Raw genomic sequence first — 288,358 nt, forward strand, 5'->3', positions numbered from 1 at the left:
ATAATCATCATTTGCATTTCAAATCATCAAACTTGAAATCAAAAACATTCCATGTTGATCATTTGCATTTCAAAATCATTATATGCATACACATCAAAAATATACAAAAATCATCATTCATAAGCATTCCCATATAGATCATTGCATTTGCATCATTTAAGTTGGTGATAATTTTCATTTACATCAATGATCATCAAAATCAAAAATCAAAATCATTTTTTATTTCATCATCATTGCATCATATAGAACATCATCGTCATGAAAAGAAAAGAAAAGATCATCATACATTATCCATGTAATCAATGCATATAGATCATCATCATATAGAGTAACATGCATAATAAAAGATCATCATATAGAGTCCATGTTTGCATATAGATCATCATAAACAATAAAAAGTCCAACTATACAATGATATCAGATCAAAAATACAAGTATCTCATCAATATAAATCAAGTCAAGGTTGTCATGTGCCACTACCACCTGACTATGTCCGCCTTTGTGGCTGTGGGTGAGAAGATCCTCTAGATGCCTGTCTCACACGATCACCACTCCTCTGAGGAGGTCCCATGACTCCACGACTTCTAGTATCCATCCTCACAGTGGTATGATAGCTATCTGCCCTCTGGCTCTCTGCAACTACATCCTCATATAATCATCGCCAGTGTGTTGTCTCCTTCCCAAGCCGAACTAGTTCTCTAATGGTATCAGCTAAGAGAGTTTTTGATCCAACCTGCTCAATATGATCAAGAAGACCCTGAGTATCATGTTTTCTCCTAACAGCCCTGTCTCTCTCTATCATAAGTGTCTGTACCTATTCTCTAAGATGATCTATCTATGCTCTGAGACTCTCCAATGTATCTTGCTCTGGCACATCCTGCTGAGGAACATGACCCTGAATCCCCTCATCTCTACCTCCCTATACACCTACTGGAATCTCAACCCGAGTAGCGCTCAGAACCTATCATCTAATGAGAGGAATGTGATCCTCTGAATCCTCCTCCTCTCCACCATGAGCTGCAATAACCTTAGGGTCTACCTGAATCTGACCAAAATCAATGCCTCTCTTGCAACCCCCATCTAGTCCAGTAATCCTGCCTCTTCCTGTAGAGGGTAATCCTCTCATTGATCTCATACATGTCCTACCAGTGTCCCTCCCAATCCATCACGCATCTCTCCCACCCATGGGAAGTGGTCTCTCAATCTTGCCAACCAGTTCAAAAGGTCCTCCACGGACTCTCAATCGACCTCCTCTCTGTCTGGGTCTCCTACCACCTCCTCCTCCATCTCCTCTCTCATCTCCATCACCTCCGACCTCCTGAGAAGGTCTAAGCTATCATCTTTGTCTCCATCTCCTAATGATGGGATCATCTGAATCATCCTCCTCATCTCCTGAGCTGGGAGGAGGGTCTACTAGATCGGTAATACGAGGAAAAGGGTGTGCAAGCATGTACTGAGCATAATCCACAGTCACCCCAGGATCTAGAATGTGTAATCTCAAATCATAAGCCACCCTAGGAGTAGCCAGAAACTTTGTGCGTGCTATCTCAAAAGACAATGAAGGTCCCTAATCTCACCTATCCTTGTACCACCCTGCATATATGGTGACACCAGTAGGCATGTGCTGAATGATACCAAACTGTCTCAAAATGTGACTAATCAACTGTCACTCAATAATGTATGGAGTACGACCAATGAGATATCTACTCTGCATAATATATGGTAATGTTCATGCATCATCCATCCATGGCTCACAATCGATATAAGGTCTCCAAATAACACTATCCAATGAATCTAGATTCCAACACCAATACTCCATCTTACCCAGCTTATGTTGAGTAAGGATACTTGCATATAAATAGATATATGGTTGCCTCTCACCATGAACTCTATGATGGATAGGCCAAGTAATAGCAATGTGCTCCCAACACAAGATTTGTAAAAGTGTGCATCCTTTAGATAGACTAGTGCTCTCATCAAAAACAACCTAATGAAGATCATGATACAAATGAGCGAGCATGCAAACACCCCATGCATATCGAGTCTGAAGTTGCATCATGCTCTAAAGAATCTCACCCCAACAAAACATTGAGATCTCCTGTCTGGATAGATAAATCCCCTAATCAAACCTGCAAGAATCATGGAGAGTCTCGTAATACATGATCATATCCTCCCATCAGATCTCTCCTCTGGAAATTCTCTCATCACCAAATATGGCTCTGCAAGCTTCTATCCCTCCATGATCCTAAAAATCATACTGGACTAACTCACTAGTCACGGGGATGTGGAGAATCCTGTAGACATCCTCGAGTGTCACACTAATCTCACCAGTGGGCAGGTGGAAGGTGTTATGCTCACTATGCCATCTCTCTACTAAGGCAATGAACAATCTCCTATTATGGGTAATATCAAGCACATATAACAAATGGCGTAATCCATAGGCATCTATATGTCTAACCTCATCCTGTGTAATTAGCACTAAGTGGCGCATGGATGGTAATTTCTCCCGACACTAAAGAACATCGAGTTTCTCCTATTTAACAAGAGAATTTGATCTCTATCAATATTAATCATCTATCTATTAAATCCAAAGAGATCACTAATCTATCACATCAACAATTGGTACATCTTTTCAAATGAAGCAAATCAGGCTATCAAATCAATCTAAACCTTTCAATCATGGTTTTCTATCAATCAATGAGTTCAATCAAACTCTGTTATGCTCTTCATCAAAAACTAAATCGGTTTCTTATAGCTAATCTATCAATCTACCAATCAAATCAATCAATCGTTTATCCTATCAATCAACATTATCAAAATTTCTATCAATCAAGACATCAATCAAATACCTATTAATCACATTTGAGCAACAGAATGCCTAAATCAAATCATCAAAATGAATTTTAACATGAACAAAATCAAACAAATTCATTTAAAATAAAAGCACTAACCTGTTTAACAAAATCGATATTCTATTAAACACAGGTGTTGAACCAAGTAAAAGCGCTAACCTTTTAAACAAATGCACTACCCAATATGTCAAAAGCGCTAAATCAATCAAAAGTGTTAACCTTTTTCACATTTGCGTGAACACATGAAATGAAAGCATGAATTCTACAAAAGCGCTAACATAACATGCAAAGGTGTAAACAAAACATTCATATGTGCTAATTTAATGGAAGCGCTAACATATGAAGAAAAAGCGCAAACCAAAAAAGTGAAAGCGCTAACATGTAATGTCAAAAATCAAAAAATTCAAAAACAACCTAAAACGTGTCGAAAAGAAAGGAAATTCGTATGACAAGTTGACAACAAGCTTGGAATAAGGTACATATCGGATAACCATAGTTAGGAGGTCGTTGATATCGTCAAACATGCTCAAATCGATGGTTCTCGAATAGAATCACCATTTTGTCACCTCACCAAGACAATTCTTTTCACTCCACAAGCTGACAAGGATGCAAATGAGATTAAAATTAACTTTGGTTAATTTTATATTTACCATTTGGAAGGGTAATTAATGCTTTTAAATGAGGCAATTTTATTTATTTTTCACAAATGAATTTAATTGAAGGACCTTTTCAATTATCGTGAGATTAATCGCTTATCCAAATTTTTCAACAATTTCACAATTAATCTTCCAAGGGGGCACATAATCGGGATTTTTTATCTCCATCAGGCGCATTATCAAGACTTGATTTAATCTTTGAAACAATGTTGTCTTAACATCATTTCAAAGAGGGGCAAAATGTATACAAATAAAAATGGCTATGAGCAATTAAATAAATATTTTATATGTATTTAATAATTATTTTTCTATTAAAGAGTTAATTTGAAAAGATTAATTTATTTAATTCATTTCATGTCTTTCTATTAATTAATTTAATTGAAATATTTTATTAATTAATTCATTTATCCTTTTCTTCTAATCAATTTTTTAAATATCTAATATTTAATTATTATGTCAATCAATTAAATATCTAATATTTAATGGTTATTCTTCTATCTTATAGTCTCAAATATTAAATGATTTCTAAATTATTTAATTTCATTTCCAACTCATCCTTCCATCTCCACTTCATATTTCCTTTGCCAACTCATCCATCATGTGGTTAAATTAATTCAACAAAATTAAAATAAATAAAACATTTATTAGCCACTTATCTTCAACTTTCAAAATAAATAAAATATTGTGTACGTACACATATTTCTTAACCTTCTTCTATATTCTCTCCAACATCCCTATATCTTAGGAAGGACTTGATTCCACTTGTCCTCTCATGCCTAAATATTCTCCAACCATCCCTAGATTCCCTCAGTCAACAACTCAGTCAAGGTGAGATGAGTGACACTTGTCTTCTCTTTCCCCCTTTCTCTCAACCTTCACCTTTGCTCACAATCATCCAAATTTGCAAATCTGATCATGACCGTTGATCCAGGACACATAATCTTATCCTCTCAAAGTCTATAAATATGGGAGTTTGAGTTGATAAAGAGTTAGTCTTCAAGTGAGTCATCGAGTTAAAAAATTGAATAAACGTATGTATCTGTGAGTTTTAATCTTGAAGCAATTAGCATTTTAGCATTTTAGCATTTTCTCATTTAGCATAATCATTTAGCTTTAAATAATTTGCACTGCATATCATAGTATTAGTTAACTATCACTTATCAGTCCATTCTTCATATGCCATCTTGGAAGCTACCAGTGCTTGTCTGAGAGCACATCATCTGCAGCCAGGAACAGTGGAGTTGGGACACAATGAGACTTAAATCATGAAGGTAAAAATAATGTTTTTATTTTAATATTCATTTCATGTAGTTTTGGTTGAGTTTGGATTTCCTGTAGCATTTCCTTTATATTTTGTGAAACTAACATGTTGTAGGTAGTATTTTGATGATGAAATTCAAGTCGACACAGTACCATTGTGACTTCAAGTAGGAAATTGGAGACATCATTACTCTTCTCAACAAGATATTGGGTCTAGAGAATACTAATGTTTTTGAAACCTGGATGTATTAGTTTATCATATTTATAAGGCAATCCCATCACATCTCATGGGCTGAAATCATGAGTGATGCTTTGTGTGAACAACTTGTGGCAGTCCCTTTCACCATGGCATTCTATATCAACTCATATCTTGTGTATCTTGAAACATCACTTAGACACTTCCCTGGTCTTTCTACCAAGGGTGATCGCTCGCTTATACATGTATAGGAGTACTATGATCAGTTTCCTTTGACACCCAGTAGATTACATTTCAGGAGGGTTCAGGATGCATTTTTTGGTTATTTTATGTGTCAATTTGACAAGACACTAAAGAATAGAAGAGTGTCAAACGAAGCATCGAAGAAGGTGAATGATTATGGTTGTTTGTTCCTTCAGTTCTCAACTTTCACATGCATGAGAGTTGGATGTTACAACAAGCAGTCGTACATGCTTCCTAGATTCCCAACTGATAAGATTATTCTTATGAAATTGGGAAGACAGATCATGGTTGTTCATGCACATCAATTTGCCAGGCATAAGTTTGGGATGGGGATTTCTACAACTAGCCCATTGAAGATTGGTCGGTACTCCCTCATTACATCCACCAAAGCCAAAGCTATGGAAACTAAAATGCAGGAGATAACGCTCAAAAGGTTTAAGTCAAGAGCATATTTTGACTACCGAGGTATGAAGGAGAGAATCCAAAAGTTCTTCATACATGTGCATCGCATAGAGGATATTTGGGTGGTTCTTCATACAGAAAAGGAGGTTCATAAGATGGATTATTGCAGGCTCACCCTTGAACAGATTATTGATTTGAACTTGATGGATATTCAACAAGGAATGTCTGATGATGGGAATCTTCTTGATCCAGAATATATTTCACGAAGAGTTGATGAAGCTCCACTTCCATTAATTTAGTGGTCACACAAAGAATGCACTTCCATTCTTGAGACATTTTCAGCCTATCCTAGCTAACACCAACACTTGGCTCAAAGGTGATGGTGTTAGACTCATCAAGATCAAGGTTGGAAGAGAAGATGATTCTACAGGATCCCTCAAATGCAAGTCTAAAATCCAAATAGATAACAAGAAAGTTGCATCATCTTTAGGCACAAAAATCAAGTTGCGGGTTAGTCGAGCGATGGTACTTTCTCCTGTGGAGGCGACAGTTCATGGGAAGGAGAAATCCCAACTTCACATTCATGTGATTGATCCTGAAGATCTAGAGGAAGAACAACAGTCAGTTGATGCTCCTAAGTCACTAACTTTGGAGTCACCTCATGAGGTACCTTCCTCAATCCCCATGAAGCTACCTTTATCTCCTCCTGACACAGTAGTGGATGAGTCTCCTCAGAATGTCATTCCCATTTCAGCAGTTGAGCCACCTCTTGATCATCAACAAGAGAGTTTTCTAGAAATCTTCAAGGATACTCCGGTATGTATTCATTTGTCAGAGATTGATGCCTCTACTTCCAGCTTTGAGGAGTTTATGAAACAATCTTCATGCCCTTTGGTTACTGAGAAAGCCATGGTTTCTATCCAAATAAATACTTCCCCCAGAATGACCACGGTTGTTCAAACAGAAACTACTTCTCCTCTACTTTCAGCTGCTACTAAAGGAGAACTAATGGCTTTACCTCCATGGCTTAGTTCTTTCACTCCCAAGAGAAAGAAGTAGGAAATTTCTCCTGATGTCTTTTATTATCAAGACCACATGAGGAAATGCAAGTTGTTGATTATAGGGTCACAAGGGTAGAATTGGGTAAGAAAACACATGAAGTGGTAAATCTTGATGTCCAACAGTCTGTAGCTTTACTAGTACAATGATATGATGAGCTTCTAGCAAAGAAAGACAAGCTAGAGGAAGAGAATAGGCAGCTTGTTGCATTTGTTCAAAGGATTACAAAATTTGCTAATGAAGGGAGCAATCCTTTGAGTTCTTCTAGTCCACAAGAATCAATTCAAGGAGCTGAGAGAGCCGCTCAAAAGGTACAAGAATTGGAATCTTGGGTGGATCAACTTCATTATTTATGTGCACAAGTCTTGAAGGAGGTTTTTCAAATGATGGTCAAATTGAAGACCATTGAGGAACAATTCAACCAATTTTCTGATGCTTTCAAATAGAGCTTTGAAAAGGTGGAAGATAGCTTGACATCATGGCTCAAGATTCCACAACAAAAGTTGAGTTTTCTTCTAGAACATCAAGTTATTCTTTTGAGGGTTGTGTATCTAGAATACTAGGAGCTCTTGGAGAACAAAGCCCTTTTTCTCAAGTCACTTGTTGAAGACATTGATGATTCTATGAGACTATGATGGGAAGTATTTCAGGATATTGTTTCTCATTGTGAGAAAGCTTCTTGCAATATCATAGATCACAATAGGGAATTATTATCAAAGGAAAGGCTTCTCTCAAATCTATAGTTGAAGATTCATCATGAGTGGAAGAGTAAACCATTTTCAACTGCATCTATTCAAGATTTGGTTGCCTATAAGGTCTTGAAGCAGTCATCGGTGAGGAGGGACCTCAAGGAGATCAGTCCAAACCGGTCAGCAAGAGTAAACACAACAAAAACACACAGACATGATGGAGGTACTGCAAAACATATAGTTTTATTTCATGAAATTTGATTGCATCCAACCGGTAACAACCAGGTTACAACATACCAACACATAGGCTTGGTAGAATAGGTCACAACCGAGATCTTGAATCGAAAGACCTATCTTCTAGGCATAATCTATCTTTGATAATTTCTAATTGATCTTTAATTGATTACATTCTAAAGCATGATTACCATATATATATATATATATATATATATATATATATATATCCAAAGGATTCAGTCGGCCGAAAAGGGATCAAAACCCAAAGAACATGACCTAACGTGCAAAATGAACAATGTCGGCCTTCGTCAAGAGATTCCTCTAGAAAATTCAAAGGATGAAATGTAGAAGTTCGGCCACATGCCAAGAAACCTTGAGACCAACGTCCAAGGCTCCACAAGCTTCAAAATGGGTTTCGATAGATAACCGGTAACAAGAAAATGTCAAGGAAACTAGTAGTGATATCTTGTCGGAAAGTGATCCAAATGAGATGCGGTTTGAAAGAAAGAAATATGATTAGGTCTTAAACTAGAATCCAACTCCACAGGATACGTTGAGCCAAAAATAGGACACACAGAAAAGAAAACTAAAATTGTAAACAAAATAGAAAGGAAATGTTTTTAGTTGATGCAAGATTGTTGTGAACCGGGGATGCTCCTGCATCAGACATTTGGGGTTAATGAAAATAGTGAGAATCTCATTTTTTTGGGGTTAGAGGGAAACCAAGGCGATCTACCTCTACCTAAGAAATCCAAGATTTATCTTCAATTGGTTTTCTCTTCCAGTTCACAAGATATTCTTTGTACTGACTGTTCTGGGTACTACGCCCAATCCTATTGTCCAAAATCTCTTCAATCTGATCTGGTTCCTTCCGGGGCAATTATTTTTCTAGGTCTGCAACATTGTCCTCATTGAATTCTGGCTCATGGTACTCATGAAGATCTGCAATGTTGAATATAGGTGAAATTCTTAGACTATCTGGTAGCTCCACTTCATATGCATTTCTAGAAGTGAACTTCCTCAAAATCTTACATTGTCCAAACTTCTTCATCTGCAACTTATTATAAGTTCCAACCGAGAATCTCTCTTTTCTCAAGTGCTCCATCACCTCATCACCAACTTCAAATTCCTTATGTTTCCTCCTCTCATCTTCCTTCTCCTTATATTTTCTATTCATGTCTTCCAAATTTTGTTTAACTTGAATATCGAATGCTGCCATGTGATCTGCAAAATCTTCTACTTCTGAACTCTTCTGTTCTTCACTGCTAATGTCTCTCAATTATGTTATTCCTCTAGGATGCACTCCGGTAACAATCTCAAAAGGTGTTTTTCTGGTACTTCTGTTCACTGAATTGTTATAGGCAAATTCTGTTTGTGCAAGGATCAAATCCCAACTTTCGGTTTTATCTCCCACTAAAGATCTCAACAAGTTTCCCAAACTTCAGTTAACTACTTATGTCTTTCCATCAGTCTGTGGATGAAAAGTAGAACTGTACTTCAAATCTGTCTTCATTTACTTCCAAAGTATTCTCCAAAAATAGCCAACAAACTTAGTGTCTCTGTCTGAAACTATGTTCTGAGGTAATCCATGCAATCTCACCACTTCCTCGAAAAATAGGTCTACTATATGCAATGCATCTAATGTCTTCTTACAAGGTATGAAATGAGCCATCTTTGAAAATCTATCCACTACCACAAATATAGAATCATTCCCTCTTTGTGTCTTAGGCAACCCAAGAACAAAATCCATGCTTATATTCTCCCAAGGTCTTACCGGTACTATCAAAGGTTTATACAATCCCACATTCTTACTATTACCTTTTGCAGCTTGACAAACTCTATAACTCTTCACATATCTCTTAAAATCCTTATTAATCTAGGGCCAAAAGAACTACTCACTCACCAATGCAATTGTTTTGTCAATGCCAAAATCTCCAGCTAAACCTCCACTATGCTTCTCTTTTATCAAGTTCTCTCTCATGGAACTCTTAGGTATGCATAACTGAACTCTCTTGAATAAAATCCCATCCTGAATGAAATAATCCAACCATTTTCTCCTATCAACCATAACCGGTTCTCTACATGCTTTCCAAGGTTCTGCAAAATCTAGGTCTTCATCATACAAGGTCTTCAAATCTTCAAAACCTAATATTATCACTCTCGTCTCTGTTAGCAAATTCCTTCTCCTACTCAATGCGTCAGCAACTTTGTTAGATTTCCCACTTCTATGCTTCAACACAAAGGTGTAACTCTGCAAGAATTATACCCATCTCATATGTTTCTGATTTAATTTACTCTGACTGTTCAAATACTGCAAAGCTTGATGATCTGTATACAACACAAACTCCTTAGGCAACAAGTAATGTCTCCATTTCTTCAAGGCTTTAATTATGGCATAAAATTTCTGATCATACACTGAATATCTCTTCCGAGCATCATTCAATCTCTCACTGAAATATGCTACTGCTCTCCCTTCTTGACTCAAAACTACTCCTATTGTTGTTCAACTTGCATCACAATCCACTTGAAATACCTTATTGAAATCCAGTAAAGCCAACACAGGCTGCTCAGTCACTTTTTGTTTCAACAATTCAAAACTTTTATTTTCTTTGATGGTCCACTTGAATTCCTTCTAACATCCCCTCATGGTCTCAGTCATAGGGTTACAAACTGAACTGAAATTTCTGATAAACTTCTGGTAAAAACTAGCCAATCCATTAAATGATCTTACCTCTCCAATGTTTTTTGGTGTAGGCCTCTCAACAATGGCTTTTACTTTCTCAAGGTCCATCTTCAAACCATCCTTAGATATCACAAAGCTCAAATAGACTAACTCATCCTTCATGAAAGTACACTTCTTGATATTGATCACCAACTTCTCTTCTCTCAACCTCTGCAAAACTTGTCTTAACTACAACAAATGATCCCCAAGAATTTATTTAATACCTCATTCATCAGCCTCATGAAAGTGCTCAGTGCATTAGTCAATCCAAAAGGCACCACCAACCATTCATATAGTCCTTCATTCATCTTAAATGTTGTCTTCCACTCATCACCTTCTCTGATCCTGATTTGAAGATATCCAGTCTTCAAATCTATCTTTGTAAACTATTTTGCTCCACTCAAACAGTCCATTATGTCATCCATCCTAGGCAAAAGAAACTGTTATTTCATTGTGTTCTTATTTATTGCTCTTGAATTGGTACACATCCTCCATTCTCCATTCCTCTTAGGTGCTAATACTGATAGTACTCCACAAGGGCACAAACTTTCCCTAATCAAACCTTTCTTCAACAACTCTTGTACTTGTCTATTCAGTTCTTCATTCTCTGTCAGTGTCAACCGATGTGCAGTTTTGTTAGGCAAACTAGCTCTGGGAACCTAGTCCATGTAATGACTAATACTTCTAATAGGTGGCAATCCATCAAGTACATTATCTGAAATGATGTCCTCATATTTTGTCATCGATTCTCTTATCTCTGTCGAGTGTTCTCCTTTCGGTTCTGGTCTTTTAGTCTTCTTAGGAATTCAGGCAAAACACATATTCTCGTGTCTTAGTCCATCCATGAATTTCCTTCCATATACTAAACAAATCTTGGTATTTGTACAAACTTCACTTTTCAAAGGTTCCTCCAAAGGTAACAAGGTTTGCTTCATCCCATTGGCCATAATAGTGTATGTATTCTTCCTCCCATCATGTACTGCCCGTCTATCAAACTGCCAAGGTCTTCCCAATAAAAGATGACAAATATCCATAGGCATAATATCACACAAAACTTCATCATGATAATTCCCAATTTTTAATTTTACTAAACACTGTTCACTTACTAACAACTTATGTTCATCCTGAATCCATGCTATCTGATAAGGCTTAGGGTGTTTCAATCTCTCCAATTTCAACTTATTCACCATCTCTTCTAAAATGAGATTATCTAAACTACCACTATCAATAACAACTTTACAACACTTACCGAATACCTTATATTTGGTCTTGAACAGGTTCTTCATCTCCTCCGCTATGACAAAAATCTCTCCTCATCATAAATAATTCTTCATCTTCCAGTTTATTGTCTGATCCGGTGGGGTTTTCTTCCACCACTGTTTTTCTTCTGGTAGCCTCTGTCTTCTTACATTCAAATGCATGGTGTCCTTCTCCTCCACAGTTAAAGCAGGCTCCTCTAAATGTCCTCTTGTCTTGTCTTCCAAAGTTCTCATTCCTATAACCATCTGGTTCTCTCCTCCGGTAGAAATTTCTATCATCCTTCTGGTATGAATTACCTTCTTTTCTCACTTCTTTGTCCTTGTTATGATTCGTACTAGTTCCTCTTCCTCTGGTATATCCTCTTCCTCCGGTAAACCTTCCACCTCTACCTCTCTGTCTATGCTCATATCTTTTGTTCAATTTCTCTTCATCCTTTATTGCATATTGGTAAGCCTCTTCAACACTCTCCAATTTGATCATATTGAATTCATCTTGTATAGACATCCGCAATCTTTTCAAATATCTTACAATTTGTTCAACTTCATCATCAACATGTCCCAATATAATGTTCAATTTGTAAAATGCTTTAGTGTACTTCACACTAGATTCCTTCTATCTCAGATTCTACAACTTCCGGAACAAATCCACTTGATAATTCATCGGGACAAACTTTGATTTTAACTTAGCAATCATCCTATCCCATGTTTTAATCTTTTCTTTACCTCTTCTTTGTCTATCAACTTGCAAATGCTCCCACCAAAGAGATTCATGACCTTTCAACTGGGTATAGGAATATTTCACCTTCCTCTTTTCTGCAGTGTTTTCAAAATCAAAATACTTCTCCATCTCCAAGATCCAATCCATAAATTGATCCGAATCTAACTTCCCATCATATTCCAGTGGGGTAAAATGAGGTTTAGTGTTCTGATGGGGAGGTAAACTCAAAGAGAGTTAATTCCTTGTCTAAGGGCAGTCAAGTGTTGTCCTAGTGGGCTCCCTTCATTTTTCATCTAGTCTACTAATCAATTTAGACATCTCAACTCTCTAGGAGTGCTCCCAATCAAGATGTGCTCACTGGTTGCTCAGGCTAGGTTGAGATTCACAAGGGTAAATCCAACCTCACACTCTCAAAATCCTAACAAATGCTTGCAAAGGTTACAATAGGTGTTTATGATGTTTTCCAAGGGTAATCAACTATTTTTTAGTATGGTTTTGATTCATTTCCCCATCGCTCCTTTCTTTCCCTATTTTCTAGGCCTAGTAGCCCTAGAGCCCCAATTAGCCCTACCTAACCAGTTTTTGTGGATTTTCTCACAATTTCCCCAAAGACCCACATAAAATCTTTGATGATCAGGATACCCTTTTGGAATTACTTTCCAATCTATGAAGTGAAGAATCTCAATCTAACCGTATAGATACAGAACCCAAGAAATGCTTGTTTTAGAGGGTTTTAGGCTTTTTTTGGTCTTTTTCCAAGGGTTAGGTGTCTTCCTTGATCTTCCACACCTCAAAACTCAAACATATTCTCTACCACACCCCACTTGTTCATTCCAAACACTCTAAAACTCCAACCCTACTCATCCCTACAAACACTTGCATAATCTCATTCATTTCCTAATCGGGCTATGACTGAGCTCGCCTAGGAAATAATGCTCATTGGCCTTTCAATGACCTCCAAAGGAAAATAAAAGCTATGTATATTTTAAAAAGGTTCCATGTCTTGATTCCCAAGGTTTATTGAGAAAAACTCAATGGACTTCAAGCTGGAACCATGTTTGGGCCTCTCAAACCCTTGCTCAAACCGAGAGCTTGCAAAATTGAAAACTCAATTCAAACCTAAAATAAAACTAACCAAAATGATTCTTGAGCACTATAATAACATGTACAAAATAACAAGCAAAGAACAACAATGCAATAAATCCATTAAGTACGGATTGTTGCTCTAATTCTTGAAAAATGCAAGGTAAAACTCAAAAATGGTCTCCAATTTGTATTCCAATCTACTCTAGGCATTCAACAACCTCATTACATTAATTCTTAGGGAATTTATATTATATTTTTGGCCTATCTAACTCTCCATCAGTTTCCTAACCAATCCTTTGCTCAAAAATGCAAAAAGTTGCTCAACGTTGCAAAAACATGTCAAGCAATTTTGACAACTTTTGCCAAAAAGTGCATTTTTGCCTTACATGCTTTTTTTTCTCCTCCAAACCATCTAGGATGACTGAATACCATTACATTAACATTTCCCAATACCAAACAAGGCTATTCAATGCATTTTACATCAAAATGCAAGATTATGCCATTTTAGGCTTACAAAGGGCTTACAAGCCAAAATTGAGCAAATACATTGTCCTAAGGACATTCAACCTACCAAAACATTTCAAAAAAATATGAGGACCTAAGAGAAGACTCTTATTCACCATCTCAAACCAAACTATGAACAAACACACCAAAATGAACAAGTTGGACTCAAAACTAGGTGCTCCTGCACCATGTTCGCCCTACTCAAAACCCTTATAAACCTTGCTTCATCCAGATCTACTACCGGTAGGTTCACTTATTCTATCAGAGCTTCTCCTCCTTCATCTTTTCTCACAACCTCAATATTTTGACCTCTTCTTTGGGTTTTCTCCACAACTTCTAACTGGGCTGCTATTCCTCGCAACATCTCCATCACGGCATGGTTTGCATTCCCACGCGCTCCACCATTCCTAGTTCCTCTTTGAGCCATTGATTCATGCTAGTCCTTTGCAATTACAAGTCGGATCTGCAATTTGCAACCCTACAACAAAATTCAGGACATGCAACCTCCAGAATGAAACTTCACTCTAATACCACTTGAAGAAGTCACCAGTGAGGAGGGACCTCAAGGAGATCAGTCCAAACCGGTCAACAAGAGTAAACACAACGAGAACACACAAACATGATGGAGGAAATGCAGAAAAGATAGTTTTATTGCATGAAAATTGATTACATCCAACTGGTAACAACTAGGTTACAACATACCGACACACAGGCCTAGTAGAATAGGTCACAACCAAGACCTTGAATCGAAAGATCTATCTTCTAGGCACAGTATATCTCTGATCATTTCTAATTGATCTTCAACTGATTACATTCTAAAGCGTGATTACAAATATATATATATATATATATATATATATATATCGATCCAAATGATCCATTGGACCAAAAAGGGATCAAAACCTAAAGAACACGACCTAACGTGCAAAATGAACAAGGTCGGACTCTGCCAAGAGATTCCTCCAGAAAATCCAAAGGATGAAATGTAGAAGGTTAGTCACATGCCAAGAAACATTGAGATCAACGTCCAAGGCTCCGCAAGCTTCGGAATGGGTTTTGGTAGATCACCAGAATAGGTCTCAAGCAATCGGTAACAAAGGAACAACTGGTAACAAGAAACTGTCAAGGAAATCGGTAGTGATATCTTACCAGAAAGTGATCCAAATGAGATGCAGTTTGAAAGAAAGAAAGATGATCAAGTCTTCAAGTAGAATGCAACTCCATAGGATCTGGTGAGCCAAAACCGGGACACACAGAAAGGAAAATTGAAACTACAAACAAAATAGAAAGGAAATGTTTTTGGTGTTGGAAACCAATAACACTGAGAGGGGGGGTGAATTATTGTTATACCGAAATAGTAAATTTTAGCCTTATTAAAACATGCATATATCAACCGGTATAAATAAAATTGAAAGAAGTAAAGCAACTAATAAGCCAATCACATAAACGAGAATCATAACACATAGATTTATACGTAGAAAATATCAAAGAGGAAAAACCACGGTGAGATTTGTGACCCACAATATCAATCCACTAGCCATGTGAAGAGATATTACAAAATATGAGGGGCCCACACTTGCAGAAAGGCTTACAGCCTAGAGCGCATTGCTTAATCACAATAGGAGCCTCACTGACTACATAAAATTCTAGACTACAATCCGGAGAATTGTGAACTGCTAAGATAGCATCTTCTATGACAGAATACAATTTCGGTTTAAGCTCTATTTGTTCTGGTCTAAAACCCTAAACCCTTTACCAGAATAACCATTACAATAATTTCCTCACATACATGATCTCTTTGATATATTTCACATCATATTACATTCACATATCCATCACCATCTCCATTTCTCTATCTATATCAAAATGATCTATCAAACTGTCCTATATACCCTATACAAATTTTTATGCCTTATGTCGGCTTACAAAGATATATACAATATTAAATTACATGTCGGCCAGATAACATAAATTCATAAACATGAAAATTGATTTGTCGATGAAGGATCCAAGATATGTCGGCCTTCCATACCAATAACCTTTACTAAACCATATCGGCCTGCATTTTCGATGACCAAAGGAATCCTCAGACCTGTTGGTGCCAGTGTAGAATCTATGAAGTGTTTGTTGATACACCATAGAATCAAAACATGAATCTGGAACACAAAATCATGTTGCCATCAATGACAACATAATGAAACCAACCAATAGAGTGTAAATTGCTAACAATCTCCCCCTTTGGCATTGATGGCAACACTCATGTGAAAAATGGTCAAGGTTTCATCTGTCGGTTTCATCATGCCCTGCTCCCCCTGAGCTAAATATGCAAAATACTCCTATATATCCAAAACTCCATAACTTCCCCTAATGTATACAACTCTTTTTATTCTTTTTCACATCTATACTACTCCCCCTTTGACATCAATGCCATTAAAATTTTTAAAAAGAATGTCAAAGAATAATAATTGTACAATGAATATCCCCAAAAATATCTTACCGGAGCTTGACCAACTTCAAAATTTTGGGATAAGCCTTCTCCAATAACTCCACATAAGTATCCCAACCAGTTTTGAATGTGCTAAAAATAGATACAAGTCCACTCAATAAATGTGCAAAAGATTATTTCTCATTTACCTCTGTCAGTGTGGTCTTTCCCACCATATCCATGCATTATTTCTTATATACACAGAGTGAATCCAATCGTGGACTCACCAAGCCTCTTAGACTTCTGGCTCTTCTAATTATTTTATCTCTTTCCTTCTCAAGAGAAGAAATTTGGTTCTCCAAAATTAAAATTTGACCATCAATTGATGTAGTCAATGAAATCAATCCATCAAAAGAGTTAGCAATACTTGAAATTTTCTCTTGAATCTCCTTTATCTTTCTATCCACATTAGTTGTAAGAATCTCAATGTTACAGCATACCCTATATATATTTGTACATTGTTTCAAAGAATTTTCTATTAGGATTAGCTTCTCCTGAATCTTTTTCTTCTCTATTTCAATTACCTGATCAAAAGCAACTCTCTTAGCCTGAGTAAATCTTTCTAGTGCTTGCCAGTTTGATATTTGTTGTAAGGATTGAAAGTCCTTTGAGATATTTTCAATGATTACCTTAAGCTTGCCAGATGGGCTTGCTTCATTTTCAATTTTACACTCTGGGACCAGTCTATGTAAAATAGTGACTGATTGATCTATAATCCCTTTGTCTATGGATCCCTCCTTCATTAGTTTTTGAGCAGCCATCATCATTAGTTCAGTGGGACTCATCTTTGTGATGTTTTTCTTTTCTACCTGAGAAGTGTCAACTGACAATAATGATGGATCAACAACCATTTCCTTGCCAAATTCCCCTATTTTCTCCTCTAAAGTTTTATCCTTTATCACCTCCTCACTTGCATCGGTGGCTTCGCCGCTTGGTGCAGTTTGTGTAACTGTCGGTTCCTCTATAGGAACATTAACCTCAACATGTACATTGTATCTGGAGGACAATTATCCTCAATATTAGTATCATGTACAATGTTAGTTTGTTTGCTCTCTGTATTAGCCGGTAGCTCAGTATTTGTCTGTACATTTGTATTGACCGGGGGCTCAATTTCCACTATCTTAATATTTTTGAAAACTGAGGGTGAAGTACCCATAATCCCCTTTACTTTTCCTTCAACCAAAGTATCTACAGTATCTGTCTTGGTTTCCAGTGAAGTAAAGAGTCCTCTATTTTCTCCCAAAAATTCAACCCATGCTTTTTGAGTCTCCTTTATTATTTCATTTACTCTTCCTAGCATCAAACTAGTTATCCTATGTTTGCTATTGAAAAAAAAATTATCTGCCACCTCAAGTGTCTTTTTCATTTCATCTAGAGCTATAGTAACATAGATAGATAATAGCTCTTGAATTTTAATGTGTTTATCCTCTTGCATAGTTGATAATCTTCTAGCATCTCACATGTTATATAACTTAGCCGGTATTTGATTTTCTATCTCTATTAAGGATTTCTTATAAATATCCAAGTATAATAGAACTACTTTCTCTACCTCTCTTTGTTCATCATCCTCTAATTTTTCATAATAAAATTGAACATTCTTCAACATGCCATCTTTAATGATTTCATCTACCAATTTTGCACAAGTTTTAGGTGAAACTTTACCAAAATTAGTGTCATTCTTCTTCTTCCTCTTTGCAATATCGAATGCAGCAGCAGGTGTAGCTTTAGGTGCTTGCTTCTGTGTCGGTATTTTTATTGTGACCTTCCTAACTGGTTGCTTCGTAGCTTTTGCCTTTGTTTCCTCTGGTTTCTTCCTAACAACCCTCTTAAATGCTAACGGTGTGTCATCCTCTGATTTTGATTCTATAGTAACAGGCTCAATATGAACTTCTGGATCCTTCCTCTTTCTATCTTTCTTTGGGACAACATCAATTAGTTCTTTTATATCCTTTGAGACCTTCTCCACAAATTTTCTTGCTTTCCTTTCCTACTTCTTTCTTTATTTCAGTTGAACTTTGTTTCAAACTCTTGAGTTTTCTGTTGTGCAGTACCACAAGGCTTCTCTGCCTCATCAATTGGTACATCAATCAACATTTTTGCATAAGCATCAAGAATCTATGCATCCACCTCATAGCCCATTTCTTCAATCCAAATATTTTAGGGCTTAACTGCTTCCATGAGAGTCTCATCCTTCTTTACCATGAAGCATATGTCATAGAATATTTTTCTATAATATTATCAAGTACCCTTACCCTAGACCTCGCAGATTTTTGAAATGTCTTAAAATACCCCCATACCTTATCATCTCTATGACATCAAGCATCCAACCGCATATATCTAATTTTACATTATCTCTCATCATTTTGTATGCAGCCAAAATGCATGAACTAGAAATAGATTTCAGTCGGTATGACTGAGTTACCTTATACCCGATAATCATGCTACCAAATTTGATGTTAGTGTCGGTGATAGTGTTCACTTTCATGGATCTTTTGTCAGATGTAGTGTCAGTGATCTTCCTCATGAAATCATTTGAAACTTTCTTGTCTAGATGTTTCCCTATCGATGGCAAACCAGTGATTGTCCAGATAGCTTCCTTGGTGATTTTGTAAGGTTTGTTCAGCCATATAAATTCCCCATGTAATCTACTCAATACATATCTGATTATCTCATCCTTGAACTCTGGAATATCTAGAATGTCTGTAAACCCTAGTTCTTCAATATGATTATATGCCAGTTTGATCTTTCCAGATTCTCCCATTAGCTCACTCATAAACATGCCCTTAATCTCTGAAGTTCCCAAGTCCTCGATATGACAGTGAATATATGCACTAACATCCTCTACATACACAACTCCCTCTGGAACGTGAGAAAATGTTCCAACCAAATCTTCCAGGGTAGCAAGATGTGGATACCGCTTGAAAATTGGTCTGGGGTGGTCCTTGACCTCTACGACAGTTGGGTTTGCAACAAAAATAGGAATAGAAGATGATCTCGCTTTCATGTTTAAAGATAAATACCTTTTGATCGCTCTCGGTGAAAACCTTCTACAAATTCTTCCAGACGCTGGTGAGATCACTCAAGAAGAAATCTGATTTCCTTTGAATTGCCTTTGATCGCACTTAGTCACTTTGAATCAATCTAACATCGCTCTGAATGCAGGGTGATTAACAATGAAGTGTATTAGACCTTTTAACCTTCAAGAAAAACCCTAATATTCCATTGACATAAATGAATGTCGGTGAAAGATTTTGGATCTCGCTCAGAACATATCCATGCCGGATAATCCTCTCCAATATCTAGAACATCTTCCAGAACCTCTTCCCGGGCATATGCAACATCTTCATGAATTTTTCTTACCCCTAAGGCATCCGCCTCATATACCGGATGAGATTCTTGCTAGTGCAGGAGCAACCTCTTTTGCCAGATAAGTAACTGGGACAATCCCATCTGATATTTGTTCTTCAGTCTTCCTAACCCATCTCTAAGTATGATCTTGTCAAATTTCACTAACCTTCTCTTTTCCTTTCTCATTTGATCCTCCATTACTAACCAATGTATTTCTACTTCTACAAAACTTAGCAATATGTTTGACCTCATTACATGCATAACATGTAACATTGTTCTTTTGAATTGCTTTGCTAAAACCAATGAAATTGCTTGATCTGCACTGATTAGCCATATGTCCAAATTTTGCACATGCATAGCATTTTACATTCATTTTGCAATCTTCTATCTAATGACCAAACTTATTGCATTTAGAACATTTACCAAGAGCAGAATCAGGGTTCTGATTTGCTCTGTTTCTACATTGCCTAGCCATGTGACCAAATCTATTGCAAACAAAACATCTACCATTGAATTTATAAGCATTAAATTATCTTACCGGTGCTTTATGGTTTTGATCTTCATTAGCAATACCGGAACTCTATCCTTGCTCAAATCCAAGTCCACTGGAATCTCCAATCTGCCTCTATCTCTTTAATAACTCATCAAGTTGTGTCGAGCTGATCTTGAATTTTTCTTTGTACTCACTTGCAGTAGTTAAATTTTCTCTTAGTATTATCATTTGTCTCTCAATCTCTTTCTCATTACTCTATGATTGTACCAAATCAGTTCTCAACATATCATTTTCATGAATCAACCTACCACATTCTTCAAATTTGTTTTTTAGGGATACAACAAGATTTTCTTCCTTTTTCTTTTTGTCCTCAATCTCCTTAGACATCCTCATAGTTATAACTTGCATTTCATTTTTCATAACCATGTTCTCCTGACTCAATTTCTGACATTGTTCCTTAAGTGTATTTTTCTCTTCATTATCCTGATTTTGCAAAAGTTTCTTCCTCCTAGCTTGAACAGATGATAGCCTCTCTTGTAGGACAAGAATGAATTCCTTAGCAGAATTCAATTCGTCTTGTAGCTTTAAGTTCTTCAACCTTCCAGCATCATAATCTTCAAGTGTCATCTCAAGTTGCTTCTCCAAAGCCATATTCATTGATTCTGATTTCAGGATCTTCCTCAATCTATTAAACTTCCTCTGAGGCATAAGGCTTTGATACTAATTGTTGGAAACCAATAACACTGAGAGGGGGGTGAATCAGTGTTATACCAGAATAGTAAATTTTAGCCTTATTAAAACATGCATACACCAACTGGTATACTGGTATAAATAGAATTGAAAGAATTAAAGCAACTAATAAGCCAATCACATAAATGAGAATCATAACACGTAGATTCATACATGGAAAACCTCAAAGAGGAAAAACCACAGTGGGATTTGTGACCCACAATATCAATCCACTGGCCATATGAAGAAATATTACAAAATATGAGGGGCTTGCACTTGCAAGAAGGCTTACAGCCTAGAGCGCATTGCTCAATCATAATAGGAGCCTCACTAACTACATAAAATTCCAAACTACAATCTGGAGAAGTGTGAATTGCTAAGATAGCATCTTCTATGCCAGAATATAGTTTTGATTTAAGCTCTGTTTGTTCTGGTCTGAAACCCTAAACCCTTTACCAGAATAACCCTTACAATAATTTCCTCACATACATGATCTCTCTAATATATTTCACAACATATTACATTCACATATCCATCACCATGTCCATTGCTCTATCTATATCAAATTGTCTTATGTCAGCTTACAAAGATATATACAATAGAAAATTACATGTCAGCCAGATAACATGAATACATAAACATTAAAATCAATTTGTTGATGATGGATCCAAGATATGTCAGCCTTTAATACCGATAACCTTTACTAAACCATGTCGGCTTGCATTGTCGATGACCAAACAAATCCTTTGACCTATCGGTGTCAGTGTAGAATCTATGAAGTGTTTGTCGGTACACCATAGAATCAAAACATGAAGCCTGGACACAGAATCATGTTACCATCAATGACAACATAGTGAAACCAACCAATAGAGTGTCAATTACCAACATTTGGTTGATGCAAGATTGTTGTGAACCGGGGATGCTCTTGCATCAAGTCTTCTTGCAGGAAATTCAGTCTTCATTTGAGAAGAATAATGCCATAATCTTTCATTGTAGCTACGTTATTGTGAAAACCATGATCATGGCAAAGAATGCTCATGAACCGAATCTTGATGTGGTGCAAATGATCATCCAGAAGTTCAAAGGATTCATGTCTTCACATGCTGCAACCTAAGTGTTTTTCAACACTTAGTTGCATTTTTCAGAATTGTAATCTCTTAGTTGTAGTTTCTCTTTTCACATGTTTACTTGTAAATACATTTTATAAATTGCAAGTTAAGTCATTACTTGCGCTTTTGTAATTACAAGTAGATGAGTTACAAGTCAATTTAGAATATGACTTGTGACTTTGAATACGTCATATTTAGTTATTGAATAAGTCTTGGTGGTTAAGAGAATTTCTCAAGTTAGTTAGGATCCTCCGACCTTTTTCTCAAGACTCCTCCCCTATAAATACTTGAGGGGATCTATTGTAATTTTTATCTTTTGGAAAGCAAGCAAAAACTCCACCAAATTTACAGAAAAAAAAAGTCTTTGATATTTTATGTGTAAATTAAAGAATTGAAAGAAATAGAAGAAGATTACTCAAGTGTTAAGTCTTTGTGCTACATTCTTGAGTTTGTGTTCCATATTATCTTTCTTGCAAGTGTTTCTTAGAGAGCTCAATCAAATTTGATTTGCAGTCTTTGTGTTGCAAGTATTGGAGGTTAATATAAATTAGAGTAAGCATTATCTTGGGAAGAGTTGTAAGTCTTTGTGCTCACACTTACTCTTAAGAGAGATTAAAAATAGATTTTATGATAAGAAATAGTTGTGTCTTTGAGCTCATACTAGTTCTTATTGTTTTGTGTAGAAGGGAATAAGATATTTTAGACTTTGTGCTACTATAATTTATTCTTGATATCATTAGCATAGAAAAGGGTAGATAAGACTTCACATATTCAAGATTTTGAGCTTGATATTGATGTCTCATCCCGAAGGAAGTGACGAAAGTCTTTGAGCTTTCAGGAAATTTCATTTCCTCTCTCATTTCATTTTAAAAGTTGTTGTTGTTGTTTTACGTTAAATTGCTATCACTTTTCAGTGGAGAGAAAAGGATATTGGCTTTCTTGAAAAAAGAAGAAAGACTGTTGTTCCATCCTATTTTAGTTTTAGTATTAGATAGATAAGGGGAGCCTTCCCTTAATTAGGAGAGTATCATACTCACACACTATGGTTGAAACCACAATTTTGTATATTTCCCCAAGTGTACAAAATTTTCAACCAACAATTATAATAATCTAAAGAATAGCATATGCATATGCCAAATAGCAATTCCTGTTAGGCTCAGTTTGACTTCTGCAATTGTTATGTCTATTTGCTCTATTTTCCTACTTTGTCATATACTGGAGCACCAAAAATTTCAATTACATTCACCAAAATTTGCACATTCGCTCATACAGATTTCTCACACTCATACCATCATACAAAATGCTCAAAGAAAATCGGTCTTATATATCCGCACTGCCAAAATAGATCAATTCCCATGTCAGCTTCCAAAAACTGCATAACACACAACATGAAACATGTAACCAACAAGTCATCTCAATTCATCCACAAAACAATATGCGGACCTAAACAAGATGATAATAGGCTTCCCACAAGTTAGTCCAATCTCCTCTAACATGAAACCAATCACCAAAATCAACCCAAAGATTTTGCATCAAACGTTACATCAAAATAGCTCTATTCTTCTTGAATTACTAGATACCGAACCTTCAATCTCACTCATGAATCAACATCGAATATCAGGATTACAGAATAAGCTGCCTCAAACCTTGAATCATCTACCTTTATCATCAAAACCAAAATTATGCAACCAAAATCAAGATCTACACATTGTACTCATATTCTGTCGGATACTGTATTCCACCTTTCAAACTTATGCCTCATGATAATATGACTTCCAGTAAATCAAATTTATACATACCGAATACAATTTCTAAACTAATTTTCCATCAATGACAACTCCTAAGCATTAATCTTCATTGGAACAGTGTCTCTTGCCAATAGTTCTAACACCTATAATATGAAGCTAGTAGAGGATTGTGAAGGATGTTAATGGAGACTGTGCAAGGACTTATGCAAAGATTATGACTATTGTGCAAGGACTTATGCAAGGACTATGCAAGGATTATGATGAATTATGCAAGGACTATGCAAGGATTATGACAACTTATGCAAGGCCTATGCAAGGACTGTGCAAGGATTATGACGATTGTGCAAGGACTACGTAGGGATTATGTAAGGACTAAGGACTCTAGGAAAACTTATGATCGCAAAAGATGAGATGTTTTGTCTTGTTTTGAAAGTGAGGACATTGTTTGCACTATTATTGCTTGATCAAATTGTCGAAGTGATTTTGTTTGAGTAACATATTTTCTAATTTTGAGAACATAGTTTTCAGCTAAGTATGGCCAAATGAATGCCATTCTGACACACTTTGTAAATCAGATCTATGCAAGGTGAAGGGCCTAGATTATCCCAAGATCAAAACTGACTCTATACTAGTTCAAAACATGAGAAATACATAGAAAATCTTAGCAAACATATACCTAGGCTGGAAAGTGGACACCATTCAATGAGGCCTCTACGAAATACCCAAACAAAATGGACAGATATAGAATCTGGTAGCACTGGCTCCACTCCACGGAACATACTTCTTGAGCATGCTAGTTTCTCTTATTTAAGGGTCTTATCACTGGGGAATTTTTGTCTCATTAGGAAGGGTACATGAGAGGTATCTGCGGGGTATGATCCACACACCTTGAATCATCAAACGTAAGGATTTTTGGATACTAAATTTGATTCATAGTGGGAGAAATTTCAAGGTAAATCAAGTGGTTATACATGCAGTGGCTAGCTCATTTAAGAGATCCCAGCATAAAGAACATGAATTTTTATGCATCTGGCACACAAGCACCAAAAAATTTTGACTTTCGTCAAGACCACAGAGGTATTTGCATGTTGATATTGAGGGAAACCATCGGTATAACACAACGACAATAGTTGATTTATGGTTTTCACCAAAATCATGAATATTTATATAGCGGACTGAAAGAGAGTACCGCTTGGGTCATTCCCTTCCAGAACCAGCAGGGTTCCTGTTATGCCCTGCATAATGCACCCCAACTTTTCACTTCCTGAGTTGGGGCCCCCTTCTTTTTTGCTTTGTTTTCGTTATGTTTTCTTTTTATTCGCACCTCGAAACCCCGGGTTCCTGTGATCCCAAAGTGCATTTTGTTCCTTTTGTTTCTTTTTCTTTGTTTGAATACGGAGTTTCGGGATTCTGAAACTCGGAAGTCTTTGTTGTTTTCCACTTTGACACTTCGAAACTCTAGAATCTCGAAATATCGAAGTATCCCTTCTTTGGTTTCTCTTTGATTTCAGAACCCTGGAGTCCCGAAGTCCTATGTTTTCTTCTTGGAGCCCTAGGATCCTAAAATTCTGGATTCTCGGGTTCTCTCTTCGTTTTGTTTGTTCCTTTTTCAGAAAATTGGAACTCTGTAGTTTCGAGGTCGTTCTCCTTTTGACTTCCAGAACCTCAGGATCCTGAAACCCCGAAATCATTTTTGTGTCATTGCGTGTTGTCGTGTGTGCATCCTCGTGTTGGTCATTTTGTCTTCGTCATGCATTCGTCTTCTACTTCGTTGTCGTTGGTGTCGTTGTTGTCATTGATTGTTTTGTCTTCTATAGGTTTAGGTTAGTATAGGGCATAAGAATCTCCCCAAAAATAAAAATAAATTGGAAAATCTCAAAAATAAAATAAAAAATTGCAAAATCCAAAATTCAAAAAAAAAATGAAAAACCTTTGAAAATACAAAAAAATTAAAAAATTAAATAATCGAAAAAAAACAAATTTTTGTTAAAAAACACAAATATAAAAAATCTTGAAAATGGCTTCTAAAATTTTATTCAAAATTTAAAATATTAAAATTAAATGAAATTTACATCAATATTTCAATTATGTTCAAATTCAAATTAATTCAAATTTTAATTATGTTCCAAAAAAAAAGAATCAATTTAAGCTTGTTGAAATTATTAATATAAATTTTAATTTTAATTTTAATATTTAAAGTTAGTTTTAATGAATTTTAATAGTTTACAATAAAATCAAAATTTAAATTAAAAATTTAAAATTTAAAATTATCTTTAAAATGAATAAAATTTAATAAATAAACCTTAAAGCTTGTTCAACATCCGGACCCTCCGGATCTCCGGACTTCCGGAGTATGAGAAAATTAATCATTCAAAACTCAGAACTCTAGAAGTCCGAAACCCCAGAGTTTGAAGGAGTATTGTAGTCACATAAATCTGTCCATTTTAATTATATGAATATTTACTATTTATTTGATTAATAAATCCACTAGCCAACAATTAATTAAATTAACATTTAATTAATTCATCCTCAATTATTCTCCTATTAATTAAATAAATTATTCAATTTATTTTAATTAATTCATTACACCAAATTCACAATCAATTAAATGAATAAATCCTATTTATTTAATTTAATCCCCTTTCCTCTTTAAAATAAATAAATAAAACATTTATTTAAATCATTAAATCCCCCCCACTTGCATTCTCCTACAAATACAAGTTGCAACCACAAGTTGAAATAAATTAATTTTATTTTAATTTAAATCTTATTTTCCCTCAGCCACCAAATCCACTTGTAATCCTAAATCTTCTTCTAGACCCTTCTAATCACTTTCTAATCATTCCTAATTAGCCTAATACATCTCATAAATATTGTCACATTCCTAAGCAACTTGAAGTCACTTCTCAAAGACTCCAAAGTCTTTGAAAAGCATTTAATGATTTATGTGTTCAACAAGCTAACCTCTTAAGTCTTCCAAACCACTAATGGCTCTTACATGACCATTTATGGTTAAATCCACTTGCTCCCATGGTTAGAGACTTTACCTCTAACTCAACCTTCATTTAACCCATGGGTCTCTTCAAGCATTTATTGTTTTGACCATGGTTATCCTCACTAACTCTTGCACAAGAGTTTATCCATTGGATAAAGACATTATTTATTGGATAATGGCTTTATTCTTTCAAACTCAACATTAACCTTACCTCCCAAGTTAACCCTCAAGTCATGTTAAGCATTTAATGCTTATTCTCTCTCCTCTCAACCCATCTCTTGTTGACATTTGTCATCCTGGGATTGAGTTGAGTCCTCACATGGATCTTAAGCCCTTCAATCTTGACATTGCTCAATCTCAACCCTCCATTGCTCCATTTTACCTATAAATAGAGCTCATTTCTTCATAATCCAGATCCTGAAAAACTTGTATGAATCTAACTTATAGTGAATTTTAGAAAGCATTTAGCATAATCATTTACATTTACTCTTTTGGACTAAAATCAACACTAGATTAGATAATATCTCAATTTTAGTTTGTTCATGTTTGCATTTTCATGAGCTTTTATTCACAATCTTGAACCTCCATAAGACATCCAAAATAGTGCAAAAAGCTACTGAGAGCTACACTTATTTGGGAACTTGGAGAGGAGAGGAACAAGGGAGGAGCCACTATGAATCTTTTGGTCAGCATTTGGAGGAGTTTAGTTTACCTCTTTTGTCTTTGCATGCTTTCCATTTCTTATTTAGTATCTCTCTTGATATGCTTGTTTAGGATAGTATTTGATTTGTGATTTCTAACACTAACATTTGAACTTGTTTCTTGTGTTGTTGTGTTTGCATAACTCTCCTAACCATCCTTTTTGCAGAGCATCATTTGGTGAACCCGACGTGAATCGAAGACGCAACCTCCCGATATAATTTTTTCAAAAACTATTAACTTTTTGCATGTTTTAATTGACACATAGGTCGCGCTTTTGTTCACGCTCTAGCGCCTTCAAAAGTTGCTACTTTAGTGCTATTGTTCCTAATAGTAGCGCTATTGTCTCTCAACTGGCGCTATCTTCTTTCTTTTAGCGCTATTGACCATTAAATAGCGCTATCATTTCTTCTTTTAGCACTTTTGGCTCTCTGTTTGACAAAATTAATTCTGTCTGACAGAGTTCTTTTAGTGCATTTGTGTTTCTTTTGGCGCTTTTGATTGTTATTTAGCACTTTCGTGTTAAATAGCGTTTTTGTTTTCACACAGAGTAGCACTATTGTAACAGAGAGTTGTAAAAAAATTCCTTGTAACCAAAAAACCAAAAAAATTAGGCTTGTGGAAGCCCACCAAACATTCGGATTTTACTAACCAGTTGATTTTTGTGTAGGTTTAGACTAACCCCATCTTGTAGGATTTTTCAAAATTTAAAGCTTAGGAAGTAGATTTATTTATGTTGCTAACTTTGTCTTTCAAGTTAGGATAAAATGAATTCACTTTCTTTTCTTGGTTAAAATCAAACTTCATTTCAATTTGGGCTCTTAAAAAGAATCACATATTTTGTTTGGGCTCCTACAAAGAATCTCATTGGTCAAAGGTAAAAAGAACCACAATTTCAAAATCGAACGAATTTGTTTTTTGCAAGATAGGAGCAAAATCTTTATTTTGGTGCTTAAAATCAACAACACAAATTTCATTTCTTGCATCAGTTTAAAGAAATCACAATCCACACTTCGTTTTGGGCAAAGCTTAAAAAGAAAAAGCCATTTTTCCTTCAAGTTCAAAGCGATTTTACTTCAAGCAAAAACGTGTTCTCAATTCAGTTGACCAGGATTTCAAATTCTTACACTACAAAACATTTTGCCTTTGAAGTTAAAAAGAACACCATGATTGTTGGAGCAACATCTCCAATTAGTTAGATCATATTGCATTGAAAATCAATTAAAAAGAACAAGTGTTTTTGGTGATTGGCACACTTGTGCAAAGTTTGTCGAGTGGTCCTACTTCTAACACACACTATCCTCTCCCTTGGCTTTCGTGGTCCTAGGTGCAAGAGAAAAGTGTTAGTAACACTCAAAATTTTATCTTTTTAAAAGAGGTCTGCCAAGAGACACATCACTCTTGGGAATGACCTTGCGCGGTAAATCCTTCGAGCCGCTATAGAATCAGGTGTGAGCGAAAGCTGTAACCTTGGGTATACTTGTTCCTACAGTGTAACTTGCCGAAAGGACATATGGGCCCCACCACAAGTTACAAGGATCTTAAGTGAGTCACTGCAGAATGAACTTATGTCCAAAAACATCGAATATTACTAGACACCTTTTTATATAGAAACCCACCCGTTCTATTGATTGAGAATATTTGTGATAAATTAAGTGCAAGAGCATAGATGGTTTTTCTCCCAAGATACTCACCATACATATTTCCTTGAGTAGAAACAGGGCTTTTTGAAAGGCTACTTGTAGCTTGATAAAAGTGGTGACTCCCCCATCATAGGGATCATCTATCTGTTATGCTTGTGCAAGACTTAGTATATCACATCCTTACCTGCCACGATGGGATTCATAAGGTATGTAGTACCAAAGTTGAAGAAATATCAAGATGTGGGCTGAAATTATCACAACTGGCCATTTGACCTTAGGGATAAAATGTGTTTGATGTTTCTTCATTTTGTGTCAGACCAATGATAAATTGAGCCGACTTCAAGATTTTGGAAAAACATACACAAAAACATTTGAAAAGGGGTCAAAAAGTTCAAAGATTGGGTTGATTTAGACCCACACCTTATTTGAGGCAACATTATCGTGTTTGTGTGCTTGCTCTGTTTTCTTGTCAAAGAAAATCAAAACCAAATAAAAAACAAGTATTCATCCAACACCAATTTTCAAAAACTAAACATTTTGGCAAAAATCAAAACAAAGTGCAAACAAGATATCAAACTATATGACCATCCTTCACATTTTGAGAAGGAAGAATCTTCATCAACATATCAATTTGAAGAAAAGACCATTAAGCCCAAAGGCTTTCATCAAAAGAAGGAGATTTTTCTATCTCAATAGACAAATTTTTGTCTCACATAGAGCCTTCTTGCGTCACATGTGTCTATATCCTCAAGGAAAATCCAATGAGTTTGATCAAGAGTCTTTGAACCACGGAGCTTTTACTCAATATAGAGCTTTGAGTTATCATAAAAACAAAGGAGGCAAAATCAATCCTGCCTTCTTTCCAAACATTTGCATCACATATAACATAGCTCGAGAAGAACCACCAACCCCCGAAAGAGAAGAGGAAGAATTTGTCCCCTTTATAAAACAAAGTTTTTATTGAAGTTAACATTCCATCCATTCTCACATTCATACATCATCAATCTATTCCAACTCTCGAAACATAAAGAGGTTTTGCCCTAAGTTCTTTTTAGATATTGCTTGAATCAAAACAACACATCACTCTTTAGAGTGTCTCTACATCTAGGATAAACTCATCCTCAGAGGCATTTCTACGCAGGTTTAAACTAGTCTATGAGTGCATCCTCTCATTAATAGGTAGCTTGGTCTATAACACATCTCAGATCTTGCTATGCCTTATCATCTCAAAAAAATTGTCAACAAACACAACAAGCAATTCATAGAAGGACTTTGGTAACATCAAACCTTTAGTGTTAGAGATCCATATGCTAAACACTTCACCAAACATTTATCTCTCATTCCATCACCAACTCATAATCATTTTCACCAAACTTCAACAACAACTTTCAAACAAAATGGCTCAAACCAGATCAAGGACTAGACAACTAGAGATAGAAGAGGAAGAGGAGGAAAATATCAATGAATTTCAAGAAGCCCTTGGAGGAAACGCAAATGATGTAAATCCTAGTACTCCCACTCCTGAAGCAATAGAAAGGACACAACACAACCCCCTCTTCAATCAACTTTTTGATGAAATCCTCAAAAACAATGTTGATGCTCACTTTTTTAGACTTCCTCAAGAGGGAGCCAAACTACTCTCCGATTTTGATACCGCACAATTACAGCAAGCATCGAAACATCATACTTGTAATGAGGGGTGAAGAGATCGATATAACTTCATATATGACCTTAATCAAGAAAATCCCCCACCTCCTCCTCCTAATGACATTGACATGTTGAGGCAACAAGTCGAGAATCTAGCCCAACAACTCCACAGTGGGGTGAAAACTACCCAGTTTTCACTTAATGATATTTGTCCCTATCCCTTTGATAGGAATCTACATATGCCACCTTTTTCATGAGGGTTTGAAACACCTAAGTTCAAAAAGTATCAGGGAAAAGGAGACCCTAGAGATCATGTCAGGTAATTTCACTCAGCTTGCCTAGAAGTGGCATATGAAGACACATATTTAATGTGCATCTTTCCTCAGAGTTTGGGAGGGACAACCACACAATGGTTTTCCCGACTAACAGGCGGCATTAGTACATTCAAAGAACTAGTGCAAAAGTTCCTCACACATTATTCACACAACATAGAACGCGATGTCACCATGGAAGATCTGTGTAACACCAAGCAAAAACCAGGGGAACTATTTTCAGCTTTCCTGCAATGGTGGAGACAACTACCTAGTAGGCATTCCCTTCATCTACCCGAATGAGAGCTAGTGGAAATATTTATTTCCAACTTGAATGATGAAATGGAATTCCACCTAGATATGAAGGGCACAGAATCCTTCGCTGACATGATCACCCAAGGGTTAAAATGTGAATGGGCCCTCATTAAAAAGGGGCTTTTCAAGATATACAATGAACCAAAAGATGGCCCTCGCCCTCACTTTAACAGTGAAAAACACAACTTCTGGAATAAAAACAAAAACATCGTCAATGACGAGGTTGTAGATGCAAGGACTATAAAGAGTGCACAACCTGTGGTCCGATTTGCGGAGAAAAATCCCTCTCCTAAGAACAACACAGTTGCACCTCCGCAAAATCAAGGATGCAATGCACTGCAAGAGGAACCAAGACAACGACAGCAAAATTATAAACCAAAACGTACATACACTCCCTTAGGGGAACCTATTGAAATAGTGTTACATCAATTGGTCTCTTCAAATCTAGTGACCTTACCAAAGACATCTAATTATGAACCTCAGGTCAAACCTCCATGGTGGAGGGATAATGAACATTGGGAATTCCATCAAGGGAAAAGGCATAAAACAAGTAATTGTCATAGATTGAAAGATCTTGTTCAGGATCTTATTGACCAAGGAGAGATTGAAATTGAAGGACACGACCCAAAAACCTCAAATAATGATTATCTCATATTTAGGAATCCGCTTCCATCACAAGATCAAAGGGGTCCTTCCACTTTAGGATGAAATACAGATACCAATGATTATACGTGATCCGCCTATAATTACACTGTGAAACACTTATATGATGCCAATGAACAAATTGCAACTATTACCATCAAAGATCCAAGCCCTACCTGCAATGTTGTTACGCGTCATAACAAGATCACCATTAAAACAGCTTCACAAGGCACAACCTCCATCCCAAAGCAGTATAACCTTGTGGAACAATTAAATAAGATGCCTGCACTTATATCCATCTTAGAGCTTTTGCACCTATCCCCATCTCATAAAACAATCTTGGATCAAGCTCTCCACGAGGCATCAGTCCCTAGCAATCTAAATACATATCAATTTCAAGCTATGGTTGGTAATCTAAGGTCATCACCATGTCTCACTTTCTCTAAAAGCAGCAATACATCCTTCCAATAACCTCATAACACTTCACTCCATATTGAAGGATTTATCAACCAACACAGGATCAAGCGAGTCTTGATTGATAATGGAGCAGCCCTAAATATATATACATTACAATTGGTCATAGCACTAGGATATGCAGTTGAATCAGTGGACCCCCGCAAAAAGATAAACATAAAAGCCTATGATGATGCAGAGCGTTCTTCAAAAGGAGAAGTTGTGTTACCAATCCGAGTGTGCCCAGTGGTGAAGTACATCATATGTCAAGTTATGGACCTTCCTCTACCGTATAATTTATTGTTAGGAAGACCTTGGATACACACCATGCAAGTCATTCCATCCACCTATCACCAATGTATCAAGTTCCCTCATAATAGTGTAGAAATTACAATCTTGGGTGATGAAAATCCATTTGCATATTGTAACAATATCAACCATCAACCAGAGATTACCATTCCCAACAATAGAGAAGCTATCCTCTCCACATCATATGTAAGTCCAGCCTCTATTTCTAGTTCAAACACCACTATACCAAAGCAAGAGAAGCTAAAAATGAAAATAGCAGAGGAAGGTCCTAAGGAGTACAATCTAAGCCAGCTCTTTTGTGTTGGGCAACTACCCACTTCCCCTAGAACTCATGGTAAGCCTCAAAAGTTACTTCAAGCACCACTGGTTAAGATAGCATGCACTTTGGCACCTTTTATCCTTGGAAAGAGTCAGGAAGAGGAGACCAGAGATGAGGACTTAGTAAAATGGATGTATAAAGACCCTATCACCATAGAAATCCCACAAGCTAAGCTTCCCATAGATCAATATGGTAAAGGCCTTACCATTATGCAAAGAATGGGTTATGATGGTCAGAGTGCTTTGGGACCTCACAAGCACACAAACTGTTGCAGCTTGAATTAAAGCCTAAAAATAACACTGGATTAGGCTTTCAAAAGGAGACTCTTCCTAAGCTTAGATTCAAAGGGAAACCCAGCAAACCTCTATATCAGCCTAATACTCTAAAGAGGCCACCCTTGATTATATCAGCAGCACCAACAACCACACCAACTGCCCCAATGAGGCTGAGAATCCCAGCAATACCGTCCATAGCACCAATCATCCCACCAATCAAACCAACAACCCCATCAATAGCAGCAACTGCATCAACAACACCATTAGCAGTATCGAAACCCCCAGCAGTGTCGACAACACTAATAATTCCATCAGAAGCAACAAATTCAATAATGTTGATACTCCCAGTATCAGATTCACTGATCCCAATAATCCTCCCCGCAGCACCAACCATTCCATCTCCAAAGGTACATCAGTCGATCACACCTACAGTGTTTAACTCAAAGGATATCCTAGTTTGGTGTAAAGCGGAAAAATCGAACCCTAGTCGTTCTCCCCTCCCCAACTCCGAGGAGGGAGAAGGGAGAGTCAGTAGGCTTGATGGTTTTCACTTAGGAGAGACTTTACATTCAAAAGAGGGGTTGAAACCCACAAGATCCAATCCCATGCAATGCAAGATTGGATTCTATATGAGTTTCAAGGGTTGTGATAGCAAGGATACCCTCTTTTGTAAAGATGTAGATAGAATGATTAAGCTAGGAATGCATAGAAAGTGAGAAAGATTCGCTTATAAACTGAGTTAGGGATATAGGATGAAGCTGCGGACCTGGAATTAGCAGTAAAATGTCGAGACGGCGCTATCCTGCAAATTTGAGCAAAAGTTGACAGGACGATGGCGCCCGGCGTGCACACGGTCCTCCGAAAAATCCGCGAAATGAAGGGGGATCTGTTTGTCTCTGCACAAGGATTCCAGATCTTCAATTTCAGCCGCGTACCTGCAACCTACACACAGAAAAGCGAAGACGATTGGGGGGTTAGGGATTAGGGGTTTGCCCTTAGGTCAAACCCCGGTTTTGGAATTAACCAAGAAATGAGAAATGTTGTAAATGTAATGTAAAACAAGTACTAATACCTTGTTGTAAGGATGTTTGTATCCTTATATGCGAAGGTATAGATGTTGTTGTTTGTTGTATGTTGTATGTTGTAGCATGTAATGTGTTGTAAGTGATCTCCTCTTCAATGGTTGAATCCTTGTCTTGAATGCAACACTTAGCCTTGAATGGAGACTTAGAATGATCAATTGCTTGAAGGAATGTTTGAATGCTTGAATGCTTGAATGTTTGAATATCGTTTTCACGCCTTTTCCATCTATTTTCCATCCATCCAAATGAGAGAGGAAAATGTAGTTTATATACTTGCCAATTAGGGTTAAAAGACTGATTTTCCCGACCTTAGGCCGACCAGGAAATATAATTTCCAATTTGCAAACAAAAAGACCCGAAGTCCCATAGGAGACCGGGCCCAAAATAGGGCCAGGGACCAGGGCGCTGGGCGCCATGGTCCTAGGGGACCAGGGCGCTGGGCGCTCTGGTCCCACCTCCCGGGACAGCAGGGTGCAAGGAGGATCAGGCCAGGGTGCTGGAAAAATGCAGTTTTTGGTGTCGTGAGCAAGTTTCGGGGTCTCCATTCAGGTTTAGTGTTGCATCGCCATTGTGAAGACCCAAATGCGGTCGAAATTGCAAGTGTCACAATTTTAGGATGCTACATTTAGCCCCCACTTTAGCGGGAGTATAAGCGTACGCTCATACTTCCGGTAAAGTACAAGGAAACAACATTGAAAAACTTTCACCACGTCAAGGAGGCAAGATACACCAAGCCCCCAGTGGACTAAGGATCTTACGACTTCGATTGACAAAGTAAAAGGGAAGATCACGAGGGAGAACCATGACTATCAGTAGTAAGGTTCCCTCACTATGAGTCATGCAAGAAAGATATCAAAAAATTTCAAGACAAAGCTAAATTCGTCAAGAAATTTTCAAGTATCTTGAAAAGATATGAACGGGATGTATGCCCCCCTACGTTAAAGCGATCACACACGCCTCACCGAGGGTGATTGCTTTAAGGTAGTGATACATATAAGAAAATGAAAAAGGGAAAGGAGCACGTTATCACAAGGATTTAGCCCCTAAGTGTGAGATAAGCCCAAGGATAATAGACACAAAACACAAAGCACAAGGTGACTTCGCTTTCCTCGGGGTCAGTATGCTGTATGATAATTCATGTATATCATATGTATGTATGCATAATTGTTCTTCATTCTCCAATCAAGGAAGGTCACCTAGAAGAAGGGAACACATGTATGTATGACAAATGCTCACAAGAAGATTTGATATGTGTAGGAGAAAAAGTGACACTAAGCAAACATGCCCTAATCTCACTTTCAACCACACACTTGTGGAATACGAAAGAGCCTAGAGGTATCACACAATTGGCTACTTCTTTTTGTGAAAGAGAGAGCCACGGGCTACCTATTAGGATTTCTATTCCTTTGTTGCAATTGAAAGATAAAATGATGCAAGTTCAATCCCTAACCCCAAAGTGCAAGTACGAACTAATAACAAGATTGCAAAATTGAACTTAAACAATGGAAAGCTGTAAACACAAGGATAAGACAAGAATGAAAATGCGTACCCGGAGTTAAAATCTGACTGAAAATGTTCGGGACGGGGGCGCGGGCGCCACTGTCCTGATTCTGCCCCTGAAACTGCTCCGAAAACTGTTGTTTTGCACTCTGGAAAAGCTGTCAAAAATGCTAAAAATGCTATCTGTCAGGAGGACCAGGGCACCCAGCGCCCCTGTCCTGGCAGGACCAGGGCGCCCCACGCCCCTGTCCTGGTCTTTTTCTCTGAAACTTGGTGTGTTGTTTGGTCTCCGTCTGCTTCTTCTGAATCTGTAACTTGCGGCGTCGTCTGAGTCTCGAAACCTGCACTTATATCTGAAAAGGTGTTTTGGGCGGCTATATAGGGTTTTGCCTTAGTCAAACCCCCGCTTCGGTGATTTCCACCTCCACGAATAGCCAAGTTGTATTGTAAAAGTAATGTGTGTGCAGACCTTGTGTGTGTGCAAGATCCTAAAATGCAAGTAAGCAAACTAGAGCAACCTAGAAAGTAAACCCTAATTGCTTGTAAATGATAATGTAAATGCTCTAAATCAAGATGCAAAGTGATCTAAAGCATGAATAAAGGATATATTGAAGCTTATGCAAAGACATGAAAACAACATGAAATCATACCCAACCCTCAAGGGAGGAGTACAAGCCAATCTTCAGTCGGTAATCTCCTATTGTTCTTCAATGTCTTCCAAGCCCTAAATAGATGAATGAAATTGATGGATGCTTGATGGATGGATGTTGAGTGTTGTTGAAGTCTTCAAAGATCTGCTCTTTCACTGCATATGAGGTCCTGAAAACCAAAATTCCGATCCATTCAAATGAAGAAAGAGAGCTCTTATATATGAAACCCTAGGTCGTAATTTCAACTTTTGGCCGACCTAGAGATTGAATATCCCACCAATTTATTGGGGTTAAGCTTTATTTTATGATTGGATCGCGCTCCTAAAATTTCGGGAAAAATGTCCGGGACCATGTGCACTCCGGGCGCCATGGTCCCGACAACTTTTCACCAAATTTTCAGGGCCATCGGATATGATGATTTTAGAGAGAATCCCGAAGTTACAGGTGATTTCGAGATGTTTTGACCCCCGAAACCAAGCCCCCAAGTTCAAAATAGGGCTTAATTAGGGTTTTTGATTAAATGATGTATTGGAAGAATAAAATGAAAGGGGCACACTTTAATGAAAAGGGCCCAATTTTATGATATAGGAGATGATAAAATAGAACCTTAGACCTAATTAATTTGATTAATTAAGTGCTAAAGGGGAAATGCAATGCAAAATACAAAATGCGCCAAGGCGGGTGCTAAACTAGGTGTGAAATTGTACCACCCTAGCAAGTGCGTACAATTTACGACGCTACATTTGGTATAGTAATCGGATGCTGGAAAGCGACTCAGAGACCAACTCACATGAGTGGGAATTTGATTCTGTACAGCTCAATACTTCAGATGAGGAGATGCATCACCACCTCCACCTCACAAAGAAATCCCTGTTTATGGAGAAGCACAGATTAAAACCTCTTGGGTCCCTGAACTGGAAACACCTTCCACAGACCCTACGTCACATCCTACGCCTGATTCTGATAGGGAGAGTACCATCAATGACCTTCACCACAATGTCTTAACCCTCACTGACACATCTTATGAACTTAACCTGATCAATAAGGTAATTCCCATTATCCATCCTGAATTCATCGAATGGAACCAATCTAATCCCCCATGCCTTGACCAATTCCAAAATGATGAGGCGATCATTGATTTTTTGGAACTACAAGATAACATACCAAGTGGGGATCACAAAGCTAGATTTTCCATTAGACTTAATAGCGCAGGCTACTTCGGGGCGGATGCCAAACCTTTCAGTTGCAAAAATATTACTATAAAACATGGATCTTCCAATGAAAACCACACTGCGGCACTGTTTGATCCCAAAAAAGTAAAAAGGAAGAGCGTATCCAATGGTGAAAACCTCTCTGAGGAACTTACGGATGAAAGGTTTGACATTCTCCCTTCTAGTGTAAATCAAGAATGATCAACGATCCTTATTGAGGAAACAAAACAATTTAACGTGGGGACCCCTGAAACTCCTCACCAAATATATCTAGCATCTCTTTTAACTCCAAAGGAACAACCTAAGTTTGTAGAATTCTTCCATAAGCGTCAGATCAACTTTGCATGGTCATATGGAGACATGCCTAGTCTCGATCCTAATTTAGTCATGCATCACCTCACCATACCAAAAGGAGATAAGCCTGTCAAACAAAAGCCTTCGCAAGGTGCACCCCTAGATTGCAATAGTAGTCAAAGCAAAACTTAAGAAACTCCTGGATGTTGGTTTTATTAGACCAATTAATTATGCAGATTGGATATCCAACATTGTACCTGTCGGAAAACCAAATGGGGGCATCTGTATCTATACTGACTTCAGAGATCTAAACAAGGCATGTCCTAAAGATGACTTCCCCTACCAAACATTGACATGTTCATGGACTTAACAATAGGACATGCCATGTTTTCTCTTATGGATGGCTTTTCAGGGTACAACTAGATAAAGATTGCACCAGGGGATCAACATAAGACAGCCTTCACATGTCCATGGGGAACATACTATTGGAACGTAATTCCTTTTGGTCTAAAGAATGCAGGAGTGACTTATCAAAGAGAAATGACCACCATCTTTCATGATATGATGCATACCATAATGGAGGATTATGTTGATGACTTACTAGTAAAATCATTAACAAGAGAAGGTCATCTAGAAATATTAGAGAAAATATTTGATAGACTAGAACAATATCATGTTCGACTCAACCCAAATAAATGTGTCTTTGGAGTAACCTCGGGAAAGCTTCTAGGATACATTGTCTCAAGCAAAGGCATTGAGGTCAAAGCAATCATGGACATGCCACCTCCAAAGAACATCAGTCAAGTAAGGACATTACAAGGGCGACTTCAATCCATCTGAAGATTCATTGCACAACTAGAAGATAAGTGCCACCCTTTTACACATCTGTTACACAAAAATATCCTCTTTCAATGGGATGCCAGATACCAGCAAGCATTCTAGATGCTTAAGGACTATCTTGTGAATACACTGTTGTTGATCCCACCAGATCCAAGTGGACCTCTATTGCTCTATATTTCAGCAATAAATACGACATTACAAGTACTACTAGCACAACACAATGCAGAAGGGAAAGAGTGTGTTGTTTACTACATCTCTCGCACACTGGTCGACTATGAACTCAATTACACACCTATTGAGCGAGCTTGCCTAGCAGTAATCTTGGCAGCCACTAAACTGAGGCACTACCTGTTAAGACATAAATTACAACTCATTGCAAAGATCGATCCACTAAAGTACTTACTCAATAAAGCAGCATTGACAGGCCGCTTGGCCAAATTGGTGATGATTTTAAGTGAATTTGACATCGAGTATGTGGACCGTAAGGCTATCAAGGGGAAAGTTATTGCCAATCAGTTGGCTGATGCACCCCTCATAGGAGATCATCCTCTTATTTCCAATTTTCCAGATGAAGAGATATTCATGATCATAGCAATGCAACCGTGGAAGCTCTACTTTGATGGTTCATATACTAGGCATGGCTCGGGGGCAGGCATTCTGTTTATCACACCTCAAGGTGACAACATCCTGAAGTCTTACAGGCTAAGTTTTCCATTTACAAACAACATAGTAGAATATGAGGCCTTGATCATAGGACTTAGACTAGCCATACAATAGAAATTGAAAGAGTTACAGATATATGGTGACTCCCAACTATTCATCCGACAAGTCACAGACGAATATCAAACTAAGGATGATAAACTCGTGTCGTACAAGCAAATAGTGAACAGTTTAAAGGCATCGTTTACAACTATCACCTTTGAGAAGATACCCAAAGATAATAATCGAGTTGTTGACGCTATGGCTACCATTGCATCTCTCCTAGATCTTCCACATAATTCCACACGCTATGAGTTCTTGGTAGAACAGCTTTGGATTCCTTCTTATGATATCCCTGAATCCGAGATGATATGTCACCTTGTCAGTTCCAAATCCCCATGGTATGGTGAGTTCTAAACCTATCTTCGTGATCACACCCTTCCTCCTAACCAATCAAATAACCAACACAAAACCTTCATTCGCCAAACCGATCGATATACCATCATTGTTAAAACCCTATACCGATGCAATCTTGATGGTACTCTCCTTCGATGTCTAGAATAGGATGAGACAACAAAGGCCTTGGAAGAGGTACTTGAAGGAATTTGTGGGACTCACTCAAGTGGTCCTTCCTTATCAAAGAAGATCATGTGCGTTGGATACTATTGGTCGTCCATGGAAAAAGACTCCTAGTATTTTGTCAGAAAATGCAAGAAATGCCAAGTTCATGGAGACTTGATAGATGCACCAGCACAGGAATTGTAACCAATCACAACACCATGGCCCTTTTGCCAATGGGGACTTGACCTTGTGGGTAAAATTCATCCATCTTCATCCAACGGCCACAAATTCATTATTACCGCCACTGAATATTTCACAAAGTGGATCGAAGTTGTTCCACTTACCCAAGTCACCAGCAAGAAGATCACCTCATTCATCCTTAATTAAATCATCTTCTAGTATGGTGTACCCATGTCCATCATCACAGATAACGGGCTTCCTTTCAAAAATCAGGATGTCTACGAACTCTGTGAGAAGTTTCACATCCAACACCGCTTTTCCACTCCCTATTACCCACAAAGAAATGGTCAAGTTGAAGCATCAAACACGAACATATTAAGAATCCTCAAGAAGACAATCAATGATGTTGGCCGTGATTGGCATGTTCAATTAAATCCAACACTATGGGCGTATCGAACTAGCATTCGAACCTCTACAGGTGCAACTCCCTGCTCACTGGTCTATGGTGCAAAAACCATCCTTCTTATTGAGGTTAAGATATCATCTCTACGGGTTTCCTTGCATAATTTGATAGATGATGAAGCATACCGAGTCTCCCATCTTCAAGACTTGGAACTACTTGATGAAAGGCGACAAGTTGCATACAACCATCTCAAGGCCTATCAGCAGCGCATGAGCAGAATCTATAATCATCGGGTTAGACCTCATGCATTTGAGGTAGGTGATCTTGTTCTCAGAGAGAATCCTTGTAACCAACCAAATAGAGAACATCAGGGAAATTTTGAATCAAATTGGCTAGGTCCATATGTTATCACTATTGTATTTGGGTCCGGGGCATACTAGTTGGCTACTTCAGAAGGAGAACCGCTAGCAGGTTTGATCAACAACGTGCACCTCAAACGGTTTCATACATAAGTTGTACAGAGCATCAAGCTCCAATACATATCAAAAATAACACCAAAAAAATTCAGATAAAAGTCTTGAAGAAAATACAAAAAAACAAAAACAGTAAAGAAAAATCATGCATCCAAACAGTGAACAACCACTATGGTGGCACCTTGGGTAAGTATGATGGTGAAAACCTGGAAACAGACGCCACTCATAAAGGCTATGGCTCCATTGTCTTTTAGACTTGTTGCGATCACATTCATTGCATCCACTCATCCATCAGTCAAACCATGGCGTGTTATTTGATCTGCAATCAAGGATAGTACTTCATGCGTCTTGCATCCTGCTTTTTTTTTATATAGTCATGTCTAAACTGGGGGCAATTCCCTTAACCTATTGATGGGAGTGGATTCTACATTACTTGTGATTCATTGAGTTCTTCATTCAAAATTGTCTCACAAAATCCAAAAACATTCAAAAACAACTCACAAAAACCAAAAACATCATAAAACATCAAAAAATCAACCAAAAACAGGGTCATGCATGAAAATCCTTTGTACATATGCATCAAAGCAGATATCAAACAAACATTTTGAGATACTCAAACAACGATCACTTTTCAAATCAACCAAACAATCAACATCGACACACAACTGTCTTAACAAGGATGCATCCTTCCTTACCACAACAAAGACATGATAACATTTTCTTTGACAAGAAAATTTTGTTTAAGCTATGAAGTACTTGGTCAATTTGATAAAGTTATTTATTCATTTATATCAGGTTCCTACACTACTTTGGGATATCCACAAGTGATTAGAGTAGACAGGATGGTTCCTAAGTATTGTTTTTTTTATCTTCTGCGAATTATTCCAATGAAGTTCTAGGGCATGTACTAATGGTGTCTACGTGGCAAGTTCACTAAGCTACGTGATCTTATGAAAAATACAATCATGGATCACTATGGCTTGCTGACTACAACGTATACCTCAACCATATGAGCATGAACCATTATGGAGGGTCCATATTTATGCTACTTTCTTATAGGTACAATGCTCCAAACTTGGTTCCTACTGTCTCATCCAAGATTGATACTACCATTGCTCAATGATGAAAAATAAAAGCACTATGGATCATCATTTCATCTCATTTGTTTGTATTGCATTCCGTTGCATATCACCCATCCATTCGATCATTCATTATTTATATTTATGGTTTTTTATGCAAGTGTGAACAAGTTAAATACAAGAAGTTATTTAATATGAATTGGTCTTGGATACAATATGACAAAGCTCTATGATACATCATCAGTGCATCATACAATTTCTCACCAACTTGTATTCATCTATCATAACCGCATGATATCATCATTCCATTACATTTAGTTGCATTTAAATGCATCTAGTTCATTGTCATTTACTTGCATGTAGGTTCATTTCATCTATTTTAGATATTCATTTAAGTGCATTTAATATCATTTAGTTGCATTCATTATCACTTGCTTAGATTAGCATCCTTACATCATTCAAAAGAATTCATCATCATTTAAGTTTGTTTACAATACATTCATCTAGATTCATTTAGCTGCATTCATTTGCATTTATCAATCTATTAGTTGAGTACATTCATCTATCAATCCAGTATATTCTTATACTCATTCATTTCATTCTCATCTTTACAAGTTTCCTCTGGATTCATTAAAAGATGAATTCATTATCCTTTAAATTGCATTAAGGTGCAGTTATTCATTATCTCTTAGTTGCATTTATTCGCATTATCATTTCACTTAGTCATGTTTTAAGTCATTTAGAATCGTAACATAAACATTTATCTCAACATTTGTTTATTCATTTTACAAGTGCGTTCATTTAGAAATCATCACATAAACATTTGTACTTTACATTTGTTTATCCATTTTGCATTCATTTTTTAAACCATCTATACACATTTGCATAAACCTTCAATTCATTGCATTTTAGCATATCAAACACAACTGCATATCATCATTTCATCAACATAAACACGAGTACTATCTATCTCATAGTCAACATCATTCATTCATCATTTTGCATACATCATCCTCATGGCATTACATACATAAAGTATTACAAAAATGCATCATACATTAACCTACATCCACATGTTAACATCACATTCATAAACATGCATATAGACATCATAAAATCATCATCACATGCATATAGAAATCATCTCATCATCATATACATCTAACAAGTAAAAACATCCATCTAAGCATAAATCATAAAACATCATCCTGCATAAATCCATACATATCATCAACATGCATATCATAACAAAATATGGGATCTCCTCATATATCACATCATATATCATCTTGCAAAAACATACATGAATCAGAGTACAGTGATGTCAAAAATATCGGCTACCAAGAGCCATCCAAGTCTCAATCCAAAATGACAATGTAATAAAATACATAAATCTCTCTCAAATGGCACTTTGGCTAAATGTTGCACCCCCATCACCACCTGCTCCACCACTACCCCCTGCACCACCTGCACTATCTCGTCGTGGAGGACCCATCACACCACCATTGCTCTGCATCCTTTGAGACCGCTCCAATCTCTCCTGACGCATCTGTGAATAGCTCAGTGCCCCGCTGATTGGATGGCACTGCCTGCTCATATAAACCCCACCAATACTCTATCTCCACTTGAGCTCACCATATCTCCCTCATCACCTCCCCAGTAGGACCCTATCCTCCTGCCCCAACTCGTACTCTCTCCTATAGCTCCATCAATCTCTCCACCACATCATCTCTCTCTCGCAGCACTATAGTCAACTCTGACTCTCGTGCAAACAGTTGAACATCTCTAGCTGCAACCTCTGCCTCCATCTCCTCCACCCATGCCTTGGCTGTTGTAAGTCAAGTCTGCATATATACTAGCATATTCTCTCATGCATCTCCCATCCCCATTGGATACTCTCCTCCACCAGTAGCTCCCTCTCCCATATCCATAGGTGCCTCTCCCTCCCCCATATCCCTGCCACCTAATCTGACTCCTCCCTGCATCAAAGGCCCTTGTGATAGTCTCAATGGCTTCCTGCCTCTCCCTCTCCACTGCGACCATCCTCCTCCACCACCTCCACCTCCAAATCCACCCCCACCTCCAAATCCACCACCACCACCCCCTCCACCTCCTCCTACTCCTCCTCCTCCACCACCACCTCCTCCTCCTTCGTCACCTCTATCTCGTCCATCTACTACAAGTCCTTGACCTCCTCTCCTCCTCCGTCTATGTCTCTTATCATCCTCAAAAGCTAGAATCGACTTCGTCGGTTCTGATATACGTGAAATGGGATGTGTAGTAATATATTGTGTGTACTCATCTGTAACCCCTGCATCTACAACCCCCGGCCTTATATGCCATGGTCTCACCTGTAAAGTCTGAAACTCTGCTAAGGCCTGATCATACAGTAACATTGGCCCCCACTAGAATCTCTCTCGTACTGCCCGTGCATACTCCCCTGATCCATTCGGAAATCCCTGCCTTCGACCGAACTGCCTCATCACTCTGCCAGGTACCTGTCTCTCCACATTATAGGATGTCCTACCAATCAAATACCATGTCGTAAATACATAAGGCAAGGCCTCTGCATCATCATCTCAGGGCTCACACTCAATATAGGGCCTCCATATCACTATATCTAAATTATCTAATGCTCGCCGCCACCACTCTAACTTCCCCAGGTGGGGCTGACTCATCATACCTCTGTACATATACACATAGGGCTGATCTACTGTCCTAAATTTCAGACTAACAAATCGTGTCATGGGTAGGTGCTCCCATGCCCAGATATGCAGCAGAGTGATCCCAACTCCTAGAGAACTCGTCTCTCGGTACACCACCTCATGTAGATCCCGATATAAATGTACCAGAATGCACGGTACCCATGCAAAGCAAGTCCCCTTAGTCACCATCTGCTCTATAACCTAGTCCCAACCCATGGCCATTCCATGTGATCGTCGATCAGGGCATAGCAGGCCCCCAACAATCCCTGATAACACAGCTGGAAGTGGCTCATATAACGTAGCTATCTCCTCCCACACTACCAAGCCATCATGAATAAAACCATCCTCATCCGCTACACAATTGTTGTCCCCCATGCTCAGTCATATGTCACTAGATCCCCTCAGATAGGGATGTACAAGATTCGCCACACATCCTCCAGTGTCACGGTCATCTCACCCATAGCCAGATGGAACATGCAAGTCTCATTGTGCCATCGCTTCGCTAATGTCGTCATCAGGTCGTGATTTATCTGAATCACGGGCATGTACATCACATCATAAAGGCTTGTTGCTGCAATGCAATCAATCTCGGCCTCCGTCAACCAATCTTTCAACTGTTGTGTGGCTGGATGCCTCTCTCGCATCTGTAAGATGGGAAAATCCTCCTACACATCACACACATCTGCATCATCATCAATTATTTTGTTTCAAACTTTCTTAAGTTTAAACCTAGAATATCAACAGATAATCTGATCAAGTATCTTTGGGTCTCAACAGGTAAGCAATCATGGAAAACCTAGACTACAACAGGCATTTATCATAATGACCTAGTCTCAACGGGGCTGCTATGGTTCAAAACAAGTAACTTATCCATCCATCCACCATCAACATCAGGAGATTATTTTTCTAACATTGGGGCATCTATTTTTTAGACAATAGCGCTATTCTGCTAACAATCGCGCTAAAACAACTACACACTAGGACTAAAAAACAATAGCGCTAAAACCACTGCACAACAACGCCATTCTAGAATAACTGCACTACAAGATTGACTCGATCGCGCTAAAACAACTGCATGAATGCACTAAACCTTGCGATAGCGCTAAAACAACTATGCAATAGCGCTATAGCGGCACAAAAGCGCTAGTTTAGGTGACAATAACGTTAAAACACTATTTAGTGTTATTGTCTTGACTCAACTTGGACACTTGCAAAAGGACATCAAAAATGCATAAAAAGCAAAAATTCAAATTGGCGTACCACTGGTTTGTAGTCATCTGGCCACTGGAATTGACGGACCCGCTCTAGTCGATGATCTGCTATCGATACTAGCATCCTGACTGTTGCTCACTCTTTCAACAAAGTCATTATCAGAGCTCTGAATCGCTGTGGAGATGAATGGAAATGACCTTATTTTTACCCCTTCAACCCCATATATACCCTTCGCCCTCAAACCTAATTTTACCCCGCTCACTGTCGTGGTCCCTGTGAACTTCCAGCGCCTCCCATTTCTCTATGTTATCTCTGATTTGTTCTATTCTTTCACTGTTATTGCTAAATTCTTCTCTTCTACCTCCCCGCCAATTCTCGTTCTTTTTCGAGAGGTCGCCTGATTTTTCAAAAAATTTCAACCCATCTCTCGAGGGGGCATACCACCCATTAAATTAACATTCATGAGGCATATTTCTTCACACCTATTTTTCTTTCTTTGAAACGACACAATAAACCGCATCGTCTCAAAGATGAGCAAATGTAGTCACATAAATCTGTCCATTTTAATTAAATGAATATTTACTATTTATTTGATTAATAAATCCACTAGCCAACAGTTAATTAAATTAACATTTAAATAATGCATCCTCAATTATTCTCCTATTAATTAAATAAATTATTCAATTTATTTTAATTAATTCATTACACCAAATTCACAATCAATTAAATGAATAAATCTTATTTATTTAATTTAATCCCCTTTCCTCTTTTAAATAAATAAATAAAACATTTATTTAAATCATTAAATCCCCCCCACTTGCATTCTCTTATAAATACAAGTTGCAATCACAAGTTGAAATAAATTAATTTTATTTTAATTTAAATCCTATTTTCCCTCACCCACCAAATCCACTTGCAATTCTAAATACCCTTCTAACCACTTTCTAATCATTCCTAATTAACCTAATCCATCTCCTAAATATTGTCACATTCTTAAGCAACTTGAAGTCACTTCCCAAAGACTTCAAAGCCTTTGAAAAGCATTTAATGTTTTATGTGTTCAACAAGCTAACCGCTAAAATCTTCCAAACCACTAATGGCTCTTACATAACCATTTATGGTTAAATCCACTTGCTCTCATGGTTAGAGATTTTTCCTCTAACCCATGGCCCTCATTTAACCCATGGGTTTTTTCAAGCATTTATTGCTTTGACCATGGTTATCCTCACTAACTCTTGCACAAGAGTTTATCCATTGGATAAAGACATTATTTATTGGATAATGGCTTTATTCTTTCAAACTTGACATTAACTTTACCTCCCAAGTTAACCTCAAGTCATATCAAGCATTTAATGTTTATTCCCTCTCCTCTCAACCCATCTCTTGTTGACATTTGTCATCCTAGGATTGGGTTGAAAGTCCTCACATGGATCTTAAGCCCTTCAATCCCGACCCTTATTGAGATTGCTCAATCTCAACCCTCCATTTCTCCATTTTACCTATAAATAGATCTCATTTTTTCATAATCCAGATCTTGAAAACTTGTATGCATCTAACTTATAGTGAATTTTAGAGAGCATTTAGCATAATCATTTACATTTACTCTTTTGGACTAAAATCAACACTAGATTAGATAATATCTCATTTTTAGTTTGTTCATGTTTGCATTTTCATGAGCTTTTATTTACAATTTTGAACCTCCATAAGACATCCAAAATAGTGCAAAAAGCTACTAAGAGCTACACTCGTTTGGGAACTTGGAGAGGAGAGGAACAAGGGAGGAGCCACTATGAATGTTTTGGTCAGCATTTGGAGGAGTTTAGTTTACCTTTTTTGTCTTTGCATGCTTTCCATTTCTTATTTAGTATCTCTCTTGATATGCTTGTTTAGAATAGTATTTGATTTGTGATTGCTAACACTAACATTTGAACTTGTTTCTTGTGTCGTCGTGTTTTCACAACTCTCCTAACCATCATTTTCCCTCAGGTTATGAAAGAATTAGTCTTCCAAAGCTTTGGACTTTGGAAGTATGAAACCCCGGAGCCCAGATAGCTCATTGTGTAGACCTAAAGGAGCAACAATGGTAAGTTCTTGATGCACGAAGCCATGGCTGAAAACCTTGAGCAGTGAGTAAGGAGAAAGGAGATTGAGATGCATATGGGAATCGATATTGGCATGTGAAAGGTGAAAATGGAAATCAAAGCGAGTTTGAATTTATTGATCCCATGGCATGACAGAAAAACAGTAATGTACTTGCAGCAGTAAAAATCAACTAGATAAAGACTCGATTAGGGTAAAGGAATAAACAAGATGAGTAGTTGTTGGAGAGAGAGCCCAATAAATCCAATGAGAGAGATAAGCAATACATGTTGAAGGCAACCACTATGAGTATATTGTGCAAATTGAAATTGTACCTCGTGCCCATACACAGTGATGAGACAAAGGGGGGCACAAACAAAATCATTAAAATAACAGCGTAAAATCAATGCAACAAGGGAAGTGAAAAGTGACTGCAATTGTTTGAGTATACCCAAAGATACTCATTAATGTTGGAAAATGGTTCTCTCTGAAGATCATGGATTGAAAAGATCACATCTTCTTCAGTCTTGTGCCAAGGATTTTGTATTAAATAGCAGCGAGGCAATGAAAATCTGATTTAGGGAAAATCCTAACAAAAGAAATGGAGAGAAACAGATTCAAAAGGGATATGGTGATGCTAATGATAATTGGAAACCAATGGAAGATTACAAAACTGTGTAACAATGATCAAAGATGTGCAGTGATGCAAAGTATAGATATATCAAGTGGGAGTTGCAGCATACCAAGAGAATGATCAAAGGAGAGCTCATAGTCTGAAGTCTGAGAAAGACATGAGCAATACCATTACCGTTTTCAAAAAATGAGATTTTGAAAAGCTAAGTCACGGTGAAAAGAGACATTGCCAAAACTCGTTGTGAGAAAAGATTAATTTTAAAGTTTAGGGCAATGTAAGGAAATGTAAAACCAAGTAATTCACCATTAGCAAATACCAAAAAGAGCTGATTAAAACGTTTCATAAGTTGTTCATCTCTTTTCATTTATTCATTTTGAAATGCTTCAAATACTCTTACTTTCATATGGAATGTGATCATGCTTAAAATTTCATTTACTTTACTTTTGCAAAATATTTAAAATGGTCATTGGGCATGATGAATTATTTTATAAATTAATCTGGTCTTATTTTGTCTTTGCAGAGAGTGGAAAATGGGGTCCACCATGAAAGGGGTTATTTCTTTTATTGAATTTTCATTTATTTTAAAATTTGATAAAGTTTTTTTTATAATAGTTTAAATATTTTTGGTAATATTGCTTTTATTCAATTTAAAAGATTTAAATTATTTTATTTTAAAATTCACAATGAAATTAACTTTTATTTTAAATTGTCGATTTATAAATTGGCACATTTTAGGAAACAAATTGATTATTTTATTGTTTTAATGTGCAAGTTTTAAATGAATTAGATTTGCAAATCATGAAGATAAAGTTGGAATGAAGTGGAGGCAAAGTTGGAACAAAATTCAAACTGAAGTCAAACCAAAAGAAAACTTAACATTAAAATCAGAAAGTTTCTATTATAAGGACAAGTCTACATCATCAACTAGAGCCAATCTTGAGTTGCAAAAGAGGATATTCCTTTTTCTAGTGCTTGCATGCACAAATTGGGGGGTTGATCTGATGTTTCCAAATTGGAGAAATTGTTATAAAATGGAGTTGAAAGCTCACTGTAAGGGGGTTAGAAACACAAGAATTAGACTTTTCAGAATTGGGAATTTAGATCTAGAAATAGTTTACGAGCTGGAAATTTTTTGGAACTTGACTGAAGGTCATTCTGGATCTTTTTCATTGCATTTTCATGTTAGTATAGCTAGAAACAATTTGATAGAAGGTGGAAATTAGAAGTTCGGTGTGTCAAATCTGTTGGCCTCATTCGAAGGCGAATTTATGAAATTTAATGCAATTTCTTGTATCTTCCAGATGTTTTGATGAATACTAAGAGGGGGGGGTGAATTAGTATGCCAAAAATCCCTGCACCTAAACACTTTGCAAGACTAATAGTAAACTGATAAAACAGTTTAGCAGACAAACCGATTAACACACATGCAAACCAAATAGCTAATAATGCATTCACCCACAGAAGCAAAAACACCATAACACAAGAGATTTTGACATGGAAACCCAAATGGGAAAAACCACGGTGAGATGGAACTCACAAGTAACTATCTGTAGAATAGGAACCAGACCGGTTAAGGTCAAACCGGTTAAGGTCTTACAATGTTCTTTACCAGAACAGATCATGTTAGGAATCTCAATCTCTGTTAGGAGATAAGTCCGATTAAAGACTACCTTGCTAGAGGATTTTAGATCCACAGATGTGAACCACCTTGTTAGAGGATTTACAAAAGGCTTTTGGGCCTACCCAGTTAAGGGCTACAGACTTATCAAAGATGTGAGTAATCAACAAGTGTTTGATCTAGCTAATAGCACAGACTGCTTGGTTAAATCCTTGATAGCTCATTCCTAATGCACTCTAGCATTACTTCAGTCTTCTACACATTCATATTCTCTCCAACTCCTCAACCACCTTAAACCCTAGCAACAACATAAACTTTTGCTACAACCACATCAACAACCTAAATCCCTAGACATGATGTCCTTATAAAGGAATCTGATTTCATGTCGGTCCAATAAGATTACATAACAATTTCCTAGGTTCAATGAACCTGGACATACTTGGTAACACGACACAAAAAGCACCGTTTAGGTGTCGGCACCGTCAAACAATCCGTGGATGGTAACTCATCACAGAGTATTACCGGTTCATATAAAATGTCGGTTGTCGGTTTGACAAAAATGAAGATTGATAAAAATGTGTTATGTCGCTTTAATCCTTTGTACTGCTTGGGATCCACGAACCGCTTGGGGTCAACATGCCACTTCAAACCGGGAAACACATTCTGCAAAACACCAATAGTCTAAAGACTATAATACAACATACCGGTTGGAACAAATGTCGATTGTGTTTTAACTCATACATATAAAGGAGATCTCAATGCAAGTGTGTGTCCATCAATGACAATCACAACATAAACATCAAAAATGCCAACAATCTCCCCCTTTGGCATTGATGGCAACACTTAGAAAAATAAAATTTTGACATCTAAATGTTTTACAACAAAATCATGCCATTAGCAAAATTTCTCACCCTAAGCATATACACTATCCCTTTGTCAATACAATGTATAACAATTTTGCATAAAGAGCATAAAAATTGAGATATTCAGAGCATAATCAAAATTTTGATTACCAGATACTTCTCCCAAATAAAAAAATTTTCCCCCTTTGCCAACAATGACAAAGTACAACTAAACAACCCTGTTTTCATTTGATATTAAAATAATAAAAGTTTATAACAATAAGGAATAATAATTGTCAAAAACAAATTTAAAGTTCTGCAAGAATTGTTTCATCGACAAAGACCAGGACTCAAGTAGGAAGGTGGCTACTTCTTTTTCTGTCTGCATCTGGGAGACCTGTTCTTCCATGGCATCGATTGTGCTCATCTCTTGTGTCACGGTTAAGGCATCTAGGTTTAGATAGCATTTCTGAAGAATTTGCAATCGTGAAAGTAGAACCAGTTGTAGCTCCTGCAAATCTCTAGACGGGGTGTTGATCTCTTGCTCCATTTTTGTTGACTGGATGTGAAACCGGTGGATGGTTTGCCCATAAGTTGTAAAGGAATCATAAGGTGGCTTGAATGTGCTCATGTAGGACCGCAAGTCTGTTTGAAGCTTTTGCTTCTGAGCTAGCACATCATCATAGAACAGATGGGGTTGGCAGATCTTGCTGAGTAGTAGATTCCCCTCATCCAAAGTGTCCCTTATATCCTTTTGTTCTTTCTTCAGTTCAGATCGGAGCTCATTCAACTTCTTCACCAGAGCTATATTAAGAGCTTTTTGATGCTCCTTCTTGACATTTTCCTCTGTTGCCTCTTCTAGGCTCTGCACCTGATCATCCACTACTGTGCATAGGAGCTTAAGTTTAGCTAGTGATGAATCGGTGTTGGGAATATTTGTACAGGGTATCAAACCGGTAAGAGTGTCCACGGCTGCTTGAATTACATCCTGCTCCTTCTACCTTTGAATAATTTCAAGGTGCTCTTGAGAAACCTTGATGCTCTGAATTAGATCTGATTCACTTGCAGACTGGAGATCAATAGGACTGGTGAGATCAGTTGGTTTGGCTTGACTCTCGGTTGCCTTTGGAGTCTCCATCTGGGTGCTCTTCTCCACTTCTCCTACCTTGTCCTCTTTTGCTTTCTTCTTCTCTGCTTCTCTCCTCTTCTCCACTTCCTTATCCTCCTCTGCTTTTTTCTTCTCTGCTTATTTCCTTTTCTCCTCTTCTTTGTCCTCCTCTTCCTTCTTCCTTTTATCTGCTTCCCTCCTCTTCCTTCTTCTTCTTCTCTGCTTCCTTCCTCTTCTCTGCTTCCTTGTCTTTCTCTTTGGTGTAGGGGCAAAAGCCTCAATTTCATAATTTATTGATTGAAAACTTAATTTTTATGATAGCAAGGTGTTGGAAAGGATCAAAGAATCCTTTGTTTATGTTTTGTTTTGTAATAAGGTCCTAGTTGTCCATTTTGTAAGGCCTAGTGGCCTAGGGTGCATTATAAACCCTATGGTCAACTATGGTCAAAGGGACTTAGGATGAGTAGAATTAGGGATTCAAGGTTTTTTTGGTATATTTAGATCCATTTCAATGTGTTTAGGTCCCTAGGTTGATGATAAAATTAGTTTGAATGGCAAAATGCAAAAATTGTCAAAAATTGACAAAGTTGTCAATTTGTAAAGCAACTTTTCAAAAAGTTGTTGTAATTAGTTTCCCAATGTTCATAACCATCTAAAATAAGTTTTAACATGATGGGAAAACTTTAAAATGCCTCAAAAAACTCGTTTGGGGGTTGTTGTGGTCGAAATTTGCAAAACTTGATATTTGAAATCAATAAAAAAATTGTATTTTCCAGAAAATTTGTTGTTCTTTTGGTTGGTATGGAATTTCACGACCTCCAAACTAAAAAATTATTTCATGGGGAGTTAGAGGGGTGAAATACCTTTCTTTTGAATCCAACTAGAGGACTGCAGGTGGAGTATTGAGGGAGAAAAGTTGTAACAGATCCAAACAGCCCCGGAAAAGTGCCATATCCTAGGGCTTCAACTTCAATTTCCCATTTCTTCCAAATCCACCATGGGAAAATTCTAAAACTTGGTGAAATGGAGGATTTGGGAGTGTATTTTAATTTCAAAAAGGTTTCAGATCAAAAGGATGCAGTTTGGGTGGGATTTTATTAATTTTGGCCAGGCATCTCTATGTGACTAGTTGTGGGAATTGAATAAAATTCATGAACAGTCCCCATAACTTTAGTTTTAATGCAAACTAGAAGCTATAACTTAGTATTTGGTGATTATTTGGGTACTCCAAGGTGTTCCAATTTCTTCCTTTGATAAATTTCAGGTTTTGAGGGTAGTTCCTTTGTTAAGTGCTTAAATTAGCCCTTCTAGCCATAGATGAGGGTTCATTAGTAATGGTACTTGCAAGAGGTTCCAGAACTTTTCCTTTGGTAGAAAGTGCTGCCCTAGGTTTGTGTTCAATAAAATAAAACAATATTGGCCTGTCCTTTGGATTTTTTGGGTGGGAAGCCAAAAAGTGAATTTTGAAGGCTAACAGGTCTAAGGAGCCAATTTGCACTTTGTGACTTTTGGGACTTGAACAACCAAATCAGAGGGTTGTTGGGAATCATTTGAGTTTTTAGGAACCTATTGAACCTGGGTTGAGCCTTGGTAGGCCTATCAAACCATTTGGAGGGGTTGTGAGCATTTTGAGCATTTTTGTTTGTGGGGTTTGAAACCAAATATTGATAACTTTGCACAATGTCCCATTGTGGGGTTATGGGGATGGAAATAGGTGAGATGGGATGTTGAGTTTATGTTCTTAAATGTGTGAGGCTTGGTTGGAGTGAATCCTTAAAAAGGAGGGTTTGTTGCTTGGTGGAGCAATTAAGTAACTTGAAACATTTTCAAGTTGTTTGAACCATACCTTTACATCAATTGGTATCAGAGCAAGTGTGATCCTTAGGAGAAGGATTGTTTCATTTTAGCCATGTCATGGGAAGAAGAAGAGGGTGAGTTGTCCTCAAGGATGACTAATGCACAGATAGTGAATTTTTTGAAGGATCAAAACTTGGTTCACAAGATTGATTCCTTGCAGAAGGAGGTTGATAGACTTAATTGGGAACTTCATAAGAAAAGTGGTGGAAACTTTGATGTTGTTGAAGAGGGGAGTGATGAGGAACCCCTTGATCAGGATGAAGAAGAAGAAGTGCCTGTTGATCAGAGACTACTTGTGAAGACCTTGAAGGCCATGGAGAGAAGGACCATGGATGTTAGGTTGGACCTACCTTCCTATGATGGAAACTTGAATCCAAATCCTATTATGGATTGGATTGATGCCCTCACAAGCTTCTTTGAATGTGAAGAAATACCTGAAAGTTAGAGAGTTAAGATTGCTAAGTCTAAGTTGAAGGGACCAACCCTTACATGGTGGAATTTCACTCAAGATGATAGGGTGAAGGAGAAGAAGAATCCAGTGACCACTTGGAAGAAGATGGTTGCATTGATCAGGGATGCATATGTTCCTGATGATTATGAAGTCCAACTTCATAAGAGGAGAATTAGTTTGAGGCAAAAGGAGATGAGTGTCTCAGATTATACTCAAGAGTTCCATAAATTGGTGATGAAGTTCAATGTGGTGGAGCCTGAATGTGTGAAGCTTGCAAGATACTTGCAAGGGTTGAGAGTTACCATTCAAGATGAACTCAGTCTAAGCAACCCTCCCACAGTCCAAAAATGCTTTCAACTTGTTTTGAAGGTTGAGGAGAAACTCAAGAGGAAGAGTGATCAGAGTGGTAGAGGGAGAGGGAAAAAAGACTTTGGAAATAGGGATAGAAATATGTCTCAAGGAAGAGGACAAGGTTCCAAAGACCTTGGTGAATCAAGTCAAGGAAGTGAACAAGGGGAAGGCGGTTCTAGAGGATCTTTTAGAGGAAAGAGAGGAAACTTTAGAGGAAGAGGTGGTGGAAGAGTCCTAGAAGGCATAAAGTGCTATAGATGTCATCAAATGGGGCATGTTGCATCCAAATGTCCACAGAAGGCAAACAAACAAGGTGAAAGGAGAGCAAATTTGGTGAGAGATGAGGACACACATAGTGTTCACTCTCATGGATCCTTTGTGCAGCCTAAGAAAGGAGAGATCATGATGATGAGAAGGACATTGATCAAAGCACCTAGTCCACCAGAGCCACCCCAAAGGAAAGCACTTTTCAAAACTACTTGTAGAAGTGGTGACAAAGTATGTAGTGTAGTGATTGATTCAGGTTCTACTGATAATTTTTTGTCCATTGAGGCAGTAGAGAAACTGAAATTGAAGAGGATTAAACATCCAAGACCCTACAAGGTATCATGGCTCACAAAGGGGCAGCAAACCATCATTGAAGAACAAGCATGGGTGGACTTTTCTATTGGCAAGTACAAGGACAAGGTACTTTGTGACATTGTACCCATGGATGCATGCCATTTGCTGCTTGGAAGGCCATGGCAATATGACATGAAGTCAAGGCATGATGGTGAGAAGAACACATACACCATCTGGTATAAAGGTGAGAAGGTAATTTTACTACCCCTACCTGATAATGGTGAAGAAGCAAAAGAATCTAAAATCATGTTTGTAGGTGAGAAAGAGTTTTTAGAATGCTTGAAAGAGGAGGATACTCCTTGTTATGCTTTGGTTGTGTTGCCAAAATAGGAAGAAAAGAAGGTGCACAAAAAGAAGGAAGAATCTAGGAGGGTAGGACCAAAGGAGGTGGCTGATTTGCTTAAGACCTATAAAGACATTGTAACCAAGGAGTTACATGATTCCTTACCTCCTATTAGAGAGATTAGCCATAACATTGATCTAATTCCAGGGGCTACACTTCCCAATAAGGCTGCCTATAAGTTAACACCCTACCAGAATGAGGAAATGGCAAGACAAATCCAGGAACTCTTAGATAAGGGTTTGATTTCTAAAAGTATGAGTCCATGTGTTGCTTCAGTCGTGCTAGCACCTAAGAAAGAAGGTACATGGAGGTTATGTACACACTCAAGGGTCATTAACAGGATCACTATCAGGTATAGGTTCCCTATGCCTAGGATTGAGGACTTGTTGGATCATCTAGGGGGTGCAAGGTGATATTCAAAGGTGGATTTGAAGAGTGGGTACCATCAAATTAGAATAAGGGCTAGAGATGAATGGAAGACAACCTTTAAGACTAATGAAGGCCTTTATGAGTGGAGAGTGATGCCATTTAGCTTGTCCAATGCACCTAGTACATTCATGAGACTCGTGAATGAAGTTCTAAAACCTTTCCTTGGTAAATTTGTTATTGTTTACTTGGATGATATTCTTATTTTCAGTAAGAATAGAGATGAACATATGCAACATTTGAATTTGGTCCTTAAGAGATTGTGGGAAGAAAAGCTCCTAATCAATGTGGACAAGTGTCTTTTTATGCAGGAAGAATTGGTGTATCTTGGTTTCATAGTTTCAGGTGGGAGCATCAAGATGGATCCTGAGAAGGTGGAGAGCATCTTGAATTGGCCTTCTCCAAGGTCAATGACTAAAGTTAGAAGCTTCCATGGCTTGGCTTCCTTTTACAGAAATTTTATAAGAGGTTTTAGCCAAGTTTGTGCACCTATCCTAGAAACAATCAAAGGGGGGTAGAAGTGCAATTTTGTATGGAGCAAGGAGGTTGAGGAGGCTTTTCAAGGTCTCAAACAAAAGGTAGCAAAGAAACCTGTACTTGCTTTTCTAGATTTCCAAAAGGTTTTTACAATTGAGTGTGATGCATCTAATGCTGCTATAGGGGTTGTTTTGAGCCAAGAGGGTAGGCCCGTTGCATTTTTTAGTGAGAAACTCAATGAGGAAAAGAGGAAGTATTCCTCATATGATTTGGAAATTTATGCCTTAGTTCAAGCCTTGAAAAAGTGGAGGCATTATCTCCTTCCAAAATAATTTGTTGTTTTTACTGACAATCAGGCACTTAGCTTCTTGAATAGCCAAGAGAAGTTGAGTCACAAGCATATGAAATGGGTAGAATCTATCCAAGCATATACCTTTACAATCAAACACAAAAAGGGAGTTGCAAACAAGGTGGCAGATGCCTTGAGTAGAAGATCCTTGACAGTGCAAGAGGTGAAGTTGCAAAGTGTGGGGATTAACTCCTTGAAAGGTATGTATGAAGGTGATGAAGACTTTCATGAAATTTATAAAGTTTGTTCTGATTTTTTTGAAGCATACCATGTTGAATATGTTGATTACTTGATCCAAGATGGTTTATTGTTCAAAGGACATCAACTATGCATTCCTAGGTGTTCAATGAGGGAGAATATTGTGAAAGAAAAGCATCGTGGAAGCATGAGTGGACATTTTGGGTTGGATAAAACCCTTGAGCAGGTAAGAAGACATTATTTTTGGCCCAAGATGCAAAGTGATGTGAGAAAATTTGTTGAAACATGCACCATTTGTCAAAAGGCCAAAGGTACTTCCACCGATGCAGGTTTGTATCAACCATTACCCATACCTACAAGGCCTTGGGAAAGTTGTAGTATGGATTTTGTAATGGGATTGCCTAGGACTCAAAAAGGCTTTGATAGCATCTTTGTTGTTGTAGATAGGTTTAGCAAGATGGCACATTTCTTTCCATGTAAGAGTACAAGTGATGCAACCTATGTAGCTAATTTGTTTTTCAAAGAGATTGTAACGATACATGGACTTCCTCTAACAATTGTGTCTGATAGGGATGTGAAATTCATTGACCATTTTTGGAGAACCTTATTGAAGAGGTTGGGAACAAACTTGAACTTTAGTTCAGCCTACCATCCACAAACAGATGGGCAAACTGAAGTTGTGAATAGGTCCTTGGGAAACCTATTGAGATGCTTGACAAAGCAATATGGCAAGAAGTGGGATGTTGTACTTCCACAAGCTGAATTTGCATTCAATGATTCTGTGAATAGGAGTACAGGAAGGAGTCCATTTCAGATTGTGTATGGGCAAAATCCAAGAAGCATCTTGGAGCTGAGAGACCTTCCACATGATGGGCAAACAAGTGCTCATGGTGAACAATTTGTTGATAGCATGAAGGAAGTGCATGATCAAGTAAGGTTAGCCCTCCAAAAGAGTTCACAAAAGTACAAGGAACTTGCTGATAAGAAGAGGAGGGATGTACAATTTCAGATTGGTGATATGGTGTGGGTGTACCTGAGGAAAGAAAGATTACCAAAGGGGAAGCATACAAAGTTACTCATGAAGAAAGTGGGTCCTTGCAAGGTTTTGAAGAAACATGGGTTGAATGCCTATGAGATATCTCTTCCCTCTAACCTTGGTATTTCTCCTATCTTTAATGTATGTGATCTAACACCCTATAAAGGGCATGTTGCTACAGGTACAGACTTTCATGTTGAGGAGATTCAAGAGGACATTGTTGATATACCTCCTCATGCACCAAAGAAACCTGAAAAGATCATTGATGAAAGGGTCATTAAGAAGACCAGAAATAAAGAATACAAATAATAACTTGTGAAATGGGTAGGAAAACCTATAGAAGAGGTAGTATGGATGGATGAGGCAGAAATTCGGAAGCATGACACTTCATTGGACCAACTTATCTCATGTGGAAATGAGATCAACCCACCCCGGGAGTATGGTGTAGGAGCACAACCCTCAACTTCATAATTTATTGATTGAAAACTTAATGTTTCTGATATAAAGGTGTTGGAAATGATCAAAGAATCCTTTGTTTATGTTTTGTTTTGTAATAAGGTCCTAGTTGTCCATTTTGTAAGGCCTAGTGGCCTAGGGTGCATTATAAACCCTATGGTCAACTATCCTCAAAGGGACTTAGGATGAGTAGAATTAGGGATTAAAAGTTTTTTTGGTATATTTAGATCCATTTCAATGTGTTTAGGTCCCTAGGTTGATGATAAAATTAGTTTGAATGGCAAAATGAAAAAATTGTCAAAAATTGACAAAGTTGTCAATTTGTAAAGCAACTTTTCAAAAAGTTGTTGTAATTAGTTGCCCAATGTTCATAACCATATAAAATAAGTTTTAAAATGTTGGTAAAACTATAAAAATCCTCAACAAACTTTTTTGGGGGTTTTTGTGGTCGAAATTTGCAAAACTTGATATTTGAAATCAATAAAAAAAACTGTATTTTCCAGAAAATTTGATGTTCTTTTGGTTGGTACGGAATTTCACGACCTCCAAAATAAAAAATTATTTCATGGGGATTTATAGAGGTGAAATACCTTTCTTTTTAATCCAACTATAGGTCTATAGGTGGAGTATTGAGGGAGAAAAGTTGTAACGGATCCAAACAGCCCCGGAAAAGTGCCCTTTCCTAGGGCTTCAACTTCAATTTCCCATTTCTTCCAAATCCACCATGGGAAAATTCTAAAACTTGGTGAAATGGAGGATTTTGGAGTTTATTTTAATATCAAAAATGTTTCATATCTAAAGGATGCAGTTTGGGTGAGATTTTATTAATTTTGGCCAGGCATCTCTATGTGACTAGTTGTGGGAATTGAATAAAATTCATGAACAGTCCCCATAACTTTAGTTTTAATGCAAACTAGAAGCTATAACTTGATATTTGGTGATTATTTGGGTACTCCAAGGTGTTCCAATTTCTTCCCTTGATAAATTGTAGGTTTTGAGGGTAGTTCCTTTGTTAAGTGCTTAAATTAGCCCTTCTAGCCATAGATGAGGGTTCATTAGTAATGGTACTTGAAAGAGGTTCCAAAACTTGTCCTTTGGTAGAAAGTGCTTCCCTAGGTTGGTGTTCAATAAAATAAAACAATATTGGCCTATCCTTTGGAGTTTTTGGGTGGGAAGCCAAAAAGTGAGTTTTGAAGGCTAATAGGTCTAAGGAGCCAATTTGCACTTTGTGACTTTTGGGACTTGAACAACCAAATCAAAGGTTTTTTGGGAATTATTTGAGTTTGTAGGAACCTATTGAACCTGGGTTGAGCCTTGGTAGGCCTATCAAACCATTTGGAGGGGTTGTGAGCATTTTGAGCATTTTTGCCTGTGGGGTTTGAAACCAAATATTGATAACTTTGCACAATGTCCCATTGTGGGGTTATGGGGATGGAAATAGGTGAGATGGGATGTTTAATTTATTCTCTTAAATGTGTGAGGCTTGGTTGGAGTGAATCCTTAAAAAGGAGGGTTTGTTGCTTGGTGGAGCAAGTAAGTAGCTTGGAACATTTTCAAGTTGTTTGAACCATACCTCTACATCACTCTTCTTTCTTTTACTTTTCATCTTCTTGCTTCTTTTTCTCTTCTTCATCCTTCTTCTTCTTCTCCTCTTCATCTTTCTTCTTCTTCTCTTCTTCATCATTTTTCTTCTTCTCTTCTTCATCCTTTTTCTTCTTCTCTTCTTCATCCTTCTTCTTCTGCTCGGCCTGTTCCTTTGCCACTTCCTGTCTGTCCTCGGCTTTCTTATCAACCTATTCAGCCTGTTGCTCCTGTCTTGTCACCTCATATGGTGTTTCCTAAGTAACATCCTCTACATCCATAGCATCGACATCAATGGTGTCGATCAGTTCAACAACCAGATTTCCTTCATCATCAAATACTTCGTCCAGTTTGGATATAGCTAGTTCATTTTCAACTTGTCAGTTGGCTAGACGTGCTTTGTGAGTCTGAACAGCGGTTGCCATATACTAATGAGTGTCTTTTTTGACATCATCGACTCTACCTTCTAATAGCTAGAGTCTTCTTCTTCTAATGAAAAAGAGTCCTTTATTTTGGTCAATAACATCAAATAATTCAGAATTTGACAGGCCGGGAAAGTACTGTGCAAAAAATTTCTCCCTAATTTCATGTTCCTTCTCTATGGCAATGCGCCATCTATTATCTAATGACTTATATAAAGAATCAGGTATCTGAGATCTAATTTCTGAAGGCGACTGGTCATTAACACATAAATACTGAATTATTTCCTTTTCGACCGCTTCCTTTTCATCATCATTAAATTCATCAAAATACTCAATTAAATCATGTAGCAATTTTCTCCTAATATTATTTATTGTTCTTTAACAATGTGTCAAAGGTTTATAGGAGGAGATATCAATATTTACCGGTGCAGATGATGTCAGTTCATTCTTTGTCTTCTTTCTTGTCTGTCTCACCTTCTTGGGCTGCTCCTCAGACACAGTTTCTTCCGATTCCAGTGTATTGCTTTTAGTCTTCCTTTTTCTCTCGAAGACTTTAGCCGGTGCTGCTTCTGGTTTCTTCTTGGCCGGTGAACGTTTGGTCACTTTTGGACTTGTTGTTGTAATCGGTGTTGATGCTACAGGCACTGCCTTTGCCTTCTTCACTGCAGGTTCTTTTCCTTTCTTTGTAGAGGGTTCCTCGACCGGTGTAACCCTTTCTAGATAGGTTCCAATCCTCTTTGCCTTAGGATCAAGAGGTGAGGCAATAAGGGTAGAGGCATACCCTTCCAGCATGTCGTGCATCACCTCATAGCCCATTGGCTCCACTTCTTTCTATCTGGACAATGTCACCTGATATCCTCATTCTTTGGCTCATTTTCTATCTAAACTCATCAAAATACTTGTTCAGAACATCAGGGTAACCGATTCCAATTGCTTGAATGCTTTCCTTGATTTGCTTGGTCACCGGTTGGTCAGCAGACCACTGGACATCTCCTACTCCTGGAAAATAGCCTTGGAAATAGAAGAAGAACCCAACCAGTAGTTGTCCAAACTTGAACCTTAGTGCATTATCTTGCTTGATCGACTTCAGATTCAACAGGAGTTGTCTTTGCATACCAGTGCACAGGTCAAATGATGCATCCTCCTTTATCATCCGGTAAGCAACATTTACTATTGCAGCAGATACAGAGTTAATTCTACTGGCAGAGAATGTTTGGTAGCCTATCACCATGTAGGCATACTTAACCAGATCATCCTTGATAGAATTGACTGTCATGCCTCATGAGTCACTCACTGAATCGGTGATCTTGGACATTTCAGTTTTGCTTACCGTCCTTAGGGCTGGCACTTCCCCTGTGTTGTAGAAATTGGTGACTACATGAATTGCCTACGGCGTGATATCATGTGTTCTCTCTAGGTACATCTTATCACCATGGACTCTGCTCAGAATGATCCTTATATGATCCTCTGTGAAATCTTCTAGGAAGTAAACAGCATTGTGGAGCTTCTTCTTCTCCAAAATATTATACTTTGGTTTGATCTTCTTATCCTTTCCACAAAATAAACCTAACTGGGAGTGGATAGCTAGAGACCCTAGGTCTTCAATCTTACAATCTATGTAGTCAGAAATTCCCTCTTCTACTATCACACCAGCCAGAACTTGTGATAGGGCATTATACTTAGACTTTCATTGAATAAAACTTGCAGACTCGATAGATGCACTAGAACTGGTATGAGATGCGGAAGCCATGATAGAAATTTTAAGAACTTGAGAAATACCTTTTGAAACACGTGAATTTAGGGCTTGCAGATTCTCCTTCACTTCACACTTCGTCGGTTGTTGAATCACCGCTTTGTGTTCTCCACTTGACCATTTGTTGTTTGAATTTGAATCTCCTTCGTGGTTTCTCAATTTCTCAAAATCTCAGCTCAAATCACCTTTTCGTCGCTCTGCTCTTTGGAAAACTTTTCTTCGCTCGAAAACTGATAGTGAGAAATGATTTGAAAAATGCTTTTAAGCATATTCCTCACCTACCATCATTAATGCTCCTCCATTAGGGCATAAACCCTAATTTGCCTTTTTACCATTTCCGGTCTTCTGCCACACGACAGGTATCACATACTGGTTAAGGTCTTTTACCGGTGTAAACCAAGGGTTCGAAACATTTCACCGTTTGCTCCCCCTAAGCTTTTCTGAAGCTTAGTTTGTCGGTTGCGTGATTTCCACACTAGGTGTAGAAATCAATTCCTCTTGTAACACCATTGGTTTCTTCTTCCAGGTTTTGTTCATGTCCGCTTGAACAATGTCAACATCAATGTTTCCTTCTGGAGTGACCGGTATATCATCAGATATGTTCTTTCTTGATCTAAAGAATCTGGCAATGTGACCCGGCTTGTTGCAGTAATAGCAGACCAATCTAGGTGCTCTCCAAGGTCCATTGGTCATGTTTCCATTATTCCTTCTTCATGTTGCAGCAGTGTGACCATGACCATGATAGACCATACATTTTTCTCTCCATCTGGTTGTTGCTTGATAGCCACCGCTTCTTGGCTGGCGATTGAAGGCATTAAACCGGTTGTGACTCTGGTTCACAAAAGCTTTAGGACCAGCTCCTTGGGTTCTCTGAGGATATCTACCAATGTTGTTCATAACTGACCTGCACTTGGATGCTTTATGCCCATACTTGTTGCATGCATAACAGTTACCATTGAATCTAAAGGATCTAGTCTTATCATTTAGGAAATAAGGAAAATTGTTGTAAGTTTTACTCCTACACACATTTGCAGTATTTCCTTCTTTAAGATGGTTGAAGCAAACAAGTTTAAACTTTTGCTTACCTTTATCCTTTGATGTTCCAACATTTGTACCAGAGGTCTCACCTTCCTCATGACCAGAATAACCAAGTCCATTGGTATTCTTGACCGGTTTGGCAGATTCAAGCTTTTGCTCTAGCTTGACAGTACTCTTGTTGAACTTAGCAAGTGTTTCCTTTGACTCAGAGAGTTCTTTGGAAATAGCAACATTTGTTTCCAATAGGTTTTCATTCTCAGAGATGGCAATGTTCGGATCTCCTTGCATGTCTTCCTTTTCCACTTTGCTTGCATGGAGTTGAGCAGTTAGGGCACTGATCTCTTGTTTCAGCTTGGAGATCTCATGATCTCTTTCTTTCAAAAAATCTTCAGCTTTCCTCTGGTTCTCAAGCTCTTGACACATCCAGATAGTCAGTCCTTCCAACTCCTTTCTTAGGTTGGATTTTGATTCATTCAACTTATTTACTTCTACAATTAGGGCTTCCATGTCTGCTTCATCTGAAGAACTATTTTCAGATAGCTCCATCAGCTTTTCAGCATGTTCTCTCCTTTTTGCTTGAGATGCCTTGTATTTGACCATAAGATCATCATAGGCTTGCTCAGACTGAGTGAGCCAATGTGTAAGATCCCTTATAGAGTATTCTCCCATATCTCTTTCCAAGTGGTTAAACTTATAGAAAGGTAGGCTCTGATACGAATTGATGAATACTAAGAGGGGGGGGTGAATTAGTATGCCAAAAATCCCTGCACTTAAACACTTTGCAAGACTAATAGTAAACTGGTAAAACAGTTTAGCAGACAAACTAGTTAACACACATGCAAACCAAATAGCTAATAATGCATTCACCCATAGAAGCAAAAACACCATAACACAAGAGATTTTGACGTGGAAACCCAAATGGGAAAAACCACGGTGAGATGGAACTCACAAGTAACTATGTGCAGAATAGGAACCAAAATGGTTAAGGTCTTACAATGTTCTTTACCAGAACAGATCCTATTAGGAATCTCAATCTCTGTTAGGAGATAAGTTTGATTAAAGACTACCTTGCTAGAGGATTTTAGATCCACGGATGTGAACCACCTTGTTAGAGGATTTACAAAAGGCTTTTGGGCCTACCCGGTTAAGGGCTACAGACTTGTCAAAGATGTGATTAATCAAAAAGTGTTTGATCTAGCTAATAGCACATACTACTTGGTTAGATCCTTGATAGCTCGTTCCTAATGCACTCCAGCATTACTTCAGTCTTCTACACATTCATATTCTCTCTAACTCCTCAACCACCTTAAACCCTAGCAACAACATAAACTTTTGCTACAACCACATCAACAACCTAAAACCCTAGACATGATGTCCTTATAAAGGAATTTGATTTCATGTCGGTCCAATAGGATTACATAACAATCTCCTAGGTTCAATGAACCTGGACATAATTGGTAACACGACACAAAAAGCATTGTTCGGGTGTCGGCACCGTCAAACAATCGGTGGATCGTAACTCATCACAAAATGTCAGTTGGTAGCTCATCACAGAGTATTACCGGTTCATATAAAATGTCGGTTGCCGGTTTGACAAAAATGAAGACTGGTAAAAATGTGTTATTCTACTTTAATCCTTCGTACCGCTTGGGATCCACGAACTGCTTGGGGTCAACATGCCGCTTCAGACCGGGAAACACATTCTGCAAAACACCAATAGTCTAAAGACTATAATACAACATACCGGTTGGAACAAACACCGGTTGTGCTCTAATTCATACATATAAAGGAGATCTCAATGCAAGCGTGTGTCCATCAATGACAATCACAACATAAACATCAAAAATGCCAACATGTTTTCCCTTCATATGGTGAATGTTTGATATCTTTTGTCTAATTCAACTTCCTAAATTTGGAGAGAATCATGTGTGTTTATCATTGATCTGTGGTGGTTAATGTTGATGCAAATGTGGTTTAGTAATTTTAACTTTTGAATCTGGCTTCGTTAGTGTGTTAAATTGATGATTTGCATGTTGATGTGTGAACACTCAAATTTCCTCCATGTTTACTTGATATTGTTAGATGAAATGAATATTGAAAGTTGATTATCTTCATGCATTCCCTTCCTCTTTTGATATTTCTTTCTTTCCGTTCAGTTTAGTTTTAGTTTAGTTTTCTAACTTATGCAAATAAATCAAAAAATTCTGAATCAACGAGCCTTTTAACAAGTACAGCTATGAAAACCGGCCCGAATTTCTTAAAAGTAAAATTTTGAGCATCGTTAACACTTTTCTCTTGCATCTAGGTCCAAGAAAGTCATGGGAGAGGATAGTGTGTTAACAGTAGGACCACTTCAAACAGAGAGTGACTGCTCAAAATTTATTTCCCTTAAGATATTGCAATGTGTGAGATGATCTACTCATAAGTTAGGTGCATGTCCTTTTTAAACCCAAAATTGAGGTGTGAGATTTGCATGTTTATGTCAATTTTAAGCACCAAATCCAAAAAGTGAATCCATGCATGTCTATTTTAATTGCATCGCATGTCAATTTTAAGCACCAAATCCAAAAGTGAATTGCATGTTCATTTTAAGTACCAAATCCAAAATTGAATCCATACATGTCCATTTTAAATGCATCCCATGCCAATTTTAAGCACCAAATCCAAAAGTTAAATACATGTTCATTTTAAGCACCAAATCCAAAAGTGAATTAAAAATCTAAGAAATCTTGCAATCACACATATCAGTAGTTTCACAAAAATCTTGGACCGATAGAGCCTTCTCTGTTTTTCTTTCCAAGTGTTGCAGACAAAGAATCAGTAACACCAGAAAACCAGAACAAAATAGAAAACCTAGAAACAAAAAACCTCTATTTTATCCAAGGAATGTGAAACACAACTTAAATGAATGCGAGATGATATCTAAATGAATTCGAATGTATGACAACACTAATGTGAATTTTTGACAGAACGATTGTGCAATACTGTCAAGATGAATGCAAAATGAAAGACAAAAGATTTTAAAAGGCAAAGAAACCTGCAAAAACCAAGAATTAAAAGAAAACAGAGAGCTAGAATCTCAAAATTGTCCCTTGTATTATCTGGTATCTTCGAATGTAGCCAAGGAAAATCTTGCAATGGAAATAAAAGGCAATCTGATTGTTTTGGTCTCTTTCTGTCAACTCTGCCTTCAAACCTCTCTAGAGTTTCTTTTGTCGTCTTCTTTGTTATGCCTTCTTCCTAGACCCTGAAATTTTGAATATCACTTTAGAAGCCATAAAATTTAATGCATGTTAAGTAGCATATGAAAGTGATATTAAAAATTCCAAAATTAAAAAACTAAATGCAGGATTAGACGGAAAACTGAATTACGAACACAAACAAAAAAACTAAAAGACCTAATATCTAATCTAGGCCAATGCAAAATGTAATATAGACGAATGTGAAATGATGATTGGACTAATGTGAATTTCTGCAAAGATGAATGCGAGACAAGAAATGGATGAATGTGAAAATATGTATGAACGAATGCAAGATAGTGTATGAAAGAATGCGAGATGATTTGTACACATACAAAAATTGGTACAGAACTTGCAAACCTGCAAAAATCCGTACAAACCTACAAAAACATTAAAAACCAAAAACAGAAGATAATTAGTAGTAGATTCACATTGGGTTCACCAAATATTTACCAATAAAATTCACTATAGCTAACTAGAATTAAATAGTAAATCACAAATCATATTCTAGCTACAGAATTCTAAATAAATATCAATGAAAGTATGCAACATGGAAACAAGGATATAATATAAATCAAGTAAAAACCCCTATCCTGTAATTTCATGTTGCTTCCATTGTCCTTCTCTTCCTTTAGTAATGTTGGCTCTCAGATATTATGCTGCTAGCCTATAAATGGCACAAAGATTCAAAGTTCGTGACTGCTGGAAATGGAGAATTGATGCTGAATTTATAGATTTTTGGAGAAGATTGATTGAGGTGGAACTCAAATGAACTCACATGTTGATTGATAGTTGAACTGAATGGTTGAGAGGTGGAACTCAATAGATTGAATTGATAAATGAATAGATTCAATAGATGAGTAGATAGATGACTGATTGAATGCTTTTCAAAAAAAAATTAATTGGAAGATAGAAATAGAGATTGAAGAGTTCGCTGATTTAATTAATCAATTAATTGAACTCGTCAATTAATTATAAATTTAGCATGTGATGTAGGATATTTTATTGAAATTCAATAACATTTGCATGTAAATCAAACTTGATTTAGGAATTCAATTTGAATTTTGCATGTTATTGAATTTTGATTTTTGAAAAGTGAAATTGAAATACACATGTATCTAAAATTAGTTGAAATTTGAATTTGGGGAAATTGGAATTTGAATTTGAATTTGTATTAGAAGAATATTTGAAATTAGACAAAATTAGAATTTGGGGAATTGGAATTGAATAATAAATTAGTTAATTAAATAATTTAAAGAAACTATTTAATTATTCAGAAATTGAATTTTAATTAAATAATAAATATTATTCAATTAAAGGTATTAAATCACAATTAATTAAACAATAAATATTTAATTAATATTAGGAAAGGGTAAAATGATTAAATGGCGATAGAATTGGAAATGAATAATTAGTAAGATTGAAATGATGATAAGAATTAATTTGGAAGAATATGAATTAGCTTAATTAAATAATTGTTTAACTAATAAAGATGAATAATTATTGTATAATCGATGAGACATTTTTAGGTGTCTATAGCAGTCAATGACATGTGAAATCATGTGAACCGTGTCCATGCATAGCACCATCAAAAGCCAAACGCCTACGAGGACTTCTTTGGGCAAAGGTTGATGATGAATTCAAGACTAAGACAACAATTTTCAAACCATTTTCATCAACTGCAATATGTTGCAAATGTGACGTTGATGATATGTCGATATGGTTGTCATTGATGTCAATGTACTGATTTTCTGATTCAGTGAGTAGTTCGTGTTGCATATTTTTGATATATTGTAGATGTGTTCGGTATGTGTTCGGTATGTGTTGGTATGTCATTGGATATTGCCTTGAGACATTATTCTTCTATTTTAGTGGTCTAGAAGTTGTACTCCAAAAGTCTATGCAGTGATGATGATGTTTTCTGGAATAAATTTATAGAGCTTTGTGTTTCTCCGCATTTTCAGTTCTGTTGATGAGATTTTGAAATTACATAATCGATGTTTATCTTTGATATTCTAATTTGGAATGTAATGATAAGCTCTAGAGTCGTTGTTACTAATATGTTCATTCTAGGTCTGGTTGACCTTGAATAATTATGTTTTTGCTCTAGCATTTGTGGCGTATGGATAATGTTTTGATTTGATCAATAATGTGTTTTGGTGTGGTCCAATTCTCATTCCCTTCCACCCCAGAAATTTTTAGTGTAGACCTATTTCAAATTGTGTTTTGGTGATTTTTTTTTGGCCGACTTGGAGAGATTCTTAATTCAGGATATCAGTTTTAATAGAGGATGATTATAATGAAAAATGTGTAAGTGGGTTGAAATAGAATATCTATTTTTTGTGAAAGTATGCGAGGTTGTGAAAAGTTGTGGTTGAGTAGTGAGATTGTGTGATGTTGTTGTTTGGTACCGGAGGCAGTGAGCCAAAGGTTTCTTCTGTCATTGCAGTATTGTGGTGGTTTTTCTCTAGTGGTGGGTTCTTTACGTTTCCTTCTTCTTCTGGGCAATGAGCCCACCTATAGTGAGCATTTTGGCAGTGAGACGCCCTTTTGTAAAAATCACCTTAACTAGTGTCACCCTAGTAGGTGTTTCATAATTGAGAATTTTTATGTATATTTTACGTGTGTGCACTTTCATGCTTATGTTTATGGTTTTTGTGTATTTTTATCTTTAGTGCCCTATCTAAAACTGAATTGGCAAATGTTGTTGCATTGGATACCGCTTATGAAGTTTGGGAAAGATTGAAAAACATATATCAAGGGAATGATAGAGTTAAGTATCTAAGATGCAAACTACTAAAGGCAGATATGAGAACTTGAGGATGCAAGAAGGTGAAGACATTACAATTTATTTTCAAAAGGTTGACAGTGCAGTGAATGAGATCAGAGATCTTGGTGGTACCTTAGATGATAAGGATGTGATAGAGAAGATCATGAGGACTTCACTGGAATGTTACAGTGACAAGATTTCACCCATTGAGAAAGCTTATTATTCATCCAAATTCACCAAAGAACAATTGTATGCCACCTTAAATGCATTTGAGATGAGGAACTTTAGTAAAGGCAAAGAAAGAACTGAGACAACATTAAAATAATCAAAAGCTTCAGATGAAGATTTAGAAGATGAGAGCTTGGATGAGATGAAAGAGAACTTTCTAAGAAAGATGAAGAGAAGAACTAGCAAGTATAAAAGTATGTTACCCCTTAAATGTGGAAAGATTGGTCATTATGCATCTAGATGTCTAGAGAGAGGAACAAAACAAAAGTTTAAGGAAAACAAAGGAAAGTTCAATCAGAAAGCCTAATATGTTAAAGATGGTGCTAGTATTTCAAATGATGAGTCAGATTATGAAGATGGTGATTGTTTGTTCCTCGTTGAAAAAGATGAATCTAAACCTAACAATAATAAAGAGATGCCTAATGTAGTTGATAATGTTGCATCATCATTTCATGTTAGAAGAGATACAAATGAATGGTTGATTGACAGTGGATGTTCAAATCATATGACTAGTGACAAAAGTAAGTTTGTAAAACTTGAAAAGTCTGACGGTGGTTCTATTAGATTTGGAGATGATCAAATTGCTTAGATTGTTGGAATTTCTTCTATTACTTTTCATGGAAAACATAACATTGACAATGTATACTATGTGAAAGGATTACATCATAACCTCAAGTGTTGGATAGATGTGTGAAAATGGTTATAATTTTATTTTTCAAGATGGTGTCTGTGAGATCCGGAAGAGATCCCAAACTGTTATTGTTGAAGGAAAGAGGACAAATGGAAATATGTATCAATTGTAAGTTTCTACAAGATATTGCTTGTTATGTCAGATCAATGAAAGTTAGCTATGGCACCGAAGGAAGTGTCATGTCAATTTTGACGATTTAGTGAAGATTAGTTTGACAAGAGCTATGAGATTTATCAAGATTGACTAAACAGGATAACAATGTTTGCAAAGCATGTCAAGTGCAAAAATAGACAAAGGAAACATTCAAAGGAAAGGAACAATCTTCTATGGACTGTTGGATTTAGTACACACAGACTTCTGCAGCCTGACAAAAACAAGGAGTTTGCAAGGAGAGAGGTATTTCATGCTCTTAATTGATGATCATTCTAGAATGACTTGGGTCGCATTTCTAAGAGAAAGTCAGAGGTATTAGAAAAGTTTAAGATATTCAAAGCTAGAGTTGAAAATGAAATTGATAGAAGAATCAAATGTTTAACATCAGATAGAGGAGAAGAGTTTGTTTTTGATGAATTTGATTCTTTTTGTGAGAAATATGGGATTATGGGACATTTGTCTGCCCCTAGGACACCTCATTAGAATGGTGTGTTTGAAATAATGAACTTTACTATTAAAGAAGTAGCAAGAACTATGATCAAAGAAGCAAACCTACGGGAAGTGTATTGGAGAGAAGCATTCCATACTACTATATATACCCTTAACAAAGTTCTATTTAGAAAGAAGTATGGGAAGATATCATGAGTTATGGCATGAAAGGATTCCCTCGGTAAGGTATTTCAATTTTTTTAGAAGTAAGTGCTATATCTAGAGAGATAAAGGAAATCTTGGAAAGTTTGATAGTAGAGAAGATGAAAGTATATTCCTAAGATATTCTACAAAGGGCAGAGCTTACAGATGTTACAAAAATAGACTAAATAAAATTGTTGAAAGTGAAAATGTGAAGGTAGATGAAAATATTTTTAAAGACTCGAGAATAAAAGTAGGATATGAATATGATGAGTCTACAGACAAAGAGGAGGAGAATAGTAGAGAGGAAGATAAGCAAAAAGAAACTCGGGTTGCCTCTGCAATTGTATCTCCCCAAGGTATGTTCAAAGGAATCACTTTGAAAATCTAATCATAGGAGATAAGAACAGAGGTGCAGTTACAAGAAGTAAAGGTGTTGAAGAACAAGTTCTACTATGTTTACTTTATGAAGTTGAACCTAATACGGTTGAATAATCATGCAATGATGAGAATTGGATGAAGGCTATGAAGGAAGAGTTAGATCAGATTGAGAAAATTAGACTTGGGAACTAGTCCCTAGACCGGTAGATAAGAATATTATTGGAATAAAGTGGGTATTTTGGAATAAGCTGGATGAAGATGGTCACTTAGTAATTGTAGGGTCGTAAATTGTACACCCTTGCTAGGGTGGTACAATTTCACACTTAGGTTAGCACCCGCCTTAGTGTGTTTTCATCTTGCATTGTAATTTCCCTTTAAGCATTTTATTAATTAATTTAATTAAATCTAAAGTCATATTTCATCACTTCTCACATCATAAAATTGGGCCCTTTACCCTAAGTGTGCCCGTTTTTATTTTATTCCTCCAATAAATCATTTAATCATAAACCCTAATTATGTCCTATTTTGACCTTTAAGGCCCGATTTTGCATATCAAAACACCTCAAAATAAGTTTTAACTTTGGGATTCGCTCTAATATTATCATATCTAACGGCCCTGAAAATTTGGTGATACGTTGGTCGGACAATGTGCGTTCCCGCCACGGTCCTTGGTTTTTTTCCCAAAATTTTGAGAGCACATTTCTATGATAATGCTTAACCCCAAAATATTGGAGGGAAATTCAATTCCTAGGTCGGCCTAAAGGCAAAATTAAGTCAAAATTAAGATCTGGGGTTTCATACATAAGAGCTCTCTTTCTTCATTTGAAGGCATCTCATAAAAATATAGGAAAAGGTTGTTGGAGCGAGCATAAGGAGCCTTATATGTAGTGAAAGAGAAGCCTATGTGGAGTCTTCAATAACATTCAACAACATTCATCAAGAATTTTTTAAGAATTCATCATCAAGTAGGAGCCTTGAAGACATTGAAGAGTAATAGGAGATCTAGTGGCAATATCTCTCCCTTGGGGATTGGTATGATTTCATGTTATTTTCATGTCTTTGTATGAGCTTCTTGACATCAATTTGCATATTTACATTCATTCTTTAGATCATTTAGCATATTTGGTTTGAAGCATTGTTATATACATTCACATTTACATTTAGGGTTTACTCTCATGCGTAGGGTAGCTCTAGTTTCTTATCATTTAGGATCTTGCATACACACAAGGTTCTAGCACAAACATTTTCAGTATATTATCGGCTATTTGTGAAGGTGGAAATCACCAACACATGGGTTTGACTAAGGAAAAACCATATATAGCCACCCAAACCTTCCCTTTTCAGTTGCAGGTGCAGAAACAGGTGCCTGGAGACACTTTCAGGTCAACAAAAGGCACAGAAACCACCCAGAATCATCAAATTTGCATAAATTTGTTAAGGACAGGGGTGTGGCACCCTAGTCCTACCTAGGACAGTGGCGTGATGCCATGGTCCCTCCACTTTCAGGTGAATTTTGACAGGTTACAACCTCAGGACCTTCAGATTTCAGCCTTTCAGTTGCAGCCTCCTGTTTGCAGAAATAGGACAGTGGTGTGGCACCCTGGTCCAGGTTCAGTTTTGTTCAATTTGCACCATTAGGTACACATCCAGAATCCTCCCCCTTTCATGTTCTTAGTATCTCAGTTTCAATTCTACAAGTTTGTTCAATTTCAAGTTTATTTGTGCTTCATTTGTTATCTCCTAGTCTAGTTGATGGTTCAAACCCTAGTTTTTCTCATCATTTGCAACAAGAGGAATAGAAACCCTAAGAGTTAATCATTGTCTCTCTCTTTCTCACAAGAAGTATCCAAATTGAGATATCTCCCTAGGCTCTTTCGTATTCCCAATGTGTTGGAAAAAGTGGGATTAGGTCCTAGTCACCCGGTCTTGCTTTCTTGCCTCCACAGTAATAAATAAAGCTAGATCAATATGCAAAGGTTGCACTCAGGTTGAAGGCATTGATTTTGAAGAGAATTGCGCTCTTTTTTCCCAAATGGAAGCTATTAGGATGTTTTTGGATTTTGTAGCATGCAAAGATTTCAAAGTTTATCAGATGGATGTGAAGTCGGCATTTTTTAATGGGGAACTAAAAGAAGCCTACATTGAACAACTAGAAGGATTCAAGTTGTCAGATGATTTGGATATTGCTTGCAGATTGAAGAAGGTGGTGTATGGGTTGAAGCAAGTACCTAGAGCTTGGTATGGAAGGCTAGGCAAGTATTTATTGAATCAAGGATTTCAAAAGGGGTCTGTCGATAGTAATATTTATTTTAAAGTTGAATCAGAAAATATCCTAATTGTTATTATATATGTGGATGACATAAGTTTTGGAGGAAATGATGGCATGTGCAAGAAGTTTGTTGGTGAGATGCAAAAGGAATTTGAAATGTCTATGATTGGTGGGTTGAACTTCTTTCTTGGATTGCAAGTAAATTATAACAATAAAGGTATTTTGCTTTCTTAGTCAAAGTATGTTAGAGAGTTGTTAAATAAGTTTGGATTGGAGAATTCTAAATCAGTGTGTACTCCTATGACAATTGGATGCAAGTTGACTAATGATGATAAATCTCCTAAAACAGATGCAAGCAAGTATAGATCAATGATTGGAGGATCGTTATACCTAACTACTACCAAACCGGTTATCATGTATGTTGTTTGTCTTGCAGCTAGATTTCAATAAGATACGAAAGAGTCACATGTTGTAGTAAAGAGAATTTTCAAATATTTGAAATGTAAAAAATATTTTGGATTGCGCTATTCAAGAGGATCAAACTTTACTCTAAAATCTTACAATGATGCAAATTGGGCATGAAGTGTTGATGATGGAAAGAATGTCGGTGGTGGAGCAATTTTCCTTGGCTCCCGGTTAGTTGCATGGTTAAATAAAAAGTGGGATGCTATGTCTTTATCAACTACAAAAACTGAGTACATTGTAGTTGCATCATATTGTACTCAGATACTTTGGATGAAACAAACATTGAAGGATTTTGGTGTGATGTTTGATGAACCGATCTCAATCATGTGTGATAATACAAGTGTGATAAATATCTCTAAGAATCCAGTATTGAATTCCAAACCAAAGAATATCTCTATTCTGTATCATTTCTAAGGAAGAAGGTGTTGGACAATGAAGTAAAGATGGAATATGTTCCTACAAAAGAGCAAGTTGCAGATATCTTTACAAAGGATTTGTGCAAAGATACTTTTGAGTATCTCTGACAGAAGTTGGGGGTGTTACCCATTCCTAGTTTGAACGAGTGCATTTTGGAGTGCATTAGTCCAAGGAACTTAAAGCATATTTTACTCTGGACTAATGATTGGGGCTTCCTCTTAGGGGAATTTGTGTGGAATCAGAATATGGTTACATGTGTTGAGTTGTTTCTCAACTTTGTCTTTGATGTCAAAGGGGGAGAAGTTTGGAGAAGTTTGGAGTTGATTGAAGCGTTTGATTGGAGAGATGAGATTTGTGTTTGTTGTTGATGAATGTTATCATCAATCAAAAAGGGGGATATTGTTGCAAATGTGAAGTTGATGACATGTCAATATGGTTTTTATTGATGTGAATGTACTGATTCATGTGATTCAATGAGTAGTTTATGCTTCGCATTTTTTATATATTGCATATGTGTTCAAGATGTGTTGGTATGTCGTTGGATATTTCCTTGAGATGTTATTCTTATGTTTTGGTGGTCCAAAATTTGTGCTCCAAAATTCTATGCAGTTTTGATGATGTTTTCTGGCAAAATTTGCAAAGCTTCGCGTTTCTCCGCATTTTCACTTATATTGATGAGATTTTCAATTTATGTTATTCATGTATTTGTAGTGTCCTAAATTGCACTTCCTTACAATTGTTTATCACATTTTGGTCCTCACCTTAGCGTTTGCGCCCCTAGGCCTAATGAGGACCTGATTTTGCTCATATCATGCAAATTTGGCTTCATATTGACCTTGTGCATCATCCAAACCCTTTTCCTTGGCCCATAAATTGGGTAGCACTAGGGTATGGTGTCTTGGTCCCTAAGAGGACTAGGGTGCTAGGCCTCGGTCCTCCCAATTAGGGTCTTGCTTTGGGCCCCTTAGTCATTTCAAATTTTGAGTTGGAAACCCAGCCCCGTGATGGCCAATGTCGTAAAATTAATATGTTTTTCGACTAGCAAGTATAAAAGGAGGTTTCCCCTCCAATTTGATCAAAGATCACACATATTCGACAATCATTTTGGTCAATCAATTCAAGAAATCAAGTATTCAAGTCAAGTGAGCAAGCAATCAGTCTTCCTTCAAGCAAAGGAGCAACAAAAAGATCAAGATTCAAGTATTAGAGTTGACATCTATGTTCCATGTTAATGAAGACTTCATAAAACCCTAATCCTATGTGGAGACAAACAAAACTTCACAAGGTATATCATTTGTGTTTTCAATCATTATTCAATATCTCCCTCAAAAGGAGAACATTTACATTACTACAATTCAATTATCTTTCATTTATATTTCATGGTTAATTCCAAAACCAAGGTTTGACTTAGACTAACCCCTATTCTCAACCTATTTCCCCTTCTTTTTGTGTGCAGGAAACGGGTATGGAGTTGTGATCATCAAAATAAGCATTGTTTACAGTGACGAATCGATCACCCATTAGAGTGTGAAAAGTTCAGAAGACCAGAGCGTGGGCGAAATGGTCTCGACATTTTAGGAGCTCTTTCTGGGAACAAGTTGGAATCTGCTAATATTGCTTAGATCCAAGTTTTTGGCTCAATCCAATGACTGTAGCTTACTATTTATGCATTTTTACCTTTATTTTTAACACTTTTTCCCTAATTTCAACAATTCAACTTACAAAAGAGGTTATCCATCAAAACCCCCTATCCAATCAGAATTCTCAGTCTTAATCCTCGCTGGTTTGTGACTAGATCTATTGGATTGGAACCCTCTTTTGAATGTAATGGTCTTAAACTAACAAATTAGCGGTTTTTATACATCTAATGGTGGAAACCCTAATTTGTTCACCATTAAAGTACTTATCATTGATATTCTAATTTGGAACGTGATGATGAGCTCTAAAGTCGTGGTTGTTGATATGTTCATTCTGGGTCTAGTTGAAATTGAATGATTCTATTTTTGCTCCAACGTTTGAGGCCTATGGATAACATGTTGATTTGATCAATAATATGTTGTGGTGTGGTCCACTTCTCATTCCTTTCCATCGTGGGAATGTTTAAAATACACCTATTTCAAATTGTCTTTTGGTGAATTGTTTTTGGCTGACTTGGAGAGATTCTTAATTCAGGAGATCAGTATAAATAAAGGATGAAAGTATGTGAGGTTGTGAAAAGTGGATTGAAAAGGAAGATCTATTTTCTGCAAATGTATGTGAGGTTGTGAAAAGTTGTGGTTGAGCAGTGAGATTGTGTGTTGTTGTTGTTTGGTACTAGAGGTAGTGAGCTAAAGGTTTCTTCCGACATTGCAACATTGTGGCAGTTGTGCTTTAGTGGTGGATTATTTATTTTTCTTTCTTCTTCCGAGCAATGAGTCCTTTTTTTGGCAAATGTAGCCAAGCAGTGAGCCCACCTGCAATGAGCATTCTAGCAATGAGCAACCCTTTGTAAAAATCACCTTAACTAATGTCACCCTAACATGTGTTTCATGATTGAGAATTAGAATTCTTTGTGGTTTTTCCCTTCGCTTTTCAACTTATATCTGGTGTTTTTGTGTATGTTCTATTGGTGTGTAGATTTATGCTTATATCTATTTATGGTTAAGTTTTCAAAAATTTGTTCACCGGATCTATTTCTATGGATTAAGTAAAAGATTTTGATTGGTACAACTCATTCACCCCCCCGCCCCTCTCAGTTGTCAAGGATATTCAACACAATACATAAAACATCAAAAAAGAAATGCATCATCAAATGTTTGGATACCACTTCATTATAACAAGTTAGTACTAATCTGTGTAGGATGCAATAGACCCAATCGCATCGACATTTGATTCCTCTACTTGGTCCATTGTCTTTTTATCCTTCCTCCTCATATAACTATCTGAGAGGAACACAAAGAGGTAAAAAATAGGAACTACATTAGACATCTCATGACTACTAATTTGTCTACATTATTGTTGAACTCACGCATAATCAATACTTTCACTGAACCAAATTTGTATGTAAACAATGTTGTGTCATAAATTGCGATCCTAGCAATTTTCGACCGTATTAGGGTCCTCGCGCACACAAAATCGAATCCTCTAGCCTGATCAAAAATCGGAGACTGCTCAACCCCCAGAACTTGCTTCTCCCTTGGCCTCTGCACCACCTTGTCTACACTTTGCCCTGGAGAAAGGGGTAGGACAGGGGCATGGTGCCCTTGTCCCCCCTAGGACAGGGGCATGGTGCCCTTGTCCCTGCCCTATTTTGGGACAGGATGCTTTCCTCAGCTTGCATTGTAAGTTGTGTAGTGAGCGGGAAAACTTCCCTGATGTCGGCCTGTGACGAAAATCAGTTTCATTAACCCTAATTGACAAGTATTTAAGTTGAATTTGTCCTCTCATTTGCATAAGGTGGGATGAGTGGGAAGTTTACATGAGATCAAGCATTCAAGAGCATTCAAGCATTCAAGCATTCAAGCATTCTTTTCCAGCATTGAGCATTCTCAAGTCTCCCTTCAAGGCTAGGTGTTTCATTCAAGTCAAGGATTCAACCATCGAAGAGGAGATTGATTCCAACATTCAATTCCACACAAGCATTGTTATCACAACCTCCCTTGAGGTGATTTACATTGCAGTCTTTCATTTACAATTACTTGCAAGTACATTCTTTTATTACTTGGTTAATTCCAAAACTGGGATTTGACCTGAAGGCAAACCCCCAATCCCAACCCCTTTTTCTCTCTTTTTTTGTGTGTAGGTTGTAGGTGTGTAGCTGTACTTTCGGATCAGGCTCAATTTGCAGAGGTGGAAAAGCCCTTTTCATTTTGCAGATTTTTCGGAGGACCATGTACATTCCCACCACGGTCCAGGCAACTTTTCCTCAAATTCGTAGGGCAACTTTGTCTCGACATATTACTGCCAGATCTAGGTACACGGCTTCATCCCATACTCTGATCTCAAGTTATAATTAGTTCTTTGTCACTTTTGCACTACATAATTCAATCAATTCCTTTTCATTTCAAATAGGAAGAGGGGATCAACTTATCATTCCCATTTCATGCAGAATTCTATCTTCTTCTTTGGAGATTGAATCTAGTGAATTTTCCTCTCCTCTTCCAATGTAATAGGTCAAAAGTGTTTGAAGGGAAATCTGTAGTGAAACTCTCATCTCTCCTTGGAGGGAAAGGGTAGTTTTCCTCTTGATATCTCATTCACACATTTTTCACCCACCAATTCATTTTGGTGTCATTACATTTTGGTGAATCTAACGTCTTGCATGCTTTCCTTTGAACAAAATTGCATATTTGTCATTTGCAAGTTTAAATTTTCTGCGAACTTAGTGGTTAAATCATTAAAAACCCTAGTTTTTAAAATTAAAATTGAACTTGTGATTTGTAAAAATTGCTTTTGGTTATCTTAGATCTGAAAAATTGTTTTGTTTGTCAAATTCAGTTTCCTCATTGTATTGTTCAATTTGCAATTCAAATTTACAAAATTAAGCGGTTACTTGTTAAAACCCTAATTTTTAAAAATCATCTTGAACTTGTGCAAAAATTGGATTTCCATTTAATTTTCAGATTTTTTATTGTTCTCAAACTTGTTTTCATTCCTACAATTCAAATTTTCAATTTCCCTCATTTTTCCCAAAAATCAAATTTCGAAATTAAGTGGTTAGGTCATAAAACCCTAATTTTCAAATTTAATTGGATTTTGTGCAAATTTCAATCAATTTCATTCATATTTAGATTTCTAAAACATTTTCCAAGCTGTCCTTATCCATTAGGTTTGACATTTTTCAAATTTGTAATTCAATTCCTCTTTTTCTTCAAAACCCTAATAGGTTCCTATTTTTACATTTGAACCTTAATTTCGCCCATCTAGAAATCGTAAAATTCGTCAATTTTTTGGGGTTAGGTTTGAAATCATCATAATATTCATCCCTGAAAATTTTGAAAAAAGTTTGTCAGACCATGTGCATTCCCGCCACGGTCCTCGGCTTTTTTCCCGAAATTTTGGGAGACTGTTATGACTGTGTTTAATAGCCTAAATCCAGAAGATTGGCTGATTTTGTCAATTTTTTATCCCTCTATAATCGAAAATACCTCCAAAAATCAACATTTCAAATCTCAAGAAAAAAATTTAAATTAAGAGGTTAATTATAGCTTGCCCTGATTGTAAAAATTCTGATTTTTAAAATTAAGTGGTATGCCCTTGGCCCTAATTTTTTTTAAAATTCCAATTTCCTTTCATTTTCGGAAATTGTGTCATTCTCTTCCTCCAACAAAGTTTAAATTGTTTAATCAATATTTTCTTACATTTTACATTAATCAATTTTGTAAGCTTTGTTCCAAAATTCAAAATTCAATTTTTCCCTCTAGTGCATGAGTTTCACCACTATTAATCCTACCTACACTATCCCCGTTAGATGAAGAATTAGAATTAAGGCCTCCCAAGGTTTAATTATCGAGAAGATGGAGCCTAATTTGGGTGACTTCTTTAATGAGGATCATGCTAATTTTGGTGCCTATTCACCCCATTGATGAATCCCATGATGAAGAAGAAGCTTTAACTTGAGTCTCTATAGATCAAATTCCACATTGGGCAATCAATTTGATAACTTTCAACAATGGGTGTCCCAAGAATACCCTAATAGTGAAGCTCTTCCATTAATTGAAGGCCTTAAGCTCATGATTCAAAGTGATAAGAATGGAATTGATATATTTGTGTGGCATTGCACATATTGTTATTCTAATATCATGCCTAACAAGAGTTGTGTCAAAACCCTAGGTTATTCACAACCTTCAACACAAGTCAATCCTTCAATTCCTTTGACTACTCTTATGACTAGTATTCCTACTTTTACCTCCAATCATGGCTACTTCAACTCAAAATGTCATTCCTACAACCATTGGTCATGGGGGCAACCCCTCTTCTTCATTTAATCCTCCATCTTTACCTATGTCTTGCATAAGTATTCCTATTATTCCTCAACCAATCAATGTGACACAAGGAGGCAATTCCTTCAAAAACTTTGTTCCTCCTTTAAGTGTCCCTTTTCCTACCCAATCATCACCTATGCCTACTTATCATAATGTCCCACCACCTTATTCTCAATCCATGCCTTCCTTCAATAACATCACACCACCTTCTCAATCAACTATGTCTAACATCAATTCTTCTACCGTAGCGACAATTAATAATCTTACTCAAATTGTCTTCCTTACAACAACAAATTGCTTCTATGAGTCAATCCAAGTTTAGTGTGCCCACCTTTTATGTTGTGATCCCACTTTCTCTTGATATTGTTAACATCGTGTCACCTAAACATGTTGAGTTCCCTCAATTAGAACTCTATAATGGAAAAGGTGATCATCTTACGCATGTCAAAACATTTCAAACCTTGTGTACCAATTTTGCTTATGATCAAAGATTGCTTGCAAGATTATTTACAAGAAAACTAAGAGATAAGGCTTTACAATGGTATTTCTCTTTGCCTTCTTATTCTATCACTTCCTTTCAACAACTGGCAAATGCTTTCATCCAACAATTTCAAAACAACATTGGTCGTAAAATCACTTTGACCGATTTAATGCATTGTAAACAAGGTGTTAAAGAAAAAGTGATTGATTTCATTGGTAGATATAAGCATTTGTGTTCTCAAATTTCTTTTCATGTACCCAATAATTATATTCAAAGAATTTTCATTTCTAATTTATAAAAATATATCACGGAAATGCTTATGTTGTCTGAGTTTACTTCCTTTCCGCAGTTGTGCGCAACACTCCACAATTATCAATTGGTTGTGAGTCAAATAGAGAAATCAACTCTTATGGGTCCGGGTGATAAGGGGGAGAGTGTTCAACAACCGTTTGCAAAGTTCAAACCAATAAGAAAGCTTCATCAAGTTCAATTATACAATCAACAACAACAATGTGAATGCTACAACAAATGTGCCTTCTATTTCTAATTTTTTCCAAAGCGAAAGATAGTTTACTTCTTTCAATGAATCTTTACATAGTATTATGTCTCAGTTGTTGCAAATAAATGTTATCAAACTTCCTCCTATAAAACAAGTTGATCCTTCTAAACTTGCATCCCCTTATTTTGATAAAATTCATTTTGTCAATTTCATCGTCAGCCTGGTCATGATACTAAGAAATGTTTCGCATTGAGATCGTTATTGAGATTGTGCCTAATTCTTTCTCTTCTGAGAAATTCACCTCTATGGCTCCGAACTTGGTAAATGTGGTAGAAAAATAATATACACCTAAGGATCCTTGTAGTACATTTGACCCTAGCGAGACCATTAGAACACCCGATGGCCCTTTATACATAGTTGCAAAGGTTAAGGATATCCCTTGTTGTGGTGCCCTTATTGATCCGTCTTGCATGGTTAATGTCATCACTGAGGAGTATCTTTTCACTTTAAGATTGCATAAACAAATATATGATGCTTCTAATGTGGTTGTAAAGGTATTTGATGGATTCTCTTATCCTACCATTGGCTCTATCACCCTTCCTGTTGAAGTTCATACTAAACCAATGGATGTTGACTTTGTTATCATACCCTCTTCTGAGAAATTCCGTGTGAAGTTGGGCTATCCTTGGCTATCTTCCATGAAGGCTATTGCTTCTCCAATCCACAAGTGTCTTAAATTTCTTCACAATGGAGAAATCATAACCATGAACCATATCTTATTTCGTCCATCCAAAAGAAGCCCCGGTGTTCCTATTGATTTCTTTTGGCCTAAGCAATTTCAATCTCTTCCATCAAGGAGTGATGCTCTTTTTCAATTATATCAAAAATGGAAGAAAGATATGATCTTATCCTTAAGTCAACCTAGATCCCCAACACTTGACATTCCTATTATCCTTCAAGATGAGGTTCTTCTCCTCACAAATAGAACTAATCTCCCTTCTAAGGAAGATCGTCAACCTATTCCTATGGATGTGACTATACCTTCTCCTAAGAAGAACAACAATATTCTTCCTAAGGTTAGACATGTACCTCCTCCCCATGATGGACCTGGTCTTCTTCCTATGCCTAGCATTCCTCCTTTATATGGTGCAGTTCCACCTCCTTCCTCTTATTAAGAGAAGAGGTATGCTTCTCCTCTTGTTCAACCTAAAAGACCTCAACCTAAACCTTCAACTATCAAGGAGAGAAACATTCCTACTTTTTCAAGTGTTCCTCCTCCTTCTCAGCCTTCCACTAAGACTCGACGGAATCGTTGTGCGAGAGAACGTCGACAAAGACATTTTTAGGATTCCCAAAGATACTAAGAGGGGGGGGTGAATCAGTATCTAACCGGTTGAATAATTTTCTTGACTTAAAACATGTAAAGCATATCAATACTGTATACCGGTAAATAAAAAGTAATGCAATAAACAGAGATAACAACAACCACATGAAAAGCACACCATAACACAGTAGTTTAACGAAGAAACCGGTGTGGGAAAAACCTCGGTGGGATTTGTGACCCACAATGTTCACTTACTGGCCAATAAGAGAATATTACTGCTACAATAGGGGCCTGCACATGCAGGAAGGCCAAGTACCTAGAGCTCACTACTCAATTACAAAATGGGAAGTCTCACTGACTTACAAAATGGATTATGCAAATCCAATGTCTTGTACTACTTCAAAATAGCATCTACTATGCTAGATTCAGTATCAGTTTTAGCTCTGCTTCATACATAAACCCTTAACCTATAATTCGCATAATAGGTCTGCCTTATTTCGCCTATCTACTTTCTTACAAAATGTTCTATAATGATCTCATATATATATATGAGTCATTTTACAACTTGCCAAGTCGTCTTACAATGATTTTACAAATAATTATAAAATATATAATAAACAAAATTCTTGTCGGCCTGGGTGTCGGTTTACTTCCTTTCACTGTCAGTGTAGAGTCTGTCATTGTTGGTGTCGGTAAATTGTCTTGCCGATGTCATAGGATTGTAAAGTTGCCATCAATGACAAAACCTTCAATCACCTACAATATCTCATTGGAGTGTGCATTTGCCAACAAACACCGTGTTCGAGCTCATGAAGTTATCCCTCAAAATACTCAATCTCTTTAGACTCTGACAGTTGACATGATTCCCTTTTCTCCTAAGCAAGTTGTTCAACCTGCATCTCCAAATCATAAGTTGCACAAAACATGTGATGGTTTTACTCTTATTCCTGTTCTTGCTCCTCTTTCTCTAAACTTTGATGAACAAATGGGTGAAATTGTTATTCATGATGGCAATACAACTCCTAATGCTTCTGATAGTGAGTATGAATATGTTGATGTGGACAAGCATTTATCAACTAAATTTCCACAAACCCTAATCCTAGCTCCTAGAATCGAACAAAGTGACTTACACCATGAGCATAGTCCTTGTTTGGATCTTGTGATAGCTCCATCTGCTATGCTCAATGTCGCTCCTCTAGTGTGTTGCTCACCTTCCCGAAATAGTGATCAGCAAGATCAGGAGGCGGATGTCGTACTAGATTAGCAATATTAGCAATGTAGATCTTCTCTATCTCTTTTCTTGCTCTTTTGTGGCCATTCTTCTATGTGTATCCCTGTTCTTCTATTGTTCCCTTAATGTCTACTTGGGGAGGATGCAAAGCATTGAGATCTTTTCTTGGTCTCTTTCATGTTGACTCAAAGACATCCTCTCTTCCCTTTCTTCTAAGGTAGTGTCCTTTGGGGAATGACGATTATTATATGCACATATACATACATGATATACATGAGTTATCATACAACATACTGACCCCGAGGAAAGCGAAACTACCTCGTACCTCGTGTTTTGTGTTCATTATCCTTGGGTTTATTCCTTGATTGGGGGCTAAATTCTTTTGATAATGTGCTCCCTCTCTTCTCTCTCTCTTGGATGTATCCTATCTTAAAGCAATCACTCCCGATAACGCGTGCACGATCGCTTTAACGTGGGGGCATACACACCATTCATATTTTCCTTCTTGATACTTAGAATTACTTAGTGAACTTTGTTGCTTTGTAATCTTTGGTATCCTTGTTTTCATGACTCGTAGTGAGGGGAACTTTGCTACGTGCAGTCATGGTTCTCCCCTTCTCCATCTTCCCTTTTACTTTGTCAATCAAAGTTGTAAGATCCTAAGTCCACTAGGGGCTTCGCGCATCTTGCCTCCTTGACATGGTAAAATTCTTTCAATCTTGTTTCCATGTACTTTACCGGCAGTATCGGTGTACGCTCATACTCCCACTAAAGTAGGGGCTAAATGTAGTGTTATTAAATTGCAACCCTAGCAATTTTTTACCGCATTAGGGTCCTCACGCACGTGAAATCGAATCCCCTAGCCTGATCAGAGACCAGAGATTGCTCAACCCTCAGAAATTGCTTCTCCCTTGGCCTCTTCACCACCTTGTCTACACTCTGCCTTGGAGAAAGGGGCAGGACCCATAGGACAAGGGTGTGGCACCCTTGTCCTTCCAGGACGGACGCATGGTGCCTTTGTCCCTACCCTATTTTGGGGTAGGACCCTTTCCTGAGCTTGCATTGTAGGTTGTGCATTGAGCGGGAAAACTTCACCGATGTCGGCCTGTGATGAAAATCAGTTTCATTTACCCTAATTGACAAGTATTTAATTTGCATTTGTCCTCTCATTTGCATAAGGTGGGATGAGTGGTAAGTTTACATGAGATCAAGCATTCAAGAGCATTCAAGCATTCTTTTCCAGCATTGAGCATTCTCAAGTCTCCCTTCAAGGCTAGGTGTTGCATTCAAGTCAAGGATTCAACCATTGAAGAGAAGATTGATTCCAACATTCAATTCCACACAAGCATTTCTATCAACATTGCTATCACAACCTCCCTTGAGGTGATTTACATTACAATCTTTCATTTACATTTACTTACAAGTACTTTCTTTCAGTACTTAGTTAATTCCAAAACTGGGGTTTGACTTGAAGACAAACCCCCAATCCCAACCCTTTTTCCTCTCTTTTTTGTGTGTAGATTGCATGCGCACAACTGTACTTTCAAATTTGGGCTCCATTTGCAGAGGCGAAAAAACCCTTTTTTCGTTTCGCGGATTTTTTAGAGGATCGTGTACATTCCTGCCACGGTCCAGGTAACTTTTCCTCAAATTCGCAGGGCGACTTCGTCTCAACATATTACTGCCAGATCCAGGTGCACAGCTTCATCCCATACTCCGATCTCAAGTTCTAATCAATTCTTTGTCACTTTTGCACTACATAATTCAATCAATTCATTTCCATTTCAAATAGAAAGAGGGGATCAACTTATCGTTCCCATTTCATTCAAAATTCTATCTTCTTTGGAGGTTGAATCTACTGAAACTCTCATCTCTCCTTGGAGGGAAAGGGTAGTTTTCCTCTTGATCTCTCATTTACACATTTTTCACCCACCAATTTATTTTGGTGCCATTACAAGTGCTAGTAACAATTGGATCAATATGCAGATTGAAATTGAATGTCAATGCATCAGAATGCACAAGATCAAGCAAGAACATCTTCACACAAGATGCATAGGACTAGCATTGTTCACGTGTTTGTGCCATTTTATTCGTCATCTTCAACAGTGAACTTGCTTGCTTCCACATCTCCATTGCCTCCATATCTGCAACACCAACACTTACATTGTTCTTGTAGAGGAGTACCTACATTGGAAGTGTTCTCATGGACCAATTTAGGTGTTGGTGTATCATTTAGACTTATAACAGATGCAGTGGGCATTGAAAAATCAGCTACAGGATAATATTGTGTAAGACTTAACTGAAGGTCTTTGAATACAGCAAACATTAAATTCATGCATTTGTGTTCTGGTTAGCATGCGGTAATTTTCTAAAAAAAATCGCCCACATAGTTGTCAAACAAGATGTAAGACAACTAAAAGTCCAATGCAGAATATGTCACATTAAATGAGTTAACAAATGAAAATAGGAAGAACTATTCAAATGTAAGCTCACCAATACGGCCCTCTCCTTCACACCATGTCTTCGAGAAGTACTCTAGAAATCGTGGCTAATCACTAAAGTCATCTAAGAAAGCATGCAATTGGTTAATAGTGTTATGTTCACTTTCGTCCATTGCCATCATGATCGTCCCTAGTCAACGAAATATATCCATAGCTCTTTCCTTTGTTACATACTTGTACATGTTCTTCAACCATGCCCGACGCACGTGCCAAATACAAAGGACACAACATTTCAAAGCAACTCTGGAAAAATGTCAACAATCATTTGTAATTATCTCATCAAAATGAATAAAACGAAAAACCAACACATCATAGTATTTGATTTAAATGATCGAAACGAATGAAACATGCACGTACTCTATGGCTTATATCTTTACACTGGCATCATCAGTCAGATCTCAACTCCTTCCCTTGTCTATGCACCTCATATAATCGCACTTGGATGTCCTTGATCTTGTTCGGAGACAACACAACCTATACAATGGGCACCCCAGCCTACTGCTCGTTAAAAACCAACAACGAATACAATTGGTAATGTTTGAATTAATAACAATAATCATTAGCATCTATGAAGGCATAGATCTAGTTATAAATATAATCAAGACTAATTGGAAGGACTTTCATGTGTCTTACTCCATATTTATTTGTTGCAAATGTCGAATACAATGAGATGATTGAGTCATGTGAGTGTCGAACCATCATCTCAAACATGCAAGGAGTTTGGATGCCCATAATGAAACGTTTGTTGGCTCCTTGTGGCTACTAGGAAAGAAAAATAAATTATCCTTATATTGTATTTTACATAGTATTATACTAGTGGCATCATACATATACTTTTACGCTCGAACAAACCGCGCCCTTTTCCAAGCATTCATAACATCCTTACATGTTAAAAATCTCTCTCTGCCTCAACATTCAAGAGACAACTGGATCAAAAAGATGTATTTCCATGATAGCATCAATAGTTACATCCATCGCCAACAAGCTCTCTATATAACCTTTGCATTCGCTTCAAAGCTTTGGTGCAAACTAAGACTGTGGCTCCTTTTTTATGTCATGCACACCATGACAAAATTCATCCTTGCCATATACATCAAACATTTCCTTGTATATCAAAATTGTCACTTCTAGACTACCATAAAATACCTTAAGTGGCACTAAGAACTCTGTTTTTTTTACAATGCCTAACACACTTCTTGCATGGAGGGTTGTTCTATGGCCCTCTAGAACATATGCACACTAATAACTACAATACAACCTCTCATATTATCAAGTAGAAATGTTATAAAAGTTTAACGTTGATAAAGTGTTGCAATGAATGGATATACTAACCAAGAATACATTTTTGTGGTGTGTTCATTGTACAATGTAGTTTGGTATTCTTAATGCTTCTTACGGACAAATACCGCTTCAACACCATCAAACAAGGATTTCCAAATGAGAAATGCATCCAATCTCGCAAGTGGAATTGTTGCACAAAGGTCTATTATAGAATCATCTTCCACACAAATTGTAGTCCGCACAATATCGTTAGATGAGAAATGTCAGATACCTTTGCCACCATCTTGAGCATCCAAATCCATCAAGAACTACCATTTTCACCGCTTCCCCACCCTAACGAAGTACACAACAAACTTATAGTACATGGAAATTACTACTAGTACACAAGGGATATAACGATATTTAATAAAGAAAGTTAATTTTGAGTATCTATGTTCTGAAACAATTAACTAAACCTCTATAGTTTGGAAAACTCGATATGTTCATTATAATCAATGTTTTTATAGTATCTTCAATATGCATATGCAACAACAAATTTGATACACATGTTGTCAAATTGTATCATTCCTTTCAAGAAATGTGAAATGAAGACACATTATACATCAAATCATTGAATCTCTTTCAAGTCCTCAAAAACACGATGTGTTATTCACTATGCAAACTTATCTAGCCAATTAATTAGAAACATCTTGTCAATATGAGTGATGGTGCATACATCATTTGGAGTAGTTTTTAACACTCTCCCTAACAAAGCACATGAAGGTAATGATAATGGGCATGTAGTCATTGTATAAGGAAGACAACATTGAGAGTTAACTGGATAGAGTCATGAATAACAATGTAGTTCATATAATTTCTAAGGAGCAGCAAAGACATGAAGTGTCAAAACAAAGGAAATGATAGTCACCAAAATGGCAAAGACACTATTCTATTATAAGGACAGTCATGACTTATCAAATTTTTATGTGCCAAAGGCAGTCCTCAAGAGCACGACAACTAGTAGACACTATTTGCAGGCTTAAATCAAATGCATTGCAATCCACCTAAGACATAGCTAGAGAAATATACACGACGTCATTGAGAAGGCATCCTTAGCCTTCAAGTAAAGTCTTAGCAGTATGAGTGATGGCACATAGATCATTTGAAGTAATTTTAGCACTCTCCCTAGCAAACCACATAAATTTGATGATAATAGGCATGAAGTCATTATATAATGAAGACAACAATGAGACTGTCATTACATAAAGGTAGTATATGACTAAATGATAATCTACAGTGGATACAAGGGAATGACAATACACAATCTATAATGGATACAAGCAAATGGCAGTACACAAAGACACTAATAGTTGACATTGGGACAAGATGGTGAGGAAGATAGCTAGATAGAGCTAAGAATAATAGTTTGATTCATATAATTTTCTAAAAAGTAACACAATCATGGAGTGTGAAAACACCAAAATGTCAAAGATAGTCAACGACAGTCGCGGCATATCAAAGCTGTGTCAAAACAAGTCATCAAGAGCACAACAGCTAGGAGAGATAGTTTGTAGGCCTATATCAAATGCATTACAATCCACCTAAGACAGAGCTACAAATTATACATAGTTATATTCAGAAGGCATCCTTGGTCTTCAACTAAAGCCTTCGGCAATATGAGTGATGGCAATATTGAGAAGGCATCCTTTGTCTTCAATTTGTAGTAGTTGTAGCACTCTCCCTAACAAACCACTGAAAGTTGATCATACTAGATTTAGTACACAAATGCATTCATAGTTGACATGGGGACATGATGATGAAGAAGATAGTTGGATAGTCATGAATAACAATCTAGTTCATATGATTTTCTAAGGAGCAACAAAGACATCAATTATCAAAACAAAAGAAATCACAATCATCAAAATGTACACTAAATATGGAGTGACTTTTACAACGAATATGGTGTTCCCTCTATTGTACAAAATGAATCCAAATATCCCCTTTGTTCAATGCTATCAATATTTTGAGTTGTTGTTCAATGCTAGATTAAAAGAGCATTTCAAATCTACATCATACTTTCTTCAAGGCTATATTGTCGATATCATACATGTCTTGAGAACATCGATGGAAGGAATTTATGATTAATATGTCGTATACCATCTTATGGACATGTTGAAATATGGAGTTATTGTTTATTACATTGACCATACTCATTCAATCTAATATATGATTATATCATGATCTTTATGTATATAAGGTTGGCAATCAACAAGGTTAACTTGTTTGATACCATTTTGTCTGAAGAGTCATGAAATCAAATATCATTGATACTTGGAATAAACTTTTTGTTTTAAATCTACTACTTTGTGACTTGATATATTTAGAGTCTACTCCATCTTATTGTCTAGGTGTTTACTTGAAGATGGTGGATGAGAAAATTGGCAAGTGTTATAGATAAAACTATTTTCCTTGATAGGATATTTATGTCAAACCTAATGCAAATGTCTTTATTGACTCAAAACTAACTATTTGAACTTCTAATTATTATCTACAAAAATATTATGCTCTATTATCTTTTTTCCCTGCACGTCGTGTTTCCTTCACTATTGTTTTCTTACGTCATGTTTTTACACCTCGCAAACAAAATTGCACCCCCAACTCAAATAATGTTAACCCCTTATATAATTTTTTTAAAAAGCCCAATGTACCCTCTCTTTTGCACCTTTGAATCCTTTTAAACCCTTAAAATCTATTAAAGTTGGCAATGCTCTTTGTTTCATATACATGCTTCTTATTTTGCCGCCTTTCGTATTCCCCTTAAATCCACTGTGTCACCTTTCGTATTCCCCTTGAACCCACTTAACGCAAACGTGACACGTTCTTCACTCGACCAGTTTGCTCTACTGTCACATCTACAGTCACGCACACGCTATCACTTTTCCTCCAAGCAGCTCCAACTTTAGTCAACCTCAAGCGGTCTCCCCCTTTTCCGATCGTTGTATGCCAACTTGCATGGCTTTTATGTATGCATTTTTTCTGAGTACAATTTTTTCGGCTAGATAACCAGCTCCCGTAATGATGGGCCATGGACTACGAGTCATCCTAAAAGTTAAAAAAGATTATATATAGTGCTTTCCAAAACCATGTCTTGTATCTCACAAAAAGGTTAAAACTTGGCATCATTAATGATTTAAACAAAATGTGCACCATAGAAAATACATCAAAGAAAAAAGTTTGGTCGATTGTGGTGCAATCTTGCACCCGAGGGTATACACAACCTATCAAAATCTATTAATCAAATTGCACTCATGGGTTTAATTTTAATTTATCACCAAATGGTTCTGAAAAACAAAATGTTATTAATATGGAAAAAGACAAAGCACGGTTGCCCATGTATTTGGGACCAACCTTAGCTATTAAAAACAACTAAAAAATGGCTAGATTTTATTTGATACACTTGAATAATTTACATATATGAACTTTACTATTTGTGTTTAATAGTAGTAGGTATTCCATAACAGACAGGGGACGCTCCAATTAAGTAAGGAAGCTTACATGTACTACGGCATTTACCAATACATGACCCTGTTCTTACTTCATCTCTTATTCTTTGTATTCTTATGGATTTATCAATAGCATGTTCTGAAAGTAAATGCTGGAATTGCGGACATTTAGTTTTATCATCCTTTAATTTCTGCCTAGGTCGTAACACCCTTTTACCACTATTTTGGCCACTAACTGTAAGGTTTTGAAACTCTTCAACCACATCAAGATCATTACAATGGCCAGACTCTGCTTCAAGCCAACTATGGAGCAGAACCCTGCTAAATCTGTCAATATCACCATCTGTCACATCCCAAAGGTTGGCTATAATACAAGGGCAACCTGCAATCAAATATGACAATGGTACACCAGCTGGTTCATAATCCCCTCTATAAGAAAGACGGCCACTGCTACATCCCATAAGAACTACAGCTGCACAATAATCCAGCCTCCTGATATTTCTTTCAGGAATATATTGTTCTCCTGGCCAAATGCATAAAGATATAACTGGTCAGTATTGTGACACCAACAGACTTGCATGTGCATTATTAGTTCAATTTCAAAAATAATTTTGAATAAAAATGCAAAGAGCATCTTACTAGACTAAATCTATATGTGCTTTTATTACTTACGGAAATGCCAATTGATTAACAAGTCTATCAATACAAAGTTGAGAAAGAGAGGAATAAAGAATCAAATGATTAAATCATTAATTTGAAACGTCATAGAAAGTAAACATATTAAGAATTACAAGAAAATTGTGATTTGGCCGGAGGCATTAAACACATACTGATACACAGCAATAAGAATTTGCAAAAGGCAATTGACCAGCACCAGCCATGTATAGAGAATTCTCTACACTTTGTTTTGCAAGCAAATACCATTATTTGGCTCATGGGAACAGTGTTTGACAAAATACAGCAACCCATTCAAGCCAACCTGCCTTTATTGATGTTGTCATAATAAATGATTTCCCTATTAATGTCCTAAGTACAAACGCCCCTAAGATCATTGCATTTAACATTTACCGATTATCAGTGCATGGTCTCAATATTAAATAGAATGCTTCCATTGTTTTTTCAGAGTGAATTTTCCATTTGAATCCTGACAAATGTAGGTAGAAAAAAATGAACAATCCTAGCAGGGCACACATTGAAACAACTATTGCATGACAAAACAGTTCAAAAATCATCCCAAGGAAACTGCCAATCATGCAAACACAAAAGTCTCATAGAGCATGAAATGCGGATTATTTTATAAAAGTTGAGAAGATCAATCTTAACAGAGATAACAGTACAGTTCAACATGAGAGGTAAAACTAAACTTCAATTCAACCACTTGTGATTTGAGCAAAACCCCCGGGTGGTTGAGATTATATGATTTGCCTTTAGAATATCAAGAAGCCTAACCAAAATCAGTAATTCCCTTGGGCATTTTATGAGCATAGATGATATGTACAAAACAGATGGCTTGGAGTTTGACATTTCTAAATCACTGACAGATTTTCTGGTCCTTCAACTGAAGGCTAGGGCTTGGAAGCAGAAAATAGAATTTCTAGTCCAGCCTAGAATCTCTTGGATATTCTCATTAACAATTCCAAATGAATCTACCTAAAAATATTGTCCTAAACGAAGTCCAAAGGCGTTTTGCACTCAAATCCAATTCCAAAAATGAATTGTACCCAAATATGCTAAATGTTTTTGTCAATTCAGTAACCTAGGAAAATTGAAATTAGCAGGCAATGATCCTATAGAAGAAGAGATGAAATCGGTAATGCATGTCTGTCTGATAGGCAATAGATAAGAAGGGTAGAGAATGGTAGCTATTGCTACACTACTAGGGTCATGGCATCATGTTAGAATTTCGCCCAGGTCAAATTGATACTTGAAGACGATACCAAATTGATGTTAAAAAACTATCACATAACGCTTTAGCTGGCATTAGCTTGATTGGGTCCAATAGTGTTGGCACCATAGAACAAAATTTGTTAGTACTCATGAGCTATAATGTGAGGCAAATTACTCACCAACAAACATGAAAAAATGTTTAGGAGAGTCCATAGTGAAACTCACAACAAATATTCACAAGCATTCAAAGAGTCTTGACACACAAATTTACCATAGGCATCAGACCTCTTGGTAAACATGAAAGCATAATGAAATTGCAAAAAAATTGCCCTTTAAAGAAAATGCAACTCACACAATTTCCTCATACAGCTACTTACAAATTTGTTTCTTTGATAGAATAAGTTTGAAGTTTATATTTTGTGTGAAGATTGATCAACTTAAAACTTTTCAGTTTGCATTAGGAAAATGCAATGCACCATGAAGGGTCACACTGCCCAATGACCCTGCTAGAGAATCTGCCCCCAAAACCCACAAAGGATCCTGCCCTGAAACCCCACTGGGTGCTGCCACCACTAAATCCACAATTTGGTTTTTTAAAAAGAAAACAATAAAAATTGTTTTGGGCCAATGTTTTCCACAGATGAAATTAGTAAAATATTAATAGAAATATGTAATACATAATCATGACAGTATGATCTAAAGAAAACTCATTTTTTGAACTATAAATGAAGAACTACTTCTTACCTCTGCGAAATCAATGTTGTCCATGTTTGTTCAGATTATTTTGAATATTTATCTGTTTTTTTTGTTTGAAAACTTCCCCAAGTTTTTGCCAAGTCCCAAGTCCAAGTCAAATTTTAAATTTTCTGAGTTTTTGCCGAGACTGAGTTTTGAACTATAGTTGGCAGAGTGTAAAATTGGCACAATTAGTACAAGACTTGTGCCTTGGCAAAAATATGATTGCACAAGGTGCATAAGGCTGCAAGGAAAGTGTCAACACAAACTGGTGTGAATTCTATCAGCATTGTTGATTCAATTGCTAACACAACCAAATGGATTGGCCCAAGAACTGTGACCAATACAACTTTGACACCAACATTGAATCTAAGATTTTGGTAGATTCTATTGCCACAAGCAAAGGTGAGCAAATTAGCATCATTAATGACTTACCCAATTTTCCCCCTGTGATTTGATCAGACACCTTTCTCGAACTTTCATGTTATAGTTTAGAGATACTAATTTGTTTTACATTAAACCATAAACATAGCCCAGCCCAGTACACTAGAGAAAGGAATCCATCGTACTCCACATTTAGGCCACAAGAATTTTGCCTAAGTACCTTTAACTAAAATTATCACAAAAATTTCCAAAAACAAATAGTGGACATTACATGACCAAGGGGTCAAATGTTGTCACTTACAGTTGAAAAGCATAAGAGTTCAATCATCTGTAAATCCTTGCTATGACAGTTTTGTAACCAGTATCTTAGTCCTCAGTGCAGAAAAAAACATTGCAATGGTCCAGAAAATCTCAAATATTGGAAAGAACAGAGCTCCAGAGGCAGAAAATCTGTAAATTTTAGTTGGTTACAAAACTGCCAGTTTTCATTAGACGAAGATTTAGACTCCCTCAACAGTTTCACAACTACCAATTTCAATCAAGTAGCAATTCCATAACCGACCTGACAGTTTTTTAATGTCCCAAATTGTTTCTTAACAACTAGGCTTCTGTAAACCGTGGTTTCATACTGTAAGGAAGTTGAAGAACTTTTAACATTTCTCTTTCCATTAGAAGCATTTGAAACTCAATTTGGCACCCAATGAGGATTCCAAAGACATAAAAGGACAAGCAACATTTGGGGCAAGATTTGACTCTCATTCTAAGATTCCATATGTTCATTATTTACTGTTGCAAGTGAAGAACATGGGATACCCATAGAGTTGTCTCTAAAACAACAAACAAACTTGTAAAAGAATGGAAATTAGTGGCATGAAGAATTTTGGTCCCTCTTCTGGATTTTTTTTCAGATTTATGGGTTTCGTCAGGTGTGTCTCTGTGTTCCTTTGCATTTGATGATATTTTCTATTGCTGTTAGGATGCATTTTGCTTTATTTTCTCATATTCTTGCATAATGGCATAAACTACTAAAATTATTAAGCAATTTGAGCTAGAATTTAGTGTATTGGGAATATTTGTGGAGTTGAAATATTCAAGTATCCACAATTGAGGATTGTTAGGAGATTACCTCCAACATTTTACAGATCAATTACATGAATAGAAAAAAATTACATAATTCATCATAAACAGTCAATGTACCAATACCGAGATGATCATTAACCCATTAAAATAAATTGGATCAAATTATTCTAAAGCGGTATTCCAGTCACACAACAATACAGAGATTTTATTGTTAAAAACTAGTCCAAACATATAAATTGCAAGCCAAATTGTTATCTTATTTGTAAGACTCTTCTAAATAAGGTTCAAATGTTGACCCATACCTCTTCCATGTCCAAAATAGATGAAAAGGTCATGATTTTGCAGAGCAAAAATGCACTCCTCAGGAGTCGGAACTTCTCCAGACTTTCCCTGTAAAAATTTAAAACCACATAAATGTTTTAGAAAGTTAGAATCAACTTGTGGTGCAAGACAAATACATGTTAAGCAAAAGTTAAATAATGGAAAATTCTTAAACCAAGAAAAGTTTGACATATCTTACCTTCCAGCCTCGTTGATTCTTGAACCAATCCTCAAATGCAGCCTGTGTGGTACTGAGGTCTCCACTTGGATTCAACAAGTAGAATGCATTGTAAGGGTCCATGGCTGGTAGCTTAGGTAGCTGTTCTAATGCTACAGACCATGGATTATTTCTGGCCAATATCTCCTGTTTTGTATTAGTTTTCCGGTTTGACATTTTTTTCTCTTTTTCAACAAAACTATCCACCATTTGTAGATGGCCTCTCGAAATCATTACTGCTGAAATGCTTCCCACAGATGGCATACGATAAACTTCTTGATTTCGAAGTACTGGTAAGCTTTCCCAAGGAAGTACCTGCACTCAAAAAACATACAGTATCATTACCATAAACCAGTGCTGGTAATATTTGCAAAACTATTACACTGCCACAATTAATACATTTACCTGTGAATTAGCATCAAGAACAAGCACAACTGGTTCTCTTTGAATGCACATCGTACTTAAATTTTCCAAATCATTTGACAAGTTGCATGGGAGAAAACTTTCAGAAGACATGCATTCTGTACCATCTTCTGCTCTTAACTGTTTTTTCTGTTTCCTGGAAGATTTCTTTGGTTCATTATCATGAATATTATAATAATTCTTCCTTGGTTCTGCACGTTGAAATATGCTTTCTTTTGCAGTTTGTAAAGCATCACAGTAAGCTGCTTCTGATGGTTTTCCCAATAAGAGACATTTCCATGGACCAAGCCAAGAATCTTCAATTCCCCTGCAATTACCAAGGAACACTATTAAAACTTCCTTCATTTAGGAAAAAAAAAACATAATACAAGTCTTTACCAAAAAATGTTAGATTTCAGATATTATTATGCACCTTAGAAGATTCCCAAGGCGATCATCAAGTTGCTTTCTCCACTGCCACCATCTCTTTTTTTCCTCGTTACTTTCAACTGCCAGTTTATCAGAAGTGGAAAGGCGACTTTCCTCAAGCAACAAACAAAACTCTTCAGCAACTACACCCATAACCTCAGAGGCACTACCAATATCATTAGCTTTCAAATCATCAGCTTCCAGATTCCAGATGGAGTATGGACTGCATAGGTTGCTGCCTTCCACAGCATCTGTTCTTGTGCCTAACATTACAAATAAAACTCCTTTTCACTCTCCTTAATTTGAACTTAACTACGTAATGCATAGAACTATTATAAAATTATTTAGCAATGATATAATATATTTGCTCTATAACGAAGTAAGAAGTGCAGACCATTAAAAGCAGAATGGATGGGCAACAATAGGACTACTGGTGGCCCATCAGAATCAAATCGTGTGAGGAAAATCCAAGCTGGTGAGGAATTACTGAATGATGACACCTCCAAAATAGACGCATATCTACAATCCAGCAAACTTATGCAGACAATTGTTGGAAGTGGTACACTCCTAAAGAAATTGGTAACAAAGGGTTCAAGGCAATCTAGCTTGTCTGGGGTCAGTCTGGAAAAAGCACAAGGTGGTCAGAAAACTGCTCAAATATAAATCCAGAAATGATACTGTTACAAAATTTCAGATCCAACAATTAATAATCACCTGAGGACTTTCTGTACTCTTTCAATCACATCACTTGAATTACTCTGCTGCGATACCTGCCAGAACCAGGAATTTTGTGCAAACTAACTTCAAAAAATTAAAAATTATTCTCATGTGTATCTCTAGCATTCAATGTGTTAGAAGAGTACCATGAGAAATATTTAAGTGATATAAGACATGGAGAAATAAAATTTAAAAGCAATTCACATGCATTGCAAAAAGCAAGAAGTTTTCTTCTGTAGTAGTTGATTTCAAATATACTTAAGAAAGAATAAATAATCTGATACTTTTTTCTGTCAGATCACATGCACCAGTTGGTATATATTCTGATACTTGCAAATTATTAACATAAAGGTTCAAAGATAAGTATAGATGATTTGTTCTATCATCCCTTATAAAATTGTTAGCTCAGTTTGCCATCGTCTTTTATCGGATTGAAGCTAATAAATTATACTCATCACTACTACCATCCATCATGTTATTGAGCAATTAATTTAGATGAGTTATAATTATTTATAGACCGTTTTTATAATAGTTTGTAGCAGTATCAAAGTGTCTACAAGTCTTGCACCACCACAGACACTTAGGGGCTGCAGATGGCAACATCCAAGGCACTTACAGGTGGCATCGTTTTAAATAATAATAAGATATTGTTCCATCAGCATTTATTTCCAGACTAGAAGGTCAGATTTTGTTGCTGTTTCAGTTCTATATTTACGTTCATATGTCAATCGAATATCTCGCACAGGGTTTAATATGTTTGTGTTTGAAAAGAACATCTGCTCAAGGGAGATCCCCTTAATAACTAGCTGCCAAATTAAGCTTTATGTTTGGTGAATTGATAGCCAGCTTAACCAAATTTCAATTTTGGACATTATGTCAAACAATTTGCAAAACAAAGATAACCATTTAAATATTGCAGCTCTTGAACCTAATCATTTTATCAAATACTTGACAAAACACTAGAAAGATTAACTTGGCACTTTACAAATTAGGAGGGCAGAACAAGGCAAATAAGTGGGAATAATAAGATAGAGGGACCTTGTCCCTGCTTCTTCTTTCCCTCAAGCCCCCTTCCTATTTTCGGTACATATTTACACTTATTTCTTACTGATTTTTAGAACTGACTCTTTGCTATCTGGGTCTCTTTTCTTGTTTAGTCTTTCCTTTTTCTCCTATTGCTGGAATAATTTTTGTGTGCATTACCCCACTTTTGATTTATAATTTGACTTCATCTTTTGCTCTCTCCAAAAACTTTCATATTTTTATATAATATAAAACAATCATTTTATTATATTATATTATATTATATTGTAGCATATCATACGATATAGCATCAGATCATATCATATTATACCATAGTAGCAAAAATCATATTCAAGAATCTAAGTTGTCAATTTGGGTACAAGGTCAAGGTTTGAGGTTTGTCAATATGGCAATAAAACTTCCCCAAATTTAGTACAGGCAGTTACACCCATATTATAATAAATAATAATTTATAATTTCACAAATGATAAATAAATATAAATTTTCAAATATTGTTATTGACTAAATTAACCCCTTTATTTGAGAATGCAAAACTTTTGATGTTCATCTTGTGCAAGTAGAAGGCATCTCAACTGTGTTGATCAATATTCTACAAAAGGTTTGGCCCATCTTGGACTCTATGCAACAATTCACTATTTAACATGTTCACAAAGCGGCTAACAAAGTAAATTTACTAACAAATTTTGTCATTATCAAAGATACACCAGGTTGTTTCTTTCCCTTCTGCTGTCAATTTCAAATATTTTCAATTTGATTTTGACTGTTTTGGAAAAACAGCATGTATATGGACTGATCATGGACCCAACAAACTGCCCCAATTGTTAATATTGCCGCATTTGTAAGTCCCCTCGTGTTTACCAGCAAAACACATCATCGCTGAGTTATCCTAAGCAGTCAAAACCTGACAGTTGGAACCTTGACGTTGTCCCCTTTGATCAGTCCGAACAGCATTAGGGGTTTCCTTATTCATGAGAGGATAGGATACTTAACATTCTATTTTGTGTTGACCTAAACATTAGTGTGCACTTTTCCCACGTCAACGGAATTGGCGCTAGGAGGGCCTGGTTAAACCTGAGAGTGGCCCCACTGAAAATTCCTTTTCAGAATACAAAGACAAATCAGCTAGACTTAGGACTATCCCTGCTGCCCAGTTATTGTGGCACTCAGTAAGAAATCGTTCTGGGTCCAGGATCCATGCCAACAATCCACATTTTGTACAATCAGTCTCTCCTTGTATATAGTTAGTTTAGTTTTCTTTTCTGTTTTAGGGTAGTTTGTTTTTTTGTTTTTAGCTTAGAATTTTTGTTTTCTACTTTAGGGTAGTTTTGCTTAGTTTGCTTTAGTGTAGATTTGCTTTCCTTGGGGTTGTTTCCCTATCGTTTTTGTAGGGGTACGTTTGCTTTGCTCAGCTTTGGTGTATGAAGTCAAGATGTTTTCCACTTTGTTTCCCGAATGTCAACTTTGGTATAGCACCTAATTGATGGTTGCCCCTGTAGTCAGTTCATTTAGTCTAAAGCTTAATCATTTTAAAAATTTAGTTGTTTACTGTGTTTTGTCACCAACATTGCAATTGTCACGCATCTAACGCTTAATAATCGCTTAAGCCTGTTGTTTTGTCAAAAGGAAGTCATCGCAAATGAAAAACCTGAAGCTCTGCTTCAGCGACCACTGTAATGCTCAATCCCACACAGGCTTTGTGCCTACAAGCCAATAGAGTGAAAATGAAAAGAAAAAGAAAAGAGAAAATCAAAAGAAAGAAAATGAAAAGCAAAGAAATATCAAAAAATGTTTGGCTTTTGGGAGTGCAAACACCTCTACCGATATTCAAAAAGAAAATTTACCAAAAATAGAGCAATCTATGTGAGCTTACAGGCGATAGCCTTGTCGGGGCTATAGACGCTCGCTGGCAGTGAGGCAATCTCCAAGTTGCTTTTGGAGTTAGAGTCGCCCTAGGTAGCTTGCCATGACTAAACAATGATGTCACAACTTTCTTTAAGCTGGAATGAACTTCACTGCACACACTAGATTCACAAGATCGATGACTTGAGTTAGTTAGTTTGTAACCTTGAAATGTTTAGGAACATTTCCCAACCAAGTTGCCATTTGTTGTACATAGCACATCACACTCTGTCTCAGACAGGGACCTCGTTCTTTCTACCTATGTGAGAGAGAGAGGTATGTGGACAAAATTCAAACCTTGCATTGCCTTCCCATTATCTATTGAGACCAATAATAATCCCGAAGAGGAGTGCCCACGCAACGTTCAAGATCAAAGCAAATATATGTTCATACAAGGTTCGGCATCACTACGAAGCAAGAGGATATTATTTTCGACTCCCCTTCATTTCCCCGATAAAACACCGAAACCGTGTTATCATGGAACATTTTAATTTCAATTTTTTTCTCGTTTCCAAGCAAGATGAAGGATGGCGTAGTGGTACCATGTCGATCATATCACCGATCAAATGCCAAAAAAGAAAGATAGCATTTAGAAAGTCAAGGCAAATAGGCTCTAGCTTGGTGTTTAATATACCACTTTTTCCCTGCCATCGCGCCAGTGAAGAATGCCGACAAAGACCCTGAAAGGTCAGGGGAAAGTTTAAAACGAGATTCGGATACGTCCTTTTATTCAAAAGAAACCATTTGCCATAGACCTTTCCAATCTATTCACAATACCAAAAAATAGGTTGAAGTTGAGTTGAGCCTAAGTTAGAGCGAACCAAAACGAAAATAAGCTTCATGTCTTTTACAACCAAAACACTTTTTTTCAAGCCTATATTCACCAAGAAATATCCCGAAATAGGCAAAGCATTTAAGTGTTAACCAAGCGATAAATGGTGGGGTCGATAAGAAGAGAGGGTTGAATATTTCAATGCCAAGACTTTCTTAGAAAAAAAACATCGCCCTTCGTAATGTCAAGCAATATACTCAAATAATAACAAAGGGAGTCGATTCAAAATAAAGATCGCATAACATCCCAAAATGGCACTGTAAATAAATGACTAAATGGATAGATGATTGACACTCGAATTGCTTGTCTGTGCAGGATGAATAGCATCGTGTAAAGATTGGAAAGGTGAAACCACCAGTTGTGAGATAGGAGGAGATCCAACACATAGACGAAGATGTGATTGTGATGAGGGCAAGAGATTGAAGACTGCTGATTACACAGAATGTTGTAGAATTATCTAGAATTAGAAATACACAGCAAGAAATATCAGAAAATCAATTTATTTGTAAAAACAAGTGCTGAGTTATCCTAAGCAGTCAAGACTTGACAGTTGGAACCTTGAGGCTATCCCCTATGATCAGTCCAAACAGCATTAGGGGTTTCCTTATTCAAGAGATGATATGATACCTAGCATTCTATTATGTGTTGACTGAAAGATTAGCGTGCACTTTTCCTGCATAAATAAGTACCTCTATGGATAACGTAATCATTTTTTGTGTAATTGTATTTGTTATTAATTGCCTCAATACATTCCATCAAATTCATTCGCTTCTTCTATGCCTAATTCTCATTAATAAGCTATCCTACTTGTCTGATGGACTCTAGCATTATGCTAAAGGCAAGGAAGCGATAGATTGCATTCTTGGGATGTATCTCTAATTGAAGAAAAATTCAAAACAATGGGAGCAATCATGATCCATGTTCCCAAACTACTATTCAATGAGGAGTTCTTGTTTCTTGATCACAAATACCATATTGATATAGATCCATCTAACTGTTGCTCAACAAAATCCAATGACACAATCAAAACAATTACCATTTGTCTAATCCACAATTGATGGTGCCTAAGATTAGAATAAATCTTAAATGGATGCAATTCTTGGTTTGGAGTTTCCGCCAAAGGTTGTGGCCATGCAAGTTAACAATGGAGTAGTAATGGGTCCATGGACTCCCTTTACTCTCTTGATAGTTCTACTTCATAAATCAAGCCGCAAAAGTACTGCAAGTTTCGATATCAACTTCGTACAATGTGCTAAAAGGATTTATTCTACAACAACAATTGACACATCATCTTTATTTCTATTAGGAGAGCAAGGGTGGTGTCCAACCCACAAGAAGTGATGGTTCTTGAAGGTTCTTTCCAAATGTGGATCTCTTCGATCAATATATGGACTAGCACACGTATGACTTTCACATAAGTTTTTGTTCAATCATGCCCACCTAATATGGACTAGCACACGTATAACTTTTTGCATATGTTTTAATATAAAGGGAGTGGTCCCATAGACCATACTTCATCAACCAAACAATATATGTACATCATTATTCATTTATTGGTATATTACACAACAAGAATATGCTAGAGCCATATAACTTTATAAATATCTACAAATTCATATTTTACAAATTTTGCTCCTATTTGTCTAAAGTCATGATCAAGCCACATTAATTGTTGTATTATGCCTAGGATCCATATTTTGTTTGCAATTGATGACAAGATAGTTGTGTGAGTAAATGCTGTTAAAAAACCTTTTGTTGTGTGGTTTGGAACAATGAATCTTGGAAAGCTTTTAAGAATATTATGTTGACTCTTTCATACATTTCGAACTGATTCAAATTGTTTTATTTTATTGACTATAAGGGCGTCACCTTGTTATCCCAAGTACCTTGTTGATTCAAAAACGACCCAAAGTTGTTCCCACTCCCATTCTCAAACTTCTCCCATCCAATACAATGACAAGCAAAGGCCTCGATAACATGTTTGAAAAAAAATAACAAAATGAGAAGATTAAGATTTTTTCCAATTAATCAGAAAATAAATTGAACAAAATTAAAACAATAGAGAAAAAATTGCTGCCTATATTATTTCATGCCAAATAAAGGAAAATATACTGCCTTTTCATCTTGTGCAACCCAAAAAAAAAAAAAATTGCTTTGTGAAAATATACTGATTCGGAAAAATTGTAAACTTTCACTGCAGAAAAGAGCAAAATTGCCCCAAGAACAAATTTTATGGTTAGAAAATAACAATTGTTTCATCAAAATTTTCATTGACCAATTAAATGTAAAATACAACTTTTCAGGCAAAAAGTTGGCAACAAAGGCAAATCCTTATTATCGTGATTGTCACAACCCTAATTGTGACCCAACCCTAAATTTTGTGCCCTAAACTTTGTAATGACATGCTTGTATTTATGCTTACTTCAATATGAAACGTAATCATCATAACATTCGGCCCTAAATTTTTGTTATAATATCTATGTATGATTGCTTGCTAATTTAAATCTTTATCGAGTTGTTCAATTTAACCGTTTAACTATATAAAGAATGTGGTTAGTTGCGATAGTTACTAATGTGTTTTCATATTTGCACTCTTGTCAAAGAGAGAGAGTATCATCAAGAAGGGGAGTCTAGCCTTCTGAGGGCAACTCTGTGATTGCATTTTTAATTTTATTTTTAGTTAAATAAAAAAATGTATAAATGTATATACATATTATCAAATAAATTGTCAAAACAAGGAATGAAATTCATATTATTAGGTAATTTTGTTTCAATAGTGGTTAATCAATTCAAATAATAGTACCAAATCATATTTCAATAAAGAATATCCAAAAAAAGGGGAAGAATGTAAATTTATTTGTCTTTAAAAAGAAATAAAACTATAAGGTGGGGCCAAGGGAATAAGCTGGTTAAATAATTTGTATACATTATTTTCTGCTGGTGGGTCCCAAGGCTGAAAGGAATTTTAAATATCTCACTAGCACCTATAAAGGCTACGTGAGACTCATGTCCTTCAAAAAGATTAGTAAACTTCCTTAGAGGAAATGGCCAAATAACCAAGGTGATACTTCTCATATGTTACCACCTACCCAAAAGAAAAGAAATAAGTAAAACATAAAAAAGGGGGGAAAACAACTATTCATTTGGATAAAATCTCCATCTTCCCATGTAGCCTAGAGAGGACATGTCTAATGCATAGAAATGGGAATCGGACTCAACGCTGATTCGATAAGGGTGGCTCATCTCGAGACTCGACAAAATGAAAAACCCAAGAAATTTAGAGATTTTTAAGGATTTAAAACTTGTTTCATGCACCCTTTATTTAATAAACCTTAAAGGCACAATAACACCATCAAATAGAAGCTAATTTGATAACATACACGAGTATACATCAATTACATAAGTATAAGCGCAAATTGTAGCTGAAGGAAATAGAAAATTTAAATATATAAATATTGTCAAATGTATACAAACTCATGGAATATAAAATCCATGACAACAAATGTTCCACATAAACATCAAAACAATAACTACAAGTCTATGGCTCAAAGGAGCCTACAACCCTCCTACGAAGGCGTCTAAGGTAGGTCCTGGATGATTCAATAGCCATAGTCTCTGTCTGTGACTCCATGCCACCCTCACCAACATCAGTTGTGCTTGTGCCTCCTCGTACTCTAACCTCCTTCTCTACCATTGCTACAACCTCAGCCTCTCTATTTGCTTGGTCGACCCAATCAAGGTCCTCGTCACTAAAGACAGGATCCATTGCCTCAATGATCCACACAAGGTGTTAGATGTGAGAAAAACCCAACAATAGAAAAAATTTAACAAAAAAAAAATTTGAGTAAGGCTAAGTCCAAGCATAAGGACTTGTCAGGTCTAAGCCGAGTCTGCAAGTCCTTGCACTTGCCCAAGACTCGAACGAGTCCAAGTCCGAGCCCCTGGGACTCGCCCAATGTCACCCGGCTGGAGACTCACTGAGTCCTGCCAAGTCGTAGCAAGTCCACGATTTCTGGTCTGATGATAAAAAGAAGAGTATAGGATTATTTTAGAAGAATATGAAATAAGAAAAAAGGAAACAAGCCTACGAGAGATTGGGAGCAACTAATTCTAATACTCCCAAGTAAGAGACTCTGTTTTATATCATCAATGATTTTTGGATAATTAACCACTGTATGAATAAGCCAAGAAATGGTTGTTTGATATAAGTTTGTTAAAAAGGTGATAACAGATTACTTGCTTCCAATTTTACAAGGCTATTGTTCTCAATCTGCTTAATACAACAATTTTGTTAGCTGATTAACACCTTAGTATAAACCTATCAGCAGGTTCATGACTACTATTTCAATATTATAAACTTATTATGGAACAGAATTTTTCTCATTAAATTGCACAGAAGATTCCCTAGATGCACAAGAAAGAGTGCAGAATAAAGAAAAGATGTGATATATTGTATAAAAATAAACTAATGAGCTGCCCTACACCAGCTAAGGAAGGCCTCTGAAGCTGTTGGTTAATGTAGCAAGATAATATCTCAGATGAACCATGTTTAGGTACAGAATTTTAGGAATCACAATTCTTCTAAAATTGTAATGTCCCCACTTTGAAATGAATTTAATAATAAATAATAATAATATTAAAATACAGAAAAATAAAATTAAAATTAAAATTTAATAAGTTAATGAATGGTTAAAAGACATGGAAGGAAAGTTATGACTCCCTCAAACATGGAATATAAAAGGGAGAAGAGAACCTCATTTGAGAAGGGGATAATTGTGAAATCATAAGTGCAGATCTGATCATGAAAGGTTGTGTCCCTTCCAAAGGGCAGATATAATAAAGAGTTGCAGTCTTTCAAAGGGTGCTAATGGTGGAAAGGGCATGTCTCTTGCCAAAGGGCATACATGTTGAAGAGGTGTGACCTCTCCCTCACATTGAAATATATAAAGGAAAGGAATCAAAAGCATCCAGTGACATCACCATGGATCAGATAAGATAGAAGAGCAGTTAATAAGAACTGGCTCTCAAGCATCAAGTTTAAATTGCAATCTGCCATCATCAGATTCTATCTATCATTTTCTTATTCATATACATTATTGGACTGACCTGATTAAGCATCAGACTTTTGGGCACCAAACCAGGTTGCATATAAAAAAGGAGATCAAAGGAAAGACGTTAAGCCTGCACCAAGAGGAAATCAGAACTGAATGCAAATATTATCAGAAAAGCATCTTGCCTCCTAGTTGGGGCCATTCCATCAAACGAAGGAAGATCGAACTGCTGGTAATATCTATGATCATAACCCTATCACAGCATTATTATCATTACAATCTAATCTCCTTATCTACTTCTGTTATCATTATGCTTGGTAGCCTTATAATGGTCTCAGCCTTAAATCTACCATTTCAACATTAGGGCTAGCATATATAAATATAATAGTAGCTCATATGGAAATAGTAATTGGCATTATTATTAGATCAAACATCTTGGGAATACTATTATTATTGGAGCATCATTACTATAATTGCAGCATTACTTGATAACATCATAGTAATACTTATTAGCATTGTCAGCACATTATATACTCTAAGAGATATGATAGAAAATGTGTTTAATAGTAGTTCATCTTGTAGGGGAAGGTATGAGATGTAATGAAGGGGTAACGAGGGGCTTGGAAGTAGGCCACTCTAGGATGACCAAAGCAGCATCTAGAACTTGGAGGGCCCTTACATGGAGGAGTCAAGGAACTTGGTTACATTCTCTGCCTAACCCCACAAGACATGGTTAATTTGGGAGAAATAGACAAAAAGGGACATGGAAGGGACACCAACATGGGCCGCCAAGTCTAGCAAGGAGGTTAGAAGCAACCATTCCTTGGACCTGATACACAACGGAGCTAAGTGACCCTTTCATGTCTCGGTGTATAGGTTATGGGCTTGGAAGGGACAACAACATGGGCCGCCAAATCTAGCAAGGAAGTTAGAACCAACCATTCCTTGGACTTGGTAGAAAACAGAACCAAGCAACCTTTTCATGTCTCGTATACCCACTCTCTCTGTTGTTACTTTATGATAGATTATGATGGATTAAAAATGGATATGCTTGTCAGTATTTGCCTTTCCTTGTGGGTGTAGGTTATCTTTATAAGTCTCCACTCCTCTAATACAAGGTAAGTCTCAAGCCCTATTTCTGATTTATAAATTTATGAATTCTTGATTGCAGTAGGATATTAGATTCAAGGATAATTACATTGAGTACAATGATAAGTATCTGTTTCAGATATGTTGTTAGCGAGTTTAAAATGGAAATTGTCTCCTAATCAAGCAAATTAGTAAAGCCATAAGTGTATTGAAATTAGGTAATTGTTGTTAAAAAGGCCTATATCTAGTACAGGTGCGTATATATATAGGAGATTATATTCAAGGTTGAGTGTGATTGTTATATATTTTGCAACAGCGATGGGTGTTGGTTCCCAAATCAATAGATCCTAAATCCTAGAGAAATAGCCACTAACTCATAAACAAATCTGGGATTGGTTTTGGCCAACGAACAAGATTCAGCACAAAGGCTGCAATCTTCTACTCATTAGGCTCTGCAGGACCTAGGTGGGTATCCCTATAGCAATGTTATACAACATTTTGGCTTTATATAGACAAACATTGCGTTGTATAGCAGATGCTTTCAATGAAAATATACCAAGTATAATGCACTACAAAGTCTGGCTTGAACCTTAGCTTGCAATCACTTTGCTTGCATTGAAATTTGGCTCTAATCTATTCTACTCCTAATGCAGATATAAAAGGTGAAATAAGAATGTGAAAATGATCCTAAAACTTGGTAAAGTATGACCACTGCCTGTTCAAGGGGAATAGTGTCAAATAACAGGCTTAAAAACAAACAATATCATAGTATCAGCATTAAAATTCAATACTAAACATTCAAGACTTGCTTAAAATGCTCAAATTGAGAATGCATCCACAACTTCCTCACAATACCTCTGACACAAATGTTGTAGTATTCAAGACAGAATTTAATTCATTAAAATCCAATACTAAACATTCAAGACTTGCTTAAAATGCTCAGATTGAGAATGCATCCACAACTTCCTCACAATACCTCTCACACAAATGCTGCAGTATTCAAGACAGAATTTAATTCATTTTACTTAAAATGAAACCTATCAAGACATACACATTCTCCATTAGAGAGACAAGTTGGACATGTCATTAACATAACAACTCATACAACACAATACAAGAGATATGAGCAAGAAAAATGAATGTTCTCTTTATTGATTTTCAGAATAAAATTGATACATTCATGATAGATTGCTATGCTCAATAAACCTACAAAAGACTAACTGTCATTATATTGCTTCAAAGCTATCCTAGTACATACTAAGCAAAGTTTCGAAATCCTTCTTCTTGGCCATGAATTCCCTTTTATAACACAAGGGAGGAAAACAAGCTTCACCAAGAAGACACTTGTCAAAATTACATTGCATTACAACTTGCCCTAAGGCCTTTTGTCCTTGTCATCTTGCGTGCACACTTCTTTGTTGCATTAAATGCGGGGAGGCTAGAAGGGCGTCATCATGGAAGCTTTAGATTGCAGGTCTGCAAAAATGCCTTCTCATTGATACTTTAACATTTGCTCTTGTCAGGATATGCAATATTCGCGTCTGGCAGCAAGTATCTTGGAAAAGGGGTCTTTGTGGTTGAGTAAATCTATCAATCTTCCCCAAAGTAAACACACTACACAAAACTTAAAGTAACAAAAATAGAAGGACAAGGACTAGTCTTCTCCCTCACGTTGGCCGCTCTTCCAATGGCCAAGAGAAACCCCTCAAACCCTGTAACTTATTTATTGCTTCCTTTGTTTTGTGGGCTAGTAAAGTTGTGGCCTCCAAAGTAAATCTATGGTACATGAAATCCACCTCCATGATTTTATCAATGATATTATTATATGAATTACTTTGGGCGGGATCAATAGCCAAGGAAGTCAAAACAGTATTTATAGCGTCCTGGAAGCCTTGCTTCCACTCTTCTAGGCCTTTGATTTGTCCTTCGCCTGTCAAAATTGTGGGGATATCCCACTTTTTCAATCCTTGGAAAGAATCAATCATTTTAACCAATGTTTTCTTTTCATCCTCAATGTTAGGCAATTCTTTTATTAATAAATTATAATTCTTCCAAGTCACCCCTACAACTTGGGGTGGAGAGGCCACATTTTTAACTGCCAGCATGAGCTCTATTAAGTCCTGACCTTTTGGCATCCAGGTGGTCCTAATAGACTGAAAGAATGAAAGAATTTCATCCAGCTGGCTATGGAGTTGTGAACTCAAAGAATATGAGGTGTGCACCTCGCTCAATTTCTCAATAACTTTATTTGCCACCTGCAAAATTGAAGCTTTCCTGATTTCGGAATAATTATTCTCAGCTTCATCCTTGACCCTCTGCAATTCCTTATTCATCCTTTCTAATTCTTCAGGTCTAACTCCTCCTGAAGAATCTGTTGTTACTTTCTTTATTTGCTCTTTCAATGAATAATTTGTTGTAATTTGCATTAAGAGCTACATGCATATCCTTCAATCTTAAATGCTTTTGCTCAAGATCTTCAACTACTAATTGAGCAAATTGAATTGCATGTAATGTAATAGCTACGACCTCAAATACAGTAGTGTCTTCAAGTGTCCTTACTACTACATCCCATGTTTTCTGCTGTCCACCCTGCAAAACTATAGGTTTATCCTTCAATCTTAAATGCTTTTGCTCAAAATCTTCAGCTACTAATTGAGCAAATTGGATTGCATGTTATGTAATAGCTACGACCTCAGATACAGTAGTGTCTTCAAGTGTCCTTACTACTGCATCCCCTATTTTTTGTTGTCCACCCTGCAAAACTATAGGTTTCTGAACGTTTGGGGCCTTCGACCATAGAGCAAAATCCTTTGCTCGCCCCAAACCCATGCTCTTCGAACTCCTTGGCAAAATTGGGGTCTTTCTGCCCCATAATTTGATCTAACAAAAAGATTTTCTCAAAGTCCTGGCCGAGAACAAGAAGCATGCCACTATTTTGAATCATTTCCATGCCTTCCTCAAGGGTGCATCTGAAAACTATTCCTATCAAAATTACTAATCTCTTCATCTGATAAATTCTTTAACTTTTCCCTAAGCCAAAAAGATTTGAACTCGGGAGAGTTCACAAAATTATCATCTGCTATGAAATTCATTGAAGAAATGATTCTTTCATCATCCGCCTCCTCAACAGAGATTGTGCTCAGGATAATAGCCATGTCTAATAAGTCATTTAGGACTTCAGCAGCCTCATCTTCATGGAATGTTTCCCGAGGGGGAGAAAGTGGTGGCACATTTGTATCAAAATCTTCCTGGATATCTACAAAGTCGGGCATTTTTGCTTTTCCCTTCTCAATATTACTGACTTGTTCAGTTGCCTGCCTAGAGGTTCCCGGGAACATTTCTTCAACTATTACTGTACTCCCCTTCATCTTGTACATTATAGGGGTGGGATCAATAGGCCTTTCTTCAAATTTAGCCCCTTTATCCACGGCATCCCTTCTTTCCATTTCAATTTTTATAATATCATTTGCCTTTCTCATCATGAAAGACATCCTAGCAAAATCATTTTGAAAATATCTGTAAAAACCCTCAAAATTGGGATCCTTGTGCTTCCTCTTGCTCTCAAGCTTCTTCATGAGCTCCCATTTTTTCCTTTTCCGATTGACTTCAGCGGGGTAAGCATTCCTAATTAAATCCTCACTTTCATCGAATGAATGGAAATAGCCCTTCTCCTTTAGCTTGTATACTCTGAGATCATTTATACATACCTCAGGGTCAAAGTGCCTAGCTTGGGCAACCTTCAATCTGTAGGTTTTTACCAAAAAATCTTGTACCTTCTCCAAAGTATCACAACCTACAGTGAATTCTTTAAAAACGGTCACCCTAGGGAGGAGCTTTCCCATTTTATCTGATTTAATCTGCTCTCTCTCCATCCACATTAATTGCCAGATTACTTCAAGGAATGCTAGCCTAGGAGAGACAAAAAGTGGCAAAACATGGGGTGCTTGCTCACACCCGTAGACCTTGATAATAGTGCAATTGCCATACAAATAGAAATCCCCAAAATTGTGGATGAAAGCCCCCTCTGGATATATCATTCCTTCAACCCTAAAACTCCTTATCCTCAAAATCTTAATAATATTCTTAGGTAGCCTGGGCAACCTAATCACAAGCCTTGACAAAAATTTCATGACAAAATGATCAAAGAAAACAAAATAATTGCCAAAACCTGGATCCTTTCTCCCACACCCAAGTCCATCTTTGTACTGGCCATGGAAGACCTTTGTGTGGGTTATTTGTCCTTATTGTTAATTTTGGACCCCAATAAGCCCTATTCTAATAAAGAATCAGATGCCATAGTAAAGAATAATGTTTGAATTCCAGCTTCTCTTTTTGATTCCTTGCTCCCATTAACCCCTCATGAAGCTTATCATGAATAATAGCCGCAAAGTCATATAGCTCATTTATTGAGGGGTGTTGGATGTTGATGGCAATCATCATGAAATCTATGGGCATTTGAGTAAGCCTGCAATCCACCCCAAGAACCTGCCCTAATGCATAGTAGGTCTTAACAAAATAGGGCTCACAACACTCCAATCTGAAAGGCTCCTTTTCATATGGTAGAACATAATTCTGTGAATTTTTGTAAAAAAATTTCATGAAATGAGGAACGAAGTCCTTTCTATACCTCTCCCTTTTATATTGGTAATCCCTTTGCAGATCGTTTATGTTGATTCCCTTGATGGCATACCCATCCAAACCAAAACATTCAACAATGGCCCTATGTGAGACGTCCAATAAGACATAGCCCTATGCAGTTCTCACAGTCTGGCTTATCATAAGCATCAGCTAGCTCCCTTATCAACATTGGCTCCACAAAAATGTTTGGCACTATCAGTTTTCCCAAATTCAATGTCCAAGGATTGGACACTAGGACAGGTTTGTCTTTGTTGCCATAAAAGGAATAAAATATATCCCACCCCCTTTCCTTTGTTAATGCATCTCTGCATCCTGCCTCCTTATCATTGAAGGCAATTTTGAGGCTATCATTTATGGAGGACCCCTCAAACAATTCTAACAAGTCCTGATGAAGGCTTCTTGTTTGTCTGGTTGGCCTCTTCGTAGCTTCTTCTAACTTCTGCGCAACTTCATCCTACAATTCTTCTGCAGTCATTGCAAGAGCAAGAGGCGTAGTAGGCACTGTTTCTGGTTGCTCTGCTTGAGCTGAGGATTCTCCTTTAGAGGGTTTTCTAGGTCACTTTGCCGCTTTGGGAGCTGGCCTTTTCGCAGGTGCACTTTCCTTAAATCGCTCAAGAGAGTTTTCTTTTTGTGGAATTTGTTCTTGAGGAATTGGGGCTTCCTCAATGGGAGGGTTTTCTACAACAAGGGTATTTTTTGCAAGAGGAGGGGTTTCAGTGGCAGGTACTTTAGTGGAGGCTTTATGGGCAACCCTTCTCCTCATCTGAATTGGCTTCCTAGCTTTAGGGGGGGGGGTGCTCCTCATCCAAAGACTCACTAGTAGAAACAATAGTGACAATCTTCCGAATTGTCTTTCTTTTCTTCTTTGCGGCCTTTTCCTTGGGAGGGGAGCTTGCTTCGGCCTCCTCAAACATTTGCAGGGCAATTTGAGGGTTTGGTTCAACAACGGGAGCACTCTCAATCACTGGCATGGGCGGAATTACGTCAAAAGGGACAGCATGGGTAATCTTTGGCACCACAGAGCTAGTGTCAGTTTCAGGGATACTCTCAACAGTGGGAGTAGCAGAGTTTTTAACAAGGGAAGCCATTTTAATTCCTAAAGCAAAGGAGAGCTTGGAAAATAAAATGCAGACACAAACCCTACAGACTCTAAGGCACACACAAAGAGCTCTGCGTATTCGCAACTATAGCAAACTAACAAAAGCACAAGGATGGTGAAATGATGAACTTACTGGTTTCCTTTGCTTGGCTGAATTTGTTGGAGGGTGTTGATTTGCTGAATTTTCTTTCGGACGCAAGGTATGGGAGAAAACTAATGAATTTCTCTTTTATGGCAACGCCATTAATTCATCTGTGTCAGATAGAGTTAGTCGTTGGCGCCAAATTTAAATTTCATTCGTTGATCAGGAGATGAACGGTTAAGATTGTCCTCTAACAACCATCGAATGATGACATGGCATTCAAAAGACTCTCTTGGCCATCTTAGACTTTTCAAAATTTATATCATTTGAATTGCTTTTATCATTTTGTGATTTTTACCATCTCTACGAGATAAGCCTTCCTTAGATCCCTCCTTGTTTCCTTATCTCGCACCATCTTTTGCTACCTTGACAATCCTCGCGGGATAAGGTTCATATGCACTTTAATCTACTTTTTATCCCGTGGCACAACTGTCATCATTGTTTTTCCTCGCAAGAAAAGGTTCGAAGTATATCTTTTGAAAATCTCCTTATCCCGCATTGCTCATAACTCCTTGTTGTCTTTCACTTTAAGGCGCTTTTCCTTGTGTGTTTTCTCCACGCAGGAACGCACGCGATAAGAGATTCTCTTGATCTCGACTTGTAACCCTTATCCCACGTCCACCTTTGAGTAGACGAAATTCCCTGCGGGATAAGGTTTTTGTGAGAGTCCTTTCTTACCCCTTATCCTGCGCGACCAATCTTACCAAACCTTCACTTGTTATTTCTTCTGCTACCTCTTATCTGCACTACCCTTTTGTCGGCCTAGGAACCTTGCGAGATAACTTTTACCTTGTAACTTTTATTTAATTTAGGAAAAGGGATTATTTAAATAAATAAAAGTATTTATTTAAATGAGAAATAAGGCTAGAAGAGAATAAATGAATTAATTAAATAAATAAAGATTTATTCAATTAATAGAAGAATTAGGCTTAAAATAATTAAATAAATAAAAATATTTATTTAATTAGACAGGACAATTTTAGGTGTCTACACCCTTTATCCCGTGCAATCCTTTTATTGTCATGAAGTGACTGCAGGATAAGGATCCCTTTGTTACTCATGTCTCCTTCTTATCCTACGGTGCTCAATCACATCTTCAAATGTGCAGCGCAATAAGTTTTGTTCTTTGAGCTTTGCTACTTCCTCATCCGGCAGGGTCGAGACCTCTTGCCTAAAAGCCTACGAAATAATATTTTTGTGTTTCCTTTGACACGCTTATCCCGCACAACAGCGACACTAAGGCGGGCACTTAAGTGGATCCTTTGAGCACATGGAAATTAGCCAAGGGCAACATGACCATGTGAGGGGGCCTTCTCTAGGGGATTCTAAGACCTTTTATCATGGGGATTTTGCAACACTTAGGAATATAATAAAAATTTAATGCAATGATTTCAAGCGGTGATTCCTAATACATGGGGCTGATGAACGAACGATAAAAAGGCCTCCCAACCCTGACTTAAAACCAGGTCACCAGGGAATACAAGTCAATTGCAAAATATAACATTGCCCGGGAGAACAAAGGGAAAAACTTTGATAGGTATATAACCTCGTTCAAAAACCCTAAACCGTAAGTTCCAACACACAGGCAGGGCACAAATAAAACCATTTTTTAAACACTTCCAACAATGGGGAAGCTAAGATATGAAGGCCTTTCATGACTGTTGTAAAATATTCTACAATCACATTCAACTCAAAATCAGTGATAAAATGTGTTTTTTTGTTCATTATTAACTCTAAACTCTAGATTATGAGTGTACACATACCAGCACAATGACTTGTATAAGCAAAGAATTCTACATTAGAAACATGACATTCACCATTGAGTTATACAGTTGTGGCTATGTAGTTCATGTTCAACACCCTCCTAAACTATGGCTATGTAGTTCATTTTCAACACCCTCCTGAACTATGCAATCCCCATAGCCTTTAAACTGGGAACTATTATGACCAGCATCCTTGCAAGTTTGGTAGCTCAGTTGTTGTGCGATATTTCAAATATGACATATTCGTATAGCTACTTTTGATTTTCAGTATTATGATCAAGGGAAAGGAAACACTTAAGCATAACTTTCTTCCAAAGTTCATGGGAATATCATTCATATCTAGTAAAATAGTAACTAATGAGATGACTCATCTTAACCCGAGAAAAACCTAAGTAAGATGTTTTAGAATAGGGTTAAATCCTAAGTTACCGGTTCGGGTTCGAAGAACCAGTACGCCGATGCAGTAAAATTTTGAAAAGGGGTTTGGGTTTGTTTGGGTTCGCTAGTACAAAAACATGTACATTATATATATATATATATATATATATATATATATATATATATATATGCAGCCTATAAGCATGAATGAAGATTAGCATGTCACATAGCATCATATAAACAACAAAACCAACATAAAATTGTAACCATATATATATATATATATATATATATATGCAGCCTATAAGCATGAATGAAGATTAGCATGTCACATAGCATCATATAAACAACAAAACCAACATAAAATTGTAACCATAGCATCATGTTCATATCATAATAGCATCATATACATGAAGTTTAATATAAAAATGACAAAATATTCAAGTATCATTGTTTCAACTTTCAACAATTTAAAGTTTAATCATCAAATGGATTCTCTAATTCATCATCCTCGTTGTCCTCCTCCTCATCCTCATCATTGACATTGACATTGACATTAGATAAACCAATGCCAATGCCACTTGCACTTGCACTCGCACTATAAGTTTGCTTGCTATCCGAGTCATCAAATACAACAAGCTGAGAAACGGAAGAATCCAAATCAGTATGCTTTGGCTCTATATCTCACATCTTTGTTTCCCTTTGGTTGTAGTCACATTGCTTGTGTGAAAGAAGACGTAGGTTGGAATGCACATATACTAAATTCTCCGCTCTTTTTTATAGCAACCAATTGCGCTTCATTGTGTAGATGAAAGAGTATGTGCTCAAATTTCTTTCTGAAGCAGATGAACTAGCAACCTATGAAGACAAAGTAAACAATTAATGTTATACATTTATTAGAATAAAAATTAAAAATTGCTAGCAACCTATGAAGACAAAGTAAACTATAAATAAACTTGTGATAAATTTTAATTAATTAAACTTACTTGTGATAAAACTTTGACAACGAGGGGTTGTAGGTTTTGGAAGCATTTGCCATGGAAATATCACCAACTGCGAGCATTCATCTTGGATCTATGACGAAGAGCGTCAACACTTAGACCATTTCCATTTGCAAATTCTATGAACTCATTTGTAACATTATCTTGCAAATCATCATCAGGATAGAGTCTAAAGAATGCTACCTTGTACCCATCAGATACTTCTAGATCTCTCCATGTTGGAATCATTCCTAGTTTATCAAGAAATTGATTGCTATAATACTTTGGTGTCAAGGCATAGGCAAGAAGATGCAAAGGAGTGGTCATCTTAGTCCACCTTTCTACAACAATTGCTTCCACTTCTTTGAAGAATTTCTCCTTGCGGTCATTCCCTCTTGCATTTATAATGCACTTCATTTTTCCAGGCATTGAGTCAATGCCATCATAAATCTCACCAATGCAAGGCCTATCCATGTCGGTATAGTGAATCATGCTCATAACGTGCTCAATGAAACTAAGAAGATGTGTCACCAGATCCTACCATGACTCATTCAATATTCGTTCCCTAATTTTTGCTGCCCTCTCACTATTACTCTGCTTGCATATAGTCCAATTTGTGTTGATCACCATATTGCAAGTTGTCGCTTTAACTTTCAAAAGTTGTCTCAAGACGATTGTGTTTGATGCTAAAAAGGTCTCAGCAACCTAGAACACAAATTAATGGGAAAAAGATTAAAAAATAAAGCCAAACTTTAAAGAAGAATGCACAATATAGCTTACACAATGATATTATGAACATTGAAAATTTAAAAATCCATTGAGACATGTGGTGATTTGTGATGAAAATTTGGATGTCCTCAGCTTCTGCATACACATCTTTGATCCATTTAATTTTATTCTCAATCTTTTGTAGCATAAGATTGAGTGGATGGACTGCACAAGGTGTCCAAAAGATGTGATCATAGCATTCCTCAACCAACAAACCAGCAGCTCTACAATTTTTTGCGTTGTCCATTATGACTTGGACAACATTGCGCGGTCTCACTAACTCAATAGCGAAGATGAGAATATCTGCAATAAATTGGCCATCTTTTACTTGGCCCTCACAGTCTGCAGCTTTCAAAAACATTGCCCCTCTAGGGGACACCGCTATGACATTGATCAAGGGACGATTTTTAGAATCTTTCCACCCATCTGAAACAATTGATACACGTCTCAGCCCATGAATCCCTTATGGGCTTTAATGCATCTTCAACCCCCTTTACCTCTTTATCCAATAAGGTTTCACGTACCTTCTCATAACATGGGCCCTTATACCCTCTTGGAGCTTCATTAACACTTCTCAACATTTTCTTCCACTATGGGGAGCGAACAACACTCAAAGCCAACCCATTTGCATATATGCACCTTACTACATCTTGGTCGGCAATGTCTCAACTCTCATTTTATAATACCGTTTCTAAAGGCCCCTTTGTTCTTTTGTGTGTCAAGGGTGCTTCACTTTGAGGTTCAACTGTGGAAAAGAAGGGGTGGTTTTTTACTACAACATTAGGATTAGATGGGGGTTGCATTCCCTTCGGTTTTTTTTGTACGGTTTCATTCAATCTGCAGACTTCCCTCTCTTTTGTTGCCTCATGCTCTCTAATATATTTCATCACCGTCTCATCTAGTATAGGTTTACCCTCTTTTCTAGGGCATTTTTCCATGCCTCATCCCGGTATTCCACACAAATGGCCTGCCACCCTAAAATATGAACTATTACGTTCTTTACCACATCCTTGGCATCTCCAACAGAATCCCCCACCTCCTAGAAGCGGTCATATAATGTCAACATACTTACATAGGGGAGAATTTGGATCATTTCTTTGTTTTGATTTTTCATTTGTGCCAAAGGAGGAAGAGGTAGATGCCATTCTAGTTCCTATGCCAAGAAATAATATGAACAAATTCAAAACAAAAACAAAATAATTTAAAACAATTAATGTTTGACAATTTGTGAAACAAAAATAGTTGAAAAAAATGTTCAAAAGCCTACCTCTTTCAGCCAATGGGAGCTTGCAAATGTGTGGAAATGATGCTGCAACACTTGTTGAAGCTTCAAAATTCAGTCATCAACTCCTCCTATTTGATTTTGTAAGCCAAACTTTGTCCACCCTTTCTTCAACCTGCTAGCAAAAAACTTTTGTTTGCAACACAAATGAGGGGAAATGGACCAAGTTTATGTTATAAAACTCACTTTTAAGCTTTTATTTTCATTTTTTGAGTGACGGATTTGAAGAAAAAATTAAATTTTGCAAAAAATATGGCATTTTTTGGCTGTCGGCCAATTGGGTTCGACCTAGGTCTGCCTTGCTCCGCCTGGGCTTGACCTAGGTCTACCCGAGTCCATCCTAGCACGAACCACGCCTGTGGTACACAGACCTGTTGTGACATTTTCACACATCGCCGCATTGCAAATGGGGACCCCCCACTTTTTTCATTTTTCTAGGATAGTGGTAGAGTGTTTTGCTATTAGCCTTTGCGTTGAGGAGGTGTAGTTTCTCAAGTGTCCATGAGGGAATTAAATCAAGTCTCTCTCTCTATTGCTTAAGTGATGTTAGTCAGTTGTCAAAGCCTAGGAAATGAATGATTATATGATGATCATTCCATTTGATCATCATCATTGGCTTGTGAGATGTGAGATAAGGTGTCTTGGGCGAAATTTGACTAAGTATAGAAAAATTTCCTTTGCTCTTCAATGGCACTAACAATCAATTCCTTTGCTCTTCCAAGGCATTGACAGTCACTTCCTTTGACATCATAGAAGGCATGATCAACATACAAAACCTTTTGATCAAGGATGAGCATTTGATATCTTGTAGCATTCCTTCTCTTGCATTTGAGTGAATAAGGTTGCCTATTGTGGCGAAAGACTAAATGGAAGGTGTCAAGTAAGGTCAATTTGAACAAGATAGGCGAGGAGGATTGAAAGGTGAATCTGTTGCCCCCTGTTGTGTTTTTCCTTGATGACAAAAAGGACTCATTGTATTGCCATTGTGATGTTTATGACTTGTCGTGATTCATAGTGAATTGATTTTGGTTCATCCTCAGATGTGTTTTTCATATGGTTACTAATGATTTGAGTCATGTGCAGAGTTAGCTTGATAAACTGGTCACAGGTACAAGTTCTTGTTCACAGGTATAGGTTTACTAGTTCACATCATCACAGAATTATATGGCAAATGGTTCAGGTATATGACACTTTATTATGCTGCTTCAATTGGTTTTTGCGACAGTTGTTTATAATCTATTGATAGCACTTACAATGGCTTTGGTGCTCATTTTGATATTGAGTTTATTATACAGTGATCCATATATGTCAATTCATTTAGACATTGCGTACAATACTTTTTGTTATCACAACGGTGATTTGGTATTGATTCATACATTGGCATTAACACAGGGTAATTCACAACTTATATGGCATACTTTGGTTTATATTTACTTAGCAAACCATGGTGCATGGGCAATAACATTATCGCTTTTAAAAAGAAAACACTATAAACAAGTGCTTGTCAGCTTCTAAGTTTGAAGTTTAAAGAGCTAACAACAACACTAGCCGACACACTTAAGTGAATACTCACTTAACATCTTGGGCATGACATATTAATCATGTGTCAACATGACACGCTTGGCCCAACCAATATGATTACGCTTTGATGGGTCACTTTGTTGACTTGGCATACTATGATGACATGGCAATGATTTTGCTTGGAATTATGTGTTTGACTCATGGATTTAAAAATTCATTTCACTTGCATTTGGGGCTCAAGTTATTATGACTAGGGCAAAAACACATTATGTTTGCTTACTTTGAAACCCTACATACTGTCTGCCACCATGCTTGAGCTAGAGTTGGTTACAGGGCCCTTTGTGTTCAGTTTCTTCTTGTGGGTTTCGAATATGATGATTTGCGGACAGTGTAAATTTCATTGGTGGGTTTCATGGCCGATTTTGTTGGGGTCTTTGGCAAATTTCAAGGAATTTTAACCTACAAGTTTTACCTTCGAATTTTCACAAGTATTATTGTTTCGTTTTCATGACAGCGCATTTGAAGTTGGTTAGTATAAGAGTGAAAGGATTTATTGAGTTCACTCTCTTTTTGAAAAACAAGAAAAGGGGGTTTTGCTTATTTTTAATTATCTGGTTCAAAATCAAAGTTTAAAAAGGGAGACATAGAAAATGAAAATTGAAGTTTTTCATTGCTAGTTTTTACTTTCACTTTTGGGGGAAAAAAAAGAAGTTTTGTGTTGTTCGAATACAGGGAAGATTATCTTACATTTTGATTTGATTTTTCAGTAAAATGACATATGCTAAAAGTTATTTTTTTTGTTAGTTTGGAGACACGGTTTGGAGACACAGAGACATTTCATTTGATATAAAAAGACACTTGGATATTTTCAGAGAATTCTTCAGAGCATTATTTTGTTGATACTTGAGATTCATTGGTTACTCTGGTTTTCATAACAGAGTTTTTATGAGATTTTGTTTGTGATTCTCTGATATTGTTACAGAGATTTATGAGAGATATTCATGTACTGTATTAACAGTACCTTGTAATTGGAATCATTGAACATCATTATGCAAAACTTATACAATCAGTGATAATGTAATTGCACATACATAGTACAGTTATAAGGTTATGAGTGTTTGTAATCAAAGACATATACTTTGCATGAGGAATAGGGGTTGGTGCTTCAAAATTATTATGTACAGAGTTGGTGCTCTTTGAGATAATAGAAAGAAACTTTTACCGAGTGGTTTTTCTACCCCAACGGGGTTTTCCACTCATGAAATTCATGGTGTTGTGTCTATTTTTGTCTCTTAATGTGTTCCATTAGTTGATGCTCTGATATTTCAGTTCATTTGTTATTTCATGTATGTTGTTTACAAGTTGTTATCTTTGTAGTACACAATTTAAACTTGTTGAAAAGACAAAGTCATTCCTATTTGAAAGCATCAAAAAGATTATTCATCTTGATAATTGAATGATCATATTTACATGCTTTAATACTAGTTTGGTTGTTAAATGGTTAAGTTACATTGGTTCAAATTCTTGGCTTGCAAATTCACTGTCACTCACCAGTCTCAAATTGTTAAACAAGGTTGTGAAAGATTAAAAAAATGTTTTGAAGTGTTTGTTGAGTCAAAATTCATTCACGCCGATTAACCCACCCCCCCCCCCCCCCCCCCCCACTCTCAGAGTGATTTCACTTCCATCAAGTGCTATCAGAGCATAGGGTCCCTCCATATAGGTATGTTTTAGGGATTGATTCTAGTTTATTGGAAGTCTTAATGGCTCAAGCACAAGAAGGTGCCTCACTTTAAAGAACTCCATTTTTTTAAGGCTCGGATTATGTGTTCTGGAAGATTAGGATGGAAACATAACTGATCTATGTTCCTGATACTATTCCCATAGATCTTGATGCTAAGTCAAAATATGAGTTAAATTCAAGAGCTAAGCATGCTCTCTTGTGTGGACTCACAAAGGATGTCTTTGTTAAGGTCATGCATTGTAAGTCTGACCATGAGATATAGGATAGCTTGAAACTATCTATCAAGGAGATGCAAAAGTCAAAGAATCTAAAATTCTCACGCTCAAGAATCAATTTGAGTCTTTGAGAATGAAAGATGATGAAACTATTGCAAATTATTTTCTCAGAATTGAAGTTGTTAATTCTCAAAGGGGTCTTGGTGAAACAGTTAATGAACGAGATGTAGTAAGAAAGGTATTAGAAGCTTGTTGCCTAAACTTGAGACTAAGGTTTCAACCTTAGAAGAAAAGAAGAGTGTTTCTACTATGTCTCTTGATAACTTGCAAGGCATACTCGCAGCTTATTCAATGAGGATCGGTCGCAATCCTTCCACTTCTAAAGAGTCTCCTATCAAAGCTGAGAGGAAAGAAGAACCTGACAATGATTCTGAACTTTCAGATACTATAGAAGCATTACTAGTTAGAAAATTGAAAAAGAAGCATAAGGGCAAATTACCCTTATAGTGCTTCAATTGTGGCAAAGCTGGACATTTTGTTGCTCAATGTCCTTTTGTCGATCAAAATAGTGATGAAGATAAACCTGAAAAATTTTACAGAAAGAAAAATTGGAATCCTAAAAAGAAGTTTAACACTTTGAAAAAAAAGAAGAGTCTCTTTACTAAAGAAGACTCTGAAGCTGAATCGGATGACTCACCTTGTGAAGGTCATGAGACACTTTTTATGACTGAAATTGAACTCCCTAAAAAGACTAAATCTAGCAATGGAGAAAAATTATCTAATCTTGAAAATTGTGAAATAGATCTAGGAGGAGAACTTCTTTGTGCTCTTCAAGAAATCAAAAGGCTTAAAAAATTAGTGGCTACACATGAAAGTACTAATCAGATTTTACAAACTTTGCTTGCTGATAGTGACAAGAAAATTCACACTTTAGAACAGCAAGTTAGTTCCTTGCAAAAACAAGTTGAACAGTATGAAGGTACAACACATCTAAATGAGATACTTAGCAAACAAAAACAACACAAAGATTTAACTGGTGTAGTTTTTGAAAAAACAAAAACATCAAAGCAGAATTTTAAGCCAGCAGACAGACAGCCCTATGTTCATAACAGAACACCATTTAGGTTTGGCTTCTTTAGTGGCTATTGTTTTTATTGCAAGAATTTTGACCACACGGTTGGCACTTGCAGAATCTTGATGCATAGAACACCTATGTTTGGACACAAACAAGCCTATGGTTTTCCAAACACACTGAAGTGTTTCAAGTGTAATACTTTTGGACATACTTCTAATCAGTGCAAGTCAAAGCCAAATGTAGAAAAATTGTGGAAACCTAAGTTTGTACCCAGCACAAAACAATCAATGCTAGTGCAAACTGCACTTCTTTCTAAAAAGAGAGCAATGTGGGTGTTGGACAATGGATGTTCACACCATATGACAGGAGATAAAGATAGGTTCCTTCATTTGGAAGATTATGATGGAGGCTTCGTGAAGTTTGGTGACAATTCAGGTATTCACATTAGAGGTAAAGGTACATTACTTTTGAACAATGACACTCCAATTCATGATGTATATTATGTTGAAGGTTTAAAACACAACCTTCTGAGTGTCAATCAAATCTGTGATAGTGGATACAATGTGTCCTTCAATTCTCAAGGTTGTGCTATTAAAAGTAGCTCTGGAAAGACAGTAGCTATTGGATTAAGAACTGTTTGTAATATTTATAACTTGCTTGACTCTACTGAATCTAAAAATATTGAAGGCATGTGTCTCATGGGTCAAGTTGACGAAAATTGGTTGTGGCACAAATGCTTGGGACATGTAAATTATGACAACCTGGTTCGCATCAGCAAAAACCAAAATGTTACAGGTCTGCCTATCCTAAGTAAACCAACAAATACAGTATGTAAAGAGTGTCTAAAGGGCAAACAAACAAAGGTGTTTTTCAAACCTAAAGAACACTCTTCCACAAGACCATTGCAACTTGTGCATACAGATTTATGTGATCCTACAAGGACACAATCAATCAATGGTGAAAAATATTTCATGCTTTTTGTTGATGACTATACTAAAATGGTAGTATGGGTCACTTTTCTTAAGCACAAATCTGAAGCCTTTGACAGATTTAAAGCATTTCAAAAAGATGGTAGAACGTGAATCTGATTTGAAACTGAAATGCTTAAGATCCGATAAGGGTGGTGAGCTCACATCACAAGAATTTGTAGAGTATTGTGAAAAACATGGAATTAAAAGGCAATATGCTACTGCCCGAACACCTCAACAAAATGGGGTGGTTGAACGAATGAATAGAACTGTGAAGGAGATGGCTCGTACAATGCTTAATGAGGCAAATTTGCCTGATAGGTATTGGAAAGAGGTTGTTCACACAACTGTTTATATTCTGAACCGTGTGCAAATCAGGGTAAAATCTACCTTCACTCCTTATAAACTCTAGCATAGTAAGGCTGCTTCTATTAAATATTTCAAGATTTTTGGATGCAAATGCTACATTAAGAGAGATGAAGAAAATCTAGGAAGCTTTGATACTAAAACGGATGAGGGTATCTTTCTCGGATATTCCACTCATAGCAAAGCTTATAGATGTTTCAATAATAGGTTGAATAAAATTGTTGAAACAGTTAATGTAAGTTTTGATGAACAATTGCTTCTAGGTGATAATTTGCAGGATGTTGAGGACACTCCGGTGGGACTTGACAAAACTCCCAAATCTGTTGAAGCAGATGCATCAAATGAGGCGGTTGGTTCAAGTTCCAAAGCAGTTACATCTCCAAAGACACCCTCCAAAGCTGTCATCAAGAACCATCTGCAACATCAGATCATTAGTGATAAGGATGCAGGGGTTCTTGCCAGAAGTAGAGCAAGAGCTAATGAGCAAGCTCAAATGGCTGAACACTATTGCCTGGTAACTGATTTTGAACCTAAATCTGTTTCTGAAGCATTAATTGATGATTGTTGGCTGAATGCAATGAAAGATGAAATTAGTGAAATAGAGAAAAACAAAACTTGGGAACTAGTGCCTAGACCAGATGATAAAAATGTTATAGGAGGAAAATGGGTGTTTAGAAATAAACTTGATGAATCTAGAAATGTTGTTAGAAACAAGGCACGTTTAGTTTGTAAGGGGTACGCACAACAAGAAGGTGTTGATTATGGTCAAACATATGCACCTATGGCTAGATTAGAGTCAATCAGAATCTTCCTGGCTTATTCTTGCTACAAAAAATTTTAAGTTTACCAAATGGATGTTAAAACTGCTTTTCTTAATGGCTATCTTGATGAAGAAGTGTATACGGAACAACCAGATAAACCAGAAGGCTTTGTATCTACAGATAAACCAGATCATATTTACAAGTTGAGAAAGGCTCTTTATGGCCTTAAACAAGCTTCAAGAGCTTGGTACTCCAGATTGGATGCCCACCTTACAGCTAATGGATTCACTAGAGGTAGAGTGGACAGCAACTTGAATGTCAAAGTTGAAGGTGATGACATTCTAGTTGTTGAGGTATATGTGGATGATATTACTTTTGGCTGTAACAATGAATCCATGTCTAAAGAATTCTTTAAAATCATGGAATCTGAGTTTGAAATGTCTATGTTGGTTGAGTTAACTTTCTTTCTTGGTCTTCAAGTTATGTAACTTGAACAAGTAATTTTTCTTTCATGGACCAAGTATACAAAAGAAATGTTTAAAAAGTTTCAAATGGCTTATTGCACACCAGTAAGTACTCCAATGATGACTAGTTGCAAGCTAACCAAATCTGATGATTCACCTGAGGTAAATCAATCTGAATATAGATCCATGATAGGTAATTTACTTTATTTGACAGAATCTAGGCCTGATTTGATGCAAGCAGTTTGTTTAGTCTCACAGTTTCAATCTACTCCTAAACAGTCACATTTAAATGCAATAAGGACTTTCAAGTACATTCAAGGTACAATAGACTATGGTTTGTGGTATCCTAGAAGTAATGATTTCACTCTTGTTAGTTTCACTGATGTTGATTGGGTTGGGTGTATGGATGATAGAAAAAGCACTAGTGGTGTTGCTTTCTTCCTAGGAGATTGTCTTGTTGCTTGGCACAGCAAAAAGCAAGATTGTGTCACTCTGTCTACTGCTGAATCTGAGTATATAGTTGATATAGCATGTTGTACTCAATTGATTTGGATGTCTTATCAACTTGCAGATATGGGTTTTTTTGTTGCTAAGCCAATTACAATTTTCTATGACAATATAAGTGCAATAAATCTTTCTATGAATCCTGTTATGCATTCTCGCACTAAACATGTAGCAATCAAATTACATTTTCTGCGAGAAAAAGTGTTAGCTAATTAATTTCAAGTTCTGTATGTGCCTACCCAGACACAAGTAGCTAACATTTTTACTAAGGCTTTGCCTAAGGAAGTGTTTAAAAGGCCGAGTGGGAGTTATCTCTCAATCTGTTGTTGCTTAACTTTCATGCTCAGATTTAGGGGGAGGTTCGCTCTCCAAAAGCAGTATTTTGCTGTTTCACTTCGATAATTTCTACTACTTGTCACATTGGCAGCATTATCTTTTTCATGGCTTTAGCATGTTTTGTTGCCCTTTGTCCTTGAGACAAAAAGGGGGAGATGAGCATTATTGATTCATTCAGTTTCTGGCTCAGTTACCGGTTCTTGCCTAAACTGGCTGGGTCCTGGTCCTGGTCCCTGCCCGGTCCTGGTCCCAGCCTGGTTCGCCCTGGGTCCCACCCGGGTCCTGCCCAGGCGGCTGGGTTCCCTGTGGGTCCTACGTGACAGGACCCACAGGGAACCCAGCCGCCTGGGCAGGACCCGAGTGGGACCCAAGGCAAACCCAAGAGGACCCGGGTGAACCCAAGCCCGTGGGTTCCCAAAAACGGGGCCCACAGGTTAGAAAGCAATTAAAAACAATTAAAAAACAATTATTTTATTTTTATTTTACATCTAAACCCTAATCTGCCCCTCTATGATGCATTTCATGCATCAAAACATGCATTCAACCTATTCTACTTGCATTTTTGATGATTTATGATATATCAATATCAGAATATTTATTGGCATTGGCAATTATGGATTTATGATTTATGATTTATCTGTTATCATTTATGTATCATTGTATGGGAAAGTTACATTGTATGTTTCATATTTGTATGTTTGAACTGTGAACATATATAATTTTGATGTTTGAAGTTTGAACATATATATATATATTAAAAAAAATTAAAAAATATATATATATGTACGGACGAACCCGTACCCGTACCCAAATTTTTATTTTTTTCGCCGAATCCGCGAATCCGTACCCGAATCCGAACCTGAATCTGAACCGGAACCGGTAACTTAGGTTTCTGGCATTTTGGAACATATGATGGCTTGTTTTTTGCTAGCTTTTGGCATTTTGGAACATATGATGGCTTGTTTTTTTGCCATCCAGGACAAAGGGGGAGTTTGTTGACCCTCTATTGTGTTTGTCCTTGATGACAAAAATGACTCATTGTAAAGGGCTCATTGTTTTGGCATTGTGATGTTTATGACTTGTCATAATTCAAAGTGAAATGATTTTGGTTCATCCTCATATGTGTTTTTCATATGGTTACTGATGATTTGAGTCATGTGCAGAGTTAGCTTGATAAACTGGTCACAGGTACAAATTCTTTGAGTCATGTGCAAAATTAGCTTGATAATCTGGTCACAGGTTTCAGGTTTACTAGTTCACATCATCACAAAATTATATGGCTAATGGTTCAGGTATATGACATTTTATTATGCTGCTTCAGTTGGTTTTTGCAACAATTGTTTATAATCTATTGATAGCACTCACAGTGGCTTTGGTGCTCATTTTGATATTGAGTTTATTATACAGTGATCTATATATGTCAATTCATTTAAACATTGCGTACAATACTTTTTGGTATCGCAATGGTAATTTGGTATTGATTCATACATTGGCATTGACACATGGTAATTCACAGCTTATATGGCATACTTTGGTTTATATTTACTTAGCACACCATGGTGCATGGCCAATAACATTATCACTTTTTTTTTTAAAAGCACCATAAACAAGTGCTTGTCGGCTTCTAAAGTTTGATGTTTAATGTGCTAACAACAGCACTAGCCGGCACACTTAAGTGAATACTCACTTACATCTTGGGCATAACATATTAATCAAGTGTCGAAATGACAGGCTTGACCTTACCAATATGATTATTCTTTGATGGGTCACTTTGTTGACTTGGCATACTATGATGATATGTCAATGATTTTGCTTGGAGTTATGTGTTTGACTCCTGGATTTAAAAATTCATTTCACTTGCATTTGGGGCTCGAGTTATTATGACTAGGGCAAAAACACATTATGTTTGCTCACTTTGAAACCCTACATACAGTTCACCGCCATGCTCAAGATAGAGTTGGTTACAGGGCACTTTGTGTTCAATTTCTTCTTGTGGGTTTCGAATATGATGATTTTCGGACAGTGCAGATTTCATTGGTGGGTTTCATGGCCGATTTTGTTGGGATCTTTGGCAGATTTCAAGGCATTTTAACCTACAAGTTTTACCTTCGAATTTTCACAGGTATTATTGTTTCATTTTCATGACAGCACATTTGAAGTTGGTTAGTATAAGAGTGAAAGGATTTATTTGGTTCAGTTTCTCTCTTTGAAAAAAACAAAAGGGGATTTTGCTTCTTTTAATTTTCTGGTTCAAAATCAAAGTTTAAAAAGGGAGAGATAGAAAATGAAAATTGAAGTTTTCCATTGCTAGTTTTTACTTTCGCTTTTGGGGAAAAGGAAAGAAGTTTTGTGCTGTTCGAATACAAGGAAGATTATCTTACATTTTGATTTCATTTTTCGGTAAAATGACAGGCTGAAAGTTATTTTTTTGTAAAAATAAAATTTGTTTTACTTTTCTGCAACAATGTTCTTTTACAAACCCTAACTAGGATTAAGATACCCTAGCTCGAGGGTATACTTTGGAGACACAGAGACATTTCATTTGATATAAAAAGACACATCATTGAGAAGGTTGGAGGTTAAATATTTTCAGAGAATTCTTCAGCGCATTATTTTGGTGATACTTGAGATTCATTAGTTACTCTAGTTTTTATGAAATTTAGTTTGTGATTCTCTGATATTGTTACAAAGATTTATGAGAGATATTCATGTATTGTATTAACAGTACCTTGTAATTGGAATCATTGAACATCATTATGCAAAACTTATACAGTCACTGATAATTTTGTAATTGCACATACATAGTGCAGTTATAAGGTTATGAGTGTTTGTAATCAGAGACATATACTTTGTATGAGGAATAGAGGTTGGTGTTCCTTGAAGTCAGTGCTTCAAAATTATCATGTACAGAGTTGGTGCTCTTTGAGATAATAGAAAGAAACTTTTACCGAGTAGTTTTTCTACCCCAAGAGGGTTTTCCACTCATGAAATTCATGGTGTTGTGTGTCTATTTTTGTCTCTTAATGTGTTCCATTAGTTGATGCTCTGATATTTCAGTTCATTTGTTATTTCATGTTATACACCGTTGTCCTTGAGTTCTTATTTTGTTTACAAGTTGTTATGTCTACAATACACAATTTATACATGTTGAAAAGACAAAGTCATTCCTATTTGAAAGTATAAAAAAGATTATTCATCTTGATAATTGAATGATCATATTTACATGCTTTAATAACAATTTGGTTGTTAGGTCACATTGGTTCAAATTCTTGGCTTGCAAATTCACTGTCACTCATCAATCTCAAATTGTTATACAAGGTTGTCAAAGATTAAAAATGTTTTAAAGTGTTTGTTGAGTCAAAATTCATCACTCTTATTCACTTCGTCAATCAAGAGGTTCCACATTAGCATGCCTAGATACAATGCACCTTACTCATCATATGGAGGCACAAACTTTGAGCCACCTACCCCTCAAATTCTATTGATTCGCATTTAGTATTGAACCTAAATGTAAAATTCTCATTGGCCAGAGGGAGTTGTTGTAACAAACCCTAATTAGGGTTTTCATTTTGTAATCTCGGCCATTGATTGTGAATCGATCCGAACCGTTCATTGTAAAGAGCTATCTATAAAAGGCTCACTCTTCTCATTTGTATAAGTTAATAGTCAATAGTCAATAGCGGGTTAATAGTCTAGAAATAGTTAATAGTTCAACAATAGTGAATAGTTGATATATGCTACATAGCAAGCAATTAGAATAGATTAGGAGAAGAAGAAATTATTGCAAAGGCTTGTAAATGGATATACTCTTTTCATTGAAGATATGGTGAAATGTGTTATTTCAACAAGCTACATGTTTTCTACTTCTCATTTGCTTTCATGTTAATTAGTTGAATGATAGAGCATTGTACATGATTCATGGTGAAACTCTTAATCCATACCACTAGCAGTTTGTTGATTGCAAATTTGCCTTGTGTGGTCAACTGGAATACTCGAATGAGCTTAAGTTCACTTGTTATTCAATCATTGATATGCATTCAATTAATGGTGTCTATGTTTGATAATGATTTGAAAATCATCTAATTTCCTTAGAAGATCGCACTAAGTTTTGTGGAGTTGTTGCCTTGCATGTCAAAGAAAGGCTTAGTGGAGTTTCACCAAAGGTTGTCCATGGCTCTTGCATTTTTAGGATTAGATTAGACTCCTTCAACCTTATTTCTTTTGCTCTTTTATTTTCCAAGCAAGTAATTAGAATCTAAGTTCCAGCAACATCCAAATGTTCAGCATTCAAGTATTCAATGTAAGTCCCCTTGTATTACCAGCAATCACATCAACCATTGAGCTTATCCACGAGTCAAGACCTGACAGTAGAAACCTTAGAGTTGTCTCATTTGATCGCGAAGTAGAGCATTTGAGAAACTTTATTCAAGAGCAGATAAGATACCTTGGTATTTTATTTTGTATTTGATTGTGCATAAAAAACAAATCAGCAAGACCCTATCCCTATCCGGACCGCAGGTGGATTGGACTAGGACCAGGGGGCCATGAGGGTGAACCCAGAAACTTAGGTTAAATCCCTAATAAAGCATTGGCTAAATGGTAACCTTGACAAATAAATATACTTTAACAACTTGTGTAAAGGTGCAAGGTGGCTATTGGGTCAATCCCGAGGATCAATTAAATGAAATAAATGCTTTGGCCAAGGCCACTAATTCAAATAATTAGACAAAATTATTTGAGTTAAAATTAAGTCACTGCATGTGGGTAAATGGGCATATGCATTGATATTATGTTAGGCATTAATAGGTGGCATGTGTTAGGTACTCATTTTGCACGGATTTCACACATGTTGACCATGGCATGCTAGATTCTTTGTGATGCGTCGGGCTCCCTTCATCGGGTAGCACGGGGAAGCCTATGCCTTCATGGTAGGGTGGAGATTGTTCCGGTTATGCTCTCTCTCTCTCTCCTCTCTTCTGCTCAAGTTATGGGGAAAGGACGGAAGAGGTTGGCTTTCATTGTTAAATTTTATTTGGAAAATTTTACAAATTAAGTAGCTGACTATTATTTCAGTTCAATTTTCCTTCTTATGTTATGTTATGCATGATCAGGTGGCTGTCATAGTATGATCTTATGCTAAAATCTTGTTGCTCGGAATTACTTTATGCTTCATAATACAATCGTAAACTTGTGCTTTATTCCAAATATGAAATTCAATCAATGATTAGTTTCTTTATCATTGTGATGATAAACGGTTTAATGAAATTCAATCAATGATTAGTTGTATATGGATCTTTTAGAATATAAAAAAATTTATTACAAGATGACGAGAACAAAGGAAACAATTGTGTAACAATCTTTAAGTTCAATCTAACTTACGAAGAGGAACTGTTTTGACCAGATTCTTAAATAACAAAAAAAATATATCTACCAATTATTGTAATCAAATAAACTAAATAAATTAAAGAGTACCTCACTCCTATCAGAATTTTGCGATGCAAGCTTTGCATCCAAAACAGCAAGGTGCTCCTCACGTAACGTTGTTCCAAGAGAAGCCTGATGAAAATATGCAGACCAATGACTTCCAGAAAGGTTGCTGATATAATCCTCAGGTGCAGAAAATAGCCCACCCAAAGCGAATGGCATGTGAACAATTGCCAGCAATATTGACACCTGTAACATGAAAAATTCAGGAATGAAGGATATGCACATTTCCAGAAATTATGAATACAGAAAGCAGACCAATTAAAGAAAAGACATTGTATTCCATACATTTACAAAACAGCAAGCAAACATATTGCAAATTTTTAGTTCAGATAGAAAATTTAAAAAAAAATCACCATATTTTTTACACAAGAAATAAAATAAAATTAAGAAACTTTATTAATATCCAGAAAAGACCAAAGTAGATAAATGGGACTCTAACGTACAGCATGTCCAATATTTAATCAAGAGTTCTAAAAATAACACCAAAAACTATAACTAGAATAGTACAACTATATCTACGAAAGAAGAGAACATATTAGGATGGAAGAGTCAAGGGGTCCTAGACAAGCCAAACTCTATAGAAGTGAAATATCATCAATTCTGTCAAAGGGAAATTCAAATATGAAAGTTATTTAACATGTAAGGCTCTATCTGCTTTTGAAATTTTCGAGATCAAATTTGCAACACTTAGGCTGGGGTCCCATGGAGGGGGGCTTCCAAAACAATAGAGCTGGAACTGCTGAGATTTTTTAGGGATATTTTAAAATTGATGGTCCCACGAATTTTGTATTGCACTTCAGCTTAAAAATTTAAGCTCCTAAATTTAGGGATGTTGGCAGTCTCATCTTAAGTTTAAACTCTTAAATTTAAGCAAGCTGGTTGTAAATAAATTTAGTTTTCCTTCTAAAATTCAGATGATTGAGAAGTGGCATTAAATAAAATTATACGCTCTAAAAAGTAGGGGCTCCTATTTTGGGGGAAAAGATTCCAAATAATCCCGTAGCAGAAAAATATTTTCTTCATGGAACCACCTCTTCCTTAAAAAATAGACCTTAAGCCCCCTCTATGGGACCCTTGCCTTAGCCTAGCCGCTTCTTGGTTAGTGGTCCATTATCAAATGCTTGCGATTTCTTTAATGATCTTTTTACCAAGTAATTACTCTTCCAACAAAAATGAGGATGGAGAAAAATTTTGATATAGGAATATATGTGTGACAATTAATTGGATTCTCCCCTGCTTAGTACTTCTATGTACCTTTTTTGTAGTGTCCCTATTTTTATACCATATTGTTTCAAGTGTTGGCCAGTTTCTAGGGTTTTCGTATGTTTCTAGGTGAGTTGGGAGAACTCCAATGTTCTTGGAGAGTTAAATTTCAAGTTTTCTTAGCATCAGGTGATGGTTTGAAGTTTAGTTGGCAGTCAAGATTGCACCGACATTCTTTGTAGCATTTTTGGCCATCTGGGTTGTTCTCCACATTTCTTGGAGATAATGGTTATTTTTAGTAAGTGCATTGTTTGTCACCCAGCATCATTCTTCAACATTAGTTCCGTATTGACATGATCAATTTCAATTTTCGATGCCTTTGTGGTGCTTTGCATAAAGTTAACATTACAATATTTACATTAGTGTTTCAATTTAGTAAAGGTATGTATGTACCCTCAAGTGGATGCCTAAGGGAAAGGGGATTTAGACATAAGTTATTTCTAAATTACAAAAGGCTTTAACAGAAAAATGAATTAATTTGAATTTTCAAATTTCTTTTTCCCTCCAACTCTATAAAAGGAGCATTTTGACTCTCATTTTCCTTATGGAGGTTTGCACACATAACAAGATGTTGTTAGAGTGAACAAAGAAGTCCTTCCAAAGTTGATTGAGGAAGAAAACCCTAGTCGAATCACTAGTTTCATTGGTGAAAGATCCTCCCTAGCTGGTAGCATGATTTCACACAAGAATCACATTGGTTTCAAAGAGTATTATATTTCAAGATTTCAAAATTAAGGTCTTTTTGGCATGTTGATATTCAAAATTTGGGGTAAATGTTTTGTTCAGATTTCCTGAGATTTAAGTGGGTTTTCTTGGAGAATTAATAAACTTGTTGTGACCTTTTCACACATCACCCCATTGCAAATGGAGACCCCCTCTTTTGCTTAGGTTTCTAGTTGTTTTCTAGGTTTTTTTTTTAGTTTGGCAATTGTTCTTGATCTCCAGAAGCAATTATTTTTTGGAGTTTGGTTAGAGTTTGCACTTTGAGCTAGCCTAGATGAAGGGTCCTTAAGATTCGACAGTAGAAGAGAATACACAATATTGACAATTTTGTAAATGTTGTCAATATTTCCTATATGTTGTAAGAAGTTGTCAAACCTTGTCAGGAAAGAGGTCAAGGTGAACAAAAATTGGAAATTTCCTTGTAGAGGTTGTTTTTCCACCCTTTGAAGTGGGATCTTCCTTGAGGAAGTCGATTTTCCACTCTCCAAGCAAATTATTGAAAAATGAAAGTAAAATGGAACAAAGAACGATGAAAAGCAAGGAAATCAAAACCTTCCTTCTATGTGGCGAATTTCCACTCTTTCTTGTAGGGTTCGATTTTCCAATCTTCCTTGTGAAGCTTGATTTTCCATCCTTCCTTCACTAGTGTGTTTTTTCACCCTTGGTCTGATTTGAATGATGAAAAAGGAAAGTGAAATTTTGAAGCAATAAAAGTGGTAATCTTCCTTGTCATGTGCAAATTTTCACACCTTGTCATGTGCGAATTTCCACTCTTAATTATGCCTAGTAAATTTGCACCCTTCCTTGTGAGGTTCAAATTTCCAATCCAATTGTGATGAACTTCCAAGAGCTAAAACAAAATTTCCTTGTATTGTGTGTTTTTCCATTCCTAGTCTTGGCGATTAAGGGATAATTAAAAGGTTAATTTTAAAATGACAATCTTCCTCCTAAGCATTGAATTTCCACCCTTTGAGGAGATGATAAATGAAGGAAAAAATTGAAAGTTTCTTGGCATAGCGAAATTTCAAATCATTTAATTCAAAGTTTTCCAAAAAGAAAATCGCGAGGAGGAAACAAATCGGCTATGAAACATTTTATTTGCCCCTAGCTAAGCTAACTTAACAAGCAATGCAAATTTGAATTTTAATTGCAAATAAAAAATGTCTTGAATGCTTGAGTCGGTCATGTTAGGAAGGGATGTGACTTTTGTTCGGAATGCCTATAAAGCAAGGGAAAGGTGCACCATCAAATGTTGTTGTGCTTGGCACACCATCCCCGTCTCTAATAGGGACCCCCGTTGCCTCTAGATTGTTGTCCGCGTAATAGAGTGAAATAGAGAGCATAGGAATTAGAGAAAACGACCTGCCTTGAAGATCAAAACTGTGGTGATTCTAAATTTTTCCTATTCCCAAATTTTAGCTTAGGACATGAGATGATTAAAGGGTGCTAAAGTGAAACTCTCGATATCTCTATCAAAACTCTACCATATTCCATTTCTAAGCCACATCTTCAACGCAAACTCTAAGAATAGAACTTGACATCAAAATAGGGAAGAACATTGAAATACCTCCAAGCTCGATCATCCAACATTTTAAAAGATCAAAACAAGACAAGGTTCGAGCGTTCTTGCTTAAAAAGGGCAAACTCGTATTTCGACCCTCTTGTTATGCCTAATAATAATACAGAAAAATCATGGCACTAACATTTTTTAAAAGAAGCTAAATAAAGTTCGGTGTTATTTGATAAGGAGATACGTTTTTATCATCCTCCCCCTTGTTTATGTCATTAAGAACACCGAAATATTGTGATAAAACATCAAAAAAAGACAAAGTTCGTTCTTTTCTTTTTAAAGGAGGTGAAATCATTAGTCACCTTTTCTTGTTTTCACCTTAACATCACCAAAAATTATACCAAAGATTGATCAAATAAGCCAAACTTGACATATTTAGAGCATTAAACTTGATGATCCCCTTGCTAATACCGAAGATTATGCCCAAGTTTCTCCCAGGACTTTAAATTTTGATGTTTTCGCCTGCTAGTGCCATTGTTAATGTTGGACTTTGGGGAGTGTTTTGTGCGAGTCCTTTAGGTTTAGGTGTTTGTTTAGGGGTGAAAGTAATCATGGTTCCATGTGGTCCTCATGCTCATTCTTAAGTGAAGGTTTGGGCCAATCAACCCTTCTAATGCCAAGGTGGGGTGTGAACTTCCTCATCCCATACTAACATTCAATGATGTTGCAATTCCCTCTTCTTATGCCGAAAGCCTTACCCCCGAAGTTGCTTCCTAGGGTGTCTCAAGGTGGGTTTGCAATCACAAGGGCGAGATTGAAGGCATCAAAGGCCTTTCTAATGCATACTAACTCAAAATTAGGAGAGATCTTCGCCCTCCAAGGTGTTCATCTCGAGCCAACGTAACTCATCACTTCCTCAAAGCCCTAAGACCTTATCGAGCACAATAGTATTCAAATCCGTCAAGGAATAAGTGAAATATGAGATGATGATTAATCCTTGACCTATGTGATCATGCAGGACGGAGGATGCGTCGAAAGAGACTATTTGGGGAGATGCTAGGGATTGAGCGCTACTATCCAAAACACTGACTAAGCCAAAATATCCCCAAGACAAATCCAAAGAAAGAATCCCACAGCCAGCATCCTGAGGATGGTGGCAAATGGAGCCCATGAACAAAATGACAGGATTGGACAGGCAATGACCCTCACCACCATAATCACCAACAAGTTGAAGACCAGGGCACGAAATTGAAGGCAAGTGCATGCACAAAATGCTACAGGACTATGCAAAATCAAAAATGAACAGCTAGAAATAACAGAAAGAGAGTTTGCTTGTAAAAGCAATGGTTTTATTGTAAGGTGACTACTTGTGGGCCCAGTTTAATATAAAGTCAAAAGGGGTACCACAAGTCAATTATTTCCTAGCTACCAAGATTCACCTTTTTGTGCCTCAAACCCAGTGAAACCTTGTCTTCTAGCAAGATTAAGGGAAAGTAATTGCAAGAAGTTGAAGAGGTAGTTTGAGGTGGTTGAAATCATTAACCAAAAAGTTGTCAAAGTTTCCCGAATGAAAATCAGAGCCAATGGATGAATTCAATCTTAGCCATTGATCCAGAATGTAAAATCTATAAGAGGCCAATGCCTCTCTCGTTGTAAGGAGTTAATTTTTAGAAGGTTAGAATAGTTAGTTAGGATTTTTATGGATTAGGAATGGAGTAGAATAGAGTAGAAGTTGTTGAACAGAAGTTGTTGTAATGGCAGTTAGACAAAATGAATGAAGCATGGTGTTTTGTCATTTGCCCTAATTTGTTTGCATGGCTTCTCTTTATCTAGTTAGTTAATGTTCAATGCTTTTAATGATGAAGTGTGAGGGTATTTGATGTGATTTTGGGTTCATACCATTGGACTAAGCTGATTAGCAACAATCTAGATGTATGGTTGAGGAACTTATAAATGACAAAAACATTTCACATGAGTTCCTATGTATTATACATGTTGGCCAGAAACATAAGGTATAAGGGATTGATATGCAAAGGTGAGGTACAAAATAAGAGAGGTCAACTCAAGGTATATGATTGTTATCCCCAATTGCAACTACATGAGAAGGAGCATTATAGAAGAGTAAACAATGCATTTTCAATGTATCTCACTCATCTACTACAAGGAGGAACACACAAAAGGTTATCAAAGGAAGCTATGGTAGTAGTAGAAAAGTATGTTCATGGTTCATCCAATTTCTGACTTTTACATAAGAATCCAGGGGTGCACGTACCATCCATACAAGCTTCCAAGAATCCAATTGAGAAGATGGTGTTACTTGAGATGGTAAGGCAGTTATCCGAATTTGATTTCATTCAAAAGGAGAAGCATAGACTCAGGGTATCCTTTCCTACCTCAGATGGCAAGGTGTTTGAAACATGTCATATAGCCCAAGCAGCCAAGACAGCTAATACAAAATTGCAATCGAATCAATTTGGCAAATACAAGCCTAGATCGCATTTTGATCCTCATCATAAGATTCATATAGTGGAAGGGAAAAGATACAAGCATAAAATCAACCTAGAAGATTATTGGGCAAATCCCACAAATGAATTTGCAATAAGAAGAAAGATGTGGTCCAAGATGTTAGTTGATTTCATCAAAATATGCAATGCTTTTCAAGTTCCTGATCTAGTGAAAGATAACGGGGAGTATATATTGCCCCAGTACAAGCAAGAAACAGATAAACCTCTCCTAGCACCAAGTTGATCACAACCTAAGCTTACAAATAAAAACTCATTGATGAAAGAGGTAATAGACAATTCAAGATGCTGGATTGACCAACAAATTGACAAGTTGAGAAATTAGGGTGTATCCCTTATATATGATAAGGTAGATGATGATGATTCTTCTTCCGACAAAGATGAAGCAACAAAAAGTAACAAAGAATAAAACAGCGAGGCAGAAGTTCAAGTTTCCAAGAAAAGGACATTGTTGAGATTCCTCAAGCAAGAAGAATTATGGGAAAGGAGGTTGCTAGTGCGGAATCTCGATGTAAGAAATCAAAAACAAGTGCTACTCAATCAATTAAGAGCACTTCATCAATTAGAGAATTGGAAATGAATCAAGCATCCATTGTAGAGAACTACTCAAGATTGGAACGTGGATAGAATTCCGAGATTAAGAACAAAGAACACCCTCTAAAGGTCGGTCATCTCCGATTATTGATCATCTTGAGGTAGAGGAGACAATTGTAGGGGAAGATTTGTGAAATTCTAACCCAAACATAAAAAAGAGCTAGATGAGGTCGTCATTTCGGCCGTGAGAGGAATCAATGATGATAGTCAACTAGAAGATGGAATGGAGCTATCTACATCACCTGATTAGTTGAAGGAAAGAAAGAATAAGAACTAGTAGATGAAGTTCAACCCATTGACAACATAGATGATTTCTTTGCAAGAATTGGTAATGCTAAGGAGCAAAAGAAGGCAAATAAGTTCTCCCATATCACAAGAGACAATTCAACATCATGTATTCTGCAAGTGGCAATTCCTATGGTTGATAAGCCAAGAGAGGTAATCACTCCAATGGACTATGAGGTTGCAACACTTGATCTCAAACCAACAACAAAAGAGCAAGAATTTCAAGATTTAAATGATTCCACCTTGGCAATCCAAGAAAGACTCAACAAAACTAAAGAGAAGAAACATAAGTTGGAATTAGAAAATATGGGATTGAAGGGGTTCATAAAACAGTTGATGCAACAAATAAGGCAAGAAGATGATACGTTTGTCCAACCAATTTCCATTCCACGGGAATCATTTGAAAGTTTTCAAGCCAAGAAAAGTAAAAATCAAGAAATGAGGAAGAATATTGAGAATATTTCAAGACAAGCTGAAGAGTTTTTACAAGGATTTGCTCAAATATATGATGAGATAGTATTGTTTAAGAGAAGAATCCAAAGTGTGGAATACTAGTGGGAAGATTTTCCGATGGCACAAGATTTTCCAAGTTAATTCAAGAAAATGTAATTGAAGAAGGGAACATTTATGATTTCAACCGTTGGTATAGCTCCTTGATGATGACTAAAGCAACACTTGATAGAATGAAAAGGGACTGTGAGAAATAGAAGGATCCATCAAGGAAATACAATCAAAGATCCTTACATCTTTGGAGGAACTATTAGGCCAAGAAATGAGCGAGGTTGATGGTTTGAATTTAGAAGAATTAAAGGAGAAGGTGAAGACCACTTATTTTTAAGGGTTAGAATTTGTCAAGGAAAACTAATTGAATGAAATCCTTTCTATCATGATTTTCATGAATCATCTCCAAAGACAACAAGCAAAGTGGTACAAGATCTTCAAAGAATACACCAAGGAATTGGATATGACAGAGCTATAGCTTGATGCCCTGCCAAGTGTCGCCATCGATGAGCTCAAATTGATTATGACCAGATTCATTGAATATGGTATCAAGGAAAGAGATAAGGGGAATCAAATTCTAGAAGATAGTTTGTTAGTTGATTAGGTGTCATCTAATTTTCTCATTGGCTCTTGCTCCTTGTTATTTGTGATGATGAGAATATTCCATTTTTATTGCATAGCATTTAATGATTTTCAGTTAACCCTAATTTTTGGGATGATCTCGTCCATTGATTCTAGATCAATATGGGCCCTTCATTTGTAATAAGAGTTCTATATAACCTAGCTCATTTAATTTGTGTCATATGAGATTTGTGTGAAATTGTTGCAAAAATACTGCCAAAGTTAATACAAACTCATTGAAGCTTGGTGAGCCTATGTGTGATTTTGGGATGTTAGCATGGTTTCGTATCTCTCAAATTTAGATTAAGAGTTATCGTTGCATTAAGTTACTTAATTGAATGGAAGGCATTGTCAGTGATTTATGGTAAAACCTATATGTTCATACCATTTGTAGCTTGTTAATTGAAAGTCGTTGTGTGTGGTTAGACTAAACTTTATTCATGCTTAAGTTCAATTGCTTTGCAATCATTGATTCACATTTCCTTTGGTGTTAGTGTGTGTGAGCAATTTGAAAATCTTTCATATCTCCTTAGAAGATTGCATCACCTTTGTGCAGTTGTTCCTAATGGCAAAAAAAAGTTGATTGGGTTTCATTAAGTCGTTGACAATCTCTTGCATTGGTAGAACTAGATTAGATTCCTAAACCTTACTCCTTTTGCATTTTCTTCACAAAGAGCATTCTTAGAAGTAGTCAACAAAACTTAGTTGCAAATCTTAAGTCGTCCTAAGGAAAAGCCTTGATTGATATCACATTCATAAATTGACTCTATCCAAGCAATCAAGTAACTTAGTTTGCTTTGTCAACCTTGGGGTCTTCTTGATTGATCTTAATCCTTAGCATTCAAGATTTCCTTGTTCAAGAGAGGGTAGGATACTCCATATTCTATTATGTTTATGAGGTGCATAAAAATACATCAACAAGATCATACCTCTCCCCACCTGAAGAAAATCTTGTTTGAGGTTGATTTCATTGAAAACAATCTGACTTATACTTTTCATGTTTGGGCAATCTAATTTGAGTTGGATTAGAAGTTATTTGTTGCTGGTATGAACTATGGTGGGTGGGCCATAGATCTGCAAGTTTCCCTTGTGCATGGCATGAGCCCTCTAGGCTGGAACGCCTAGGGTTTGTGGTTCTTTTTCACTTCATTGAAGGCACCAAAAACATAGACCCTGTTGATTTCCTTTTCATCCTGGACAAGTGTATTGGTAATGATTTTGTGATCTTCTCCAAGGTTTCCGGAACTTAATGGAATCATTTGATGGTAGTTCTCAAACCTAAGTTTAGCTACTCCTTGCTAAATTAAGACTGCTATGCATTTATGGATGTGTTTTTTTGAGTGAGGCATTGAAGTGAAAGTCAAATGTTACACAGCATCAACCATGTATCTACTCCAGCTGCAGCCTGCCCATCCAAATTGAATACAAAAAAAAGGGAAGATAAGGTAGCAATGGGCAAATTCAGCCATTTAGGCAGCGCTTTTGGTATGTGATTCCTTAACCTATTCCACTAAAGAATCTACATCAAAACCATCCTTTGTTTCGTCCCACATACTGTGAAAATACAAAAAGACACAGCTAAGTCCTTAATTCACCAGAAGCAGCACCAGAAGCAGCAAAATGAATGAGATTCATGTGCCAATGTATGTCATGGTTAAACCTTGCTGCTTTCATTGTAGTATTATCTGTGCCAACGGCCAAGCACGTCTTACATGCTCAACAAATGCTTTTGGTTTGCAGACTCATTCTACATCCCTTACATATTCAATAATAAATATTTATACAAATTTGTAGTTTCAAGATTTCTTGGTTAGTGAACTCATCTGTAGCGTATATTAAAATTTCGATTCTTGCAAAATCAGACAAGAATATAATATTTTATGTTTCCATTGACTTTGAAAATCTAGGACTTCTGTGCTCTTATGGATACAACAAAAGAAATATATTAAAGAGAGGAGGAAAAAGTATAACTGAAAGAGAGGAGAAAAAAGTATGAGTGAAAGAACATAAGAACCTTTCTAAGAAGCGCAGGCATCTGATTACAGATAAAAAAGGCATGATGCAACCATCCTATCACAAATGATCTCAGGTTTTCAGAAGAACCGCAGCACTGGGTCCTGTAAAAACTTAAAGGTGAGAAACAACTAACTTAAAACATCTACAAAAATTTGTATATGCTGATATTTAAACTAGAGCGTACACAAAAAAGGGTTTTTCTCTATAGGAATCAGGATGCACACCACAAATTCAGAGCTCTTACCATGATAATGCAGGGAGATTTTTCTGTAGAGACAACCAACTGATGTGGTATAGCAATGCTGCACGTTCAAAGAGTAATATGTCTACAGGAATTTTCCAACCAGAACATTTTTGCTGGCAATGATAACCGTTAACAAATGAGCAGAGACAGGGTAATCCGTCGATATGGAAAAACAGCAGAGAACTATTCTGTAACATGATTTCATATGCCTTGAGAAATTCTCTAGATGTCTCATGGCATTTGCCTGCTCAGAATGAACCAAAATATTTGGTCTTAGAAACAACTTACATAATAAACGAAAGCAACTCAATAATATTTATTAAATTAATAGGTTTTGTAAGTCAAGACTACCTATTTGAAGCAGAAGTCTAGACATCAGACTTCTCCTATGCAATTCGAAAATAAAAGCGATAAGGTCTTGCACTGAGTCTATTTTATTGTTTTTCCTAACAGAATACAAAGTTGCATCATATTCCAGCTTGGGACTGGATGCTGCATTCCCCTCCTTGTTGGCCGGAGAGTTACTGCCACAACACTCTGTATGCATCTTTCTATCAAGAGGCATATCATCATAGTATTTTCTTCCAATATAATGCAGCTTTTCTTTTGCTAACATGTAAATATCAAAAGAAGTCAATTCCTCGTAAAAATTTGCAGTTTTGCGCTCCCTGGGGCATCTGCGTACAAAGTCCCCTATGCGCATTTCAAGCATAGCCTCTATAGTTACTTTGCATAGCTTACACACATGTTCCACATCAGATTGACCTAATACATTCACTGCCTCCTGAAATCTCTTTTCAGCTATCTCCCATTTGTGACACTTCCGATATATCTCACCTGGAAAAACCCTTGAAATATCTTAACGGAAACAAGGGTATCTGCAGAACCTGATAGAAATTTATAGCAAACATCCAATAGTAATTCCAAGATCTAAGTAGATAAATAGATACCTAAAGATGATCCAAAAGCTGCCTGACAGAGTGGTAGATATTGTGCATTTGAAATATTCAAACCTTCCTGAAAGACATATTCAGCTTCATTTGCAGCCCCCACCATTTCATATAAAACTCCCACCTAGCATTCAGTTGGATTCAAATACATCATAATCAAAAGTTTTCAATCTTGCAAACAAACTACACTAGTATGCAAACCTGAGAAAATTATTTCAACGCCTTATATTAAGAACATAGAACATAACAACAACTCGTTGATTAACAGCTTTAAATCTAATGCTCAAACCTGCATTAGACTTTCCAAATAATTTCCAAGAACAACCCATTGACTCATCCCACACTCCCGCTGTTTTCTATTATCAGAAAAAATTGACCAGACATTAGTTGCAACTGATCCTTGGGCCTCCAAAGAAAAGGATTCCATTTCATTGTTAAATGCCAACTGAACCGCCTTCTTTTCCAGAAAATTGAAACTTCTCTGCAATTGTTTTCTTCTTATGAGAAGGGCTTCTTTGGAATATTTGAGAGCCTGCATTAATCCTTGAGTTACAAAAACTATAAAATATCTTTTAAAGACTTACAAATAAAATTAACTTACAAGTAACTTACAAATAAAAATATCCTAAGAAACCATTTATACTTCTGTTATAGCTTTTCAGCTTTGGTGCCAAGTGAGGTATAAAACCTACCTTAACATTTTGAAGTATGGTTGCCTGAAATCATTCTGATAAAAGTATAATATGTTTGGGCTTGAGAAGATCTAGAAGGGGAAGCATGCATCCATGCTGATATGATATTTAACTGGAAGTATTAAAATATAGCAAAAAATATAGGGCATTTGAAATTAAAGAGGGACAAAAATTGTTTGATTATTCTTAGTCAATGATATAAGCTGCAGGCATCAGACACACGGTGGTCTTACAACAGAAGTACAGAATCTGCCTTATGTCAAACATCACCACAATTTCCAAAGAGATTGCTCGTCTTGGTAATAGTCTAAGGCGGGCATGCTTAAAACTGGAGGATTTACCTTATATTCAACCAACACTGGAAGGAACCTCTACTCCCCGAATTCACTTCACCTCTCTGTTTAAATAGTAGATTCTGATACAACATACAATATTCAATTCTAAATCCTTGAGCTTGCATCAATCTCTTTTAAAAGTAATATCGTATCAGCATGAATATTAGATACAGATACAATATACAATAACAAATAATGATACAAAAGGAATTAATTTCCTTTAATCATAGGGCCAAAGCTCCGTAAAAACATTTTTTTATCTTAAATGTTTCAAATTTGAATGGAGTATGACAACAATAGTCACATGGCACATGTTATTCGCATAGTGCACATTACCCACACATCCTAGCAGATAAACCATCCAAGGGATACTTTACAGTCAATTGAAACAGTTCTTATTTTCCACACATCAGTCCTACTCCATGCCTAGTAAACCTAAACCTAACACTAAATCCGAAGTTGCTTCTTTTAAAGTGTCATGACGTTTTGTGATTCATCAACAACTTTATTCTCATAGTAATCATAAAAAATTGAAAATTTATATTAAAGCACCTAACATTGCAAACTGCAAACTTCTATGCAGTGGAGAAAAAAAATGAACAAATCTTACCAACACCAAAATCAAGTAAATACAGCAATTGAGCAACCCAGATTTTGTGTGATCATCACAACTTGAAATTAAAATGTCATTTTACAAATTAACTGATTCCAATGTATTAACTTACTAGGCAATTTGTCTCATTATAATAGATTGCATGACTTAGTTTGAGAAATTCCTAAGTAAAAAATATGTTAATTATAGTGTATTTGTTTGAGAGGTTACACCTACAAACTAACTCTGCCTTCTGCAAATGTATCAAAAGCTTGTGATCTAAAAACTCTGTTTTAGAAGTGTGGATCCCATCCATGTCCTCATACCCACATCTACTTTACAGTGTCTTGTGCTGCTGCACAATTTGAGGTGGGTTGGGCAACTAAAGATTGTTCTGCACAACATTCAACATCAATGTGAGAATTGGCATATTGGTGATGGCACCATTTATCTCCTTGTTGCCTCATCTTGCCATTGTCCTTGCCTAGCATAGATAATGTGGATGCTTTGGCATTTGCCATAGTTTTGACTTCTGCCATTGCTTCCCAACAGCTTGACAAGGCACTGCAGCAATACAAGGAATGCGAAGATCCTCCCACACACTGTAAAGTAGAACACAGGTTCGATTTGGTTCCCACATCTCTTCCAAATAGCCCTCTATATGACAAATTTCATTGGGAGATGATGAAGTCTGGCACCAAATTCGAAAGTCCATTGCACACAAAGATCAAACCCAGGTCTTCTACATGTGGTAGCTCAATAGACGTTGAACCAAAGAATGATGGCACATAATGCCTTTGGATTGTGTAAGATCCCCAACTCTATTTCTGTCCTGAATTCTGAGTTTAGGTTTGAATGATAGTTTTTGACCAGCGTATGCAAACAGGTGATTGAATTTAATTATTTTTTATTTTTGGTTTTCTGATTTTTTTTTGTTGCTTACCAATACAATATGGAATTTGAATGAAAAACATAAACTAACAATGGACTGATGATAAATTGCAGACTTCTGATTTTTATTGCAGCAAACACTAAAACCGAAATTTCAACAATTTATAACATCCAGAATCAGAAGTGGCATAACAGGAGTCCTGCGCTGATCTGTGAAGGGCTTATTTATTGCCAAAACTGATGAATTGAGCAATACAGGAGCTTCCAAGTGAAGACAATGACTCCAATGCTATTTATTTGCTATAACTATAATTATCAAAAACCTTTTATTGCAATAACAGGTAGATCTGAAGCTAATTCCTTCAAGTTGCCAAGCAAGGTAACCAAATTGAGGAAATTTCCTCAATGTTTTGCTGATTCCATTCATGTATGCCTTGCAGAGACTGAAAAAATCTTTATTTAATTATTTGCTGCTGCTAACAATGAGATTCCAACGATTTTCCAACACTAAATACTGAAGATTGCTGCTGCAGGTGCTACATGGGCCTCTAGGGAGGTACGGCTGGCATTAAGGGTCTAAGAAACCCAGTTCAATTGCAACAAATCTAATCTGTATCTTTTGAATAAGATTTCTGCCTCCTCACTTACCAGTATGAATTATCAAAACAAATTCAACCACCAATCTGCTCAAAAAGCTTATAAATCAATGTAACTTCTTCCACAGGCAGGCTGGGGTATCGTCCAACCTAAAAAAAATTCAAGAGTTTTTGTTCTTGAAGAGAAATACGGCTGCAATTTATGTGACCAGAGCTCTGCCTCAAGTTTGCAATGAAGAAAAATAACCAAGAATGATCCAAAATGACCTCAAAATGCCTTTTTTAAAAGGCTCCGAACCCTAGGAGTCACTTTTAGGGTTTCCATATTTTCAACTTATTATTTTTAATAAAATACATGTCTTCCTTTAAAAATCGACCCCTTAGGCATTATATTTTATTATTATAATGTTTTCCTCTTTTTATTATAACATTTTATGCTCATACACCTAGGAAAAAGGCCACAAATTATTACTTATTTTATTATAAAGTGACTTATGATCACTTTATTATTAATTTATTTAATTCCAAACTTAGGAAATATTAAAATATTTCACGAATTATTCATAAAATCCAGATCTAGGCTCAAAACCGAATTCCTTCTGAAACACTGTGATCTCTAATGTTGCCCGAGTCCAGCAGGCTAACTGGCAGTTCCTCCTAAAATATAGGAACTCACCCTTAAATAGGAACCTCGCTCCAAACTCTAGAAACTGCTCAAGAGGCTCCTACTTTGCTTTGTGGTCCCCTGAGTGGTCATCCAATCAACTGCTATTTCTCCCTACAAGATTGGAGACCTTCCTAAAATGTAGGAATTGTCGTCAGAAAGCTCAAAATAGCTCACAGAGCCCCTCCAAATCTCTATGACCCTCAAAACGAGTCCCCTAACCATACCGTTGACCTACGAGAACTCAAATGATAGGTCAACCCTCTGGTCATCCCCTATCGCCTAGAAAGGGAACACTACATATTGACTATTGCACCCTCAACAAGATCATGGTAAAATATAAATATCCTTTGTCATGCCTCAATGATCGAACCAAAGAATGTTAGCACATAATGCCTCTACATTAACTATTCCACCCTCAAGAAGATCATGGTTAAATATAAATTTCCTTTGTCATGCATCAATGACCTTTTGGACCAGCTCAACAATGTCCAATACTCCTCAATTCAAGATATTTGATTTGTAAAAAAAGGAGGTACCCGTCATCATACTAACAACCACCTTTAATGGTTATCAAAACATGACAATGGTACATATCAAGGGATAATGCATATGATCTCAAAAAACCAATACAAACATACACAACAAACAGAAAAACAATTTGCTCTAGAGAAAACCCTAATTGAGTGAAAACTCTAGCTTGAAAGAGCAAATACTCCTCATTTGACAATCAAAAGAATTGATTACAACTATTTGCAAGGTCTCTACAACATCCATGAGCTTACACCACAAGTTTGAAGCTTCTAACATGCATACAACTACACTCCCAACTTTGACAATCACACACACATGCAGCAATCAAAGAGAAAGACTAAAACCACCACAAAATGAGAACCAACTCCAGAAAGCTCACAAGAAATCAGCATATAACCTCCCTTGTATCTCCCATCCTAAAAATGAGACACCAATTGACAAATTGGAAGATCAAATGACAAAATCTCTTTGTACTCCTCTTTCTGTATACACAAAGGCAAATTTGTTAGTGTCATCAAAGGAAAGCACGCAATCACCATGCATTTGGCAATTTTACCACCTTTGTAAAGCAACAATTTCGCTAAAACATTTTTTAAGCAGTCATAAGAGCCTCTTTTCTCCATTTTTTATAACAAAATCATCTCCTACACTCATGACAACTTCATCGCAAATGTAGACATTGAGCCCAGTAGTTCATTTTGTTTAGAGTCAGTTTTTTGCACCATACCTCCCAAAATAGGAGGCATTTGGTCTACAAAATTTTATAAAGACTTAAAAACAAAATGCAAAAACACTTAATTCCTCATATCAACACAAGGATTCTTTAAAAAGCTTGGTAATCATGACATCGAAAATCATGCTTCTACTCTTTCCGGTCAACACATAATAGAATGTTGAGTATCCTATACTCTCTTGAATAAGGAGATTCCTTATGCTGTTATGAATGATCAGAGGGGACAACCTTAAGGTTCCAAATGTTAGGTCTTGATTGTGGGATTACTCAATGGTTTGATGTGATTTGTTGGTAACACAAGGGGGCTTACGTTTACAACAAGTTGGCGTGCATTAGACAATGTTGCAATTATCAGACTACGGAAAATAAATAACAAAAGACAAAGTTTTAGGGATCCAAAGTACAATGGTAGTAACGGCTGGTGCTGGGGGTAGACAGGGATAGTGCGAGCTCCAAAGGAATCAAGGATTTTCAGACTGGAGGTACTTATTTAGGCACCGGCCTTTTATAGGTTTTACAATTTTGAATGAAAGGCCAAGATCAAAACCATCCAAGGGCTGCAATCTGCCTTCTAGAAGCCTCGCAACTTTAACCCATGCCTAGTAAGTTTCCGTTGTCCTCCCAACTGCCAGTTTCAACTACCTTCTCAGCTACCAAGAACTGTTTGACATCAATTTGGCAGATCAAGTAGATGAGGAATAACTGACTTGTGTCCTCTTTGTTTTAAATGCATTAATAGGGACCTACAGGTAGTTATTTTACAATAAAGGCAATTTGTTTTACAAACAAAATGACTTTCTAGAATTCTCTGTTGTGCATTTCTGAATCTGCATGCATGTAGCAGTCTGAATGTTCTTTTGTCTTCAATCTTGCTGGTGGACTTCAACTTGTTTTTCGATGGTGGTGCCTATCTTCGTGCTTTGTCTCTAGCTTTGCAGTGCACTCTTCATTCTAAGCTTTAAATTCCCCCTCGGCTCTTTCTAGCGGCTTTGATCTACAAAAGCAAGTTCAACATTAATCAATCACCTTGAAAAATTAAGTAATTTTAACATATATTAAGTGTTGTTAAGGCAACGTTGGGCTTCATTTCGCCGAATAAGAGAGGAAAATGAAAGATGTTTACTTTTAAAACAATTTGAACCTCCTTTACTTCATTTCACTTTTGACTTAAGATTGCACCACTCTAAAGGTAAAAGTTAGGCGATTTGGAACAAAAGTGCCAAAAAGTTCCCTTTATGATTTCACTTAATGTTTTCCTTTTCAGGGAAAACTTCAACGATTTGGAGCAAAAGTGCCAAAAAGTTTGCTAGCACCCTGATGCATATAATTCCACTAAATCCCCCTTCTTTTCTTTATTTCTTAATCATTTATCAACTTAAGGGGAAAATTTTGGCAATATTAAGCCAATTTGTAGAAAGACTTTTTCCTCTTGGGCACTAGCTTAGGCATCTATTTCGGGTTTAGGAGGCCGGATATTGAAAAGGTCTTTCCTTCTTTTTTCAACGCCCTTGACTTCATTTTATGCACTCTGATTCAAATTGCAACCCATTTCGACATAAAGTTTGGGGTTATAAGGCAAACACAATTTTCGGTTTTTTCCATGGGGAAAGAAGGCATTATAGAAGCGATTGCATTTTTAATCTCTAAAGAAATGCACGAACTTTATTAGTTTAGGCCTTTATTAATACTAGAAAAACCTCTTGGCTTTAGCGACTAAGATAGAGGTGACTTTAAGGAAAAATTGAAATGCCTAAGTCTTTCATTTTATTACTCCCTCGGCCTTTGCTTGCACTTTGGCACTTTAGGAACTCTCGGGATACTTTCGAGGATGGAAACCATAATAGCAATGACTTCATTCTGTGATATTCTTCATGGAAATTTTTCGGTGATCTCAAAAACGATAACAGCACAATATGAAAACAACCATTCATTTTTCAAATTTCACTGCTATGACTCAACTCCTTCACCACTCACTTGGTCGGTTCAGGGCTTCAATTGTCATTTGTAGGGGTTTATTTCGGTGACTACAAAGGAAATCGCGATTTCATTTTGTTTCATTTCACGCTTTAATCATTGCATGGGCAATTTCGAGTATTCTTCGGCATTAGCAGAGACGATGGTGGAATGATTTTGTTTCATTTTGTTTTCCCATGGGGCCGAACTAGAAGGGGTTAGCCTCGAGATTTTGAAGGAGGCATGAAAGAAATTGAACTTCCTTTGATTCGATCCCTCTACAACAATCCCCAACATTTTCTTCTTCGACTTTCCTTAGCACTTTGACGAGGCTTTCTATCAGGTGAGTGAAGGGCCTCAAAAAACTAGATTTCACTTGCAAAGCCTCCTCTTTCACACGCAAACAGCAGGAGGGGCTCCCCATCTAGGAGGGGGTGTGATGTGAATACAACAAGTAACACCCGAGTTAACTCATTCTTCATGCATATCTCAATTGGTCATGAACATCGACATGCTCCTTGACTGATCCATGTATCACACCAGCAAAACAAAAAGGAAAAAGACCACTCACCCTTGAAGAGGCCCACTTAAACTTGTGTTATTCATCTTTCTTAAAATGAACATGCTTAATTTGATGTAAAGGTTCTACACAATGTTATTGCTGCCCAACAACTTCATGTTCCACAATGTTTTAAACCTACACAATTGCCATCAGATCTTCCATATGCCTTAATTAGTCTCTTAGTTTTTTTGAATTACTATCCATTGCTGTTTTTATCTACCAATATAAGAATTCAATGAAAAATATTTGCTTTTTATCTAAAGCTTGTACTGATTCTTGTACCTAAAGTAAATAGCATTCCTCATTTAGAAATAAAGACAACCAAAGATCACATCACATACATCCTCAATGCCACAAAAGTTACTAGGACCTCATCCTTGTACTCTAAACATAAACCAATGACCAACTTCAATTCCATTTCAATTTCTACATATAGCAATCCGGGCCACTTCAATTTCTACATAGAGCAATCTGGTTCATAAACAACGAGAGTATCCCTCATGCACTATTTTATAACAATGGCTACTAATTAAACTTATCAAAAAGTCTCATACATATAGATAACCACATTAATTGGTTATTGAAACAATATGATAATGGTGCATATCAAGGAATAATGCATATGAGCTCAGCACAACTAAGAAACATGCACAACAAAAATTTTCCCTAGAGAAAGCCCTAATTTGTTGAAAAACTACAGTTCTAGAGAGCAAATACCCTTTGTTCCACTATCAAAATGATTGGTTACAAATGTCTACAAGGCCTGCATAACATCCATGAGCTTACACAACAAATTTGAAGTTTCTAACATAGCTGCAATTACACTCCCATCTTCAACAATCTCACATGCTTGCGACAATTAAGGAGATGGACTGAAAACCACTATAGAATTAGAACTTACACCATTGAAGTTTGAGAAAACAACACATAACCTCCTTAAGTGTCTAATACTTTAAAAACGAGAAGCCCATAGGCAAATTCGAGGATCAAACATCGAAAACAATTTGTATTTCTCTTTTGGTCCTCATAGTGGTGAATTTGAAAATTCTAAAAGGGTGTGATTGCACATACACCATGGTGTTTCTACACTCACCATGGCATTTGGCATTTTTTTTCAAAAGAGATTACATTCTTACTACCTAAGGCAAGCAATTATTTCACCATAACATGTTTTTTGGGTCAATTTGAAGATTACAACTTCAATTGAAGACTCCTAGAGTTATCCCATTCCACCCCTAACCATCCTTTAGCCATCATCCTAGCTATCAACCAAATTATGGTGTTGGTTCTAATCTCCAAGTTAACAATTCTTAATAAAAAACATAGAAAAAGCAATCCCTAGGAAAAGGTAGGCATGAAGCATGCAATTGTATATGAAAGAGTTCCAAAAGGGAGTAGTCTAAATGATAAAGGTTGTAATGGATCAATATGTTCTCGCGAAGTACGTTAGAAGACTGCTTGGACACTTGAAGAGGCAAGACCTATTGGATAAGCCCCAAGATATCAATCATGTGTCTACACACACTATATTGAGCTTGATAAGAAGGGTACTCTTTCCACAATAACAAGTGGGATGATGAGCAGCAATTTGGTGATGCAAAAAAGAGTGCCATCGTGAAGGCAAAGGCAACAAAAATGCTATTTGGATTGTTCATACAAAGGGCCTAGGTAATGGAAAGTACCATTGCTTGTATTATGATAAAGATGACAATCCATTGAAGATGTGCTAGAACCATCACCCCAGGTTGGCAACTTCTAGTGAAAAGAAAAGAGTAAGGATAAGAAAATTGATTATGTAAATAAGGGCATTTGCAACATTCATCAACAAAATGGAGTATCATCTTGACCTATGCATTGGCAACATCCATGCACCTAATGAACAACAGCATGTGCCCCTTCACCAATTCCTTTGTGGTCATCTACTTGGATGACGTCCTCTTCTTCGATAAGACATAGCAAGAACATGTGAAACACCTATTGCATGTCTTGGACGCTCAACACAACTTGCAGGCCAACTTTGGTAAGTTTTTCTTTGACACAACAGAAATCCAATTGTTGGGATACATTACTGATTGTGTAGGAATCCATGTAGATCCTACCCAAATTGCATACTTCTTTAATCCATAAATTTTTCAACCGGCTTGTGCTTAGTTTCCCACACATCTCTTCGCCTCTAAATGAAATCAAATGCCATATCAGCAACATTGGTGTGAAGATATGCAAAACATGACTCTTAGGAGTTTAAGCAATTCCCCTATGCACCATATGTTTTGGCAATGCCTAGCATTGCACACACCTTTGAGATTCATGCTAATGCATCGAAGTATGCACATGACACAATATTGACACGTGGTGATCTAATTTCAATTGTTCAAGTTGTCAACCAATGGTGCCAATACATTCTAAATAATGAAATGGCCATCCATCGTAATCATAGGCCACTTCAATTTCTACATAAAGCAATCTCGTGCATGCCAAAAAGAGTGGATGAATTATTTGATATAGTTCACCTAGTAACCAAGCACAAGAATAAGAAAGACAATAAGGCAACAAATTGCCCATGCTGGCCAATGATTCACAAGGTCATCACAGTATTTGATTCTTATGACCACAATTTTTTTGACCAGGAGAGCGTCTACACAGCAAAGTCAACACATTGTACTAATCTACACAACACTTGCACGAGATAAACAAGTCAGCGAGTTCCATCTAACAAATAAGCTTCTCTTCAAGCTTGGAGATTTGTATGTTCTAGAGGACCCCTTAGCATTAGCAACACATTGACAATGCACCTCACATGAGGACACACATTCAATGCCATAGCAAGTCTTCCATCAATATGCTCTCTAACAAGAAACTCCAGCATTACATACCATGGGCAATACCACAAAGGCACTAAGAATCTATCAACATGGATTTCATGAACCAACTAGCTATGACAAAGCATCAAAATTAATCTTGTTTCTTGTAGTAGAAAGGCTTTAAAAAATGGCAATCATGATAGCTTGATAAAAAAACATCACATTACAAGGCATAACACGACTCTTATTAAATTATATGATTGGGTTCATGCTGAGCTACTAACATCAATTATGTATGATTGCAACCCAAGGTTTGATAGTGCATTGTTGCATTTTTTGTGCATACCATGTAAACATATTCAATTGGAATTACAACATGCCTACACCTAAGCTCTACATTATTTAACAAGGAACTCCTTTCCAAATATCTCTTCGGTTCCAACCCACAACTCTCATGGACATATCATGCAACATACCACCTCATGTAATATCACACGCACACAAACAAGAAGCAAGTAAAGTGCAAAAGTTTCTAAAGCACATTCAAAGTGTACAATAGATTCTCACACTAACAATATAAATAAAAAAGAACAAGTGACTAAGTTTGCCTACACCTTCAAAAGGAGCACTTCAAAAGTCCTCATCAAAAGAAGCACTTGTGTTATGGTCCTGTTGTGACGTAATTCACACATCGCCCCATCGCAGATGGGAGCCCCCCCTTTTTTTTGTTAGGTTTTTTGTCTTAGCTCTGCATTTTCATTTTGAGAGAGTTTAAGAGTTAGAGTTTTGAGGTCATCCTGAGTCAAAATGAGAAATCTTGCTTAGAATTGCATTTGAGTGTTGCCAAAGTGCTCAGAAGGTCTAAAGGATGACGATCGCAATTGCTTTGGGTCATTTCTAACAACTTGCTATTTTTAGACATTTCTGCTTTTTTACTTTTTTCTGATTTTTTGAAAGTGGCATATGGGTTTTGTTCCTCGAGTTATTTTGTTACTACCCATTTTGTCGGAATTTGAAAATCTTGTCTCTAGGTATAAAAAGTTGGGCTTCAAAAATTTTGCTTTTTTCTGAGATTAGGGTTTTGTTCTTTAGGTCATAATGATCTTGCCCATGTTCTTAGAATTGAAAAATCGTGTCTTCAAGTGCAAAAAGCAAAAACTTAGGGTATTGTTCCAAAAGATCAAATATGAACATGGTGTTCAAATTATGTAGCAACGGTCGGATGATTCTAACCATTCAAATGTCTAATTGGCATAAACAGCCTTAGACATTTGTATGAGTATTCCTCTATCCTTGATCATACTTAACTACAGATGATAATATTATATGATGACCGATTTAATCATCGATATGACAATCAGTTTATACATACCATCAATCCTATGTATAATCAGTAATAGTTTTATAATACTGATTATACATAATATCGATTGTAGTTGTATATCGATTTGTATGTGCAATGATTAAATACTGTTATCATAATCTAATTATCCGATTGCATATTGTTTGGTTTTTACGTTGATTATTATTATCAATAGTTATCAATAAACACGGCTCCACATAGGAGTCATGACTCTATGCGGAACCATGTCGTGCATATATATAATATCGACTATAACATTCGGTCGATATGATGAAAACAGCTAACAATATACATAGTGTGCAATCGGCATACAAAGGTTGATATTAATATATGTGCAAAGACAATATCATCGAGCGATCTACATTACAAAGGTGGATATTAAGGAGAATGTGTGATCTACAGTTACTTAATCAACATAATTCGAATTGTGGATAGTTCGATTTATAGTGTAAACAGCTTTACAAGAACTCTAATATATATACTACTGAGTATAATTCAACGTTACTTGCAATCTGAAAATTATCAAGACATCAGTGGTCTATATATTCTGCAAATTGAATTATATAGGAAGTTGTAGTATTAGAATAAACTAAGTGACAATAATTTTTTTTTTTTTAAATACCATATATATAAATCTGATCCAACTTTAACACATGGCTGATCAAATTGGAAGCAAATTGGCATCCAAGAAAAATTTCACCCAAGGCATGGTTAATGGCAAGACATCCTCAAGCCAAGGATGGAAGCGTGGAAGATGGCACATAAACAAGGATGTCCAAGCTGCTCTCAAGTTCACCCAAGGCAAGAAGCAAAGTTGTCTGGCACTTGCTAAACTCCTACCTCCAATTACCTAACTCATCACGAGGGTCAAGCAAACTCCTACCTTTGGTTAACGTCCACCAATAGGTCCATGCACAATTTTATATATAGTTGGTGAAAACATCTTTATCTTAATCTCCTGTTATGACTAGACCTTCATCCAATATTCAATGTGCCACTCTGCAAGCCATACTTTCCTTTTAAGTCAATGTCCACACAACACACTTCAAATTTGGATCCTAAGAAATTGAGACTATTAGAATAAATATTAGATTATCTTATAATGGTCATTTTATGTCTTTTAGGCATCTTTAGTTTATTAGCTAGTTTCTAATTTCTACGTCAGTTAAGTAATTTAGAATGTTTCCGTTTTTTCTTTTCTTATTTCTCTATATAAGGAGACTACGTCTCCATTTATATTTATTCAATCAATAATGAAATATTGTTTCATGGTATCAGAGCAAAACGATCATTTGGCGAAATTTTGAAATTCATGCTCTTTACTCGGATTTTTTTCCAGATGTTTTTTGGATCGTTTTTTTTTGGAAGTCTTTTGATTTTTTTTATTTTTTTTTAAATAGTGACTACACGACTTTTCTCTGTTGCAGACATTTTTGGGCTACCCGCAACAACAATTTTTTGGGCAATTTTTTGAAGCACGCGAGGGATTCATCTCTCATCGCGATTTGGTCGGATTTCACGTCTTTTGTAGGGCGACACGTGCATCTAGGTGTTGATTAGGTCGCAATTTTTTTTTTTGAGGCTACGTGAGGAGGCAGAAGCATTTCTTGTGGCGGTAGTGCAATTTTTTGTTTTCGCGTGTTTGTCCTGCGCGACGGCGGTTGTTGGCTGCTTTTTGCCCGCAATATTTCTCCTTCCACAACATTCTCTTTGTTTCGGGATTGTGTTTGAGCCGCAATTTTTTGTAAATCGCAGAGTATTTTTTTCGGCAACTGTTTTCTCGATGCCACAGGCAGTTTTTCATCTTTTGCAACCAGGGTTTTCAACGCACGAGTTTTTCTACAATTTGGGAGCCATTTTATAGAGATATTTTTGTGGGTTTTCTGAGTTTGCTGCCACCTTGGATGTTTTGTAGGGTTTTTTGATTTTCCAAAAAATCGAGGGTTTTCAAAAATTTTGGGGTTTTATTAAAAAAAAAAAAAATTTATGGGGGGTTTTTGCCATTTTTTGTCTTAATAATTGTTTTGTACAAGGGTTTTACCGTTTTTCCTTAAAAACGGCATTTCGTATTTTGTGCAAATTTTGGGATTTGTGCTAGCCACTTTCTGAGGGGTTTTCCCTGATTTTTGACAAAAAAATCAGATTTTTTACAAATTGTGTTTTGCCTCATTTTTCGTGCATAACAAAAGGGGAGGGATGGCATCATTGACCAACATCATGTAGGAGGCTAATCAGCGATTCAATGGCAAGAACTACAATACCTGGAAGCAGAGGATGCTCTCGATTTTTTAGTAACGGTGTCTTGATCACAGATTGTTCTGGGTAAATCTACTCGTCCCACAATGGCGGGCAAAGAACAAGACAAGTTTGATGAACGTAATAGAGAAGCGGTTATGTTGCTGAAACTATTAATCGCCGATGAAACAATCCAGAGGTGCCATCTGGCAAGACAGTTGTGGAGATATGGATACATTTGAAAGATCTCCACAAAACTTCAAACAAGAGTCGTCTGTTCTTTCTGAAGAACATGTTGTTTTCAATGACGGTGGATGAGAAGATGTCTCTGCAAGAGCATCTTATGAAAATCAAGGATATACGTGATCAACTAGTGGCCATTGGTCGCAAGATGGAAGAGAAGCACATGGTAGTAATTACGTTGAGGAGTCTACCACACTCCTACGAACATTTTATTGAGACGCTCAACATTACCTCCACTAATGTTGATCTGAAATTTAAAGAGCTGTGCACTAAGCTATTGCAACAAGCTTGGTGGAGACAACAGTTTGGTAGCAACAATGACATGGTCAGTACGGAACATGCAAAACATGTGTTTACTACCAGGGATAAAGGCAAAGGCGAGTCCGCTCAGCAGAAAGGACAGCGCACATCTGAGAATGGTTCCAAGAAGAATTTCACTTGTCACTATTGTGGGAAGCTTGGTCATATCTAGAGGTTCTGCAGAAAGCGGTTGGCTGATCAGAAGACCAACCACGGAGAGTCTCAACAGCAGGCTCATGCTGCAAAGCATTCGAAGGAGTCAGCCTTCTTTGAGTTTTAATGTTTTTGCCTTGTGTAGGGTGGCTAGTTAATAAATTGACCATTATGGGAGGTTATTAGAATAAATATTAGACTATCTTATAATGGTCATTTTATGTCTTTTAGGCATCTTTAGTTTATTAGCTAGTTTCTAATTTCTACGTCAGTTAAGTAATTTAGAATGTTTCCGTTTTGTCTTTTCTTATTTGTCTATATAAGGAGACTACGTCTCCATTTGTATTTATTCAATCAATAATGAAATATTGTTTCAGAGAATGCTTGCCCAGGATGAGATCATACAAACAACTACAACATGTACCTACAAGGTCCACATCATTTGCTGAAAGTTGCTTGGGCCAGGCAGTATGTAATGCCCCACCATGAAGGAATACAAAAGCCTTACAAAAATCATGGTCATGAAATGAGACAATTTTTCCAGAAAAAAAAGAAAAGAAAAGTGATCTGAAAACATACTAACAGAACACATGGATTGATGGGAAAACAACGATTGGATTAAAGATGGATAACAGTTGGAAAATAACAATAAAATAATCCTAACTATTCAGCGATGGAAAACACCAAATATTTGGTCAACAACATACCATTTCCCAAGAGATGTGATTACAAATTATAATGAAGATTAATGATTAATGATGGAGGAACCAATGAGAGAACCCGACCCCACATAAAGACACCACTCCAAAAGTCGCATACCTTGAGGGAAAAGGGTAGGTATAAAATCACGTTTGGAAGAAGACAGCAGGGGCATCAAATAAGAATCAGATTTGGCTTTACATAAGATATTGAAATACACAGCAGTTTGATCCAATACTGTAGTGTGGTATGTGTTCTCTATATATGGCATAGTGAATATTGTATATATATGCACACTATCATTAATGACACATTGCTGTTTAGACTGCTTAACATAACATAGTAAATATTAATTGTATCTGCTCATTACTGTTTCATGATATGCTGTGGTTTATGTCTGTTTATTATATGTAGAATGCATGCATAATACTTGAAGTCTTTATATGTTCTGAATGATTATTAAAGTCAGCCATGGTAGAGGAAATGAGGGACTACAAGAGGGGTATGACCATGGGGTGCTCTTCTAGCTATGCCACCTCATGGTGGTGACCAAATGGTCCCATGAGGGCAATGGGGTACAAAGGGTACTGCCTTTAGGCTTATAATAGATGGGTTTCGAGGGCACCCTATTGTGAATAAACCTCATCCCTCTATCATGGTGAATTAACACACTAAGGAGTTCAATCATAGGAAGTGGGAAATGGATTGCAAGATGAGGGGGAACAGTTGTGGGACACCTCACTGGGTACAGCACCTCATATGGATGGCAGAGCAACATGAGGCCAAAAGGGATGGTATATCCGCTCTTGGGCCTAGGAAAGAGGATCCAAGACACCCTATTGATATTTTTGCTATATGCTTAATTATTCCTAACTAAGAAGAACTGTTTTATAAATTATTGTTGTGAATGGTTCCTGACCTGTTTTGCAGGGTTTCAATCAGGTAAAAAATATCCCTAACCCTGCTCTTGCTCATTTAGGAATTGTGATTTAGCGCTAAATTAGGGCATTCACAAATAGGGACATTACATAGTATGTAAATCAAGCAAAGCGGTACAATCTCTAGCAACTCTATGTTCAATTTACACAACACAATGAAGACATAATTGGGGCCATCAACACTTAAGAAAGGGCTAATGATTAGTGTAAAGTTGTGTAATCTTCAAGAAACCTTGTGTGTGCCTTAGCAACATTTTGCATTAATCTGCAAGACTCAACAACACCCTATGATAGCACACAAGTTTCAATAGCATCATGTGCACCCTAAGTTCAAGTCACCATGTCATCACACACCGCCACACATTACTTGGAGCACCCTCACATGACGTGGAGCACCTTTGTGTGCCATCTAGCAAATCTTGCAAATTCTACATTCCTTTATACACGACATTAGTGTGATGAATGGAACACCAGCCTTCAAGGTATATAACCACCAAGTAGTCGAAAGGTTAAGCGATTTGGGACACACACTATTTCATCTTCTCAACATGTTTTACAAGTATATTGTACATATAGGCATTCAATAATCCATGATGGATAACTAGATAGTCTAGGCAAACCAATTTGATGTGTTTACACCTTTATATTCAAGCGAGTTTTCATTCATTGCCTTCCTATCTATAAATTCCAATTGCACCACATTCATTCCTACCTAGATATAAGTAGCACACAAATGATAAAAGTCTTCTACCCTCTTTTAGATTATGTGTTGGATTACAGTATTACGGTTACCTATGTTTCTTGTATTTTGGAGTGATTCATAAACCTATCAAACCCACATTTCAATACGATTGGTTTCTCCCCCAAAACACTTGAGATCCACATCAAATAATTTTGCTTGTATCAAGTTAAAGTAAGTTAGGGCTTTTGTTTCACGTTTGGTTGCAAAAACATGTATGAAGTGAACACCATTAAAAGCAAACACCCTATTTCCATTTGCTGATAGGATTATTATTAGACATGGTTAAGACATGACCTTGCTATTGTCGATTGTTTTTCTATCCCTAAACATACAGAAATGAGCAATGATCATGCAATATCAATTAATGTCTATCATTATTCTTCAAATAAACAATAGTGGTATATAAGACTTAAGAGTATAGAGCAAATTGGTGATTCGATCAACTTACAATCACACAAAATTTTGTCATAGCAATACTGATTGTATTGATTATTCTCACTTTTATATTTATGGCATGTAGTGGTGATACTTGAAACCAATCAGCATCTGACGAAGCATTTCTTTATCCAATATTCAATTCTTTGTCATTTATTGATTCTTCCTTTTTTGTATTTATCTTTCCTTTGTGCAATCATGTCTATTACCTAATTTCCAAGAAGCTAATACTGGCATATAATTAAATAATTTGCCATGTGTGTCGTGTTGGATGCAATAAGAGAGCAAAGAAACATTGTCTGATATCAACAAGCATCTATCTTATTCTTGCATTAAACATTAATGAACAAACCATTCAATTCTCCCATATGTGTGTTATCTTCCTTCTATATGCATTTCTTTCTTCTTTTTTTGCAATAAATACCATAATCTGATCTCGACACATGCAATAGTATGTACCCGGTTAAACTTAAAGTTAAAATTGAAATAAAGGAAGACAAAATTCAAAAAACAAATAACTGATTGAAACTGTCTAACAAAGTACATTAACTCAAAAAGTAGATATAATCACAACATTTCCAGCACACAATTTGTTTACAGTAAAATAGACAGAGCAAATATTTACAGTTACACCCACATAGATTATTATAATTTATAAACAATATATAAAACAATAACATTGAAACTAAAAGAAAAAAATTTACTAAATATAACATATTCAAAAACATAAATATCAAAACAACAACCCTAGGACATAATATTATTAAGTTGCTTATTTTGTACACTAAGCTTCACAGAACAACCTTTAATGCCATCAGTGGAGTTTGAGCTTAATAGGTCAAAAAATGATAGCTGACAGTCTTGTGAAGGTCCTTTCAGGACAGTATTTTTTGCTAGAGCGGTCTAAAGCTTGCTAAACAAGTTAAATTACAAGGATTTCAGAGTTGGATCTGAAACAAACAAACAAACAAACAAACAGAGGGAAACTCAAACACCGAATGGGACCTACTTACCAGGCGAAGCCGTTTTCAACAACTTGTCATTTCTACAAAATTAAATATACTTACATATGAGCTTTACATTCAGACATTTTAAAATTTCTAAAAACTGTTTTGCTGGATTCTGTAACATAGTATGCAACAAGAACTCAGATGAGGTCCAAATAAGATGCTTTCTTTAAAGGTTTCATATTACCATAGTTAGATGCAAAATTATGTATCTCGATACAACTGTGTAGTGTCTTTCAATTGTTCTGCTGAATTGGTGCCCAACAATGTTACAGCACACTGATAGTTCCTTTCACTTTTGATTAAATTTACAAGTCTACAACCTATATGATTTATGAAATGTGAAAGCTTTTCTTCAGGGATTTCTTTTTAATTCTTTTTTATAAACCAGTCATGGAGCATTATTCTGCTTACTATCAACCCTAGGGCACAATGGAACATTTTGACCACATAGCAAATGCAAACAAGTTGTTGAAAAATGGTACCTCTGAAAGCTTTCCATTTGTACGGCACTTTTCAGACAGTATATAGAACAGATTCGATGTAGTAAATGAAGATTGAATTGATTTCTGACCCTGTAAAAGGCCAAATATGAACAAAATCAGACACAAAATATGCTCCTAAGAAGAAAAGCATTCCTAATAGCACTACAAGCATCTCTTAACTAAATGATAAATAACTCACGTTTGAAGCAAGGGTTAGCACCCTATCCTTCAAAAGTTCAATTGTATTGAAAGATCCAAGGAATGAATGTGTTGAAAAATCTTTATCGGCTTCAACTTCAATAAAAATGTCGCACATCAGCTTTTGCTGAAACTGTAGTTGAGAACCATGATGATCATTGAGAGAATTTTCCCAGAATTTGAGAGAGTTGATAGCATTTCCAAATTTGTCAATTAATGTTGAGAAAATGTTTGCAGAAAATGGAATGCAGCATAGAGTATGGTTAAGCCTGCTTTCTCTCCACAAAAGAGCACAACATTCCTCAGGGCTGATATTCTTCAAAGCAATAAGAATCTGCAGAATCATCTCTTGCACCTCAGACTGAAGAGAGATAAATCCCTAAAGCCATCAAAATAAATTATCAGTATGGACATCAATAATGTAGACTATCATAACCTACCACACTTGTCACTCCCATTGACCCCAGAACTTAAATACGGTGATTGAAATGCATAAGCTCATAGACATATAAAATAGAGAGAAACACATGAAACAGGGCACTGGTAGAACTCGCCTTCAAAGCTAGTAGCTGAGATATATTAAGCAATAAAGGAACTGATGTATCAAACAACCAATCCTTTTGTTCCTTGTTTAAGTCCGGCAATTTAGAACTATATATACAAGACCACAATTTCAATGCAGAGCTAATATCATCAAGGATCACCTGCATTCCAAGATTCAAACATAAGAAATGTTAAAATAAGAGAGTAAAGAAATTACTGACCAATAATTTCAGAACATACTGTTAGCCATAGCAGGCTCAGATGAACATATTCCATAATTTAATGCAAGTATGATGGAAGAATGTATTTTAACTATTATAACCAATCCAACAGTTAACTTTGGGATAGGAGTAACCTCTGGGTCCGATTTCAGTTCTTGAATACAAAATGCATGAACACAGTAAGTAATAGCAAGCTGATGGCGCACACAATCCATGTGATAACTTTTGCCAGAAGGGCAAAAGTTTTCATCTAGATCTTTTCTCTGTTCAAGAATTTACAATATCATTAGTCAAAACAAAATTCAGTACTTCACTTACTTGAGCAATGAACTTTATGATAATTATCAATGTTGTATATGATCTGCAGAGAAAGCTTTTACCAAGAGAAACATGGCATCTGATAAACAATCTATGGATTTATCTAAACCATCAGAACCGATCAGTCTTGCAGCTTTACATTTCTCTAGAAGAACTCTTGATCGTTCTAAAGAAAATTCCTTGGTAACATAGACATCCTCCAATAGCAATTTAATTATTCTTTTTTTAATTAAGCTTGAAAGCTCCGTTTCTATGTTGGCATAAGCAAGGAGCTCCTGTCAAGACAACAACCTTGCACTAGTTTAGACATCAACACATGAATACAATGATTTGATATAAGAAAAGAACTGAGAAGAATCATTAAAAGCATGTTGAGTGGGTCACCTCCTCTAACAATACGCCTAATGTTTCCAGAGGCCACACTGAAGACTTAGCAACCAAAACCTCATACAATGTAAGGCATTCAACTGAAGCTTCATTCAGTTCCATGTCTTTTGAATCATGAGACACTATCTGTATAGATATGCCATTAAATTTAAGAGAATGTGTTAAGAAATAAAAGCCTCTAAATTCATTCCATATATTTTCTCCAATATCATACCTTGACCCAATGCTTAACAAGAGCACGCCGATTGTCCAAGCTTGACAACCTGGAATCAGCACTGGACCACTGTGTTAAAAAATCTGTTATTATTTCTCTTATCAGAGGACTCCCAATCCTGTGCAGAACATCAACTAAGACAACACTTCTGGCACAAGCATCAGAGACCAGCTCAGATATGCTCTCACTCGAGCTAGTGCCACATTCAGGTTCAACATAGTCATCCAATGATCCATTCATAACAAAAGAAATCCTTCTCCAAGCAGCTGTATAAGCCAGCTTTAAAGGATTGGATGCCTACAAATGAGTAGATAATCAGGCAAAAACCCAAAAAAGAATGAATCACTGATTCTAATTTAAAGATGATAGTAAAACTAATATTAAAATGTGATCATCTGAATAACATACATTATATCAACTTTTCCAAAGTTATATGTGACCATATTAGTTGATTCAGAACTAACTGATAGATGAATAATTAATTTTTCACATTGTAATAGTACAAATATAAAACAAAAAAGGCAATTAGGAGAAACAAACAACTTTGGATGGGACCCATCTGCTTTACCAAATCATATTGCTTATTGTTGTACATCCGTACACCAATCATATATGTACAATTACTCAACCACTTTAAGTCCTGGACCTGAACAAAACCTCCAGAAATAAAAGCCTCTATGATCTCAAAACTTTCCTGCACAGTAATATCAAGCAACAATATTCTATTAGTCACTGACCATCATTAACCCCACACACTTTTAAAATCTTTAGCATTATAAAGACTTGTATTTGACATGGAGTTAAGTGGAAAGACCCTAACCTGAGAATGTTTTTGATCCATCAGTGACAACTTCAAAGCTGCTGTTGCAGCAAGTACTACTGTCTGGCGGCCCCAATGAAGTTCTTTCTTTTCCTCCAATGGAATAAAGTCGCAACTGCAATAAACAGTATAGCTTCACTTAACAAATAAGATGCCAACCAATTTGAATTTCATTCAGCAATAACTTATATGAAAAGGATAGTGGCACAGAGGTCATAAGATCATGTTAACAGATTACCCAAGTACAGCAAAAAATACACGGGGAAAAATAACAAAAGCTTGTTCCAACGAAGAAAACCAAGCAGGTCTACAATTCGTCGCATTTGCTACAAAAAAGTCCCATTCTTGCTGTACACATTGAGCAGATGCCTTGTAAAGGAATTCCAGAGCCCTGAAAATAGTAATCAATGATTTGCCTGTCCAAATATGATCATGGTTTCTTAATGCAGCATTAGATTTGATACAGCAAGATGTAACCCTATATCCATGTTTCCCACATTCAGAATCTCCAGATGATTTCTGAAATTCCTCAACCATACTCTGAAACATTTGAACTAAATTAGACAGGAGTTCTTTATCATCATTTTTGCAACAGAATCGTACTTCTGACATTTCACAGTCAATATAGTCAACCCCATCATTGCATAAACCTGAGACTTCAAAGTCTTTAAATCCCATTCCAACACCATAAATATGTAAAACTGCAGGAAGATGGAACGGTAATCCCTGCTAGACAATGGAAAAATACATACATCATTCACAACTTGAGACAACAACTAATATAATAGTATAACAAAAACCATAATTTTGCTTTGGAATTTCTTATATGTGCCTTGGAACAGATTAGTAATAGATGGAACGGAAGCATTAGCATACTTGTCCGCAAGTATTAGCAGTTGCATGTAGAAACTGCTTAGCATCCTTACTCAGCTTGGCACTTGTTTCACAGTGATGACAATAAAAATCAACAACATCATTAATTTCATTCTCACCATAAATCTGCCACTGGTTTACGTAAGTTCCAATAATGTGTTAGTTAATAACAAGAGAAAAACTTCATATAGCAAGTAACAAATGTAAATAAATTCTCATTTTCTATTTTGTAAGACAACAAATTAATACATCACTTCTGCTTTCTTCAATAAACCAAAGATATTACTCAAAAAAATTAATATGAAACAAGTGTTCAACAAAAACATTTAAATGTGAAGACAAAATGAGCATATATTTATATTGTGAAAGAAGTAATGAGAACAAACATCAACAGAATCCATTTCTTGAGAATTAATCAAGAGACTGTTGATGTGTTTTTTATGCACATGCGAACACAGAATAAAATACCCAGAGGTATCTTATCCTCTCTTGAGTAAAGTTTCCCGACTGCTGAAGATCTCACCGAAGGATCAGTCAGAGTAACTCCAAGGTTTTGTTATGTAGGATCTCTACGTGTGGATATGTTCTTCGTGGTATGATGTGATTTTGCTGGAATCACAAGGGGACTTACACTTGATGACTGAACGTCCGATTTGCTTTGAATACTACTGGAACACAGGATTTCACTAGCCTAGATTTCAAAAAAAAAGAAAAAAGGAAGAGGGCGAGGAAAGGATCTAATTCTGACAGTAAGAATGTAAGAGCAATGAATGACCTTTGATGATATTCTAACTAAGTCTTGTTTTGACATCCCAAGACCATCTCCACAAGGTTAGTGCGATCTTCGGAGGAAAGCTTTATGATGTTCAGATCATCACTACAGGCATAGACACCATCAGGCTGATGCATGTCAATGAAGAAGCGACAATTGAAGTTAAGCTTAAACTAAATGATTCTAGTTGACTACACAAGGCAAGTCTGCAATCAACAAACTGTTAGTAGTATGGATATACGAATTTCACCATCAATCAAACACATTTCTTCCACTCATCTAATAACATGAAATCAAATCTGAGAAGTATAGAGACCATGAAAATTGTTGAATCGACCCATAGATTTCACCATTTCTTCAATGAAGTTTACAAGTCTTTTACAACAACATCTTGGCAACAATCTTTGCCTTCTCTTCCTATTCTACTCTAACTGCTATTCTATTTGCTATTAATCATTAGCTATTCTAACCTCTATGAACTAACTATTAACCTTCTAGCTACTGACTAACTATTATTAGCCTTTACAAAAATGAGGAGCCAGGGCTTATATAGCACCCTTAATACAATTCAATGGCTCAGATCAACTTGAGATCAATGGCCGAGATTTTACGATGAAAACCCTAATTAGGATTTGTTACAACAAACTCAATTCTCGCCAATGAAATAATTGCATTATTTGGACACATGTCTTCTCTAGAATATTCGACCAATGGATAACCGGGGTAGGTACATCGAAGCTTGTGTCATCTTTGATGAGTCACGTACATTGAATCTGGACACGCTGAGGTGGACCAACCCAACTGGAGGAATGATGACTGGGACGCCACCTTGTCTGACACTTGCAACTTGGTTGATGTTCAATTTGATGATGCTGAGAAGCTAACTTTAATTAACTCTTCTGAAACTATCTGCTTCTCTAATGGACCCTTGCTTTAACCTCCTTTGTCTTTGATGTGCAGGATGGATGGTGTACCTTTCCTTCAAATGCTGGACTGGAAGAGGTCGTCCTTGATGATGCTGGACTGGAGAAGGTCGTCCTTGATGATGCTGGACTGGAGGAGGTCGTCCTTGATCTGGCCTGGTCTTCTTTCATCTGCAGGACAAACCATAAGATGATTAAGGACACATAATATATTTATTCTAAGATAGCATTTTATACCTTAAATCATCAACAAGAAGACATCAAAATGAAAATTGCTCAAGATTCTTCCCAAGGACAGGGTCCATAAGAATTTCGCCCTGGACCCTCTGGAAGGGTCAAGAGCGAATTTTGCATTCCTGGCCAATTTAGACCTCTTTTCAACATTACCTCACAATTAGCTCCTCGCCTGGCCCCAAACAAGGTGAAAAATAGTAGTTTCAAAGGATTTCGCCCTAGACCCTTTGGAAGGGTCAGGAGCGAATTTTGCATCTTTGGACAAATTCCATCATGTCTCTACTCCAAAATGCCTTCCAAGGCAAGCATACGCTATCCTTCTTCTCACCAAACGCTGGGAATCCACAACTTGACCTTCCTCATGGGCAAACTAGGTGATTTTGGGAATTTCGCTCTGGACCCTTTGGAAGGGTCAGGAGCGAAATTCCTTCTTTAGGCTTCATTTTACACTTCCTTCACCTCAATTCATCTTGCAAGGCTTAAATAACCTCCCTCCAGTCTTTTCATGCCTTAGGAATCAAAATCTTGCCTTGACACAAAGGGGAAATAGTGATTTTGATGAATTTCGCTTTGGACCCTCTGAAAGGGTCAAGAGCGAAATTCACTCTTTGCTTGCCTATTCACACCCAATTTCACTTTCTTCACTTCACTTCATCTGGACTCCCTCACATTGAACCCATTTCCCAACTTGCCAATATTGGTTTGATCTTCACAAGGCCTAAAAGATCAAATTCGCTCAAAAACCTAGCCAGGGACAAGACCTATCCAAAATTTCGCTCTAGACCCTTTGGAAGGGTTAGGAGCGAAATTCTCATTTTAGCTCAAAATTCACACTTTTGATGGTCAAACATCTTTCCAAGGTATTCCAAATAGTTTTTCTCACCCTAGTCCAGGCCTGACTTAGCACAAAATTTGGAGAAAAGGATGGTTTTAGTGTTTTTTCGCTCTAGACCCTTTGGAAGGGTCAGGAGCAAATTTCTTCCTTTAGCCCAAAATCATCATTTTTGGAGACCAAAATCCATTCAAGGGCAATCTCAAGGGCTTCTATCATCTTTGTCCAGGCCTGCCTTGGCACAAATGTGAAAGGAATAGGTGGATTTAGGATTTTCGCTTTGGACCCTTTGGAAGGGTCAGGAGCGAAAATCTCATTCTTGACTTGATCCTTCATTTTTTCACCTCCAATCTTCTCTAGAAGGTAACTAAACATCATTCTCATTCAAGGAACAAAGTCTTAAGCCCAAGCAAGGTCAAAAAGCTAGGCTTGTAAGGAATTTCGCTCTGGACCCTTTGGAAGGGTCAGGAGCGAAATTCACCTTCTTGGCTAGAATCCTTCATTTTTTCAAAGCTTTCAAACATTTCCAAAGTCCAAACATGTCCACTCTTCCCTTCAAGATGCCTTGCAAATCAAAATTTGGTCAAACTAGGGAGGAAATGAGCCTTAGGAGGATTTTCGCTCTAGACCCTTTGGAAGGGTCGGGAGCGAAAATCACAATTTGGGCTCGATTGTTCATTTTTCAAACTTCAATTTTCTCCTGGAGGCAAATATAGATCGTTTTCCATCTAAGGAGCAAGGTTTCAAGCTAAAACAAGGGAGCAAATGAAGTATATAATGAATTTTGCTCTGGACCCTTTGGAAGGGTCAAGAGCGAAATTCTCTTTTAGGCTAAAATCTTGATCTTCAAAATCATCCAGCTCCATCTTAAGGCAAAAACATACTAATTTATCTTCCAACGTGCCTTAGAGACAAACACTTAGTCAAAATTAGAAAGGAAATGAGAGCTACAAAGATTTTCACTCTGGACCCTTTGGAAGGGTCAGGAGCGAAAATTATGTTTTGGGTTTGATCCTTGACTTTTCCAACTCTCATCCTCTTTGGGAGGCAAACATAGATCCTTCCTCATGCATCTCCACCTTGGTCCTGACTTTGGCTAGAGGGGAAATGCGTGCTTTCAAGAATTTTGCTCTGGACCCTTTGGAAGGGTCAGGAGCGAAATTTACATTCTTGGCTAAAATCTTCACCTCATCCACCTTTACTCACCTCCTAAGGTTAGAACATGTCAAGACACCCCCAAACATGCCTAAGGAACTATGAAATTGGTCTTGACAAGTGAGAAATTTAGGTGTACAAGGATTTTCGCGCTGGACCCTCTGGAAGGGTCAGGAGCGAAATTCCTAATCTTGGCCAAAATCCTTCACATTTTCACATCCCATCACCTCAAAACTAGAACGTTGGTCCAAACAAGGGAGAAAATGAGGTTTTCAAGAATTTCGCTCTGGACCCTCTAGAAGGGTCAGGAGCGAAATTCGCTTTGGACCCTTTGGAAGGGTCAGGAGCGAAATTTGACATTTTGGTCTCTCTGTCAGGATCATTTTATGGAATATAACATTTAAGTATAACTTATAATTTAAGTTATATTCCATATATACTGTCAGGATGTTTGAGAGTGGTTTCGGACCTCCAGGAGTTATATTGCAAAATCTAGTTTTTGGAGGATTCTTCAATTTTCCAGACTTGGTCAAATTTCAGGATCAAGACATTCCAGACTTAGCCAAATTTCAGGATCAGGACATTCCAGATAGCCAAATTTCAAGGCATTTGAAGATCGGGATGACATTCCAGACTTCATCACTCACCAACTTGACCTAGCTCGGTCCTTCAAGAATGATACTCGCTCACCAAGCAAGACACAATTAGCAACAAGAGCAAAACCAGGCCCTAAGGAAGACTTTCAAAGAAACCCTAATTCTGGGGCCCCAAAAACTCAACCTAGCTCAAGCAGAGCCTGCTATCCAGGTGATCCCCCTGGCGACACTCGAAAAGCAAAGGCTAACCGACAAAACTCTAAAAGACCCATAAAACAAACCCTAGAAAGCAAAAAGCAAGGTCCCCATTTGCAATGGGGCGATGTGTGAATGCATCACAATAGAGACCAAGTGCCTATTGCAACTTATTATACACGTATCAGAAGATATTGAACATTAATGATACACCAACAAACTTGCTCTGCAACTTAAAACTTAATCAATTACAAGCAAAGTTGCATGGACACGGATACGGTATTGGATACAGATACGGCCATTTTTTAAGACCCCCAATATGGATACGACTAGATATGTCATTCATAAAAAACAAATACATATATATTAAACACATTTTTCTAAGTTATTTGAGGAGATTTTCATTACTTCAAAAGCAATATAGACACATAATTGCTACATAAATAATGATAAGTTGATTTAACATTTTACAATATGCAAAAATAGTAGAGTTGCATTGGAAGATAACCCCAAAAATGGGTCAATGAAATTAAAAAACATTTCATTTGTCTTTCTCATTTGGTGTAGGTTTTGTTAATACCAAATTTTTTTTTTAAAATGCATGAATGAAGTTTTTTAAAATTAAATTTATGAAGATTTACGTCAATTTTTTTAAAAAATCAAATCACATAGTATCTAGCATGGTTGAAAATCAAGCATTTTTGGGCATGCGTGGGTACAATATTCGACACGTATCTGGGTTGTATCGGATACGTATCCGTTTCGGAAACAGGAACGGATACGAGGATATGCGTGCCCAAGGAGGGACAAAGGAGTTTTCGTCTACTCTGATTACAAGCATAGAATCGAGACTCGGATTCGATGCGGACTCGGCGAGGGTGACTCGACTCGGGACTCAAGACTCAGCAAGAAAACTTTGTGCAAACTCAACAAGTGAAAAACCCAAGAAATTTAGAGACTTCTACGGATTTAAAACTTGTTTCGTGAACCCCAAACCTCAACCAGCAGCTTATTATTTGGTCATTGCCTAGAGTTCTCATATTTTCCAACTACTTACAGCTAAAATCAACTTTAGATCAACTACTTACAACTAAAATCAATCTTAGATCAAACTTATGCAGGAAATGTTAAGCAGATTTAAACAGGTCTTGACGTGACATCAAAACACACATAGTTGCATTGTACAACTTCTATTCAAGTTGGACACCAAGATATCCATTTCCTATTTCAATGATACAATAGTGTTGAATGCTCGAATTTTCAGGTTGGTTAAGATGTAGCTGAACATTATTGAGTCATAATAGATAGCAATAGTCAAGAGTAGTATCAACAATCATGCCCTCACTGAGTGACAATCTCATGTCAAACTTTTGCCCATGATAAAGAAGCTAACTATACAAAGTTGGAAAACTTCCAAAGAAGCTATCCCACAACAATTTTACCGATCTAGTTAACAAAAGACTTTGTCATGGTAGCTCTATCTTCATCTAGGATTCAAATTGAAATACTCAATCAAGCAATATATTGGCAAATTCAATTGCATGTCGATCATGTAAGAGGCACAAAGAAAAAAGACAGATTTCGTATCAAATTTCTTTGAAGGTTGTTTGCTTACCTCCACAAGGTATTAGAGCTTTTCAGCATCACTTCTTGTTGTGACGTTTTCACACATCGCTGCACTGCAAATGGGGACCCCCACTTTTTCGCTTTTTAGGGTAGATATTTTGCTTAGATTACCTTGGTTTGGTAATTTACTAGTGTTTGCCTTTGCTAATAAGAGGGTGTAGGATCAAATGTGTTTAAAATGTCAAATTGTTAAATGTGATCCTAAATTTTGTCCAAGTTTGAGGTTGCAACAAGTTTTTAAATTTGAGCGTAAATATGTCTAAATGTGTCCGAGTCGGTGATAAATTTGTGCCTAAGCGTCAAAAGGTCCTTTAGGGGTTATTTTCTTACTCCTAGAAAGTAATTCAAGTCAAATTTGCACTTTATCCTGATGAAATCCTTAATTTCTCGCTCAAGTTTGGATGAATTGGGCTATGTCCCGATGCATTTTGATGAAATTTGAAGTGTCTAGTTGATTTTGAGTGGAAGAATCATTGAATTCCTAATGAAAATCCATGTTCTAGTGGTCAAAAGGTCAAAATCTTGATGGGAGGTTCTTTTCCCCCCACATTTCCAATGACCCGTGATTTTCCCCCACTCAAAATCTTGATGGGAGGTGAATTTCCACCAGATTTCCAATGGACCCAATTTTTCCCCCATTCAGATTCCTGATGGAAGGCGATTTTCCACCAGAAGGATAAATTTTGACTAAATGTTGGGAAATCCTCCTGATGGCCTACGTTTTTCCCCTAGAATGCAGATGAATTTGATACGGATGAAATTTCCTATCCAGATGAAGGTCGATTTTCCCCTGAGTCAATTTATGAACAAGTTTGATGGATTTTTATGCAGATGATTGTCCTAATGTGTGGCAATTTTCCCCAAATGGCAAGTATGATGATTTGTGATGGTTTTCCATCTAGATTTTTATCCAGATATGGAGCGATTTTCCCCAAGTGGCCAACTTTTTATGAAAGTGAATTCAATTTAATGCAAGTGGGGTCAAATTTAATTGGTTTTGTATTGACAAACGATTATTTAATAATCAAAAACAATTATTTATTGATTTGCAATGATTTAAATAATTAATTATTTTCCAAATGCAAATCGACCTTCCCCAAGCAAGTTTAAAAGGGCAAAGTTTTATCCCACATTGCTCGTGTGGTGAAATATCAAGGCAAAAACATGTATAAGTATGCCCAGCCAGCATTAAAATAACATTATAAGTGCGTTGATGTTACAATTTGAAGTGCGATTGAAGGCAGGTTGAAGTTTCCAATTGGGTGATTTCTGCCCAAGTGTCCATTGGACACCACTTTTGGAAGCTAAGTTGCAGATTTGAAGAGTTTGTTTGCCCAATCAGACCCGAGCGTTGCCATTGAGGAAAGCTACAACAAGTATGGGTGTCTGATTAAGCCACATTTTCTGCGAACTTAAGCTGGCGCCATGACTGGGGAGGCTGCAATTTTATTTTTGAGGCAGATTGTGCCACATTTTGGGCAAATTTGGAGGTATTGTTGAGCTCCATCAATGTTTGCGGGCTGCCATTACACTCAGATCAGAGTTTGACACCATTGCTGGAAGTGACTTGGACACCATTGTTGGCTGGAACCTTCATTTCCATATTCAACTTTTCACTCCTAGTCATCACACACTTAGGCGATTTCATTGGGAAGCCATTTTGGAGTGGTTTGGAGCACAGTTGGACTACTCGCAACTTGGCTCGACTCACCAAGCCCCTGGGAAAAAAACTCAGCAAAAACACGAGAAAAACTCGGAAAAACTCGACAACTTAAAGACACGCTTAAATTTAATCAAAAAATACATTTTTTTTGCAAAATTTAATGAGAAGATGCATTCAATGAGTCAATAAATGATAAAACAAAAGAAACAAGCTGATTCTAGATATATTTAAATGCAAAGTGTCTACAAAATCGCATCCTCGTGAGGAATGCTGATGGCTGGAAGCCTGAAAGCAATATAGTTAATAGTTTTTGTAAAACCAAGAGTAAATACATCATTACAAATTACAATTACAACTTCCTCTTCCTAGCTCTAGCAAAAACTCAGTGAGAGGTAGAACTAGAGGGTTTAGTCCTAGAAGTCTGCAGTGGGCGTGACAGTACCTCCTTGCTCGGTATGGCTGGCTCATCCTCCATCTTGGATGAAGCTATGTCTCCACCTGCTTCTGGCACTAGTAATGAATCCTCATCCTCTTCCACTTCCTCATCAATGTCATCCAGCCCAAATCCACCCCCCCTCCTCCTCGATAGCCTGCCTCTCCAAATCAATGATGTCAATGTCAGAAAACAATGAAGGTTGCTCTTGTGATGTCCAATCACCTCAAATCCCCTTCAAGTCCACTTGAAATGAGCAAGAATAGGAGCAAGAATAGCTTGAAATCTCCTTGCTGGTCACTCTTCCCCCTTCTCACCAAAAAACCCAGCTCAAAAAATGAAATGGCATGAACTTTTGATGTTTTTTTCTTTTGGGTTGACACTACCGAGTTTTTGGCTCGGACTCGCCGAGTTTTTGGGGTGAGTAGAAGTGGTAAATACTCGCTTGGCCCAGAAACCCGGCAAGTTTTTACTAGTCCATCGATGGTTTGTAGACACTTTTTCAAAGTTCACCATTGTTGTTGCAGATCTAAAACTCGATTTTCAGACTTGTCTTTAGACTGATCTTCATTTCCAGCCATCTCCATACTTGGGCAATTTCACTCGTGGGCCAATTTTAGTGAGTTTTGGAGGCATTTTTCTGAGTACACCATTGCTGGTGTAGATCTGAAGCTTCATTTTCAGGTCGTCTTCAGACTTGGATCTTCATTTCCAGCCCTCCATACTTGGGCGATCTTGTTAGGTGGTCATTTTTAGAGTGATTTGCGGCCATTTTCTGAGTGTGCCATCACTGGTATAAGTCTGAAACTTCATTCTCAGACTTGTCTTCAGACATTTATTTTTACCAGCCATTTATTCTTGCCCAGATTTGGCCATTTTAACATTGGGAAGGTAAAACTCATCAAGTATTAACATGCTACATGGCTGCAACCTCGTCAAGTGACTGATTTATGAATGTTGCAGGTTGTCTTCAGACAGTGGACAGCCATTGTTGACCTTGGAAAGGTGTATTCAGACTGAAAATTTTGAAAATGGGACTTATCTACACTTCTTTCCATGTAATTCCAGGCTTGTGGTATACTTTTGTACCCCATTTTTGACATTTTTCTAAGTATACCAGGTGTGGCCATTTTTGAGCTTAGAAAGGTGAAACAACTTAAGTGCAAGCATGTGACAAGGCTGTGATCACTTCCAACCATTAATATTCATCATTTTCAGAGTGTCTTCAAACTTTTTGGAGCCATTTTCAGACTTTCCAAGGGTGTATTCAGACTTAAGAATCAGAAAATCAGACTTCAATACACCATTTTCTGAGTATTTTCAAACATTGGAGGGTGTATTCAAACTCGGTCCTCAAAAAAATCAGACTTTTATTACAACTTTGATATCAAAAATCAGTCACTTTCTGAGTGTTTTCAGACCTCCAACTGATATTACCAGACCTGGGTATACTTTTGGGGTTTCAAATCAATCATTTTTTGAGTATACCAAGGTGTCTTCAGACTTATTTATTGCAATCAAACTTATCTTAAGTCTGAAAATTAGGAGAATTTTCCAGATTTCAATCCAGACCTTAACATTTTCCAAAATTGGTTTCACAATTTTCTAATCAAAAACCTAAGATTACCTATCACATGTTGGGACAAATGTAAGTAACAAAGTCCTCATGGTGTCCAGATTTCCATGCCAATGTTAATCAAATCAACACAAGATTTTCAAGGACAATGGGTCCGGATGGGTCGGATTTCCACTTGAGGACAGAATTACAAAGGAAGGAATAAATCAATTCGAAGTTATCCAAATAGGCATCAAATTTCCACCAAGTGAAAGAATGGACAAGGATAATGCGGATGTTTTTAGGATTGAACCATCCCTATGCAAATGGATTTCCCACCAAGGTTGAAATCAAGTTTATCCCATAGGTGTTTGATTCAATGCTTATTTGTTTTGCAGGTCTGCTACAAGGAAGGGAAGCATGATGATCAAGGCTTGAAGAGGATGCATGCTACAAGGACAACACAACAAATGTGGATGAGGAAGATTAGCACTTCAAAGATTGGAAGAGGATTTTAGGATAAGGATTTCCAAAAGTGAAGATGACGACTAGATCAATCATGAAGAGGACTTTACCTTGATGGTGAACAAATGAAGGAAAGCAAATTCAAGACATGAGCACAAAGGGATCAAGAACTACGTCAAGGGATTTTGGTACCAAAGAGTGCCAAGGAAGGAAATATTTCAAGATTCCAAGATTGGGAAAAAAATTCAAACATAAGGAGGAAACAATTCATGGAATTCCCTAGCATAAGAAGGAAATGCAAAGTATCACAAGGAATTCCAAGCATCATGAAAAATTTTCAAGGCAAATTGATTAAGTCTATGAGGCAAGTTGAGGTGGCATCCTAGTCACCATTCGTTTAATCAAAGTGTACCAAGTCAACATTCATTCAAGAAGGGAACAGGTGACACATGGCACTATATCAAATATTATTTATCTTACTTACCTTCATCCCTCATTGGGTCACATGTTGGTGGCTCTATTTTTTATGTAAGCCCTAATTAGGGCAACTTTAGGCTTGTGTTGGCATGATCTTGGCCCTCGATTCTAAATGAATCTTGGCCATTCATTTTTTTTGAGGCTCTCTATAAACCACATTGCCTCTCATTTGTTAGAGCGATTTTTGAAAATTGTCAATATATGCTGCAGATTTGAATACAAATCATTGTTCAACTTGATGGTGATATTTGTTTAAGTGTTGTGTGCATTTGAGGTTCTCAATTCCTCCAAATTAGATTAGAAATTTAGATTAGAATTTGCTTTCAATTATTGTTAGATTGAATGAAGGAATTTGTTGAATGCATTTGTGTGGAATCCATTTAGTCCATACCACTAGCCTCTTGCTGATTGTAAGTGCGCCTTGCATGGTCAATTGAAATTTTTTGCGAACTTAACTTCAATTGTTATATATCCATTGTTATGCATTACTTGAATGGTATCAATGTTTGATGGTAATGATTCGAACATCCATGAAATATATCTTAGATGGTTGCACTAAGCTTGTGTCAAATTGTTCGACTTGATGGTGAGACCTTGCCTAGTAGGACTCCATTGAATCATTCAACCCTTGCTTGCATTCCTAGGAGTAGATTAGACTCTCTAAACTCTTTCCTTTTGATCTTTCTTTGTTAGATGAGTTAGTCCCACATTCCAGCAATGTCCAAGTATTCAAGCATTCATGTACAGCGTAAGTCCCCTTGTGATTACAGCATTATCACATCAACCATTGAGCTAATCCACAAGTCAAGACTTGACATTTCGTAACCTTGGAGTTGTCTCATTTGATCGCGAAGCATAGCATTTGAGAGACTTTGTTCAAGAGAGGATAAGATACCTTGGTATTTTATTATGTATTCACATGTGCATAAAAAACACATCAACACTTCCTTAAAACAAGCATTCCAACTTGTTTCTAATATGGAAAGCAAACACCAAAAGGGATCTACATGACCGACCAGTCCTTTGCATCATAAAAGAAGAGCACAATTCTTCCCATACCAACTCCTCTAAAATGCATCAAAGAATAAAAATTCTTCAAAAAAAAGCACATAGATTTTGGTGCCTCCATCTAGCAATGGGAGAAAGTATTGAGCTTATCATAAGCACACTTTGGGCTTCAATGTAAGAAGACAAAAGCCCTTCTAGTTAAAGGGAAGTCTCACTAAGAGATTCAAGATTCATGTAATATCCAACTTATCATGGTCAATACAACTCTTGCAAAAATCAAGATCTTGATGGACTTGATCCTTCACAATGGCAACAAAAACATGTTGATTATGCAATAACTGTGGACAGGCTCCAATAGAAGTCTTAAAATAGGGATAAAAAACACTTGAACCTTGCAACTATTTTATGGAGTTCACCATTTATCCATTCAAATTCAAATAAATAGTGGTGTCACTATAGCTTTTATCTAAGTTGCAGAATCAGAATCAGAATCAAGTACATGGGTATGTTATGCTGATTGAGCAAAAAAAATTGGAGGCTGGGTACATTTGCAAAAAGTATATATAAAGACCATAAATATATACATATTTGCAACCTAGAAACAAGAATTAAGCTCATAATTTCTATTTTTGTTATTTTAGATAATTTAATAGCTGCATGGGGCAGCTCCCTTTATAATATATCTAGCTGTCATTGGTGTATACTATGCATTCGACCAAACAGCATCTAAACCCACCCCTACTGACATTCATTCAACGATATGAGGAACCCCCAGTTCAAAATGGTGCCCTCAAAATATTGGGAAAATCCCTACACCATATATCCTATCCACTATCTTCTATATGTATACAAAAACAGGGGTAGCATAACAATAACAATTACGCATTTTGTTGCTTCTTCCTCCTTGCATATTCTACATGGACCAAACATTCATCTCCACATTGTTCATGCCCTACCATATCTACCTTTGTTGCAAGGACTGCTAGCGGTTCTTCTTTGATGGTCACTCCAAATTCTGCTTCATCATCCTCCTCCTCAAGGCTTTCATCCATCAAAAAATTCTTGATCCATTCACCACCTTCATTCGACATAATGCCCATCAATTTTTGAGGATACTCAAGTTTCTGGCAATGACTAGCCTTTGACTCTCGAAAGCCTCCAGATCAAATGTAGTGATTATTGGCAATCTAGGAACCTCCACCCCACGACATCGGGTCACAAAGTAATCCTTAGGTAGAGGAATCCTCAAATCTCTGTGAACATTCTCCAATAGCACCTCCATCTACCCAAGAAATGAATTTTGGAAAACTTTCTTACATAAAAGCTTTGCCCCCTCCATCTCGCCCATTTTCAACACTGCAGCCAAAAACATGACAGGATGTTATAATTGACCCAATGCCTATGGTTGGCATTGAGAAACTCATCTCCCAATATGGCCTTCACTGAATGTATGACCAGCCAATATGATGAAAAGAGCACAACCTTGAGTCTTTTCTTTGTTATTTCCCCCAAAAATGACATATGCTACTTTTCAAAGATCAACCTAATGGGGGTATCTATTTCCCTCCTTACTATCTCTATATTTCCGAGCAAGTCACTAATGGCCGCCAGATAGAATAAATAGAAATATGCTATTTGTCCACACCAAACCAAGCATACATCAGCAAATCTAAACAATCATGCCATATACATCATCTAGTCATTTCAAATCTACGCTAGTTCAAGGAAATCAAGCTCCCAAAAATAAAGTACCACCAACCATTAATTCTTCAAATTGTATCATCCATCCCTTCCTATGATGACAGATGGCCACCTCATCCACAATTACATGGTTGACGGCCAGTTGTGAGTCGAGCATGTACAATACACAAGCCCAAGAACACTAATGAACCTAAAATCCTCATATGCCATCCTTTCAATGATACTTGCAATTAATGCCTCATTCTGCATGGCTCGATCCTATTCACAGCCATCTTGCCACATGCCATGGCCACCTCATCTATTCTGATTTCTCAGCTACTAGTTTGGCAAGTTCATCCGGCAGTCTATTTCCCTCTCGAAATATCCCACCCTGTTCTTTTCTTTGAAGTTCAAGTTGTGGAATATTTTTTGTCTTTTTGCTTTTTTTCATTTTATTCCTTTTTGCCTTTTTCTTTTTTTAGTTTTTTTGAGTTTTCTAACTTTTTTGTGTTTTTTGAGATACAATTAGATAAATTGCAGAAATTTAATAAGGAATGCTAGAAAAACTTCCTACACATTAAAAATTAAAATCACTTACCAAGAACTCATGAACTTAATTGCTGATTAAATAAAGGACAGCACATACTCTAATCAAACACCAACCAGATATCATTTAAGCAGATTACAAAGTACGGCTAGGCTAGAACGAAGGTTAGCAGCTAGTGGTATGGTACGACCACGCATGAGACTACAACTAAGAGATTAATCTGCCCTTCAACAAGTGACAAACCCTTCCAATCAGATCTGAAAAAAAGCTCACAAAACCCTCTAAAAAAGCTTACACAACCCTATGTTGGGACCATTATTCCTTGAGAAAGGTACACCAAGGAAAGAAATGTACAGCATGCAATGTCTCCAATCTGCAACTAAACCCTTTCAATCTTCCAAAACCCCACCGGATCAAACAATAAACCGGAAGATGGAGAACTGTTGATGATGAGGAGAGCTTTGTGTCATACCGAAGGAGATGAAAAGCCCTTGCAAAGGAAGAATTTGTTCAAGACCAGATGTAAGGTATCCGGTAATTGTTGTAAAGTTGTTATTGATAGCGATAGTTCAGATAACCTTGATTCAGAAGAGATGGTGAATAAGTTGAATTTGGAGAGATTGAAACACCCTAAACCTTATCAGATAGCATGGATTCAAGATGAACATAAGTAGTTAGTAAGTGAGCAATATTTGGTGAAATTGAAAATTAGGAATTATCATGATGAAGTCTTGTGTGATATTATGCCTATGGATATTTGTCATCCTTTGTTGGGTAGACCTTGACAGTTTGATAGACAAGCAGTACATGATGGGAGGAAGAATACATACACTATTGTGGCCAATGGGATGAATCAAACCTTGTTGCCTTTGGAGGAACCTTTGCAAAATGAAGTCTGTACGAATGCTAGAATCTGTTTGGTAGATGGAAGGAAATTTATGGATGTATTGAGACATGAGAATGTGTGTTTTGCCTTAATTCCTAAGAAGACTGAGAATCCAAAACATGAAGAAGAACAACCGGAAGAGATAAAAGATTTGCTGACAGAATATGAAGACATCATTTCAGATTATGTACCCCATAGATTGCCACCTATGAGAAGTATTAGTCATTGCATGGACTTGGTTCCCGGAGCTAGTTTGCCTAACAAAGTTGCACACCGATTGACACCAACTGAGAAAGGTTTGATCAGGAAAAGTTTGAGCCCTTGTGCGGTACCAGCAGTATTAGCACCTAAGAAGAATGGAGAGTGGAGGATGTGTACTGATTTCAGAGCAATAAACAAGATCACAATGAAATACCGGTTACCTTTGCCTAGGATGGATGAAATTAAGGACAATTTGAGTGGAGCAAAACACTTTACAAAGATAGATTAGAAGAGTGGATATCATCAGATCAGGATTAGAGAAGGAGATGAGTGGAAGACAGCATTTAAGACAAATGAAGGACTGTATGAATGGTTGGTGATATCTTTTGGGTTAACTAATGCACTGAGTACTTTCACGAGGCTGATGAATGAGGTATTGAAGAAATTCTTGGGTAAGTTTGTTATTGTGTATTTGGATGAAATTCCGATTTTCAATAAGACAAAAGAGGAACATTTGTTGCAATTGAGACAAGTTTTACAGAGGTTGAGAGAAAAGAAGTTGCTGATAAATATTGAGAAGTGTACTTTTATGAAGGATGACTTAGTCTATTTGGGATTTGTGATATCTGAGGATGGTTTGAAGATGGACCCTAAGAAAGTGAAAGCAATTGTTGAGTGGCCTACACCGGAAAGCATTGGAGAGGTAATATCATTTCATGGATTGGCTAGTTTTTACCGAAAGTTCATCAGAAATTTCACCTGTGTTTAACATTGCAGATCTGCATGAGTACTATGAACCAGAATTCAGTGAGGACAGTGTTGCAAATTTGGAAAAACAAGTGCCCCGAAAGGAACCGGATCAGATTGAAGAAATTTTGGACAATAGGATTGGGCATAGCACCCAGAGCAATTTGTATAAGGAGTATCTTGTGAAGGGGAAGGACAGACCAGTTGAAGATTCATCTTGGATTTCTCAGGCAGAGGTAGACCGCCTTGGTTTCCCTCTGACCCTAGCAAAGTGAGAGGCTCACTTTTTCAATAACCACGGATGTCTGATGCAGAAGCATCCCCGATTCATAGCAATCTTGCATCAACCAAAAACATTTTCTTTTCGTCTTGCTTTTTGTTTACAGTTTCAACATTTCTTTCTGTGTGTCCCGGTTTTGTCTCACCGGATCCTGTGGAGTTGGATTCTTCTTGAAGACTTGATCATCTCTCTTATTTCCAAACCGCATCGCATTTGGATTATTTTTCGGCAAGTTATCGCTATCGGTTTTCTTGACAGTTTCCTGTTACTGGTTGATAATTCTTATTACCGGTTGCCTGGACCTATTTTGGTGATCTACCGGAACCCCTTTCGAAGCTTGCGGAGCCTTGGGCATTGATTCTGATGTTTCTTGGCGTGTGGCTGCCTTTTCCCACAATCTACACTTCATTCTTTGGATTTTCCGGAGGAATCTCTTGGCAGAAGCCGACCTTGTTGATTTTAAACGTTAGGTCTTGTTCTTCGGGTTTTGATCCCTTTTTGGGCCAACCAGATCCTTTGGATCGTATATATAATTGTAATTGTGCATTAGAATGAATCAATCAAAGAACGAAGTAGCTAGAATGTGCGTAGAAGATAGATCTTAAGATTAAAGGTCCCGGTTGTGACCTATTCTATATGTTCTACCAGGCCTGTGAGTCGGTTATGCTGTAACCCGATTGTTACCAGTTGGTTGTAATCAATTTTCATGAAATAAAACAATTTGTTCTGCATTGCCTCCATCATAACTTTGTGTTTCCGTTGTGTTTACTCTTACTGACCAGTGCGGATCGATCTCTTTGAGGTCCCTCCTCACTGGTGACTGCTTCAGCAAGTCTCTCATCACTTCCTTCTTGTTGATTTGAACAAGACTATCAAAGCTTATATGACCAAGTCTCATGTGCCATAACCAAGATTCATCAAGTATGCTTAAACAACAGGATTCACTAATAGCATCATCAAGAATGTATAAGTTATTCAGAGCCCTATTAGCATCAGCAATATGAACACCATCTTTGTTGATTTTACAGCAGTCAGAACTGAAGGTTAGACTATGTCCTTGATCACACAATTGATTGACACTAAGTAGACTGTATTTCAATCCATCAACAAATAACACATTCTCAACTTTAGTCTTACCATCACTCAGCATGAGTGTACCTTTGCCAGCTACCCTAGCAGAAGAGTTTCCACCAAATCTAACCTTACCACCAGTATATTTCTTGAGAGTTAAAAACTTACTCTCATCTCTTGTCATGTCTCTGGAGCAGCCACTATCCACATACCATATATCCTTCTCATTATGTGCAAGAAGAGTTGTTTGTACAATCAGAGACTTAGTTTCAGCCTCCTTCTCCTTCTCCCTCCATACTTTGGTTTCTTTCACATTGTTTTTATCATCCTTCTTTTGAAAAACTGCTCTGTCATTCTTACAAAACTTTGCACTATGCCCAATGTTATTGCATTTATAGCAAACATAGGTATAATTTCTCAGAGGAGCAAAAGAATTCTTGTTTGCAAAACTGAAATTATTTCTAAAAGACATCCTACATCTTGCAGCCTTGTGTCCATAATAGTTACATGCAAAACATTAACCATGAAAGAATGAATAATTAAACCTGGTTAAGTACACTTGCCTAGCACTGAAGGGCTGTCTGAAAGCACTATTTATGGTTTTTGTTGATGAAAGCTTTGAGTTTTCTCCATTAGAAGTCTGCTGTCCCACCTTCGAACTTTCTCCTTCTTCAAGACCAACACCACTCTTGTCTAAGAACTGTTTTTGAGAAGCTAACAGGTTGTCCAAAGATGGTGAGCCTTTCTGATTTATCTCTTCATGATTCAACAATGTGGTTGATCTTTCTATCTTCCTTAGCGAAGCTATCTTAACTTCAAGTTTTCACAACTTTCAGCCTTTACTTTAATCTGATTTCTAAAATCCTCTTCAAATTTCTTAGCCTCATCAATCTGAAATTTCAGATCTTTAACTTGTTTTATTGCATCTTCAAGAGCTTGTGATTTAGCAGATTTTTCTTCACGTTCTTCTTTGAGATGCACTTTTAAAGCCAGATTTTTCTTCTTAGAAATTTTGATATCATGAAGAGCACTTATTAATTCTTGCTCTAAATCAACTTCTCCATCTTCTTCTCCAAGATCATTTTTATCATCCTGCTTTTCTGTATTCTCCAAAGTGTGCCATAGTTATGAGGGCCAAGATCACAAAAATCCTCCTAAGATGAAAGCGACCTCTCCAAGTGTTTCCATTAGCAATGTGATCCTAACTATTTCCATGTTTCTGAACAAATTAACTTGCACCAATAGCATTCTGTGTTAGGCATACATGTTTCTGGACTTCGCATTTGTATCTTATGAGGTGATTTGTAATTAACACTGTTATATTTTGAGCTGAATCTAAGAAAATTTATACATACTAGGTTTATAGTCCCTACTATAGATGAAAAACTTGAAAATTTAGTCAATAATTTGTGAGCAGTATGTGTCCAGCAAGTTGCAGGCAAGTTTCCAGAAATTCACTTGCCAAAAAACTCACCAAATTTGGCAAATCCAACAAGTAAACTCACCAACTTGAACATTATGACAATCACCAGCAGAAAGCACCTAAAGACACCTCATTTTTACATTTTCTCCTTATGTTCTTTTGAACTAACAATATTTTAATCCAATTGTGTTCATTTTCAGGTGATTTTGACCAATCCGAATGATGGACTGATTTGGCTAACTTGTTCTAGGTCTGATCATTTCGATTTTTTTGTCATCAGTTCCTTCCATGAAAGCCAGCCACTAGTGTTTACAACTTTACATTGTACAATGTTTAAATTTTTCAGCTTTTTCCTTTTTGCTAGGGTTTAAATTTCACTTTTCTGATAGAGAAATGATACTGATAAGCAACAGAAGTGGTCGCAAGGCTAGTGACCCACTTGGAAGCATTGCACCCCAAGTAGACAGATAAGAATACTGGTGTCCAATTGTTTTGGGTTATGCATGAAAGAAGGCATCAGTCACCTCAAAATTCAACATACATGGATCACTGGCCAAAATGTGCAGCTCTGGGATGCAGTGGAACTTAAGGTTACACAAGTGATTGATTTAAGAATATCATATCACATATGACAGTGATGTGTATTGAACTAGTGTATACATATATTATATATAATTAGTTCTCTAAATTCAATTTTATGTATATTTTTATGACTCTTTGACAAATTATGTGTTTTTACCTTTTTAATGTTTTTGCTGAGTTTTCACAAAGACCCAGGTCAGAGCCAAATTTAAAGCCTTCCAATCTTTTGCGAAGTCCAAGTTTTTGAACTATGGTTCCTACATCCTTCATGTCCCCGATATCAACCCTTTTAACGCATGCAAACACATGCATTCGTTAACAGTGCATATGGTTCTCATTTGTTTAAGTGAAGAATACCTTTAAGAGTTTTGCAATAATACACACAAATCTAGCCTTCAATGAATGTTATTTTGCTGAATTGCTAGAGCACTGTTTGATGTAATTTAACACAATTAACTTAAGCAAAGAGCAGTTATGTTTAAGCCAATATTGGCATAGTGTGCTGGTTGATTGTGGTGTTGCGGTTCTTGCCACCAAAGTTTCAAATGCCCACACTTAAAAAGAAAGAGCACTTAAGTTTATTCCCTGGTATAAGACAACTCAAAAATCTACTAAAACTGTTGTTTGTTTACTACAAAGCAGTAACTTTTAAAATTAAGGTTTCCCTGTTCAAAGACATAAAACAGGAAAAAACAATAGTATTTATTCAAAGCAAATATTACTTATGAATACTCTTGCACAAGCAACCCTAGAAATAGAATACAATAATAAGAAATCTTAGCTTCATATGTACATCCAAACATAAAATATCTACAAAAAAGATAGGGAAGAAACAAGATCTAAGTTCAGAAACAAGTTACATAGAAAATCTAATGACCTTGCACGCAAATTGAATGTACATAATACTCATGTATAACTTATAGATTGCTAACCTGTAGACCCTTGAAAATAGTATTCACAGCCAATTTGCATATGTCAACAACTATGGAAGAGTGATCAGGCCCTCCAGAGGCAAGTTGGCGACAAATTCCACAAGCTACCTGCATTCTCCCATTGTCAAAACCATAATAAATAGCATCCACAAAACCTCGTCAAATAAACCATTAACGTTAAAAAACAAGCCAAATTTCCTATCGACGTAATTACACCCACCTTTACAAACCGATCCTTCATTAAAGAACGAGCACAATTGTCAAGTGCTAAGAAAACAAATGTCCTCGTCAACTCAAGATCAAAGTAACAAGGTTCAGATGCCATAAATAGAACACATTTATGTAATCCTTTGAATAGCATGCTCCGATGTTTTTCAATGGCGCTCTTGTCTGAAACCCTGCGAGCACAAATATTAAGTCAAAAGAAAACACAAAAAAAATTTGAGATCTCATTGTACAAGGCAAAGCAATCTCCATGAATTTCTAATAAAGCATCACCAATGAAATAGCTGGTTGAAAAAAGTCAAAGGTTACACAGAATGGGAAAATCCTATACAGGGCTCATTCAAACTAAGACACAAATCATACTTCGCTCTGAAAATCCAAGGGCTTCAAGTGTTGGAGGCACATGCCCATGTCAATTGGCAACCCAGCCTTTCATGCCTAAGCAAAGGGGAAATCTATTAACAACGGTACCATTTTTTTGGAATATGCCATGGGATAAATTGTGCAAGGGTAAAGGAATTAACTACTTTTGGGGTGTCAACAAATTCCCAAATGTTAGCCACTTAGATGAATATTCGAGCGAAAGTGCCAGATAATTGATGACGCAGATCACTGCTTGAAAATGTTTCTGAGATTGTCGGAACCTTCAACATGTGTGCTCCAGTACCAACAACGAGTGAGAAACAAAGCAGATAATTCCCTAGCCAAACTAGCGTCTATGGGTCAAGCATGTCACACTGGAGAAAACCATCATTAGTATGGCAATAAAGTGGAATTAGAGCAGCTGTTAACAACATTATTCAACATAAAAAAGCAATGTTGAGGTTAGAATCAGGAATTTGGGAGTGGCCATGCAGAAAAACACCCTTTGATCAAATATAATAATGCAAGCTTTATATTTTTTTATTGGGTCTTTAAAATGTTATGATCACATTATGACAGGAAGTAAATGAGTTAACCAGAAACAGCTGCAAGCATTTTCTATTCTCACAAGGTGGGGCAAGAGAGGGAGGGGTAATGGGATGGGCTTCATTATGACCAGGAGCCGTGACTTCTCAGCTGATGCAAATTCATACATCTCCATTTCTCCTTCAATACCATTTTGGATACCACCTATCCCATCTGGCCTGCTTAAATTTTCTATGTTAACTCTAGTTACAAGCATAGATGAAGGATATTTAAGCATCGATCATTGATCTAGCACCTTGATGAGTGGTTTCTTTCTTTCTCCCCTGATATATACATGCATGTGATCTTTTTTTCAGATATGACTTTGTTTTAACTTGGATGGTAGAATTTTGCAAAGAATTGGGACTAAGTATTTAGATAGAAGAAGGTTCCATACATGTGGCTCAATCCTTTTTTTTGGCTGATCGCAACTGCTGCACTTCCAAGATGACTCGTGAACTTTTCTCTTTCTGGTTTTATCATCCTGTTAAGCTAAATATGAAAATGGGTTGTAAAAATACTAATGTGAGGTCAGTAATTGAAATGCCATTTGACAAATCCACACCAAAGAAAATGGGCCCTAAGTTAAATTTGAAACCTCTTGCTGATACTACACCTGCTGCATTTGTAAACTTCTAGCCCCGTTTTGAAAAAATAGAATGAAATAATTCTGCAGAACAAAGCATGTAGAATTTGTTTGAGAAAATGGGGGTCGCGGGTGCAAAACACCTTGTCCCCAGCCAATACTGCTTCAAATCAGACTACAAAACTGCTTAGTGCAAACCTGGAGAGCAGAATGGGAAACCTGCAGAGCTCCACAACCATTCTCGCTAATGTAATTGAGAATACCAGTGGGAAGAGGATAAAAAGGGCCAATGGTAAAGTTGTTGGGAGATAAACATGGTGTGAAGAAACTACAGGGTGATGTTAAACACCTTTGGAAGCTGGATTGCAGATCAAAATACCATCTATTTGTAGGAACCCATACTAATTGCACAAATAACAGACCAGAAAAATACTCCAGCAACAATTAGATTTTTTTTATATTTTGTATAATTCCCTGCTAACATACAAAGGGAGGTCTATCGATCTAATACAGCTTACTGGATACTCCTAGATACTGCTTTTGAGGGTTTTCATACCCAAGATGATAGGTTAACACATGCAGTGTTTTGTCTCCAGTATGCCTAGATGCTTTAGCAATGCCATTAACACTGAAATGAGAGTTGAATGTTTGTTAATTTTCCATGAAAGAGCCTTCTCTTCTTCCTTAATAATCATCAATTATGGGAAGTTAGTCCAGAAATGGTGGCACCTAAAAGACTATTCATTTCCTCAAACATAGGCAACTAACTGAACAACACCCACTCAAAACTGTTGAGGAACAATTATATGCAATCAATCCTAAATTGGTGGCATTTAAGTTTTAACCAGTCAGTCTACCCCTCAATCAGTGTTCTTCTACTGATAGGCACTGAAGACTCGACTGCTGCTCAACTGGGAGGTACAAAATCCTCAGCGACTGCTCAATTGGAAGGCAGAAGACCTAGTTGCCTTATTAGCAAAATGCACCATACATTTCTAACTAAAAATTGAAAAACTACTAGTTTATATAATTGCTAATCATATACTGACAGTTCATTCATCAAATAGCTAGAGATTGAAAAGGGGGACATTTCAAATCCCCTCTTCCCAAATTTGCTCGCCCTCAAGCAAGCAAAGCTGGGTGATCTAGGATATCAATAGATTCCCATGCACAATCTTACAGCACTTTGTACTGCAACTACTGGTGTTACCTCATCTTTAGCCAGACAGATTTTGTTCTTTCTTGCATTGGGGATTCCTTCCAATGACTCAATGAATTCAACATGCTTGCACAAGATGCTCAAGCAAAATTCAGCAAGTGGAGAAGTTAATTTTGGGTTTCAGAATCTTCACTTTGCAACAGAATTCCCACTTCCACAACCTTTTCCTTCTTGCTCCCACTAATGCTTTCTTCTACCAAGCGCCTGGCAGTAGAAAATGGACTGGCCCAATCTCTTTTCTCTTTATCAATCATGCCTTCAATGTTAGGCTAAGGCCTTTGCCGACAAAATGAGGACTGTTTATATTCCAACTTAAAGGAAGCAACATGTGCAGCCCACCTTGGTCTTATTGCATAAAACCTATCTTTGGCTGAATCTTTATTATTCTGGTCTTGGATTTGATTCTGGGGAGCAGCATCCACTTCCATTACACCTTACTCTGTAGCTCCATCATTACAATTATGTCTTTTCTTTTGTTGTTTAATTTGTTAACCATCTTTGCCGGCTGGATCTGCTGGTTCGGCAATAGAAAGACTACCGCCGCCCATATGGTATTCTGCATTTGAAGGAACTTCTTTATTCCTGCAATATCTATCTGAACGATTTCTCATTTCTTCATCTTTTTGCAGTAACATGGATTCAGCAGGCTTTGGAATAGGACTCACTGCTTATCAGTCATTTGCAGTTGAGCTCCCCTCTCTCTGTAATGTTTTAGTTGGATTTGTGTTTTATATGCTACTCTGAAGCTGCAACTTTTTTCACTAGATCAGTCATTCTATCTTGGTTCCTCCAATTTCCATCACTTAATCTCATAAAAATCTATTATCGAAATCCATTCCATGATTCACAGGCTGGTAAAATCACAGCCCTGATACCATTGTAGAAACCCCTGCTAATTGCGCAAATAATAGACAAAAAAATACTCCAGCAAAGATTTTACATTTTATAATTGTTTCTAACCAGAGTAGCCGGAAACTTCGTTGTCCCTCCCTGGACACGCGTATCCCCGTATCTGTTCCCGTATTCGAAACAAATATGTATCCGATACAGCTTGGATACACATTAAATAATGTACCCATATGTGCCCAAAAAACCTTGATTTCCAACCATGCTGGATACTATGTGATTTGGTTTTTTTTTAAATTGACGGAAATCTTTCTAGATTTAATTTTAAAAAACTTAATTCATGCACTTTAAAAAAAAAAATTGGTATAAACAAAACCTACACCCAATGAGAAAGACAAATGAAATATTTTTCTATTTGAATGACCCATTTTGGGGGTTATCTTCCAATGCAACTCTACTATTTTTGCATATTGTAAAATGTTAAATCAAGTTATCATTATTTATGTAGCAATTATGTGTCTATATTTGCTTTTAAAGTAATGAAAATCTCCTCAAATAACTTAGAAAACTGTATTAAATGTATGTGTATGTGTTTTTTTATGAATAACGTATCCAACCGTATCCATATTGGGGGTCTTAAAAAATGGCCATATCCGTGTCCATGCAACTTTGTTTCTAACAACATAAACTCAAAGAGAAGTATACCAATCTGATATAACTTGTTGCGTACTCCCAACTTAAAAACTCTATACTAACTGATATATAGTCTTAGTCACAGGTTTAGTCAAATTTCATGCTTGAAGTTTGAAATAGGTATGAAGTTCGTAGAAATTCACGTCTATGTTCATACAGAAAAAGCATCAGTCTTTTTGGAATTGTATTTTCACAAAAATATTATCATTAGAGTTTTTTCCAGGTTTTGAAAGAAATTAAAAGTCCACGCAGTCAAAAAATGAATTCGTTAAGCTAGGGCACAATTTCTTCAGCAGCCAACTTCACACATTTCTTCCAATCGCTGCAGCGTGCGACAGTAGCTGGAAAAACAAACCACAAGCCACGCATTTCTGTTGTGTGGAACAAACCACAATTCATGCATTCCTTGGCACAGATTTCTTCAGCAAAATTTCTTCGGCCACTGAAGCAATTATTTGGCAAGGATTTCTTCACATATTTGTTTCAGCTTTGGGTAGGTGCTCAATAAGTCAATAGTTTAGGTGTTTTCTATTTATTCATTACAATTTTTTGTTTAGGTCTTTCTATGTTATATAAAAACATTAAATATTATTTTATTTTTATTAAAAATTTATTAAAAACTTAACATTTAATAGATTTCTATTATTTTATTTTACTTATTTATTTTCAACATATTAAATTTAATATTTAATATATATATATATATATTTATAACACAAATTTAATGTTGAATTTTTATCCAATTTTTTGTCCTTGTTGAATTTCATCCGTAAGTTATTGTTGCCTAACACGAACTCGAATTCGAACCTTATGACTTAGTATATAGTGCTTTTGAGGGATTCTGTCCCCAGGATGATAGGATCACACCTGAATGTTTCCATCTCCAAAGCACCCAGCTTCTATAACAATGCCACAAACACTGAAATGAGAGTTAAATTATTGTTAATTTTCGAAACGTGTCTTCTCTTCTGATTTATAGAACCAACTATTAGCAATTCTCAATCATCGGAAGTCAGTCTGCACTTAACTGAGCAGTCCTTTCATCAATTTCAGCACTTAACAGTCTTAACTGAGAAGTCCTTTCCTCGTTTTCAGCACTTAGCTGAGCTCTCCTTTCCTCAACTTCAGCGCTAAACTGAGTAGTCCTTTCCTCAATTTCAAGTACATAACTGAGCACTTACACTCAATTGATTGAGGTGTCTAAACAGACAACTGTCAAAACCGCTCCTCAATCAAAATCAGAAACCAAACAGTTAACTGACCACCGTCACCACCTTATCACAGTCCACTGCAGACCTAACAATCTGACCACATGCCAATCTTATCTCATAGTCCAAACCATCTATCAGAAATTATAAGCATACCCATCTACACTACTTCTAGGCTGACAAAACACTCTGTGAAAATGGAGGCATTACACTATTATACCCAGAAAGAAAGGTGAAGAAGTGTGCATGAGACAAGGCAGGATCTAAAGCACAAAGTGGCACATCAACAGGGAATAAAGGAGGATGTGCGGAAGTTTACCCAAAATCTTCTATTGTCTGGTGGAAGTTGGGGTCCAGCTAGGGGAATCAAAGAAAACAACTTTTCACTTTCACAAGTGCCTGTCATACAGCCATATCTTACCTAGGCAAATACACATAGCAGACTGAGAATTGGACAACCAGGATGTTACAGGTCCACACCATTGAAATAGTAGAGTGGTACAATTTCTGGCCTTGCTACTACTGTTGGTAGCTCTGTTGCATGTAGTATGATGAATTATGCCAGTGCTTCAAGCCCTACAGACGATTAAGTTCCTCTTTATGTTTATCCTGCTGGTTTTATATTACTTGCTAACTTAAATACTGTGATGGTGTCTGATTCTGTTACAAATAGTTTTGAAGTTGCAGTTCACCACCACAACTAGAATCATTATATTTGTTCTATGACTTGTAGAAATAGGCCTCTTTCTCTCATTTTCATGCTTTCAAGTTTCAACGTTAGAGGTAGACCACCTTCAGTAGCTATCTGGTTCTTTCGCTTGTTGCTTCTGTTGCCTTCTGTTAATATTTGAAATATGACAAGGATAGCACATCTTGATGTGTCCTAGTTATATTTCATCGTAGTGCTGATGAGGATCAATCTTAGCCTTACAAAGTACAGGGCATAATTAACTAATAAATCCTTAATAAAATGTTAGGATACACCCTTCCAAGGGACAGACCTCTCCAAAATTTCCAAAAGAATTGCAACTAGTCTAGCCATAAAAACTAAAGAATGCATAGTTTCGAGGGACTACCTTAAATTATATTTGACTAATTGGTATCTTCCCAACAACATATGTTTATTTGACTAAAAATGTGCATTTCATGACATTCTCTTTAATGTCTCTTTGTGTTCACAAATATGTATCAATCCCTCAAGCTGCCCACCAAGGTATCATAAAGTAAAGTTTGCAATTGAGAATGAAGGAATCGTGTCAATGTCATGTCATAAAAGCTATATCAAGCAAAAGATTTTACACGACGGAATTTCCTTAGGTAATCACCATAATCAATTTTATCTTGACTTCAAACATCAAGAAAGCAATTGCTTGACATAGCTTTCAATGTCCAGGCATTGTATCTACTGCTTGATATTTTTTATTCTTTATTGTTTGTCACTGTTTTATACTCTTGTTCTTCTTGAGCTTCGCATTACTGTCCTGGACATGCAGTAGGCACTCTTGATGTGCAACTTTTTCAGAATTTTACTGGTTTTTAGTGGCCATTGGCCATCTTGAATATGTATGGACATTAATTTTCTTGACGTTGATCATCTTGTGTAACTATGTCTCTCACTTTCTTTGGCTGCCAATAAGTGGCATTTCAACTGTACTTATACGAATTCAATCAGTTATGTAATTTCAGCATTGACAAATAAAAATAATTTTAGCACAAGAAACAATATTCAACCATCTAAACAAGCACCCAGAAAAAAGATACAGAAATCTGAATCCATTACAAACAATTTATTTCGTTCCGCCTCAAACCCTAAATGGAAAATTCAAAAATCAAAGCACCATTTTACCTCTGCCACGGCATAAGCTGATCAATGAACACCAAAATCTTACGGTATTCATCAGCAACCTTGATCTTGCTTTCTCCGGTGCAAATGATCAGGTCTGTAACCAGACCAAGCACCAACCCCACAAGACCTGAATCTGCAGTCTCTGCCAGCTCCCCACATAAATCGACCCCATTTTCGTTCTCCTTTGTTTTCTTCAATGAAACCCCAACATCCTTTTTCCTCCTGGAAGAAGTTGTAACTTCCTTCTTCTTCACCGAGCCTTTCCTAGCAGAAGCCACGAGCTCTTTTTTCCCTCTTTCATCCTTACAAAAGATATTCACCCTTAACTTGTGGAGTATAACCCAGCATTCCTCCCTTGCTTCAGTAAATCGCTTCCATGCCATCAAACGCCTCACCATCCAATACCTCTGAACTTCTATTTCGTGTGGATTCCCCACAAGACACGTCCGTAGGGCATCGAGACAATCTAGAGCGAATTTCAGTGCTCTAAACAATTCTTCAGCTCTTTTCTGCTCCGTTTCTGAAGGTGAAATTCCGTGGGCTAAATTTTGACAAGAGATCTTCAAGAAACGGCCCAAAAACGGTACATAACGCTTGGCAAGCCCATGAATTTGTACCGTAGACCCTTCAAACCCCAACAGCCCATTAAGAGGCTCAAGATAGCTTCTCAGCTCACCGTAGAGGCCGGCCACGTTGGAGCTTTCCGCTTTGGAAATAATGTCAGCTGCTTCCATTGAGAGTTCTGATGATGTGCGAATAACTTCAAGGTTATGGCTGCAGGTTTTCCTCAGTGTTGGATCTGATTTTGTGTGGTGTTCGTCTCTGCTCCTTGGAGTGGCGAGGAGAAACCCTCCCCTGAATTCAAAAACGGAGCGGGAAGTTGTTTTCGCAATTTCAAATCTCCAAATGTATTCAGAATTACTTTTTTAATTGTAATCCTTACAAGCAATTAACTATTAGCAATCAAGATGAGTCAACTCCTATTTACATTTTGTATGTTTAGATTCACATATTACAATTCACATTTGAAAAAACAATAAATGATCATTTTGTAAATTTTGAGATCTTCATCTAAGCTAGCCCTAAAATTCTAGCACTTTGTCTAATTAGTTTCTAGCATTTGTCACAACATATTTCTATTGTTACTTGTCAAGTTAAGTGCTTAGTTTGATTTATTTAAAGTTAAATATTATCAATTATCAGTTGCAACTCTTTTGTCTAGGTAGATTATTTTTAATTGATTATGTTTATTTATTGGCTTATTGTTATCCTCGATTTTGGCTTGTTCAAAATTGTGGGATAATCCCTACAAATGTCCAATTTGTAACCCACACCCTCTAAGCATGCATGTCGAGACACTTATCAAACCCCCTCATGTGTAGTCAAGCTCTCGAGAAATCATCTTGACTTGAATCTCAAATTGTCAATCTAAAAAATTGACAAATTCTCTTTTTAGGAGTTAGTTTTTATTTTTTGGTGTAAATCGAGGTTATAGCCTCGATTTGCACCAAAGTCCCTCTTCTTGGTGTTGATCGGGTTTATAGCCCCAATTTGCACCAAAGTCACCCTCTTGGTGTAAATCGGGTTTATAGCGAGTTTATAGCCCCGATTTGCACCAAAGTTCCTCTTTTTGGTGTAAATTAAGTTTATAGCCCCGATTTGCACCAAAGTCCTCCTTTTGGTGTAAATCAGGTTTATAGCCCCAATTTGCACCAAAGTCCCTCTTCTTGGTGTAAATCAGGTTTATAGCCTCGATTTGCACCAAAGTCCTCATTTTGGTGTTAAAAGGAAGAAAGTCAAGGAGAAGGGAAGGTGGGCTCAGCTGAAAGTTGTTAATACGGACTTTAGTGCAAATTGGGTTTATAGTCCCGATTCACACCAAATTCACCATTTTGGTGAAAATCGGGTTTATAGCCCCGATTTGCACCAAATTCACCCTTTTGGTGAAATTGGGTTTATAGCCCCAATTTCCACCAAAATCACCCTTTTGGTGTAAATCAGTTTTATAAACCCAAATTGCACTAAAGTAACCCCTATTTTCTTTTTGGTCTTTTTTGTCCAACTCTGAAAATTCTTCAAATCAGTACTGCACTCCACTTCAAATGCCAAATTCCACACACCGGGACCAGATGACTCTGAAATACAGGCTACCTTGCAACAAGATGAAGATTCTCTAAAGAAGGGTGATCATAATAAAGATGTGTCTCCAAACATTTAGTCATTTTTATGCATCTCTAGTGCAATGGCATTTTGTAATATCAATCGACATCTCAGGTGTCATTCTATGTATGCACTAGTACACATGTAGGACTGCACACGTCGTAAGTCAAATAGGACTCTACCTTTGACTTGGTCACAAATTAGTTGTAACTTTCCTAGTTTCACGTTGCACCTCTCCTCTATATATATGAGGATTTCCATTGTAATAAGGATATTTTTTCCATATTTGTTTATGCAACAAAACTCTGCCAAAGTGAAGAGCAAATTGAGACTTGGTGTTCATTTTGTAAATTTGCAATTTAATCAAGAAAGAGAAGAGCTTGGCATTCAAACTTTGTTTTGAGTTCAATCTTTTATGTGGTATGAATGTTCTTATGTCATTGACATCACATGTTTTTGAATGATTAAAGTTGGTTTATAGTTATTAGTGTTGAATATTGAAGAACTTTTGAGTGTTTACAAGTAATCTTTGAGTTACTTTGAAAATCCAGAAATTGGGAACTAGTTGAGAAAAAATTGCTTTAAGTCTTTGAGCTTACACAAGTCATCTCTGAAAGTTGTATTTGAAGAATAGAAAGTAGATCCTTTGTGCTATACGAACTACTTGGCTAGAGTATAATATATATTTTTTATATTTGTGAGTCTTTGAGCTGACAATATATTTGAGTCATAGTGGTTGATAGGAATCTTAGCACATAAAAAGAGTCTTTGAGTTCTTAAGTGTGCAAATTCTCATCCCCAGGTCATTTTCAAAAAAGGGAAGTAATAGAAGACTTTGTTCTTGCACAAACACTTTACTTTCCAAGTTAGTTAACTATAATACTACTGCAAGTTTTCAAAATTATTTAAGTTAAAGAAAAGTATATTCTTAAAAGAGAATTGGATATAACTGGTTTTGAAAAAAGAGAACCAAGTTGTTATTGTACCCTGGATTAGTGCAAAGTTAGCAGGTAGGAAAAATAGAAAATAGTTCTAGTAGCAAGGGGGAGCCTTCCCTTATAATTAAGAGGAATTATATCTTGCCTTTTGAGAGATATTGTTACATGTGTTGTCATGAAACACACATTTTGTGAACCTTCATCAGTTTACAAAATTTTCACCCAACAGTTTTTTGGCGACTCTATTGGGGAAATGAACGTATTCGGAAGCTTGATGCTTTCATTTGAAGTCTAGTGTCTTGTTTTCAAAATAACTTTTCTTGAGTTTCTACTGGGAAGAGAGATATTTGAAATGTTTTGATAATTCTATCCTAGAATCTCTAGTATATATTTGTTGAATCATTACATAGCAAATTAGCCCATCTGAGTCACCAATAGTTTTTTGGCGACTTTGTTGGGGACACGAGCTTCAACTAGTTTCTACTCTGGCCAGACAAAGCTATGCTCGGGGACGCAAAAATCAAGGTGTTGTTGATCCTATTTTTGAACTCTTACAAAAACATCATTTTGATTCCTTACACGTACATGCAAGTTCTTCCCTTCAAAGAACAAATATTTTTCTACCTACAAGTAAGAGGTCTCCTATTTCAAGTGAAGCAAAGTCGTTGGTAGTTCCACGAGTACCAAGGTTTGTGATTCCTCCTTTTCAACCAGTACAACCAATTGTAATGGCTACACAAGGGCCATGGGGACAAAATTTTGGTCCTCTAAATTTAACTCCACCCCTTCATCCTCTTCCACAAGGGTCAAGGAAAAATATTCCTCAATTATTTGGGGATGGTTAGCAACACCCAGATGAACATATTGCATCGTTCCATATTGCATGTGGGATTCTTGGTGTGGAATATGAAGATGTAGCTATACGTCTTTTTGTTGAGACTTTACAAGGTGTTGTTGCATATTAGTTCGATCAACTGGAACCTTAAACAATTACAACTTGGGACATGCTTAAGACTTAATTTGAAGCATGTTTTAAGCCAGCAGAAGATGCACATGCTCTTTTGGCTCAACCAACTTCCATGAGAAAAGAGTCGTATGAACCCATGAGGGATTTTGTGGCTAAGTTTAATAGATTGAAGAATTGAATCTGTACTAATTCTCAACCTACTGAAAAAAAAAATTAAAATGTTTCTTTGTAAATGCACAATTTCCAAAAGTTAGCTTCTTATTAAGGAGAAAACCTCTGACAAATGTGTCAGTAGCTCAAACTCAAGTAGTGGAGATGGAGGACCAATTAATCTTAGCTGGAAAGATTAAGAAAGATCCCAATAAAACCAAAGTAAGTTTTTCCACTCCGGAAGCTTCAAGTTTTTCTCCTACAAGTACTACTGATTCCATGGTGCAGAGACTTGCAAATGAGGTTCTCACTTTGAAGAAATAGATTTCTCAAATATCTTTTCCTGCCCCATACAAAGATGTTCCACGAAGGACCTACCCAAATAATGCTTCTAGCTATGTGGCTAGAAATCAGAACAAGTTGCCTCCTCCTCCAGAGAGATTGGCTCTTGAGGCACCTCATGTTAATGCTTCAGTGGTGTATTATGAGACTGAGCAAGGTGACTCTGATTTTCTACTTTAATACATAGTTCATTCTTTTCAAATGGATGAAGGAGAATTATCTGGTGACTCTAGTATCAGGTTTTTGTAGTACCGGGAAGCCGAAAATAGAACGTGAGAGTGAAGCGTTTGCAATCTTCACTCGTTCACAAGTTCCAAACCAGTCTGATCAGCAATCCGGTGATAAAACTAAAGCAAAAAGTACACCTCAATTGTCAATAACTCTTGCAAAGAGAGGCACTCCTTTCCCTAACTTACCTAAAGATTCAACTACTAATAATCAAGTAAGTGCACCCGACGTGTTTTTGTCTAATGTGTCAAAGAATGTATCAATTAATTCCAAACTTATTAGTAATGTATTTACTTCCCCACCTAATTTTCAATACCAACCTTTTGATATTATTGATCATGCAAAGAAAACAAAAATCCAAATGTCAAAAGTTGAATATCTTAAGGCTAATCCTGAACAATTTGATAGGTTAGCTAAATTTGTCAAAGAAAAGGGAATTGCCCAAGTTTCTGTAACATCTTAGAATAACTTAATTGTTGTCCCATATGTTGTGTCAGGTAGAATAGAACCCTTTTATAATTATCTTCTTATAAATGGGTATAAACTTAGCAACTGTGTGATAGATTATGGAGCCTCAAATAATGTAATGTCCGCTAAGGTGGCTAATGGCTTAAGACTTACCCTTACCAATAATTTTGCTAAATGCTTTTCCAAGGAAAACAAACAAGTACCTTTGATTAATCAAATCAAAGATGCTCAATTTGCTTTCGCTACATATCCTGACAATAAGATCAAGATGACTGTCTTAGTAGTTAATGTTCCAGCTTCCTACGATATGATTCTGGGAACAAATTTTTGTAAGGATGTTGAAGGTGAAATTAACATGGACTAGTCAGAGGCTAGGATACCTGTTAAAGGTAAAATGCAAAGATTACTCCCCGAGAAGGAGGTTAAATTTCCAATGATCAAATTAGATGATCATAAAGCTCAAATTTTATTTGAATCATCCAGAATGGGAATTATTATCTCCACATTGACGAAGTTTTTGAGTTTGTTGAGTATTGGGTCGAAGTTTCAAATTATGAGACATCTGAGTCTTCTAGTAATGAAGACAGTTTGTTATCCAAAGATTTTATGTCTATTTCTCCTTCTGCTAAAAATTCAAAACTTATGTCAATTTCTTCTAATGATGAAGTTTTCAGCTCACAGACTTCTATTGTGACCAATGATAATCAGATATGGTTAATGGAATTTGATGGTAGTTGTACTGTTGACAGTTCTAGCGCAGATGTAGTTCTGATTTCTCCTCAAGGTGAAATAACTTTGTATTCTTTCAAGCTTCAATTCTCAAATACAAATAATACTGCAGAGTATGAATCTTTGTTGTTGGGTATAGAAGTGGCTTGAAAGAAAGGTATTAAAAATCTACATGCATAGGGAGATGTTGAATTGGTAGTTTGCCAAATCAGGAATATTAACCAAACTCAAAATAAGCAATTGAAATAGTATCGTAATTTAGTTTGGGAAAATATTGAGAATTTCGATTCCTTCAATATATCAGTGGTATCGAGGGAGTTTAATTCTATAGTCGATTCACTTGCTCAATCAGAAACTCTTTTGATTCCTCATAATGATTTTCCCCAAGAAGTTTATTCTATTGAATTAATTTGTAGACCAAGTGTTCCGAATAATTGGGTGTAGCATCGTAAATTATACACCCTTAATTGGGCGGTACAATTCCATGCTTAGGTTAGCACCTGCCTTAGTGTGTTTGCATATTGTATCTCAATTTCCCTTTAAGCATTTAATTAATTAATTTAATTAAATCTAAAGCCTTCTTGCATCTCTCTACACATCATAAAATTGGGCCCTTCATCCTAAGTGTGCCCCTTTTTATTTGATTTCTCCAATTAATCATTTCATCAAATATCCTAATTATGTCTTATTTCGACCTTCAAGGCCCAATTTTGCATATCAAATGTCTCAATTTTTTACAAACTCCTGGAATTTGCTTTAAAATCACAATATCTTGCTTCCTCGAAAATTTGGTGAAAAGTTGGTCGGACCATGTGTTCGGACCATGTTGGTACGAACATGGTCCTGAATTTTTCCCCCGAATTTTGAGAGCATGTTTTGGTGGTATTTTAATGTTTAAATCCAAGAGATTGACAAAAAATGTTATTTCTAGGTCGGCCTATGACTCAAAACAAAGTTAGGGTCTCCTACATAAAGCCTTCCTTTCCTCATTTGAAGGATCTAAGATTAAGCGATTGAAGGAGCCTCTTGTGAAGTGAAAGTATGGGTTATGTGAAGTCTAAAATAGAAAAGCAAGCATTCATCAATAATTTATCAAGCCTTCATCAATAATTTTCAACATCAATTAGGAGCTTTGAAGACATTGAAGAATAATAGGAGATCACCAACTGTTGATTGGCTTGTACCTCTCCCTTGGGGTTTGGTATGGTTTCATGTTATTTTCATGTCTTTGTATGAGCTTCATAACATTAATTTTTCAAATTTACAGTCATGCTTTAGATCCATATTGCATTTGTGATTTGAAGCATTTACATTTACAATTACAATCACTTAGGGTTTGCTCTCCAAAACGTAGAGTAAAACTCTAGATTTACTTTCTTGTTCATTTAGGATCTTGCATACACACAAGATTCTTGCACACACATTTTCAATACATTACCGGCTATTTGTGGAGGTGGAAAACACCAAAACAAGGGGTTTGACTAAGGCAAAACCCTATATAGCCACCTAGACACCATTTTTCAAGTTACAAGTGTAGGTACAGGAATCTGACGGACACATGAATTTCAGGACCAACAGAAGACACGGGTACATACTCAACTTCCTAAGTAGATCCCAGTTTCCAGGGACCAGGGAGTGAACCCTGGTCCTCCCAATTTTCCTGCATTTTTTGCCAGATCTGCATCTTCGACTCTCAGGACCCCAGATTTGCAGTTCCAGCTTCCTATCAGGTCAAGGACCAAGGTGCCCAATGCCCTAGTCCTACCCAATCTACATCAATTTTTAGTAGCAGGTGCACCTCTGAGTCCCTTTTCCAGTCCTTCTTTCAGTATTTCAATTTTACTTTAGGCAGAATCTGTATTTTTGGTTTATGTGCACTTCATCTCTCATCTCCTAGCATACTTGATCATTGCATTGCATTTTGCACTTCTCCTCCTCGCTACAATAATGGAATAGAAACCCTATGAGATATTACTTGACCCTCACTCTCTTACAAGAAGTGGTCAAAGTGAAATATCTCCCTAGGCTCTTTCGTATTCCAATGTGTACATGAGAGTGGAATTGGGCCTTAGCTACTTGGTTCCATTTTTATGCTCCACATTAGGATCGCTAGCAAATTTTCAACGATGATAAGCATATTGTGAACTTCCTTGAAACTAGTGATGGTTTCAATAACTTGTACTTTGATGGGAGTAATTGCTTAGATTTTATTGCAAGTAATGACTCCTCACATGATGTTCATGTTTTACCACAATTGAAGGGAAACAAGATTTCAAAAGGCCTAGTGTCACTGGAAAAGTTATTTGATAAACATGATAAGTATATCAAGCAATAATAACAATTGTCATCAAATGACACCATGGGTTATGAGAAATACAATATCGGATCAGAAAGTGATCCAAAATATGCTAATATTGGTAATAGTTGTACCTCAACTGAAAGGGAGCAATTTTACAATTGTTACACCAATACATTGATGTGTTGGCATATTCATATGATGAATTGAAATCTTTCAAGCCTAAATAAGTACAACATGATATTCCGCTTGAGTTGAGGACAACACCTTTCGAATAGAAGCAAAGACAGTACAATCCCAAGATATCAGGTACTATATTTCTAGAAATTCAAAAGATGTTGAACGCAAAAATGACATTTCTCATTCATCATTCATCCTGGATCACAAATATTGTACCTGTAAGAAATAAGAATGGGGGAATTCTCATTTGCATGGATTTTCATAATCTTGATTAGTCTTCTCTGAAGGATAATTATCCTTTACTGGTGATGGATCAAGTCTTGCAGACAGTCACTGGTTCACAGATGTTCTCCATGCTTGATGGTTTTTTGAGATATCATCAAATTGAAGTTAGCGAGGAGGATCAACATAAGACCGTCTTCACAACTCCTTAGGGTACCTTTGCTTATCAAAGGATGCCTTTTGGGTTAATTAATGTGGGTGCGACCTTCCAGCGAGCTATGGTCTGAGGTATTATTGGAAGGTACCTTATTGTGTATCTTGATGATTTAACCATTTTCTCAAAAGAACATGGAAATCATCTTTTTCATCTTGAAGATATTTTAAGGAGATGTCGTGAACATGGAATTTCCTTAAACCCCAATAAATCAATTTTTTGGAGTAATATAAGGAAAAGTTATTGGACATATAGTGTCAAAGGAAGGTACTAATATTGATCCTAAAAGTGTTAAGGCTATTCAAGGTTTGCCTTTACCTTCGAGTAAGACAATTGTTCACTCTTTCTTCGATAAAGTAAACTTATTAAGAAGGTTTGTACCAGACTTTGTTGAGAAAATGCATCATATTGGCAATATGATGAAAGGGAAGATGGCTTTCCATTGGACTCCAGAAGGGAAAGCAACTTTCAAAGAAATAAAAGAATCCACAGCTCATTCTTCAGTATTGGTATGTCTTGATTATACTAAATATTTTATAATGTACATCTATGCTTTAGATCACACTCTTTCTGCAATTCTAGTTCAGAAGAATTTTGAAGGTATCGAGTTACCAATAGCATTCACGAGTTGTCTCTCAAGACTCACGATTTCAAATACTCTCAAATGGATAAGCATGCTTATGCTTTGGTCAAAGTCATGTAGCATTTTTTATTCTACGTCCTAAATTCACATGTCATATGTTTAGTTCCAGATATTACAATCAAGTCAATTTTGACACAACAAGATTTTGGAACTAAAAGAGGTAATTGGATAGCAAAGATTCAAGAATATGAATTGGAGATTCGACCTACCAAGTTGGTCTGAGGTAAAGGTTTGTGTCAATTAATGGCAGATAACCAACCAAAAGGAATTGTCCCCCTAGAGAAGGATTTGTAAGGAAATATCCCTACAGTGTTGTTTGTGAGTACTATAGATGAATGGTATTCTAACATTCCTCACTTTATCACTTATGGTGAATGTCCATCACATCTCACATATAAGGAGAAAAGGAATTTAAAGTTAAAAGCTGCAAACTATGTTCTTTGGGAAAATAGTTTGTATAAAAGAAGTCTTGATGGTACTTTCTTGAAGTGTATGGACAAAGCTCAACAAGTTAAGTTGTTGGGATCTTTTTATAATTTGGCTTGCTATGGACATTTTTCAACTCCAGTGACAACTCAAAAGATTTTAAGAGCTAGGCATTATTAGCCTACCCTTTTTCAAGATGCTTATGACTAGGTTAGGAGTGTGAATTTGTGTCAACATTTTGTTGGTAAATCCAAGCTTGCATCATTTCCTCTTAAACCAGTGGTGATTGAGGAGCCATTTTAGCACTGAGATATCGACTTTATTAGGTTGATCAATCCCCCATCCAATGTAGGTCATCACTATGTTTTGACTGCCACAAATTATTTTACTAAATGGGTTGAAGCAATTCCTGTTAAATACGCTACATCTAAGGTGGTGTGCAATTTTATAAAAGAAAACATTTTCAGTAGGTTTGGTGGTGCAAACAAGATAGTAGCGGATAATGCTAATTATTTCTCCTCATATGAGATTACTCAATTTTGCCTTGAATATCATATTACTCTTTCTCATTCTTTATACTATTATCCACAAGGTAACGGTTAAGCGAAATCAAGCAACAATAATCTAATTACAATAATTAAGAAGTTGGTTGATGAAAATCACTGTATGTGGCATAAAGCGTTGATTGATGCTTTGTGGGCAGACACAGTTACACCAAAAAGAGCGATTGGGTTATCACCTTTTTAGCTCCTTTATGGCATTAATGCAGAGATTCCAATCACTCTAGAGCTACCAGCTCTAAAGTTAGTAGAAGCAATTGGAAATTAGACATATGAGAATTTGAACTGGATAAATGCATCATGTTCCTCATTGAACTTGAGGAAAAGTGAATTCAAGTGGTGGATCACATTTCAGAACACTAAAATCAAGTCAACGCTCTTTTTGATAAAAAGGCAAAGCAAAGAGATTTCAAAGTTGGAGAACTTATCTTGCTTGGGGATTTAAGGTATGAACCTAAAGGAATGCATGGCAAGTTTGATAGGACCTTTCACTATTCATCAAATTTGTGGTGAAGGCAATTATCTTCTTGCATACAATAATGAAACTCCATTCGCTTTGCCACATGGTGGCCGACATCTCAAGATATTTTCACAATGAAGTTTTTCCAAGTAGTATTGATCTTCCATTTTTATTTTTAGTTTTGCGTATTTCATTTTTCTCTATTGCCTTACTCTAGCCCAATGAATGGATGAAGGGACTTAGAGTACTGGGGTTCTATGGCCTTCACTCATTCTTAATGAATTGTCAAAGATTGTTCCCCAATCAAAGCCAATGTTATCCTCCATTTTCATTTTTTGAAAATCTGAGGGTACCCCACAAATTTTACAATTATTTATGTTTTTGATGCTAATTACATGTTTTTTGAGACATTATTGTTGTTATTAGTGTGTCTTTTCCCCTATTTTTCCCATTTACACCAAGTGCATCCTTTTGTTATAAATCAGGTTTACGAACCCAATTTACACTTTTTTCCATATTTTTCCCATCTAGGTGCAAATCGGGTTTATAAGGTGTAAATCGGGTTTACAAACCCGATTTGCACTCATTTATTGCACTTTAGTTATTTAATTACTTGTTTGAGTAATTTTAATAGGATTCTTTTACTCAGTTCTTTAAAACTCCCTTTTTGTTCTAATCTCCATTCATTTTATTCTTCTTCGAAGTTGGGGAAGGAGTTTTATCGAATTTGTGTGTGTAACTTTTCTCGATTCTTGGGATTTTAAAAATAATCCTTTTATTTTTTCTATTTTTATTACTGTCAATACATGGTGGTGCAAGGCAGAAGTCGTAGGCCCACCACGCAGCGATTTTGCGACCATCGCCACGCACTAGTTCTTTCCCTACGTTTTTTATTGTCAATCGATGCAGTGTGTCGAGCAAGGCCATAGGCCTATCGCACACCACATTGACAGGTCGACAACCTGAAAACACAATCTTTTTATTTTTTATTGTTGTATAATACCATTACAGTGGTGGGCGGGGCTATAGGCCCGCCTTGCACCACACGGTTGTGTGTGGTGGGTCGACGACCCTAATCACCATTATTTCCTTGTTACCCACTTTGGTGTTGGGCAGGGTTGTAGGCCCGCCCCACACCACACGGTGGTGTGTGGCAGGTCTATGACCGCGACCAGCACCATTCTCCTTTATATCAATGCAAACCGTTTTTGGTGTTCGACGAGGGTGCAAACCTGCCATACACCATATCGGGTGTTTGGTGGGTTTGAAACCCCGCCGACCACCATAGTCTTTCCCATTGTTTTTATTTGGTGTTATGCGGGTCTTCAAACCCGCTTGACACTTAGCATTTGCACTTTGTTTTAAGTGTAATTCGGATCTAGAAACCTGAATTACACCTAATTTTTGGTTTATTCAAAGTGTAATTCAGGTTTATCAACCTGAATTACACCTTTTAACCACACTTCTTGAGTGAATTTTTGAGATTATAATCTTAAGATTTTTCTTATCACACATGAAAGTTAACTTTTTGTGATCGATCTATCTCGGTGAATTCAAATATTTCAATATGATTCTGGAAACCCTATAGACAAATTGTACTATTTTATGAAGATTTTCTCAAGTCATATGAACAAAAGAAGTTGATCAAATATATCATTATAATGCTCATGGATGTCTTTTTCTCTCATTATTATATAAATGACAAAGGCTTCTCCAAACAAAAGAGGGATGGAATTCAAGAAGCAAGACCCACACTTGATTTTTTCACCTTCTTCAGTTACTTATAACATTGATCATATTAGAGATATGGAGATAGGTCATGTCGACCTATCTAAATTTCAGAAAATGATTGAGAAACCACCTTCATATCATGACATGGAAGCTATTATCAATAGTGGCATCCAGTTAGTAGCATCTCTTTCCCATGTTGGCTCGGGATCCTAAATTTGTAATGGCAGTGGAAATCATTTTGATCCGGATAGCAGAAGTCTGAAGGATGAATTTGGAGAGAAATTGATCAGGCTTGATGAAGAGTTCTTTCATTCAGTCTTCAAGTGTCCCAATATTGAGAAGTATACTAGTATTACGATGCAGTCAACTATAGCCTACTTTGATATAAATTTAGATACGTGTAGGCATAATATGAATGACAATTGGCTTAAAACCCCAAGACCTACTATTCCAAGATGGTCGGAGACTCTTCCTAGATGTGATTTCATTGAAGAAGTCAATGATTTGGTAACTCTTTTAAATAGAGTTAAAGGACTTCCCACTTCTAATTCTTTCTATAAATGGGTGTATCAGTATATCCATGTGATCAAACAAAACAAGGAGAAGATATTTTGGGGAAAATAGATCAGTGATGCCATCCATGAACATCTCACCAAGGTTCCTACCACACTTAAGTTCTATATGACTTCTTACTTGGTGTACGTTGCGGCTTCAATGAGACATTTTCCTAGATTGTCTACCACTGGCAATAAGAGGCAGATTGAGGTAAATAAATACTATTCCCATTTGGTTCTTTAAGAAAGTTGTAATCATTTTCGAAGAGTGGATGATGCTTTCTTTGGTTATTATATGGTTATTTTGGATAATAACTTGTATAATAAAAGTGTCTGATCATGCTTGGGAAGTAGTGAATCAATATGGATGCATGTTCCTTCAGTTCCCAACCTTCACATGTATCAAGGTTGGATGTTTCAATGGCGAGCCATTCACGCTCCCTAGATACCCCTATGATAAGATTGTATTGATGGATCTAGCTCGTCAGATGAATGCAGTACATGAGGCCCAATCAGGTTCTCATAAGGCAGGTTTGAAATTTTCTCTTCCTATTGGTAAGTATTCTATCAATTCCATCTTTAAGGCTAGGGCAATGGAGGAGGAGATGAGAAGAGTTACTACGAGGTTATTTAAGGCTAGGAGGTGTTTTGATTATAGAGGAATGAGAAACAAACTGAAGAAGGCATATGCACATGTGCATCGAATTGAAGATGTTTGGGTTGATTTTAGGTCTGAGGATGATGTGAGAAAACTTAATTATTGTCGGTTGTTAGTTGAACAGATTGAGGACTTTGGTCTTGTCGATGTTCTTGAAGATCTGGAGGAAGACGGTGATATATTGGATCCAATGTATGAGAAGAACAAGGTTTCTTATACTCCTTTGCCTCTCATCTAGTGGTTGCAAAGGGAATTCACTTCGATTAGGGCATGTTTTCAAAGTATTCTTACAAATTCCAATGTTTGGTTATCTTTTCATGGTGTTCATTTGAAACCTTTCTCTTATGCTTATGATGATGACATTGTTGGCCCAATGGGAAAGAGATCAGAGATTAGAACCAAGAACAAATAGGACCCTGCTACTCCGACAAAGGCTCCTAAGTTAAATTCATAGTTGGGTCTAAGAAAGGTAAAACTCAAGGAGAGCCTTCGAGTTCAAATGTTTGGGAAATATCAGAGTTAGAGGTATCAAATGAACAAGAGGAGGGTGATCATCCTGATGAAGAGTTAATTCATAGATAGGAGGATGAACAAGAATAAAATGAACTGGATGTAGAAGAGATTCCACGAGCAGATGAATCCTTACTTTAGGTATCTTCTCTTTCATCTACATTACAAGTTCCCGTTTCTGCTTTTGAGCCCGAGCCTCCAGTGGTCACATGTATTTTCCCTTCAATTGTTATTCATGTATCTTCCACTAGTGCTAGTGAGTTTGCTCTAAACACACCATATGACAATACTGAGAATGTATTTTATGATTTTCCCACGTTGTCCGAAGTATCTACAACCATGATGGATGATTTTGATAAATTCATAAATGAAGCAGTCCCTGGATCCAATGAATTATCCCTTGAGAATCCTTACCATGCCATTATCATGACCTCTCCTATAGTAACTACCACCATTAAGGATTCTATCAATCCCTCTTAAGAGATGGTAGCAGGAAAGGATGATGATATAACATTACCTCCTATGTTGATGTCAAATACGCCTAAAAGAAAGAAACAAGAAGTTTATTTTGAAGACTTTGATTTCAGTCAACTTGTTCCTGTGAAATCCAAGATAGTCGAGAAAGCCAAAACTTTGTCAAGGGTAAAAGTTGATAAGAATAGAAATAAATATGCTGAGATTGTTATTTATCCCCGGGAAGCTATCATTGGACAGGTTTAGGACTCAGATTATGCCATCCAAAGGATTTATCTAAGTAAGCAAACTCATGATTCTATGGCACAGGGTGCTCATTCCGCCTTGGAGTCTTTAGTTTCTAGGTACATGATGAGGATAAGGTCAAGAAAGATCAGCTTAAGGAACGAATTGAGCAACTCACCTCAATTATTATCAAAGTGACCAAGTCTTCAAAAGTTGTTGAACCAATGGAAACTTATTTGGATGACCAAGTTGTTAAGAGAGTTGAGCAGGCCGCATCAAGGAGTAGAGTCATAGGAGAATGGATGGATCGAATGCCAAGTCAAGGCACATGGGTCCTAAGTTCAACGTGCACTATTATCAACAACCTTGACGCTGTAAGGACAGGGTTGGATAATATCATAGGAATTTTCTCCCAGCAACTTGAAACATAAGAAAAGGATTTTGAAGCCTTGTTGAAGTTTGAAGATTATGATCCTAATGACCTCATCCAAAATGGTGTCATTCCTTCACGATGCATGTACATCGAGCAATGAGAAGCTTTGGAGCACCAGATGGATATTCTTGAGCACCTAGTTAAGTATACGAGGAAGGCGCAAAAATAATGCGCTGAAAAGAAAACAGAGATCATTGCCAAAATCTCTGAAGTCCCATGTGCTTTCCTTAATGAAAATGAAAAGTTGCTCAATGAAGATGAAGTCATAGAAGAGTTTAGCTTACTCTTGACTACCGAGGTTGATAGGGAAGACTTCTCTTTGTCGTCCATTGATAAATTACTTGATCTTCAATTAATTTTGGATTTTCTTGATTCACTTCTAAAGAAACATAAGAAGTGTTGTACTGAGTTAGAAGATTATATCACAAGGGTCAAAGTCATCACCAATAACACCCTAGGACTTGATAGAATTCAAATTATATACACTAAAAAATTGGCTATGAATTATTAAATAATAATTATTTATTTAATATTAATTTCTTTTATTAAATAATTAAATTGACAAGTTTAATTATTTAATTAATTTTAATCTTATTTTTTCTATTAAATAATTAATTTGAAAAGATTAATTAATTTAATTCACTTTAATTGTTATTCTTCTATTAATTAATTAATTAATTGAATTAAAATATTTTATTAATTAATTCATTACCCCTTTCTAAACCAAATCAATTAAATATCTAAATATTCAATCATCCCTATCCAATTCTTCTATAGTCTCATCAATTAAATAATTTAATAATTATTTAAATCTCCTTTTCCAACTCACCTCATCTCCACATCACTTCCTCTTTTCCCAACTCACCAATCATGTCGCTAAAGATATTAATATTGTTAAAATATTAATAGATCATTTATCTTCAACTTCCAATTCATAAATCAAAAAATGTGTACGTACACACATTTCTCAACTTCCCTATATTTTCTCCAACCTTCCTACATCTTTGGAGGGAGTTGAGTCCACTTGTTCTCATATCCCTAAATCTTATTCAACCATCCTATATTCTCTCAAGTATTCATCCTCAGTCAAGGCGAGCCTTCTAACACTTGGCTTTTCCTTCCACCTTTTCCTCCATCATGCAGGTTTAGGAGGAATATCTTCCTCTTTTATCTCTCACAGCTCAACCAATCTTTTCATGGCCATCCAATCTGCATGATTCGATCTCAACCATTGATCTCTGCCACATAGGATTTTGCACATCAAGAATCTATAAAAAGAGAGTTTCTCCAGTATTTTGAGACTAATAATGATCTTGCAGTAGTCTTTTTGCATCCGTGAGTTTTACCATTTTGAGTATTTGAGCATTTTAGGAGTATTTTTATTATCTTGCATCATAGCTTAAATCATTTAGCATAATCATATCCAAGTATCAATTCTCTGTTCATTTCACATTTGCATCTTGGAAGCTACAAAGTGCATGTCTAAGAGCAATTATCTATAACCAAGAATAATGGGGATAGGACACAATGAGACAAGAGGGAAAAGGTATAATTTTTATTGTTTTCATGCTTTGTTCCTTTACTTTGTTTCATTGGTTGATATTTGGAGTCTTCTTGTAGCTTTCATTATCAATATTTGTAAAAAACTAACAAGTTGCAAGCTTATTTAGAAGATAAATTCCAAGTTGATACATTTTTGGCACCCACCGTGGGGCTCAGGCCTCACTTTCTATCTTTTGTCTTTTATTCTCACAGGTTTGGTAGAGTAACGCATTTACACACAATTTTAACGCATTTGTAACGCCTTTTAGCGCATTTGTTGCTTTCTGTAGCACATTTGCAATATCTGGTAGCGCATTTGTCAAGTTTAATAGCATATTTGTTGGATTTAATAATGCATCTACTACGTTTTAGTGCATATGTAACACAATCCAACACATTTGCATCATAGGATAGCGCATTTGTTATTTTAGATAGCACATTTACAGTTAGTTTTAGCACTTTTGTTCTGGCAATTTGCAAGAATTTTTAAAACAGGTTGTTTGACTAACACTTTTTGTTTCTAGAATGTTTAGCCTTTAGAGGGCCTACCTACCAAGTAGCTCTCAAGGCTCAGTGAGAGGGGACGACCCAAGTGGAAACGGGCTAACGCCAAGCTCTTCTGATCTACTATAAATAAATTGTGTTTGTAATGAAAGTTGTAGGCAATGAGTGCTGATTACTTCATACTGACACCATGTCTCCCCATAAACCCTATAGAGTGCAACCTCTATATGTTGGGAGCCTTCCTTAACAAAGCGTAAGGTGCTGCATGTATGGCCACTCGACCATATGACTTGACTAAAAACTCTTTTGTGTTAAAGCCCAAATCCTTCTAGTTGTTGACGCAGGAGGTCAGACCCTTGAAGCGGCTCATATACATATGGTTCTTAGTAGAGATACAAAGTTTTCTATGAGGAGTTTTCATGGAAACTAGTGCTTGGCTGCCCCAGAGAAGTGAGTGTCGAGGGTGGATCTAGTGGGGTCAAGCATCTAAGTATTTGCTTTGAATAGTGTAGCCTCGAGAAAACCCACATGAGATTCAACAACTACTGTCCTGGCCTACCATAGGAATTGTACTTGCCTATGCATTTTGCTTTTAAAACATTGTGTCTATTGTGCTTGGATTATCAAATCAAAGCATAAAAATAATCATCCTGGTGAAAAACTCAAAACTTGCTGGAAAAACAACAATGTCACGCATTCACAACATAGAGTCACACTTTTACAAACATTGACAACACATTTGAGACATTTTACAGTGCATTTAAACAATAGTATAACGCATACACAACACTTTTTAGCACATTCCCAGAACATTGACACATTTGTAACATACATTAGCACCTGTGTAGAAAACATTTGCGCATTTACAATGTAGAGTACCAGATTTGTAAAATCTTGTGGTGCATTCACACATTTTTGTAGGGCAAATAGTGCATTCAAAACAAAGGGCACTTCACCCTGTGAACTCAAAATTTTGAAAACAGTTCTGGATACTCGTTTTTGAGAAGGAGCGATTTCAACTGTCATAGATATCAAAACTCGTTAAATAGATAGGCTTCTTGAATGATTCTTCCAAAATAATAGATTACACCTAAGGTTATCACAAGTATTCATCTTTAACAAGTCTTAGATTCAATATCTCAAGTGCACAAAACACTTTTTCTTGATAAATTTGATCTTTCAAAACATAGTTTCTCAACATGATACATCATCCTTCATCACAAAACTTTAAGATCAGATTAACCTTGTTCATTGACTTGGATATATCGTTTCACCTTGAACTTGGAATTATCAAAATTTCATCAAAAACTTGCACTCACATTGGGATCAAAAACTTGTCAACCATTACATGCTTGTATGACCATTTTGTGTCATCCAAAGAAGAGGAAACTTAGTTATAAGGCATTCTTGAAAAAGAGAAGGTTTCTATACGTAAAACGCAAAAAAATGTTGAAGCATCACATATTCCTACACCATTTTCATAACTATTTACGTGGTTGTGGAACGAAGTTTAACGAAGAAACCTTACAAGCACGTGCTTTTCAACAAAGAGATGCTTTATCTCAACGTACCAATAGAGGTGTTAGAATCAACTTAGCTTATTTTCTTGAACAATTGATCACATATTGAGTTACATATAGAAAATCAAAACTTGGGAAGTTTCAAATCGATCATATGCCAGTTTGGACTAGAGCTCAACACCAGTAATTGAGAAGACAACAAAACAAATGGAAGAAGAGAATCCAATGTTTCATCGATTTGGATACACAGATGTTGATGAAGAAGCAATCAACAATACCATTAGAGACCTTGAACAAGATTCTAGATTTGACAAATTAATGGAAAGAATCTTGGAAAAATAAAAACAAAAATATATCCTAATGTTGGCAAATTCAGGAGCAAAGTTGCCACAAGGTTTTGACATGGAAAGTTTGAAACAAGATGCTAAAATGAGTCATAATCAAAACATTGATGACGTGAATCGAGTAAACCACGAAGAAACAAGAAGAGATAGGGAAGAAACAAGAAGAGATAGAGAAGAAACAAGAGGAGATAGAACAAGAAGAGACCAAGATGATACAAGAAACCAAGATGAAACAAGAAGGGAGCGTGGTGATAGAAGAACTTATGAGGATATAAGGAGAAACCATGTTGATAATCCTCTTTTGACTCTCACTCAATAAATACAAACTTTGCAACAACAAATACAAGATATGCAGAATGGAACATGTTCCAAGAAATATTCATTGGAGGATATATGTCCATATCCTTTTGATAGGAGTTTGAATATGATACCATTCCCACAACATTGTGAAATTCCAAAATATGATAAATATGATCCTCAAGATCATATCAGGGAATTTTGCACTATGATTATGGAGTTTGCACATAATGAAACCTATATGATATGTTTATTTCCTAGGAATTTAAGTGGGCAATCAATGGAATGGTTCTCCAAATTGCCATCTAGGATTAAATGTTTTGAAGAAATTGTGAACAAATTCATCTCACAATACTCCTACAACATAAAAAATGAGATAACAATGCTAGACCTATGCAACATCAAGCAAAAGAATGGTGAACCTTTCATGGTCTTTCTACAATGATGGAGATAATTGTTTAATAGGTACCCTAGAGACGTACCAGATCAAGAGAAAATGGACATTTTAATTGACAATCTTACCAATGAGATGAGTTATAGACTCAAAATACAATGTCCTCCTAGTTTTCAAAAAATGATTGAAAACATTTTGAAAATAGAGGACGCTATGGTCAAGAAAGGAGAATTAAAACTTTACAAATTCTCTAACAACAACAACAACAATGGCAATAATAACAATAATGATAAACCAAAATTTTGGATGAAGAACATAAATGTTGCCAATGAGGGAGTATCTCATAACAATGATGCTAAACAACAACAACCTATTTTCAATTTCTCAAGTCGAGCATCAATAAACATTCAAGAGAATGCGAAACCCAAGTCTTTTTATTCCTACCCCCGCAAAAAAATTACAAAAAATGGGGAACCATTGGAATCATCTCTAAAAAGGCTTCTTGTAAACAAGTTAATCACGTTACCAGAAGCAAGAGATTTCAAGTCTAAGGTCAAACCAAGTTGGTGGAATGAAAATATTTTTTGTGATTTTCATAGAAACAAAGGACACCAAACAAATGATTGTCAAAAATTGAAACATATCATTCAGGACTTGATTGATAATGTGGTTATCATAGTGAATGATCATAAAATGAATGGATCACACTTGGCATTCAAGACTCCACTCCCCAATTATGAAAAGGGTGGACCATCTAATTTTCCGGATGACAAGGGGAAGAAAAGGTAAACTATACATACACATATGACAATATAGTGAATGCCATCATTATTAAAGACAAAGCACCTGCAGAACCAGTGAATGCAATTACTCGAAGTAAGGCAAAGGTGACATTTCCAGGTATAACAAATAATACAATATCCACTTCAAGATAGTATAACTTAGTGGATCAATTACATAAAATACTCGCACAAATATCAATCTTAGAGATCCTTAAGATCTCACCAATGCATAAGGAAATATTGGAGAAATCTCTAGTGGAAACAACAATCTATAAGGATTTGGATGTTGATCAATTTAAAAACATGGTGGGACATCTCATAGCCCCTCATTGCTTATCTTTCATTGAAAATGATGATTTATCATTGCAACATCCCCATAACTCTCCGCTACACATTGAAGTCACTATTCATACAAACCGCATCAAACATGTTCTTATAGATGGAGGAGCTAGCTTAAACATTTGTGAATTGAGTTTGATAAAAGCTTTGGGATATTCAGAAAATGCAATGGATGCTAAAGAGAAAATAACAATCAAGACCTATGATAAAGAATAATACTCTTCTAGGGGAACAGTGGTTTTACCACTCAAAATAGGACTAGTTGAGAAAGATACAGTTTGTCAAGTCTTGGACTTGAACTTATCTTACAACATTCTTCTGGGTAGGCCATGGATTCATGACATGCAAGTAGTTCCCTCGACATATCATCAATGTGTCAAATTTCCTCATAATAGACAAGAAATAACTATATCAGCAAATTCCAGTTAGTATTGCAACAATTTGAAACCAACTCAAGATGCAAGGGTTCCTCATAATAGAGAAGCATTATCTTTTGCCAAAGCATCTCAAGAAATGTCATTCGCATCCACTTTGGAAAGTTTTGAGAAAAAGCTAAAATTAAATGATGCAGGAATGGGAATGTATTATTTGCAAGCTTTGCCACTTTCTCCAAAGTCATATGGAAAACCAACAAATACAAAAATGCAAATCCAACAAAAACCTATTGAAATGTTTGATGGAAAATTTATCAGAGATGGAATATTATCTGAATAAATTGAATAAAAGGACATCCTTTATTATCTATACAAAGTTGAAGAAGAAATCAGAGCAACAACTTTAGATATCACTATCCCCACATAATAATATGACAATAGATTTAGGATAATGTAGAGAATGGGATACCAAGGAAAAGGCCCTATTGGAAAGCATCAAGAAGACATTATAAAACCAATCACACCTCACTATTAACATGTTAAAGATAAATCTAGACTTGGATATGACCAACATACTCAACCTTTACAAAAGCGAGATCATCATCAAAATCCCCAATAGAGAAGAAAAGTAACACCTAAAGAAGAATCATGGAAAGAGGTGATACATCAAGCAACTGAAAAGATAAACAGAGAACAAAAGGAAGGAGAATATGTGCAACAAAAAGAAGAACCTATCATTCAAAGGGAGGAGTTTGCTTATGAACAAATTCAAAGAGTGCAAGCAAGTGCAAAACCCGAATTAGAACAAGCGACAAAACTTGTATCAATTATCAATGAACTCTTCTCACCATATAATATTCCTATCAGATACAGTGGTGTAGTCCTAGAAAGTGATTCTGAAACTAACTCATATGAATATGAATGGGGTCCAGATCCACTATCTGGTGTAGCAAGTAGAGAAATTGAAGACAAGAATGCTACTCCAAATGGTAATACATCTTCCAAGAAATAGAAAGAAGAGCTTGACAAAAGACAAGAAGAAATCAGTATCCAAAGAAAAGAAGCATATGCTAGAAAACAAGAGGAAGAAAATAAGAGAAAACAAGAAGTCTCAATCCAAAAGATAGATATGGTCACTACTCATCAGTCAGAAGAACAAAAGGACATGAGATCTCCATCAATCTCTAGTCATCGAGAACCGAAACTTGGTAGAACCATAAAAGAATTGATAGCAATCCAAGTAGGAGTAACAATCAGTCCAAAGGAAGCAGAGTATGAAAGAAGACAAGAAGTGGCAAGAAAAGCAGCAGAAGCTCCTCAAATATGCCAAATACAACCAAGAGATGAAACTGATTCAAAATCTGAGATAGCCTCTGAAAAGGTGTGTCATCCAAAAGATATACAAGTTGATATGATCCATTCATTTGAGGGACAGACATCAGCAAATAGACTACTTGAGGGTGAATCACAATTTACTCATTCTAACTTGGCTAGAGCTAATTGGAGAGCGATCGAGAGAGTATATCCTAAAGAGAGTGAAATCCTTAACTCGACTAATATACCCAATTTTTTTTGACAGTTATGTTATGATGATTGAAAACACATAAATTGATCAAGATTATGACTTACCCTTAATCCACCCAAAACTGATTGATTGGGAAAATGACGAAATCCCTGAACTTGATACCTTTTCAAATGGCCATGCCATATCTATGTACCTTAATGTTGTTGAACCTATAATACCAAATAAAGCTTCCATCAGTGAATCAAATAACGCTTCTTGTAGTTAGGAGGGTGCCAAATCTTCTAGTCGCAAAAGTGAAACAATAAAACAAAGAAAAAGGTCTAATATTGAAAACCATTTAATGACAACATTAGATCAATGAAAAGACAAAATAAAGAATGTATCTAATGGTGAAAACCTCCTTGAGGCGCCATAAGATGGAAGATTTGATACTCTACCAAAATATTTTCAAGAGAGATCAACTATTCTGATAGAACCCATAGAGTTGTTAATATTGGTACTCCGGAAAGTCCTAAGATTCTTCATCCTGCAACATCTTTATCATAACAAGAAAGACAAGACTTTATTGAATTCTTCAAGAAGAGGCAAATCAACTTTGTCTAGTCATATGTTGATATGCTAGAACTGGATCTAGATCTTATTATGCATCATCTCAATGTTGCTCCAGGAGCCAAACCAGTTAAACAAAAACTTAGAAAGATGCATCCCCATATTGCTCTTCTAGTCAAAATAGAATTGAAGAAACTATTAGATGTAGGGTTCATAAGACCAGTTGTATATCTAGAATGGGTGTCAACTATTGTTCTTGTATCAAAACCAGACAAAAGTATTAGAGTATGCACAGATTTCAGAGACTTGAATAAAGCGTGCTCAAAGGATGACTTTCCATTACCAAACATTGATATCATTGTCGATCTATCAATAGGACATAAAATGTTCTTTAATGGATGACTTCCCGAGGTATAATTAAATCAAGATAGCTCCTGAAGATCAAGAGAAGTCATCTTTCACGTGCCCTTGGGTTACTTTCTGTTGGAACATCATGCCATTTGGGCTCAAGAATGTTGGAGCTACATATCAAAGAGCCATGATGACTATTTTTCATGACATGATGCATACTTTCATGTTGGATTATGTGGATGATATATTGGAAAAATCATATACAAGAGAAGAGCACTTGGAAATATTAAACAAGATCTTTGATAGAACAGAACAATACAAATTGAGGCTGAATCCAAACAAGCATGTTTTTGGGTTACATTAGGTAAACTCCTAGGTTATATCATATCAGCTCAAGGAATAGAAGTGGGTCCAACAAAAGTACATGCTATCATGGAGATGATATCCCCAAAGAATATCAGTCAATTATGTTCTCTACAAGGGAGATTGCAATCAATAAGAAGGTTTATAGCTCAGTTAGCTGATAAATGTCACCCTTTTACTCCCTTGTTACACAATAATTTTCTATTCAAATGGGATACTAAGTGTGAGGAATCTTTCATGCAAATCAAGGAATATCTAGTAAATCCACCAGTGCTAGCAACACCAATCAAAGGAAAACCATTGTTCCTATAAATCTCCGCAACAAATGTATCATCAAGAGCTCTTCTGGCACATCATGACACCGAAGGAAAGGAAAGAGAAATATATTATATTAGCAAAAGCTTGGTTGGTTATGAGTTCAACTACACGGCAGCGGAAAAGACATGTCTAGTAGTGGTATTCCCAACTCAAAAATTGCGACATTATATGATTACCCACTCTATTAAGCTAATTGCAAAGATGGATCCATTGAAGTATTTACTTAGCAAGGTTGTTAGGATTCCCAAAGATGCTGAGAGGGGGGGGTGAATCAGTATCTTGTCGGTTAATGGATTTTCTTAACTTATTAAATGAATTGCATCTCAAAACAGTATACCGGTAAACAAGAATTAATGCAGTAAATAAGAACAACAACCACAACATAGAAAGCACACCATAACAAAATATTTTTAATGAGGAAACCCGGTGTGGGAAAAACCTCAGTGGGATTAGTGATCCACAATATTCGCTCACTGGCCAATAAGTGAATATTACTAATACAATAGGGGCCTGTACATGCAGGAAGGCCAACTGCCTAAAGCTCACTGCTTAAATACAAAAAGAGAAGTCTCACTGACTTACAAAAATGGATTAAGTAAATCCAATATCATTTACTACTTCGGATCAACATCTTCTATGCCAGGTTCAGTACCGGTTTAAGCTCATGCAATAATCATAAACCTTATTCCACAATCTGCCTTAATATTCGCACATATTATCCATCTCGCATATTCCTATATCAGATGTTCTATAAGATCTCATACTTATATATGAGCCTTATTACAATTCACCTTGTTGGCTTACACAAATATTTTACAAATAAATACAAAATACAATAGACAAAATCTTGTCGCCTAGGGTGCCGGTGAACATCTTTTCACTGTTGGTGAATTGTATGCCGATGTAGAGTCTGTCGGTGTCAGTTCCTGCCGGTGCCATTGGATTGTAAGGTTGCCATCAATGAAAATACCTTAAATCACCTACAATTTCTCATTGGAGTGTGCATTTGCCAACAATCTCCCCCTTTGGCATTGATGGCGACACTCATGAGAAAAAGGCAAAAGTGTATCCAAAACTGTTGTCCAAAACTGTCAAAACTGTGTGCTCCCCTTAAGCAAATGATCTCTTATGTCGTACATTTTTCTTATCCTTATTTCTTTTTCTCATCCTCTACTACTTCCCCTTTGGCATCAATGACAAAGGATGTCATTCAATGTCAATTGAGTGTAGTTCCTGTCATGATCCCTGTAACTGGTTGGTTACGATCTGATATAAAACTACTTAGACAACACTCAGACTATTGTAGAATCTCTCACTATCCTTTAGTGTTGCTTCAGTCCTCTGGATTGTACTGGTGAGAAAGTGCATTTGTTCTTCCGGTGTCTTGAGTCCTGGAACGAGAGCCTCAAAAATCTCTTTTCTCAAAGAGATGAGGATATCCAATTTAGGACTAAGTCTGCACTTCAGTTCTTTTGCCTTACATTTTAACCTTTCCTTATCTTTTTCAATTTTTTCTATTTTCTCTTCAAATCTGGTAATTTCCTATTCTACTACCGATATTGAATCTGATGAACCTATCAAGTTGTCAACAATATCATTGATTTCCTTTTGAGCTATGCTGATCTCTTTATCTATATCTTTTGTCAAAATGTTTGTTTTGCATGTATCTCTGTACAATTTCTTGAAGTCCAAAATTGTCTTGCCTAGTACCGGTAATAAGGTATCCATATGTTCCTTATTTTTCTTGACTGTCTCCTTAAAGAATTTTTCCTTCTCTTTATTCATTTTCTCTTTGAATGTCTCCTCATTGATTTGATCAATTGTTAGTAGGTTGTCGGTTATGTACTTAGGCAATGTGTCTAATTGGCTCAATGAATCTTTATTCTCTATATTACACTTAGGTGCTATCAATTTCAAAATTGGTAAAGTGTCATCTATAGCCTTATATGCTAGTGCATTACAGTCTGTTATTTTCTTGATAGAATCTAGTAATACCTCTGTCACATTGGTTGGTCTAAATTCAGTCATAGAGGTTCCAGATGACTGTCCAAATACCTTCACAATTTGTAATCCATCGGTGGTAGTAATAGCTTTGCTTTCCTCTTTCTCTGGAGGGTCAGTTTGTGTGTGCATTTCCACTACCAAAGGTTTAGGTTTATCAGATCTAGTCGGTGGCACTGTCTGTGTATGTGCCTGTGAAGGAGCTTGTTGCTCTACCTATTTCTCTGTGTGTGTCTCTATCGATTTCTCTGTGCTCTCTAATGATGGTTTCTCTGATGGTGCCTATGTACTGTCTACTGCCAGTGACTCAGTAGGTTTTTTAGTCTCATTGGTTGCCTATTGCCCAGTAGATACATCAACATGTACACCTGTGGTATCTGCCTTTCCTGTATCTAGGGGGTCATTTGATGTTTCAATTTTTTGCTCATTCCCAAATTCAATGTCTTCAATTGTATCTTTGACATTTGCCTCAACTGTTGTGTCTTCTACCGGTGGCTTAATTACCACATCTCTTTTCTCACTTGATTCTTTATAAACCACAATGTTTACTTCCCGTGTGTCGATATTCATTATGTACAACACTTCTGAATCAAGATTTGTATCTTCATGTGTTGTCTCCATACTCTCTGTTGCTGGTGGAGTATCAACAGTTTGTGTTGGTGGAGTATTAGAGGAAGGTGGGGGTAAGTTATCTGTCACCTTTATGCTCAGAGGTCCACCTACCTTGCCTTTCCCCTTATCCTTGTCATTTTCTTTTTGATAGACTTTAAAAGTCTTTGGTCTCTTAAGATCTTCTTATTTCTCTTTTTCAACAAAGAATATATCCCACTTGTCTGTAGTTTCTTCTGATATTTCATTTACTCTGTCTGCCATCAATGCTACATGTCGGTGACCAGTTGAGAATACTGTCTGGTTAGCCTCATTGATTAACTCATCAATCTCTTGAGTTGAGTTCACTGGGTGAACTGCAAGTAGTTTTTCTATTTTGATTTTTTTATCTAATTCCACAATTTCTACCTTCTAGCTTCTAATCTTTTGTACAAGTCATTGGGTATATCATCAACAATTTCCATAAAAAATTTCTTATAAATATCAAGATGTAAAATAACACTATTTTCTATACTTTTTTTATTTTTATTTGATAGTGTGTTATACAACTTGCTGATGTTAGTCAATTTGCCATCTTCAGTTATCTCACTCAAAAGTTTGTCAAGTGGAGGAACAACTTGTTTTTGTTTCCTCTTCTTTGGTGTCAACTTCCTTACCGGAGACCTAACTGCCTATTGTTTCTGTCTTGTTCTTTTTGGTGTAAGAGCAGGCGCCGGTGAGGGTTTTCTTTTTCTCTCTACCCTTTTGAATTCTGCTGGTATCTCACTGTTAGAGGAGGTAGCAACTGGTGAAAGATGTGTTATTGGTTGTAGTCCTTCTAAGTCACTCTCCTTAATACCAATTTTATTTAATACATCCTCTTTGATAGCTTTAGCTTGCCTTGTTCCTTTCCTAACTATCTGCTTAGTTTTCTTTATTCTTTTATGAGATTGAATACCACTTTCAATTGTTTCAACATTGCCAAATACTTTTTCTATCGGTTCTTTAGGGGCTTCTAAGAGGGATTTTGCATAAGTTTCAATTATATTCTCATCTGCCTCATATCCCATTTCAGTAACCCAAATAGTCCTTGGGACCACTGCCTCCATCCAGATTTCATCTTTCTTAATTACAAAGCATATCTCCTTTTGATATTTGTCAACAATAGCTTGAGATAGCCTTATCCTAGTTTTCATTCTAGCCTTTAGTGTTTGCAAATGTTCATTTATATTCTTTTCTCTATCATCTCCCATGTTGTTGAGTATGTCCAGAAGTTGTTTTCCTACCGGTATGTCAAAACCAAAATCCTTTCTTCCAATACCGGGAACTTGCTTGGTAATATATAACAGTAAACATACAAGCAGGTTGCCAAATCTGAATGTGCCTTTCTTATCACCTTTTATCTTCCCCAGATTGTCTATCAATTCATCTTTCAACCATTCACAAATATCAATTTTTGCATTGTTATTTACCATGTCATAGGCACTTTTGATACATAAGCTGGTGTAGTGTCCTAAAATTGCGACACTTGCAATTTCGACCGCATTTCGGTCTTCACGATGGCGACGCAACACGCAACCTGAATGGAGACCCCGAAACCTGATTATGACACTGAAAACTGCATTTTCTTGCACCCTGGCCTGAACCTCCTTTGCACCCTGCTGTCCCGGGAGGTGGGACTAGAGCGCCCAGCGCCCTGGTCCCTGGGTCCTATTTTGGGCCCGGTCTCTTTTGGACTTCGGGTCTTTATGTTTGCAAATTGGAAAATTATCTTTCCTGGTCGGCCTAGGGTCAGGAAAACCAGTCTATTAACCCTAATTGACAAGTATATAAACTACATTTTCCTCTTTCATTCGATATGATGGAAAAAGCATGGAAACTATACTCAAGCACTCAAGCATTCAAGCATTCAAGCATTCTTTCAAGCAATTGATCATTCTAAGTCTCCATTCAAGGCTAAGTGTTGCATTCAAGACAAGGATTCAACCATTGAAGAGGAGATCACATACTACATGCTACATACAACATACAACAATACAACAAACAACAACATCTATACCTTCGCACATAAGGATACAAACATCCTTACAACAAGGTATTAGTACTTGTTTTACATTACATTTACATCATTTCTCATTTCTTGGTTAATTCCAAAACTGGGGTTTGACCTAAAGGCAAACCCCTAATCCCTAACCCCCCAATCGTCTTCGCTTTTCTGTGTGTAGGTTGCAGGTACGCGGCTGAAATTGAAGATCTGGAATCCTTGTGCAGAGACGAACAGATCCCCCTTCATTTCGCGGATTTTTCGGAGGACCGTGTGCACGCCGGGCGCCATCGTCCCGACAACTTTTGCTCAAATTTGCAGGACAGCACTGTATCAACATTTTACTACTAATTCCAGGTCCGCAGCTTCATCCTATATCCCTATCTCAGTTTATAAGCGAATCTTTGTCACTTTCTATGCATTCCTAGCTCAATTCTTCTATCAACATTCTTTACAAAAGAGGGTAGCCTTGCTTTCTTAACCCTTGAAACACATTTAGCATCCAATCTTGCATTGTGTGGGATTGGATCTTGTGGGTTTCAACCCCTCTTTTGAATGTAAAGTCTCTCCCCTAAGTGAAAACCATCAACCCTAGTGACTCTCCCTTCTCTCTCCTCGGAGTTGGAAGAGGGGAGAACAACTAGGGTTCGATTGCGATTTTTCGCTTTACAGCTGGAAACAAAGTTTAATCTGTTGGCATGTGTAACCTTGTATCCAAGAATCATGCTTATGAACCTTACATTGATATCCTTAACATCATTTTCTCTTAGGGATCTCTTATCAAAGGTTGCATCGGTTAGGGTTATTATAGTGTCATTTCGAATCTTTTTAGTCTTGTCAGGCCTGCTACCGGTGGAAGGTAAGCCCGTCACTGCCCTAACTGCTTCTTTGGTTATCTTATGAATTGAATCTAACCAAAAGAACTCTCCATGTACTCTGCTTAGCATAATCCTTATAACATCCTTCAGAAAATCAGGGATACTAAGAATTTCCACAAAACCTACGGTTTCAATTATCTTGTGTTCTGATTTAACATTTCCATTTTCATCACATATAACCATCCTGTACATGTTCTTAATCTCATCATCTCCTAGTTCATCTGTATGACAATGTATGTAGATTATAGGATCCTCAACATAAGCAACTCCTTTAGGTATTTTTGAGAATGCTCCTAGGGTATCATCTTTCTTCACAATTTAAGGAATACTTTTAAATACAGGCCTAGAGCGCTTAACAACTTCAACTACAGTAGGGTCTGCAATGAATTCAGGTGCAGAGGAGGAAACCATTTTTATAAATACCTTAATCTGCCTTTAGGTATGAGTTCTTGAATGATTTTCTTCACTTCTCACTATGGATGCCTTCGCTCAGGATTTTCATGCTCTCAGGAAATTTCAATGCTCGGTGAATGAAAAAAGAGCCAAAACACTTGCTTTATAGTGTCATTTCCTTCAACTGCCACATTTAATGTCTGTCGTTTAAGTGAAAACTTAACTCATTTGCTGGTAAAGAAGCATTTCAACTTATCACCATCAACCGAGGGTAAATTAGCATGTTTTTCAATTTGTTGCCATACCCCCAAAGGATTATTTCTTAGTTAGATGAAGAATCTCCCATCGGTGGAGTGGTACTCTGTTTTGCCGGTGGAGGAGTATTCACATCAACATTTTGATCTGACTTTCTAATCCATTGTTTTAAAAATTCTTGCTTTACTTCTTCAACCTTTTCTTTACCTTTCAAACTGGGTCCTTTGTTATTTATCGGTGATGCCTTACTTCTACAAAATTTTGCAATATGTCCAATCTTCTTACAAGCATAACAAGTCACATTGTTTCTCTGAATTGCTTTTCCATATCCTATGCCGGTATGTGTTCTGCATTGATTAGATAAGTGTCCAAATCTTCCACAAACATAACATCTTACATTCATTCTGCAATTTTCTGAATTATGTCCAAGTTTGTTGCATTTAGAGCATTAACCGGTGGGTGCATTGGTGTTCTGATACTTTCTAGATCTACACTGATTTTCTCTATGACCATACTTGTTATAGTTAAAGCATTTTCCATTAAATTTATAAGCATTAGGTTGTCTTACCGGTTTGTTGTGATCATGTTTGTTTGCAGTGCCATAGCTTTCACCAACTTCAAAGCCAAGTCCATTAGTGTCTCCATTTGGTTTTTGATTTTTCAACATGTCATCAAGTTCTTCTGAACTTTTCTTGAATTTCTCCTTGTGTTGATTTGCAGTAGCCAACTCATTTTCCAAGAAATCTTTCTGTCTCATGAGTTCAGTTTTATCATGTTCCAAGTGAATCATATCTATTTTTAACATATCATTCTCATGACTGAGTCTTATATTTTCATTCGCAGCATCATTGATTCTTCTAGCCAAATCATCTTCATACTTCTTTCTATTTTCAGTGTCTTTACAAAATCTCATGGTCATGTCTTGCATCTCATTTCTCAAAGACATATTCTCTTATTTCAGTTTGCTTACTAGATCATTAAGAGTCTCTTTTTCATCATCATCACTCTGTATCTTCTCATGAAGTTCTCTTCTTTTGTTCCTAGCAATAGTGAGATTCTCTTGAAGTCCTTGAATGATTTCCTATGCAACCTTCAGATCATCTTCAAGTTTCATATTTTTCAACTTGTCTACATCATAATCTGCAAGAGATGTTTCTAGTTGCTTTCTTAGATTATCTATCTATACCGGTGTCAACATCTTCCTCAAGCTGTTAGGCTTTTGAAAATAGAGGACCAAGCTCTGATACCAATTGTTAAGATTTCCAAAGATACTAAGAGGGGGGGGGGGGGTGGTGAATCAGTATCTTGTCGGTTAATGGATTTTCTTAACTTATTAAATGAATTGCATCTCAAAGCAGTATACCGGCAAACAAGAATTAATGCAGTAAATAAGAACAACAACCACAACATAGAAAACACACCATACCATAACACAATATTTTTAACGAGGAAACCTGGTGTGGGAAAAACCTTGGTGGGATTAGTGACCCACGATATTCGCTCACTGGCCAATAAGTGAATATTACTGATACAATAGGGGCCTGCACATGCAGGAAGGCCAACTGCCTAAAGCTCACTGCTTAAATACAAAAAGAGAAGTCTCACTAACTTACAAAAATGGATTAAGTAAATCCAATATCATGTACTGCTTCGGATCAACATCTGCTATGGCAGGTTCAGTACCGGTTTAAGCTCATGCAATAATCGTAAACCTTATTCCACAATCTGCCTTAATATTCACACATATTATCCATCTCACATATTCCTATATCAGATGTTCTATAAGATCTCATACTTATATATGAACCTTATTACAATTCGCCTTGTTGGCTTACAAAAAGATTTTACAAATAAATACAAAATACAATAGACAAAATCTTGTCGGTCAGGGTGCTGATTAACATCTTTTCGCTATCGGTGAACTGTATGCCGATGTAGAGTCTATCGGTGCCATAGGATCGTAAGGTTGCCATAAATGACAATACCTTCAATCACCTACAATTTCTCATTGGAGTGTGCATTTGCCAACAAAGGCAACATTAACTGGTTGATTGGCTAAATGGGTCATGGTGCTAAGTGAGTTTGATATTGAGTATGTTTATCGAAAGTCTATAAAAGGACAAGTGATTGTAGATTAACTGGCTGAAGTACCTTTGCAAGATGATGCACCTTTGCACATTGAGTTTCCTGATGTAGATATTCTTACAATTATCACAAAGTTTTGGGAGTTGTATATTGATGGCTCATACACATAGCATGGATCAGGTGCATGATTCTTATTCATAACACCTCAGGGTCACACCATTCCTAAATCATATAGATTGCACTTTCAATGTACAAATAATACTGAAGAGTATGAGGCGCAAGTATTTGAGATCAAAATGGCTATCAAATGGAACATCAAGGAGTTACATGTCTATGGAGATTCACAACTAATTTTCAATCAGATCAATGATGAATATCAAGCCAAGGATGATAAACTGATGCCCAACAAGAAGTTGATTTAAAATTTAAAATAATATTTTATTGAAATCACATTTACTCAGATCCCAAGGAATGAGAATAAAGCAGCAAATGCCATGGCTACGATAGCATCTCTCTTGCAAACTCAAGAAAATCAAGAGGGTTATGATTTCTTGGTGGAAGAAATCTTTTATCCTACCATTGATTCCCCAAATACCCAAATCGTCTGCAACATATCTGGAACCGATGCCTCCCAATACGACCAAACCTATCTATACCTAAAAGACAATATCCTTCTCCCAAACTTATCCCGAAATCATAAGTGAAATTTTATCTATCAATCAGCATGTTATACTATTATCACTGATACCCTATATAGGCGAGGTTTGGATAGCACTCTCTTAAGGTGTCTTGAACATGAAGAATTTGAGAAAGTTATAAATGAAGTCCATGAAGGTATCTGTGGCACACACTCAAGTGGTCTTACGTTGGCCAAGAAACTCATTTGATTGGGGTATTATTGGCCCGCTGTGGAAAGAGATTCCTTCACATATGCTAAGAAGTGTAAACAATGTCAGATTCATGGGAATCTCATTCATGCACCGATAGAAGAGCTGCATCCTCTAGTAGGATCATGGCCATTCTCTCAATGGGGCTAGATATAGTAGGAAAGATAAATCCTTCATCTTCTAATGGACATACGTTAATTTTTACTGCAACCGAGCACTTCACTAAATGAATTGAAGCAGTGCCCTTGACAACAGTGACAGGAAGACAACTCTCATCATTTATCCTAAACTACATAATCTGTCGCTATGGTGTTCCCATGACCATTATCACCAATAACAAATGACCTTTCAAAAATCAAGATGTGAAAGAACTATGTGAGTGATTCCAAATCCAACATAGGTTCTGAACACCATATTATCCACAAGGAAATGGTCAAGTCGAGGCATCAAATAAAAAAATTCTCAATATTCTGAAGAAGACAGTCAATGAGGCTGACATGGACTGGCATATTTAGTTGAACCCTGCTCTATGGGCATATCACACTAGCATTCGTACACCAACAAGGGCAACTCTGCATTGCCTTGTGTATGGATCAAAAGCAATCTTACCAGTTGAAGTAAAGATTCCTTCTCTATGAGTGTCATTGAAAGGACTTATCTAAAAAGAAGAACAAAGAGTCTCTAGGTTACAAGAATTAGAACTGATACAAGAACGTTGCCAAAATGCTTCAGATCACTTGAAGACATATCAACAAAGAATGGCGAGAAGCTACAATCACAAGGTCAAGCCTAGAGTATTTCAGATAGGAGATCTTGATATAAGAGAAAATCCATGCAACCAGTAGGACAAAGACAAAAAGGGCAAATTTGAGCCAAACTAGTTGGGTCCTTTTGTAATGGTAGCAACATATGGATTAGGAGCATATAGATTGTCTACACCAGAGGGTGAATGGTTCGATGAACCTATCAACACCATGCATCTCAAGAAGTTCTATGCTTGAAATATCAGTAAAATTCCTTAAAAGGTATAAAAGAAACAAAATCCAAAAAATAGTACAAAAGAGAAAATCCCTAAAAAGTAGAAAAGAGAAAAAATCAAATATAACAAAAACAATGAAAAAAAAATCAAATATAAGGAAAAATGCAATAAATTTAGATGGTGAAAACCTGGCAAAAGGCGCTATCTAATATTTAGATCTTCTATCTATGAGTTTGTGTTATTCTTTCGCATCCATTTGACCTAAGCCATCAATAGAAATCCACAGGTCACAAAGCTTATCTAACATGGGCATACTTAGCATAGTCACTATCCTTGCTTATCTGAAAAAATTATTTGCATCATATCCCACCATGGTTTAGATCATCATTGTACATCCATAATAAAGTTTGTTTCTAAGCTGGAGAAAAAATCCAGAACTTAGCTGGAGGCAACATTGAAATCTAGAAAATCGAAAAACATCAGAAAACTTAGAAAAACCAAAAACAATAGGATTTTGAAATAGACGACAAGTGGTAAGGCAACAAGGCTTAAACAAAATCAGGACATATCCAACAAATCGAAACATAAAACTCAGAATATGGAGATTAAACAAGCAAGTGATAACACATATCAACAATCATTAATCAGGATGATTATATGGTGCAGGAGCACCAGAGTAGTTCAAATCGTCATTTGGATTTGATTCTGGTGAGATATCTATCCCGGTATTAGTCCAGTATTGGTATGTTCTTTTCGATTAGCCTTGCAGTGTATGGAGCAAAGATGAATCGGGTTGTGGGTGGTTCCCGTAACTTGTGAATCATTGAGCGATGTTGTTTTGGGCCTTGTCCGATGTTTTTGGAGGACCGTGTGAATTTTTATGCATTTTGGGATGTTCTTGGTGATTTGGGCCGACATGTTATCATTTACACATTTCATCATGAACCGGTTGGTCTTTGGCTGACTTGATCGAGTTATTATTGCTTGCAAATGGTATAAATAGGAAGTTTGGAGATTCATTTTGGAGGACAGAGGTCGGAGGAAGAAGAGGTGGAGCGAAGATGTAGTTTTTGGAGAGATTTTGGTCCGGGGGGACTGAAGTCTAGATGGAATGAGGTCCAGATTAGTGCAAACTGTTACCAGAGACCTATTTGTCGAGCCAAAGATCTGTGGATCTTAGATTTGTGTTGTATGGATTATTTTGTAATCCTGGGTTGCGGTGCAGCAGGTGTAGCCACTAAAGGCATATGTAATTCACTAAATGGTTACAATGATTGATTTATCTGGTTACCGATTATATCGTGTGTTACTTCTACCAGTTAGGGTTGCTCTTTATCTGTTTATCGGTTACATCTTATGTCATGTTACTAGTTGTTGGTACCTTGCATGGTGTTTTTGGTTATAGGCTACAAGGTGGGGATGTCCTTCATTGGATCTCCTTACCTTGGTTGCGTCAAGTGGTATCAAAGTTGGTTTGTGAACCTATTGATCGAAGAGGACCTGGTTATGTACCGGTTGGTTGTAAAGGAAGTTAACGTAGCTTGTAGACTTGTTCAGATCATCGAACATGATGCATTATGATGTAGAGCATCATGGAACCTCCCACAATCACATTGCAACTCATCATTCTTTCTTCTTGAAAACTCAACTCTTCTTGTTTCACCTTCCTTCACTAAGTTTCACCAAGATGCCCAAATAGAACTCTCAACCTCACCAACTTATTCCAACACTTCCTAGGGTCTCTACATACTCTATTCCACTTTAAAAAATATTATTCAATCACCCTACCAACTGTTTCTCTCACAAACCCTTACCCGGGCCCCTAAATAGGCCAATTCCCTAGTAACCCTATTCAACGGGTAATCTAAAATTTATTCAAAATAATCCCAAAACACTTGACTTTTTTTTTTACATATCTGGATACCCTTTTTGAAGTTACATAACATATGTGAAAATAAACTATGGATATTTTGGATGAAATAATCAGACCAACACCTTGCTACACACCAACTATGCCCAATTAGCCCTCTTTTCGAAAGAAAGTACCCACAAATGGTACGACCACAACACCAAAACAAAAAAATTCTTGAAAAATGTTTCAAAACAATATATTTTCTAGGTTTCAAGGCAAGAATCACTCATTTGATAGGTTAGATACTAAACCCCCCTTTTTAGGCCTTCTAACCTAGGGCTTTCTCAAAACTACTCCTCCATTCACTTCCAGATTCAACCAAGGGTCATTTAACCTTTTATTAAACCCCCAAAAACATCTTCTAGCATAAAAACACCACCTTGTCAAGCTACTTCTTCTTCTGCTATACTCATGCCTCCATTTTCATGTTTTTCCTCACTCAATCTCTTACCCTAGGGTATCAACACTTCATCTCCACGTTATTCCCTGCATATGTAAGGTTAGATACACATATAATACAATATTCCTGACCCATTAAACAAGCCATAGTAACCACATAAAGTGGAATGGGTCAAACTTCCATTTTGGCTGTCAAGACCCTTCCCAAAATTGTCAATACACTGTTGTTACAAGACAACCAATAATAAAACACAAAAGAATGAAAGAAACCTAAAAAATAAATGCAAGAATAATGTTAATGTTTTTCTCTTATAAAATCCACGCAATTCCAATCAAATTTGGTACTGTACGAACTGTTTCTTATCAAATAAAAGTTCTAATTTTACACAAAACTGCAGTTAAACTGTGTGTTTCTATAATTAGAGATTTGATCTTACATACATTTCACTTCTTCCCTCAACAAATACTTTCCTCAACATGTACATGGATATTTAAAATTTTTTACACCCTCTCTTTCCTTCCTCAAATTCCCTAAATGTCCTCTTAACTAGCTAACCGTTGGGATGACAATTTGTCTCAAACTTTCGATGTGATTCTCCAAATTCGCTCAGCTCAAATGCAACAATCTTTCCAACCAACATATCTCTTGTCACTATAGTCACACTCTGGATCTCATCAATAGCAACAACATTATGTTTATAAGTAGGAGGCAAATATCTCAACACCTTAGCAACATTTTCATCTTCTTCAAGGGTTCCACTGACACATCTGATACCTAGGACCAAATCATTCACCTTAGCCATGAAAGAGTGTATGTTCTCATCATCTCTCATCTTCAACATCTCATACTTTCCTTTTAAACTCTGTAACTTAGCAACTTTCACTTGTTTATCACCTTCATATAGGATTTCAAGCTTCTCCTAGATCTCATGTGCGGTTTGAAGTCCCATTACATTTGTCATTTCAGAATTAGCTATGGCACTAAGCAATGCTTCCTTAGCTCTAATATTGTACTCAACTTCCTTAATCTCTTCAGTAGTAACTGGTACATTCAGAGGAGCAGAATAGGCATTCTTTGTAATCTTCCAGTAATCTTCTCAAGGAAATTTCAAGTGCACTTCCATCCGGTTATTCCATATAGCATAGTTACTTCCATCAAATCTCAGATTGTCCTTCGTAAAGATAACACGTGTAGCTGCCATCTCGGATCTCCTCAAGTGGTTAAGCTTCTTTCGGAGGATCTAGCTCTGATACCAATTGTTGACAACAACAATGAAGGAGGATTGAGAGGGGGGAGGTGAATCGATGTTATACCAGAATAGTAAATTTTAGCCTTATTAAAACATGCATATACCAACCGGTATACCGGTATAAACAGAATTGAAAGAAGTAAAGCAACTAATAAGCCAATCACATAAATGAGAATCATAACACAGATTTATGTGGAAAACCTCAAAGAGGAAAATCCACGGTGGGATTTATGACCCACAATATCAATCCACTGGCCATATGAAGAGACATTACAAAATATGAGGGGCCTGCACTTGCAGGAAGGCTTACAGCCTAGAGAAAACTGCTCAATCACAATAGGAGCCTCACTGACTATATAAAATTCTAGACTACAATTCGGAGAAGTGTGAACTACTAAGATAACATCTTCTATGCCAGAATACAGTCCCAGTTTAAGCTCTGTCTGTTCCAATCGGAATCCCTAAACCCTTTACCAAAATAACCCTTACAATAATTTCCTCACCTACATGATCTCTTTAATATATTTTGCATCATATTACATTCACATATCCATCACCATGTCTAGTATATATCTATGTCCAAAATGATCTATCAAACTGACTTATATACCCTATACAAATTTTTCATACCTTATGTCAGCTTACAAAGATATATACAGCATCAAATAACATGTCGGCTCCAAGATATGTCAGCCTCCAATACCAATCACCTTTACTAAACCATGTCGGCCTGCATTGCCAGTGACCAAAGAAATATTTCTGTCCTGTCGATGCCGGTGCCAGTGCTCGTGTAGAATCTGTGAAGTGTCTGCCGATACACCATAGAATCAAAACATGAAGATGAAACACAATTTTTTTTTTCCATCAATGACAACATAGTGAAACCAACCAACAGAGTGTCAATTGCCAACAATCTCCCCCTTTGGCATTGATGGCAACACTCATGTGAAAAATGGTCAAGGTTTCATCTGTCGGTTTCATCCTGCCCTGCTCCCCCTGAGCTTAATATGCAAAATACTCCATATCTCCAAAAATCCATAACTCCCCCAAATGTATACAACTCTTTTAATTATTTTTCACATCTATACTACTCCCCCTTTGACATCAATTCCATATAAAATTCTAAAAAGAATGTCAAGGAATAAGAACTGTACAATGAATATCCCAAAAAAAATGTGTTACCAGAGCTTGACCAACTTCAAAATTTCTGGATAAGCCTTCTCCAGTAACTCCACATAAGTAGCCTAGCCAGTTTTGAATGTGCCAGAAATAGATACAAGTCCACTCAATAAATGTGCAAAATATTCTTTCTCATTTACCTTTGCCAGTGTGGGCTTTTCCACCATATCCATACATTCTTTCTTGTGTACATAGAGTGAATCCAACCAGGGACTCACCAAGCCTCTCAAACTTCTGTCTCTTCTAATTATTTTGTCTCTTTCCTTCTCAAGAGAAGAAATTTGGTTCTCGAAAATCAGAATTTTACCATCAATTGATGTAGTCAATGAAATCAATCCATCAAAAGAGTTAGCAATACTTGCAATTTTCTCCTGAATCTCCTTTATCTTTTTATCTACATTTTCTATAAGTATTTAAGTATTACAACACACCCTATATATATTTTCACATTGTTTCAAAGAATTTTCTATTAGAATTAGCTTCTCCTCAATCATTTTCTTCTCTGTTTCAATTACCTGATCAAAAGTGTCTCTCTTAGCCCGAGTAAACCTTTCTAGTGCTTTCTGATTTGAGATTTTCTGTAAGGATTGAAAGTCCTTTGATATATGCTTAGTGATTACCTTAGGCTTGCCAGATGGGCTCGCTTCATTTTCAATCTTACACTCTGAGACCAATCTGTGTAAAACAATGTTTGATTGATCTATAATCCCTTTATTTGTGGATCCCTCCATCAGTTTTTGTGCAACCATCATCATCAGTTCAGTGGGACTCATCTATGTGATGTTTTTCTTTTCTACCTAAGAAGTGTCAATTGATAATAATGATGGGCCAACAACCAGTACCCTGCTAGATTCCCTTGTTTTCTCCCAAATTTTTAACCCATGCTATCTGAGTCTCCTTTATTATTTCATTTACTCTCCCTAGCATCAGACTAGTTATCCTATATTTTCTATTGAATACTTTTTTGTTTGCCACCTCAAGTGTCTTTTCCATTTCATTAGGAGCTATAGTAACACAGATAGATAATAATTCTTGAATTTTAATGTGTTTATCCTCTTGCATAACTAATAATCTTCTAGCATCTAACATGTTATATAACTCAATCGGTATTTGATTTTCTATTTCTATTAAGGATTTCTTATATATGTCCAAATATAATAGGACTGCTTCCTCTACCTATCCATGTTCATCATCCTCTAAGTTATCATAATAAAATTGAACATTCTTCAACATGCCATCTTTAGTGATTTCATCTACTATTTCTGCACATGTTTTAGGTGGTATGATAGTTACATTACCAGTTTCAGTTACTAAGTCAATGCCACTCTTCTTCTTCTTCCTCTTGGCACTACCGGATGCAGCTACAGGTGTAGCTTTAGGTGTCTGCTTTTGTTCTAGTAGCTTGATTGTGACCTTCCTAACCGATTTCTTCTTTGCTTCTGCCTTTGTTTCCTCCAATTTCTTCCTAACAACCCTCTTAAATGCTAACAATGTATCATCCTCTGATTCTGATTCTATAGTAATAGGCTCAATATAAACTTCCAGATCCTTCCTCTTTCTGCCTTTCTCTAGGACAACATCAATTAGTGCTTTTATGTCCTTTGAGACCTTTTGTACAAATTTGCTTGCTTTTTCCTCCTGTTTCTTTCTTTTCTTTTGGTTGAACTCTGTTTCAACCTCTTGAGTTTTCTGCTATGTAGTACTACAAGGCTTCTCTGCCTCATTTATTGGTGCATCAATTAACATTTTTGCATAGGCATGAAGAATTTGTGCATCCACCTCATAGCCCATTTCTTCAATCCAAATATTTCAGGGCTTAACTGCTTCCATGAGAGTCTCATCCTTCTTTACCATGAAGCATATGTCAGTAGAATATTTTTCAATAATACGCTCAGGTACCCTTACTCTAGACCTCATAGATTTTTGAAATGCCTTAAAATACCCCTATACCTTATCATATCTTTGACTTCCTAATGCAGCAATTGACTATTTCAATTGTCTTCCTACCGGAATATCAAAAGCCCATTGTCTCTTACCAGAACCGGGTGTATCATTCAGAAAATATAACATTAGGAAAACTAACAAGTTCCCATACTAGAATGTACCCTTCTTCTCACCCTTTATCTTTCCTAGATTTATCAACAACTCATCAAGCATCCAAATGCATGGATCTAATTTTACATTATCTCTCATCATTTTGTATACAACCAAAATGTAGGAACTAAAAACAAAATTCAGTCGATTTGACTGAGTTACCTTATACTCGATGATCATGCTACCAAATTTGATGTTTGTGTCAGTGATAGTGCTCACTTTCATGGATTTTTTGTTAGATGTAGCATCGGTGATCTTCCTCACGAAATCATTTGAAACTTTCTTGTCTGGATGTTGCCCTATAGATGATAAACCAATGATTGCTCGAATGGCTTCCTTGGTTATTTTGTAAGGTTTGTTCAGCCATATAAATTCCCCATGTACTTTTCTCAATACATATCTAATTATCTCATCCTCAAACTCTAGAATATCCAAAATGTCTATAAGCCCTAGTTCTTCAATATATTTATATGCCAGTTTGATCTTTCTAGATTCTCCCGTTAGCTCACTCATATACATGCCCTAATCTCTGAAGTTCCTAAGTCCTTGATATGATAGTGAATGTATTCCCTAACATCCTCTACATACACAAATCCCTCTAGAATGCAATAAAACACTCCAACCGAATCTTCCAGGGTAGCCACATGTGGATACCGCTTAAAAATTGTCCTGGGGTGGTCCTTGACCTCTACGATAGTTGGGTTTGCAACAAAAACAAGAATAGAAGATGATGTTGCTTCCATGTTTAAGATAAATACCTTTTGATCACTCTTGGTGAAAACTTCCAACAAATTCTTTCAAACACCGGTGTGATCGCTCAAGAAGAAATCTGATTGCTTCTTAATAGCCTTTGTTCACACTTAGTTGCTCTGAATATATTTGAATGTAGGGTGATTAATAATGAAGTGTATTTGACCTTTTAACCTTTGAGAAAAAACCTAATCTTCCATTGACATAAATGACTGTCAGCGAAAGATACTGGATCTCGCTCAGAACATATCCATGCCGGATAATCCTCTCCAATATCTGGAACATTTTCTAGAACCTCTTCCCGGGGCATATGCAACATCTTCATGAATTTTTCCTACTCCTAAGGCATCTACCTCAGATACTAGATGAGCTTCCTGTCGGTACAGGAGCAACCTCGTTTGCTAGATAAGTAACCGGGATATTCCCATTTATGTTTGTTCTTCAGTCTTCCTAATCCATCTCTGAGTATGATCTTTCCGGATTTCACTAACCTTGTCTTTTCCTTTCTCATTTGATCCTCCATTACTAACCGGTGGATTTATGCTTCTACAAAACTTAGCAATATGCCCAACCTCATTACATGCATAACATGTAACATTGTTCCTTAAGTGCATTTTTCTCTTCATCATCTTGATTTTGCAAAAGTTCCTTCCTCCTAGCTTGAACAAATGATAGCCTTTCTTGTAGGACAAGAATGAATTCCTTAGCAGAATTCAATTCATCTTGTAGCTTTAAGTTCTTCAACCTTTCAGTATCATAATCTTCAAGTGCCATCTCAAGTTGCTTCTTCAAAGCCATATTCATTGATTCCAGTTTTAGGATCTTCCTCAAGCTGTTAAACTTCCTCCAAGGCACAAGGCTCTGATACCGATTGTTGGAAACCAATAACACTGAGAGGGGAGGGGGGTGAATTAGTGTTATACCAGAATAGTAAATTTTAGCCTTATTAAAACATGCATATACCAACTGGTCTACCGGTATAAACATAATTGAAAGAAGTAAAGCAACTAATAAGCCAATCACATAAATGAGAATCATAACACACAAATTTATACATAGAAAACCTCAAAGAGGAAAAACCACGGTGGGATTTATGACCCACAATATTAATCCAATGGCCATATGAAGAGATATTACAAAATATGAGGGGCCTGTACTTGCAGGAAGGATTACAGCTTAGAGCACACTTCTCAATCACAATAGGAGCCTCACTGATTACATAAAATTCCAGACTATAATCCAGAGAAGTGTGAACTGCTAAGATGACATCTTCTATGCCAAAATATAGTTCCAGTTTAAGCTCTATCTGTTCTGGTCTGAATCCCTAAACCCTTTACCAGAATAACCCTTACAATAATTTCCTCACATACATAATCTCTCTGATATATTTCACATAATATTACATTCACATATCCATCACCATGTCTATTCTATATCTATATCCAAAATGATATATCAAATTGACTTATATACCCTATACAAATATTTCATGACTTATGTCAGCTTAGAAAGATATATACATTATTAAATTAATTTATTGATGCCGGATCTAAGATATGTCGGCCTCCAATACCGATCACCTTTACTAAACCATGTCAGCCTACATTTCTGGTGACCAAAGAAATCTTTTGTTAGATTCAATGATAGTCCCAAAGACACTGAGAGGGGGGGGGGGGGGGGGGTGAATCAGTGTCTAACTGGTTAATGGAATATTTAAACTTATTTATAACTTTGAAACTTAAATCAATGTATCGGTAAACAAGAAATAATACAGTAAAGAGAAATAATAGAGACAACATAAATGCACACCATAACACATAAGATTTTGGTGAGGAAACCTGGTGTGGGAAAAACCTTGGTGGGATTTGTGACCCACAATATTTACTCACTGGCTAATATGAATAAATATTACTTACAACATGGGCCTGCACATGCAGGAAGGCCAACAGCCTAGAGCTCACTGCTCAATAGAAGAGTCTCATTGACTACAAAATGGATAATTAAATCCAATACAATGTACTGCTCAAAATAGCATCTCAAATGCCTGGTTCAGTACTGGTTTAAGCTCAGTCAAATACCTTAACAAAAAACCTTTCATTGTCTTTACATATACCAACAACCTATCCTATCCTTCATCATTCAAAAATGTCCTATCATATATCATAATGATTTATAAGATCTCATACATATATGAGTCTTTTCAATACATCATGTCGGCTTACAAAAAATTAATTACATTTACAATACAAGTCATATAAACAAAAAATTATCTCATGTTGGCCTGAGAGCCGGTATACTTCATTACAGGTGTAATCTGGATGCTGGTGAATGTGCCTGCCAGTGCCAGTGCTTGCCGGTGTATGACATCTATGATGCTGGTGCCTGTGTAGAAACCTGTTACCAATTGGTTGCCATCAATGACAACATCAACCATATTCTCATAGAGTGTAGAAGGCCAACAATCTCCCCCTTTGGCATTGATGGCAACACTCATGAGAAAAATCCAAAACTGTTATCCAACAATAAAGTCCAAAATCTAATCCCAAAAAGAGTGTGCTTCCCTTGAGCAAGTGATCTCATCTATGCATTATTTTTCTCCATACTAATCCCCCTTTGACATCAATGGCAAAGGATGTAAAAAAGAATCAAAGAATAAAAAAATGCTACCTCATAGCCTGTAACTAGTTTTGTACAAGTTGAAAAATGTATGCTAAAATTAGATTCAGGCTTTGCATGAATTTGTTATTGTCAGAAAGAATGGTCTCTGTTTGCTGGATCAAGCCAGTCAGATAGTGCATCTACTGCTCCGGTGATCGTTCTCTTTGAATTGATGCCTTTGATAGCTCAACCCACTGAGTGATAAGACTGTCCAATCTTGGACCAAGTTTTCTTTTTAGTTCCCAGGCTTTTAACCTTATTCTTGCTTTCTCTTTCTCAAGTTTCTCCAACTTCTCCTAAAAAACTACCATTTCCTACTCAAAAACCAAGATAAGTCCCGAAGAACCTAACATATTATCCGCAATATCATCTATTTCCTTCTATGTCTTCTTAATATCCTCATTAATATCTTCAGTTAGGTGGTGAGGCTTGCAAGATTCTCTATACAGTTCCTTATATTCCAAAATTGTTGAGTTAAGTGCCGGTAATAGTGAGTCCATGTGCTTAGTACAGTTTTTGATGGTTTTCTCAAAGAATTAACTTCTCTCTTTTACAATATCCTCATTCACCTTATCGATAGTTAGAATGTTCTCAATGACAAATTTGGACAATGTGTCCAATTTACCTAATGAATCCTCAATGTGATCTATCTTATAGGTTGGTGCAGTCATCTTCAAGATAGGTAATGTGTCATCAATAGCCTTAAATGCTAAGGCATTGCAATCTGTTATCCTCTTAATAGAATCCAATAGAACATTTGTTACATTGGTGGGTCTGAATTCTCTAGTAGATGTGCTTGGTTTTGCAATAGATTTCCCTTCAATAGATACTTGCCCAATTACCTTCACAATTTCTTCCTTATTTCCATCAATTGCCTCCTCTTTATTCACATTTTCAACTGGTTTCTCTATCTGTGTAATTACCTCTCCTTCTTTTGGTTTTTTAGTGTGTATAAGTACCTCTTCAACTATTTGTTTCTCTGACTCGGGTTTCTCTGTGTTAGTTACCTTATCATCTGTTGGTTTCTTAGTCTCCGGTTTCTCATCTTGTGCCGATATCTCAGTGTTATGAGAGTCAACAGTGTGTTCCAGTGACTCAGAGATCTCATTGATCTTAGCATCATCTTCCTTAACCTCTGCAATCTATTTATCCACAACAAAGTTAATATCTTGTGTATCTACATTCATGGTGAAAAGAATTTTAGAATCAGGGTTAGTGTCATCATGAGTTACTTCTTTAGTTGCTTTAACCGGTTGATTGTCTGTATGTATCGGTGTATCAAAAGTTATTGGTGGAGTATCCTGTGTTGGTGGATGAATGTTACATGTTACCTTTATAACAGGTATACTACCAATTTTTCTTTTCCCTTTGTCCTTCTGGTATACCTTAGAAAAATATTTGTCCATTTTATGTCTCTCCCTTTCCTCTTTCTTTTCTTTTTCCACAAGAAATATGTCCCATTTGTCCATAGTTTCATCAACAATCTCTTTCACTCTCCCAACCATTAGGCTAACCTGTCGATGCCCACTCACAAAAACTAACCGGTTTGCTTTCGAAATTAGCTCATCAATTTCCTCTTTAGAATTTACAGGATGTACTGCCAATAATGCTTCAACCTTTAACTTTTTGTCTAGTTCCATCACTGATTATTTTAGCTTCTAACCTTAAATACAAGTCATTCAATAGATCATCTACAACTTCAATCAAAACCTTCTTATAGATATCTAAATGCAAAATAATACTAGCCTCTATTGTGTCCTTGTCAGAATCATTGAATGAATGATACAATTCATTTACATTGCAAAGATTTCCATCTTGTGTTATCTCATTTACCAGTTCCTCCGGTGTAAGAGTATTTGGTGTCTTAGTTTGTTGTTTCTTCTTTGGGGTTAACTTCTTCTTAGGCTCCTTTACAACTTGCTGCTTTTTCCTTAAAGTTCTAGCCTTTTTAGGTAAAGGAGAAGGTACCAGTGAGGGTTTTCTCTTCTTCCTCTCCACTCTTTTGAAATCGGCTGCTTTTCCACTGTCTATATCCAAAGATGTGACAACCGGTGAAACATGAGCTTCTGGTTTTAGTTCTTCCAGTTCACTAGCAAATATACCACTCAAGTTCATTACATTTTCCTTAACCTCCTTAGCCATCTTGGATGCATCTCTGATAAACTTTTCTCTTCTTTTTCTATGCTTCTACATTGAAACAACACTCTCAATGGTCTCAACATTACCAAAAATTTCTTCAGATGGCTCTTTAAGTGCATCAAGGAGTGTTTTAGCATATGCTTCAAGAATATTCAGGTCAACTTCATAACCCATTTCTGTTATCCAAATAGTTCTAAGAGTAACAACTTCCATCCATGTTTCATCTCATTTGATTACAAAGCAGATTTGCTTATCATACTTATCTACTATGCTCTGTGGTATCCTTTCTCTAGCTCTCATCTTAGTTTGGAAGTTTTTGAAATAGTCTTCTATAATGTTGTCAATGTTAGAGCCCATACTGGTGATAGCTTCCATGATTTGCTTGCCTACTGAGATGTCATAACCAAAGTCCTTATGACCAATGTTGGGTATCTCTTTGGTGAAGTAAAGCATCAAACACACAAGTAAGTTACCGAAATGAAATGTCCCCTTCTTTTCACCCTTAATCTTCTTCAGGTTATCAATCAGTTCATCATTAAGCCATTCACAGATATCAATCCTAGCATTGTTCTTGACCATCTCATATGCACTGTGAATACATAAGCTAGAAACAAAGTTTAATCTATTTGTATGAGATACTCTATAGCCTAGTACCATGCTCACATATCTCACATTTGCATGAGTAATGTCATTAACCCTAAGAGATCTGTTGTCGGATGTAGCTCCGGTTAAATCCATAACACCCTTGTTAGGTATCTTCTTAGTTTTGTCGGGCCTACTATTGGTTGAGGGTAAACTAGTAGTTGCATTGATTGCTTCCTCTGAGATTTTGAAAACCGAATCAAGCCACATAAATTCTCCATGAACTCTGCTCAGTGCAAGATAGACTACCTCCTTCAGAAATTCAGGTATGTTCAATATTTCATCAAATCCTAAGTCTCCTATAATCTCGTGCTCCGGTTTAACCAAACCTTGCTCATCAGTAATAACATCATTGTACATGTTTTTCAAATCATCAGTCCCTAAATTTTCTATGTTGCAGTGAATGTAGATTCTAGGGTCTTCGGCAAGTGACTCCTTCGAAATTTTTGAAAAAGCTCTGATAGAATCATCTTTCTTGGCAATTTCAAGGATGATCTTAAACATGGACCTAGGGTGCTTAATGTTTTCTACCACAATAGGGTTTGCAATAAACTCAAGTGTAGAAGATGAATATGCCATTTCAAAAGATAAATACCTCTTTCTTGAAATCTTGAATGCCTGAAAAACACTTTGTTGCTTTGCCTTTAGATGCCTTTTCTCAATTTCACACTCTCTGAATGCTTGGTGGATTGGAATGAGGGTTTTTTGATGCTTTATAACCAAAGCGTTCTTCAAAAACCGCATTTAATGCTTTCCAGCTAAGTGAAATCTTAACACATTTGCCAGTAAAGAAGAAATGTGTCTTCTTACCATCAACCGAGGGTAGAATGCATGATTTTCAACTTGCTGCCATACCCCATAAAGATTATTCCTTAGTTAGATGAAGAATCTCCTACCAGTGGAGGGTTACTCTGTTCTACCGGTGCAGAGATAGATTCATCAACTCTGATCTCCTTTCTTAATCCATTGTTTTGAAAATTCTTGCTTTATTTCATTTACCTTTTCTCTTCCCTTCTCATTAGATCCTTTATTGTTCGTCGGTATAGTCTTGCTTCTACAAAATTTTGCAATATGCCCAATCTTGTTACATGCATAACAAGTTACATTATTCCTCTGAATAGCTTTTCCATATCCTTGACCGGTTTGTGTTCTACATTGATTAGATAAATGTCCAAATCTACCACAAACATAACATTTCACATTCATTCTTCAATTTTCTGAATTGTGACCAAATTTATTGCATTTGGAACATTAACTGGTGGATAAGTTTGTATTCTGAATATTTCTAAGTCTACACTGATTTTCTCTATGACCAATTTGTTGCAATTAAAACATTTCCCATTAAATTTATAAGCATTAGGTTGTCTTATCGGTTTACTGTGATCTTGATTATTTGCAGTCCCAGAACTTTCTCCATGTTCAAATCCAAGTCCAATTGTATCTCCATGAGGTTTTTGTCTTTTTAGCATGTCATCAAGTCTTTCTAAACTTTTCTTGAATTTATCTTTGTGTTCATTTGCAACGATCAACTCATTTTCTAGAATGCCAATTTATCTTCTAAGCTCCTCTTTATCATATTGCATGTGAATCAGATCTGTTTTTAGCACATCATTCTCATGACAAAGTCTGAAATTTTCATTTTCTGCATCATTAAGTCTTCTAGTCAAGTCTTCTTCATTCTTATTTCTATCTTCAATATCCTTACACAACCTCATGGTTAAATCTTGCATTTCATTCCTCATGTTAGTGTTCTCTTGTCTCAACTTATCTGCAATATCACCAAGAGTTTCCTTTTCATCATCATGTTTCTGCATTTGCTCATGGAGTTCCTTTCTCTTGTTTTGTGCTATAACCAAGTTCTCCCGAAGTCCTTTAATGAATTCCTTAGTAGTCCTTAGAACATCTTCAAGTTTGATATTCTTCAATTTTTCTGCATCAAAATCTTCAAGAGCTCCTTCCAACTATTTTTTGAAACTTTCCATCAGTACCGGTTTCAGAATCTTCCTCAAGCTATTAGGATTTTGCAAATAGAGGACCGGGCTCTGATACCAATTGCTAGATTCAATGATAGTCCCAAAGACACTGAGAGGGGGGGGGGGGGGGGGGGGTGAATCAGTGTCTAACTAGTTAATGGAATATTTAAACTTATTTATAACTTTGCAACTTAAGTCAATGTACCGGTAAACATGAAATAATGTAATAAAGAGAAATAACAGAGACAACATAAATTCACACCATAACATAGAATATTTTGGCGAGGAAACCCGGTGTGGGAAAAACCTCAGTGGGATTTGTGACCCACAATATTTACTCACTGGCCAATATGAATAAATATTACTTACAACATGGGCCTTCACATGCAGGAAGACCAATGACCTAGAGCTCACTGCTCAATAAAAGAGTCTCACTGAATACAAAATGGATAATTAAATCCAATACAATGTACTGCTCAAAATAGCATCTCAAATGCCTGGTTCAGTACTGGTTTAAGCTCAGTCAAATACCTTAATAAAAAACCTTTTGTTGTCTTTACATAAACCAACAACCTATCCTATCCTTCATCATTCAAAAATGTCCTATCATATATCAAAATGATTTATAAGATCTCATACATATATGAGTCTTTTCAATACATCATGCCGGCTTACAAAAAAATAATTCCATTTACAATACAAGTCATATAAATAAAACTTTGTCTCATATTAGCCTGAGAGCTGGTATAGTTCATTGTCGGTGTAATCTGGATGCCGATGAATGTGCCTGCCAGTGTCGGTGCCTGCTGGTGTATGATGTCTGCGATGCCGGTGCCTGTGTAGAAACCTGTTACCGGTTGGTTGCCATCAATGACAAAATCAGCCATATTCTTATAGAGTGTAGAATGCCAACATCTTTATGTCCTGCCGGTGCCGGTGCCAGTGCCGGTGTAGAATCTGTGAAGTGTCTGTCGGTACACTATAGAATCAAAACATGAAGCCAGAACACAAAATCATGTTGCCATCAATGACAACATAGTGAAACCATAGTCGACCATTTATCCTTCCACCTCTTAATCCCAACCCTCCATTTTTAGGGCGTTTTCTATAAAAGTGATTTCTTCCTCTCCATATCAATCAAGTGCAAGTGTACCCAAACTCCGCCGAACTGCATATTGCAACCAAATCCATTATCTATTGAGCTCTTGTAAACACATAAAATCTAAGATCAATAATATCAAGCAAGATCAATGGATATAGGAGGACAACCATGGATCATGTGAATGGTACAATGTTCTTTAGTTTTGTGGCTTACATGTTTATGGTTGTCTATTGATATTATGTTAGATTTCTTTATAGGTCTAGAGTTTTTGTGGTTGAATATCTTAGGATTTATAATATTAGAGTATCCAAATCTAGCATAAACAAAAAGATTTTTCATCTACATTTTCTAATTACATTATCTTATTTTAATATTTCATTGGGTTTAAGTCCTCATTGTGCTCATGCTATGTAGTTGTATTTTCCTTTGGGATTGTGTGATGTATTAACTCATAATTCTCTCACCCACCATACCTACTCTCTACTTTCATGCTTATGATTTCATTTTTAGATATTATCACTTAGTGGCTTATCTAAATTTATAAATATGAGTCATTTATATTACTTCATTTTCTCTCTATCTTGGTCATGTTACTTAATTTATATAGCTACTAGAGATCATAATTTTCCTTTGTGAACAAGTGCTCCTCTAAACCATACTATGGCTAATCATTCTAATGGCATCTTCTTTGATTTGAAAGATATTAAAAGCCCTTATGTTGAAAACAAGTTGGAGGATTGTGAAACCAACAAGATTATGATCATGATGCATATGTAGCTAAGAAAGATCTACCCCTTACTAGAGAAAATCTTGTGGTTACACTTCCTCATATTCGATCTCCTCGACAATTGGTTATTAGTTTATATAAGACATTAAATAGTTCTTCATATGAACACATATTCTTATTGGTATTAACACTCTTGTGCTTTCTTCAAATGATGTATTTTCTCTCTCGCTTTCATACCTTTCATAATTTTCTAATTTTTCTCCTTCCATACTACTTCGATGTCTACTGCTACAACCCATACTCCTATTCCCACCTTTGGTACTATCCCCACCTTCCCCTCCACTAGTTTCAACTCATATTTCTCCTTCCACTCATGTACCTACAAGAACTATCTCCCACACCTATGTTTTCTAATGCATCTCTCCCTCTCATACCATGATTCTCCCACCTTATAATATGTCTCCTTCCATTGTCATGTTGTCACCTGATATTAATCAACCTCTTTGTACATATTCTATTATTTTGGGCAGGGTTATCATAACATTATCATTCTTACTTCCACCCTAGATACATTATTCCAAACAATTGCTTGACTTAAAAAGGTGGACAATATGCATACTAACAAAGACTTCATTGCATATAATCCTCTATTTTGTACACCAATTGTAGTTGAAGTTATTAAAAATTAAATGCATGTTTTGTTTCTCACACCCATATTTGAGCCATATCATGGAGAATAATATCATAATGACCATTTACAAGATTTCAATGTTACACATTTAGAAATTTACTATATGAGGATAAATTCTTAGTTAAATTATTTCCAAGAGCCTTAAGGGGTTGTGTTATGTTGAACAATATATTTGAAAATAAAAAAAATAAAAAATTCCCAAAGGCGTGAGGGCTAAAGGATCATCGGCCAAAATATCATGTCGAGCATCTCAGAAAGAGTTTCACTGAAAAGATAGTTTCATCGAAATCAAGCATAAAGGTAAAACAATAAATTAAGATGCCTTCGGCAGAATATCTCTTTCGATAAAAGAAAGAAGCCGCTCATCGATATCCCAGTTTCATCGAAAAAGTGAAAAGAAAAAAGCAAAAGGTGAAGTTGAGGAAATACAACTGCCAAAGAGACTTAAAAAACATTCATCGAAAAGCGAATTTCATCGATAACATTATATCAAATAAAAATAGAGGGGTTTCATCGATAAAAGGGACATCGGAGAAAAAAGGCTTTCGAAGGGCTAGCATGAACTTTCACCGAAGAACAAAACTCATCGAAATATGATTTCGATGAAACTCACGAATGACTCATCGAAAGAAAGTTCATCGAAGAAAAGATGATTTCGAGGAGACTAGAAAATGGTTTTTCGACATGGGCCATTCGCCGATAAGGTGATATCGAGGAAAATGAACTTTTGATGAAAGATCAAAGTATTCAGCTGAAGACAAGGGTTTCATCGAAAACTCGATTCACGATCATTTCAGTTGAACAGTACTTCCCGCGAAGGAGTTAAAAGCCCAAGTGGAGGATGTCACATCTGCAATTAAGTTTAAACATTTGAATAGCCGTTATAAACACAGAGACATTAACTATGCACAAGTTGCCCATACAATTGCAGCTGAATTGATCAAATTTTCATAAGAACCAGATTAATGCCAAAAGGCGAAAAAATTGCAAGGAGTTTGCTGAAGTTCGTAAGCGACAATCAGAAGAGCTCGACAGTTCTCCAAGTAAGTGTGATTTCTCATATTAATTGAAATTATGGAACCTTCTTCTTCTTCTAAAAAGAGTAGAAAAGGGAAAGAATTAAACCCTGAAGAGAAGCCCAAATGACAGAAAAAGGAGGGTAGAGCTTTGACTCAGGATTTGCTAGACCAGTGCCCGACATCCAGTGTGAGGTCCAAAAAGATCAAGAGTGAAGAAGAAGGGTTTGAAGATAGATTTGAACATCTAGGAGACATATGGACTGAAATCAGAGGACATGAGTTGTTCCTATTTAGTTACAAGAGAAGGGATGCTCCTGAGCCCATAAGTAACCTGTGGAAGAAAAACTTAGGGAAATTGGTAGTCCCGAATGTATTTGTGGATGTTGAATTAATGAAAGCTCTGGTAGATTGCTATGATCCAAAAACCAAAACCATATGCGACTACCGAGGGAATCCCATGGTGGTGATTAACAAACAGACTATTGATATGGTATTTGATCTAGACTGGGAAGTAGAAGAGAAAATTGATATGCAGAAACTGTCGCGAGAATTCTTTAACTTGGAGGACATCTACAGGACATGGAGATTACCCATTCACTGGCCAAAAGTAGGAGGGTCCTTTGTTCCATTCAGTAAAGATGACAAGGTGCCATTTGATGTCAACCAATTCCATCCGTATTTTAAGTATACATACTATGCTGCAGCCCAAGTATTAGGCTTAGAGGCTCATCCTCTCATGGATATTGGGGTTATGGTTCTATGTGCTGATCTACAATCGAAAGACCCTAGGTCATTTGACTATGCCACTTATGTTGCAGAAGCCCTAAATCATGGGTTGGAAAAGTTGAAAGGCGACCTTGTAAATGTTCATTTCTCGTTGTATTCCTTATTAATGCACATCATTCTTTATTGTGGACAAGAAATCAATTTCTGGTCAGACGATTTCAGCATCAGAGCTTATGATAAGAATGGTTTGAAGAAACCAGTTCAGTTGTGGGTTTCTGCATGGGATCAAAGATTCATAAACAACCAATATTGGCACTTTCAGGAATATTTTGTGAAACCTCTTGGTGCGGCCTTTGGACAACATAGAGATTATACTCTGTCTCCTGAAATTAAGAGATTCCTCAGGCCAAAAGACTTCTCTCCAGAGTCTTAGATTGATCACAACTGGGGTGACTGGTATTGCCACCTTAATCATACAGAAATCAGGGTATTTGGGTATGAAGGAAAGCCATACATGCTTCCAATTACAGTACTGAATAGGGTGGCTAGCCTAGAGATTGTGAGACAATTATCTGCTGTTAGTGCCAAACATCTTACGGATTTTGGTAAACAATCCATTGTGCCAAGGTTATTGGTGTTTTCTGATTTTATTGTTGAAAGTTCCAAAAGTTATCATTTACTTCAAAATAAATTAGATTATTATGGCATGACTCTGGGTGATCCTAGAGAGAACTTTGATCTTGAGGGATATGTAAGAGCTGCTAGGGCATCACAGAAACTAAAAGCTGGAATACATGTGGCTAAAATGCTAGATGATTTGATCAAGAACCTTGAAAGGGAAGAGGCCAGGATTTTGAGAGAACAAAGCGAGATGACTTGGGAAGCTTTCAAATGGAAACGAGCGAGGGGGATGGTGGATGGAGACCTACTTGGAAACCTCCAAGATCCTTTGGAGGTAGCCAAAAAACTACTTCAACATGAGGTAGAGATTATGCATAGAGTACCCCCACAGTTCCTCCATTTTATCAACACTGAAAAGGATAGTCAACCATTGGCTCACATGTCACCAAAATCAGTTGCTAGTAGCATCCCTGCCGACTCCCCTAGAGAAGATTATCCCCCTGGTTTTGAAGCAGACATGGATGTGGACACTGGTGAATTTAATATCAGGGATGTAGTTGATATAAGGATGACAGAACATGAGGAATTTGTTGCTAATGACAGATTCGCTTCTTCAAGGGAATTCCTTTCATTCTTGTACCAGTATAAAGGGGCTCATGTGAAATGAAGTATGGTAGGGAGACCAGAGGAAGAACAGATGAAACGGCTACAAGATGAAATTGATACCCTCATGAAAGATATGACCCCTGAGAAAGGGAGGAAAATATTAAAGGAGGCCGGTGTTATCATCTTTTCTGGTTGGGACATAAATTCAACACTTCTGTTTGATGGATTCTTGAAGAAGCAGGACCTAAATCAATAGGTGTTGCCTCAAGAGATAGATAAGTTGTTCCTAGGCTCCGGATATGATCCTGATCAAAAGGCTCTCCTACAATGGGCACTATATCCGAAAGGAAAAAGACCAATTATTGTGGATATTGAAGAAACCTTTGGACACCTCATGATTCATCAGGTTGGAAAGACTGACCCTAGGGTCACTGCAAAATTGAACCTGGATGTAGCCAAATTAAATTTGGATCAAACAGAGTTTTTGGTTAGGGAAAATATTACCTATAAGGGCTTATATGAAAGATCTAAAGAGGAGAATCAAAAGCTACAAGCGAAGATATTGCAACTTGAGACAGGAACTCCTTTAAGTGAATATGCTTCATATCCCACAGGACAGAGCTTGGATGATGTTTATGATGTTGTATATTGGAAGTATCAAGCGGATAAGGCTACCAAACAGGTAAATAATATCCAGCAAAAGATGGATAAATTGGTTAATGATATCATTGAACACCGATTCAACACCATGCTTATACATGTCGAACATTATTGGAGGGTGTACACTGGAACCATAAAGGCATTAAGAGAGCATGAAAGGTTAAAAGCACGATTGCATGAAGTGATAAACAGTGTTGATGTGATGACGCCAGAGGAGAAAGATGAAGGGACTTCGTATATAGAAGATCATGTTAAATTCGAAGATATGCTAAAAGGAGATCTTAAAGAATTGGATGATGGGATCCCTATTGGAATGCCCTCGATTTATAAAGAAGGAGGAGTAATGTCTATGGAAGATTTGCGGAATGAACTTGTAAACATCAAGGATCGGGCTATGTCAAGGTTGGATCGAAGCAAAGACATGGCCCCTACCGTCAACCGGATGATATTCGAATACCTTTCACAAGGAGAAGAATTGAAGAAACAAAGTATTAAGATCAAGACTTTTAAAGAGGATGATTATATTCATCATTTAGGAATTCTTAATCTCTTTTTACTTAAGTTTGTTAGGAATGTTCAAAATTAACAATTAGTGTTTCGAAAAGACATGTCTTTTCATAAATAACTTTTGCTCTCATTTATATATGAGAGAGGTTTTTGTAATATTAAGGGGAGGGATATCATAAAAAACAAAAAACAGTAATGTATGACATCCTGTAAGTTTTCTGTTATACAATTTTGATGGAATACATACTATGATTAGTCGTTTTTCTTTGCGTATGTGTTGTGGATTATTTTATTTTATTATTGGCAGTCACTTGTGATAATATCTAAAGGAGATAAGGTTATTCATTTTCTTTGAGTGAAATTTATGTTGTATGTTATAAGGTTGAAATAAAAGTTCTGCTTGCGAATTGTAATTGTTCTTTGCAGTGCTTACTTGAATGGTCCCTTAAAGGTAGGGTTAAATTCGTTCAAGCAACTTATGATATAGGCATTCAATTGATCTCATAAGAAATAGTAACCGATAGATCCACAAAGGGGTGGGTTTAAAAGCTGTCTCACAAGTTCGCACAGTAAGTCCTAGAGAAAATATAAAGACTCTGTAGCCCAAACAGCAAAGAAGGCACTGGCTAGTTATAAAATACACTTATCACCATATTCATCATATGTTATTTTAAAGCAATAGGAGTAACTGAGTAGGAAACATAGATCGAATAGCTTCTACAACAACAATCTTGAACTCATCTGCTATATCTCCATCCTAGGAACTTATGCCATTTTGAGATAGGAGGAAACCAGATCAAGATATTTAATCTACTATAAAAGGCACTGGTCATTAAAACAACTGGTGAATAGGTATACCCGCCTAGGTCTTGCAGAGCCTAAAGTGAGAGAGTCAGTAACCAAATAGGTTCACTCTATAAGTTGGCCAAGTCAATTGGAGGGTTTGATCATAGGAGTTGGCATTTCCTTAGAACCTATCCAATCTGTTGATTTGAGACCCAACATGTTATTTGATGATTTCTCTTACTCTTCGTTCAATACATGTTTTGATGAATGATCCACTTCATTTTTCAAACATTTATATATATAACAAAAAAAGGAAAATAATTGTAACTAACTTGACTAAATATGCCCAAAGAGGAAATGAGCCTATTAATTATTAAGCTAGGCATTTCTGTAGACACTTAAAAATAATTATTTTAATTATTTTTAATTCCCTCACATAATTAATTAATTATGTCAATTCAAATTCTCCTCAATATTAATTAATTAAAATTAATATTGTCACTATAGTATGTGACTGATTTATTTAATAAATCAATCCCTTTCTTTATTCTTCTAAAAAAATAAATCCTCACAAATCTTCCTCTTGGCTAATTAATTTCAATTAATTGGTTAACCTACATGATTCCTACAAATCATCTTCTTAATTCATAATTAACCTAATAAATTCTTCTAGAAACTCCTTAAAACTCACTTAACCTTATTCTTCTAATTTTTAATTCCCTCCACTCATTCTCTCTCCTAGTCAAATCCTCCTACAAATCCTATCCCACCTAGTTCTTCCTCTAATCCCCTCCTAATGAGTTCCTAGTGGCTAATCATCATGATTGGCCACAAAGTCAACCCCTTGTCCCTTCCATCCAACCACCAGCTTTTAATGCTCTTTTCCTAGGTGAATGTGAGATTTTCAAAATCTCACAATCCTCTAGGCATCTCCTCTCCCAAGGAATTTTTGATTCCTTCTTATTCCTCTAATCCCCATGATCATCCCTTTTTGGAGAATTTTTAATTCCTCCTCTCCATTCTTCAAGGAATGTCACATCCCTTGCTCCTCTCAAGGTACCTTGGGAAGTCTTCCCAATGCACCTTGCTCTTCTCAAGGTACCTTGGGAAGTCTTCCCAATGCACCTTGAGGAGTGTGGAGACAATAAATGCCTTTAAGACATATCTCTTGGTCTCCACACCCTCTCTTGTACCTTGTGTGAGCTCACAAGCAATCCTAGCCATTCATCTTGGATCCATCCCAACCATCCATTCTTCCTCTCCTCTTTTTATAAATTGAGGACTCCATCCCTTCATTGATCATCTCCAAGTTGAGTAATCTTATGCTGCCCTTTTGAGCATAGGAAATCATCTTAAGCAACCTTATCATGTCCAAATCATATCTCATCCATACTTAACCATTTTGTCCCTATCATCCTCCTAAAATCCCTTTCATATTGTGTACAACATTGGAGAGCCATCCACATCAAGCAAGCAAGAGGAGCATATCAAGTGAAGCATCATCCAAGGGCGTCTTCACTTCATCAAGCTCCATCCGAAGGAGAAGGTATTGGTTTGTGAGGTATATGCATTTCATTCCTGTTTTGAGCATTTCAAATTATGTCTTTGGATTTCATGTGATTATATGTTTGATTTGCATATTTGTTATGTAATGCACCTCACTAGTCTTTTATCCTCTTCAATTTCTAATAATTTTGTGGTAAAATGAATCATTTTTTATGTGATGATGAGGTACAAAATATCATTCTTGAAGGGCTTCTTTCTACAATCAAAAGTAAGCACTTAAGTAATTTTCCTTCAAAATCATGGACATGTGTACTTGCATAAAGAATCTTGAGTGCAAAAATGTTTGCATATAGTATGTTTGAGTGTGTTTTACCTTCTCATTACATGTCTTCACTTTTTGTGATCATTCTATGTCTTCTTTCTCTTCCAAATTTTAATAGTCAAATAATTTTTTCAAATGGTGGCATGATTCTAAAGAGAGGAAGGACAATATGAAACATGTAGCTAATACTTCCAATGTGTCATCTTTTAAGCCTCATACTCTTCAAAAAATTATGGAGTTGCAAGAGCCTTTGGACATTGTGCTTGAAATTTTGTTACTCTTCCATTCATTCATCCAATAGATCCAATTAATATTTAATAGGAATTACATTTTATAAACTTTCATATAGTTAAAGGACAACATACTCAAGGTTGTGTATGGATTTAAAACACAAGGTCTAAGATTTAATTAATAATAACATGGTATGTATAAATAGTGTTAATGATGGCCTGTTAATGGGCCTTGTAGGGTTAATCCTACCCATGATGTTAAATGTGGCATTATATGGGAAAAACTAGAATTGGGTTGATCAAATTCAATTTTGATGGGAATTCTTGGGGTAACCCTGGAATCTTGGGTGTGAGATGCATTGCGAGAAATGATAATGGAGTTGTTTTGGCAAGGGGAGTGAGGCATATGTAGGATGCATCCAACAAGGAAGGTGCAAGTCATCTTGCTTTTTGTCTCTCTTGCAGAAAGACTTTTAGTTTCAAAGTTGCATCTGGAGGGTGATTCAATAATTGTTATGGAGGCTTTTGCTGAAGAAGTCTCACATTGTTGGAAAATCAATAAAATTATGAACATCAATGAGCTGGGATTAAAATTTTTGAAGACTATAAAATCTCACATATTCCTAGAGAAGGTAATTCGGATGTAGATATAATGTCAAATAAAGGATGTGATTTAAATTTTCATGAAGTGAGGTGGTGGCATGGTCAGAATGTGTAAGGGTCTCCAACAATCTGATGGTTACCTAATTTGGCAAGTATGTGCACCACCCGTGATTTTTGATATTATTTGGGAGTGTTGGGTATAGACATTCTCCGTGCTATTAATGCATTTTAATAATTTTCATCCCTGTATTTGTCTCTAGTTAAATTGCATGGTGAGAGTTAACTGCTGAGTGGAAGGTGGCATATGTGGCTCATTTTTAAATGATGACTCAGCTAATTTTTAAATCAAGGACATGGTATTGCATTTATTATTATTACTTTGATTTGACATGAGATCAGGTGGAGGATTTTAAAACAATAGTAGGGTAGCTTTTTGTTTTTCCAAGGAGAAGTTGTTTGAAGTGTTGGCCATTTGGTGGAATTGATTATGTGTTGCTTTGATGTTTTGTCTTTGATGTCAACACTATCTGTTTGGATGCTTTATCAACACCCTTTTGGTACCGGTAGGTTGAATGGTTTCTAGTTAACTTGGATCCAACATGATCCGACAGGCTCCGATATAGTCTAGTGATGGAATTGGCTTGTTCATGATACTTATACTCATATTTGGTCAGTTGATTTTGGTCTAGTGATTAGATGCTATCTTTCTTACTTAGAAGATTGGTTTCTGGTATTGATGAAGGTTTCACCGATAGAGCTTTTGATGGAGATCTTTGATGAATAGCATAAGTGGTATTGGTGCAGTTTCTGATGGAGTTTCAGGATGCTGTTGGTGATCATATTTGAGACTTGGCGGATGGAGATCATTGCTGAAGCGTGTGGACCTATACTTGGTCCCGGTTGATCTAGGTTATGGACCAACTTTAATGTAACATGTGGATAGGACCTATTGTTGTATTTCTGGGATGTCTTATGTGTTGATATTACTTGTTTGGTCTAAGGCCGACATGGTTTGTAATTATGTAATCGGTTTATTATCTAGTGGCCGACCTGATTGTTTATGGTCAAGGGTTTTATATAAATAGATGTAAGATCTCATTGTAGATCATCATGGTTAATGTAAGAGGTTATGGTCAAGGAATGTAATGTGCGAATAATGTAATATCATTCAGGCAGAGGAGTTAGTCGATCATTAGAGATCGAATTGGGTTTATGTAAGAGGATTTAGTCCTCTGGTATTGAGCTTAACTAGAACTATACTCAGGCATAGGAGATGCTATCTTTTGCAGTTCAACACTTCTCCGGATTGTAGTATGGATTTCTATGTAGTTAGTGAGGCTCCTTTTGTGATGAGTAGTGTGATCTAGGCTATTGCCCTTCTTACAAGTGCAGGCCCCTCCATTGTAATTCATGTACTTACTGCAAAATTATTATCTAACTGTGGGTAGGCTTCCCACTGTGGTTTTTCCCTTTATTGGGTTTTCCACATACAAATATTGGTGTTGTGTGGATGGATTTTATTCTATGACTATTGTTTATACTTAATTGGATTAACTGCTATTCCAGTATTACTGTTTTGGGTTCCAGTATTAAAGTTTTAATTGCTGAATGTTCTTGTAATCTATGACAACTGATTCACCCTCCCTCTCAGTTATCTTTTGGTTATCTGAACTGTCTAACAATTGGTATAAGAGCTTTGGTCCTCTCTATAGAAAGCTTAACCGCTTGAGGAAGATCCTATGGCAACTAACAGTTCAAGTTCATCCAGTTCTTCTAGAGCTATCTTTCGAAGGGATATTCCGAGGCTTGATGAAACAAATTACATAGTATGGAAGATTCAGATGGAGACTCATCTGAGATGTCTTGGCAAGGAGATTTGGGAGATCACACAGAATGGTGTCACACCCTATAATTTGGGATCTAACAATCCTCCTTCGGCTAACCTGGACAAGGAGCTCAAATCATCTGGAAAGGCTATATGGGATAAGCTGGAGACTCTTAATGAAGGTGACCCTACAGTGAAGATTGCTAAACTTGATGGTTACCTGGTGAGATATGAAACCTGAAAATGGAAGAAGATGAAAGGATTACTGCATTCATGGAAAGAGTAAATGAGATTTTTATGGGAATTCAATGTTGTGGTGGAACTCTGAGCGAAGATGAAATTGTTTCTAAAATCCTGAGATCCCTACCTTCGACTTATAAATTGAAGGATACTACTATTAATGAGTTGAGAACAATGGCTAATACATATGTCAACATAGATACTTTGGTTGGGAAACTATCTGCTTTTGAGCTTGAGGAATTTGGACCTTCTGGAGCTATGAAGACTGAAACTGCTTTTCATGCATCTACATCTGCAACCGGTAAGCAAGACTAGAAAGATTTATATGCAAAGGAGTTAGAAGATATGAAGAGAGAAGATGATGAGTTTGAGAAAATTGAAGCACTATTATCTAGAAGAGTATCGAAAGGATAGGTAGGAAGTAAACATGAAGGAAAAGCACCTTTTAAATGTTTTGCATGTAATAAGATTGGTCATTTTGCATCTAGATGTCCTGAAAGGAATTCAAGATTTGAAGAAAGAGTTAGAATATCATTTACGCCTAACCCTGGATATTAGAACAAGTATAAGTACAAGAAAAACAAAGACAAATCATGCTACATAGTGGATGAGAAAGGCATTACTGATTCAGATGATGAACCGACAAAAGACTCTGCTAGTGGATCTGACAATGGAAAGGAATGGGTGTTCCTGACTATCAAGAAAGATGATCCATAATTGGAAGAGAATGTACTTGAAGAGAATGCACTTGTTGCTAAAATTGAAGACAAGGATAAATGGGTAATTGACAGTGGTTGTTCACATCATATGACTGGAGATAAAGGGAAGTTTCTATCTTTGCAAGAATTTGATGGTGGACTAGTTGGATTTGGAGATGACAAAGCATGTATGATTAAAGGAAAAGGAACTATATGATTGGATGGTAAAAACAATACTGATAATGTTTATTATGTTGAAGGTTTGAAGCATAATCATTTGAGTGTAGGACAATTGGTAGATAAGGGATTTCAATTACAGTTCAAGGATGGAAATTGTAAAATCATTAACAGATCTGGCTTGGAAATTGCAACCGGTACACAAACAAAAGGTAATATATTTTATTTAAACTTTGGTGAGAAGACATGTTTGATTACATAGATTTATGAGAGTTGTCTATGGCATAAAAGGTTGTGTCATGTGAATTTTGATTGCATTGTGAAGACTAGTTCAACTAAGGCAGTTAGGGATATACCTAAGATTATGAAGCTCTATAATCCGGTATGTAAAGAATATCAAATGGGTAAATAGGTCAGAACCTCTTTTAGGAGTATACTAGATACATCAAATGATATTCTTGATCTTATTCATACCAATTTGTGTGGCCCTACTAGAGTTAAAAGTTTTCATGGTGATAGGTACTTCATGCTAATCATTGATGATTATTCTAGAATGATGTGGGTTACTTTTTTGAGAGAAAAATATGAAGCATTTGAAAAGTTTAAAATTTTTAAGGCTAAAGTGGAAACTGAGACACGATTGAAGATTAAATGTTTGAGATCAGATCATGGTGGAGAATTCACATCCGATGAGTTTAATAACTTTTGTGACAAGCATGGTATAAAAAGACATTTTTTTGCTCCCCGAACACCTCAACAGAATGGAGTTGTGGAAAGGAAGAACAAAACAATCTTGGATTCTTCTAGAACAATGATGATGGAAGCTAATCTACCTCCTATCTACTAGAGAGAAGCAACGAGTACAACGGTTTATACATTCAACATAGTACATATCAAAGGGGAAACCGATAAGACACCTTATGAATTATGGTTTGGCAATACACCTACAGTTAAGTATATCAAAATTTTTGGTAGTAAATGTTATATCAGGAGAGATGACACTATTGGTAAATTTGATCCTAGATGTGATGAAGGTATATTTCTTGGTTATTCTAATGAAAGCAAAGCATATAGATGTTATAACAAGAGATTGCAGAGAATTGTGGAGAGTGATAATGTCAAAGTACATGACCTAAAAAAAGTCAAATCAAAGTTTATGAGAAGGAACCGACAGTGGAAATGATTATATCTGAATCGGTAGCACCTTTACTAGAGCATAGAGTTGAACCAATTACTTCGACAACATCATAGAATTCTACAGTAACTGAAGACAGGGAAGAGGAACAGAAAGTCAGAACACTCCTAGGTATGTGAGATTGAATCATTCTGAAGATCAAATCATTTGGGATAAGAGAAATGGAGTGATGACAAGAAGAAGACTGTCAACTAATGAGGTATGTTTAATTTCACAAGTTAAACCGGTATCAATAATTGAAGCATGCAAAGATGAACATTGGTTAAAAGATATGGAAGAAGAATTAGATTAGATTGAGAAAAATAACACATGGACTTTGGTTCCCCGACCTAAACATAAAAATGTTATTGGAACTAAATGGGTTTTTAGGAATAAATTGAATGAGGATGGTCAAGTTATAAGGAATAAGGCTATATTTGTAAAGGATATTATTAGAAGGAAGGAATTGATTATGGAGAGGCTTTTGCACCTGTAGCTAGGATTGAAGCTGTAAGATTATTTCTTGCCCGTGCTGCTTATAAAAACTACAAGGTTTATCAAATGGATGTTAAATGTGCATTTTTGAATGGGGATCTTGAGGAGGAAGTTTATATTGAGAAACTTGATGGTTTTTCGCTGTCAGATAATATAGATATGGTTTGTAGGTTAAGGAAATATTTATATGGATTGAAACAAGCACCTAGAGCTTGGTATGCAAGGTTGGATAAATATCTTTTGAAGCTTGGTTTTACTCAAGGCAGTGTTGATAGTAATTTATATTATAAAATCACTGATGATGATATACTGATTGTTGAAGTATTTGTTGATGACATTATTTTTGAAGGTGAAGATAAGTTATGTATAGAATTTTCTAATAACATGGAGAAATAATTTGAGATGTCTTTGATTGGTGAGATGAAATTTTTCTTAGGTTTGCAGATTACTTAGAATGACAAAGACATTTTCATTTTGTCAAAATAAATATGCTAAAGAATTATTGAAGAAATTTGGTATGGGAGATTCTAAACCGGTAAGTACTCCTATGGTTACAAGTGAGAAATTGACAAGAAAAGATGTTTCTACACTCGTAAATCCTACAAGATACAAGTCTATCATTGGAGATCTGCTTTATTTGACTTAGACTAGGCTTGACATTATGAATGCTACTTGTATTGTTTCAAGTTTTCAAAGTGATCCTAGAGAAAATCATGAGACGGCGGTGAAAAGGATTTTTAGATACTTACAAGGTACATTAGAATATGGTTTGTGGTCAGGGAAAACTTTAAGAAACCACCCCCTTGGACAAGGTGTAAAAACCTGGCGAAAGTTGTATAATTCTGAGGAAAATTTTAATTTTATTGGTGAATTTTTGCGGTTTACGGAGAAAAATAATAATCTCCATTGGCGAATTAGCCGTGATCGCTCAAAGTTTGTGAAAAATCCTGGCGAATTGTACTATTTTTAAAACCCAAAAAATAATTGCATGGGCAAATGGTAATGTTTTTAAACCAGAAAAATATTTGCATTGGCGATTTCAACCTATTTTCAAACCATAAAAATAAAATATTGGCGATTTCAAGCTATTTTCAAACCATAAAAATAAAATATTGGCGATTTCAAGCTTTTTTCAAACCATAAAAATAAAATTTTGGCGATTTTAAGATATTAACTTTAAGGTAAATAAAACACGTGGCACACAGTCGTCAACTCTCTCTATCTCCAACTCGCAAGCTAAAAATGCTAAGCCTTCTTAACCTCGAGATCTAGCGACTGAGGGAAACTGAACTGACACTCGCTAATTCTCAACCACAAATGTTAAGTCCTCGTCACCGCAGCAACTTGGAGATAGTGGTAACTTTAACCCTTGTCGCGTACTCGCCAACATAAAATTGTTTATCTTAGACCAACTCGAGACCTTGCGACCAAAGCAATTTCACTAACAATCTCCAGCTCGGTAACATAAAATGCTAACACCCAAAAAGCTAGAGACCTCGCGATGTAAACCCAAACCAACTTGTCGCCAACTCATGGCTTGATCACGTCTTCAGACATTTTACCTCGTGAGCTGGCGATAACCATAAAAATTAACCACAAACTATCTGGTCACTAGCTTGCAACCTAAAATTTTTAAGGCTTGGATGCTGACTCGTTCCTGAGGGACTAGTTTGAAGGTTTCTCTTGAGTCGAGGTTGATTAGACAAGTGAGGATGACAGTTTCAGAGGCATAAAAGGATTTGATAGCTTCTAAGTTAGAGATGGGAGATCACAAATTTCTCTAAGAAATAAGAGCTCAGGTTGCTTGTTGTCAGGGATTTTGAAGCAGAATTTGTCCAATCAAGGAGGAATAAAATCAGAACAAAATCGTTCACAATAGATGAGCCTTAGTAGGATACAGTGGATTTGATAGGCATGATGATGACTTCTAGGAATCTAGAGCCTACAGTCATGTTGAAAACCACCAAAATGATAATTTTTCACGTGAATTCAGAATGAGCATCACCAAATGAAGTGTGAAAATGTTATAAATACAATAAAGTGGTGACTTAATTGGTAGAAGAGAAAATAAACCTTTTTCATTTTCTGAGAGTGGTTTTTTTCCTCAGAAAGGAAGATGATGTTTGAGCAGGATCATGCATGGAGTTGTACTTGTTGGGTGCTCTATGATACCAGATGGGTGTTTTTTTGTTTACTTCTGTGTGAGTTTGTTTATTGTCATAGGGGTTGTGAAAGTGATAAGGATTGCGAGAGGGGGTGTGAAAGCCTTTTTTGTCAAGATGGGCCAAGCATGGCACATCCTCTACTTCTACTTTGCCATAGGATGGCAAGGGGTTTGAAGAAGGATCCCGTAGAGGAATGAAAGAAGGATTTGTTTGGGTGGGGAGTGGCAGCTAGGCATCTTTGTGATGACATGGAAGCTACAACACCCCCCCCCACCCCCAATAGATTACATTTACCCTAAAGCTCCTGTTTCCACTTTCCCTGATCGTGGGCATGAAGGCTCAAGTTCCTCTTTCCATTTTCTCTGTTCCTGGGCATGAAGGCTTCCTCCTCTATTTGGAAATGATCTATTGGACTTGGACAGAACTTAACATCTCACATTCCATCCGAAATGAAGGCATCAAGGTGATAATGGCATGGCTCAAGCAATTTTGCAAGTTGTATAGTCATTGGGGTTCCTTTTCTGGTTCCAGTAGTGATTCTAGACTCTAGGTGAAGGGAGAAAGTTGTATACTATATAGTCATTTACAAAGAAAATGAAAAGCATTTAGTGTCAAGCTTTGTTTGTGTAGGTTCTTGAAGGAGTTATATATAAATTTATTTTGTGTATAATTCTATCTCTTTCAAATGATCAGAATCATGAGATTTTTTTTTTCATTTGTTGCATTGTTATGGTGTATGTAATTTTTCATTTAATGCTTCCTAATCCTATTATGCCCAGGAATGCAAAATTTCTATTAGTCTGGAATCATATTAAATAATTAAGGATTCACCTCATTGTAATTGGTGGGCGGATTATAGACAGTCATAGAACACCTCCATATATATTACATAAACATCAATAGCATATAAAATCATAAGAGTATTAAGAATGAAAGTATTAAACACCACAATATATTATTAGATAGGAATACAATTATACAACATAATTAGTAAAACATCAAGACAACAGACCAGTGCCTTATCCTAGGGCATAGAGTCACTTACAATTCAAGACAACCTAATAATAAACTTCAATAAGATTCATTTGTAGATAAATAGGAATGAAATTATGAATAATGCCATTACATACAGTTACACAACCCAAATTCATATGTAAAATGAAAAACCCTTGACCATTCAATTCACAGTGAAAACATAAATTCAACACAAAGACAATTATGTGAAGATCGCATGCTCAAATTGCAAATGATATTGATATTATATTCATAATGATATCAGAAAGTAAATTCACAATGCGATTCAACTATGCACTTATCAAATTCTTGAACAATTGAGCTATTATAACTATATTAATATAAGAGTTTTCAAGTTCAACATCATTGATCAATAAAAGTGGCAACCTCAACCTGAGGATTCAACAAGCTTAGGATTACTGTGAGGAATCTTGGGTAGCAACCTCAACCTGAGATTTCTTCTTTGGCTTTAACATGGCTTGCCACCTATCCACCTCTTTGTTTGTTGGCCAACTGAATGCATTCACCTCTTCCAACTTTGCAACTGAATCTGTCCATCTGGCATCTGTAACTACCCTTGACTAAACAATAAACTTTGCATGGTCAACCTCAACCTTGAACAGTGAATCAAGTAGTCCGTTAAGAAAATCAGCATCAACCTGTTCATTTACATGCTTGATTATTTCTTCTTGCTCCAGAATCAAATCAAATTCGCTGGTCCAATTAGAAACTGATTTCAAATCTCCATTACTGCCATAAATTGAAGGCACCAATTTATTATAAACTTCCCCAAATGTCTGCAATTTTTCATTTATAAGCACATCCTTCCCCATGAAAAATGCACAAGCTGCATTCATTACCTCCACCATGTCTTTAGTGTCACTGATCTTGGGAGGGAACTCATCACTATACATCATTACAGTATCTAGCTTATCCATTAATCTACTTCTTCCTGACCAAACATTGAACAAAGGTCCAAGAAAAGCGATAACCTCAGAGGATGTTTTGCTTGCCTCTTTCAAAGAAATGTGCAAATCATGCACAACCATCAATTTGTCTTTCAATACACTAATCCTGTGTTTTAGAATTCCTGACACAATAGAGATAGCCTTGACATTTTGTTCCTTTTCAAGCTTTTCAATTTTCCCTGTGTATTCCTCCATTTTTGTTGTCACATCAGCTGGTATTTCTTGTACTTGTTCTGTAATCTGTATTGGAGGGGGCTTATTTGCAATTTTTTCTTTCAACTCCACTAACTCTTCCTCCAGAGAACCCTTCTTCATCAGTGTCTCTTCATATTTTTTAGACAATGTAATTAATTGGGTATATGTTTCTGTGTATCTTCTTGACAAATCCTCTGTTTTTGATAAATTCATGAAAGAAACTTGAGTAAAAAATGAGGCAATCTCCATGTCAGTTGTGTTATGCAAGTTCCAGATCATTCTATCAGCTTTCTTTTCTACTTGGATATTTAGAAGGTGGGGCTTTTGAGTGGAAGGGGCCAAAGACCAAGCAGCAAGTGTCTTTGACTTAGGATTAAATCCTGATCCTCTTATTACATCTCCAATTTCAAATTTAGTTCTAAACATTGGGTCCTCTTTCTTCCTAATCTAATCAATAATAAAAATAGACTGGATATCCCAGCCAGTCATCATAATCATACCAGTACTCTTTATCAACTATCTTGCCTGTTCCACAGATATTTCCTCCCTGTCAGGATCATATTCCTGCTATACCTTGATGATCTCCTCTTTCTTTTCTTCATTTGCTTCCTCTATGATCAGATTTTGTTTTAATTTATTTTGTTTCAACCTTGTCAAAAAACTTTTAAATTCATTTGACTTAATAAAGTCATCATCTTTCATGAACTCATTTGACAACATCACACGCTCATCAAAGCCTTGAGAAAGGGCTTCGTTTGTTTCTCCCTATTCTTCATTCTGCCCTGCTTCTCTGAGATGTGTCCTTATTTGATGAAAGTAGTGTCCTTGTTCTGTAACAATTTCTTTAGCAGGGTCTCTCCTCACAATTGTACCGACCTTAATGGTTTTTTATTTCTTTGCAGCTGGCACTCGAGTAGATTGAACTTCATCCCCACTCTCTACATCATCAACAGACACACACTAAGTGGCCTCTTGCCATTTGAAGACTGTCCATCTTGGGGGTCTTGCTGCTGAGCAGTCACTTCTGGAATTTGAGGCATTGTTCCATCAGAGTTTCATATAAACTCAACATTTTGTTAATCCTCTCTAGGTACGGGCTATCAGGGCAAAAACCTAAGAAACTAGGGTCAGCAACCAACAATTCTGCTTCAACTCTCATCAAATTTTTCCATTTTCTTCTCCTTTCTTGTACTTCATCTTTTCTCAGAAAATTTCTAACCACATCTTCATCATCCAATGGTTCATGGTCCTTTATTGTGGCCTAAGGTGTCATTTTTGGCATTGCAACTTTAATAAATTATTCCGGATCACAGAATCTAGACACAACATTAACCAACCTATACTGTTTAAGGAAATTGTTTACTTCATCAAAGGAAATCCTACCAATGGTAAAATCTGACGCAACCCAAATCCTAGGAAGAAAAGAACCCTTCCTGTGTTTATCAAGGTATTCTTTTTCAACTAGGGTCAATTGCCAGATAAACTCCATAAAAGCAATCCTAATTGGAACAATTTTTGGTAAAATATGGGGAGGCTGAGGACACCCATAGACTCTCATCATAGTAAAGTTATCAAAAAAATAAAAGTCCCCCTAGTTATGTGAAATAAGCTAGTTTGGAACATACTGGTAAGGTCTCAAAACTCTCCTAACATTAATTGACAATCATTCCCTATTTATTCATAGCATTTCCATAATTGGCAAAACAATCCAATTTTCAAAGAAAAGGAAAGAAGAATGGAGAGAACCACTGTCCCAAACCTGGGTCCGTCTTTGTATTGGCATTAAGACACCGAATTCTTCTTTCAAAAGCTCCAATTATTTATCCACGAACTCAACATTATAGAACAAGATTAAATGCATCAGCAATGAATAATGCTTGAATGTAGGGCTGGGTGCACCACTCTGAATTTCAACTAGAGAATTATGAATGTGTTCAACCACATAGCCCACATAATCAAAATCTTTGTTAACATCTGGGTGTTGAATGTCCATAGCCATCATCAGTAATTCAGCTGACACTATTGAATCTCCATCAAAACCCAACACTGCATAATCCATAGATTGTACAATGCATATAATGGTGGAAAGGTGTGATGTCAAATGGTGGTTCGATACTCTCTGGAATTATAACCGACTTCTTATTCACCCTAGGGATGTATATGGGCATTGCATGCTTCTTGATAACACCTTTGTATTTGTCATAATCCTCAGCAATCCGCTCCAAATCTATATCTATACATGCAACACCAGTAATCTGGAAAGCTTCAACAAAGCTAGCTCTGTTAATTGAAACTAGGGTAGACTGGTTCTTTCTTCTGATTACCCTAGATACTGGGAAATAGTGTTTGGCCAACTCTTTGATCAAATCCACATCAAAATACACATCTGATAGTTCTGATACTTAATATAAGTACAGATCCAATAATCAACAAGATGAGAGGGGGGGGGGGGGGTGAATCATACAAACTTAATCTTCCATAAAAACATCAGATTTAACCTTGGTAACATATATATCAGTAATATAACCAAAACTATCAAACATGCAAACTCAAAAGCATATAAACATCATAAACCTCATAACACCAGATTTAACGTGGAAACCTAAATAGGGAAAAACCATTGTGGGATTTCGGACCCACTAAGAAATATACTCTTCTAGAGTATGCTCGGTTAAAAGTAAATTCTAGTAAAGATTAAAAACACATTGCTAGATGTGACCCGGTTAAGGGATTTCCCTCAGATCTGTTAGGATCTTCACTTTGTTAGAAGTGACCTTGTCAAAGGATTTCAAACACTCAATCAGAATGTCACCTTGCTAGAGGGTTTACGTATAAGACTGTTAAGTCCACTCGGTTAAGAGAATTTTTGTCACTTTCACAAAATAACAGTAATAAAAATCTATCTACAACTTCACATCTAAAATGCTAAAGCAGATTCCTATTTGTTCAATACAATCTAGACATAGAACTAATCTTGTCTATTTGTTGGGCTTCTATAGTCTATTATTCTAACAGGTCTTCAAGCTTCTGTGCTCGGTAATCACTATGTAGCATCCCTATGCATACACTTGCCCGCATACATTGTTTATCAACAGTTTCCTATTTATAAATAATTCGATAACTGCTTAATCTCCTTGATCACATTTCCCATGATCAATCATAGCCATCAGATCTTCAATCTTGTCCAGGTTCAATGCATCTTTCGATCTGAAAACATTTTACCCCACCTTGGAACTTGCATAATAGTCTTGGAACTTGTGCCAGGGTATTGTAGTTCAATCTGAGCTGTAGATCTTCATGCCGACTTTCCATTGCCTTAGATTCGTTAACAAACTTCATGCACAACTCACCAATCATTTGATCTGCTCTAGCTCATCAGCTTCCTTCATTAAATACCACATGTAAACATTTAATGCATTTTGTTATAGCTCAGTTACAATTCGGTAACAACTTGGTAAATACTAAACTTCACTCGGTAGACATTCCGCCTTCATTAATTGATACTGATAACCTTAGGGTTTACCGACTAGGTTCTTTGCTTGATAACATAGTATATTATTAACCTTTACAATTTACAACATATGTATGATGTTAAAACAATCTAAAACATCATGATCTCATCATTATCTGACTCGGTAGTAGTTGCCCATTGAATACCTTATTCATCCCCTTATTCATCATATTCTTTCCTGTGTCTTTCACCGACATCTTTATAATCTTCATATCATACTTCTCAAGATATGGCAACATCATATTGAATTAGAAAATCAATTTCTTGACATCAATGACAAAATAATAATATCAAGATAGTAAAACATCTTTAATCAGTTATATCCATAATCATCAACAACCTTCTCAATATCCTTATTGAAATGCCAACAATCTTTCATTGTCTGTTATAATGCAATATTGCCAACAATCTCCCCATTTGGCATTGATGGCAAAACCAATTGATTTGACCTTAAAAGATTCGAATTGCTATGATTCTAAAATACTGAAATGCTCTCCCCCATACATTAGACTTCTTTATGTTTTTAGTCTTTATTTCAATTTGTAGTCTTCTCTCAATCTTCTCCCTGATAGGTCTTCTTCCTCTTTGGTAGGTATTCTCCCCCATATTAGTCTTCTCCCCCTTTGACAACAATGCCAAAAAGTAAAGAACTAAAACATAATTTCTTTCTGTAAGAAGTTATTTCCTGCTGTTATGCATCAACTGAGTCTCGGTTAGAGCATTTGTCTTCAATTCCTGTTCCCTATATAATTTCTGTATTAATTCCTGTACACCTTTAGAAAACATCCTAAAGGGTGTAAATCAGCATCAACTCCCAAAAGATATTCAATAGAGTCATCGGATTGATGCTTTCACCAAACTCAGTCAGTGAAAAGAAGATAGGGGTAGGACCCCTAACTTACTTATGAGATATTCAAAAGTGTCCTTTGGTAGTGGCTTGGTGAAGATATCTGCTATTTGCTCCTTTGTGTTAACATATTCCAACACCACTTTCTTCTCTTTAGCTTCTTCTCTAAGATAATGATATTTGATAGATATGTGCTTTGTCTTAGAGTGCATAACAGGATTCTTCGAAATATTAATGGCACTAGTATTGTCACAGAATATAGTTACTGGCTTGGTAACTTTCTCATTTATACCTTCCAACAGTTGTTTGATCCATGCAATGTTGGTACAATTCAGTGCTGCAGCAACGTATTCAGCTTCTACTGTTGACTGTGAAACACATCCTTGTTTCTTGCTAAGCCAACTACTAGTCTTTCTCCTAAAAAGAAAGCTCCCCCACTTGTGCTTTTTCTGTCATCAATGTTGCCTGCCCAATCAACATCAGTATAAACTTTTAAATCAAAATCATTTCCTTTCTGATATACTAAGCCATAATCCTCTGTGCCTTTCAAGTATCTAAAAATTCTTTTGATTGTTGTCATGTGTGTTTCCTTAGGATCTGCAGAGAATCTTGCAACTATACCTACTACATGTGCTATGTCTGGTTTGTTGTGAACAACATATTGTAGCTTTCCAATCATGGATCGGTAAAGTGTCTCATCAATAGATGCAGATTCATCATTCTTTGATAATTTATAGTTGGTAGTCATAGGAGTACTTACTGGTTTTGAATCCTCCATTCCAAATTTCTTCAAGATTTCCTTTATGTACTTGGATTGAGTAATGAAAATCTCATTTTTCATTTGCAGTATCTGTAAACCTATAAAATACTTTATCTCACTGATTAATGACATCTCAAATTCTTTGCTCATTTCATTTCCAAATTTCTTGCATAAAGAGTCATTTCCATAAAATATAATATCATCAACAAATATGGCTGAGATCAGTATTCCATTTTCATCATTCTTCATGTATATATTGCTGTTCTCACTTGTCCTTATAAAACCAATCTTAATCAAATAAGAGTGCAATCTTTCATACCATGCTCTTGGTTCTTATTTCAAACCATATAAAGCTTTGTTCAATTTACATGCCTGATCTTTATTATTGTCTTCAACAAATCCTTCGGGTTGTTCAATAAAAACTTCTTCTTCTAATATTCCATTCAGAAATGCAGATTTGACATCCATTTGATATACCTTGAAATTTTTGAAAGCAGCATAGGCCAACAATGTTCTTACTCCTTCAAGTCTAGCAACAGGTGCAAAAGTTTCACCATAATCAATTCCTTCTTCTTGAGCATAACCTTTGCAAACTAGTCTTGCTTTGTTTCGAATGACTTCTCCTTTTTCATTTAGCTTGTTTATGAAAATCCACTTTGTACCGATTACATTTTTGTCCTTTGGTCTTGGGATTAGTGTCCATGTGTCATTCTTCTTGATTTTATCAATCTCTTCTATCATAGCTTTTACCCAATCTTCACTATTGAATCCCTCTTTCACTATTCTCGGTTCAAATTCAGATATCAAACATGTGTTTTGTCTCAGTTTGTTCCTTGTCATTACTGGATCATCCTTATCTCCTATAATATGACTTGGTGCATGATGTCTTTTGACATGCTTGGCTAATACAGGCTCGGTAGGCTCTGTATGATATTCTTCATCACTCAGTAACTGGATATTCTCTTCATTTTCTTCAACAGTCTTCTCGGTAGGACTTCTCGGTTGAACATAGACAAATTTATCATAGTCTTCTGATTCCTTGGAATTTCCTTCATCATTTCTTTCTGCAAATTCATCAATTTTTACATTTGCACTTTCTACTATTTTGTTAGATGATTTGATCAGACATTTAAATGCTTTACTTCTAGAAGAATAACCTAGAAATGTTCCTTCTTCACTTTTCTGATCAAACTGGCCATTTCTATCATCTTTATGAACATAGCATCTACTTCCAAAGATTTTAAAATAACTAACATTAGGTTTCTTATCATACCAGATTTCATATGGTGTCTTCAAAGTACCTTTCTTCAATTGAACTCGGTTCAAGGTGTAAACAACTATGCTTATTGCTTCTCTCCAAAATGTTTGTGGCACCTTCTTTTCAATCATCAATGTTCTAGCACAATCCACAATAGATCTATTTCTTCTCTCAGCTATTCCATTCTGCTGTGGAGTTCTCGGTGCAGAGACTTGTCTTTTAATACCATGATCATTGCAAAATAAGTTGAACTCATCAGATGTGAACTCTCCTCCTCTATCTGATCTAAGACATTTCAGTTGTCTTCCTGTTTCATTTTCAACTCTTGCCTTGTACCATTTAAACATTTGAAAAGCTTCTAATTTTTCCTTTAAAAACATGACTGCCATCATCCTTGAATAGTCATCCACAAATAATATGAAATACTTATCACCATAATAACTTTGAACTTCCATAGGACCACAAAGATCAGTGTGCACAAGATCTAAAATTCCTTAGAAGTGTAAGACTTACTTGTAAAGCTTGATCTTGTCATCTTACCCATCTGACATCCTTGGCACATAGCATTCTCAGGTTTTTCAAGACTCGGTAGACCTCTTACTCTGTTCTTCTTACTTATTTTGATCAGATTATCAAAATTTACATGACAAAACCTTTTATGCCATAAACAGGTATCATCTATCTTTACATACAAACACTTATTGTGAGTTGAATCAAGGTAAAATGTATTACCTTTTGTTTGTGTCCCGATAGAAACTAACTTTCCATTCTTGTCATGAACTTTGACAATTCCTTTCTGAAATTCTATTCAGTAACCTGTGTTGTTTAGCTGTGCTACACTCAACAAATTGTATTTCAAACCTTCAACCAATAAACATCATTTCATCTTGCATTATCAAGAAGTGTTATAGATCCTTTACCTCTTACCGGACATGGTGCATCATTACCAAATCTAACATAGCCTCCATCATAATCTTCTAATGTAACAAACTTGTGTTTATCTCCTGCCATATGATGTGATCATCCACTGTCTATAATCCAAGAATCATTAGTGTTTATGTGAGATATTAGGGCTTTTTCTTCATACCTTTCTTCATCTGAGCCATCCTTGATAGCCACATAAACTACTTCCTCTGTATCAATCTCATCTGATTTATCATCGTTAGATTCCTCATTAGCTATTAAGCATGTCTTTCTATCTCTTCTTCTGAAGTCTTGGTGTCCTCTGTAGTGATTATCTATCTGTTTGTCATCTCGGTAATCTCTCTTTTCAGTAAAATCTTTGTCTGGACAGTTAGAAGCCATATGTCCTATCTTATCACAATTGAAACATTTCAAAGGTAGTTTTCCTTTATACTTACCTTTGCCTCTCGGTAACCTTTTGGCTAATAGTGCTTCAAACTCTTCTTGCTTTCTGATTTCCTCATATAGTTTGTGTAATTCTTCCATGTTCTTCCAAAATATTTCACTTGCTCCATTGTGATCTCCTCCAGAGTACTTATACTTTCTTTCATTGTAGTCATTAGATTCATCAAGATGAAAAGAATTAAATGCAGATTCAACTTTATTTACCGAAGATCCACTGTTATCAAAGTTACTTAACTCAAATGCATGTAGCTTACCAACAGTAGCATCTAAAGAAACTGGCATATTAGGTACAGACCTTAATTCATTGATTGTAGAAACTCAGATTGCATAAGCTGGTAGAAGGGTTCTTAACAACTTACTTGTTATATCCTTTTCTTCAATAGTTCCACCTGCTCCTTTGATTTGATTGACAATCTCCTTTAGTCTTGTACTGTACCGAGTTATGTTCTCACCTTCATTCATCCTCATAGATTCAAGTTGTCCTCTTAGACTATCTACTTTTTCTCTTTGAACATGTTCATCTCCTACATATACTGATATGAGCTTATCACACATTGCCTTTGCATCATTGCAGCCTTCTAGATCATTAAACTCTGAATCAATCAATGCAGATGTTATTTCAATCATTGCTTGAATATGTTCTTGCTTCGCCTTTATCTCTTCCATAGTTAATGGATAGGTGCTCAGTGCAACAAAATCATTCTCCAGATAGTATATAGCATATTCTCCAACTCTTGATAGATGTAGCTTCATTCTTTTCTATCATGTAGAGAAACTTGACATGTTCAGCTTTGGTGCATCCCTCTTATACATCTTTGGATCTTTAACTCAAGTGCCTTTAAACTTTTCTTTCGGAGTCCAAAGCTCTGATACCAATTGATAGTTTTGATACTTAATATAAGTACCAATCTAATAACCAACAAGATGAGGGGGGGGGGGGGGTGAATCATACAAACTTAATCTTCCATAAAAACATCAGATTCAACCTCGGTAACATATATCAGTAATATAACCAAAACTGTCAAACATGCAAACTCAAAAGCATATAAACATCATAAACCTCATAATAGTAGATTTAACGTGGAAACCCAAATAGGGAAAAACCACTGTGTGATTTTAGACCCACTAAGAAATATACTCTTCTAGAGTATGCTCGGTTAAAAGCAAATCCTGTTAAAGATTACAAACACATTTCTAGATGTGACCCGGTTAAGGGATTTCCCTCAAATCTGTTAGGATCTTCACTTTGTTAGAAGTGACCTTGTCAAAGGATTTCAAACACTCAATCAGAATGTCACCTTGCTAGAGGGTTTACATATAAGACTATTAACTCCACTCGGTTAAGAGATTTTTTGTCACTTTCAAAAAATAACAGTAATAAAAATCCATCTGCAACTTCACATCTAAAATGCTAAAGCAGATTCCTATTTGTTCAATACAATCTAGACATAGAACTAATCTTGTCTATCTGCTGGGCTTCTATACTCTGTTATTCTAACAGGTCTTCAAGCTTCTGTGCTCGGTAATCACTATGTAGCATCCCTGTGCATACACTTGCCCGCATACATTGTTTATCAATAGTTTCCTATTTATAAACAATTTGATAACCGCTTAATCTCCTTGATCACATTTCCCATGATCAATCATAGCCATCAGATCTTCAATCTTATCCAGGTTCAATGCATCTTTCGATCTGAAAACATTTTACCCCACCTTGGAACTTGCATAATAGTCTTGGAACTTGTGCCAGGGTATTGCGGTTCAATCCGAGTTGTAGATCTTCATGCCGACTTTCCATTGCCTTAGATTTGTTAACAAACTTCATGCACGGCTCACCAATCATTTGATCCACTCTAGCTCATTAGCTTCCTTCATTAAATACCACATGTAAACATTTAATGCATTCTATTATAGCTCGGTTACAACTCGATAAATACTAAACTTCACTCAGTAGACATTCCGCCTTCATTAACTGATACTGATATCCTTAGGGTTTACCGACTAGGTTCTTTGCTTGATAACATAGTATATTATTAACCTTTACAATTTACAACATATGTATGATGTTAAAACAATCTAAAACATCATGATCTCATCATTGTCTGACTCAGTAGTAGTTGCCCATTGAATACCTTATTCATCCCCTTTATTCATCATATTCTTTCTTGTGTCTTTCACTGACATCTTTATAATCTTCATATCATACTTCTCAAGATATGGCAAAATCATACTGAATTAGAAAATCAATTTCTTGACATCAATGACAAAATAATAATATCAAGACAGTAAAACATCTTTAATCAGTTATATCTGTAGCATAGGAAATCGGAAACCATCACAAGCAAATCAATATTAGTAATCTAGCTCAATCATGAAAGCTCAAATGCAATGATCAATCCTAAACACACTCAATAAAGACATGAAAGCAAAACATTCAAGATTAAAAGATAAGCAAACCAAATGCAGATCTGAATATCTCCTTCATGTGGCTCCATTGTCCTTCTTTCTTCTTCAAATAGCTTTTGTTTGTGGATCTCACCTTCAAGTGCATAAACCTAATGTGAAAGCAAGATTGACAATTAGTGCAAGAGTACTCAAAGCATGATTGATTTGACAAAGTGATTAGTCTTGATTGAAGAAATTCATCCAATTTATAGATAAATTGGAGAAAAGACAAGATTAGCATGAAATTGATATTTAGGCAATTGATTTCAAAAATGGCACAATTGAGTTGAAGAAAGAAGGTTATGACACCTTCTATGTCATGAATTATGACATATTGCCAATGCAAAGGTTAGAGGACTAAAAGCTTATGACATCTTACTATGCTAGTAGTATGACGCATGAGAAATTCATGCTTCCACTGAAGCACAAAAATAGGGAGAACTAGAGAAAAATTAATTAGGTGGAAATTAAATTTGACAAATTAGAAAATAGGTGGAAATTAGGAATTAGGAAAATTAGAAAATTAGAAATGATGAAATTAGACAATTAGGTGAATTAATTAATAAATTTTCATTCATTAATTAATTCACAAAAAGAGGGGGAATTAATTAGCCAATTAAATAAATATTTAATTGTGACAAGAATACTTAGGATAAATAAATAAATTATTTAACCTAGAGGGAAAATAACAAACAAGATTAAATGAATAAATCATAAAACCTTAGAAGATTAGGTCTTGACAAAAGATAATTGATGTAGATTCGATTTAATCATGATTCTGACTTGATAAATGATTTGATTGATAAACAATTGAAATTGGTTGACAAATTGACCAATATTGATAAAGAGACCAAATTGATATGCGCCAATTGACATGATTGAAGAGGACAAGGATCAATGATGAATCGATCATAAAACGACGAGATTGACAAGTTGATAAGAGATTGACAAGATTGACCAAAATCATGATTAAAGATTGCTATCGACAAGACCTAATTCGAAAGTGAGAAAAATGAAGAATACAGAAGAAGGACTCGATGCTCGCAAATGATAAAGACCAAGTGCGCAACATAGGAGAAATGTTAATGCGACGCAAAAACCCTAAAATAAGGCAATGCGCAGATGTTAAAGTATGACTCCGCAAGCGTTGACCATTTTTAGATGTCTACATTTTGCCCCTCTTTGAGACAATGCGATTCTAAGCGTTGTTTCAAAGAAAAATAATGAAAATGCCCCAGACAATAATAATGACATATGCATGCCCCCTCAAGGAATTGGCTGGAAACATGCAGAAAAGAGGCCAATTGATCGATAAAAATGATAGGATCAAACAGACCGACAATCGGAGATCGGATGCGTGAAGGACAAACAAAAGAAGATGCAAAAGACCGCAACCAACATAAGATGGATAGGGTGCACGTCCATCTATGCACTGACAAAGATCTATAAATGAGGCAAAGAGAGTGAAAATTGCTCATTTGCACTAGCCAAAGAGGAGAATTTGTTGCTTTGGAAAAGGACACTTGTAGAAAGATGGTGAACATTCCAAGGGAAAATCACCTCAAAGAACGTGTACGCACATACAGACGACCAGACGACGCGGGAGCAGCGGTATGTATCTCAAAAACCCATGTTTTCAATTTCATGAATTTGACTTGCTTGCGGGACATTGTGGGGCCCACAGGGGATGTAGGAAAGGACTCCTGCGCTTGTGTAGGGCGAATCCTGCACTTGTGTAGGGTCTTCTGTGCTTGTGTAGGGGGAAACAGGCGCAGGTTGTGTTACACAGGCGCAGGACTCATCACACAAGCACAGTTGTGCTCTGGGAACTCAATTTAGGTCAAAAACAACATGCAAATGATCCAGAAAGGGGGGATAAGGGTAGGATAGGTCAGAATAGATGAAAAACACCCTGATTTGGACATGAAAATGAGGAACTGTAAGCCATAGGAGCAAACCCTAAAACTGACAAAATGTGCCCCAATTGTGATGCAGAGTCGACAGTATCCATTGATCACGCGGGAGAACCGACCAGACTACTTCATGTTACGACATAGACTCAGAAGCACGGATAGAGATACATTAGCAAGACTAGGGATATACTATGTCACATTCATGCTTGAGATTAGGGCAAACACAGGACTGCTTACCGCATTGGCAGAGCGATGGCATTCAAAGACCTCCTCATTCCATCTGGCGACTAGAGAGGCGACTGTGACACTAGAGGATGTATGGCGTATCCTCTGCATTTCGATTCATGGAGAGGTGGTAGAGTATGACCCAGTGATAGGGAGAGACACATTGTGCAGATTATTTGAGTGCGACGCAGATGATCTGGATATCGTAGAGAGGGAGATCAGTTGGGAGACCATGGCATTAGAGTATGATTGATGATATGTGGTGATAGCCATGGTTATAACATGCCTACTAGCAGGAGATAGACGAGGACATGGATTCCCTATTGGATGGGGAAGAGTGCTAGAGTGGATGGCGACAGAGGGTACGGTGTATGCATGGGGACCATGTGTACTTGCTATGCTATATTTTCAGTTGCATCAGATAGCATATCAGGGAGTGCAGACTTTGAGCTGTGGGGTTACACTGCTACAGGTATGGGCATTTGAGCACATAGCCATATGTCGACCGATTGCAGAGAGACAGGTAGTACCACACCGACCTTATGTGTACTAATATGGGGGAGCACTGAGACAGGGTCCTTTTGGATACATATTGTATTGGCGACATGAGCTAGACAGATTGAGAGAGTTCACATGGAGGCCATATCGTGATTGTCCAGGATGGTCAGATGACAGTGAGGAGCTATCGTATTGCAGACGGGAGAGGTACCTGATTGGGCGACTAGTGAATCGCCAGAGAGTGATTGAGATGTACTTACCGGAGAGAGTCAGACGACAGTTTGGAGAGAGGCAGGATGTACCTAGGAGGACTGCACACTTTGCCCGATCTCACAGAGAGACGAGTCAGTGGGGGAGTATGATATAGACACACATAGCATATGCTGACTTCTCACAACTACAACAAAGACAATGGGATTGGAGATCAGATGTAGTGGATGCTGGGATGATAGAGGAGTATGAGAGATGGTTTGCACGATGATGGCCAGTGCCATTAACAGATCCTGATATTCCAGTACCGAGGAGACAGGAGGACTTCCCACTTGTTGGAGAGGAGGAGGGAGATGATGAGGATGAGGAGGATGAGGGCGGGGATGAGGATGAGGGGGATGACAAGGACAAAGATGATGATGGGGATGATGATTATGAGCCAGGTTTAGCCGATCAGGAGTCACTGCAGGATATACCCATAGAGCCGGAGACAGCTAGGATAGAGGAGATGGAGATGTGCAGGGCTACCATAGTGAGTCAGCATGATCATATTGCGACGTTAGAGACACATAATTCCATCTTGAGGATAGAGCATGAGTAGTTTAGAGCGGAGATAGCCAAACTCACAGCGGCTCGAGATGCAACAATAGCTCAGGCACATCGAGAAGAATAGAGAGTCACTGAGTATATTAGGTCGATTAGGGATGCCAGTGCACGGGAGATGGCACAGATGTTGGTAGAGACCGGAGAGGAGATACGCCATTGGAGGACACTATATGAGAGTACAGTCCCACCAGAGCAGAGAGCAACATCATATCGAGCACGATCGAGGACAGAGAGCAGGGCACGCTCTCGGAGGTCATTGAGCAGCATGGGGGTGAGTGGACCTATGAGACCACCACAGCCAGGACTAGGAGGGACATCATCCACGAGACATGGCAGGGATGAGGAAGATAGAGGGAGCACCCAGTGACAGAGGCACATGCTCCGTATGACAGACAGATGTAGTTGGACATTATGTATCTTGACATTTTGTAGTCAGCCTGCGGGCCATACTTAGGACAAACAGTCCAATTTTGTACTCCGATATTATGATGATATATGATATGATATGCATCGATATGATGGGATGCAATGTGTTATGACCGATGTTATTTTCTATGTATGGATGACTTATGCATTGTTTATGAACCATTATGGAACATGTATGGATGTATTTTTTATGTGTTTTTGATGCATTGATAATATGAAATGGATAAAATGCTTGATGTGAGGCTTGATGTAATGCAAATGTACTAACCGAATGGATGTAGGATGCAGCATATGTATGTAGAGAAATCAGAGCACTAGACCGAACTGACTATCCGAACGGATGGAAGAAATGTTAGTAAGAATAAAATGAGACAGAGGACAGTTAGAGACGAAGAAAAACTTGCTTTCACTAATGCACTTTGTAGGTGAGAACCTTTATTTTAATGTAGCAAAATGGATGCGTAGCATCATGGCATGGAAGGCCAGAGCTAAAATGCAACCCTTTTTGCAAGAGACAGACACATCACAGACAAACAGGAATCACAACAAAAAGGAAAAGGACCACGAACCATCCCGGTCACTCTAAATCACTCAGTGACATCATCGAGCAACATAGGAACATGATCGAAGCCAAAGATAAATCAGTAAAAAGATAAGATGCACAAATTCCAACAAGTCAAACAAACATCTTGATCTTCATTGTCAAAAGTTGAAAGTGCTGATAGGATGATCATGCTGTCTGGTTTCAGGACATGCGGTACCCCGTCTAAGACAGGACACAGTTTGGTTTCGAGTATACCACACCCTGTATAAGACCCATGATAGTGTGCCAAGGATGAATGATTTTGAGGTTGATTGATATGACAATTTTGATCAATTTGAATGTCTGGGTTGATTGAAAAGTTTATCTATTTATGCATGATTTCATTAAAGTACAACGTTGGATTGCGAGTTGTTGGATATATACTCAGTGAATTGTCTATGCACAGAGGGGTTATTTATTGCAAAAATGCTTGTTTTTGGATTTTAATGTTTTGAAAAAAATTTTGTGTTCATTTTTTTCAGGACTTTATTCGATTTTTTTAGGGATTTTTTTCAGGACATTATGTGATTTTAAAAAAAAAATTTCAGGACATTTTTCAATTTTTTTGATTTTTTCAGGACATTATGTGATTTTTTAAAATTTTTTTCAGGACATTATATGATTTTTATGATTTTGCCCCCAGTGTCTAGCAAGGCAAGGAATATGACAGGTGAATAAATAGGCTTGCTGAAATGATGGTGGATATAGGGAAGAAAAAGGCCTTTTATCATGGAGACAATATGGATGCAATTTTCAAGGGCTATTGCATGATGGGACAAGAGACTGGATATGACAATGTAAAGCAATGACATGGCATGAGGGATATGTCAAGAGGTTTTTGAAAATAGGTTTTGCATTTCACGTCCTTATGTTAGATCAAGATCAAGGGACAAAAAGAGTGTATGGATAGTGATAAGATATGGATAGGATAAGCAAGACCAAGAATGGTTAAGGGACATGGACTGAAGGTCGGGATAGGATACGGGATAGTGGTAGAAAGTTGCAATAAGCTAGGGAATATGGATGAAAGGTTATAATAAGCAAATGGATAAAGACCACAAGCTATGATGGACTAAAAGCTACAAACAAGATGCATGATGCTCATGATGATCCTCATCTTTGTCAAGATCAAAGGTGGAAAGAGGAAACTAGACATGAGGGACAATGGGATATGAAGGGTAATGACAGGGGTTCGATAGGATAATGGAACAATGAAGGACAAAAGGATATGATAGGATAAAACCTGCCCCCAAGTGTGGTGTGCAAGAAGTTCATAGATTATGCATGATGCCTGTTTGCCAGGTTTTCACCAGTGGATGAATTATTTTTGCTTTACTTTTTTTCTTTTGTCTTTTTTTTTTTTCACTTTTTTTTTTTTCACTTTTTCAATAGAAGATGGACACATGATAGGGGATGGAAGAAGGACTCAAGCGTCTTTTTTTTTTTGGATGGTAGCCTTGAAAAAAATGGACCATGACCTTTAAAAGTATGCTCAAAGATGTTGGTAGGATAAGGACATGGAAAAAAGAGATGAAATTAAGGCGAGGATTTATGCAAAGGATTGGATCAAAGGGATGGAAGGATGGAAAATATGCATTGGATAATGGATAGGGTATTGGAAGAATTGGGCTTCATTGGATGGAAATGTTGGCAAGATCAACATTGGCACACACCTTGAGGGGTGGTGGATTGATGGAGGAAAGACGTATTTTGGATATTGAGATTTTGACGAAGGAAAGGCTATGGATTTTGGTACATAAGGGCCCAAAATGGATGAAGAAGGTGATGGAGGAACAAATTTGAGAGGGTTGGATGGAGGAATAGCAATTTTGGATGCCAAGTTGGATGTTTCTTTAGGCTTTTGTGCTTCAAGGAGCTGCTTGGGGATCCACATGGTTTTTGATTTTTCATGCTTTTGTGGTTCCTTGGAGTGCATTGCTTGCACAAGGGATTTAGGAACCCATATATATTTTGACTTTGCTTTATTTTGCTCCGTGGGCCTTTGTGGCCTTTTGGATATTTCTTTTTCTTTATAGATCAATTTGTTCTTTGCTTTGACATGTCGATTATATTGGACATGTTGATCCTTGAATACATGTGGATTGCTAGACTTATGAATTTTATACTTGGCATCCAAATTGCTTGGAGGAGGAAAGGAATGCATGGATGGATATGAATGAAATGGACTTCTTTTGGATTGATGAAATTTACTCAAGGATGTGTGCCTTTGTTGACCTTGCATAGAGGATGAAGGAATATAAGGACCTAAGATGGATGGAAAGTATGATGGGGAAGGTGCATGTTTTGATTTTGATGGAGGGATACCAACGTCTTGAGAGTGAGTTGTGTAGACATGACCCTTAACATTTTCTTTCACATGAAGGGATTCTTGCTTATGGAGATCTACTCCTTTGCCTTTATGAATATCTTGACTTGTAGGATACTCTTTTCTTTGGGAAGAAGATGCGAGTCCATTATGAGGTGGATGTGAGATGAGAGAAATAATGAGATCTTGAAGTGGATTGGATTGCACCAAAGTGGAAGAACCCATTATGCATGTTAAGGGTTCATGAACATCTTGCACTGACACGTTAGAATCATGAGGGGGATTAGGATCATGAGGGGGACTAGGATTGTGTTGTGGACATGGTTCAATGATAGGCTCTTCAAGAGATGGAATGGGAGAAATAATGGGATCATCAAAAGGAATGAGATCTTGGAGTGTATATGGAGCATTAAGACAAGGAGATGGAGGAACAAAAGGATCTTGTGGAGGATTTAAAGGAATAATTTGATCTTGACAAGGAGGAAGATCATTGGAATCCTCTTTAAAGGTGCTTTGCTCTTGACTTTTAATGGGATCATCGGAAAGGATGGAAGGGATATCTTGATCTTTCTTAGGAAGTGGAATGTCAATGGGATTTGAAAGGACATTTTTTTCATGAAATGGAAGGGGATCGTTTGGGATTTGATGGACTGGGATATCTTGATCTTGCTCGAGGAATGGAGTGTCAATAGGACTTTGGATAGGATGGACAAGAATAGGAGAATCATCGTGAGTGTCTAGGAGGATGGGGTCCTGGTCAACAATTGGATGGGATGATAAGGTTTCAGGATCTTGATCTTGATCTATTTTAAGACACGTTTCTTCATGCTCTAAATTATCCTCTTGACATGAGGTTGAACTTTGGATATGCATGGAGGATTCTGACAAGGAATCAATGTTTTGGCATGAAGGAAATGCACTTTGAACATTTGTGATGGATTCTGGCAAGGAATCAATGCTTGAACATGAGGAAGAGGGACTTCGAATGGGGTCCTCTAAAATAGGTAATGGCAATAAAGTGCATGGTGGCATTGGGTCTTGTATTTCTGAAACATGACAAGGATGTGCATCATGAATTGGATTATCGTGGCAATCAATTATGGATAGCTCTTGGATAATTGCATCCTTGGGTGTATTGTTTGATGAGGACAATATGGAAGGTTCTTGTGAAACTTCTAAAGGTGTAGGGATAGATGCCACTGGAGAGTCAATTTGTTTGCATGGGGATGAGGCATTGCTAGACATAATTGTATTATCTTGATCTTCTTCAAAGAACTCACTTGGTAATTTCCTTAAGATCATTGCAATAAAGCCACCTTTCGTTCGAGGTTTTGACATAGTTGTTTCTGGAATTTGAACTTGTTTGGCAAGGAGTTGGTTCTGATCTAAGGCCATGTTTTGATATTGGACTTGGTTCAATTGTTCTGACATGTTTGAAACTTGGGTTGGTGTGTGCTACAACCTTTGTTTTTGAATGTTTGGTTGTGGTTGTTGACATTGATATTCCACCATTGGTTGAACCATTTGTGGACATTGTATAGTTGGTTGGACATATTGTTGAAATTGGACCATTGGTTGTATTGGTTGTATATGTTGAACAATTGGTTGAACCATTGGTTGTATTGGTTGAAAATCTGATTGATAGTAAACACCTTGTTCTTGTTGTGGAGGTACGTAATGTTGAAATTGATGTTGTCTCTTTTCTTGAAATTGTTTCATCATCTCTATTTGGGAGAGGAGAGCTGGTATGTCTGATCGTTCAAGAAGAGATCTTACATCAATTGGCTCAATCTTTGGATTTCGACCTGGAAATTTTTGAAACATTTTGGACATTTGTGATCTATTCTTCTCAATGTTTTTCACTCTTTCTTCCAAAATCTCATTTTCTTGAGCTAGTTTCTCCTCTAGTTTTTGTATTTGGACATTTACATCATCACGATAAGTTTGATCCAAGTTCTGAGACATGTAGAGATTGGATTGACATGATTTATTGCACAAGTGTGATGACATGGCTTCGTAAGAAGGTTGAGACCTCATTTCAACAAACATGTCAATATGCAATGCAACGAATGGGATTGACAAATGCAACCTAAAGGATGACAATGCAACTTAATGTTTTTGTTGTTTTTCAAGATTTTGACAAACTCATGAATGCAATTCTAAAAATGAGACCCTTAGGAAATTGAAATGATGTCTAGACCTCAAAGGACAAAAGGACAAAATGACAATGTCTCCCCTATATGCTTGGATACTAAGCTAGGTTTGACCAAATGACATTGATGACAAAAAGACAAAAGTTTGATAAGGTCTAGACTTCCTAACAATGACTTAGGGTTTATTCAAAGATTTGGATTACTCAAGTATGACAAAACCTAGTTTTTGAGACTAAGTGCAAGAAAGGAATGATTATGACAACGACCTAGGATATGATATGAAAATGATCTAAGCTTAATGAAGAGACCTAGGGTATGCAAATGTGACCTAATGTTATGAGGACAAGGATGCAAATGCAAAATGTATGACAATGTCAACCTAAGACAAAACCTAAGGTTGAATTATGAAATGGTAGTACTCTAATGCAAGAGGACACATGCAAATGGATGACCCTTATTGATATGCAAAGGAGTATGACCTAGGTGAAACCTAACCTTGGTAGTTGACAATGAACTTTGCAAAATGCAACCTAGGATGAACCTAAATCTAAGTGACATGAATGTTGAGACAAGATTTTGAACAATGTTTGACAACCATGTTTGAAGGTGTTTTTGAATTTTGTTGGATGAATGTCTCTTGTATTTAACCTTATTTTGAATCAATTTGTCTTGAGATGCAATTCAACTTTTGACAAGCAAAGAAGACAAGATACCTCAACTTAGACTCAAGACAATCATGCTCATTCACACATTTCTTATGGTAGGCAAAGACATTAGATACTTGAGAGGTAGACTCGTTATGGGATTCAAGGAGAATACATAGATGCTTGACCCCACGGGCTCCCCTCCACGACACTCACTTCTCAGGGTAGCCAAGCATCAGTTCCCATGGAAATCTCCCCATGGTGAACTTAGTATCTCTTCCAAGTATCCGAACTTGTCCTTCTCAAGCAACTAGAAGGATTTTTGGCCTCTAAATACAAGATGTTTAGTAAGGATTTCTGTTAAGCGTTACTCCTTGATGTCACGCAAGCGTGATTAAGACATTAAGCCCATCAAGATACCAAACAAATGTAGTCGTGCAAGCATGATTTAGACTGTGAGGTCCTACTTAGATGTTGATATGAGAAAGAGTTCAAGGGTCATCACTTCCCAAGTAACTACAATTCCCACATAACCCTTCCTTCAAAGCTTTTGCCCATCAGGTATTTGTTTATAGTGAGTTAGAATGCCAAGGTATTCTAGCCATACTCACTTTGGGTAATTCCCTTCTCACGATTATCACTTTCTTGCAAAAGCAAATGGTCGGGAAGGCAGGCCCTCTAAAGGTGACACACAATAAAAAACATGAGCATGGTATTGAAGATCTGGATTTCTTATCACCCTAAGAAGGATGAGAGCATACTCTCCTACTCCAATGTCAAACTTGACAATCAAAGCAAACATACATTCATTCCATCCTATTTAGAAATCACTAGGTGCCTAAATATTAATTGCAAACACAAAGTTTAGTTGTAGTCCAAGGCAACCTGCAAAACCCAATTCAGAAGTTTGATATGTTTAGTCTTTGACTATCAAACCTGCATAAAACGTGTTAGTAGTTTCATTTGTTGTCTTTGTCATGTGTATGCTAAGGTTCTACACAGAGAATCAGTACCAAAAAACCAAAAAGTAGAAACAACATGCAAAACAGAACAATTTGCAAGTAAAAACACACTGCCTTTTACCTCTGTTTCTGTCCCTACACAGGCGCAAAAGTCTTGACATAGGCGCAAAATTCTTGACACAGGCACAAAATGTCTTTGACATAGGCGCAGAATGCTTGACATAGGCACAAAATGCTTGACACAGGCGTAGAAGTTCCCAGAAAACACTGCACTACCCTGTTTCTTGGGTTTTTGACCTGCAAATCATCTCAAAAGCACTCAAAAGCATGGTTAGGGGGTTAGTTCATGTCGGGTTCACCAATTAATGTAGCATAGGAAATCGAAAATCATCACAAGCAATTCAATATTAGTAATCTAGCTCAATCACGAAAGCTCAAATGCAATGATCAATCCTAAACACACTTAATAAAGACATGAAAGCGAAACATTCAAGATTAAAAGCTAAGCAAACCAAATGCAGATCTGAATATCTCCTTCATGTGGCTCCATTGTCCTTCTTTCTTCTTCAAATAGCTTTTGTTTGTGGATCTCACCTTCAAGTGCATAAACCTAATGTGAAAGCAAGATTGACAATTAGTGCAAGAGTACTCAAAGCGTGATTGATTTGACAAAGTGATTAGTCTTGATTGAAGAAATTCATCCAATTTATAGATAAATTGGAGAAAAGACAAGATTAGCATGAAATTGATATTTAGGCAATTGATTTCAAAAATGGCACAATTGAGTTGAAGAAAGAAGGTTATTACACTTTCTATGTCATGAATTATGACATATTGCCAATGCAAAGGTTAGAGGACTAAAAGCTTATGACATCTTACTATGCCAATAGTATGACGCATGAGAAATTCATGCTTCCACCGAAGCACAAAAATAGGGAGAACTAGAGAAAAATTAATTAGGTGGAAATTAAATTTGACAAATTAGAAAATAGGTGGAAATTAGGAATTAGGAAAATTAGAAAATTAGGAAATTAGAAAATTAGAAATGATGAAATTAGACAATTAGGTGAATTAATTAATAAATTTTCATTCATTAATTAATTCACAAAAAGAGGGGGAATTAATTAGCCAATTAAATAAATATTTAATTGTGACAAGAATACTTAGGATAAATAAATAAATTATTTAACCTAGAGGGAAAATGACAAACAAGATTAAATGAATAAATCATAAAATCTTAGAAGATTAGGTCTTGACAAAAGATAATTGATGTAGATTCGATTTAATCATGATTCTGACTTGATAAATGATTTGATTGATAAACAATTGAAATTGGTTGACAAATTGACCAGTATTGATAAAGAGATCAAATTGATATGCGCCAATTGACATGATTGAAGAGGACAAGGATCGATGACGAATCGATCGTAAAACGACGAGATTGACAAGTTGATAAGAGATTGACAAGATTGACAAGATTGACCAAAATCATGATTAAAGATTGCTATCGACATGACCTAATTCAAAAGTGAGAAAAATGAAGAATACAGAAGAAGGACTCGATGCTCGCAAATGATAAAGACCAAGTGCACAACATAGGAGAAATGTTAATGCGACGCAAAAACCCTAAAATAAGGCAATGCGCAGATGTTAAAGTATGACTCCGCAAGCATTGACCATTTTTAGATGTCTACAATATCCATAATCATCAACAAACTTCTCAATATCCTTATTGAAATGCCAACAATCTTTCATTGTCTGTTATAATGCAATATTGCCAACAATTGGCACAATTAACTTTGCCATATTTAAATCCCAAGGGTTTGACATTGGGACACCCTTAACCCTATTTTTCCATAAATAATGAAATAGAGTAGAACCAGTCATATTAAGTGTGGTAGGGTTTTTGCATTGGCTCCATAAATCTCTCCATGCCAAATGATTTGTATTCAAAGCAACGGAAGTGCCTAGCATCAAATCCACAAATTCATCTTTGTATTTCTTAACCATCGTTTCCTCAGTGGCACTGGCCTTGGAACCTCCAGGTCCTCCTACTCCACTTGTCATGGGCTTGGGCTTGGGCTTGGGCTTGGGCTTGGAACCTCCAGTACCACTCGTCGCCTGGCTCATTTTAGCTGCAGGAGAAAAACTTAACCAATTTTTTGAAATTTTCTCACACCCAACACTCTGAATTCTCCAACGTTGTTGCAGAGCTCAATTCACTAGATTACCTCGAAGATAGAATGCATTAATGCAATTATACAAAACCTCAGCTCGATCATGCAATTTATGGTATTTACTATTTGAATTTTGGGCACCATCACTTCTCTCAAGTCTCAAGTCTCATTAATTGCCACACTTGCATGAACTAGCTACTGTGGTATAATGACATTAATTTAAACTTCAAATTGAAGTACTCGAGCGAAATTTGAATTCATGCCCTTCTATTTGATTGGCGATTGGCATTCAAAACTTTTACAGAACCCGACAAACAAGTCCACGTGTTAGTGAGTTAGCGACAATGCTACCAAATCCTCTTAATTGCAAGCTCGCAACCCCTTTTACAAATCCTCAAAGAATCTCGCGAGTGAGTGACAGCCATTGATCTAACAAAACAACTTATTTCATCGCAAGCTTGCAACTAGAAACTTAACTTGACTTAAACCCTTGCGATCCCGTGACAACAAGACACTTAACCGCCTTTGCATGCTCGCAACACTTTTTGACTTAAGACTTACAAATCCGCGAGCATGCAATGACCACAAAATCAGACCAAAACTTACATGTTGCTAGATCACAACTTAAAATGCTAAACAACTTCAAAACCTGCGAGCAAGCGACTTAACCACATCGCATGATCGCAAATTAAAATGACTTAACTGCGAACACCTCGCGACCTTGCGATAACATAAAATCACACCCAGTCGCAACCTCGCAACATAAAATGGTATTTGGGTGCCGCCACTTCTCTCAAGTCTCATTAACTGCCACACTTGCATGAACTAGCTAGTGTGGCATTAATTCAATTAAACTGATAGAATGCATTAATGCAATTGTACAAATGTCAAAATCTCGGCTCGATCGTGTCAAAACTTTTATAGAACCCGACAAACAAGTCCACATGTCAATCCCCATCTTTAATCACACACTCTCAACTGGTTATAACAATCAAGAAAGGAACCGATGAGTTAGCGACAATGCTACCAAATCCTCTTAATTGCAAGCTTGCAACCCCTTTTACGAATCCTCATAGAATCTTGCGAGTGAGCGACAACCGTTGATCTAACAAAATAACTTATTTCATCGCAAGCTCACAACTCGTAACTTAACTTGACTTAAACCCTTGCGATCCCGCGATAACAAGGCACTTAACCGCCATCGCATGCTCACAACACTTTTTGACTTAAGACTTACAAACTAGCGAGCATGCGATGACCACAAAATCAGACCAAAACTTACCTGTCGCCAGATCGCAACTTAAAATGCTAAACAACTTCAAAACCTGTGAGCAAGCGACGAAACCAACTACATCGCATGATCACAAATTAAAATGACTTAACCATGAACACCTCGCGACCGTGCGACAACATAAAATCACACCCAGTCGCAACCTCACAACATAAAATGGTCAAGTGCAAAAAATCTTGTGAGCTAGCGACAACTAAAATCTCCCAGTACTCGCAAGCTCGCGACTTAAACTAACTTGATGATAAAGGACCTACGAGCTAGTGATAACCATTAAACATGTCTGACCAACCATTTGACCACACTTGATGTTGACATGGACAAATAAATAGAGGACAACTCAGATTTTCAACGCACGACAACTTCGGTTTACTAGCCAACTAAGACAAAAAAACAAACACAAAACCCTAATCACCATGAACATCATTTTAAGCATTTAATGTAGAACAGTAGAAAGATTCTAGCAGTAACAATTATGCAATATGAATAATTTTATGGATCTTGTGACACAAATTTGTTGCATTTCATGTTCAACATGTTACATAATGTGGAACCAAATACCAATTTACTAATAATTCAATTGTTTAGTATAACTCAAATTCATAATTAAAAATATGAAATAAGTATCCATTCTACTTCTGATTGACAAATTCAAGTAATACAATATCAAAAATCATCAATGACAACTATAGTATTGCAATTTTGCAAATTGAAATTGTAATATAACTCAAGAATTGTAGTATAATTATAAATACCTATAAACTGACTGCTAATTCACTTCAGTGATTCAGTCCGACTGTCTGAGGCTTCTATATCCCAAATGGACTCAAGATCCAGAAATTGACTAGTACTAACAGGTTCATCTTCATTCTGAGTCGGGTATTCAAAAATGTCTTCGTCTTCATGCTAACTCTGAGTTTGCGATCCATCATATTCATTTGTCTCAGCACTAGCACTAGCAGTTGCACCACCAGCTTTTAAAGTGTTGCACACCCCTCGTCTATCACACATGGAATTCCAGATTGCCAGTGCCCTATCATATGGAAAATCTCTAACATTATATTGGGTTACAAACAACCTCAAGCAAGTTTCCAAATTCT

General features: G+C 36.6%; 1 protein-coding gene across 3 annotated transcripts; it reads right to left on the reverse strand.

Annotated features, from left to right (window-relative positions):
- Positions 1-91,861: 91,861 nt before the first annotated feature.
- Positions 91,862-195,051, reverse strand: LOC131037314 (separase). Of its 3 annotated transcripts, none has more exons than XM_057969425.2 (27): positions 194,126-195,051; positions 186,775-186,952; positions 186,555-186,662; positions 166,275-166,403; positions 165,637-166,124; positions 165,399-165,513; positions 165,147-165,272; positions 164,579-164,875; positions 164,362-164,490; positions 164,040-164,252; positions 163,794-163,922; positions 163,450-163,599; positions 162,897-163,274; positions 162,698-162,787; positions 144,034-144,276; positions 143,745-143,868; positions 143,146-143,631; positions 142,795-143,038; positions 142,549-142,651; positions 132,501-132,701; positions 98,107-98,189; positions 97,787-98,013; positions 97,397-97,655; positions 96,967-97,291; positions 96,544-96,876; positions 96,326-96,413; positions 91,862-92,460 (listed from the first exon to the last, which is right to left on the reverse strand). In XM_057969425.2, the coding sequence occupies exons 1-27, from the start codon at positions 194,857-194,859 to the stop codon at positions 91,919-91,921; spliced, it is 6,522 nt and encodes a 2,173-aa protein (XP_057825408.2). In that variant the 5' UTR covers positions 194,860-195,051; the 3' UTR covers positions 91,862-91,918. The 3 variants fall into 3 exon arrangements, with proteins under 3 accessions (XP_057825408.2, XP_057825417.2, XP_057825398.2); XM_057969434.2 differs by having other exon boundaries at positions 98,107-98,162; positions 165,637-166,127; XM_057969415.2 differs by having other exon boundaries at positions 165,637-166,127.
- Between the last annotated feature and the right edge of the window lie 93,307 nt (positions 195,052-288,358).

This window comes from Cryptomeria japonica, chromosome 6 (genome assembly GCF_030272615.1).
Source record: "Cryptomeria japonica chromosome 6, Sugi_1.0, whole genome shotgun sequence".
In the NCBI taxonomy this organism is placed as follows: Eukaryota; Viridiplantae; Streptophyta; class Pinopsida; order Cupressales; family Cupressaceae; genus Cryptomeria; species Cryptomeria japonica.

Bases quoted from the DNA above. Each gene is read 5' to 3' on its own strand.
- LOC131037314 (XM_057969415.2), bottom strand. From the start codon at position 194,859: ATGGAAGCAGCTGACATTATTTCCAAAGCGGAAAGCTCCAACGTGGCC. The intron at 186,663-186,774 runs GTGGGTGTAATT...GGGAGAATGCAG, and splicing joins TGAAGGATCGGTTTGTAAAG to GTAGCTTGTGGAATTTGTCG. The intron at 132,702-142,548 runs GTTCTTATGTTC...TTCATGTTACAG, and splicing joins TGCCTGCGCTTCTTAGAAAG to GTGTCAATATTGCTGGCAAT.